The sequence below is a fragment of the Balaenoptera physalus genome (assembly GCF_965194825.1).
Source record: "Balaenoptera physalus genome assembly, chromosome: 5".
Classification (NCBI taxonomy): Eukaryota; Metazoa; Chordata; class Mammalia; order Artiodactyla; family Balaenopteridae; genus Balaenoptera; species Balaenoptera physalus.
The window spans coordinates 44,073,888-44,362,245 of NC_138884.1; the positions used below are offsets into that span (position 1 = coordinate 44,073,888).

The 288,358-nt window shown below is 42.6% G+C and overlaps 1 protein-coding gene and 3 long non-coding RNA genes across 14 annotated transcripts; 3 read left to right on the forward strand and 1 right to left on the reverse strand.

Moving 5' to 3' along the window:
• Positions 1-30,999: 30,999 nt before the first annotated feature.
• On the forward strand, positions 31,000-178,449 carry LOC309661723. Of its 10 annotated transcripts, XR_014264200.1 has the most exons (7): positions 31,000-31,056; positions 35,058-35,203; positions 169,175-169,315; positions 169,721-171,704; positions 173,385-174,042; positions 174,327-176,235; positions 177,286-177,914. It is a non-coding gene; the product is annotated as an uncharacterized lncRNA (long non-coding RNA). The 10 variants fall into 10 exon arrangements; XR_014264201.1 differs by lacking the exons at positions 35,058-35,203; positions 169,175-169,315 and having other exon boundaries at positions 31,011-31,056; XR_014264204.1 differs by lacking the exons at positions 31,000-31,056; positions 35,058-35,203; positions 169,175-169,315 and having other exon boundaries at positions 169,322-171,704; positions 174,327-174,509; positions 176,127-176,235.
• Positions 178,450-190,196: 11,747 nt separating this feature from the next.
• Positions 190,197-207,198, forward strand: LOC309661739. 2 transcript variants are annotated; one of them, XR_014264236.1, is made up of 3 exons: positions 190,197-190,351; positions 199,342-199,462; positions 207,006-207,198. It is a non-coding gene; the product is annotated as an uncharacterized lncRNA (long non-coding RNA). The 2 variants fall into 2 exon arrangements; XR_014264237.1 differs by having other exon boundaries at positions 199,342-199,429.
• Positions 207,199-209,625: 2,427 nt separating this feature from the next.
• On the reverse strand, positions 209,626-228,269 carry LOC309661710 (protein transport protein Sec31A-like). The gene is made up of 7 exons (XM_082463669.1): positions 227,904-228,269; positions 220,035-220,073; positions 218,465-218,523; positions 216,700-216,963; positions 214,208-214,327; positions 211,709-211,780; positions 209,626-210,215 (listed from the first exon to the last, which is right to left on the reverse strand). The coding sequence occupies exons 2-7, from the start codon at positions 220,060-220,062 to the stop codon at positions 210,036-210,038; spliced, it is 723 nt and encodes a 240-aa protein (XP_082319795.1). The 5' UTR covers positions 220,063-220,073; positions 227,904-228,269; the 3' UTR covers positions 209,626-210,035.
• LOC309661731 lies at positions 214,334-216,408 on the forward strand. Its single transcript, XR_014264224.1, has 2 exons — positions 214,334-214,857; positions 216,351-216,408. It is a non-coding gene; the product is annotated as an uncharacterized lncRNA (long non-coding RNA).
• Positions 228,270-288,358: the final 60,089 nt, after the last annotated feature.

The window sequence follows — 288,358 nt, forward strand, 5'->3', positions numbered from 1 at the left end:
TGAATAGAAACCGCATCATATGTAGTTTTGAGGACTTCTTTCCTAGTCTGAGAGAATTTACATTGGTCTCCATACAGTTTTCCTTCTGATGAGAGAAGAGGTTCTTCCAGCCGCCTGCCATGTCTTTGTTCTTAGCCCTCTGGTTCCTTCCCCTCTACCTTCGATGTCTTTATCCCTTTATTTAGCTCCTGTCTTATTTTTTATCTTCCTTACAACCGGCCTTCTGCTCTCCTACCTCCATTGCCGCTTCTCCTCCCTCTTAACCTCTCTGCAATGCTCTCCTCTGGCTTTGGGGGTTTTGGACTTTCCCAGTCCATCTGTTTTCATCCTCCTGATTTCTTACCTTCCTGCTTCTTAATTGTTAATGTTCCCAAAGGCTTAATTACCTGTTCTTTCTGCGCTTTTTTTCCCCTATGCTGACGACTAACTTCCTGTGTATGAGCCTTTACCCTCTTTCTGAAGCTCTAATCCCACTTCTCCAGCTAGGAAGCCTGTGTTTATGCCACCATCCTCTCTGGCTCAGCGTGGTGAGAGCCAGAGTATTTTCCCAACTGACCACCTGCCTAGCAATTCCCTTTTCAATTTCTGTCTACCTCTGGCATGACCATTACCCTAGTTAGCCCAAGCTCAGGAATTGGGCATTCTTAAGCCTCTTCATTTATTCTCCAGTCATCAAATATTTGCTAATTTGCATTGTTCTCCTTTGAAACATCTTATCCTGTTCTCTTTTCATTCCTATTAAAAAAACTTAGGCCAGTGTTTCTCAAAGTTGAATATGCTTTTGAATCTACCAGGGATCCTGTTGAAGTGCAGATTCTGATTCGGTAGGTGTGGGTGGGGCCAGAGAGCCTGTATTTTGACAAGTTCCTGGGTGACGTTGAAGCTGCTGATCTCTGACCACTCTTTGTGTCCCAAGACCTAGTCCAGACCTTTGTCCCATCATCCTTGACCGTTAGTGCCAGCATCTTCACCAGTCTCCCTGACTCTCTATGTGCCATTGCCGGGGTAAATTTAGTATTAATTTTATTGATTGTCCTTCTGTTAAAAAGTCTATAATGGTTTTTATTACATAGCATGTGTAGGGCTTTCAAGCTGTTTTGTTTGGTCTCTTCCCTGCCACCCCTGCTAATGCTGGTAAACTCTATTTTTGACCTCAGTGATACTTACAAACGATGTGTTTGTTTATTTTGGAATAATGCATCAGCTGCACACTTAGGATTTGTGCACTTTTCTATTTGTGTGATACATTTTTTAAGTAACATTAAAATCCCCAGAACATATGATTGTTGGGTTTTCTAAAAAAAAAAAAAAATTTATGCAGAACCTTAATATCTTAAAAAGATAAAAATTATTCGGGTAGAGAAAAGAATGCAGAACTCTAGCCACTCTAACTCCTTCGTTAAAAAATGAGATTTATTTGCAGGATAAGAATGATGCTGCTATTAAAAATAATAATAGCAATAGCAAGTTTGAAAACTTTCACATGGACCTATTCAGGTGCTTAATTGGCATTTAAGGCCTTCTAAGTATCTGTACTAGCCTCCTTCAGGTCAGCCTGTGTTGCTGGGAAACTGCTTTTCTCACTACTCTCTGGACAAAACTCTGGGTCTAGTTTCCATTATTCAGTGGAGTGTTTTTAGATCCCACCCGTTGTTAAACACACACACACACGCACGCACACGCCCAACGTCTCGCCTGCGGGCTTTCTCCCTTTTCTCTGATTCCCAGGGGTACTTACTGTCTAGGCCCTCATTTCCACATTTGGTCACATCCAGTCCTGGGAGACCTGACTGCTTTGTGTCTCTTTTTTATACTTCATGCTCACAGTGCTAGACCCATAACAATAAATTTTGAATAACGCTGATAAGTTGGAAGTACTTGGCCTTTATTCATCTAATCTCAATGTTTTGTAAGGTCCTTAACGAAAAGCACACTGTCTATGAGACTTTGGACATTGGCTGGCAACTGCTCCGAATCTTCCCCAAAGAAATGCTGAAGAGAATCCCTCAGAGCACCTTGAGCGAATTCTACCCTCGAGACGCTGCAAAGCATTAGCTGCTACTTCATCGCTGGCTCGATGCTCTTGTGAAATACTGGTTCTGTTTTCTTTATTCCTTTTGCACTCGCCCATCCCCACCTTTGTGTTGGAGTTTACTGTGTTGCCCTGTAATTAAAAACAAAGAATAGGTAACATATTGTGCCAGTGTTGCAATATTTCAAACTGCTAACAGACTTTAAAATATCCCCTGTTCAGAAAACCTGGACCTGCAATGCTTTGTTTAAAGTAGCTGAGGGTTGGAGGTGAACTTTTCGTACTGATGTGTGTATTTGTACGTAGTGGTGTAGTTAGCTGCCTAGTGTCCTCATTATTTGGGTCTCTCAGACCTTCCCTGTCCACCCCCTCCAGAGTATCACTATCTGAAGTTCTAATGCTTTGATCTCCAAACTAGGGACAAGATAGGGTCTGAAAGACGCTTCCTCTCTGAGCCGAGACGCTTTCCTGAGCACTTGTTTTTAGATTTCCGTGTGCCTCTGGGTCTGCTCTAGGCAGACGGCTTTTCCTGTCCACCTGCTGTTTCCTGTTTAATGAATAGATTAGAAAAGGAGTTTCCTTTTCCTCTGTGGTGCGGATAAGTTTCAACTCCTGTGTCTTACCGTTCTCCCTCCCTCTGAGTAACACAGAATCATGCAGCTTTTGCCCAACTGGCATTGATCTGATAGTAGTGAGATGCCCTGTCTTGATGATCCCTTACTGGGTTTCCATGCAGAGGAATCATAATGAAAATAATTAACAGAATTGTTGGTTGGAAAGAGTTGGGATACAATTTTTTAAGAAAGAAAAAACCTATATCGGTTCTACATTCGGACATGCTAACAGTGGTTTTAAGTTTCTAAAGTGTTGACCGGATGCTAGAGGCAAGGTGGGGAAGAGAAAGCTCTTCTGTGTATGGAGTTTTATATATATATATAATCTATGGATATTTTAAACTCTGTTAGATAGCAGCCTTTGGAAAATCCCCTGTTTGGTCCTGCTTTCTGACCTATCTGCCTTTTCAGGGTAATCTTGAGGCACAAGTGATAGCATTTAAAAGCTTTAGTCTTTTAATTCCTCCTCCTTCCTGCTGCGAGCCCTGAGCTGTCTTCTATGCACTTCTGACATGTCTACTGTTTGGTCTCTCTGTGTTCTTTGTTACTTGGGTGCAATAGCAACTTCTCTGTGCATTCCATCTTTCTTTCAAGTTGTGTAAAGTTCTTCACTTTTTTTCTCTGAGGGTGTAGGGGGTGGGGGGAGTCAGCATGATTTTATATATATATATATATATATATATATACTTTTTTTATGATTATATTTTAATGTAGAAAATGTGACCCGGATATAAAATGAAGATAAATACTAAATTAAATGGAAGTTTCCTAAAGTGACTCTGTATCTTCTAATCAGAAAAGCAATAGCAACAAGCAAATATATAATAATGCACCTCTCTTTGATTGACAGTTTTGAACATCATGACCAGTATTGTGAACCAGCCCCTTGATTCACAATATTATGAACCATGTCCCCTTTACAGGGACATGGCCCATGTTCTGTACCCTCTGCCTTTTAGGCTGCCCTTTCAAGCTCTTTTCAGTAATACCTCTTCCAACATATTGTAGTTTGATCCAAGGTTGAGAGTTGCTAGGGTGTGGGGTTGTTTGTTTGTTTATTTGTTTGTTTTGCATATTGTTAGTGGCTGTAAGTTCTCTGAAACTTGAAGTTTTGATTCAGGGTCCACTTAGCATTTTCGAGAGTTACTAAGGTGTTTTATAGCATTCTTTGTTTCAGACATTCTCAGGACCTCTAGAGCCTGTCTGCCATGAATGAAAGAGGGTAATAAATAGAAAATGAAATACATACTGAAGCAAGCCAAAACTTGCTTCAAATAAAATCTGAAATAGATGGTCCAGTATATAAAGAAAACATACTGGTTAAAGCACAGGATGTGGCATCACGGTGGCCTCCCATTTCTTTCCCCTCTTCAACTCAGAGTGACGTTTAGGAGATGTAGAGGAAGAGGCTCAGTCATAGCAAGAGTAGGTAGACCTGTGTTCTGATTCTGGTGCTGCCACTGAGTGTATGGTCTTGCTTAGTCATTTAACAGATTTGTATTCCTTTCAGGGTTATTATAAGGACTAGAGATTTTGCTTTTCATATTGCTTTTTAACTTACGTAAAAAAAAAAAAAGTTTGTTGTATTGGCATGTGTCTATTTCTGTATTCTCTATCCTATTCATTGAACTATGTATCTATCCTTCCACCAATACCACACTGTCTTACTTATAGCTTTACAGTAGGTCTTAATATCCTCTAACTATATTCTGCTTTCTCAAAATTGTGTTACTTGTTCTGGTTCCTTTGCCTTTACCTTTTGTTCATACATTTTAGAATAAGCTTGTCCATGTTGACAAAAAAATTCTGTTGGAAGTTGACCTTTTATTATGTTGGGTCTTCCAATCCATGAATGCGATATGTCTCTCCATTGATTTAGGTCTTGTTTGGTTGTATCATACAGATCCTCTATTAAAATATTTATAATCAAATATTTCATGTTTTGGAAGCATTGTGTATGGCATTGTGTTTTTTTTTTTTTTTTAATTTTTCTTTTTTTCTTTTTGTCTGTGTTGGGTCTTCGTTTCTGTGCGAGGGCTTTCTCTAGTTGTGGCGAGTGGGGGCCACTCTTCATCACGGTGCGCGGGCCTCTCACTGTCGCGGCCTCTCTTGTTGCAGAGCACAGGCTCCAGACGCACAGGGTCAGTAGTTGTGGCTCATGGGCCTAGTCGCTCCACGGCATGTGGGATCTTCCCAGACCAGGGCTCAAACCCGTGTCCCCTGCATTGGCAGGCAGATTCTCAACCACTGCGCCACCAGGGAAGCCCCGGCATTGTATTTTTAGTTTTGGTTTCCAGTTGTTCATTGTTAATATTTGGAAATATGACTAATGTTTTTGTGTTGATCTTGTATCCTGAGACTTTGTTAAAGTAATTGCCACTTATTAATTGCTTCTTAGAGATTTCTTGGGATTTTCTATGCAGACAGTCATGCTATCCATGAGTATGGACAGTAATATTTCTTCCTTTCTAATCTGTGTGTCTTTCTTTCTTTTTCTTGCCATGCTGCACTGGCTAGTACCTACAGTACTAAGTTGAAAAGGAGAGATGAAAGAGGACAGTCTGGCCTTCTTTTGAATTTAGGAGGAAAACATTCATTCTCTCACCATGAAGTATGATGTTCACTGTCGGTTTTTTGTAGATATTCTTTACTGGGTTGAAGTAGAGTCCTTCTATTCCTGAGAGTTTCTGACATGAATGTCTGTTAAAGTTCATCAAATGCTTTTTCTTCATTAATTGATGTGGCCATGTAGATTTTCTTCTTCAATCTATTAATATGGCAAATTACGCTGATGCTTTTTGAATAGTAAACCAAGCTTGTGTTCCGAGAATAGACTCCAGTTGATCAGAGTGTATTGTTATTTGCTTCCTTCTTCATGTGTTGATTTTATTGTGCAATTTTTTTCCCGTTTCCGTGTGTGAAAGATTAGATTATTGATCTGAGACCTTCCCTCTTTTCTATTCTAAGCATTTAGTGCCATTCGTTTCCCTCTTAATAATGTTTTATCTGGATCCTTCCACATTTTATGTGTTGTATTTTCATTTTCACTCAGTTCTATTTATCTTAAAAATTTTCCTTGAAATTCCTCTTTAACCATGGATTATTTAGAAGTGTGCATCTTAATTTCCAAATGTTTGGAGGCATTCTACTTCTCGTTCTCATTTTTATACAATTTAAAGCTTAGACTGTGGACACAGTGGAATAAAATGCGATTATGTTTGTTTAGTTATTTTATAGAGGTTCTTCAAATATCACTGGAGTGAAGTTTTCAAATATTAGTTTTCCATAGTAGTTCTCAGTCTTTTGCACTTGTAACCATAAGAGACTTCCCTAAAAATATGTAACCCTGGCTGCTGGAGCCATGTTTATCAGGGGCAGTTCACAGTCACAGGAATAGTGGGTAGTTTGTGGGTCCCCACTGCACACTTTGTTTTGGGCCAGCACACAGGGATCCAGTAGGGATCCAGGGTCCAGGAGAGGGACCCAAACTTTGGGCTCTGGTGTTTATATTGCAGAATCAGGGAAGCCCAGGTCCCGTGTGGGCAGGAACTAGGACCAGCACTGGGACACACAGGACCCAGGTCCATCCCTCTCCATGGAACGAGCACTCAGGCTGAGGGAGGCCCAGCCTCTCTCCTGCTGGTCAGGGCTGAGCCAAGCTGCGGTTGCAGCTGTATTGCTCAGTACGCCCATGGCTGAGTCACCAGCTATGACAGCCGTAAGCCCTGGCTATGGGGAGTGTCTATGAAGTCTTGAGGAAGGCTGGCCTTCCTCCTTCAGGGAGGCAGTCTTGAACAACTTAGCCCTGCCCTGTCACTACTTCAACAACCCAAATTTTCATTACTCCCTCTTGCTCCCCAGCCCCACTCAGATAAAAGCATAGTTTCTCATGGGGTGGCCAACCTTTTATTTTTCAAACATTATCAACATCATTTCATCCAAGAAAGGACATTCGAACCCCAATTAACTAAGAAGCACATATTGCAGAATAAGCTCGTTTGCCCTAAAACAAGACCCTTCGCTATTTCCATGGACCATCCTTGATTTCTCCATTATGCTGCTGAGTAGTGCAAAGTTGGTGCTCAAGAACTCCTTGCATGATGGTGTGCTATCAACAGCTGCTGTGAACGCAAGCAGCTGGCACCCTCGGTGGCTATATGGGCAGAGGAGTTGAGGAGACAGTAGGTGATGGCTCTGTGCTGTCAGTGAGGGCTGTCCTCTGCCCGCACCCCTTTTAATCCCTTTGTATCCCTACCACCTGAGGAATGAAGGCAGTGATGAGTTATTGGCAGAATTGCCCTGTCTGATAAGAGGGTCACCTGCAAGCCAGAGGGCCCAAATCCTCCCTGGAACACATCACTCCCTACCCACCACTTAACAATTCCCTTCAAACAAAGGTGCAAATTTGTAATAGCTGTACCGTTAAGATATGCCGTCTGTGATTCGGACAACTGTGACTCCTTGGCCTGTTCTTGGAGGAACATGACATTTTGTAGGGAGAACCCAGGCCAGGTGGCCAAAGTCTCTGTCAAGTCTGTTTCTTCAGCCAATACTTTGATTCAAGTTGAGGGTGGTGATGAGTGGGCCTTCACCATGATAGCCTTTCCCTGGTATCACTGGCCAAGGTTCCCTTTGGTGAACATTACATACAAAAGCTTGCCCAGCACATGCCTCGCTCTCAGCCGAGCCGTGGCCACGCTGCTCCTGGGATTAGGCACCTCCTTTGCACACCCTGTGGATGGTGCTCATTTCCTTGATTCTGTGAATGGGGCATTTGTTAAACTATTATTTCTTGATGTCTGTGCAAGTTTCAATTCTGCAATTTCTATTTCCTTCTTCTTACGGATTGAAAAACACTAGTGAAATTCCTCATCTTACAATCTATGCTCCTTAACATTAACCGTAGTCTTCTTAAAGTCCTTGGTCTTGCTCTCTCAAAGGCTCCCTGGGGCTTGATTCCAGTGGGCTGGTGAGGTGGACACCACTGAGCTTGACAACATGCCATACTCCACCCAAGCCTGGAGATCTCCGGTGTCTGGGGGAAAAGGCAGGGGCCGTGAGACAGGAGACAAGAATGGAGGTAAATTCAGGGGTAAAGCCCAGGGAAGAGTCCATATGTCAGTTACAGGTCAGTTATGGGCCCTGTGTCCGAGAAGACGCCCCTCAGTGTGGGATGACCAGCTGCTCTCAGAGAGAACGAGGCTCCTGGCCCCGGCTTCTCATGTGATACTGGGGCAGATCCTATGCACAGAGGCTGTGGCCTGCAGGGGGCGTGTATGAGCACCTCTGCAGGGTCGAGGGGCCAAAGGGGGCCATGGGCAACCTCTCCCAGGAGAAGTCACCTGCCCTGGGGCTGGGGCATCAGTCCCTCAGACCCACACCATCTACCTTTCTACCTGGGTTCCAAGCCCAGCAAGGCACAATCCTGACTTCCCCAGTGTAGGATTTCCCCAGTGTGTGACAAGCCAGGCTGTGGCCACCTACCCCGAGGGTATAGTTCAGCGGGGCAAAGCCCGTCACTGCCCCCTGGGGAGGCAACTACAACAGAAAGGTGAGCTTTGGAGAGCAAGGGTCAGGAGTCAGGGAGGAGAGGCAGAAACCCAAGAAAGGACCCATCGCCTGAGCCCACATCCTTGTCCACCTCTGTGGGGTCAGTCAGCCTCCAGTGTCTGCTCTGAGATCACAAGACCCCACAGTACTGGCCATCACAACCACCTGCCTCAGAACAAAACAAGAGGGCACAAGAGCAGGAGGCCCGTATGATAAGCGTGGTCCGTTGAGGAGGTGCTCCCGGGGCCAAGTGACAAGACATGGCTTCTCAGGGCACAGCTGCCCCCAGACTCAGCATAAATGTCTGGGCTGTGAGCCCATTGGTTCTGGGAAGGGCACCAGCATAAGGTGAACAGATGCTCCATCCTGTGGGTCAGGCAAGCCAGGAGCCTTTGACAGTCAGCCTGCGCTACACCCTCATACTTCACAGGGCAGGAGCCTCGGGGTGGGGGGGGAATGGGGCCTGCCCTGAGGTCACAGCAGAGGAGGTTTGCTGCTGGAGGGCCACACACAGGACAGCTGTATAGAATGTGATCAAAGGCTCTCTGGTGCTTCATGCCATTCAAAACCAGGGGTCTTAAACAGCCCGAGGGTAAGATACCGCCAAATCCTTGCTGAAATTTCTGAGCCCATCCTCAGATCCCAAATTTTGCCCAGATTGCCAAAAGTTTCCTGGACTTCTGGTCAAGGACCCGATTCATCTGTACTGCTCAGTGCACAGCAAGATTGCCAGGACGGGGCCTAGGGATCTTGCCCACACAACCGTCCCTGACATTTGCTCCTGGAGAACCACCTGCCCAGCTACCGACATCTCCTCCTTCCCTCTCATCAGGCTAAATGCAACTGGGAGAAAGGCAACACAAAAGGAGGCAAATGTGGAAACATAAACCCGACAGTGCTGTCTCCCCCAGCCAAGACTAAGAGTCCATGAGTCTACCCACTGCACTCACCTGAAAGCCCCCACATATCACCAGAAGCACAGAGAACACACAGGCCATCAGATACACCTGACCTCAGTTTCCTCCTGAGAGAGCACTCAGGGGCCTCCCTGGGATTTGGAGGTGTCAACAATTCACTGCATTGTGGCTTATGCCACAGAGCAATTTTGAACAAGGATTCTAGTACCGGTAAACTTTAAGCACTGCTTTAAGTCCAATCACTTTCTGTTTAAAGAGAGAGGACTTGGGACTTCCCTGGTGGCGCAGTGGTTGGGAATCCGCCTGCCAACGCAGGGGACATGGGTTTGATCCCTGGTCTGGGAAGATCCCACATGCCGCCGAGCAACTAAGCCCGTGCTCCACAATTACTGAGCCTGCGCTCTAGAGCCCACGATCTACGACTACTGAGCCCGTGTGCCACGACTACTGACGCCCGCGCGCCTAGAGCCCGCGCTCCGCAACAAGAGAAGCCACCGCAATGAGAAGCCTGCTCACCGCGACTAGAGAAAGCCTGCGCACAGCAACGAAGACCCAACGCAGCTAAAAACAAATAAATAAATTAATGAATTTGAAAAAAGAGAGAGAGGAATGGAATATTTTAAACAGAGACATATGAGCCCTTTAAAGGGCAAAAACATGTTGCTTACAGCTTTTCACATGGAAAAGGAAACAAAAAGTGACTGGGTTTGCCGTTTTCCTTGAATTTGTCTAGTACTAGCACTAGATAATATTGACGATCTTCACGCTTGATCACAAACAACATGATGCTGTAATATTCAAACTGTTGGTGAAACTTTTTTAATCTCATGATTTACTCTGGAACAATTGTGTTGACATAGGTACTGATGGTGCAAAAGCAAAGGTGGCAGAAGTGCTGGCACCTTAACCCAAATCAAGGAGTAGCACCAAACTGTACTAGTTGGGCTTGTATTCACTATCATACACTTGTATTAACAGTGCCAGTTCCAGTTAAGAATGTTCTGTCTTCAACAGTAAAAATGATTGATGTTAGTAAATCTTGACCATTGAAATTGAATATTTTATAGTGGATGATGAAATTCAACATACAAACATCACACATCTGTATATCAAAGGGAGTGGGAAAAAGTTAGATCAGATACTGACAAAGAGGAAGTGGATGACATGGATGATAGATGTGAAAAATTAGCTAAAATGTAGCACAGAAAAGAAACGGTCAGAAATTATGAATGAGAAATGTATGGACCTAGAGTCTGCTGGTGGCTTGATTTTGGACTTTGCAGCCTCCAGAACTGTGAGAAATATACGTCTTTTGTTTAAGCCACCCAGTCTGTGGTAGTTTGTTATAGCCTTTTGAGCTAAGACATATTTTAGTACCAAGAAGTAACAAATACCTAAATATGTGGAAGTGGCCTTGGAATTGGATAGTAGGTAAAGGCTGAAAGAGATTTGAAGTGCATGCTAAAAAAGAGCTGAAATCGCCATAAAGTCCTTTCAGCCTATACCTATTAAAAGTGATTCTGGTGATGGCTCAGAAAGCAAAGAGGCACACTGGAGAGAAAGTCTCCATCTTTGTAGAGAATACAGAAATAATCATGAACAGATAGAAATATGGACGTTAGATGCTATTCTGGTGAGGTCTCCAACAGAAATGAGGAAGACATTATTAGAAATTGGAGGAGAGGCAATTCTTATTATAAAGTGGCAAAGAACTTGACTGAACTGTGTTCTAGCGTTTTTGGGAAGGTAGACCTTGTAAGTGATGAAATTGAATATTCATCTGAGGAGATCTCTGAACAAAGTTTGGAAGAAGTAGCTTGGTTCCTCATCACCGCTCCTAGTAAAACACATCAGGAGAAAGATAAATTGAAGACCAAATTGTTAAGCAAAAAGAAATCAGAACTTAGAGATTTGGAAACTTCTCAGCCTATCCATATTTGAAAGTGAGAAAGCTTGTTCTGAAGAAACTCTAAGAGTGCAGCTGAGCAACCCTTTGAAGAAGAGATCATAGGTGTGATATTAATTTAATTAGTCATCTCAGCAGAGGCCAGGAGTAGAGAAGGGACACTGCCAGTTTGAACTAAAGGGGACAGAGAAAGCCAGGCAGAATGAGGAAGGCTGTCAGAATTCTTGGATTCTACAGAATGGGAGACTAGAGCAATTTGGCTGTGCATGTGTACTCCTCTTGAAGAAAAGGGAAGAAGGACCCCAAAGGTGATTCCGAGGTCATCGGGTCTGTCAATCCCACCACAGGCCCAGGGGTCTCAGTTTCAAAGTGTGAGATTGTCGCCCTCACAGAGAGTCATGGTGTAGGTGGAGGCCCTACAGAGAGCTGCAGTGTGGGTGGCACCCCACCAAGCTGAAGGAGTGGGGCTGCCCCACCGAGCTGTGGGGATGATGTTGCCACCCCAGTGGGCCTGGAGGGCAAAGCATCAAACTAAAGAGGGTTATTCTCGTACCTTAAGATCTAATGGGACTGGCCTTGCTAGGCTTTGGACTAGCTTGGAAACTGTCACCCCTTCCTTCTTTGCTATTTCTTCCTTTTGGAGTAGGGATGTCTATTCTATGCCAGTCCCAACATGGTATTTGGAAACACTTAACTTGTTTGGGTCACAGATTTACAGCTACAGAGGAATTTTGCCTCAGGATGAATAGTACCTCCTGTCTCACCCATATGTGATTTAGATGGTGTTTAGATCAGACTTTGGACTTTAAATTTTACAGTTGATGTTGGAATGAGTTAAGGCTTTTGAGGCTGTTGGGATAGAATGAATGTATTTTGCATACAATAAGGACACGAATTTTGGGTCCCAGGGGCAGAATGCTATGGACGTATATCCCCCCCCCACCAATTCTTATGTTGAAGCCCTACCCTTCAATGTATTTGGGGATAGGGCCTTTGGGAGGTAATTAGGGCATGGGAATGGAGCTTTCATAATGGGTTTAGTGCCCTTAAAAGAAAAGACACAAGAGAGATCCCTCTTTCTCTCTGCCACGTGAGGACGCGGTAAGAAGACAACCATCTGAAAAGTAGGAAGAGAGCTCTCACCAGGAAATAAATATGGCACCTTGATCTTGGACTTCCAACCTTCAGAACTGTTAAGAAATTACCGTCTGTTTTTCAAGCCACCAGGTCTAGGGCATTTTGTTATAGCCGTCCAAGCTGATGAAGACACAGAGAATATATAAGATGGTCTAATATACATATATCCAGGGTTCTAGAAGTAGAGACAGGAGAGAATGAGTAGAAGTAACATATGAAAAAGATAATATTATGTTCTAGATGAGATGAAGAATGTGGATTATCAGTTAATGAAGCAAAATAGATCACATGGAGGATACATTTTTTTAACCTGAAACTAATCACACGTCAAGAAACTGGAGAACACAAAAGACAACAGACAGTCTTCCAAAAAACAATCAGCAAGGAAACTGATCACCCACCATGAAAGGGTGTATTGATGGCATAATTTGAAAAAAACAGTAACAAAAGCCATATTCGATGGAATAAATACTCAAAGTTCTGAAAGGAAAAACTTTTCCTCTGGAACTGATTACCCTGTCACATTATAATTTCTAAAAGTTCACCAACAAGGGAACTGATAAAATATTTTTAATGTATGCATACAATGCAAAATTATAAATAATTAAAAAATTAAAGAACATCTAATATATCCATTTTTCTTAAAGAAAGAATGTTGAAAGAAGAAGCCAAAGGCAATATGATTTACATGACACCATATATAACCAAAAATATTGTTATTATACATAATTTTGATTATCTACAGCTCTGCTAAAAGCATAAACATTTTTATAAGATGGATATATACCAAGTTCTTGATGGTAGCTATCTTTCTCATTGTTGGTGAGAGGTGTAAAATGGGACAACCCTTACGGAAAACAATATGAAGTTTCCTCAAAAAATTACAAATATAACTACCATGTGATCCAGCAGTCCCACTTCTGGGTATGTATCCAAAAGAATTCAAAGCAGGATCTCAAAGAGATCTTTGCACACCCACATTCGTCGTAGCATTATCCAAAATACCCAAGACGTGAAGAAGCCCAAATGTCCATCAACAGATGAAGGGATAATGGGGGTCTAAAAACACAAGGAAATATTTCCTTCCTTGAAATAAAAGGAAACCATGTCTCATGCTACAACATGGATAAACCTCTAAGACATTATGCTAAGTGAAATAAGCCACTCATCAAAGGACATATCATAGCCACTCACATGAAGTATCTACAGTAGTTAAAATCATAGAAACATACAAAGGTGATTGTCAAGATCTCAGGGAGGAGGAGGGAGAATTAGGGAGTCTCTGGTGTCCCAACCCCCGCCTGGGTCCTGGGGAAGGAATCAGAACTCAGAACCGGGAGAAGAGGCCTTGGCCAGCAGGGAAGGGGGGGTGAGGCCCAGGGCGGGTCCACAAAGGATCAGAGCATCTGAGTGCATTAGGAGGAAGGGGCTTCAGAGGTGGGCCAGCACAGGCCGTGACGGGGGCTAAGCAGGCTGCGAGGGGGGGCAGTTCAGGGAGACAGCAGGGGTCTGCTCCCTGCCCCTCATTGTTTGCTCGTCTCACCCTTATGAGCGGGTCATTTCCCCTGCTCTGATGATTCAGTCTCTGCCGGCAACCACAGGACGGTGACTGAGGCCTCTACACTCCTCAGCATGGATCCCAGCTCCCACCCAGATCTGGGGCCACAGACACCTCTCCCCACCCCTGCTGCCCCTGTGAGCAAGCTGTTCTTGTGAAACACGGTCATAGTTTGTCAGGAGGAACTGTTTTCTATGGGAATACAAATCAGTCTTGATACCAATACACACACATGTCCAGCCATGGGTGGAAAGGGAAGGGACAGTAGTTCTGGGGTGTCTTTGCACACCCCTAGGCCCCTAAGGCCAGTCCCCACAGCCACAGCCAGATGGGTCCTCCTCCCTCAGCTGAACGAGATGCTGCTGCACAGAAATCCCACAAGTCCCACAAAGGGGCCCCACTGTCACTACCCTTATACACACCTGTAACAGGTGCCCCATGAACTTCCCCGCGCCCATTCCCCTTCTTGCATCCTCATTGGGATTAAGAGGTAGCTGCCTCAACCACGCTCCACATTGCAATAATCCCAGTGGGACTAGAGAACGCTCCCGCTATGACGAGGCAGACAGTCCTGTCCCCATGGCCAAGACTTTTCCTGTCTGGTCAGGCCACCCACACAGGAAACCCTGGATGAGCGGAGGGTCACCCCAGCGCCATCGCCTGGCCACTTCAGGGAAGCAGAGAGAAGCTCCATAAAGACAAGGGCCGTCTCCAGGCTCCGTCCTAGAAACTGGTTAGTGTCCAGAGGGCTGAGAGGCACAAAAGCAGCTCTCCCTCCCCAGACGGTTCAGGGATGCAGAAGATGCTACAGATGCCCCAGAAGGCCCCTAGCCAAGCAGGCTTTAGAGAAGGGGATGATGAGGGGGTCCCTGGGGAAAGTGAGAGCTGTGCGTTCCCAGGGGCAGCCTGAGGAGTCCTTGTCTATGTGGAGGAAAGGTTTGGTCACCTGTAGATCCATAGCTCCTGTGACCTCCCTCACCCTTCCTTCTTCTCAGGATCGCTCTCTGTGGAGCAGCTCCACACGAACAAGATGACAGTGGCCTGAGAGCATTTCCCACCAAAACTATCTTTATTCACCATTTTCATACATCACTCCAAAGGTCCTGCCCACACCCACCTCCCCCACCTCCCTAACCCCCCACAATCCCACTCCCCCTCCCCGCCCTGGTGGTCCTGCCCTCCCTCCCTTCCCCCCACATCCTCTAGGATCAGCACTGGGGTGAGGAGGAGCCCCTAGGCTCCCGTGGGGGCCGCCCTGGGGGGCTCGCCCTGGAGGGCCGGCCCGGCTGTTCCCTACTAGCTGCAGCGCTTCCTCTTCCTGTTCCTCCTCTTCCCTGTGACAAACGGGTCACGCTTTCTCTTTCTCGGCTGTGAGGGGCGAGCCAGCCCCAGAGCCAAGGCTGGCCTCGCAGAGACCCCGTGGGCAGCCCCGGGGATGGGCAGCTTCTCAGCAGCGGCTGGGCGCCCACACAGAGCCCGCTTCTTCGACTTGGGAGCGGCTGGTGGAGCTGGACTGAGGCCCCTTCTCTGAGGGGAGGGGGCCTGGGGAGCACTCTGGGCCCCCCAACCTCCAGGGGAGGCCAGGCCTGAGGCAGGGGCACGACTCTGGGACAGCCGGCAAGGCGGCAGGCCCTGCGGAGAGGCCAAGAGGGAGGCCAGGCTGGGGCGCTCCTCCTTGTCCTCACCGGCCGCGTCCCTGGGCTTTCGGGCCTCCCGAACAGGAGGCGCCACTCTGAGAACAGACGCATCCCTGGGTCCCAGTCGAGGGCCAGTGCGCCTTTTACCCTGGGGAGGGGAGGGCCGCCCAGCCCGGGATGGAGAGACCTCCTGACGTCCTCGAGAGGGAACAAAGACTTTGGGCCCGAACGGGCCAGTGTCTGTTCGGATGGGCCTATGAAGAGCCTCAACATCAATCTCTGGTGGGCAGGCTTCATCACTGACCCCTCGACGGTGGTCCTGGTCGTGCCTCTGGGCACCTTGGCCGGCGTGGGACTCAGATGGACTTGAGCCCATTCCGGGTGCACTGTGGCTCGGGGCTGCCGGCCCACCCTCGTCCTTTTTCAAGGCCAGGAGTCGTTTCTGCACCAGCTGGTAGGAGGAAGGAGGACAGTGACGGTTCCACGCGCACGTGTGAGAGGAGGAGCACTGGGCAGTGGGACAATGGCCCTGGGGGGGAGGAGGGGACGGGTGACCCCAGGACTAGACTCCAAATCCAGACACGGTGGCATTCCTGCCATCCTCCTGCACCTTATTCCCAGCTGTGTGTCCTTCCCTGCGCTCCCGGCTCCCCATCCTCTCCTTCCTATCACCCTGCGCTGCACCCACCCCAGAGAGGGCCCTTCCCCATGCCAGGCCTCCGAGGCAGGGAAGGGATGGACAGAGCCATGTGGGCCTCCTGCTCTGGGGCCCTACCTCTCCCCTGCTCACTGGGGTCCCTCCGTGCCCTGGTCTTCCTGGGTGTCCCTTGTCTCCCCTGTTCTACCTGCGATCCCTCCCTCCTCTGGCTCCCCTGGGCCACCTGGTTTCCCCTGTCCCCTGGATCACCTGGGGTCCCCCCTCCCCTGGAGTCCCCTGGCTCCCTAAGTGTCCCTCTCCCTCCCCTGGCTCACTTCTTCAGGGGTGAGTCCTTCCTCCTGCTTCGACTCCTCAGCAAGGGCCGAGACATCCAGCTGTGGGTCTGGGGAAAACAATTCTGCCGGGAATCGAGGGTGAATGACTGCCTCCACCTCGGACAGAAAGAAGAGGCTGTGAGCATCCTTGGCCAGGAGTGGCCTGTGACACAAGAAGACCAGGAGGGAAAGTGAAAAGCAGAGACCCACCCCCACTCTCCTCCACAAGGCGGGGATGGTCAGCACACACACACACACACACACACATGCACATACACAGTCACACAGAAAAGAGCACATATACAGATGCACATACACAGACACACAAAGGCATACACACAGACACAAACATATACACACATACATCTGCGTAAACCTCCCCTAACACCAGGCTCAGGAACAAGGAGCTGAGCTTAAGTCCCATCGGCCTGAGCAGAACCCAGATCTTGGGTGCTGAGAGTTCCATGCCCTGGCATCTTGTAGACCCCAGGCTCCAGGCCCAGCCTACCTTGGTGACAGAGTGTTCCCGGGAACGCAGCTCGTCAGTGTAGCTCAAGAGACACGGGTCCAAGTAGGTGTCGTCCTCTTCCTGCTTCAGCTCATTTCCGGCCTTTCCACATTCTGCATGTGACTTGCTTGGGGCTGAGTGGACGGGCCCCACCAGCGCCTCCATCCTGTCCACATCCTCCCTCACAGCCTCAGGGGGAATCTCCTTGGGCGCCTTGGGCTCCGGGTTCCGCTGGGATCTGTGTGGCTTCGGGTGCGAGGGCTGGGCCCTGGGGCCGGACATCCTGGGAGCACAGGCTGAGGCAGAGCAGGAGGAAGGGAAGGAAGGTGAGGGACTCCCGGTCCACCTCCTGACCACCGAGCGCACGTTGGTGAGGGCATTGTTTGGGGGACGTTGATGTGGGTGTGGGAGGGGTCAGGACCATCTGAAGCCTCATGCACAGTTGGAGAGGGGAGGTTAGGGGGTCATCTAAGAGAGTCACAAGTAAGGAAGTGGGGAACCTCCAATTTTCTAGGGGTCTCCCCATCAAGCCCACTTCTTAGGCAGACTTAGTGTGGGGTCCTTTGACAGGGAGGTGTGAGAGGAGTTACAAAACTGACCAAGTCAATACCCCCTAGTGAAGAACGGCCGCTGAGACCCCCCCCCCCACCCCCCGCCTCGGTGGCTGTTTTGGTTGAAAGACCAATGCCCCTGTCTTGAAAGAAAAGGATCCATATGGGGACGGTGGCCAACCCTAGGCCCCTGTTACCTGTGCCTTCAGCTCCAGTGGGAACCTGGGTGCCTGGCTGAAGGCCCACTTTCGGGGCTGGGGGCCCCCGAGGATCCAGCTTCGGTGGGTCCTGCGCGCACTGCATCCACTGCAAATTCTGAATATGCATCTCCTCCTCGGCTGCAAATTCCATGAACCTGGGGGGTGACGGAGGCACAGGCCACCCTGAGAAAAACGCCTGGGTTCTGGAGCCCAACAAAGGCAGCCAAGAATGAGGCACTGGGAGAGGATGTGCCTTGGGGCCGTCAAGGCCCTGTGAGGTGCTGTCCACAGGAGAGATAACAAGATCTGGGACCCTTCCTGCCTCACCAGCACTGCAGGGCATTCAACAGCATAGACCCAGGTCGCTGAATTGAACCAGGTCAACGGGACACATGGCTGACCCAGGGGGCACCCTCCTCATGCCCCCGTCCCCATCCAGGACCACATGAAGGGCTGCCAGACAGAGGCTGGAACAGGCATGTGCTCCCCACAGGGGTCCTTGCCCGAATCCAGGACCCTGTGCTAGGACTGAGAGTCCTGGAACATAGACCTGGAGACAGGGCCCAGGAGAGGCTGGACGATGTGGATGCTGAGCTTAGAGGAGAGGCCTTCCCTTCCTCTGAGAGGCGCTCATTTGTTTGGTTTTGTTTCTTAAACCAAGGGGATTACCATGGAGCAAACACTGGAAGGGCCGGAGACCCTTGGGCTGACGACAGCTGGCTTCCCCAGCCTCTTCAGGGATGCCAGGGTACCCACTCAGGGCACTCTTCCTGAGGAGAGGTGGTCCCAAATCTATGTTAGTGGCCGCCAGCCACCCACCACTAAGGAAGCAGCAGGCTGGCGGGTGGAGCTCTTTCCCCGGCCCAGCCCATATGGCCGGAGTGGGACCCCTACTGGACTCACAGCTTCACCCTGCCCCGTCCTGAGACCTTCATGTCAAGGTAAGGGTAGGTCAAAATCAGGGGAGGGCAGAGCTCCTGGTGGAGGAAGGACAGAAGTCTCAAACTCTCAAGGTGAGGGAGGGGTTTCTGGGGGACAGTAGGGCCCCTGGGCTGCGGGGACCCTGTGCTGGGTGACAGCCCTTCTCCTCTGTCCTCTCTGATGAGCACCCCCACGGCCAGACCCTGCCCTCACCCACTCGCCTCACCCTCCACGCAGCCCCTGGGCCCAGGACGCTGACTCACTTTTGCGCCGTCTCGTAGTAGATCTTCCGGTCAAGGTTGCTCAGGCGCCGCCATTCCTGCACGGCCCTCCACAGTCCCTCCTCCAGCAGCATGGTGGGATTCAGGCGGGCCACGGATCGAAGCACTGGGCTGTAAGCCCTCGGGGTCAGTCTCCGGGCCCAGCCCAGCCCCCACCTGCCTGACCCCACCCGCCCATGTGGACCACACATCACTCAACCCAGAATGACTGAGCAACAGGAGGGTGAGAGGCGGGCGTCTGGGAGGGCAAAGACAAGCCTTCCCGGCCACTGCTGTCACCGCCTCACACTCACTCAAGGATGGCCATCCACTCCCAGGCTAGAGCTGGCACATTGTGCCTTGGGGAGCTCTTTTCCTCCTCAAGGCTGCATTTTCATAATAAAAATCACGATCATCAATGAGGCATGGCAAGTGCCAAGCAATCTGCTCACACTTCATAGATTAGTCCAAGGCGTCTTCTGCACAGTCCTCTGAGTGAAGTGTAATTGTCCCCTTTTTACGAGGGACCGGAAGTTTAGGATGGAAATGCCTGCCAGGCTCACAACTCTAGTGGGAGAGAGCCCACGCCCTTAGGAGAGCTCTACCATCACCCTGTTCCTAGTGGAATTCGCCACAACGAAGTGGAGGCATGCATAAAGCGCTCTCCTGGGCCCCGCGCTCCTCCCCTTCCTCTGAAGTGACCTCCCCTGGCCATGTACGCTCAAGTCCTGTATGAAGGACACGGCACCACAGGAGAGTGCGGCATCCGCTCCTCGGCTCCTCACCTTACACCACGACCCTCTCTGACTGCAAGTCTTCAGTCCATATTACCATGAGAATCATGGAAGAGCAAGCTGGCCAGACTCACAGGGTGGTGGGGCCAGTTGAGATAGGGCACATGTCAGTCCTGATGTCACGGACTGGCAGGCCCACCCATGTGACCGACAGTGTGCCTTCTCATAGCATGAACATCGCCCTCACACCTTCCTTCCAGTATCCCTAGAAACCTAACGTGCGAGTCCATCCCCAGTTCCTCTTTATCTAAAAGCTCCCATAAGCTCAGGACCCCCTGAGCGTTCACTCACATGAGAAAGCAGGAAAAAGCTTCTGCATCAGGACTCAGGTGAAAGTGTCTCCGGGCCAGGGGCTTGATGTGCTGCCAACGTCGGAAGTTACTGTACTCTCTCTGGGGGTTAGAGGAGCCATCCTGCGAGGTGTTGAACTGGTTGGTGGCCAGGCGGCCCTCCCTGGAAGTGCCATGTGGCCATGGCCCAGAGTTCACTGGGCGAATGAGAGGGGCCAGCTGGGCAGCTGGTGGTGGAGCTTGAGGAGGAAAGCCTGGGGTCCAGCCTCCCTTGCCAGCCTGACGTCCTCGAGAGGGAACAAAGACTCTGAGCACGAACGGGCCAGTGTCTGTTCGGATGGGCCTATGAAGAGCCTCAACATCAATCTCTGGTGGGCAGGCTTCATCACTGACCCCTCGATGTCGGTCCTGGTCGTGCCTCTGGGCACCTTGGCCGGCGTGGGACTCAGATGGACTTGAGCCCATTCCGGGTGCACTGTGGCTCGGGGCTGCCGGCCCACCCTCGTCCTCTTTCAAGGCCAGGAGTCGTTTCTGCACCAGCTGGTAGGAGGGAGGAGGACAGTGACGGCTCCACGCGCACGTGTGAGAGGAGGAGCACTGGGCAGTGGGACAATGGCCCTGGGGGGGAGGAGGGGACGGGTGACCCCAGGACTAGACTCCAAATGCAGACACGGTGGCATTCCTGCCATCCTCCTGCACCTTATTCCCAGCTGTGTGTCCTTCCCTGCGCTCCCGGCTCCCCATCCTCTCCTTCCTATCACCCTGCGCTGCACCCACCCCAGAGAGGGCCCTTCCCCATGCCAGGCCTCCGAGGCAGGGAAGGGATGGACAGAGCCATGTGGGCCTCCTGCTCTGGGGCCCTACCTCTCCCCTGCTCACTGGGGTCCCTCTGTGCCCTGGTCTTCCTGGGTGTCCCTTGTCTCCCCTGTTCTACCTGTGATCCCTCCCTCCTCTGGCTCCCCTGGGCCACCTGGTTTCCCCTGTCCCCTGGATCACCAGGGGTCCCCCCTCCCCTGGAGTCCCCTGGCTCCCTAAGTGTCCCTCTCCCTCCCCTGGCTCACTTCTTCAGGGGTGAGTCCTTCCTCCTGCTTCGGCTCCTCAGCAAGGGCCGAGACATCCAGCTGTGGGTCTGGGGAAAACAATTCTGCCGGGAATCGAGGGTGAATGACTGCCTCCACCTCGGACAGAAAGAAGAGGCTGTGAGCATCCTTGGCCAGGAGTGGCCTGTGACACAAGAAGACCAGGAGGGAAAGTGAAAAGCAGAGACCCACCCCCACTCTCCTCCACAAGGCGGGGATGGTCAGCACACACACACACGCACATGCACATACACAGTCACACAGAAAAGAGCACATATACAGATGCACATACACAGACACACAAAGGCATACACACAGACACAAACATATACACACATACATCTGCGTAAACCTCCCCTAACACCAGGCTCAGGAACAAGGAGCTGAGCTTAAGTCCCATCGGCCTGAGCAGAACCCAGATTTTGGGTGCTGAGAGTTCCATGCCCTGGCATCTTGTAGACCCCAGGCTCCAGGCCCAGCCTACCTTGGTGACAGAGTGTTCCCGGGAACGCAGCTCGTCAGTGTAGCTCAAGAGACACGGGTCCAAGTAGGTGTCGTCCTCTTCCTGCTTCAGCTCATTTCCGGCCTTTCCACATTCTGCATGTGACTTGCTTGGGGCTGAGTGGACGGGCCCCACCAGCGCCTCCATCCTGTCCACATCCTCCCTCACAGCCTCAGGGGGAATCTCCTTGGGCGCCTTGGGCTCCGGGTTCCGCTGGGATCTGTGTGGCTTCGGGTGCGAGGGCTGGGCCCTGGGGCCGGACATCCTGGGAGCACAGGCTGAGGCAGAGCAGGAGGAAGGGAAGGAAGGTGAGGGACTCCCGGTCCACCTCCTGACCACCGAGCGCACGTTGGTGAGGGCATTGTTTGGGGGACGTTGATGTGGGTGTGGGAGGGGTCAGGACCATCTGAAGCCTCATGCACAGGTGGAGAGGGGAGGTTAGGGGGTCATCTAAGAGAGTCACAAGTAAGGAAGTGGGGAACCTCCAATTTTCTAGGGGTCTCCCCATCAAGCCCACTTCTTAGGCAGACTTAGTGTGGGGTCCTTTGAAAGGGAGGTGTGAGAGGAGTTACAAAACTGACCAAGTCAATACCCCCTAGTGAAAAACGGCAGCTGAGACCCCCCCCCACCCCGCCTCGGTGGCTGTTTTGGTTGAAAGACCAATGCCCCTGTCTTGAAAGAAAAGGATCCATATGGGGACGGTGGCCAACCCTAGGCCCCTGTTACCTGTGCCTTCAGCTCCAGTGGGAACCTGGGTGCCTGGCTGAAGGCCCACTTTCGGGGCTGGGGGCCCCCGAGGATCCAGCTTCGGTGGGTCCTGCGCGCACTGCATCCACTGCAAATTCTGAATATGCATCTCCTCCTCGGCTGCAAATTCCATGAACCTGGGGGGTGACGGAGGCACAGGCCACCCTGAGAAAAACGCCTGGGTTCTGGAGCCCAACAAAGGCAGCCAAGAATGAGGCACTGGGAGAGGATGTGCCTTGGGGCCGTCAAGGCCCTGTGAGGTGCTGTCCACAGGAGAGAGCTGCTCCTGGAAGTGATAACAAGATCTGGGACCCTTCCTGCCTCACCAGCACTGCAGGGCATTCAACAGCATAGACCCAGGTCGCTGAATTGAACCAGGTCAACGGGACACATGGCTGACCCAGGGGGCACCCTCCTCATGCCCCCGTCCCCATCCAGGACCACATGCAGGGCTGCCAGCCAGAGGCTGGAACAGGCATGTGCTCCCCACAGGGGTCCTTGCCCGAATCCAGGACCCTGGGCTAGGACTGAGAGTCCTGCAACATAGACCTGGAGACAGGGCCCAGGAGAGGCTGGACGATGTGGATGCTGAGCTTAGAGGAGAGGCCTTCCCTTCCTCTGAGAGGCGCTCGTTTGTTTGGTTTTGTTTCTTAAACCAAGGGGATTACCATGGAGCAAACACTGGAAGGGCCGGAGACCCTTGGGCTGACGACAGCTGGCTTCCCCAGCCTCTTCAGGGATGCCAGGGTACCCACTCAGGGCACTCTTCATGAGGAGAGGTGGTCCCAAATCTATGTTAGTGGCCGCCAGCCACCCACCACTAAGGAAGCAGCAGGCTGGCGGGTGGAGCTCTTTCCCCGGCCCAGCCCATATGGCCGGAGTGGGACCCCTACTGGACTCACAGCTTCACCCTGCCCCGTCCTGAGACCTTCATGTCAAGGTAAGGGTAGGTCAAAATCAGGGGAGGGCAGAGCTCCTGGTGGAGGAAGGACAGAAGTCTCAAACTCTCAAGGTGAGGGAGGGGTTTCTGGGGGACAGTAGGGCCCCTGGGCTGCGGGGACCCTGTGCTGGGTGACAGCCCTTCTCCTCTGTCCTCTCTGATGAGCACCCCCACGGCCAGACCCTGCCCTCACCCACTCGCCTCACCCTCCACGCAGCCCCTGGGCCCAGGACGCTGACTCACTTTTGCGCCGTCTCGTAGTAGATCTTCCGGTCAAGGTTGCTCAGGCGCCGCCATTCCTGCACGGCCCTCCACAGTCCCTCCTCCAGCAGCATGGTGGGATTCAGGCGGGCCACGGATCGAAGCACTGGGCTGTAAGCCCTCGGGGTCAGTCTCCGGGCCCAGCCCAGCCCCCACCTGCCTGACCCTACCCGCCCATGTGGACCACACATCACTCAACCCAGAATGACTGAGCAACAGGAGAGTGAGAGGCGGGCGTCTGGGAGAGCAAAGACAAGCCTTCCCGGCCACTGCTGTCACCGCCTCACACTCACTCAAGGATGGCCATCCACTCCCAGGCTAGAGCTGGCACATTGTGCCTTGGGGAGCTCTTTTCCTCCTCAAGGCTGCATTTTCATAATAAAAATCACGATCATCAATGAGGCATGGCAAGTGCCAAGCAATCTGCTCACACTTCATAGATTAGTCCAAGGCGTCTTCTGCACAGTCCTCTGAGTGAAGTGTAATTGTCCCCTTTTTACGAGGGACCGGAAGTTTAGGATGGAAATGCCTGCCAGGCTCACAACTCTAGTGGGAGAGAGCCCACGCCCTTAGGAGAGCTCTACCATCACCCTGTTCCTAGTGGAATTCGCCACAACGAAGTGGAGGCATGCATAAAGCGCTCTCCTGGGCCCCGCGCTCCTCCCCCTCCTCTGAAGTGACCTCCCCTGGCCATGTACGCTCAAGTCCTGTATGAAGGACACGGCACCACAGGAGAGTTCGGCATCCTCTCCTCGGCTCCTCACCTTACACCACGACCCTCTCTGACTGCAAGTCTTCAGTCCATATTACCATGAGAATCATGGAAGAGCAAGCTGGCCAGACTCACAGGGTGGTGGGGCCAGTTGAGATAGGGCACATGTCAGTCCTGATGTCACGGACTGGCAGGCCCACCCATGTGACCGACAGTGTGCCTTCTCATAGCATGGACATCGCCCTCACACCTTCCTTCCAGTATCCCTAGAAACCTAACGTGCGAGTCCATCCCCAGTTCCTCTTTATCTAAAAGCTCCCATAAGCTCAGGACCCCCTGAGCGTTCACTCACATGAGAAAGCAGGAAAAAGCTTCTGCATGAGGACTCAGGCAAAAGTGTCTCCGGGCCAGGGGCTTGACGTGCTGCCAATGTAGGAAGTTACTGTACTCTCTCTGGGGGTTAGAGGAGCCATCCTGCGAGGCGTTGGACTGGTTGGTGGCCAGGCGGCCCTCCCTGGAAGTGCCATGTGGCCATGGCCCAGAGTTCACTGGGCGAATGAGAGGGGCCAGCTGGGCAGCTGGTGGTGGAGCTTGAGGAGGAAAGCCTGGTGTCCCGCCTCCCTTGCCAGCCTGACTAACTCCAACAGCTGAAGCAGTCACCACGGTCCCCATCACAGGGGTTGCTACGAATACGGGTGCAGGACATGAAGCACTCCTGCTGAGGGCCCCTGCAGCGCTCCAGTTGAGGGGGGCCTGAGTAACGACAAAGGTCTGAGTCTGGGGGACCTCCACTGTCCTCCCTTGTGACCTGACTTGAACAGTGAGGTTGCAAGCCCCAGGGGCACTGGGGCCACGGCCACCATTAGCCACCAAAGGCGTCCTGGGGAAAGCTGGCAACAGCAGGCTGCTGCCAGGAGGAAATGCTGGCGTGATGGGACGTGGCAGGTGCTGCTGCCAGGGTGGCCGGTGCTGGGCGCCAGGAATGGGTGGAGGGAAGGGCACTGCCGTGAAAGTAGACAAGGAGGCCCCGGGGCTCATGGTCATATCCGTTCCCAGCACTGCAGATGCTGTGGAGGCAAAGGAAAGGAGTGAATGCAGGAGGAGAATGGGCACGTGGCACTGAGGCTTTCTGTGGCATCAGAGTGTAAATCTCCACAGGGGAGGGACACTTGGACAAGGGAAACTGTGCAGCGTGCAAATGTCTTCCAGTGATTTTCATGCCCTGACCTCCAGTTGAGAATTATTCCACTGCTGACCCCGCGCCCATCCACCAAGGTCCCTGACCCCTGTCTGCCGAGAAGAAATCGCCTCAGCAAGCACTGACTTGGAGAGCCTCCCTAAGGCACCCCCTGGCACCTAAGCCTCACAGGCTGTCTCCCAAGACCTGGAACTGTGTGGACATCCGCTCTGTGAGAAATGCCCCTCAGCCGGCGTACTAGCAGGTAGGGACCTTCTCCAAAGTAAGTTCTAGGCACCCAAAGGCCCTTTGTGGACAGGTATTGTGTAAAATATTAGGGCCCCACCTCCTCCTCAGTCCTCCTTTTCCTGATGCTCAGTAGAAATCCCCTCTTTCTTTCCTAGCCTCACAAAACAAAACAAAATGCTGGAAAATATCTCTCTAATGGAATCCCGATACAAACCCAGAACACTGGCCCAGAATGCACCTGCATCTCAGAACAACCCACAGCAGACACGTAACATGGGCCAGGTCCTGCCACCCCCTCCCCAGTGCCCAGAGTCACGGTCATCACTCAGGAGTTCTGTTCCTAGGAGGCGGGGGTGGGGGGAGTGGTGTGTGAGAAGTAGGCACGTGTCCCTTAGATTCTGTCATTTCACAGCCAGTGATGGCTGCAGAGGATTAAACAAGGGCCAGGGAATTGTCATGTTACATTGGTCATGGGAGTACAGACCGCCTGTGGTCCTTCCCCCTCCAGCTCCCAATAACGGAAAGGCAATCTGAGAAGCAGGCATAAGCCAGTTGCCATGGCGATCAAGTTGTCTGGATCACATCCCTGTTCAGGAGAACAAGGTACACACCACGGTGCACCTAATTAACCAGAACAGGTGTCATAGGACGTTTAATAATAACACAGAAGATCGTCTTCCTGCCCCTGGGCTACACTCCTTCCCCCTTTAAAAGAGGAAGCAGCCTTCACAGACATTCCACCCGAAACAACCCCACTCCACATCTGTCCCCTGTCCATGAAGGAGTGACAGGAAATATGAACAAACTCTTCCTCTCAAGGCAGCCTGAGGGTCCACCATGAGATACTGGACGAGATGAAGTAGGTCTGAAGTACTGCGATTCCACAAAAGGAAGAACAATTCAGAGCAACTCAGGAACCTGAGCCCTCTCTTGGCTGAAGTTACACGGTTGCCCATCCCCTGTGGAATCCAAAGCAACAGTTGCCTGAACTGAGAAGTGAGCTCTGGGCTGGGAGGAGTGGACGAGGTGTGGGCTGCGGCAGTTCGAGTAACCTCCGGCCTAGCTCTCGGAGAGGACACTTCACTGCAGGCGTGGCCACACACAGCCCCACTGAATAGTTTTCTCACCAAGACCATCTCTCCCCACGGCCCCCTGAGACACAGTATGCTCCTGTTCAAATCCCGTAGAAAGATACGGTGAGGCAAGCTTCAGGCGCCTCAGGAACACAAGACAGGTCTAGGCTTTCCTCATGACCCTCCCTGTGTCACCACCAGGACATCACACACATCCTTACACACACGTTTCAAAGTGGCTGGTCTCCCTTCTAGAAAGAATCAACCTGCCTGCTGCCATCCTTTCTCCATAGCCAGGGCGATTCCTCTTGATCCACCTCCAATGACCCCTCCTCCCCAGTGCAGTCTCAGGTTTCTTCAGGCTCCCCAGTCTCCCAGGTGAAATGTCCTTGTGTGTCCAGGGCTCTCTTCTCCCTCTACTTCAGTCCAACTGTGTGCCCACAGTGAAGTGTCACGTGTGAACCCGAAGGATGGGAGGGATGGCAGGGTCTCTGAGAACACACCCCCAGCCTATAGGCTTACCTCCTTCTGAAGCCATCCTGCAGGCTTGGGCACGGACTACTGCTGCCTGGTAGCCTCCATGAGAAAAGTCAAGACCAGGACCCAGAGAGTGACCTGCTTCAGCAGACGCTCAGGATCCAAGTGAAGGAGGGCCAGGTTTGAATCATAAAAGTAGAATGTGGCTGAAACGTTCTGCAGTGGGGGAGGGGCAGAGGGCACGTGGGTCTGGGTAGGGTGGGGGTGGGGAGACATTCCACGAGGGCTCTGGCAGGTAGGCAAGAACCGGAAGTTCCTTCCACCTCACACAGTGGCAACACAATTGGCGTGGGCCTCTTTACGCAGTTTATAGACTGTTTTCTTGATTCACGGCACCGAGGTTGGACTTGACGGTCCCTTCCTTTCACTTCTTTTTCCATCAACCTAGTTTTGTGTCCCTCAACACACTCTGCTTCCTACCTGGCTCTTGACTTACTTCAACAGAGACTAGACTTCCTGAACAAAATTCAGAACTGTTAGTCTGATAAACACTTGGGTATTTATGGCCACATGGAACTGAGTATTTGCAATTAGGATTGTCTCAGCAGATCCAGTGTCTTTGACTGCTGTATGTACATCACTCCTAAGGGAGTGGTCCTTGTGCTCCAACCAACATCCAGCAGGACCAGCCTTACTAATGTTCCTTTGTGCTGGAAAGCCCCCGTCCATGAAAAAACCATCATGCAGCCCCCATGTCCAAGACCAGAATTCACTAAATGTCTTTCTCATAGTATTCCATGGTTGTAAAAGATTTAGTTTTGTACCTTTTAAATGATTTTAGTATAATATTTTAAGCGAGCCACACCTTCTCATGGTTCAAAATTAAATTGTGCAAAATGGAATATGCAGTGGCGAGTCCTCCTCCCACCTCTTTCCCCTGTCAACCCAATCCTCTTTCCCGGAGGAAACCAGTGTTATCTCTTTCACTAAAATCTTCCCAGAGATACGTCATGCAACTAAAAGCGAAGGCAATCTGTTTTCAGTTTTTAAAATGCCTTCATTTTTTTTCTAGTTGAAAATTCATATATGTTCCAATATATCTGAGGATATTTCCAATGATTGTCTTTGTACGGGTATCGTGGCTCCTCTGTTTCTGCACTAGATTCCCAGAACAAGAATTTCTAGTCTCTTAAAATTCAAAGCACCTGAAAGAATAGGGTGGCTCGATCTAGTAAAGAAAAGTAACAAATGCCTAACTGAATTTGACTTTTGAATTTCACATAAACAATGAATTCATTTTTAGTACAACTTTGTCCCATGCAACATTTTGGACATAGTTTTACTGCAAATTCTTTCCCTGTTTATCTGAAATTTACATTTAACTCGAAATCTGTATTTTATCTGGCAACACTACCAAAAATTCAGAACATACTAAGCTATTCTCAGTTACTCATCCTTATGACAAAGAGAACTTGGAGTGACGAGACTCAAGTGTGCACCTTGGCTCCAACAGAAAACACAACTGTAAACATCCACAAAATCTGCAGGCTCTTTGGATGAAATGGATTTGGAAGAGTCATCATATAGCACTGAACATCTTGGCTTAGTAGCGGTAAGGACAGAAGTAAGGAACAAGAAGGCAGAAAATCTTCTTCTCTTTCCTTATGTTAAAGGGACTAAACATCCTAGAGCCCTGGTTTTTCTAGGTGTTAAAAGTCCACTACCTATGAGATGGATGTGCACCTTGACACAGTGCCAAGAGTTTATCCACCAGTGTCCAATCCCCAGACAAGCCCACTTCCATCGAAATCCTAGCCTGCAAGCCCTGCTTACAAGTTTGTTCATTTCCTGTCTGCATTACATACACTTGCTCTTTACAATCTAGGCTCATCATTGCATATGGCCCCATCTGCATGGGAATCATGGTAGCATTCCTTTTACAAAACTTGTTTGATTATGATTTTCATATTGAGAATCCATGTCAGTCAGTTTACCACTATCAAAATGATATGAAAGAGTATTCGTGTTTTGTGTCGTGAGAAGAGAGGACTGTTAGGAAACTTGTCAAGGGAGATGAAGGCTGAAAACCTCAGAGGATGGCAACCAAATCACTTGGGAGACGAGATTCTCTCACTGCTGTAGCTGCAGTAGAACTCCAACTGATTGTGGGGTGTTGGGGAAGGAAACAGAGGTTTAGAAGGACTGTTCCACAGTGTGAAAAAGACTCCTGTTGGTGCTTAAGAAGTTCCTTGCCCCTTGTCAGGAAAAACTGACTCCGAAGAAGATGAGAAGCTAAGGTGAGAATATTTCAAGCAACATCATGGTGAACTTTACATCTAAAGAAACTCCTGTCGGGGGCTGAAAAAAATAAACAGTTTGGGAATATCGCTCAGTACTGGAGCTTTTACAATGAAGGAAAACGCATATGATTTTCACCCAATAACTTCATACTAGAGGGATGGTGAGGCAAAATATTGTACCCAGGCACTCGAGAAAGGCAGGCTTCCTTGTTGCTTCCTCCCTTTGTTCAGTCATTCAACCAATTATTTACAAGAATCTCACTCATAATTCTGATACAGTATTTGAAGGACTCTTCTCAAGGCCACTGATACAAAAATTGCACTATGCAAAAATTAGCCAGTCCCAATTCTGCAATCACTTTTGTAATACTTCAAAATCCCACACCCCAGAGACAGAGATCATCAAATTAGCCCAAATGTAATTTGGGAAGAGCAGTCACAGAAGGGAGTATCTAAAAGTCCTTTGGATCATGATCTCTGACTATTCCTGCACAGAGGCTGCCGGCAGGCATTGACTACTGAGAAAAAACAACTCTGGACATGCATCACAAGCCTCAGAAGACAGTTCATCTTCCACTCAATCAAGAAACATTAAAGAAATGAAGAGATACCATGTTTGTGTCTTGTGGAGTTTTCAAGTCTGTTCACTTGGAGGCGCTTAGTGCTGTTAGATGTGAGGGGTCTTCAGAGGCATCCTGTTGAGTGAGAAATGCTCTAATCTTGCAATTGACCAGAAAGAGGATCTGATGATTGAAGTTTCTTTGGGAAGTATTACAAAGTTAGGGCAGTAAGTTGATCCCGCTACTATTTTTGTTGTTGTTGTTGTTTTTTAATGCCAACTGAAAGTCTGCAAGATATTACAAAAAAGGAGGGAGGGAAAGTAAAATTGTTCCCATACTACCTGCTGTGTTGAAATTGGCCCAGATTGTCCACTCTCTCTCAAAGTTATTAAAAAAAAAAAAAAAACGTACAAAGGAAACACCTGTGAATCAACATTTATTGAAAAACCTCCATGTATTAAATACACTGAGAAAAAATATTCTAGTAGAGTAAATGCGTTTGGAAAAACTCTAGGAACGGAGTCAGGAGACAGTATCTTAAGAGTGTTTCCCAGGTCTGAATTCTTTGCTAGAATTGTTTAATGGAAACTTCAGGCTTGCTAGGAAAAAGGACCTACTGTTTTTTGAAAGGCATAAACAAGAACCAAGGAACTGCAGTCCAAAGGGCATGAAAGCACTTGCCCCAATTGGAGGCTACTGTGCTTAGAGCAGAGCTCTCCAGAACTCTTTGTAGCTAAGTGCATGGGTTTCACGTGTGCAATAGAAAACTCACGAGTGCACATCTCACAAGAGCTGGTTTTAAGAAGAGACCATCACGAGAGTTCCCGGCGAGGAGCGTCGCCAGAGACGCTCCGCAGCGTGCCCGACACTCCACCTCGCTCCTCTCTGGCAGAGAGCTGCAGGACCAGATGCCCGTGTGCCCCGCGCCTGCACGCCTGCGCACGCTCACTAGGGCGGGGCTCTCGGGCACGCGCGGACCGCCGTCCTCCAACTGCTCCTGGCGTCAGTTGGGGCAGTCGGCTCCGGAAGACAGGAGCGCATGCGCGAGCGCGGAGGGTGGGGCCCCAAGGGCCGTCCGGCGGGGGAGGGGCCTGTCATGGCGGCCTCGAGAGTCAATTCCAGGAACCCTGAGGTAAGGGGTACGGGGACTTTTGACCCCTCAGGTGTCACCGCTCTGCGCTGTTGTTCACCCTGTGGGTTATTTGTGCCCTTGTCCGTGTAAGGAGACTCCCCACAATGTGGATTCACGCCCCCATAGAGCTCGATTCCCTTGAGGGGTTTACCCCAGGGTTATTGGCCCCACTGGAGAGCCGGCTGCATGAAGTGTTCAGTGAATGCGAGGCCTACAGTGGGGGGGAAATAGTGTGTGTGAGCTATTAAACAGGTGCCGTTCTAGGCTGCGCGTTCTGAAGAGTACAAAAGCTAGAGGGACGTTCCTGCGAGTTGAAAACCCTCATCTGGTTCCAAAGGTGTAGCTCAGGTGATTGGAAAATGAGTGAAGAGCGAAGGAACACACTCATGGTTTCACTAGTGTCTTCCTTCTTATCATAAAAACATCAATCACCACTTATGTCCAAACTGCATTCTTTTGTCAGTGATGGGAGCAACTTTGCTGAATGTGGTAATAAACATGTATTTGTAGTCTGATGTCACATCATGATTGATTTGCAAGCATAGATGGGGTCTGTACATATTTAATTGGTTGGTGGGAATCTGATATGTAGTCAAATGTGTGGGTTGGTTTTGTCTGTGGATGTTTGTGTCTGAAGGGAGGTCGTGCCTGTGTTTTTGTGAGAGCGTGTAAGAGTGAGTGTTGTACTTGGAGGGTGTTGAGATGTGACGCAGGCATACTCAAGGAGTTGGTGGTTAGGTGTTTGTAATTAGGTGTTTGGGGAATATGTTTACATGTGTTTTTTTCACCCATGAATTTGGGGATTTATGTGTGTCTAATGGTGGATTTGGAAGGATTATCTGCATATGCATAAGGGCAATGTCAGGAAAAGTAGTGGTGTATATTACTTTGGGTGTCCAGTCTGTTTATTTTGTATATTTGGGGAATGTAGGATGATCATTTGTGTATTCAGGGCATGTTGTATGGTTATGGGGTGTTTGGGTGTGTGCATTTTCAGGAGCTGTCTATGTATATTTGGATGTGTAGAGGGCAAGTCTGTGGCTATTTTATGGGACTGGTGGATGTTGTATATGTAGGTATGTTGTGTTTGTATGATTCTGTATTCTGCAAGATGGCAGAGTTAGTTCTGTGTAAGAGGTTGGGAATGTGGGGTTATATATATGCCAGTAGTGTGGTACTGTATGTGTATTTGGAACAAAGGGCATATAGGATGATATTATTGCATATTTGTAGTGTTCTGGGTAATTGTGGTTGCATTTGGGACTTGTGGAGAGTTATGTGTTAAATGAGTTTGTGTGTGTATTCAAGGGGCATGGCCACTTGGAGGAATATTTGCTGAGGCTGTGCATTTGTAATTTTCAGTAGGAGCCTCTGAAGCTTATGTATTTTGGGAAGTGAGTATATGTGTATCTGATAAAGAGGTGGGGTTCTATGTTTCTACAGGGAAGTTGGACAATTGCATTTCTATGTATTAGAAATATGTGATACGGGTATTTGTGAGTACTTGCATATGTGTGAGCTGGCTCCTAATAGCTAGGGATAATTTGATATATGGAAGTTGTTTCATAAATGGTTTGCTGGAGACACTTCCATGTATCTTACTTGTGTATTCTAATCTGTGTGTGTGTCCATCATCAGGTTCATGCATTATCAAAGTTTGTTCATAAGGTATGGAATTGTTAGGAGTATTCAAAGTGTATTTCTTTGGAGAATGCTAGGGTGTTTATACATGTGTTTGGTAGGAGTAAGAGGTGGTCTGTCTATATATTCGGGGTGAGGGTAGAAATATATATATATATATAAACACCCCCACACATATACAGTTTATATGTTGGGGTAGTGGCGGGGAGCTTGTGTTCTGGAGAGGTAGCATAATGTATAGTGTTTGGGAGGGGATCTGTATGTTCAGGGCTTGGGAATATTTGCATGTGTGTGTCCATAGGTGTGTGAGAATTGTGTATGTATAATAGTAAGACTGCAGAGGTTTTGAGTGTGTCTGAGCATTTGGGGTGTACACTCATGAGTAGTTTGTGGGTGTGTGTATTTGTGATTTGTGAGTATAGCAGGAGGCTTAGAGTCCTCTATGTGTCTATTTCAAAATGTAATGCCTGAAGAATTGAGTGGTGTTGCTTGTATGTGTTCTCAGTATTAGTGAGGTGGACTTATATGTACCGTTGACCCTTGAACTACACACGTTTGAACCACACGGGTCCACTTATAGTGGATTTTTTTCCCAGTAAATACTACAGGACTACTACACGATCCATGGATGCAGAACCACTGCATGGAGGGTTGGCGCCCTAACCCCCAAGTTGTTCAAGGGTCAGCTGTATTTGATAAGTATAGGTTATTTGTGGCTGTGTGTGTTTTTGAGTTCCTGGGGCTTCTGGGGTATGTATTCTGGGGGATGTGAGAGTTTAGTTTGTGTGTTTGGAAACCAGTAGACGGTGTAGGTTATGTGTGTGTGCAGGAATCCTGGAGTATATGTATTTTAGGGCTGTGGGACTGCATATGGGTCTTTTTTGGGTTGCACGTGAGACAGTTGTGTACTTGGTGAGCCTGTGTGTTTAGGTACTCAGTGTGTACATCTGGATGGCATATTGGTTGCACGTGTTTGTTTTCAGGCCCATGTTGTGCGTGTATATATAGTTGTGAGAGTGGAATGTGAATATTCAGGGTGAGCAAGGTTTCGTCTGTAAAAATTTAGATAGTAAGAGGTGGTCTGTTTGTGTATTTATTCAGGGTGAGGGTAGAAATGTATGTGTGTGTTCAGGATATATATATATATGTATGTATATGTACAAACACATATGTATATGTGGTATCCTTTTGGTTGTATATCTGTGGTGGGAGTTGAGGGGTCTACTTGGGGTGTAAGTGGATTGTGTGCACAAATTCATAGGAAAAGGTATGGGATGTGCTGGAACTGGTTCATACTATCTTGGGATAGTCAATGGTGCATATCTCTTCCCAGCTCTGTGTTCAGTGATGTCAGGTGGGTAGCTTGAAATTGGTCATGCTGGGAATATTTATACCATGTAGATAGCATAAGTGAAGTCTTTCCCACCTTTCTCAGAGAGTTTTTTAGCGCTTACCAGCAGACCACTGATGTGCGTGTTTGGATGTATGTATGTATGAAGCAAGAATATTTGGGCATCGGTGGATACGTATGGGACACCCATGTGAATTGTGAGTGGGGCACCTGGGGCTATGGGCCCCTGTATATGTGCATTGACCCTGGTAATTGTGAATCATTGCATTGCTCCTATCAGGTTGGTCTGTTCTTTAGGGCCAAAGAATCCCCATAAATGTTGTAGATTCCCAGTAGAAATCATGCAGATGGATACAGGGGTGTCTGTACCTTAGGCAGGTGGACACTCCTTCAACATTTGGGTGGTCCTAGCATCTGTGTCCCTAGAAGGGGGGGCCTGGTGGACAGATGGCCATGCAGAGCAGAACCTTCACAGGTGTGTTGTTGGCGTGACAGGCAGCAGTCAGAAAGTCACGGGGCTTCCTGGATAGGAGGTCAGATGACCAAGGGCTCTCCCAGGAAAATACCCTGAGAATCAGTTGGACAGCCACAGGCGTTACTGGCTCTTCTGGGGCACAGCTGACGTGCAAGGACACCCTCCACATGGGGTCCAGAGCCACGTGTCCCTGAGCCCAACTGCCCCAGGGTGGTGGGAACTGTTGCATATCAGGCTGGTCAACTGTATCACTAGGTCTCAACCAACCTGTCTCCATGGAAATCTAAGTCCTCAGGGGTAGGCAGGACCTCTAGGGATCAGTGAGCTGACTAGGACAGGGGTGGGGAGGCTTTGTCCCTGAGGGAGAGTTGGGGACTGAGACCTGGAGAGCCTGGGGAGTCCCACTCTGAGGAGATATGGCTGATATGGCTCTGATGTTCCCAAACCCTTTAGCCATGTTCTCTGTTCTTTTCTGAAGGCTCATGATGCTTCTAGCAGTGGGAAGCTTATCTCAGTTTCATGTTTCTCTGATAGGATGAACTGACCCTTTTATTCACTATTCCACATCGAGCTGCAGACCCATCAGATGGAACCATGTGATCATTGTGGCCACCAGCTGACCCCACAGCCACCTTGTGCCTTCCTTGGACCCACCCAGGAATTTCTGAGCCTTCTTTATGGTGAGTCTTGTGGCCTTTTCTCCCTCATTGGGAATCCTCCTGCCAATAAAACATGCTGTGAATGTTAACAAAAGGAAACCTCAACTAGAATTGGAGTCTGGAAGGCCCGTAGAGGGAGCTCTCATGCCGTGTCACTCATCATCCATGACCCCAACAGGAAGAGGTCATTCACTGACCCCAAACAGGAAGTGCAACCACTTTACTACCCCAGCTGGAGGAGGGAAGACTTCCTTCCTGGCCAGCAACAAGAAATAGAAAATAGAAATAGCTAATAGAGAATTCCGCAGTTTAGCCAATGAGAAGCCATTGTCACCTGAAGTTTCACTTTCCTCCAGTGAACTTTCATTTTTTCCCTTGATGATGACTTTCTTTCCTTGTCCCACCCTCTTTACTTTGAAATCCTTCTGGGACTTTCCTGGTGGTCCAGGGGCTAAGACTCTGCTCTTCCAATGCACGGGGCATGGGTTCGATCCCTGGTCGGGGAACTAAGATTTCCACATGCCATGTGGCGTGGCCAAAAAACAAAAAGCCTTCCATGTTGTGTAACCCGTTGGAGTATCTCCCTTTCTGTCAGATGAGATGCTGCCTGATTCATGAATCGTTTAATAAAGCCAATTTATTCAAAATTCAAAGTAAATCATCACATTTACTCAGTTAAATTTTGTTTTTTAATACATTGGTGGCATTCAGAGGTGGCCGCTAACAGTTTCATATGTACCCCTCCAGAAATGTTCTGTATCAAAATATGTATGTGCACTTTTCTAAAATCCACTCTTATGATTCCTCCTGCTAACAGGATGATTTTATGATTAAATGCTTATCTTTTTAAAAAGCAAAAGATAAATATATTGGTGGCAGTGATGGGATCTGAAGCAAATTTCTGATAACGTTTGGGACAAGGAGAAACAGGTGTAGTGCCCACAACTCCTTTGAGTTCACTGTCTTTCTTGCCATTCCTGAAGGTTGTTGGTAAGCTCCTCTTGGTTTGAGCTCCATTCTCTTTGATTGAGTTTGTGCTCGCAATCTAATTGGCTTTCCTTTACAGGGCAGGTCAGTTTGGCTGGTAGAGGATTCTCCCTGAGGCCAAACCCCTAGCCTTTCAAATGGAAATTCCCAGGACACAGTAACATCTCTTGGTTATTGCCAGTATATTTTTGAGTGGGAAACCTTAGCCCCTAATTTTGTTCCCTGGATTCCACATTGCGCACGGCTGGCAGTGTAGTCTGCACTTCCCCATCTGTTTGGAATCAGCCCTCAGTTTCCATGCTTGGAACTGTTGGTGGCAGCTATAGTTCTCCAGTTTGTTTGGCATCAGTTTGCAGTCCCCATTCCTTGGGATTTGCTGGTTGGATCTTTTTCCTCAGTCCAGGGATCCCTGGGAATTGGTGGTGGTGCATACCAGGCCTTCTTTTGGCCAGGACATAGTGACATCTCTTTGTTACTGCTGATATATTAAGGCGCAGTTCTTTTGTGTGTTCTTTTGGGTTGACAAAGGCTAGCTAAGGAAATGAGATCCTTTATCACCAAAGAGTTGAGAATGCCAACTTCTGGCACACCTGCTTATTTTATATTTGAGAACTATGGTCCTGGAGGCTGTAGATATTTAGAAAGATGGCAAAATTATACTAATATTGATCTAGAATTACAATGGTCATTGTGGGGAATGTTCCAGTTAGACAAGATTGTTCATTTGAGGAAAACACTGGAGAGCAAGGGTTCCCAAATTGGACAGGGAGAATGAGATGCCTGCTTTAGTTGCTATGTAAAAGTTTAAAGAAGGTTTCAAGATTCCAACATAGCTTCGTTTAGAGACTTAGAACAAAAAGCTAATGAAATATTGAAGAGACAAAAGGTACCTGAAACAAAAGACCATAGGACGGATGTGACTGCAGATTGAACTCCTACTGTCCCCCCCTTTCCTTTTTCACCTGAGTACTCTTGTTTTACTCATTTTCTGTCTGAAATACTTTTCTATTCCCAAGAGAATATTTAACAATTGCCATTTAAAGTAAAACTAGCTGAGGTTGCAGGTGAGCCCCCTCAGGTGTCCTTTACCCCTTGGTCAAAGACTGAACTGAGAGCTATAGTCAAAGAATTCTCTAAACCTAGGGAGGAACCCCCAACATTTTTTGGAAGAATTTAGAGTCACTGTCACGGCCTATGTCCCCAAACTGCTAGATCTTTATCCGCTTGTACACATGTTGGTAGGACTGGGGGAAGCCCCAGAATGGACGCGGGAAGCAAAATGACATAATCCCTAGGATGATATTCAAGATCCTCAACCTAAAAAGGCTTGCAGAATAACAAGTAACCTTTTATAAGCTATTCCTAAAATCTTCCCTGCTCACACTCGGTCTATTATTAATTGGCCTAATAATGATTGGCCTATTATTCACGCATACAAACAAAAGAGGGGTGAATCTGTGGAAGACTTTAGAGCCAGTTTGTAGGCTCTCTTTTTACAGCATTTGGGGTTCCAAGCAATAAAAAGGCCACTCAGCCTACTTTAACTGCCCTCTTTGTAAATGGATTATCTTCTTAGATTAATGGATTGATAAACGGGCAGAAAATAGGCTGGGAGGCTGTAGGCCTGACTGAACTCCTGACTATAGCTGAGCATTTTGAAAGGACCTTGGAGTAAGATCACAAACAGAAATCCACCAAGCTCATAGCCTTACAGTTACAGCAGCTCTAAGGCAAGAGACACAAAATAACACCTAGGCCTCCCCCATTAAAACCTCCTAGGGTCCATGATCAATTCGATGACCCAAAGTTGATGTTTCATTTGTAATCAGTGAGGACACTGGGAAAAAAGGTGTCCTCAAAGGTCCTATGCAAACTCTTCACAAATGCTCTCATATCTGTCTCAAAGGGAGGGCCCCCCACCATGACCCTCTCCCCTAGTTGGCAGAACTCCAGAGGTTCTCTGGTAAACGATTGCGAGCAATTACCTTAAACAGCCCAGAGGAAAATAGAATGAAAATTAATGATAAACTGCCAAATTTTAGTTGATACTGGAGCTATGCTTTCTACTTTAAACCCCACTCTCATATTCTACTTTGAAATCTACATTAAACCCTAACCCTAACTGTAAACGTAATTACCTAACCCTTTAACACCCTAGCCCTAGCCCTAGCCCTAGCCCTAACCAGATCTGTGCTTTCTACTCTAAATCCCACCCTCAAAGAACAACAGGTCCCTCTGAGTCAAGAGGATGCTTCCATGGTGGGAGTACCTAATAAAGTTCAGAGAGAATTTTTATCTCAACCAAGATTCCTTTTTGCTATGCAATATAGCCCCAGTTAACCTATTTGGTAGAGATCTCTTTTGTAACTTAAAAGGGCCAGTACATTTTGCCTCCAGTGGAGATCTCACCTTAAAGTTTCCTGATCAACTTGAACCTGATTATTTATGTTCCTTACAATCTGTCCTGGACATAAAAGAGGAAGTTCAGCACAAGTTTTCTAATTTGATGGAGATGCCTGCAAATTTGGGGGCTACTTCTGACAGTGTTAACATCAGAAGAATAAAAAAAATGCAAACCTATAAAGATTCAGATAGATGTAGCTAAACCTCTCCCTAGGTTTCCTCAACAACTATTAAAGCCTGCGGTCATACAAGGTCTCACACCTATTGTAGAAGACTTAATTTCCCGGGAGGTAGTCATTCCTGTACTCGTCCCTGCAGCATGCCAATCTTGCCTGGTTGGAAACCTGGCAGGATGGCGATTTGTCCAGGACTTGGGAGCTGTTAATAAAAATAGTTATTCCCTGTTTTCCTGTTGTTCCAAACCTAGCCACCCTTCTGTCACAAGTTTCAACTGACTTGGAATGGTGTACTGTTGGAGACCTTTGTTCACCTTTCTTCAGCATCCCGGAGACCCAACAGCCAATATCTATATGCCTTTACTTGGAACAATCAACAATATACCTGCACTTTTATGCCTCAAGGGTTCACTGGGACCCCTTCTTTTTTCTCCCAAGTACCTCACCAAGATTTAAGTACCCTCTAGTTCCCTGAGAAATCCACCTTTTTACCATATGGAGATAACCTCCTGCTGTACTCAGCTACTGTAAAGATTCCATAAGGCATGCATAAAAGATTCCATTTATTTGCTGCAACAGTTAGCTGAGAAAGAACACAAAGGAAAAATTACAGTTATCCCTAGAAACTGTTCATTACCTAGGACATAATCTAAGCACTGAAGGAATTCAGCTATCTGCAGAGAGAATTCGGCTGATACAGGAACTTCCTAGACTCACAACTAAGTGCTAGCATTGTGGATTTCTAGGTTTAGCTGGTTATTGCAAGCTCTGGGTTCCAAATTTTTCTCTGTTACCTCTTCCACTCTATGAACTTATTAAAGATTTAGTCCCTGAATCCTTTGCTTGGGAAGATAAACATAAGCAGGCTTTTACAAGGCTAAAACAAGCACTGCAAGAGCTGCCTGCCTTAGGGTTACCCAAATGATCAGGTTCAGGTTGATCCGGAAACTTTAAGGTGAGATCTCCACTGGAGGCAAAATATATTAGCCCTTTTAAGTTAGCAAAGAGATCTCTACCTAATAGATTAACTTTAGGTTATTCAAAACCTTTTACTTGATTTGTGCATGAATGGCATAATCAGGCCCCGCGGAACTATGTGAGCATGGTAGTAAACATAGGCCTTTTGCCTATTATAGCATGCAACTTGAGTCAGTTGCTTATGCCTATCTCAGTTGTCTTAAGGTTATAGCCACAACTGCAAATTTAGTGGAAGCCTTGGCAGATTTGACTCTAGAAAATGAAGTTTATTTGCAAACTCCACACATTGTCCACAGTCTTCTTAACTCTGAATTGGCAACGTTTCACTGCAAGTGTCACTAGATTCACTTCCTGTGAAATCCTGCTTTCACCACCTAATCTTTATCTTAAACTTTACAACGTTCTCCATCCTGCTGCACTACTACCTCTGTCTCACAAAGGTGAGGACCATGACTGCAAGGTAACAGTGTCCCATGGGAATTCCCTGGTAGGCCATTGCTTAGGACTCCGAGCTTCCACTGCAGGGAGCGCGGGTTCGATCTCTGGTCGAGGAACTAAGATCCCACAAGCCACGTGGCGCAGCCCAAAACAAAAACAAACACAAAACACAAAAACAAAACAAACAAACAAAACAATGTCCCATTTTGTGACACCGTGTCCTGCGTAAAGATGTTACCAAGTCCAAGCTTGCTGTGCTTGCCGCACGACAGGCCAATAAATGGGAGATGAGGTGTTGAGGCAAGGAATATGACTTTATTCGGATGGTGACAGGGAATACCTGGAAGGGAGTTTTCCTCTTCCCTGACTCATATGCTGCCACTTCCCGTTTAGGGTGTCCCAGTCAGCCTCGGTGGGGTCAAGGGATGATTTGCAACAGCAGCAAGAATTGCAGCAACATAGGAGGCACTTACCTCAGCGGCATTTGCCCGCTCGGGGTGCCATGATGCCCCTGGTAGAGCTGCCTCTGTCATGGGTTAGGGCTGTGTGGGGAACTCATGGATGTATGTTTGGGGTATAGGACGGTTTGGGGTAATAGTAAAGCTGTGTAGAGACTGTGTATGTGTGATCTGGGGAGAGATGAGGGGCCTGAGTGCCTTTATGAGTGTACGGTTGGTGTAGCATGGTGCGGCTGGGTGGTGGGGCTGGTTCTGGGTGTTTTGAGGCTCTGTGTGCAGGCATTTGAGAAGAGGTAAGGGTATGCATTTTAATGTTTTGTGTGTTGGATCTGTGTGTATTCAGAGTATAGGGGTTATACATATGCTCATCCTGTAGGCTAAGAGTTTAGGGAGTGTATTTTTGGTGTGGAGGAATTTGCAGAGACTGGGGATGTCAGTGTAAATTGGGGCTGTTAGCTGTGTGTGTATAATCAGGGGATGTGACAGAGGCTGTTTATAGTATCTCAAGAGGGAGATGGGTGTATGTTTGTATTGGGGGTGTGAGTTCATCATGTGTTCTGGGGGGAGTATTTAGGAGAAGGTTGGAAACATTGTGTCTCTCTGATGGTATTTTGTGTTTGTCTCAGCTTCTGAGGCATTGTACATACGTGGATGTTCACAGCTGTGGGGGGACTGTATGTGTTATATTTGGATTTGGGGGGTTGTGTCTTATATTAAGAAGTATGTGAGTTTGGTTTGAATGTATTTGGCTATTGTTGAAGGGTTTGTGTGTTTGCATTGGGGGGTTATATGGGGTTGGGTGGATTTTTGTGGGATGTGAGGATTTCGGTGTTTGATTATCGGGGGCCGTTGGGGGTGTGTTTTTGTATTCAAGACTGTGGCTGTGATTTTATTGGGGTTTGTAGTGCATGTATATTGGAGCAGGAGGGTTCTGGGCACACAGGCATCTGCTTATAGGTAGGGAGTTTGTGTGTTTGAGGATGTTTGGAGCTCTGTGGGGCTGTGTGATGGTGGCACAGGCGACTGTGGGCAGGTGGAGTGTGTGTTGGGCTGGAAGGGAAACTCGAGGGCAGGTTGGTGACTGTGAGGCGCCCATGTGAACTCCCGCGTGGACTGACCTTTGTTCCTTCTGACCTTCTATGGCTTGTACCCATCCTGATCTTCTGTGGCAGCTACTCCCCTGGAATGGTCAGCAATACTCTGCTCATTCTTAGCCAGATGAGTCAGGAAACGTCACTTCCTCCGGCAGCTGGATGTGTCTCTTGCAAGTGAGTGGTCCTGGAGTCCAGGGTGCAGGACTGGTGGACAGATGCAGAGTGAGGCTGATTCCCCCATGAGCCCTCTCCTCAGTGAGGTGGCCAGGAGGTCAGGGCTGTGTCTCCAGAGGGTCAGACATGGCCAGTCCTCTCTAGAATGTGCTGTAGGAGCCAACTCATTGAACGGACCCTGCCAGGAGATAAACAGACCCCGAGGACAATTCCTAAGGGAGAAGTCTATACCTACCCATCTTCCACTTTCTCCTTTGGATGGCCTCTACCACAAGGTAAAAGCTAAGCCCCCTCACACGGCCCTTCTTGGCCTGGTCTTACTGACCGGCCAGTCTCTCCCCACATCCTGGCTCACTCTGGGCCCTCTGGTGATACCAGCATGAGGCCCCCCTGCATGTCAGTTCTCACCTCCTTGCCTTGGCCCTTGCTGCCCTTGCTGTTTGTCCTGCTCTTCCTCCCCGAAGGCCGTGAGTCACCTTCTCCCGGTGGGAAGGATCCACTGAAAATGCAACTTTGGGTAATTACTGCATCACCTGAGTCTCTAGCACGTGCCAGGCACTATGACGCTTGCCAAATCCATAAAAACCCCACAAAGCGGATGTGCTATTAGTTGCACTTTGCAGGTGATGAAGCTGAGGTTCAGAGGTGAGCAACCATGACCAAGTACCCTGTATGTACCAGAATATCAATCAGACTGGTCAACGTATCCAATAAAGCCAAACATTAGTCTGATCAGGACGCCTAGATGCCAGGCTGTAAAGGCGCAAAATATGTCCCAGCAAGAGAAGGAGCAGTGCCAAGTACCCCAGCAAAGAAGCAGAGTTCATATCCTGCTTTCTTAATCAAAATAGCTGCAGATCAACCCACAGTTTCCTACTCTGTTAATAGGAGGAAAATACCAATGTGCGTTGCCCCATAAAACTACCTTAAGACAGTATGTATGATCCCGAGTGCTTTGGTAATGACCCCAAATCATCATCATGAAGTTGGGATACTTCTTAAAACACTGCAAGTCTTACACACTGGCATATAGAATCTGTAAAGTCAGTTCTTTGGGTAATGATGGTAGATAGAAGTGGCCCAGAAGGACAGAAGACAGAAAATAGAGCAGAAACTATTTGTCCAGAGGTGACAATGGGTCATAGCCAAGGTTCAAGCATTACTAGGGAGGTGGTGAAAATAGTAATGGGCATAGAGTGTAATAAGTCAAGGATATCTCATGTAGTTTCCAATGAAAGTTTGTGAAAGACATATAACTAAAAAGATAATAGGCTGGGAGGTGAAATAGTACAAAACATTTGATATATTTTTTACAAGGATAAAAGAAGATAGAAATGAACATTAAAGAAGTCGGTCAAATAGAAACACTGTAAGATGGTAATAACCTCACAATATGATGAGGCAACTTAGATTTATTTTGTTTAAATAAATTGGTAGACTATATTTAGAGTAGTTTTAAGTTTAAAGAGAATTTGAGCAGAGTATAGAGTTCTCATACACCCCCCTCACATCTATTCCCCAAACCAAAGTTTCCCCTATTATTAACGTCTTGCATTAGTGTGGGGCATTTTTTACAATTGATGAGCCAAAGTTCATACATTACTATTAACTAATATCCATAGTTTATATTACAGTTTACTCTGTTGCATATCCTATGGGTTTTGACGAATGTATGACAAGCGTTGACCATTACAGTATCATACAGAATAGTTTCAGTGCCCTACCTTTTCCAGGATGTCATATAGCTGAAATCATACAGTATGTTTCCATTTCAGTTTGGCCTCTTTCATTTAGCAATATGTGTTTAGGGTTCCTCCATGTCTCTTCCATTTAGTACTCTTATAGCTCAAGCTGCCATAACATAATACTATAGCCTTGGTGACTTTAACAACTCACAGTTCTAGAGGCTTGGAAGTCTAAGATCACGGTGCTGGCCAATTCAGTGCCTGGTGAGGGCTCTCTTCCTGGCTTGCAGACAACTGTCTTTTCACTGTGTCCTCACATGGTGGAGAGAGACAGAAAAAACTCTCTGGTTTCCTCTTACAGGGGCACTAATAGAGCCTAATCCTCATGACATCATTTAATCTCATTACCTGCCAAAGGCCTCATCTCCAAATACCATCACTTTGTTAGAGCTTGAATGTATGAATTTTGGGGGGACAGAATTCAGTTGATAGCCTCATTCTTCTAACAGTATAAAATATGACGAATAAAGAAAGCTCATCATTAAATTATCTCTTTTCTAGAGTTTCTGTCCCCATGTAGTTATCAACTCCTGGGTAAGATAGCCTGGGAAAGCAAAATTTTAAAAAACACATGAACAAGTTTTTTTGAATCTCAAAATGATTTGAAGGCAAGAAACAGTGTTTGAGAGAAAATTGGGGAACCTTACTTGCATAAGAAAAGGTGATATTCCTGTTCAGAGTTGAATGCCATTTTGGAGCCAGTCAAGCCAGGCTGAGGAAGCACATTCTAAGCAGAAGCAATAAAAATTGTGTGCAAAGAGCCAGGCTTGTTCTAGAAATTAAACAAGCCCCACTGTGAATGTGGAAGAGTGAATGAAGGGATGAGAAGCAGGATAGGTGAATGGAAACTAGGTTACAGAGGCCTATGAGTACAGATGGGCATATGCATGTAAGAACACTACTCATGGCAGGGAAAGAACCACCTGGATGTATCAGAAGGAACAAGTTCTTAACACTCACAAAGGGAAAAAAAAAAAAGAAAGCCTGGTCTTCCCAGCTAGAATGGAAAACTGTTTAATACATGAGTATTCAGAATAGTTTTCAATCCTGAAATGTGGGGAAAAACTTAACATGGTCTAAACATTACTTGGGTTCCACCTAAGAAGCTTAAAAGCAAGACTCAGAAGGATAAAATTATTTTTAAGTAATTTAACTGCATCCCAGAACAAAGTTCAAGAATATGTACAGAAATACTAAAATATTTAGCACCAGAAAAAGAAAATCTACAGTGACTGTCATCCAATAAAAAAATTACCAGGTATATCAAGAAGCAGGAATATAGAACCACAATGAAGGGGAAAAAACCTAATTAAAACTGACCCAGAAATAGAAAAATTAAAGCATTAGTAGACAACAAAACTAAAGTAGATATTATAATTATATTTCATATTTTCAAGAAGCTACAGGAGGGATTGGACATGTAAAGGAAGGTATTTTTTAAAAAGCAAATCAACGTTTTAGAGATTAAAATTAAAATAGCTGAGATTAAAAGTACATTGGATAGAATTAACAGTAGATTAGACATTGCAGAAAAGAATTAGTTAACTGAACAAAAAGCAATATACATTATTCAAAATAAACACACAAAGAAAAGAAAAAAAACTTTAAAAAGATATGAATATCAAGAGAATGGGAAGTCAAGTCATAGATGGGGAGAAAAAATTTGTAAAAGACAAATCAGATAAAGGATTGGTATGAAAATATACAAAGAACACTTACTGCTTACCACTAAAAAAAGAGGACAACCTGATTAAAAGTGGACAAAAAATCTAAACTGACACCTCAGTAAAGAAGATATAAAATATCAAATAGGCATATGACAAGATGCTCAACACCTTATGTGTTTGGAGAACTGCAAATTAAAACAGCAATGAGAAACCACTATGCAGCTATGAAGAGGACAAAAATTCAGAACACTGACAACACCAAATGCTGGTGAGGATGCAGAGCAGTAGGAACTCTCATGATTGCTGTAGGGAATGCAAAATGGTACAGACTCTTTGGAAGACAGTTTGGCAGTTTAATAAAAGAGTAAATATACATTTACCATAAAATGCAGCAATCAAGCTCTTTGGTATATACCCCAAAGAGCTGAAAATTTACGTCCATACAAAAGCCTGCACATGAATGATTGTGGCAGCTTTATTCATAATTGCCAAAAATTAGAGGCAACCAAGGTGCCCTTCCATAGATGGATGGATTAAAAACAAAGAAACAAACAAACAAAAACCTGTTCCACATTCATACAATGGAATACTATTCAGCAATAAAAGGAAATAAACTACCCATGAAAAGACATGGAGGAACTTAAATGCATATTACTAGGTGAAATAAACCAATCTGAAAGGGCTACGTACTGTATAATTCTTAACTATATGATATTTTAGAAGGCAAAGCTATGGAGACCGTAAAAAGATCAGTGGTTATTGGGGGTTTGGGTGGAGGAAGGGAAGAGTAGGTTGAATAGGTGGAACACAGGGGATTCTTAGGTCAGTAAAAGTATTCTGTGTGATATTACAGTGGTGGATACATGTTATATTAGTCAGAATTCTCCAAAGAAGCAGAACCTATAGAATACATGCATGTGTTTGTAACAGGGAATTAGCTCTTATGATAATGGAAGCTGAGAAATCCCACAGTCTGCCATCTGTAAGCTGGAGGCCCCAGAAAGCTAGTGATATAATTCAATCCTAGTCCAATGGCCTGAGAATCAGGGGAGGTGGTGATATAAATTCCAGTCTGAGGTCAGGAGAAGATGAAACATCTCACCTCACACCATGAGGCAGGAAAAAGGGGCAAATTCTTCCTTCCCCCAGCTCTTGTTCTATTCAAGCCCTCAACAGACTGGATGATGTCCACCCACATTGGGGGGGGGGCAATCAACTTTACTGAGTCCACCAATTTCAATGCTCATTTCACCTGGAAATTCCCTCACAAAATATACCCAGAAATAATTTTTAATCTGGGTCCCCCATAGCCAGTTAAGTTGACACATGAAACTAATCATCACAAGTCGACCCTGTGTCAACATGACACCCATATGCATCTCCTCAAATCTTACTTAATCCCCAAATAAGACAATAACAAGGTCTTAATTCCACTTAATATGATACAACAATTCTGAGTCCAATCAAAATACACTAACCCTATCCCCAGAAGAGGAGGTAAATCCTTGTGATATAACTTAAAGTACTATAATGTAAAATTAAGAGTACTTACATATTATAAGATCAATACAACTCATGTTACATAATAAGGGAATATGAGAGAGAAAAAACAAATACACACTTAACACAAATATATTCATAGCAAAAAAAAATGGTGTACTCATGACAATTACAGTCCTCGTTTCTGTAAGTGGTCAGTTATAGCTGGTCTTTGTAACTACTTTCTTATACCCATTCTGTATTCTTTCTATCTTCAGCAAGCACCTCAGCAGATCGTGGTTCTTCCCTGGTGGGTGACCAAATCCTTGCTTCTTGAATAGTCTGGGTCATTAGTAGCCCTGCCTAGACTGGGTTGTTGTAGTTTTCCACTGAGCTTAATCAAAGAACATGGTAATACTAAGGGATGCCTTAAGCGATCTACTATATCCAGATACACTTTTCCTTACCCGCCGGTGGGGTCCGCATTTCTGGGGGGCCGGGCGCCTCAAGCCGCAGAGGGGATGGCGGCTCCTTTGCCATAACGGAGAGCTGAAGCGGCAGCAGCAGCGAGAGCAGGGAAGAAAATAAGGCGGAGGGAGGGGACGCCGGAGAACCCGGGGGTCGCTCAGGCTCAGCCGCGAGGAGGCCCGGGGGTTCCTGCGGCTGGTGCCCTCTGTGGCCCGAGGAGGGGGCCCATGACGCCGCGAAGGCGCGGGCTCTGCCGTGCCCAACACTCGGCGGAGCGCGTCTCTCGGCTCCCGGCTCTCGCTGCTCAGCCGCCGCGGCCGCCGACCCGGGCGCAGCCCAGGAGACTGACCTCAGCGGATAAGCGGCGGCGGCGGTGGCGCCCCGCGCTCCCTCAAGAGTTCTTTATATGTTCTTTATAGATACAAGTTCTTTATCAAATACGTTACTTACAAGTATTTTCTCCAGTCCATGGCTCCTATTTCGATTTTCTTAACTGTGAATGCTTTTTTCAAAGAGCAGACATTTTTATCATGATGAAGTCCAGTTTATTGATTTTTTCTTTTATATATTGTGATTTTAGTGTCATATCAAAGAAATATTTGCCTAACCCAAGTTCACAAAGATTTTCTCCTATGTTTTCTTGTAAAAGTTGTATAATTTTAGGTTTTACAATTAGGTCTACAATCCATTTTGAGCTAACTTTTGTATAAAGTGTGCGATATGAATGAAAATTTATTTTTTGTTTACACAAGGATCAAATTGCTCCAGGACTATCTGTTGAACAGACGATCTTTTCTCTACTGAGTTGCCTTTGTAGCACAAAATCAAAACTATTATGTCATGAGTTTTGCCCAAACCCAGTCAGATTCCCATCTTGAAAATCCACCTTAAACCATTGGAGTTCAGACCCCTAATCTTGTAAATATGTTCCCACAACTCCTGCTTCTGATAACTGCTAAGATTCTGCCAAGGTGTGGTGTTCTCACTCGCTGATGGAGGTTTAAAAAACTTAGCGGTGCTTCATGGAGAGATAACCAACTGACAAATTCCAACCCAATCTGATAATTTCTTTATTTTAAATTGAAATAATTATTTAAGAATGTGTTTAGATAGGAGATATTATACATAATTAGGGTTCATTTTGTCAGGTGTGATTTCACAAGGAATTTTTTTATCATAACTTAAGATTTACTGTTGTGAAAAATATTTGACAGTAGCTTTTGAAAAGCACAATTAGTCAAATTTGCACTTAAAATTATAATTCTTTTATTTTTCAATTAGAACTGTTTATCCTTTCATATTTAATAAGGGCTTCATAGGAGTGCTTCTCACTTTTATTTGTTTATTCATTCAAAAATTACTTTTGGGAAACATTAGTTTGTAACACTGCAACAAGAAACTACAGGAACTATAGGACTAAAAACAGTAACATTTGGTCACAGCAACTCGTGGCAAACATAATATAAACTACAGCTTAGAGACCACGATGGTATAGATTAAATCTTTGGGATAGAAATGAGTGATCCAAAATGCATTAGGTTATAAAACATATTCTTATTAGCTTCTTGTATTTATTTCTGTTAGTAATTATAAATATAAGCCATTTATTGAAGTCTCATGATATTTCTAGCCGTGACCATTTTCCAGGAAGTGTTTGTATAAAATACACGTGATTTTATTCTCATATTAAAAATGTGGATACTGAGGGCTTCCCTGGTGGCGCAGTGGTTAAGAATCCGCTTGCCAATGCAGGGGACACGGGTTCGAGCCCTGGTCTGGGAAGATCTCACATGCTGCGGAGCAGCTAAGCCTGCAAGCTACAACTACTGAAGCCCGCGCCTAGATCCCGTGCTCTGCAACAAGAGAAGCCACCGCAATGAGAAGCCTGCGCACCGCAAGAAAGAGTAGCTCCCGCTTGCCGCAGCTAGAGAAAGCCCACGAGCCCAAGGCAACCAAAAATAAAATAAATAAACATAAATACATTTTTTTTAAAATGTGGATACTGAGATTTAGAGAGCTCTGGTGAGGAGCAGAGCTCCAACGCGTTCCTTGTCTCCTATCCTGTTGGGCTCTGTACCCTCTCCTTCCCTAGGTCCACAGAGCCTCAAGTCTATTGAAACTGATTTGGTCCTCTCTCCTCAACGTCAACCTGCCTGTTTTCTTTGTTACTTCTTTGCTCTAATACACTACCCAGATCGTGGCTTGGAGGATTTGTATGCAGGGTTATTTACCATACACAATTAGGAAGCCCCTCCCCGTGTGTTCTTCGGTCTCTGGCCACGGCGTTGGCAGTAGTCTGGGCTCACTCTCACTTATCACTGAGCCTCTGATTGGAGTCCTGGCGGCCGAGGCACTGTCACTCATGACAGCACAGCCTTTCTCCTTTGATACTTTCATAATCTGAAAATGAAATGCACATCTTTCACTGGTGGATTAGAAATAGAATTTTCTTCTCTACTTTTCGTTTGCAGACTAGGTTTTAAAGCCTCAAGTGACTGTGTGAACTTTATCTTGTCTCTGCCAGCAGTCTGCATCAGCAGCATGGGGTGACTTTGGTTGCCAGACCTTTCTCATGCTATCCACCCATCAAGAATGGCTTCAACCCAGGGTCCCAGGAGTGTGTTGGTTTCCTGAGGAACAAAATCCTATCTTCCAATAGAATGCTTACTTCCAGCTACTCACTGGCACATACAGAGTCATACAGAGTTTGTAAACCTAGCTTTTCTTCTTACTACTTGGAGATTAATCCTATAATGCTCTCATTCTTCCAGAACAATAGTTCTCCACATGAGAATTAAACAACTGCTTCTTTAAGCCACATTGAGCCACATCTGGCAGGAAATGTTGTACTGAAAATTGGAAGATCTAACTGGTGGCTGGATTTGACATTGCTGAGTCTTTTGTAATATTCTCTGCTTCATTTTGCTGAGAAATGAAAGTTTGCATTAGGTGGTCTGGAGTTGTGAAACACAAATGTGGACATATGGAAAAACTTCTCAAAGCTCTTTTTATTTTTCTTGAAGTGACAATATTGCCTTATGTTTAAATCCACTGAGTAGAATAATATTACTTATTTAAAAGCCTACATATTTTCAGCTTTATAATATCAGGCACGCCTATGGAAAGAAGCCTTTCATCAGAGAGGGGAAATAGTGAGTATTTAGAATGACAATTGTAATTTTAGCAGTTTAACTGGGACTTTTTATTTTTTATTATTTGGTTAAAGGGCCAGATAGTAAATATTTAGGCTCTGTGGGCCTGCAACTCCTGAACGCTGCCACTGCAGAGTGAAAGCAGCCTTGGACTGTACTTAATGAATGGGTGTGGCAGTGTTTCAATGAAACGTTGTTTAGACAGGAACAAAGCAGATTTGGACCTCATGCCAGTTTGTTGACCCTTACCCTAGAAAAAACTCTGAGTTTCACATTCTTTTTTTATATCCCCATGACCCTCCTTTTTAAAATCATCTGCCATCTATACCGTGCAGTGCAATGTTAGGTTGCCAGATTTATATTTGTTGATTGTAAGTATGTCTCCCAAACTATATATTTATATGAAATTCAAATTTATCTGGGCATGGTGTATTTTACCTGGCAACCCTATCCCAGTGACCTTTTTCCCACATATTCCACCTTAATTTGGAGCTTGATGTCCTTCCCTAGATCAAAATCTTCTTTGGAAAATGTCTGACGTTCTTAAAGATCAGCTGAGGGGGAATTTAGGGCCACACTGCCTTTCCTACAATTGCCTTTGTTGCATGTTAGGAACAATAATGAAGGAAAAGGAACAAAGTTTTTGTCTCAGGCTAAATACAAACACATCTGTACTTGTGCAAGAGAGGTTTGGTGGAGCCGTAATTTCCTTTCCATTCCCTGAACATCTGCCCTGGTCACAGGTTACCTATTGTTTCTAGGTAAGTGAATCCTGATGGAGTCAACATGGAGGACGATATTCAGAGAAGAGGGGTCTTAAAGGGATATGATACAGAAGAGAACCTACCTAGTACAGAGTAAATGCTTCAGTGCATACATGTTCATTATCATTCCCTAGTCCTTTAACATCCCAATTATTTCAATTCATTCAATATAAAATATTCAAAGAAAAATTCTGCCCATATACTCTGTAATTGCTTAATAAATAAGCCTCATTAAAGTTAAAATTTAGAAGAATGAGACTATACAAGTCACAAGATCAAGGTATTATTTCAGTCATTCTAAATGATGTTGGTATTTGAGTTCAAATTACATTGCACGCTGGCTCTGAAAGGGGCAGAATTATTTTCCAGAAAATGTTGGCAAAGATCTGCTAGGCTGTGAGAAGTTGGTTCTCATGTACTCTGGGCTGTGAGAGAACACTGTCTTTTCCCATAAACACGAGGGAAGGTGAAAGGGCTCTGGGGACTTCTGATGGGGAAGATAATGAAAGGTGCCTTCATACCTCAGCTGTTCAGCACCATTAACCTTCCCAGTAATTGAAACACACAAAAGGGGGGGGGGGTAAGTGAGAGGCCTCCCTCTCGTCTATTACCTGGCAGGTACAATTACTTAAGCCTTCAAATAAAGGAACGACTTTAGGTTCCTTTTAAACCATTCTTTACAAAAAAATCAACCAAAGCTTTTTGTTTTTTAACTCTAATGTTATAATCATTTCTTTCTTTTGATTTGTGCCTGTGGATTAAAGCATACCCAGCTCAATAAGGTGGGCATTTGTTATTTAATTAATGTAACTAATAAAGTCCACCATGTAGAAAAGGTTACAGCAACAAAAAAAAGAGGTCTTAAAGGTTTACCATAGGAGACCAATTTACGATTCAAAGTGGTTTTAGACTGACAGGCAAAAATAAGATTTCATTTTCCACATGGAAATGAAAAATACAAATGCAACATTTTAATCTAGTTCAAGCTGAGGAATAACATCATATTGTAATTACAATACAAGGAAAATGAACCTAATCCTATAAATGTGTGTATGGACATGAAGGAAACTAGTTTTCATCAGTTATGTCAATGACATAACAATAGAGCAATGGAAGTGTGTGTGTGTGTGTGTGTGTGTGTAGGGAGTTGTTATTAACACTTCTCTATGCGAATTATACATGTACATATAAGAATGTATTTCTGTGATAAGACAAGAACATCTAGAAAAGCATTTTAAAAAGTAGTTATCTTTGCAAAAGCTAAAAGTTCCTATAATTAAAAAGCAAGTCATCCAGCTCATGTCACATACTCACAGTATCATCCAGTGGCATTTATATCAAAACTTGCTATTATAAGTTAGATTGTATTTGCTTTTGAATCTACTTGAATTATGCAGCCATTACTTGAGCTAAATTACAAAAATGTTAAATGTTTCTATTATCTAAATCACGATGAAACAGAAAGATATTTCAAAGTTTCTGATACAATTTTTTTTTCTTTTTTAAAGGGGAAGAGGAGGAAATGAGGAGTCTTTTGTTTTTTTTAATTGATTGATTGATTGATTGCTATGTTGGGTCTTCGTTTCTGTGCACGGGCTTTCTCTAGTTGCGGCAAGCGGGGGCCACTCTTCATCGCGGTGCGCGGGCCTCTCACTATCGTGGCCTCTCTCGTTGCGGAGCACAGGCTCCAGAAGCGCAGGCTCAGTAGTTGTGGCTCATGGGCCTAGTTGCTCGGCAGCATGTGGGATCTTCCCAGACCAGGGCTCGAACCCGTGTCCCCTGCATTAGCAGGCAGATTCTCAACCACTGTGCCACCAGGGAAGCCCTCTGATACAATTTTAAGTGAAAATGGTGAGAAAGTGAAGCTGCCAGATGGCAAATATTTAATTTCTGCTCAGTTTTCTTCCATCACAAATACCCTGTGCTGGGCAGAGACTGAGGTCTAAATGGTCCTCATTCTTCACGCTCCTGGATTCACCCTCTTTGCCACATGGCTTTTCAGCTCCTTTTACTGAAGAGGCAGAATCTGTTCTCCCGACCCTTGATCCCGAGTTAGGTTATGAGATTTACTTCGGTCAATGGAATGCCAGCTGATGTGACACACGAAGATCAGAACAGACTTGTATTTTTCTGCTTCTTCTCTTAGTTCTGTGCCACCGCGGTGAGAGGTGCCTGGGTTTGTTTGCTGCGCAATGATACACAAGTCCAGTCATCTCAGATGGGGCCATTCTCCATCAGCGGACAACAGCCTCCCCAAGGCAGGTGCGCAGGAGACCAGAACACCTGCTGAGCCAAGAGTGTGGTCTTGAGACCCCTGAGCTCAGTAAAGTGGTGTCTGCCACTGAGGTTTCTGGTTGATTCACAGCATTATTATGGCAGTAAATAACGGATATTGCTGCTTATGTTTTTTAACTCCCATTTTTCAGTTACATTTCTATTTGGAATAGTGTGGTAAAGTAGATGTCAGTGGATTCAATGTTTTTCTAGAGTTTCTGTATTCCTTTTTAAAAACAGCTTTGAGATATAATTCACCTACTGTACAATTCACCTACTTAAAGTGTCCAAATCAATTGTTTTTTTGTATATTCACAGAGTTGTGCATTCATCTCCACAATCTATTTTATCAATTTTATTGATAAAAAAAATTTTGGAAATTTTATCAATTTCCAAAAAAAGAAATCTTTCTTTTTCTAGCCTACAAGTCTCCCATCTCCCACAGCCCCAAGCAAACACTCATCTACTTTCTGTCTCTATAGGTTTGTCCTTTTTGACATTTCATATCAATGGGCTCATATAATATATGGTTCCTTATGACTAACTAATTTCACTCAGAGTATTTTCAAGATTCCTCTACATTGGAGTACTTCACTCATCAGTACTTCAGCCTAAAAAAATATCACTGGAATTATGGAATAAACTTAATCCTTAAGGGTGTGTTTTTTTAATTAACCAGCACTATTACGAGTTCTCAGTCTTGTTTTCAATTTAAAAAGACTTTTAATGATAATCATTAAAATGCTTATGGTTGAATTTAGATTCAATTCTGTGCAATAAAATCAAATTGGTTATAACACAATAAAGGCCGTATATGAGAAGCCCATAGCTGATGTCATACTCTGTGCTTTTCCTCTAAGATCAAGAATAAGAGAAAGATGCCCACTCTCGCCACTTTTATTCAACATAGTATTAGAAGTCCTAGTCAGAGTAATTAGGCAAAAAAAAAAAAAAAGGAAATCAGCAGCACCCAGCTGGAAAGGAAGAAGTAAAATTGTCAATATTTGCAGATGACATGATATTATATATAGAAAACCCTAAAGACTCCACCAAAAAAACACTGTTAGAACTAATAAACAACTTTAGTAATGTTGCAGAATACAAAATCAATATACAAAAATTGGTTGCATTTCTATATGCTAGTAATAAAACAATACCACTCACAATTGCATCAAAAGAATAAAATACCTATGAATAAATTTAACCATGGAGGTGAAAGACCTGTACATTGAAAACTATAAGACACTGATGAAAGTAACTGAAGGAGACACAAATAAATGGAAAGATATTCTGTGGCTCAAAGATTAGAAGAGTTAATATTGTTAAACTGTCCATACTACCAGAAGCAATCTACAGATTCAGTTCAATCCCTATCAAAATTCCAATGGCATTTTACACAGAAACAGAGCAAAAAAATCCTAAAATGTGTAAGGAACCACAAAACACCCTGAATAACCAAAGCAATCTTAAGAGAGAACAAAGCTGGAAGCATCATGCTTCCTGATTGTAAGTTATATTACAAAACTATGGTATGGTATTGGTATAAAAAGAGGCACATTGATGAATGGAGCAGAATAGAGAGCTCAGAAATAAACGCACACATATATGGTCACTTAATTTATCACAAAGGAGCCAAGAATATACAATGGGGAAAGGACAGTCTGTTCAACAAATGGTGTTGGCAAAACTGGACAGCCACATGCAAAAGAATAAAACTAGACTACTACCTTACACCATACAAAAATTAACTCAAAATGGAATAAAGACTTGAATTTAAGACCTGAAATCATAAAACTCCTAGAAGAAAACATATACGGTAAGCTCCTGGACATTGGTCATGGCCATGATTTTTTGGATATGACACCAAAAGCAAAGGCAATAAAAGTAAAAATAAACAAGTGAGACTACATCAAACTAAAAAGCTTTTGTACAGTAAAGGAAACCATCAACGAAATGAAAAGGCAACCAATTGAATGGGAGAAATATTTGCAAATCATGTATCTGATAATGGGCTAATATCTAATATATATAAAGATCTCGCACAACTCAATAGCAAACAAACAATCTAATTAAAAATGGGCAAAGGATCTGAATAGACATTTTTCCAAAGAACACATACAGTTGACCAACAGGTATAGGAAAAGATGTTCAACGTCACTAATCATCAGGGAAATGCAAATCGAAACCACAATGAGATATCACTTCACACCTGTTTGTATGATTATCATCAAAAGGTAAGAAATAACAAGTGTTGGCAAGGATATGAAGAGAAGGAGACACTTGTGCACTCTTGGTGGGAATGTAAATTGGTACAGACAGTATGGAAAATAGCATGGAGTTTCCTCAAAAGATCAAAACTGGGACTACCATATGATCCAGCAATTTCACTTCTGTGTATTTGTACAAAGAAAATGAAAACACTAACTCCAAAAGATATATGCACACCCATGTTTATTACAGAATTATTTACAATAGTTAAGACATGGGAACAACTTCAGTGTTCATTGATGGGTGAATGGATAAAAAAATGTGATACACACACTGGAATACTATTGAGCCATTAAGAAAAAGGAAATTGTGCCATTTGTGACAACATGGAGGGACTTCGAGAGCATTATGCTAAGTGAAATAAGTTAGAGAAAGATAACCTCTGGTCTCACTGATATGAGTAATCTTAAAAAGAAAAAAAAGGAGCTCATAAATACAGAGAAGAGATAGTTGGTTGCCAGACTGGGGGGGTGGGGATGGGGGTGGGAAGTAGGTGACATGAGTGAAGGGGGTTCAAAAGGTACAAATTTCCAGTTATAAAATAAATAAGCCACAGGGATGTAATGTATAGCATGGTGAATATAGTTATTAATACTGTATTGCATATTTACCAGTTGCTGCAAGTAAATCTTAAAAGTTCTCATCACAAGAAGAAAGAAAAAAATCTGTGACTGTGTATGGTGATTGATGGTAACCAGATTTACTGTGATGTTCATTTTGCAATACACACAAATGTCAAATCATTGAATTGTACACCTGAAACTAATATAGTGTTCTATGTCAATTATACCTCAATAGAAAAATTCTTAGGTCAAGATCAGATGTTGATTTTAATTTTAAATTAGAAAAGGACATTTAAGGATGCACTCAACTCTGCCTCCCTCTTCCTACCCCAAAGGAGTAAAGAAAAATTGTGACCTTTTATGCCTTTCATAAAATTAGAAATTTTGTTTAAAGGGTATAATATATCTCAATTTAAAAAGTTTAAAAAAAAAAAAGAATTTTTTTTCCTGGACACTCATGTAGTTGATTCTGTGAATTTATCCTTCTTTGTGATATGATAGAAGGAAGTTCTAGAATCTCCCTTTTCTCTATATGTATGCACCTCAGCTGCTGCCATCAGTGGACATGTGTGCAAGATGCTATTGGAGACTCTGGTGCTTGAATTGGGTAGAATGCTGGACAGCTGACTCTGCACTTCATTTTAACGTTAAGCCTCTCTGATTCTACTTGTGCCAGAATGTCAGAAAAAGTGTGTTGTTTATGCACAATCCTGTGAAATGTTTATTAAGCACTTTTGGAAATACCATGCAGTATTGCTTTTATACTTCAAGTTCTTAGTTGTGGTTTGTTCTATCTTAGATACCAGTGTTTGTTAGTCCCCAAAAGTCCTACTGGGTTGAAATGGGCTGAATTGGAAAGAAATAGTATGAGCAGATAAGGTAGGGGGTCTATGGAGAAAGAAAACCAGGCATGGCTTTCTGGACATAAGAGAACACCTATTAATTTAGTACAAGCCATTTTGTGATCTAAGCCTGGCCAGAGTGCTTGCCCTTGAACAGGTCTCAGTAATGAAGGATCTTAAGGGAAAACAAGAATGCTGACTGTTATCAGGCAAGAGAAGTAGCACTAGTAATAATGTATCAGTTGTAAAGACTTGCAGTTCTGTTTCCATGGTAAAGATTAGCCTGAAGCACTCAAGCACCAGGTCAAACGGAACCTAAGGGATGATGGCGTTGACCTTTTCTGATCCTCCGGATTTCAATCAACTAAAGCCTGGGCTCTGCCTACCTCCCAAGTCCTTTCATGAATATACATGTACCCTTAGCTTAAAACTTCCCCAGTTTTGCTGTTTGGGGAGACACCGCTTTGGGAAAGATCCCTGGTGTTCTACTTACTTGCTGCAAGTAACAAATCCTTCCTTCTCTCACTCTTTGTCTTGGTTGTGTCTTTTGGCTCGACACCCACCAAGAGGCAAACTTAGTTTTTCGGATAACAATATGAGGCTGACTATTCTCTAGCTGAGATTTATGTAATTAGATGCATAATCCTTTGGTTGTTAAAACCAGGGCTTCCAAGGGCTAGTTATAGGGAACATAGCTCATCAGAGATAACCTGCAAAGACACCGTGCAGCGTGTTTTTTATCACACATGTGACAATTCTTCTCCCTGCAGTCTGTCTCTCCATAATCGTTCTTCAGGATTTGTTGCCTGGGGGCTTATGGGAAAAATGACTCCTAATAGAAATACTATTATATTTTATTCACAGTATTCTTTCAGAGGATTTAATGATAAATCTGTTCCCATTACAAGAGTAAAGTTAAATGTATTCCCAGATTTAGATAAAACACGCAGAAATAATTTACAGGGAGAAAACTGCTGAATAAAGAAGAAAAATGAATGGAGTCATGTTTTGATCTATGGAGAGCATTGAGAAAGGATTTCATTCGGGTGGGGTGAGTTGATCCTTCCCCTTCTCGGTAGGGAATCCTGAGTGCACAGACTGCTCCCAGGTGAACAGGAAAACAGAAGACTTTGGTCAGGAAATGCCAAGGGTGTAGTTTCACTTAGAATATACTTTCCTAGGCAGCCTGTCTGCACTTACACATATGAGGGTCCACACACTTCTGAACATCGGAAGTTGATTTCTTGTCTTTTATTTGTGACGTGTGCTGATTTCAAGTTCTCTTTTGTGTTTGGTGTGAACTCTGCAGACACATACATATATGCGCGTGTGTGATTTGTGGGGTTTGAATCATCACTTAGAGAAATGTGCAAGATTAGATCTACACTTTTGTTCACCTTTCCTTTGTTTTGATTTTTTAAAATTTAATTTAATTTTATATTGGAGTATAGCTGATTTACAATATTGTGTTAGTTTCAGTTGTACAGCAAAGTGATTCAGTTATACATATACATGTATCCATTCTTTTACAGATTCTTTTCCCATATAGATTATGACAGAATGTTGAGTAGAGTTCCCTGTGCTATACAGTAGGTCCTTGTTGATTATCTGTCATCTTTCTTACATAAAAGAGCAAAGGGCTGTGGAAACAGGTCACAGAATGCAGCGGACTGCCCCTGACCTGCAGGGATTTAGCTTGGAGGCCTTGGCGGTCCCATTAGGCATCCTTTCTCCTCTGAGCCTGGAGCTCTAGCATCAGCCTACCTGATCCAGCGCCCTGTGGATGAGCATGGTGTTAAGTACTTGACATTCATTTTCTCCTGTAACCCTTGGATCAGTTGTCTGCTGGTAAGACTTCTATTATCTTATGAAACAGACAACGAAGCTGAGGATCACAGATGCTGAGCAGCTGCCGGGGGTCTCACGGGTGGGTACCGACTCCCAGGGCAGCTCTGGGGCTGGTACGTGGAATGCTCAGCAGTTTCCATCCCTTTGTGGGGGTTTCAGACCTGTAATTTCATAATGGCTCTATGACTGGCTATCATCACCATTCTACACACAAGAAAAGTGAAGCACAAAGCCACGAAGTCTCCAGCGAAAGAAGGCAGCTGGAAAGGGGTAAAACCAGGAGTCGCATCAGCTGTCTGCTAGCAAGTCCCTGCTTTGGGCCCTGCTTTGCCTGGTCTCTTCAAGCCTCCTCACCTGGGGCTGCCCTTGTCTTGGAAGATCATGTAACAGCCCCAGTGCTGTCCAGTGGTCAATGCTGTGCACTGCACAAGGACATCTGCCTGCAAATCTCAATCCCTCGTGGGCTGTTTCATCTCTGACTTGGAAAATCCATCCTGAATGTCTGCTCAAGTAATTTACCAGCATTGTCCTTTTTGGTTTTAATTGACATCAATTACTGAGGCGCCTTCTAACCCATTTTAAATGGATTTCCCATGAACAACTGAATAGAGTTTTCACAGGTGACAACTTTTCTGTTTCAGAGACCTGAGGGCCAGTGAGAAGGGGTTTCAGAGCTCAGCTGACCTGGTCCAAGTCTGGCTTGCTTTGTGACACATCCATTAAACTCTCTGAGGTTAGTCTGTCTATCCATTAAATGGGCAGAGTAACATTTACTTCAAAGGAATGCTGTGACCATTTATTTAGATTACACACACACACACAGACACACACACACACAGACTGTCTGTTGTATAGGCTTTAAAAAATATTAGACACTTAATGTAAATCATTAATTTATATTTGCTTTAAAAATTAGAAATACCATATTCAGGTTCTGGGACATGTATTAGGCACTAGGAAAATGTCTGACTAATAAATGAAGGTCACTCTACCGCTTGTGGCTTTTTTCAAGGTTCTAAATGCACCCTCCGAGCAAGCTTTGCTCAGTGTTTCCCGGGACTGCTGATTGATGGGGTGAGTGGGAAGAGTTCCTGATTCCCAGGGGCCCTGAGTAGGAGTGGAGAAAGCTGGAAAGTTGGGATCAGAATCTACATATTTGGGTCAAATTCTACTTGTAAATTCTGTGGCCTTGCCAAGCTATTTACATTTTCTATTCCTGTGTTTGTTTTTTACCCAGGTTGCAGAATAGAAATAATAAAAACAGCTTTTCTGCTTTGTTCTCAGGCATATAACGCCCTACTCAAGGTTAAAGTTACTTTCATATTCTGATCACTTTGGATGGTGCAAGAATGCCTGGACACTGTTCCTAAGTCTCAGCGCATTTGTCATGAGTCTGGTCACACTTTTAGGAGAGTATTGATCCTAGTGATGCCATGCTCATCCCTCCTTCATTTACATCTGCTGGCAGCCTCTTTAGGAAGTAGAGGAGGCCATGTGACTTACCTCAAGGTCATGGGTCTTGAAATCCTTCTTCCTCCATGGGCCATCAGGCCTCTATCTGTATACTCCGAAACAATTTATCTATTTATCTGCTTATCTATCTATCCATTTATTTATCTATCCATTTATTTATTTATTTAAGATGCCTTTTATATTCCATCATTTTTCAATATGAACTTTTGGGTAACTGTATTAAAGAATTTGAATGGAAAGGAATACACATACAGTATATAGAAGTTGATTCAGAACTCTTCATTCTTCAATTAAGTGTATTCAGTTTACCTACTTAACATAAGGTCACTTCCCTGATGATATTTGGAGTAAGATTCCTTCTCCCAGGATGCCAGTTTTTAGTTTTATATATCTGCTGACCACAATTCTCAAATCTCCAAGTAGGAATATACATAATAAAATGCTGACATTATAGTAGAAGTCGGGTCGGTGTTTTAATTAATTATTTTTTAATTTTAATTTTTTCCAGCTTTATTGAGATGTATTTTGACACATAACACTGTATATATAACCGTATATATCTCGAAATGATTACCATAATAAGGTTCTTTAGGTTTTTATTTTTAAATATGAATCATTAAATGAGTTGGGAAAACAAAAGCAGTCTTTTTTACAACAGTTCTCAGTACATGTAAATATTTTCTTCAAACCGGATTAGTTACTTGTCCTAAGTTCTTTTCAACCAAGAAAAAAAAAAAAGAAACTCACATTTTTCCTAGCATCGGTGTTAATGCTCAAGCATCATCAGCGTGGTGAAGCTCGGTCTCAGACTGAAGTCCGCTGACCTGCTCAGCTGTTCAGAGTGGGAAACCTGCCGGTGAAGGAGCTAGGACCGCGGATTCGGATTCGGAGCGAGTGCAGGTTGAAGACCTTCACCGACTTGACTCGCACTTCCTCCCGCCACCGCCAGGAGCGCCCGGGACGCGTGGAGCTCGCAGCGCGGCGGGAGCGGGTGGGGGTGGGGTGGGGGTGTGGCTGCAGGTTGGGGCTCCCGCCCGCCGGCTGCGCGGGTTCGCCGAGCCCGGAGGAGGGAGCGCTAGCTACCCCGAGCGGGAGGGAGCTTGCAGACTCCGGCTCAGAGCAGCTGTCTGGACACCTTGGGTTTTGGGGTGGGGAGCCCAGGCGACTGTGAACATGGACTCCGCCGCGGGAGCCTGTCTCAGGATGCTCTTTCGTTTGTCTGCAAAGCCCTGGAGTACATTAGCAGCAGGGAATACTTGTGAGTACAGCAAATCTTTTAAAACTTATACTGACAACTGAGAATTCGTGTTTTTTAAAAAAATAATTGAATTTTACAAATGGAATCACTGGTCTGCTTCTGAAAATGAGGCATTTAAAAAACATCGCAAAGTCCCAACGCTTGGATAGGATGGTTTACAATGGTTTTTCCACTTGTCAAGTCTGTAATACACAAAGCCTGTTTTGACTTGTCTGTGAGCTGAATTTTGTCTGTGTGCTGTTGTTTTGAATATTCATTGAGAAAGCTCAAATTCTAGTAAAAGCTAAAATTAGCATGAGAATATTGAGGCGGAGAGAGACCAGAGAGAGAATAGCAGGAGATGAGGAGAGAAGAGCATGCCAATATGTCATTTATTTCTTTTTACTATGAATACATTTTGCAGGATTTATGTCAGAAAGGAAATCGTTGGCCGACCTGGCCGGGTCCTGCATTAGCGTAGATGTTTGCAGTTGGCGCCCTGCGGAATCGGGTACCAAGAACTCGGGCGCTGCAGCGGCGGGCAGGCTCCGCAGCAGAGCCCAGGCGGCAAACCTGGTTAGTCCCGAGAATTACGAGAAGGATAGACCCCTCAGAATTAGAAGGCTTTTGCTTAAAGGAAAAACATAACCTGCCATTCAGGTTCATTTGCAAGTGCACATGCTTGTATATTGTGATGTGCTGTGTTTCTCATTTTGTTGGTTCAGTGAAGATGTATTAACCTCTCAGTTCTGGACTGGCAATGTGAGTCTGATCTAAAGATGCTAGCCAAATTGATTCAGCCGACCTCAAGGCATTTTAATCTGGAAATCGGAAAAAGTTTTCGAAGTGTTATTCAGATTGAAATTTCCATCATAGCGCTTTTCTTTCCTTGAGGGATTGGAAGAAAGCCCCCTTAGTCCTACATCCACACCCCATCCCCCTCAAGAATTTTTTTTAAATCAGGTTGTAGGGAGTAAGGCAAGCTGTTATGCATTTCAAGAAAGTGCTAGTAGGCATGTTAGAAACCGACCTTGCTGCTGGGTATCCAGTTTTATCTGGGGGTGGGGTGGGCTGGGGAACTCCGCCCTTACCAGGAAGTTTGTGCTAAAGTGAAAAGCATATTGTACAAAGAGTTACCCTTCCAGCATTCATCCATATATGCCCCGAGGCTGTGATAAGTTTGTGTTGTCATCATTTAGTATCAGCTGATTTAATGCCATATTATATGAGTCACTCCTGAAAATGAGCCTTAGTCTCCTTTAAGAAAATACTGCCCCGTGTTTCAGACAGAATTTTAATTTAGCTTTGGGCACAATTTCCATGAATTAATTAAAATGGAGGCATTTACATGAAATCCTTAGGTCCTGCGGTAAAGCATTTATCACTTTGCTAAGAAATTAAAAATGTAGTACTAAATGATTTGCTAGTATAAAAGAATTGTAGAATAATTTAACATAGTACACTGAGGTGCAATTAAAAAGTCACCAGAGGTCACTCTTACTTAAAGGAAACATGGCTTCAAAAATCCTTCCCTTAGAAGAGAAGCAGAGTGCTGTGCTGCCTTTCTTGTCTCCTTAGTTGTGATTACAGGATATTGCAAGATCAGTTATTTTGATATTCTTTATTTTCTGTTTGTATTTTATTCCCTGAAATCCGCAGAGGTATCATGTTCTTCATACTGAGCATCTTTTTTAAGAGTCACATGCTCTGAGGTGCTCCATGTCTGAATATCCAGGCAGATATCCTTTTCTGAATTGAATATATCTCTAAGCTCAGTTCGTCTGGGTCTCTGGCTGACTCTTCAAATGTCAATGCTAGTTTTCACTTTTCAGCCTCTGTTTTATTTAGATGTGTTTAGTACTCTGATTAAAAGTTCAGTAAGTTAAAAGTACCTATGTAAATTTGCATGGCTAAGAACATTTTAGATACTATAGAGTCCTTGATCACCGCAAAGATGGCTACTATAGTTGTTCAAGTGTCAAGTATATATTTAAATGTCTTTGCAGACTTAAAGATTCATAGAGGGTACACAAACTGTGTTTGATAATTGCTTGCTAATCTCATTTGACAGTATCCTTTGTGGCAGTAGAGGTAATTATAGTCTAGATTATAGACTATTATATTCTATATATTATAGTATTATAATATAGATTATTATATTATAATATAATAATCTATATTATAGTATTATAATATTACATATATTACTATCGTATTATAGTCTAGATTACATATTATAGTAATATGTAATAGTCTAGATAGTCTATATAGTCTAGATTACATATATAATTACTATTATATATATAATATATATATTATATATATTACATATATATAGTCTAGTCTAGATAGTCTATATAGTCTAGATTACATATATAATTACTATTATATATATAATATATATATTATATATATTACATATATTATTATTATTATAATATTACATATAATACTATCGTATTATAGTCTAGATTAGCTAATTTGACCAATTGGATTTTTCCTTAACTCTCGAATATTTGGGAGGTGTTTGTTTGTATGTGTAGATGTATATACAAGCAAGGTATTTCAAACCCATATTTGAAATTTGTTACTACATAAATCAAGGTAGAGGGTTCTTTTAGTCCTGTCCCATCATTTGAGAAATTCTAAAGAGGAGTTTGCCAGCAGGATGGGATTTAGGTTACCAACAAGAAATCACGAACACCAGCATTTGCTCAAGTCTTTTGATCACTAACCTTTTATTCCTAAGAAGTGTTTTAAGAACTCAAGTAATCTTTTCAGACAAGACTTTAAAACTAACAAAAATGAAATATTCTTAAGCCCTGATAAAATAATGAGAACTGTATGTAAATGTTCAAAAAGGTAAAGATCTTCTCCCCAAAAGGATACAGTGACATTTTTCCTCTATTTACAACTGGTTCTCAGTAGTAAATTAGTCAGACAGACGCGGGGGCGGGGGGGGGGGTGTCAACCTGGGTGAGGTTCTGGCATAAGACATACTCTCATACAGGACTTGGTTGAAACATTTGACATCTCAGAAATTATCCATGTTTTGACATGAATCTTTATAATTAATGGGAAATTTTAAGTCAGGAGGAGTCTACACAGGGCGAGAGTAATGTTTCTAAATAGCCAACAACATGGGCTTTTTTTTTTTTTTTCTCTTATTCTCTCTCTTTTTGAAGATAAAACAAGTTGAATGGACAGCATCCTCTAGGACCTGATATTTAAAAATTGTGCATCTCTACTTGGTCTGCCTTCTAGAACTCTTTGTATTTAGTCAAGATGAAAGTGTTGTTCTAATGGAGTTATCCTCTTAAATGGAACGCAAGAGGAAAGTTAGAATATAGATTCCAAGTTAGAGCCCTGTTTTCCAGAAGTTGTTGTGCAGACAGTGGTTGGTTTGCTCACTTCCTACCATGAGCCACAAGTGGAAGAGGGCAGTAGCTCTCTGTTTTAGGATTATCCCTGTGAATCTACTATTTGTTTATGAACTTTCAGATCTTTTGGGGGGGGGGAGGAAGAAGAGATATAATCTGAATAAGAAAATGTCAATATTTTGATTGCATATTTAGTGTTGTAAATCTGTCTCCTGGATCGCATGTCACTTTGAGGAGTAATGTTTACTCTTTCCCGATTAAGGAACAACACAATTGGAAGTTAATTTACAGCTGAATTATTTTCCCCATATAAGTAAAGTGCCAGCTATAGCTAGTAGCTGCTGTCCTCCCTAACTCTACTCCCCAGTGAAAAGAAAAAGGACTGAAGTCTCTGAAAAGGACTGAAGCCAGTGTTAGACATTTCAGCCGCTGTTGATGGTGATTATTTGACGTAAATGATGACATTTATAGACCCAGGGGTTCAATTTAGTGAGTGTTACACATTCATCCGCACCTTGTTAAATCTCAGTACTTGTAATTTTCTCTAGAAGTCTTCTTTTGTTTCCTTCCCCTGTCAAAAGTGCCCTTCCTGTTGTGAGAATAAAAGATGTATTTCTGGCCCACTACAGGTGGGGCACACAACTTGAATCACTGTTCTAGGAGTGGTAGTGAGGATTTGTTTTTATCCAACAATGTCTCTTCCCTGTTATGGCCTGCATATGTATGAGAGGTCTCTGCCCTTGGTTGGGGGAGCAGATCAAGCCCATTTTGTTGGCCAGCATGGGAGACAAACATGTGCTCTTCATGTAATACCTAGTGCTTGATCTAGGCAAATATATTAGCACCTCAATTTGAAGATTTGTATCAGATTTGAATCCTTTCTTCACTGGAGCAATGGCTCCTATGTGCTAAAGTGTTACTGTATCATCTTTAATGAAAGTTTATTAATATGATCCTCTAATAGATATTATCACACAATATTATTCTTTTAAAATAAAAATAACATACATCGTATAATAGTGAGACACTTGTTGTATAAATTATCCTAACCCAATAACATGATTAACCTTAAGAATTTGGTATAAAAATACATGAATTGCAGAATGGAGGAACTGAACATAATGCTACAACTGCTAAGACGTATAAAGTCGTGAGAATTGATTTAAGTGAATGTCTAATAGTGTGTTTATCAAATGTCTCTTCTCAAGGGTATTGGTTGTCAGAACTCCTGTCATTTCAATGGGCACAGATTCTTTGTAATTATTTGCTAAGTGTCATCAACATATTCTATTGCTATGTGAGCACAGTCAATCTCAAGTAATGCCATGTGTGCTAAGACAATACAGTCCATAAAGAAGTTTTCACCTTGGGTAATATGGACTAAAATCCTGCTGCTGTTTTAATTGGTGCAGGCTTCTTTTTGTCTCAATAGTGTGCTTAGTGGTTTTCTAGAGTGAGTCGAATCCTCCAAGTTAATCAGGATTATCCCTGTGAATCTACTGTTTCTTTATGAATTTTCAGATCTTTGGGGAGGAAGAAGAGATATAATCTGAATAAGAAAATGTCAGTATTTTGGTTGATATTTAGATTGAATTACTTATGTCTACCTATTTCTGAAAGGCATTAGACCATATGTAATATGTTCCTTGGTTTAGGGAGGGAGCCTATCAGAGGATGTGCCCCTGGAGCAGGTGAATGGGGAATCCATTCGTGATTCAGTGAAACATGTTGGGGAAAATGAGCATAGAATATGGAGAGAGGTATTTAGTAAGCACTGGAGCTTGGACTTGTTGGAAAGAGTCTTCAACAAACTGGTAAACGGACGGTTTTTTTTTAAAAATCATATTTGAATAAACTTCCCAGAAATACTGAGGTCAGAATATTTTTGAAAACTTCGGGAAAACAACAACATTTTTTTCTCCAAAAAAACTTACAAAGTCCATGTGACTATCAACACAGAGTGACAGGCAAGGCTAGAGCTGTGAGGGTCCTGAAGCTTATGCAACTGGGGGAGACTCTTTAAGCAAACAAACAAACAAAATGACCCTAAAGACACATTATCAGTGACCCTCCCACGCCTGAAAGCCTGTTCTGGGGAGAAGACTGGAGCTCAAGAATGTCTGCTCCTTTGAGTTGATTTGGAAAAACAACCCCAAATCATTCAAGAGTACTAAATAAAGGACATATTCACTGACAAAAATCTCAATTAACTGAGCAAATTTGAATTTGAATTTTTCCCTTTAAATCAAAATCAGAATTTGAATATAAAAGTATACTTATAAAAGTATAAAAGAGTTCAAACAATTTGGAATGAATAGATACAGGGTTTACCTGCAATTCTAATTCTAATCCTGAAAAACAAATATGAAATTAACCTCTGGATCTTCTCCCCACTTAACTTTTCAGAGCCTTTAAAGGCTTGGCTTCAACATACAAAGTTCTTCAGAGTAACTTCCAAAGTGTCCCCACTCAATCTGCCTACCTGGGGCCCGTTGCGGTGCTGATTGCTATAGGCTCTGTTGCATCATATTGAATAACTTTTAAAAACGGAATTATTTATGTCTACCTATTTCTGAGAGGCAGGAAACCATATGTAATACGTTCCTTCAAAATATCATACATGTTTTTTCCAGTTTGAGTTCTATGGCATAAGGTTAAAATCTGTGTGCTAATTAAAGTTATACACAACTTGTAAATACTGTAAAAACTAACACAACATTGTAAATCAACTATACTCCAATGTAAAATAAAAAGTTAAAAAAAGAGAGGGTATGATAGAGTGACCTTTTGACATTATGCAGGAACATTGTTTAATAGGCCCACATGATTGTTTAATTACCTAGAAGAATGCACCCATGTCTGACTTGGTCATTTACTATTTGATTGGAGTTTAGAAGCTGAAATTGATGATTTTTTTTTTTTTTCAGGTACATATGGTAACTACAAAGGTTTTATTGCCCTGTAGGACATTGATCAGTTTTTTTGTAACCTAGCAATCTCATTCTAATGTTCTTGTATAAATGCCTGTAAATTCCTAGTTTCTCAAAATGCTCTTTTACTGGATTAGTCATTAATGAGTTTATGATTCTTTGGCATGCATTTGTTCTATATTTGTATGTGTTGTGTTTTTAACTTTTTGAAAACAATGCTTTGACATAGAGATTGCACATGTCTGGTAGGTGTACACATAACCTTGTGTGATAATACATGTGCTTAGTTTGAGTGTTGCTTTACAATAAATTTCCTTTCTGGTTCATTAGAAACTTTACTTTTCAATAATAATATAGGGAGTCTGGCTCACAATAAAAAATAAAAATATTCTCCTTAGTTTCCAGGTAATGGGTATTTTCAGTGTACTGATTTGAAGTAGAATTGAAACAAAGTACTTGAAATTTTGAGTAGTTTAAAGTTAGAAACTATATAATTTTTATTTAAATATATGCCCATTTAATGGAACAGTTTAAAAAAAAACCTCCCTCCAAGGCTGTTAATCACAAATGAAAAAATGATATATTTTATCTAGGCTATGGCTTTTATTAAGTTTTTACTCGGTAGTACATCAGGAAAAGATACTCATGGAGGATGTGCTAGTTATAGCTAACTCATGGAGAGAAACTTGAAAAAAGTTTGTTTTTTAAACTGGCAAATATGATACTTTCGGATGAGTCATTTTAGGGATATGGTAAATGGTGTATCAGATATTTAAATGTATGTGTTCCTAAGTTGTATCACCTGTGGTTCCATCTCTGGCCTTAGTGGCTGTCACCTGTGGAGAAGGCATTTTTATGCCACGTGTTCACTGGACCACTGTGGGAGGAAGGGGCTGGTGAACCTTGTTTGGAATCAGTGGCAGTTTCGATAACCTCAGAAGCCACTTAACGCTGTGGCATAGACCTAGGGTCCCCACATGCTCGTTTCAGTAGCATCTCATTACTTGGGGTGTTCGAGACCCAACAGAGGGTTTCTCTGGAGCTTAGGAGCAAGCAGTGACATTGCTGCTTGGATGATGCAGGAGCGACCTGCTGCCTTGAGACATAAGACCAGGTGCCACCTGCAGTTCTCAAGGTTGTAATTAGTTTTTATTTTAACATTTATAAATCCTCAGGCAGCCAAAGAGCTTGATAAAGTTAAGCTAAATACACTCTTCCTCGGAGTGGTGAATTGGTGGGAGAAGTGGCAGAATGAACCATGTGTGTGTACGTATGTTTGTGTGTCTTAAGGGAGGCTGGTTGGGTAGAGAGACCTGCCGAAGGAATTAAAAACCACTGTCAATAGTTGTAAGAGAGGCACAGATTGGATTAGGTGACAATCCAGTTACGTGGGATTGAGCTATTTCTTACTTGTTACCATGCAGAACGGATAGTCTCCACTTTGGATTTCTGAGCATGTGAGCAATCAGGAAATACAAAGACATCTGCCCTGACCCAGTTGAACCCCAGTTGAAACTATTGCCTTCACGTGTCGGAGGTGTTTTGTGTTCTAGGATATTGCTATGCAGCCACCGTTAGAACCAGCAGCACTTAACCTGCCTCTGAGGCCTTCCCAGGTCCTGGTTCCTGTTAATACAGTTCTAAGGAATGGCTGGTAGGATTTTGATTTAAAGGCGAGTAGATATAATAAAGGGAATCTGATTAGCATGCGAAAATAATTCAGTAATTTGATTCAGGTCAAAGAAAGTAATTTTAATATAAACTTCTATTATGGAAGAAAATATTTTAAGAACTGTTAACTATTTTAATGTCTCAGATTTGGCTGATGTAAGAAAAATAATATGTTTCTATAGACATCTGTTCAAATGTTTGGAGATTATCAAAATTAAGGATTTGTCATATAGCTTTACGTTTGCTGTGTCTTTGATGATTAGAAACTTGAGAATAAGGACATTGCTATACACTAAAAGTATAATAATACAACATAAAAAGAAAAATATAGCTGTGTAATGTCATCAAGCTGGCTAGCTGCTGTGTGTCTGTGATTCTTAGGCTTCTCTGCAACGTTGTGTTAATTCATGGAAGTTTTCTTGTTTTAATTAATTAATTAATTAATTAATTATTGGCTGTGTTGGGTCTTCATTGCGGCACTGAGGCTACGGGCTTTCTCTAGTTGCGACCAGCGTGGGTTACTCTTTGTTGTGGTGCGCGGACTTCTCATTGAGGTGCCTTCTCTTGTTTCGGAGCGTGGGCTCTAGGCGCAAGGGCTTCAGTAGTTGTGGTGCGTGGGCTTAGTTGCTCCGCGGCACGTGGGACCTTCCTGGACTAGGGATCGAACCCGTGTTCCCTGTATTGGCAGGCGGACTCTTAACCACTACTCCACCAGGGAAGTCTCGATTCACGGAAGTTCTGATAAGAAAACCTGTGAGCCTTGACATTTCAGAGCACATCCTTTTCTATGGTGTGAACCATGCCGTCATTGCGAGGGGTTAAAAAAATTGGGGGACTGAAAGAGGATATGTTGACTAGAGTTTAGTTAAGGTACGTATAAGAGAGTTTAAGGGAGCGAACGCCAAATTACTCTTTGCTTTCTTAAAGTGACAAGGAACATTTCTGAAAACTATTTTTTCTGGCATAGAACACAGTAGAATTGACAGATCTCAGAGTCAATTACCTATTAGAGGTAAGTCAAATGATCTATTTTGAACTATGGTACAAGGTTAACAAACATAATATTGATTTTCCAGTTTATAAGAATAAACTTTGGATCATAATTATTTACTATTCTTTTGTCATGATGAACTACTGATCTATTTTAAGAAACCTGAAAACCTGATCTTTGGGAGATTTGCATCGCTATGGACTGATTTCACTTGTTCTTCTTGTAAGTGATAGGATTCATTTGTTGGAAGATAGGCTGCATGCTTGCCTAGGGAAAGTTCCTTTTCCTCATGAATATTGCTGCAAGGTGAAGCAAGAGTGGGGAGATACATCCTGCAGGCTATTGCGCATTTGAGCATGAAAAGGACATATGTTGTATCTTAATCTCCATCCCAGTTCCCTAGGGATGAGACTGGCTTACCCACCCTCCCAAGGCCTCCTTCCCAACCCCCAGCATCAACATGCCCAGAGCCTTCACGAGCATCTTCTTCCATTTTCTTAGATGGAGGTGATGCCGAATGACTTCCTGGGTTGACTTGCGTGGATTTGGCCAGCCAAAGAGGTGTCCTTCCTCCTTCACTACTTCCTGTGGGATCCATCCCCCTGAGGTCTTCCACTGTTATTCCATTTCCCAGGTGTAAGAGGGACTGAAGTGGGAGGATGGCAGTGAGAATGAAAAAGTGACACTGCACACAAAGAACACTTTCAGGACTTAATGGTTGTTTGATTCTATGTGGAGTAATAAGAAATGGGAGTGTGAAGGACTGGGGTATTGGCAAGTGACTTAAACAAAACGGGGAATTGTTGGTTCACATCATTGCATTTCAGGCAAGGTTAGATCCAGATGAGGCTGTGCCATCAGGATCAGCCTCTCTTCATGTTTCCGCTCTGTCTTCCCAGTGTCAGCTTGATGCTCAGGCAGGAATCTGCTTGGTAGCTCCATGTCCAAGGTCGACCTTCCTAATCACAGTGATAGAGAGAATGCTTTCCTCTATTTGGACTTTGGTCCTTATTACCCTGAAGCACTAAGCATGTATTTATTTGTTTATTCCCTCAGCTCAAGCTCCAAGAAAGCAGAGACTTCCTCTTTCTTTTTTGTTGTTATTCCTACTTCCTAATCCCCAGAGCACAGGGATGGTCCTGGAAGACAGTGGGTTCTCAACACATATTTGTTGGATAAGTAAAAAGGTGAATGATTCTCTTTCCCCAAACATCCAGCAAGATCCCCAGATCTGACTTCCACTGTTTTGTCTGTGTTGTGACTGCTCTTATCCAGCTACTGTGACAGGAAAGGTTGGCCCTCATGACCAGTGGTGGAGCCAGGAAGTGATTGCAACTTGATCCTTGACCAGGTGCTTTGACTGCATCACTTTGACAAGAAAGCAAAATGCACAATCCATTTAGGTAATTAGTTTAACATCTATTATGAAAAGCACTAGCTTTCAGGCTCTTACTGGCTTCATAGAACAGATGCTTGGTTACATGTCTCCCTCCTTAATCAGATTTTAAACTTCCTGAAAACAGAATCACGCTTCTTTGTTCCTGCAGTGCTTTGCTGATGGTACTCAGTAAGTACCAAATAAATGGAGAAATTAATATATTTTAAATATGCTACCTTGAAAGTATATAGAATATCTGCAGAATCCCCCTGTGTATTTTATAATCATTTTTTAGGTGGCCTAATAAAAATGAATTTTTATGTGACTATCCCTGAGCTCTCTACTAGCCAACTGATTTGTTCATGGAAGGATCCATTGGCTGATTTTGAGTGTTTTGTTTTCTTCCAGTAGGAAAATGCCTGACATAACTTCTGACCCAAGGCTTTGATAAAAAGCATGGTGCCTGTTCTAAAAGTTGCTGGGAAGCCCTGAGGGAGAGCTTGAAAAGGCCAGGTGTCAGGGGAACTACCAAAGACCAACAAGCAGCAAAGAGGAGGCCTTCTGGCAGGTATTATTAGGCAAGATGACTATTATCTAGGGAGATCTTGATCAAGTCTGATCTCAGCAAGGCTCCATATTCAGGAGGAGCCTGAAACAGAGGTGCCTGGGGGCAGTGTGTAATTGGCATTCTCCACAAGCCTGGTTCATAGTGTCTACCTGATACTTGAAGCAGCATCTAATCCAGGTGGGAAAGGCTCACTGCACATCAGGGCAGAGGGCCTGCAGGTGCACAGGTGGCCGTTGCACTTCAGAGTAGGTGTCCAGTTGTCTCCTTGACACCCATGAGGCTAAATTCATTTGGGTCACAGCTGCCTCTGGGAGTGAGAACCATGGACTCTGTGTCCAGTAACCTGCAACATCAAGTGGAAGCTCCCATTGTGCTTGCAGACTTGACCCCCTGGTCTAGGGTGAGGAATTTCTGAGTCTGTTTATGGCTGGCCATTACTGTCAACAAAACCTGTTACTATCTTTGAGAAGTTTTATGACTAGCTAGCTCAAAGGCATGACAAAATGCACATGCTATCACTTAAAGACTACCTCTATTTTCAAACAAAGATTGTTCGTATTTTCAGAATTACATAGAAGGGCACAGTGGAGGTATATAAATGAAGATGATTCCAGCAGCACTCCTTCAAACAGCATAAAACTATAAAATTCAACAAGATGTACTAACATAATGAGTCACACTTTCAGATAGGCAGTGGAGTGGAGTGGTTATGAAAGGAATGTTTGGATTAGGTTTCTGCTTCCACTGATGAATGCCAGCTGTGTGACCCTGGGTAATTTGCTTATCCTTTCTGTGTCTCAGCTTCCTTGTCTCCAAAAATATAAGTAATAATTATAACCCATCTCATAGACTTGTTATGAAGATTAAATGAATTAATATATATAAATAATGCCTGGAACATAGTAAGTCCTCAGTGAATTTTAGCCATTACTATTGCTCCTGTTGATCTCAAGTGTAAAATCAGAAATGTGACTTTGGTCCATGATTTTGGGTAGAATAATCAGATAAGCAATTTTAGGGAAAGGCATTTATACTGGGTATTTCCATTAGTCAAAGTATTATCACTAATACTGCAAGATTAAGACAATATTACAAAAGAAGACTATTTAAAAATAAGTTTATGTCATAGAATTAGAAACTCTAACAGTACATTGATATGTTTCAGCTTTCTGTAATATTATATCTCTCTAAGCAATAAAGCTTTTCAGATTAAGCTATTTGGATTAAATTGTCACTAGCAACTTTGACTTCTTTCGGTTTTATATATTTTTCCGTTAGCTGAAAAGGACTCCCCAGATTAAGACAATATGCTGCTGAAACATATACTGCTTGTTATCTGGCTGTTTTTTATGAAGTCTTCTAAGACATATAGTATCTGACCATCAATATGGGTTGTTTGACATTTATGATAGTGAAATGAGTGTTAGTGTCCAAGTCAAACATATTTTGTATGCTGTGGAATGTCATCTCACTTAGAATGGGTATGAAAACTTTGGTGTGGATCCTTGGAAAGAGAGCATTACTGTTTGATTGTGAAAGGTTAGGTTTAGCCCCATCTCTTGAATTTTCTCATGTCCCCTTTTCTTCAGTCATCCCATCACTGACTTATTCAAACCCTCTAAATCTCTGGCATTTACTATTGTTGTCTTCATGATTTTCCTGTCTCTACCTCACCTCCTTCTGATCCATTTGCTATCCTGCTGCCAGAATAATCTTTCTAAAGACCACTTACCTGATGATCTTGCTTTTCTGGGTAAAGATTTTCGAATCTTCCCTCACATCACACAAACACACACACACACACACACACACACACACACACACACACACACACACACACATTTATTCCTTGAAAGGTCCCTTCCCTTCACTTCCTGTTCCTAGTCCCTCCTTTAACTGACCCTAAACTACAACCACCACCTAGCTACACTGGCATTCTTCCATCAGGACTTTCAGTTACCCCTCCCTCTACTTCTGGCACTTTCTCTCCATGTCTTGTCTTCCTGTTGAATATAGTCATCTAGGCTCTTACAGATCCATTTCCAGGAAACATATGCTCACAATAAAAATAAAAACATAAAATGCAAGAGGAAGAATCATCAGAAATAATAAACTACAGAATTAGACCAAAATAAATGTATATATTGAAATAGATTTAGGATATAAAATTTGTTTTATATGTATAAAGAAATAAAAGAGTAGAAGAATGGAAAGAATAAGAGACTATCAAAATGATCAAGTAGAATTGAAAAAGAGTAGTATTGAGAAATGAAAAATGTAATCACTGAAATAAAGAATTTAGTGAATGCTGAAACAGCAGATTAGACACAGGTGAAGAGAGACTCAACAAATTAGAAGACACGTTTGAAATAAATAACCAGCATGCACTACAGAGAGATGAAGAGATGGAAAATGTGAAAGCCAGGTTAGGGGACAGGGTAAAGCGATTGATTTTTGTATCTGATCTGAGTTCTAGAAGGAAGAGCATGTGGGAAAAAGAAATACTTAAGAGATAATCTATGGGAATTGCCCAAAATTGAAGAGAGTCACCAATGTTTAGATTCAGGAAACCTCTCAAATCCCTAGTGATACAAAGGAAAATAAATTCCCACCCAAAACAACACTTTATATTGGAACTGTAGAACACCAGAATCAAGAGATGTTAAAAGCAGATAAAAGATAAGTATAATAAATAAACAAACAAAATCAGAGACAAGAACTGTTAAAGTTCTGAGAGGGAATAATTACCAACCAAGAATTGTAGACTCATTGACTTTCTCTTTCTTTCTCTTTCAAGAATGAAGGTAAGATAAAGCCATTCACAGAAATATAAAATCAAAGAGCATTTAAGGCCAATTAACCTTCACTAAAGAAGTGTTAATGGATATACTTAGCAAGAAAGAAAATTATTACAGAAGGCAGTTATGAGTACTTATAATCTAGTAGCTAGAAACAAATGGCAGGTCCTCAGGTATAATCACATATTTGAACAGTAATAAAGCTGTTTGTACAACAACATCTTTATGAAGTTGATGGAATTCAAAGGAAGAAGACAAGATAAATCTAAGAGAACAATTGAAAATATAGTTGGAAAAGGCTTACCAGACTTAAAGCATTCTAAGGTCCCTGCATTATTTTGTTTAATTTTAGGCTTTGTTAAATTGTTAAGCAGAATGCAGTTTAAAATTTTAAGGATGACCACTTAAAGAAGAGTAATAAGACACACATTTCAAACCAGTAGGAAAAATGGAATGGGATGGGGGTAGATTTCAGTCTGTTCAACAGAAAGCAAGAAGAGAGGGGAGGAGAAAATAACTGAGAAAAATAGACAAATAAGCATAAAATAGAATAAAATGAAGTGATAAGGATATAGAGATTTGAATAAATTATTTCTAACTTTGATTTTAAGGATATATATATAACAGTTAGAAAATATTATGCAGGCTTTTCAATTACATGTGGAATATTTACATTTTTACTTAACCATAAAACCAGTTTCAATAAATTTAAAAGAATTAGTAACATAAAAATAAAATTTCTTAAAACTGAAAAGCAATAATGTATCTCACTTATAAAAGCTCATATTGTGCTGCGTTAGATGAATGGAAAACAATAATTAAAAAAAAAATACCTAGAAACATGGTCACATTTTAAACCACCAAAAATAATGATATAAACTTATTTGCTATAATGGAATGAGAGCTAGTTTAACTTCAGCAGAGCTGTAATACAAGAAGCAAAAAGAAATATAGAAACAAGTATAAGTTCTGAAGGAAAATAACTTTTTTACTAGAAACTATTATTTAAACCATCGTAAAACATGAGTGGAGAGGATGAAGAAGGAGACTAAAATCTTGCTAATGTTCTTTGAGACATAAGTAGAATTTAACCATGGACATTGTTTAAAAATTGAGATAAAGTGTTGCGTTATAAATAGAAGGATGATCAGTAGAAAATAAATTAAATGTGATATTTTGTGTGCTTTTCAAAATCATGAAACTGATTTTCCTCCTCAGAAAAAGTCCTGTTTTCTGTTTCATGTTTTAATATGATTGCATGTTTTTTCATTCATTGTTCTTTCATCTGATAGTGAGAATATTCTTGGTTAAACAGTGAAAGTTTGTTTGTACTTTAGAATAGGTGTGTGAAGCTGTTTAAGCATGTGGATTTTTTTACCCAATCTATTTTTTTTATAGACTACTGTTGGCTTGCGGAAGCAGACCTGTGAAAACTGTTAAGGATGATGAGTAGCACCACTGGGTGGATTTGGGTGACACAATATAATTCATGTCCTTAGCATCTTACTATTATTATACATAGAAACTTTCACCAATTATTGTTGCTGAGAAATAACTGAAACATTCTCCTGTAAGTGATTAAAATATTTGTCGATTTCTCAGATTTTTAAATAGAATGAAATTGGATCTTATCATGAATTTTCTATAAAAATCTGGAGTTCCTTTTAGGTTAACAGATTTGTATCTTTTATAAACTAATTTTAAGTTCTATAATCTTATATAATGCTTATATGTAGTCTTATGTATAATATACAGATAGTCAGGTTTACGAAAGAGAAGGCCATTTCCATACCTGGTATAATTCAACAAATTCTGTGAATTTTTAATTTCCACTTGCTGCGGAATAAAATGTTTCACCTTCTATTTTGACATGAGTGCTGTATACCAGCACAGTTTGGAAGTTTTGTACAGAAAGGGAAAAAAACACCCTCTTCAGAAAAATTTTTAAAGAAATGTTTAGTTGTACCTTGTGAAAATAATACCAAATAGCTATTTTATCTTTTTTTTTTTTGCAAATATGGACATTTTTTTAATCATCTTTTTTGGACTATAATTGCTTTACAATGGTGTGTTAGCTTCTGCTTTATAACAAAGTGAATCAGCTATACGTATACATATATCCCCATATCCCCCATATCTCTTCCCTCTTGCGTCTCCCTCCCTCCCACCCTCTCTATCCTACTCCTCTAGGTGGTCACAAAGCACTGAGCTGATCTCCCTGTGCTATGCGGCTGCTTCCCACCAGCTATCGGTTTTACATTTGGTAGTGTATATATGTCCACGCCACTCTCTCACATTGTCCCAGCTTACCCTTCCCCCTCCTCGTATCCTCAAGTCCATTCTCTAGTAGGTCTGCGTCTTTTTTCCCGTCTTGCCCCTAGGTTCTTCATGACCATTCTTTTTTTTTTTTTTTTTTTTAGGTTCCATATAAATGTGTTAACATACGGTATTTGTTTTTCTTTTTCTGACTTACTTCACTCTGTATGACAGACTCTAGGTCCATCCACCTCACTACAAATACCTCAATTTCGTTTCTTTTTTAGGCTGAATAATATTCCATTGTATATATGTGCCACATCTTCTTTATCCATTCATCTGTCGATGGACACTTAGGTTGCTTCCATGTCCTGGCTATTGTAAATAGAGCTGCAATGAACATTGTGGTACATGACTCTTTTTAAATTATGGTTTTCTCAGGGTATATGTCCAGTAGTGGGATTGCTGGGTCATATGGTAGATCTGTTTTTAGTTTTTTAAGGACCCTCCATACTGTTCTCCATAGTGGCTGTATCAATTTACATTGCAAGAGTGTTCCCTTTTCTCCACACCCTCTCCAGCATTTATTGTTTGTAGATTGTTTTATGATGGCCATTCTGACTGGTGTGAGATGATATCTCATTGTAGTTTTGATTTGCATTTCTCTAATGATTAATGATGTTGAGCATTCTTTCATGTGTTTGTTGGCCATCTGTATATCTTCTTTGGAGAAATGTCTGTTTAGGTCTTCTGCCGATTTTTGGATTGGGTTGTTTGTTTTTTTGATATTGAGCTGCATGAGCTGCTTGTAAATTGTGGAGATTAATCCTTTGTCAGTTGCTTCATTTGCAAATACTTTCTCCCATTCTGAGGGTTGTCTTTTCGTCTTGCTTATGGTTTCCTTTGCTGTGCAAAAGCTTTTATGTTTCATTAGGTCCCACTTGTTTATTTTTGTTTTATTTCCATTTCTCTAGGAGGTGGGTCAAAAAGGATCTTGCTGTGATTTATGTCATAGGGTGTTCTGCCTATGTTTTCCTCTAAGAGTTTGATAGTGTCTGGCCTTACATTTAGGTCTTTAATCCATTTTGAGTTTATTTTTGTGTATGGTGTTAGGGAGTGTTCTAATTTCATTCTTTTCCACGTAGCTGTCCAGTTTTCCCGGCACCACTTATTGAAGAGGCTGTCTTTTCTCCATTGTCTATTCTTGCCAGCTTTATCAAAAATAAGGTGACCGTATGTACTTGGGTTTATCTCTAGGCTTTCTATCCTGTTCCATTGATCTATATTTCTGTTTTTGTGCCAGTACCATACTGTCTTGATTACTGTAGCTTTGTAGTATAGTCTGAAGTCAGGGAGTCTGATTCCTCCACCTCCGTTTTTCTTTCTCAAGATTGCTTTGGCTATTTGCGGTCTTTTGTGTTTCCATACAAATTGTGAAATTTTTTGTTCTACATCTGTGAAAAATGCCAGTGGTAGTTTGATAAGGATTGCATTGAATCTGTAGACTGCTTTGGGTAGTATAGTCGTTTTCACAATTTTGATTCTTCCAATCCAAGAACATAGTATATCTCTCCATCTATTTGTCTCATCTTTAATTTCTTTCAACAGTGTCTTATAGTTTTCTGCATATAGGTCTTTTGTCTCCCTAGGTAGGTTTATTGCTAGGTATTTTATTCTTTTTGTTGCAATGGTAAATGAGAGTGTTTCCTTAATTTCTCTTTCAGATTTTTCATCATTAGTGTATAGGAATGCCAGAGCTGTCTGTGCATTAATTTTGTATTGTGCTACTTTACCAAATTCATTGAATAGCTCTAGTAGTTTTCTGGGAGCATCTTTAGGATTCTCTATGTATAGTATCATGTTACCTGCAAACAGGGACAGCTTTACTTATTCCTTTCCGATTCGTATTCGTTTTATTTCTTTTTCTTCTCTGATTGCTGTGGCTATAACTTCCAAAGCTATGTTGAATAATAGTGGTGAGAGTGGGCACCCTTGTCTTGTTCCTGATCTTAGAGGGAATGGTTTCAGTTTTTCATCATTGAGAAAGATGTTGGCTGTGGGTTTGTCATATATGACCTTTATTATGTTGAGGTAGGTTCCCTCTATGCCTACTTTCTGGAGGGTTTTTATCATAAATGGGTGTTGAATTTTGTTGAAAGCTTTTTCTGCATCTATTGAGATGATTATATGGTTTTTATCCTTCAATTTGTTAGTATGGTGTATCACATTCTTTGATTTGCGTATATTGAAGAAGCCTTTCATTCCTGGGATTAACCCCACTTGATCGTGGTTTATGATCCTTTTAATGTGCTGTTGGATTCTGTTTGCTAGTATTTTGTTGAGGATTTTTGCATCTATGTTCATCAGTGATATTGGCCTGTAGTTTTCTTTCTTTGTGACATCTTTGTCTGGTTTTGGTATCAGGATGATGGTGGCCTCGTAGAATGAGTTTGGGAGTGTTCCTCCCTCTGCTATATTTTGGAAGAGTTTGAGAAGGATAGGTGTTAGCTCTTCTCTAAATGTTTGATGGAATTCCCCTGTGAAGCCATCTGGTCCTGGGCTTTTGTTTGTTGGAAGATTTTTAATCACAGTGTCAATTTCAATGCTTGTGTTTGGTTTGTTTATATTTTCTATTTCTTCCTGGTTCAGCCTTGGAAGGTTGTGCTTTAATAAGAGTTTGTCCATTTCTTCCAGGTTGTCCATTTTATTGGCCTAGAGTTGCTTGCAGTAATCTCTCATGATCCTTTGTATTTCTGCATTGTCAGTTGTTACTTCTCCTTTTTCATTTCTAATTCTGTTGGTTTGAGTCTTCTCCCTTTTTTTCTTGATGAGTCTGGCTAATGGTTTATCAATTTTGTTTATCTTCTCAAAGAGCCAGCTTTTAGTTTTATTGATCTTTGCTATTGTTTCCTTCATTTCTTTTTCATTTATTTCTGATCTGATCTTTATGATTTCTTTCCTTCTGCTAACTTTGGGGTTTTTTTTGTTTTTCTTTCTGTAATTGCTTTATGTGTAAGGTTAGGTTTTTTATTTGAGGTGTTTCTTGTTTCTTGAGGTAGCATTGTATTGCTATAAACTTCCCTCTAGGACTGCTTTTGCTGCATCCCATAGGTTTTTGGTGATCGTGTTTTCATTGTCATTTGTTTCTAGGTATTTTTTGATTTCTTCCTTGATTTCTTCAGTGATCTCTTGGTTATTAAGTAGTGTATTGTTTAGCTTCCATGTGTTTGTATTTCTTACAGATTTTTTCCTGTAATTGATATCTAGTCTCATAGCGTTGTGGTCGGAAAAGATACTTGATATGATTTCAATTTTCTCTAAATTTACCGAGGCTTGATTTGTGACCCAAGATATGATCTATCCTGGAGAATGTTCCATGAGCACTTGAGAAGAAAGTGTATTCTGTTGTTTTTGGATGGAATGTCCTATAAATATCAATTAAGTCCATCTTCTTTAGTGTATCATTTAAAGCTTGTGTTTCCTTATTTATTTTCATTTTGGATGGTCTGTCCGTTGGTGAAAGAGGGGTGTTAAAGTCCCCTACTATGATTGTGTTACTGTTGATTTCCCCTTTTATGGCTGTTAGCATTTGCCTTATGTATTGAGGTGCTCCTATGTTGGGTGCATAAATATTTACGATTTTTATATCTTCTTCTTGGATTGATCCCTTGATCATTATGTAGTGTCCTTCTTTGTCTCTTGTAATAGTCTTTGTTTTCACGTCCAAATAGTTATTTTATCTTTATATATGTATCTAATGAGGTACCTGAGAATGCACTGCTTTATTCAATAGTAATCTAATTTTTTATTTACTTGTTAAATATGTGCGTGCACGCATGCGTGTGCATGTGCACACACACACATTCGTAAAATGATTGGGTTTTCTACTCTTGTAACAGCAGTGGCCTGTAATTTTGAATAAACATGAACAATTAAACATAATGATTGTTTTATGGAAACTTTTTGGTCAGAGACCCAAGTTTTCAGTGAACTGTTGCTATTAATAATTAAATAATTTTTAGGTAAACATTACATTAAACAGCAATGCTATATTATAATAGTGTACCTCAGTAGATTAAACCTGAAAATATTTACCAGGAATTAGTTATTTTAAAACTTTAGGTGTCATTTGGATCCAAATTCCAAACTATAAAATTTTCCTTTTTCCCCTATATATTTTGTGTATATTCTTGGAACTCTACAAAGAAGTTACTGTCTTGTTTTTTTCCCCTCTGGCAAAATGAGAAAAGCGGTATTTTATGGAGGGATCATTAACAGGTACTTGTGCTTTGAATGGATTGATTGTACTTGCTGCCTTTAGCTATGAACATCTTTTTGACAACTGTCCCCTGTTGAATATCTTGGAGAAAAGAAGGAAGAGAGGAAAGGAGGAAGACAAGGAAGAAGGAGAGGGTGGGAGGAGGAGAGATGGATGGACAAAAGGAAAGTATTTCCAAATTGCAAGACAGCGTATGAATCGAGTTTTATCCTAGTTAAACAAGCTTTTTGAAACGCCCAGTTGATTATTTAAAGCACCAAATACACATTTCTTTGCAATGATGTGTATTCTCTTTTCTCATTCTACCACAAAGCAGTGAATCTTTAGCTTTGGAATATGTTGGTTATTTTATTTTAAATTTTTTCCAAAGAAAATGCCCAAATTACCAAACATAGTGTAAAAATTTCTTGTGTAACTTAAATCTTGTCCTAAACTTTTAACAATTGTTATAGTATTTATGGATCAAATATTACAGTATAGGTGTTATTTTTTTGTTAAATTTTGTAAGTTTTTAAAGTTACATGGACTTTTAGAAGAAGCACTCCTGTAAATATAAAGGAACATCTAACCCTTTCATGTTCATCACAGGTTTTTAAAAAATTTGTGCAGCAGTTTTTAACTCTTCTACAATCACATAATACAGAAAGAAATACATAATTTTGCCTCCAATTTTTAGTGGAGAAAATTGAAGGATAAAAAAATCTCTAAAGTTTCAAAATAAATTATTCACTCAAAAAATATTTATTAGGTGCTTCCCTGGTGGCGCAGTGGTTGAGAATCTGCCTGCCAATGCAGGGGACACGGGTTCGAGCCCTGGTCTGGGAGGATCCCACATGCCGCGGAGCAACAAAGCCTGTGAGCCACAACTACTGAGCCTGCGCGTCTGGAGCCTGTGCTCCGCAACAAGAGAGGCCACGATAGTGAGAGGCCTGTGCACCGCGATGAAGAGTGGCCCCCGCTTGCCGCAACTAGAGAAAGCCCTCGCATGGAAACGAAGACCCAACACAGCCAAAAATGAATTAAAAAAAAAAAATTTATTAGGTCCTTGCTCCATGAAGCAACTTATATAGCAGCAACATTTGTAGAAGAAAATTATGTGATTTTGGCAATTACAGTAATTTGGTAATTCACGTGAACAATGTATGAACAGAAAAATATAAAATTGCACACTGTTTTATTGAGTAAATTTGACTTGTAACATTGCATATGTTTCAGGTATACAGTATGTTACTTTGATACATTTATATATTGTTAATGTGATTGCTGAAGTAATATCACATTATATAATTATAATACACATGATCACGTTATATAATTATAGTACAGTATTACTGTCTATTTATTATACTGTTCATTAGATCTTCATGGCTCATTTACCAATTCTTACAAGTTTGTACCCTTAAAGACCATCCCTCTTGTCCCTGTCCCTGGTAACCACCGTTTTATTCTGTTTTTCACAGGTTTAACTTTTAGATTTCACATGTAAGTGACATCATACAGTACTTGTCTTTCTCTATCTGACTTACTCTCTTAGCATAATGTTGTAGCAAATGGGAGGATCTCTTCCTTTCTCATGGCTGAATAACATTCCACAGTGTATGTATACCACATATTTTTTTACCCATTCATCCACTGATGGTCTTTTGGGTTGTTTCCGTATGTTGGCTATTGTGAGTAATGCTGTGATAAACATGGGAGTGCGTATATCTTGTCAAAATCCTATTTTCATTTTCTTTGTTTGTATACCCAGAAGTGGAATACCTGGAGTATATGATAGATCTACTTTTAATTTTTTGAGGAGCTTCCATCTTGCTTTCTATAGTTGTTAGATTAATTTACATTCCCACATCCTCACCAGCATCTGTTGGTCCTTGTCTTCTTGATGATAGCCATTCTCACAGGTGTGAGGTAATGTTTCACTGTGATTTTGATTTGCAGTCCCCTTAGGATTAGTGATGTTGAGCATCTTTTCATGTGTCTCTTGGCCATTTTGATGTCCTTTTCGGAGAAATGACTATTTACTTCTTCTTCCCATCTTTTAACCAGATTGTTTGTTTTTTGTTATTGAGTTGACTGAGTTCCTTATGTATTTTGGATATTAATCACTTATTCGATAAATGGTTTGCAAAATTTTTCTCCCATTCTGTAGGGTGTCTTTTCATTTTGTTAATTAATTTATTCTTTTCATGTGCAGAAGCTCTTGAGTTTGATGTAGTCCCATGTTTTGATTATTTTCTTTTATTGTTTGTTATTTCGGCATCATGCCCACCAAATTATTGCCAAGACCAATATCAATAAACTTCTCCCCTAACATTTTCTTTTAGGATTCTTATGGCATCAGGTCTTATGTTTAAGTCTTTGACCCATTTTGAGTTAATTATTGTGAGTGGTGTGAGATAGGGGTCTACTTTCAGTGTTCTGCATATGTTTCTCCAATTTTTCCAGCACCATTTGTTGCAGAGGCTATCCTTTCTCCACCGGCTATTCTTGCCTTCCTTGTTGAATACTAGTTGACCGTATATGCCAGGGTTTAATTCTGGGCTCTCTATTCTGTTCCGTTGGTCAATGTGTCTTTATTTCCCCCAAGTACAATACTGTTTTTCTACTATGGTTTTGTGGTATAGCTTGAAATCCAGAAGTGTGGTATCTCTGGCTTTGCTCTTTTCTCTCAAGATTGCTTTGGCTGTTTGAGGTCTTTTGTGGTTCCACACACAGTTTAGGATTGTTTCTTCTATTTCTGTGAAGAATGCCTTTGGTATTTTGGTGAGGACTATGTTCAATTTGTTGATGGCTTTAGAACTATTGATATTTTAACAATATTAGCTCTTTGGATCCATGAACATTTGTTTGTGTCTTCAATTTCTTTGATTTTGTTTGTGTCTTTCCATTTGTTGGTGTCCTTGATTTCTTTCAGCAGTTTTGCAGTTCTAATTGTACAGATCTTCCACTTCCTTGGTTAAATTTATTCCTAAGTATTTTATTGTTTTTGATGCTATTGTGAAAGGGATGGTTTTCTTTATTTCTTTCTCAGATGCTTTATCATTAGTGTAGAGGAATGAAATTGAGTTCTGTACGTTGACTTTGTATCCTGCCAATTTACTGAAATTGTTGATTAATTTCAATAGTTTTTTGTCTGATTCTTTGGGATTTTCTATATATTCAATCATATCATCAGCAAATAATGACAGTTTTACTTTTTCATTTCTGATTTGGATATATTTTATTTCTTTGTCTTGCATAATTGCTCTAGCTAGGACTTCCAGTACTATACTGAATAAGAATAGTGAGACTGGGCATCCTTGCCTTGTTCCTGGTCTCAGAGGAAACACTTTCCATTTCTCTCCATCAGGTATAATGTTACCCTTGTGTTTGTTATACATGGCCTTTATGTTGAAGTATGTTCCTTCTATACCCAGTCTGTTAAGGGTTTTTATTATGAAAGGATGTTGTTTTATGTCAAATGGTTTTTCTTTCTCTATTGAAAAGATCATGTGATTTTTATTTTTTCTTTTATTGATGTGATGTGTTGGATTTATTGATTTGCATATGTTGACCCATCCTTTCATCCTAGGAATAAATTCCGCTTGGTCATCGTATATACTTCTATTAATGTGTTCTTGAATTTGGTTTGCTAATATTTTGTTGAGAATTTTTGCACCTATGTTCATCAGGGATATTGGTCTATAGTTTGCTTTTCTTGTGGTATCCTTATCTGGCTTTGGTATCAAGGTAATGCTGGCCTCATAGAACAAGTTTGGAAGTGTTTTCTCCCCCTCAATATTTTGAAAGAGTTTGAGGAGGATTGGTATTACTTCTTTAAATGTTTGATAGAATTATCCAGGGGAGTTTTCTGGTCCTGGAGTTTTCTGTGTTGGGAATTTTTAAATTACTGATACAGTGTCTTTACTCATTATTGGTCTGTTCCTACTTTCTATTTCTTCCTGATTCAGTCATGGTAGGTTGTGTGTTTCTAGAAATGTATCCATTTCTTTTAGGTTGTATAATCCATTGGCATATAATTGTTCATAGTAGTCTCTTATGATTCTATGTATTTCTGTAGTATCAGTTGTAATGTCTTCTCTTTTCATTTCTAATTTTATTTATTTGACTCTTCTTTTTTTTCCTGAGTCTAACTAAAGGTTTGTCAATGTTGTTTATCTTTTTGTAGAAACATTTTGTAGTTTCCTTGATCCTTTCTGTTGTTTTTCTGGTTTCTATTTCATTTATTTGCATTCTGATACTTACTATTTCCTTAGTTCTGCTAACTTTGGGCTTAATTTTTTCTTCTTTTTCTAGTTCCTTGAGGTATAAAGTTAGGTTGTTTACTTGAGATTTTTCTAACAGCTTAATGTATTTATTGCTATACACTTTCCACTCAGATCTGCTTTTGCTGCATGCCATGATATTTGATATGTTGTGTTTTCATTTTCATTTGTTTTGAGATATTTTTTATTTCCTTTTTGACTTCTTCTTTGACACAATGGTTGTTTAGACGTGGGTTTACTTTCCACATGTTTGTAGATCATCTCATCTTCCTCTTGTTGTGGACTTCTAGTTTCATACCAATTGTGGTCACAGAAGATAGCTGATATGATTTCAGTCTTCTTAAGTTTGCTAAGATTTGTTTTGTGACCTATCATATGATCCAGCCTGAATGTTCTATGTGCACTTGAGGAGAATGTGTGTTCTGCTACTGTTGGATGGAATATTCTATATGTGTCTATTAAATCCATTTGTTCTAAGGTGTGGTTCAAGTCCAACGTTTCTTTGTTGATTTTCTGTCAAGACAATCTATCCATTGCTGATAGTGGGGTATTGAAATCCGGCAATTACTGCATTGTTGTCTATTTGTTCCTTAATATCTATTATTACATACTTGTATATTTCAGTGATCAGGTTTTGGGAACGTACATATTTATTATTGTTATATCTTCTTGATGTAGTGACCCCTTTACTGACCTTCTTTGTCTCTTCTTACCTTTTTTGGCTTGAAGTGTGTTTTGTCTGATACAAGGATGGCTATACCCACCTTCTTTTCATTTCTATTTGCTTGGAATATCATCTTCCATCCTTTCACTTTGAGCCTATGTGCCTTTAGAGCTGAAATGGTCTTCTGTAGAGAGCATAGAGTTGGACCTTGTTTTTTCAGCCATCCACCCACTATGTGCCTTTTGATCGGTGAGTTCAATCTGCTTACATTTAGGGGTGATTATTGATACGTAAGAATTTACTATTGCCATTTTATCTTTTGCCTTCTGCTTATTTTGTCTCTCTGTTGTTCCTTTTTTCTTCTCTTTCTGTCTGCCCTTATAAGTTGGTGGTTTTCCATGGTGATTTGCTCACTCTCCCCTTTTTTATGTTTATGTTTCTGCTCTAGATTTTTGCTTGTGGTTACCATGAAGTTTACATAAAACATCCTACAGGTAAAATAGCCCCTTTCCTGCTGATGCCAGTTTATCTTCATTCACCTATAAAGGTTTCATCTGCTTACTCTTCCCCTTTTATATTTTTAATGTTAGAAATGATCTCTATGCTGTGATTTCATTACCAAGTTGTAGTATCTATAGCTATTTTTAATGCTCTTTTCCTTTAACCATTATATTATAGTTAAGAATTTAATATACTGTTCTAGAAAAGATTTACAGTATTCTAATTATGAGTATTTATCATCTTAATCAGAGTTTTGTGTACTTTTGTCTTTTTGTTTCAGCTTGAAGAGCTCCTTTCAACATTTCTCATAAGGCAGGTCTAGTGGTGGTAAACTCCCTCAGCTTTAGTTTGTCTGGGAAAGGCTTTAATTCTCCTTTATATCTGAAGGATAACTGCCACATATTCTTAGATGGAAATTTTTTTTTTTTTTTTTTTTAATTTTTGGCTGTGTTGGGTCTTCGTTTCTGTGCGAGGGCTTCCTCTAGTTGTGGCGAGCGGGGGCCACTCTTCATCGCGGTGCGCGGGCCTTTCACTGTCGCGGCCTCTCTTCTTGCGGAGCACAGGCTCCACATGCGCAGGCTCAGTAGTTGTGGCTCACGGGCCCAGTTGCTCCTCGGCATGTGGGATCTTCCCAGACCAGGGCTTGAACCCGTGACCCCTGCATTGGCAGGCGGATTTTCAACCACTGCACCACCAGGGAAGCAAGGAAATTTTTATCTTTCAATATTTTGAATATGTCATTCCACTATCTATCTCCTGACCTTCAAAGTTTCTGCTGAGAAATCTACTGTAGCCTAATGGGGGTACCTCTGTAGGTTGCTGTCTTTTTCCCCCCCCCCCCGGCTGCCTTTAAAATTGCTTCTTTATAATTGAATTTTGACAGCTTCATTAAAATGTGTCTTGGAGGTCTTTCTGTGATGAGATAACAAGATATTCTGTTAGCTTCGTGGATCTGTATATTCATCCCTTCCCCAGATTTGGGAATTTCTCAGCTCTTATTTCTTTAAATAAACTCTGTCCCCTTCCCACTCTCTTCTCCTTCTGGGATGCCCATTATTCTTACATTTACCTTTCCAGTAGAATCAGATATTTCTCATAGGCTTCACTTTTTAAAAATCTTAGCTCTCTCTTTTCTTCCACCTGACTTATTTCTATATTTCTATCCTTGAGCTTGCTAATTCCTCTTCTACCTGATTTGCTCTATTTCCAGTGCATTGTAATGCATTCTTTGTCTCATTTATTGAGTTCTTCAGCTCCAGAAATCTGTCTGATTCTTTTTTAGAATTTTAATCTCTTTGGTAAAGTATTCCTTCTGCTTGTTATTTTCATTCCTAATATCATTGCATTGCCTTTATGAGTTTTCTATTGAATTTCTTCGTAACAGCTATTTAAAACTCTTTATCAGTTAGATGACAATATTCCATACCTTTGGGTTTGGCTACTGGAAAATTGTCTTTCTTTTTTTGCGATACCGTATTACCATGATTCCCTAAATAAAAAATGGAACACCATTTTTATTTAGTTAAGACTTTGTTTACTTTGATCCTAAGAATGCAACAGGTCGGTAGTTAGGAGCCTTCCTTTCCAGAAGGTGGCGCTATGGCACAGGTTTTTGGTTTCTCTTACCAGCGTTAACTAGCGGCTTCTAAGATTGGGAACCCACACAGTTAAAACAAAACAAAACAAAAACAACAACAACAAAAACAACGCGTGGTGGCAGAATGTGGGCGCAGGGGGGAGGTGTGTGTACTTAGCACTTGGGGCTTTGTGGGTGTCCATGGCCTGGTAGAGGTATCCTCAAGTTGGGATGGGGGCGGTGTCCCAGGGGTCCTTGGGTGGTCGGTCCCCTTGCCTCCAGGGGCAGACAGCAGGAGACATTTTACTTCAGTTCTCTTTGTCTGTCTACTTACCTTTCCTTTCCCTCTGCCCATTCACTGCTGTCTCTCCTCAGAGAGAGCAACTGGTCCCGCCAGCTGTAACACACGTGGCTGGGCAGACTTCCAGTCACTGCCTTCATCCTCCAGCTCCTCTGCCAGAAAGGTGGTGCTGGCTCGCTGCCAGAACAGCAGCCGCCTTCTGTGCTGTCACAGCCTCCTGCCACCAGCTCTGCAGCCACTTACCTCAATCCCTGCTACCTACTCCATGGTCCAATCCACCCACTTTGGATGCACAGGTGGATGGATCTCTTGGATGTCGTTGTATGCTGTGGATAGGTGCTTTTGCTTTTTTTTTTTTTTCTGGTTATGGACGTCCTAATAGTTGTAAATCAAAGGAGAGAGAGAAAAAAGGAACGATTCACACTATCATGATACTGACGTCACCCCAAAACCGCATATTTCATTGCTCTGTGACTATTTCAACAATTTGAGTAAGTTGTGTGGAATATTAGACTTTGCCCCTTAAATGGATATTTCAGATTTATATACAAGCAAGGAAGTTTTCCAGTTAATGAGCTATGGATAGTGAAAGTCTTTTTAAACTAAATATTTAAAGTAATATCAATACTAATATGAGTCAACAGGTGAGTTTCCCAAGTGCATCTTTCTGGGCACTAGCGTGATAGGGCTTCAGATTTTTGAAAGTATGTCTTTTACACTGCCCAACTCTCCAATTCTGGTTTAATAACCACAGAACATAATACAGATACCAGGGCTACTCATACGAAAACTGCAATTTAGTGCACACTCCTGGTGGCCACGTTGAGGGTCTCTCCTGGCACAGTTGAGGTTTTCATCCACTGCAGAGATCTCTCAGCTCCTGTCCCGAGTGTTGTACATTTTCTTCTCTGAAGAACAGAATGTGTCTGCCTTAAGTACACAAATAACTCCTCTCACTAAATCAGAATTTCAGGGGCAGGGATGGGGAATTGCCCCTTGGGTATCAGTGTCTGAAAAACTGCTGTGTCTATTTCTCCCCTGAATTTCATTGCACAAAATTATACAATCTTGATAAATCTAGACATGTTACTTCTAACACAGACATGTTCTCATCTTTCCATTTGTGAATTATTTTTGAAAAATATCTGAGTGTGTTGGATTGCTGAATTTTACTGACATGCCCTGTTTAAGCAGGAATGAGAATGCCTTCTGAAATGAATACTTCATTGGCAGTCCCTTCCTATTAGTCAGAACCCCTCTTCTCTATCTATATTTTCCTGGGTCCCACTATCACATACCTACCCCACACCCAGCCTGGAAATTAAGACCGCATGATTTTTCTGTTAGGATGAACTTGGCTGTTTCAATGTTTTAAGCTCAATATATGTCAGGGTTGAAATATAACTTAGATATGGAGATTTAAGAAAGTTGCTCTCGGACTTGTGATCAATTTAATTCAGCAAACATTTATCAAATGCTTACCATGTGCCAGGCACTGTGATAGAAGCTGAAGAAATAAAGATAAATAGTGGTTCTTTAAAAAAAAAAAAAAGTGCTGTTCCTGTATGAGAAGCAGTATGATTCATTAAACTGCCACAAGTTATAATTTTAGAAACACTCCCACCACTGGGAATCTGTTCCTTTTGTCGAGTATAATTTTTCAGCAGTCATGAGTGAATAATAATTGGGATAATTAAAATTGACCTTTAAAACAGGTCTAAATCCTTGTCTGCTTAGGGTGCTGAAGCAGGACAATCCATGAAAAACTACAGCCATTCTTCCTCCAGATATTTGATTCCTCTGAAGGCTGGTAGAGTCACACACCCTTGCACAATTTTAAAACCATGAAGGGATAGAACTAAGTTTTATAAATGGGCTCCAGGATGTATAACTGGGGGGAAAAAACCCTGAAAGTTTCTCTTCTTTCTCAGTAAGTTATTTAAATCATAGCACTTATTTTTAAGTGAATACTCAGGGTAGTTGATAAAGAGAAAGCCCCCCTGCCCTTTTTTAAAAATAAACTTTATTTTTTGAGCAGTTTTAGGTTTATGTAAAATTGAGCAGAAAGTACAGAGATTTCCCATATACCCCCTTCCCTCACACATGCTTAGCCTCTGCCATTACCAGCATCCTTCTCCAGAGTGGTATTGATACTTTTTTTAGTTTACAATTGGTGAACCTGTGCTGACACGTGATAGTCACCCCAAGTCCATAGTTGATGTTTCACTCTCGGTGTTGTACATTCTGTGGGTTTGGACAAATGTATAATGACATGTATCCAGCCTTATATTATTATACAGAATAGTTTCACTGCTCTTAAAATCCCTTGTGTTCCTCTTATTCATTCCTCTCTCCCATCGAAACACTGGCAACCACTGATCATTTTACTGGCTTCACACTTCTGTTTTTTCCAGAATATCATATAGCTAGAATCGTATGGTATGTAGCCTTTAAAGACTGGCTTCTTTCACTTAGTAATATGCATTTGGGTTTCTTCTGTGTCTTTTCATGGCTTGATGGATCATTTCTTTTTATTACTAATGTTCCATTATATGGATGTACCACAGTTTGTTTATCCATTCCCTACTAAAGGTGTCTTGGTTGCTTCCAAGTGTTGACGTTTAATGACTAAAGCTGCTATAAACATTTTTGTGCCTGTTTTTGTGTAGACATAAGTTTTCAACCCCTTTGGGTAAATACCAAGGAACAGATTTTGGATTGCATGTAGGAATACGTTTAGTTTTGTAAGAACCGGCCAAACAGTCTTCCAAAAAGGCTGCACCATTTTGCATTCCCACCACCAATGAGAGTTCCTGTTGCTCTACATCCTTGCCAGCATTTGGTGTCATTAGTGTTCCAGATTTTGACCATTTTCATAGGAGTGTAGTGGTATCTCATTGTTGTTTTAATGTGCATTTCTCTGAAGACATATGATGTGGAGCATCTTTTCATATGCTTCTTTCTCATCTGTATATCTTCTTCGGTGAAGTGTCTGTTAAAGTCAGCTTAGGACCATTTTTTAATTGGAGTTGTTTGTTTTCTTATTGGTAAGTTTGAGTTCTTTGCATATTTTGGATAAAAGTCATTTGTTCGATGTGTATTTTGCAAATATTTTCTCCCATCCTATGGCTTGTGTTTTCATTCTCTTGACTGTCTTTTGCAGGGCAGAAATTTTTAATTTTAATAAAGTCCATCTTATCAGTTCTTTTCTTCATGGATCGTGGCTTTGTATCTACAAAGTCTTTGCAGAACACAAGTTCATCTAGATTTTCTCCTATGTTATCTTCAAGGAGTTTTATAGTTTTGTGCTTTACAGTTAGATCTGTGAACCATTTTGAATTAATTTTTGTGAGGGGTAAAAAGTCTGTGTCTAGATTCATGTTTTTGCTTATGGAAGTCCATTTGTTCCATTACCACTTATTGAAAAGACTATCTTTGCTCTATTGGATTGCCTTCGCTACTTTGTCAAAGGTCAATTGATTATATTTGTGTAGGTCGACTTCAGGGCTCTCTGTTCTGTTTCACTGATCTATTTGTCAGTTCTTTTGCCAATACACTGTCTTAATTACTGTACCTTTATGGTAAGTCTTGAAATCAGGTAGTGTCATTCCTACCACTCTGTTCTTCTTCAATATTGTTTTGGCTATTCTGGGTCTTTTGCTTTACCACATAAACTTTAGAATCAGTTTGTTGATATCCACAAAATAACTTGCTTGAATTTTGATTGAGATTGCCTTGAATCTATAGATCAGATTGGGAAAAACTGAAATCTTGACAATATTGAGTATTGTCCATGAACATGGAGTATCTCTCCATTTATTTAGTTCTTCCTCGAGTAATTCCTCAGAGTTTTGTAGTTTTCCTCATATAGATCTCATGCATATTTTGTTAGATTTATACCTAAGTATTTTATATTTTTTAGGTGCTAATGTAAATAGCATAGTGTTTCAGATTCCTAATTCCACTTGATCATTGCTGGTATATAGAAAAACAATTGACTTTTGTATTTTAACCTTGTATCCTGTGACCTTGCTATAACCACTTATTAGTTCCAGGAGTTTTTGCATAGATGATCTTGTCATCCATAACAAAGACATTTCTTTCCTAATCTGTATCCCTTCTATTTCCTTTTCTTGTCTAATTGCATTAACTAAGACTTCTAGTAGGATGTGGAAAAGGAGTGGTGAGAGGGAAAATCTTTGCCTAGTCTTGATCTTAGTGGGGAAAGTTTCCAGTTTCTCACCATTAAGTGTGGTGTTAGCTGTAAGTTTTCGGTAGATATTCTTTATCAATTTGTGAAAGTTCAACTCTATTCCTAGTTTACCAAGAGTTTTTACCATGGATGGGTGTTGGATTTTGTCAGATGCTTTTCTTCATCTATCGATAGCACCATGTGATTTTTCTTTGTTAGCTTGTGGATGTGATGGATTACATAAACTGAGTTTTGAATGTTGAACCAGCCCTGAATACCTGGGACAAATTCCACTTGTTTCAGTATGTAATTCTTCTTCTATTTTTTAAAAATCTGTTAAAATTTTTATTTTATTTTACTTTATTATTTTGTTTTTGGCCACACCGTGTGGCTTGTGAGATCCTAGTTCCCTCACCAGGGATTGAACCCGGGCCCCCTGCAGTGGAAGCATGGAGTCCTAACCACTGGACTGCCAGGGAATTCCCTGTAATTCTTCTTATACATTGTTGGGTTTGCTGGCTAATATTTTGTTGAGGATTTTGCATCTGTGTTCATGAGAAATATTGGTCTGTAGGTTTCTTTTCTTGTAATATCTGTGATTGGTTTTGGTATTATGGTACTATTAGCCTCATAGAATAAGTTAAAAAGTATTCCTCTGTTTCTATCTTCTAAAAGGGATTATGGAGACATGGCATGATTTCTTCCTTAAATGTTTGGCAGAATTCACCAGGGAAGCCCTCTGGACTTTGTGCTTTCTGTTTTGGAAGGTTAGTATTATATTATTAAAATAATTATTTGAATTATTGTTTCAAATTTTTTAATAGATATTTGTCTTTCTCCGTCTGACTTATTTCACTTAGTATGAGAATCTCCAGGTCCATCCATGTTGCTGCAAATGGCATTATTTCATTCTTTTTAATGGCTGAGTAATATCCCATTGTATATATGTAGCACATCTTCTTTATCCATTCATCTGTCCTCAACAAAATACTAGCAATCCAAATCCAACAGTACATTAAAAGGATCATACACTATGATCAAGTGGGATTTATCCTAGGGATGCAAGGATTTTTCAGTATCTGCAAATCAATGGCTGTGATACACCACCACAGGTTAAAGAATAAAAACCATATGATCATCTCAATAGATGCAGAAAAAGCTTTTGACAAAATTCAACACCTATTTATGATTAAAGACTCTCCAGAAAGGGTCCTAGAGGGAACATATTTCAAAATAATATAGACCATATACAACTAACCTACAGCTAACATCATACTCAACAGTGAAAATCTAAAAGCATGTCCTCTAAGATCAGGAGCAAGACAAGGATGTCCAGTCTCACCACTTTTGTTCAACATAGTTTTGGAAGTCCTAGCTGTGGCAAACAGAGAAGAAAAAGAAAAGGAATCTAAATTGGAAAAGAAAGAAGTAAAACTGTCACTGTTTGCAGATGATATGATATTAGACATAGAAAATCCTAAAGGTGCTACCAGATAACTACTAGAGCTCATCAATGAATTCAGTAAAGTGACATTTTCTTTGCTGAGGAATTTTTAGTCTACTTTAGAACATAATGCATATTGAAAAGATGCCATTTATATACAGTTGTGTATAAACTGGATTTGAAAGTTCTGAAGAAACTAAGAGCATGCATCACCAAGGAGCTGTAGTAATCCAAAGAGATTTGTTTGGGACTGTTTTTTATTTATGGAGGGGGTAGATTTAAGTAGTTTTAGGAGGAGGTCAAGGGTCTGGAAAACACTCAGATAGTGTCACTTAGATTGAGAGGATTAAGGCAACTATGTTTTCCCCAGCTATGGGAAGTTCCAAATTTCTAAGATTTTACCTGGAGAAAAGAATATATATATAATTTTTAAAAACAGAAGCTGAAATATTGTTTAATAATTTCAGTATAAAGCTGTTCTGTTGGCAGGACAAACAATAGGCTATTGATTAAAATGATGTTACAATAGGTACAACTACTGAGACAATGTTTGCTCATTTAATACATAAGAACTTATTCTAGAAGCATGCACACAAGGATGCTCCGAGCACTCTGATCTGAATCACACATAAATCATGAACAATTACGGTGTGTCTGTATTTTCCACAAGACACGTTACAATGGATCATCAGTTTCCCTTTAGAGTTCCTAAGCTTTTCTGAGAACATTTGAGCTTCTGAGTACATTTGAACTTTTGAAGGAATAAGTGCATTTCAAAACTGAGATTATTTCATAGAATAATTTCTTCTTAATATGAGTGTTATTATGAAGAGAAATAAACTTGCTTTAGCCTATTGAACTGTAATATTATCTGTCTATTTTCATTTGTTAATTCTTACAAGATTATTACTTGTACTCACCTCATTTTCCCCCTAAGTGGTAAATAGTTGTACTTTTCAGTTGTTTTGCCATCTCGTTTGTTAAAAACAATTATTTATGAATAATTGTTGTAGCTTTGAAGCATTTCAGGATTCATTTTTTTTTTTTTGGATAGAAATAGTATGTATCAGACTATTGATAAGAATAATATTCAGTGGAAATCAAATATTTTTTAATGATTCCAGAAAAAGAAAATTAAATTGTGTCTTAACAATTTTGGCTCCAGGAATCGTAGTATAAAATATAGACATTTCAGATTGAAAACAATGGTTTAGGAGATTTTTGGGTGGCATCTGAGACTTCACCTTACTTGAATGTAATTTAGTTAAAAACACAGTGAATGTACAGAAAACACTGTCCAAACACAGAGCAGCTCTTTTCCAAGTACCTTATTGGACATGGTCACGTTTTTTGATCACGTGCATTCTCAAATTTGACTGTGTGGAAGTGAATTGGAACAACCAATTAGGGTTTTAAAGAAAATGATCACTTTTAAAATTGTTTCTCAAAGGCAAAGATGACTTCATAAGAGCGAGTACATCTTACTCTTTTTTTTTTTTTTTTTTTAAAGGCTAAGATTCATATGCCTTCTTTTGAGGAAAGAATAAAAAATGAGAATATGGCTTGGAACGTTGAATGCTGCCTTCTGTATCTCTCTATAGGGAAAACGTCCTTATAGAATATTTTGAAGAAGCTTATGTGATGACTTGTCTTACCATACTGAAAATAATAAAAGCAAACACTATTGATCCTCATAGAAACCCTATGAATTGTGTGATTCCCCTTTGTCCAGTTGTGTGATTCAGTTGTGTGACATCCTCATTGTACAGATGAGGTAACTGAGGCTTAGGGAGGGCCAGTGACTTCCCAAGAGTAGGCAGCTTGGTAAATGTCATGCCCACACCCTGTCTGGCTCCAGAATCTACACTTGGTCCTCACTGTTTCCAACCCAGAAAGGAGAGACCCCAATACGGTGAGATGAGAAAGATGTGAGCAGAGGGGACTGAGTGGGGAGCATCTGGGGAGACTCAGGAAGGAAGCCATGCTGGGGGGGGTGGGGGAGGCTGGGAAAGGAGCAGGCTTCCCAAGCTAAACAGTTGATGGAGATAATCTTCATTTACCCTCAACCAGCTCTGTGACTTTGAGCAGGTTACTTAGATCCCTGGGACCCCTTTACCTAAAGGGGGAATGATGCAGGCCTGGTCTGCTCAACAGGCAGGGAAATTGTCCCCTGAGAAATTGTCACGTTAACATTCGAGTTAGCACAGCTGACTGTGGATTGTGGATGATCCCAATCTTCTGGAATTTTCTGAATGGCTAATAATGCCCCAGTAATGTCTCAACAGCTTTGTACTTGCAGTGCACACACTCACAACGGGTGCTTCTTTGCTCTTCCTTTTGCCAAGGACCCTTCGGGCACTTTGCTGAAGCCTGACTCCTTCTCACAGCAATGCTTGTAAATGCATAAAATGTATACATAGGGTTACAAAGTAAATAGTTATATTGAAATGCTGATATCAATGTACTAGAAGTTGTAACATAGTGTCTTCTTAGTTATTAGCGCATTCAAAAACAAGATCTAGTGGTGACTTTAATAAATACTGTTATTTTGAAGTAAAGGGGACCATAAACAATATTTCTAGATGTCTGTGACAACGATTGCTATTAAAATATCTGTAACTTATGTTGGTAACATATGCACGGGCACTGGTGAATATAGTCTGGTTTGTCTACATTTGTGACTGAAGAATATGCTAAATTTTAGCTAGAGGTTAGTGAAAATAAAGATGTAATTTTTTTCTATTCATCTCAACAGACCCCCTATATCATATTTGTACCACACGTTAAGAACCCCTGAGCTGTGTGGTTCACTGCTTCAAGTTCTGTGAAAAACCCTCTTGAGCTTTGATTGAACTTCTAATGAATCTTTAGATCAAGCTAGGGAAAACCAGTACCTTAAAAGTAGTCTTCCTATTTGCAATCATTGTAGTCTGAATTTATGTAGTTTTTCTTTAATGTCTTTCAATACAATTTTTATAATAATCTCCATAAATGTCCTGCAAATTCTGTAAGATTCATTCTTAGCTACTTTATATGTTTTGTTAGTATTTGCTATTCTATTTAATTTCTAACTATGGATAAGTTTAGAAATACTATCAGCTTTTGTATAATGAATTGTTAAGCTAGCCAATGACTTTCAGAATTTCTACCTCCATAATCGTATCATCTGGAAACGATAACGGTTGCTCTTTTTTATCCAATTTTGTGCTTTTAATTTTTAAATTTTCTCTTACGTACTGATAGGACTTTCAGTGCAATGTTCAATAAAAACAGTGGTGTCTGTGAAAGTGTTCTTTCTGATTTTCAAGGAAATACTTTTAATATTTTCCCATTTAGGAGTGACGTGCTGGAACCAATTTTTAGCAGCTAGCAAGAGCCAATCATTAACTTTTCATGAATTTTGCATGAGAATACAATCATTATTAAAAATTAAATTATATAAACATAATTAATTAAATCATATTAAAACAAAAGTAATACATTCTGAAAACTCACCACTTCCTACTTTATTTTATGTCATCTTGCTGTTATCAGTGCTCTTGAGGTGATTTACATACCTTGTGTCTGCGTGGTGAAAATACTATATAATGATTCTTTTTCCAACTTCCTGGTCAGTGACATCACGTTGATAGCTTTGAATTGGCCATGGTACGAGTATTTACACCATGGAAAGTGGCAAATGCTGCCAATCAGGGTTTTTAATTTTCCTTAAGAGCCTGTTGTTCAATGTTTACTAACACACCTCTGATCAAGACTGATGTTTGCCACAGGCTCTAGCATTTTCCTAGCCTGTTAACTAAAAAGAAAGGAAATTAAGGAAGAAGAGAAGGGAGGGTGGCAGGGAAATAGGAAGGAAAGGAAAGTAAAAGGGAAGGAAGAAGAGAGGAAGAGAGGACAGGAAAGCTTTACTCAGTGTATTAACCCGCACGTGGTGTTTCCCCCCAGATAGCTGTGACGCTCCTCTGGCGTCTGCCCTGCCCCGGGCTTCCTTCAGCAGCTCCTCAGAGCGGTCCAGCAGCCACGGCCCTGGCTTTGCAAGCCTTAATCGCAGAGACGGTGAGTCTGCAGCTGTCTTCTTGTCAATCCACGCTGATTCTTTCCCAGAGAGAATTATATTCATTTTTAGTTCATATTCCTTCTTATAGGTCAAAACTTAATTATATTGAGTTTAATGAAACTGAAGAAAGCAGCAGGTTCATCATATCTGCTAGTATTCCTCTGCTAGCTTTCTTCTTGCTTATGATCCGTTTTTTGGTTTGTTTTGATATCTTCCTTCCCTGTTGATTGCCAGCAAATGATCATCAATAAGATTTATGAGAAGGGAATTATTGGAGTCTAGATTTTTTCCGGGGTTATCATCCCTTTTTAGTTTTAGGACCGGCGACAGAAGGGTGACTAGTCAAGTGCGCTGGTCATGAATAACTACAACAACACAAGAAGGAGCCAGTGCTGCAGCCACTGGGGAAAACTGAACAGGCCACCGCGTGATGTTTGCGAGATGTGAGGCTGCCAAAGGATGTCATGGGAAAATGACTCCATTCCCAGGACTTGGCCTGGGAGGAGACCAGGTGAAGGCTGCCACTGAAAATAAAGATTCCCTTCCTATTAGTGGGAAGGGAGTTAATGACTTACTTTTTGGAAAGGTCCATTTTTGCTACTTGAATGTTGTCCAGTGAATTACCTCTTCTATTGCACAAATACTAATTCAGTGGATTAAATAAGTGAATACATACACTTCAAATTCAAATGCTTTGCTACTTTTTTTGATTAACTTTTATTGGAGTAGGGTTGCTTGACAATGTTGTGTTAGCCTCCACTGCACAACAAAATGAATCAGCCATACCCGTACAGATATCCCCTCCCTTTTGGACTTCCCTCCCACTTAGGTCACCACAGTGCCTTAGGTAGAGCTCCCTGTGCTATACAGTATGTTCCCATCAGTTGTCTATTTTATACATAGTATCAATAATGTATATATGTCAATCCCAGTCTCCTAATTCCTCCCACCCCACCCCTTTCCCCCTTGGTATCCATACATTTGTTCTCTACGTCTGTGTCTCTAATTCTGCTTTTGTTTTGCTACTGTTTTAAGGGATAGATTTTTTAAATGAAAGATTAATTCAGAAAGTAAAAGTTAAAATTAACTGTGTCCCATGTAAACGCACTGCTGTAAATTCTGGAGATAATACTAAGGAATGGAGTGTTTTCCTCCCTTTCTTTGACATTTCTAAGATCAGAGTTAAAGTCTAGCTTGAGCTTTACTGTGTCCTTAAGGATCAAATTTGGGAACCTAGTAAGTGATCAAATAGATTGGCAGGGAAGAGTAAGAACACAGGTGAAGAAATTCAATGAGCTCAGGATGGGAAGGCATGTCCATTAATTGTCCAGCTTCATGGTCTTTTCCCAGGAAAAAGCATTTTGTGGCCAGATATTTACTCCTCAAAGCATCATTCATAATCATTTTTAGCACCCCAGTAAAAATATATTCTCATTGAAACCAGATTTCAATAAGATCAGTTATCAAATTACCCATTTTCGGTCTGGTGGTTATTCTAATATCAGCTTAACATCTAAACTTTCCAGTGGTTTCCCTAAAATTGTAAAAACTAAGTAAGCCATATTTAATTAGTTTAAAGAGGCCCGAGGGGCTTGTGTGTTGTGTTTCTAATTTGCATGTGTAGAGTCTCTTTATGATTCAGGCCTCCAGTGCTATCAATATGGTGGCACTGGGAAGTTTATAAACATTAGAAGGGAAAATCCTGAAGCTTAAGATGAACTTATTTCCATTATATTTAATTAAAAAACTAATAACTCAGAATATTATAAGCCATCATTATAAAATGGTAAGTACAAAGCTTATCTTTTATATTTAAACTACTCTCTTTGCAAATTTAAATTAATTATTTTAAGAGTGGCAATCAACTGATGAGGGTTTCTTTTTTTTTTTTTTTTTTTTTTTTAACATCTTTATTGAAGTATAATTGCCTTACAATGGTGTGTTAGCTTCTGCTTTATAACAAAGTGAATCAGTTATACATATACAATATGTTCCCATTTCTCTTCCCTCTTGCATCTCCCTCCCTCCCACCCTCCCCATCCCATCCCTCTAGGTGGTCACAAAGCACCGAGCTGATCTCCCTGTGCTATGCGGCTGCTTCCCACTAGTTATCTATTTTACATTTGGTAGTGTATATATGTCCATGACACTCTCTTACCCTGTCACATCTCACCCCACCCCCTCCCCATATCCTCAAGTCCATTCTCTAGTAGGTCTGTGTCTTTATTCCCGTCTTGCCACTAGGTTCCTCATGGCCTTTATTTATTTTTTTTTCCCCTTAGATTCCGTATATATGTGTCAGCATACTGTATTTGTTTTTCTCTTTCTGACTTACTTCACTCTGTATGACAGTCTCTAGATCCATCCACGTCTCAACAAATGACTCAATTTCGTTCCTTTTTATGGCTGAGTAATATTCCATTGTATATATGTACCACAACTTCTTTATCCATTCGTCTGTTGATGGGCATTTAGGTTGCTTCCATGACCTGGCTATTGTAAATAGTGCTGCAATGAACATTCGGGTGCATGTGTCTTTTTGAATTACGGTTTTCTCTGGGTATATGCCCAGTAGTGGGATTGCTGGGTCATATGGTAATTCTATTTTTAGTTTTTTAAGGAACCTCCATATTGTTCTCCATAGTGGCTGTATCAATTTACATTCCCACCAACAGTGCAAGAGGGTTCCCTTTTCTCCACACCCTCTCCAGCATTTGTTGTTTGTAGATTTTCTGATGATGCCCATTCTAACAGGAGTGAGGTGATACCTCATTGTAGTTTTGATTTGCATTTCTCTAATAATTAGTGATGTTGAGCAGCTTTTCATGTGCTTCGTGGCCGTCTGTATGTCTTCTCTGGAGAAATGTCTATTTAGGTCTTCTGCCCATTTTTGGATTGGGGTGTTTGTTTCTTTGATATTGAGCTGAATGAGCTGTTTATATATTTTGGAGATTAATCCTTTGTCTGTTGATTCATTTGCAAATATTTTCTCGCATTCTGAGGGTTGTCTTTTCGTCTTGTTTATGGTTTCCTTTGCTGTGCAAAAGCTTTGAAGTTTCATTAGGTCCCACTTGTTTATTTTTGTTTTTATTTCCATTACTCTAGGAGGTGGATCAAAAAAGATCTTGCTGTGATTTATGTCAAAGAGTGTTCTTCCTATGTTTTCCTCTAAGAGTTTTATAGTGTCCAGTCTTATATTTAGGTCTCTAATCCATTTTGAGTTTATTTTTGTGTATGGTGTTAGGGAGTATTCTAATTTCATTCTTTTACATGTAGCTGTCCAGTTTTCCCAGCACCACTTATTGAAGAGACTGTCTTTTCTCCATTGTATATCTTTGCCTCCTTTGTCATAGATTAGTTGACCATAGGTGCGTGGGTTAATCTCTGGGCTTTCTATCTTGTTCCATTGATCTATGTTTCTGTTTTTGTGCCAGTACCATATTGTCTTGATTACTGTAGCTTTGTAGTATAGTCTGAAGTCAGGGAGTCTGATTCCTCCAGCTCCATTTTTTTCCCTCAAGACTGCTTTGGCTATTCGGGGTCTTTTGTGTCTCCATACAAATTTTAAGATGATTTGTTCTAGCTCCGTAAAAAATGCCATTGGTAATTTGATAGGGATTGCATTGAATCTGTAGATTGCTTTGGGTAGTATACTCATTTTCACAATGTTGATTCTTCCAATCCAAGAACATGGTATATCTCTCCATCTGTTGGTATCATCTTTAATTTCTTTCATCAGTGTCTTATAGTTTTCTGCATACAGGTCTTTTGTCTCCCTAGGTAGGTTTATTCCTAGGTATTTTATTCTTTTTGTTGCAATGGTAAATGGGAGTGTTTCCATAATTTCTCTTTCAGATTTTTCATTATTAGTGTATAGGAATGCAAGAGATTTCTGTGCATTAATTTTGTATCCTGCAACTTTACCATATTCATTAATTAGCTCTAGCAGTTTTCTGGTGGCAGTTTTAGGATTCTCTATGTATAGTATCATGTCATCCACAAACAGTGACAGTTTTACTTCCTCTTTTCCAATTTGTATTCCTTTTATTTCTTTTTCTTCTCTGATTGCCGTGGCTAGGACTTCCAGAACTATGTTGAATAATAGTGGTGAGAGTGGACATCCTTGTCTCGTTCCTGATCTTAGAGGAAATGCTTTCAGTTTTTCACCATTGAGAATGATGTTTGCTGTGGGTTTGTCATATATGGCCTTTATTATGTTGAGGTAGGTTCCCTCTATGCCCACTTTCTGGAGAGTTTTTATCATAAATGGGTGTTGAATTTTGTCAAAAGCTTTTTCTGCATCTATTGAGATGATCATATGGTTTTTATTCTTCAGTTTGTTAATATGGTGTATCACATTGATTGATTTGCGTATATTGAAGAATCCTTGCATCCCTGGGATAAATCCCACTTGATCGTGGTGTATGATCCTTTTAATGTGTTGTTGGATTCTGTTTGCTAGTATTTTGTTGAGGATTTTTGCATCTATATTCATCAGTGATATTGGTCTGTAATTTTCTTTTTTTGTAGTGTCTTTGTCTGGTTTTGGTATCAGGGTGATGGTGGCCTCATAGAATGAGTTTGGGAGTGTTCCTTCCTCTGCAATTTTTTGGAAGAGTTTGAGAAGGATGGGTGTTAGCTCTTCTCTAAATGTTTGATAGAATTCACCTGTGAAGCCATCTGGTCCTGGACTTTTGTTTGTTGGAAGATTTTTAATCACAGTTTCAATTTCATTACTTGTGATTGGTCTGTTCATATTTTCTGTTTCTTCCTGATTCAGTCTTGGAAGGTTATACCTTTCTAAGAATTTGTCCATTTCTTCCAGGTTGTCCATTTTATTGGCATAAAGTTGCTTATAGTAGTCTCTTAGGATATTTTGTATTTCTGCAGTGTCTGTTGTAACTTCTCCTTTTTCATTTCTGATTTTATTGATTTGAGTCCTCTCCCTCTTTTTCTTGATGAGTCTGGCTAATGGCTTATCAATTTTGTTTATCTTCTCAAAGAACCAACTTTTAGTTTTATTGATCTTTGCTATTGTTTTCTTTGTTTCTATCTCATTTATTTCTGCTCTGATCTTTATGATTTCTTTCCTTCTGCTAACTTTGGGTTTTGTTTGTTCTTCTTTCTCTAGTTTCTTTAGGTGTAAGGTTAAATTGTTTACTTGAGATTTTTCTTGTTTCTTTAGGTAGGCTTGTATAGCTATAAACTTCCCTCTTAGAACCGCTTTTGCTGCATCCGATAGGTTTTGGGTCGTCGTGTTTTCATTGTCATTTGTCTCTAGGTATTTTTTTATTTCCTCTTTGATTTCTTCAGTGATCTCTTGGTTATTTAGTAACGTATTGTTTAGCCTCCATGTGTTTGTCTTTTTTACGTTGTTTTCCCTGTAATTCATTTCTAATCTCATAGCGTTGTGGTCAGAAAAGATGCTTGGTATGATTTCAATTTTCTTAAATTTACTGAGGCTTGATTTGTGACCCAAGATGTGATCTATCCTGGAGAATGTTCCATGCGCACTTGAGAAGAATGTGTAATCTGCTGTTTTTGGATGGAATGTCCTATATATATCAATTAAATCTATCTGGTCTATTGTGTCATCTAAAGCTTCTGTTTCCTTATTTATTTTCATTTTGGATGATCTGTCCATTGGTGTAAGTGAAGTGTTAAAGTCCCCCACTATTATTGTGTTACTGTCGATTTCCTCTTTTATAGCTGTTAGCAGTTGCCTTATGTATTGAGGTGCTCCAATGTTGGGTGCATATATATTTATAATTGTTATATCTTCTTCTTGGATTGATCCCTTGATCATTATGTAGTGTCCTTCCTTGTCTCTTGTAACATTCTTTATTTTAAAGTCTATTTTATCTGATATGAGTATAGCTACTCCAGCTTTCTTTTGATTTCCATTTGCATGGAATATCTTTTTCCATCCCCTAACTTTCAGTCTGTATGTGTCCCTAGGTCTAAAGTGGGTCTCTTGTAGACAGCATATATATGGGTCCTGTTTTTGTATCCATTCAGCCAGTCAATGTCTTTTGGTTGGGGCGTTTAATCCATTCACGTTTAAGGTAATTATCGATATGTATGTTCCTATGACCATTTTCTTAATTGTTTTGGGTTTGTTTTTGTAGGTCCTTTTCTTCTCTTGTGTTTCCCACTTAGAGAAGTTCCTTTAGCATTTGTTGTAGAGCTGGTTTGGTGGTGCTGAATTCTCTTAGCTTTTGCTTGTCTGTAAAGCTTTTGATTTCTCCATCAAATCTAAATGAGATCCTTGCCGGGTAGAGTAATCTTGGTTGTAGGTTCTTCCCTTTCATCACTTTAAGTATATCATGCCACTCCCTTCTGGCTTGCAGAGTTTCTGCTGAGAAATCAGCTGTTAACCTTATGGGAGTTCCCTTGTATGTTATTTGTCGTTTTTCCCTTGCTGCTTTCAATAATTTTTCTTTGTCTTTAATTTTTGCCACTTTGATTACTATGTGTCTCGGCGTGTTTCTCCTTGGGTTTATTCTGTATGGGACTCTCTGCGCTTCCTGGACTTGGGTGGCTATTTCCTTTCCCATGTTAGGGAAATTTTCGACTATAATCTCTTCAAATATTTTCTCTGGTCCTTTCTCTCTCTCTTCTCCTTCTGGGACCCCTATAATGCGAATGTTGTTGCGTTTAATGTTGTCCCAGAGGTCTCTTAGCTTAAGATGAACTTATTTCCATTATATTTAATTAAAAAACTAATAACTCAGAATATTATAAGCCATCATTATAAAATGGTAAGTACAAAGCTTATCTTTTATATTTAAACTACTCTCTTTGCAAATTTAAATTAATTATTTTAAGAGTGGCAATCAACTGATGAGGGTTTCTTTTTAATGGTTGTTGCTACTCTGATTGCATATAGTGTACATTTCACTAAATATCCCTAGATATTACCACCTGATTTCAGACCCATTTCTAAAGCATGCTTTAGACAGCACAATTTATCAATATTCCTTCTGAAGGATTATCTATATGTGTTTTCTGTTAAAAGCCAGCATCCCAGAGTCTTTATTGACATTTCCTTTGCCTTGGTAAATGCTAGAGAACATATTAGTTCACTTTAGTTTAGATTATTATGATGTAAAATGTGGATAGTATGAAATGTGGATGAATATAATGAGGGCGATGATGCTTCATATATAGTAGTTTTAGCTTTTTGGAATATTTTGTGTATGATCTAGTGAGGAAAATCATGTTAGACTCCCTGATTGTATGGTTAAAATTTCCTTGGTCTGTGTTGTGGTATTTGGAAGTTTTAAAGAAGGTGGTCTGTCTTACACCCCTAGTTTCTTATTTTGCCCATAAGTCATTGCGCTTCTAGAATGTTCATTAAGAATTAGAAATGACTCAAATATCACAGCTTCCACCAAGAACTTTATACATAGCAGCTGATCAATTCATCTACCTGATACATAAAGGTAGTAAGAGAATAGTCTATACATAATTTTTGATTGTATGTGTGTGCATATATATAAATTTGACCCACTGTATAACCCCCCAAAGCCAAATAATTCAAACTTTAAGGCATTTGATGATTTTAAAGTACTTCACTGATTCAACACATAACAAATGTTAATTAATTGACTAGAACTTATTGCACATTTCATGTTTTCTCTTTTACATATTTTTTACTTATGCAGTTTATGTATTTATTTTGTTTTCTATTAATTTATGAAAAGTAGTAAAATATTTCTTAGAAAAGACTTTGCAATAAATAGAAGAAAGAAGTCTACGAAGGATATTAAGAGGAATGAGCAGAGAAGTTAGGAGGGATCCAGGCGTTTCTAGGGACAGGTGGGCCAAAGCAGAGAGATGCAGACCTTGCATCTTTGAAAACCATGATTCCTGAGCATGTTACCACCTGTTTGCCAGTGTTTTCTGTGAGCTCCCTAATGGAATTGTTGGTTATTGTAGAGATAGTAATGGGCTAGTATCATCACTCAACATTGGACTAAGTGCTCCTGGAGTTTACTTTTGAAATTTCTAGTCTGGTTCCTCTAGCATTCCCATTTTGAAGTCTGGGATTGGGTTCCAGATAATACATTTAACAAAGTATCCCCTCTGAGGTCATACACCTTACCTTTTTATACAGAGAAACACAAATTACTGGAAATGCCTGAATGTATAATTTTTCAGAACTGATGGATTTTTTTTAAGGGGTAAAACACAGACACGTACATGTATTCATATACCTATTCAAGAAAATTAATGCCATTAGATAAAAATGTAAAGTTCTTGAAGCTTTACATCTTTACAGTCAAATTGGGTTTGACTATTCATATTAGCTGAATTTCTTTCCATCAATATTAAATTGATATTTCCTAGAATTACAAGTGACCTAATATTTCTCATATAAAATCAAGGTTGCTGAAATCTGTGTATTCTAAATAAGAACATGCTATAATATTGACTTCATTTTTTTCTTCTCAAAAATCTCCTAAAGGAACTTTATGCAGTTTATCCAAGTTTATTCAAAACAAAAGTTAAAAAACCAAAACCAAAAGTAAAAAAACTACCTTAGACTAAACCATGCTGGACTTTCATTCTAGATCTTGCATGTGAAAATAACCTTTTGTTTTTACAATTATTGTTACTGTAGGTGACCCTTCATGAAACTGGCTTTAGCATTTCAGATGCTGCTTTCCAACTCCGGATAACATGTTCTTTTTAGCCACGTGACGTGTCCTCTTTAGTCACCGCAGGCATGGTGGTGAGATGAGTGGTCTGGCCAGAGCTGATTGAGATTGATTAGGAGGAAGTGTACACACAGTTTGTTCTCCTTTCTTGTTCCCCCAAAGTGCTTGCATAAACAATCATCCCCAGAAAGAGGGACAACTCCATCCATGGCCCAGATGCTGAAAATCACGCCCACTAATGCGGCAAGCCACTCATCACTGACAGCAGAAATGAGACTGCTTTAAATTTAACTTGATCAAAAATGGCATATCAGATTACCATATTGTGTATTGCAAACAGAAAGTAGATGGAGACAAGCTGAACTGACTGGATGTTTTCTTTTCTCTTTGTAATTCTTCACCTTTCCCGTACCGAGACATTGATCATATTTCCTCACAACAGACTTATGTGTTGGTGGAGCCAGGAAAGATTTTGTCTAATGCTCCCAATACAATTAATGGCTGAGCATATTAGCAACAATTCTCAGCGTTAAGATATTTATTTCTCACTTTAGGAAGTACATTTACTAGTACAAGTTAATACTCCAGGTTTTAGCAGGAAATAAATACACATGATTCGATTAGGAGAAAATGCTTAGGCCTGGGCATCAGACACTAAATATTTTCTTATAACCTGGAACGTCTGATTATTTGGACTCTGCAATATCCCAAATAAGCTATGATGTAAAATTCACTGTTTTTTAACAAAGAAATGTTAGAAAATGGAAAGAGTGAATAATAATTTAAAATATCTAGACGTATATCAACTCCTGATATAAATCAGAATATTACTGAATACATCAAAAATGTTTGATGCAAATCTTATAATAATAAACTTGTCCCTCATATTTTTTCATAAAATCGTAGTTCTCCAGTATTTCTATCTTTTATTCACAGGCTAGGTGCCTGGTAGAACTGGTCAGTATTCCCAAATACTAGTCTGAGCAATTCAGATGGCAATAAAAGGGCTTGCAAACCAGATTTTTATAAAGGCATATGAATGTACTGGGGAATTTTTGCCTCTGGATGTCAGATTTTTCATTCTGTTTATCTGTGCTTCCTAAAAGTTTTTAGACCTATTAGGGCCAAGACACATTCTTTTTCCGATTTTTCTTAACAAATGATCCTGCAGATGCAACTGTGGGTATTGAGTGCAGTGGACAGGCCAAATGTAATAGCATCCATGTAAAATACACCCATGTACTAAAGCACAGAGCACTGTCTTGGTGACCATGCAACTTTATTAAATCACGGCCTGATGGTAGCATGTGAGAGGAGAAGCCCCCAAATCCCAGGGTTCGTGCAGACCCTGCTGTACAGTTGTCACACAGAACTCATCTGCTCAGGTTTTCCCATGGTCCTTTTCAAGGTCTGGAGTCTCCAGGTTACCTCCATAGAACCTAAGATGCTAGATGAGACAAACCAGAACAAACCAAACGTGTTTTTCAGCGTTGTCAACAACCTTCAGGGAGGCAATGTTGTCATTTCTCTCTACCAAGTAGCCCAAATTATAGCACTACCCCCAGAATAAGGCAATCCTCAGTCTCTTTTGAATTCAGTGGACTCTTTGGAATGGGTGAGCATCTTCCAGGGATGCTCAGATTTCTTTGTTCCTCCTTCTTTCCAAGACAGTGTTTGGGTTTACAGAAGGGCTGGTGCCCTCATGCAGCTGGATGGTGGGGCTTCTCACGTTGGGGCTCAGCTCCTTGCTATCTGCTGAAGGGAGTTTGTCTGCTTTTAACGCTGAGGGTTACTTGGCACCTGCTCCTGAAGCCTGTGGCGGATTTACCTCTTGGTAAGACCGTGTTCCCAGGGAACAGGTCATTGTCCCTTCCGGGATCTTTGCGATGTCACTTCTTGCCTCCCTGAAGCCTGACCATGAGTCTCATTTGGTTTCCAGCCTGAGCAGCCTTGGTTACAGGTTTAATTTGCCTTTGCCAAGTTGACCTTCTGTTCAGATCCAGTCAGACTCTCATCTCACTTCTGTGCCCCCTTTTGATGGCCTGTGGGCAGTCTGGTTCACCATACCAAGGGGAAAAAGATTGTCAAATGGTTTTGTTCTGGCAGTTTAGTCCAGAAGTAACCTATCACTTCCACTCAGAGCTTGTTGGCCAGAACTGGTCACATAGCCCCACCCAACCACCAGGGGGCGTGGAAATCGCAATCCTCCAAGTGCCTGGAAGGTAGAAGAAGGGAAATAGTTGGCAACCATTAGTAATGACTACACAGCCCCCTACAAGGTGATCTCCCAAAATTCCAAATGGAAGCCAAGACAAAGCCTTTCCACAGCTTGCTTATTCCTCTCACTTTTCTGATCCCCCTGGGACTTCGCTCCTGAGCAAGGTGTCTGAATCACCCTCCCACCACCTTTTGCCCTTCCTCCATTTCCTCTCTTTCCCACGATCGTCTGGGTTCCCATCTCTTCTTCCTGCCAAAGAGGGAGACAGCACACGTCCTGTTTCCTATTTTCTTAGTTGGTCTTTGCCCTCCCTGGCTTCGCTAGGGCTTCATGGGATAATGATCACCGGCTAACAGGATTTACCGGAGAGGAATGAAAAACACAACAGTTTATCCTTGCAAAATTATGTCTGTGTTTATTATCTGCCCAGTAAGTATCTTATGGTGGCCACAATTTTGCCATAGTATTTTTCCAAAAGTAAGTACTGCCTATGACGTACTTGGCAACTTCCCAAAAGATATGTGGAAGCCCTTCTAAGCACTATCCAAATTCAAAAATAGTTGTCTAGCAAATTCTACTCTGTTCTTTTCCAAAGTAATCACTTTTATATCATGTATAATATACAAAAATGTTCATGAAAATTATTTATTTAACAGTATGTATCCTTGACATACACCATGATGTCTTTGTTTACTCCACTTTTAATAAATATTATTGGCATCCCTATGGAGATATATTTTATCCCATTACATACTGCTTTACTCATCCAATGCAATTACATTGCCTCTTGTAGGGATATTCCCTTTTTCTTGTTTGGAGTCACTGATGAAAGACGTACCAAGTGAGGTGACCTTCAATCCTGCCAAAGGGGTGAGGTTCAATTAGCAACCTTTCATGAGGCATCTGGGATCACTAATGACCAAAGCACACAGGAGTCTTGAACTTCTGGTTTAACTTGTGGCACAGAGACTGGTCCAGGAAGGCCACAGCCAGTGGCAAAGGCTAATGGAATATCTCAGTGGACCCTGTGGTCAGCTACTCCCACCTTTGCTCTGAACATTAATGAGGAGCTTCTGGACTAGGGGCTGACTGGAAGATGGTATTTCAGGGGTTCCCTGTTCTCTCTGTCCTGTGATCCTTGCAGTAGACTCTTCCTTGTTGCCGTGTTTCCTCCAAGGAAATCCAGTGGAGCAGGCTTTTCTCCGACACAAAATAATGCCATACTTTGCTGGGGATGAATGCCTACCCCCCAAAAAATGCACCTTTGTCAGTAGTATTTACATTTTGTGATGCTCAGACCTTATCCTTTTTGCATTCTCATTTTACCACTCTATTTTGTATAGCAGCTCGTCTGTACATATCTCTTTTTATCCAAGGCTTTCACAGTGTGCTTACAAATTGTAATGAATTCAGCTCCATAACATCACTAAAGAAAATGTAAGTTTTACCATCAATGGACTTTTTTTCCAAAGGCTTCTGGTTAACTGAGCAGTCAAGTATGGATGGATAATTTAGTACTCATGGTTTTATTTCTAAGCATCTCACCCTTGCATTTCCTGACATGATCCTACACTGAATTTAATTAAAAAGAAAAAGGAGCTCTTGCCTTAAGAAGAGTAACGGTGTGTCCCTGGGAAGTGGTGGGGGCCTTGGAGCAGAACGCCTGGCCTCCTGCCTTTCTGGGCATCCTGGATTCCCCACTGTTCTCTACATATCAGAGGGAGATGCAGCTATTCTGAGTGGCCTCAAGAATGATCTGGAATCATATCTGTTCTGAATAACTCAGGGGGCCTCTGAAAGATGCACAATGATGCTTTTATAGAATTAGACCAGATCTCAGAGCTGCATCTCTCCTAAACATGAAGATTTCCCGGGAGATGCACAAATAAACTTGGTCATACATTTTATTCAGTCATGAATGAGGTATTTAGTACATGTTCGGATGGTTTATAGGCTTGCTGGGCAATTCGTATTTTATTTCTAAGGTGAGAAATTAGCAAAATCATCTTATAGTCTTGTCAATACAGAACTTCAAACACATAAGAACTGCAAAGCCTGAGATCAACTCAGATCTGAATGCCTCTCTACTGTGTGTTTCTTTAAAACTTGGTCAGGAGTGTCTATGAGAGAAGCAAAACAAAACACACAGTAGCAGTGGATTTTTGTTTATTTTATGCAGAAAGAGCTGCAGCGATGAATGTTAATTGCCAAGGGCATTGAAAGTTGTCCCTCGGGACACTGCACACAGAACTTAAGGGAGTCACGTGCGAACAGTCACACTGTACTTTTTTTCTTTAATATCACTGGCATTTAATTTGAATCACAAATTAACAAGTATACACTTATTTTTTATTTAATTTTAAATTGTCTGTTTACAAAACCATTACTGGGTATGTCTGCATTTAGTAGAGGAATCTGTTTTACAATTAGGCAGCTCTGTGTGATTTTTTCATTATGGATGCACTTTTTGGAAAACTACCTGTTGTCTCCTGCTCAGGCTGCTAGCAGACTGCAGGAAGCACAGCAGAAAGGGAATCAGAGGTTACCTAGACAGGTCCAGACGGAGGATTTCTGCATTTTTTACATCCTGATAGCCAGAAATGGTATATGTAGATAGTTGGAATTGCTCCTTAAGAAATCAGAGCTGGAGCAAATGCTTAAATTTCCCTCAGCAATGTAGGCAGGGTTGTGACAAAAACACCAATATATAAATCCCAGAGATCTCTGAGTGGGATGGTCAGGGAGCATCCCCAGGGCCTGCTGCCCTATGGCCCCTTTTTCCTGGGAACATCTGTTACTCCTGCTTATCTCACCCTCTCCCCACTCACCCAGCCCCGCCTGGAATCTGGAATGAGTTTTCTGTGAATTAAGATGCATTGAAGTGAGGAAAGAAATACACAGAGCTTGATGAGCTCCCATTTGAGACAATGTAATGAAGATCTTGGAGGGAAACTTCCCTTGGTTACAGTTTCAATGTAGCCATTTACTTGCTTGACATTTAGATGCCCTGGAGATAGGTTAGTCTGTTCACTTCAGATTATCCCACTTGACTTTGCTCCCTTTGGTATCTTTCTGCTCTGGACCTTGTTCCAACTTGAAGAAGGCATGAGCTATTCTCCTTTTCACCTCTGGGTAATTTCCACCTCTGGGTAATTTCCCCCTCTGCACAAAGCTGACACTCATTATGACAGTGCATGCCCCCTGGCCACCAGGGGCAGGGGTCATTTTCATCTTGATCAGTGACCAGAATAATTAAGGCCCTAGCTGAGAGTTTCCTGCTCAGCCTTTCCTCTCCCCAAAGACACAAGTCACTGCCTGTGTCTGAGCCAACGAAAGGTGGGGAAACAATCACGCAGGCATAACTAGAGACAGAAACCTTCCAATATATCTGCCAGTGTATCACTATAAAAGACAGTCTGCTATTGATGAGCAAACAATACTGAATAACTGACACATCACAGGGATATGTTCTTAGAAGGGGTAGAGAATGAAAAGGGAGCTAAGCTTTAACAAAATACCCTCACCCCAACCAAAAATGATTGTTTTTTGCTTGTCTGCAAAGCAGAGACTGTAACACCCGTCCCACTTGCCGGGTGCATGGAGGAGTTGTGAGGTAGCACTTAGAGCATCTGGCAGGGTCCTGAACACATCACATGCTTGTGACAAGTTTTGGCTTTCCTCATTTTCTCTCCTTTATCTAGTATAAAGTGGCAGGTAACGGGCCATTCAGTAATGAAAAGACTGCAATGCCCCACACTCTGGATGTCACCCCTCTTTCACCATGACTGTCTCCCGTCTTGCGATCGTGTATGGGAGAGAAAGTATTGTGCTAGATGCTCTAACACAGCTTCTCGTTGAATTCTCATTGCAGCCCTAAAGCATACCTATCACACTTTGCTGGGAGGGATGTTTTGTGTTCAGTGTCCTAAGCTGTGGAACCTTGTTCTGTGCAAGTCAGACCCTCTGGACATGTTTTCCTTTGTATGAATTGTGACACTTCATTCAACTAAGGGGCTGAGGCAGGAGACAGGACGGTGACAATGGAAAAAGACAGTCTGTGGTGTGGTCAGGGGAAGAGCTGGGTGGGAGGGCAAGTGCCTTTCTTGTGGGTTCAGCACTGGTGACTCCAAAACAGTAATTGCAAATCCCTGGGCTCTGTTTCAGGGGGTGTTGGTTCCCAGGGGGAATTTACTGAAGATTTGCAACATTGAATAATGCAGGCTGATCAGTTTCAGAACCACTGCTCTGCAGCTAAGAGCTGGTGGGGCGGCTGTGCTCAAGCGTACCCACTTTAATGTTGTTTCAGTGTATTTTGTTTTGTTTTCCATTACAGAACAGTGATCTCCCTTACCCGTCAGTAAAACTGTTCGGGGCTCCCTAACAGTCCTCAGGTTATGTTTGTGCATTTCCCACTTTTTCCAGTCATTAGAAAAATGGGCATCTACCCCAGTGGACTGCGTGCATGGGCAAATGCACAGTAATTCAACATCATCACCCTACAGGGGTCTGGGGATTACGCCGTGGCTGTGTTACCCAGCTGAAATGAATTGCTTTGCAGCACAGGGAATTCTGCAGTTTCATTACTTTATCAGAGTACCTACTTAATCAGATAGCTTAATTTGCATACCAGTAGCACCTTCTCACCACAGGTAAGGAATATGAAATGTTCAAGGTTGATTACCTGCAGATGGTGAAGAGTGGCTGACAGAGACGTGGCTGCATCTGTGGGAGAGGCTGGTCCCAGGGCAGATGCTGGAAGCATGCTGACGCTTTTTACTCTGTTGCGTTTCTGTACATGTGGTGCCCGTGTTGATGATACTTCCCGCTTCAAGAGAGATGAAAGATGACAGAGAAAGATTGTGAAATGCAAAAAGAAGAAGTATCTTCAGTACATTCTTTACAACCTTGATACTAAGAATACAGGACATTTAGCAGTTTCTCAGAGATTGAAACTGATTCATATAAAACTTCAAATGTAGAACCTTTAAGTTAAAATGATCAGCTAAAAGCCAACACCTAATTTCTGACTTCTTTTGGCAATTATTATAAAATTACAGGCAGTTGCAGAGTAATGTTACTTGGGACTGTTAGTTAACCCTCAGCTAGAACCCAGAAGGACTTATCATTCATCAAACTTTAGATGGGACCTTTGCACAAATCAGTAGAAGTAGCAGGGAGGTGTTGGGTGGTGATCAATCTTGTTATTAAAGACAAAGGAAGACTGAAAACTATCACAGGTTGGAAGACACTAAGGAGACAAGGTGACTAAATGCAATGTGGGATCCTGGAACAGAAAAAGGGAGTTAGTTAGTGGAAAAACTGGAGACATCAAAATAAAGCTTGTCATTTTGTTACCATTGTACCAGTGTTAATAGCTTAGTTTTGATCAAAGTACCATGGTGATGTCAGATATTAACATTAGGACACACTGAGTAAAAAGTAGACAGGATCTCCCTATCCCATCTGTGCAACTCCTTTGTAAATCTGAAATTATTTCAAAATAAAAAGTTTAATAATGCATTACAGAACAGCCAGAGTTGTGGCATGTTTAAGATGTGGATCAAAGGAAAAGACATTGTGCTTGTGGTTGAGAGGAAATTTTGGAATTTTGGAATAAGGATTGCAGGAAATGAGGAAATCTTAGAAAGAATTTGAGTTTTAAAGAATTTGTAAGCTTTAAATTTTGCTAAGGGTTACACACGTAGTGCCGTTAGTGGAGGACATAGTGAAGCAACAGATGTGCCCACTTGCTAGTTTCACCTCCACACCCTGATGTAAGCGCTCCACTTCCATTTTCCTTTGAGCTGTCTTGTAACCATGTCACACACCTCCTGACATGTACTTGGTCGTGACAGCTTTTGTAAACAGGACATGGATGTTAATAATAGCCCCTAATAAAAAAGATAATAAATGTTGTCTAAAGTGTCAGACCTTATTATGAGAGCCTCAAATGAGATGTCAGGACAATGGGGAAAATTTTTTTTAAAGCTAGTTTTTTTGTGTTAGGGACTGTTTACATGACACTGTGTTTTCTAGACATGGATAATTAGCAAAATATCAGTTCCAGAATGCATTTCAAACCTGTTTCCCAATTTTTATATGGCATAATAATTTAAATTCAGAAAATTTAATATGACATCTAAATCCAAATTCAAAACTCATGTTTCTGTTAAACTAGAAGAACAAGATATATCAATCATACATTCACAGGTATCCCTAATTCTTCGGTGTCTCACAGGCACTGGAGAAAACAAAGCACAGTAATTTCCACTCTGCACCTATTGTCTTGAATACCTGAGAAACTCCTCCTCATTCACTTCCTCTGGGTTCTCTCTCACCCTCCTTGCTACCTTTTTAGAACTCTTCCTCCCTGCACAGAAATCACTTTCACCTCCACCCCTCCCATATTGCATTTCAAATTGTTCTTTGAAATGTCTGCTTCTCCTATGAGTCTGTAAGCACCTTGAGTGTAGGGCTATGCCATAGCCATCTTTGTTATCCCAACATTCAACATTGTACTTCCTCATGCTGGGAATCCAGAATTAAGGTTTTCTAGCTTTATTTTCCAACTAAGGAAAGTTTATTTTCCAACAAAGGAAGGTTTGCCCTTTGTTTATGTCCAACAAATGGCAAGTCATGCATTGAAGCCAGTAACGACACTAGTTCCAAGCACTGATGTAATGGCATGGTGTTTAGTTGTCCACCTATTACATTAAGCAATTTCACTTAGCGGGACACCCCAATACCAGAGAGTCAGGGGTTATGAACTAAGAAACAAAACAATTAATATAGGCTTCATCCATTTACATTTAACCTGTGTTTTTATTTTGTGTTTGTGTGTGTGTATGTGAGTGTGTTTGTATAGTTCTGAGGCATTATATAATGCAGAATTTGAAACTATGATTTTCATAAATCTTATTTATGACCCCATTCTTACAGGTTAATATAGATTTCAAAGATTTCTCTGTCTTTACCGGTTTTCTTATTTTTATTCCCACAAAAAGGAGCTGGTGGCTGGTCTCCCCTTGTGTCAAATAAATACCAGTGGCTGCAGATTGACCTTGGAGAAAGAATGGAGGTCACAGCTGTGGCCACCCAGGGAGGATACGGGAGCTCCGACTGGGTGACCAGCTACCTCCTGATGTTCGGCGATGGCGGGAGGAACTGGAAGCAATATCGACGAGAGGAAAGCATCTGGGTATGTGCTTTATTGAAAAGCAGTCTGTCGGAGTATGAATTATGCCAGTTACTGCATGTTTCTGCCCATCTGTCAGATCAAGTATAGAACCAGAGCCTCCTAAGTTACTTGAAAATGTTTCCACTGAATGTAAGCCACATGTGACGTTCCAGAATACACCGTCCATGGCTAATTTATGAAATAAGTAAAACAATTTTATAATGTAGCGAAATATTGAAAATGTCTTCCCATTATTCCTTTAAATAGTGTGAAGTCTAAGGAATAAATAAGTCACATACAACTGATTTTATTTTTGTTTTATAACAAACACAATAGTTTATATTGCCTCAGCATTTTTAAATAAAGCAAATTCATTTTCTCTGTGCCCTCTGATAAACTGAAATTTCTGAAAGACCCTGAACATGTAAAAATAGATGTAATGGAGAGTCTCTCTGTGGAGGACTTGTTGAGGGATATGTTGAGTTCCTGCTCCAACAGGACCTTGGGCACCATGTGGCCCCTTGTAATTTATGGACAATAGATCCCTAGGATTCTTTGGAATCATAACTGTTTTACATCAGTGACATAGTTTCTACTTCTGATTACATATCCATGCTTCTTTTAGAAGAATTAAATTTTGTTTGCTTAACTTTTTGAATATTAAAATTTATGTAATTTATTCTATATTTAGCATTTCATATCTTTAAATCACAGTCTGCTCTGAATGAGAAGCTCTAAGAGTAGAGTGTTGTAAAGGTCTGCAGCAGGTTTGCAATTGGCTGATGGGCTGTGGCCTGAAGAAGATTCATCAGGTGGAGAAGAAATTACTTTTTTCTTCTTATTAAAAATATAATTTAGATGGTTGCCAAGAGCCAGGGGAAGGGAGTAATGGACTGTAAGTGTTTTAATGGAGACAAAGTTTCAGTTTGAGAAGATGAAAAAGTTCTTGAGATGGAAGGTGGTGATGTTTGCACAACAATGTGAATGTTAATGTCCAGAACTGTACACTTAAAAGTGGCTAAAATGCTAAACTTTTTGTTATGTATATCTTACCACAATAAAAAATACACAGTGTATCTTCCATTTAATTTAGGCTAAGAATGTTGTATCACTTAAGAAATTTTTTTTCTTAATTGTCAGGGTAAGAAGAAAATTGTCAGCTAAAAAGCCGTTATGTCTTAGCACATAGCTTATCTATAAAACTAACAGGCAACAAAATGATAATATTCGTTGTGTAACAAACTGCCCTCATTTGAATTTCCTTAGAACTCTGTAGCTTATTATAACTTAATGGATTGTGGTCTACTTAATTTCTTATCCCTGGAGCTTTTATTAGTTAGTCAATAAATGTTGATGCAAATTGAATCAAGAAAAACTAGTTAGTTGTCTAATACTAGATAAAAGAACAAAGTGGGAAGGGCTATGTGAGTGTTTTTAGGGCTGGCTGACCTAAGGTTTCCAAACAAGTAATTGCCATGTGTATGATCCGAAGCAGATATTAATGTTGTGCTTATTCTAAGAACACCAAGTCCAAAGCAGGGTTAAGGTCAATATTGCTTAAGTAAGTTAAAGCTTAATGAAACATCTACTTACATAGAGAACTTTTGTTCAAAATTAAATATTATTTTTCAAAATTAGTTAACTAATAGTTAATGCCTACTTATTCTTCATTGTATTAGTTAAGGTTCATATTTTCGCCCCGCTCCAATCCCATTTGATTGAGCAACTCTAACAAATCTTGTTTTTAGTTAAGCAGGTTGGAGAGGAATCATATGTAAGCATCACCCTCTGCTGATTTCTTTAAAGGTCAGGCACCCTTGGGGAAGTAGGGTCAAGAATATACTGGCATTATTAACCCTAGATCATGCAGGTGAGGACAGAAGTGGACCCCTCAATCCTATCCATCCTATCACACAATAAACATGGGTAAAGTGGCCTGCCTTACACTCCTGCTGAGCTTGCATCCCTCCCTGTGTCCCCAGCACTTCATGGTGCCTGGGGCCAAGCACGTTGGTAAATGTTTGCTGAATTAAAACGAATGAGTGGAATCTACGTTCTGGCAGGATGCCTTCCTTGGCTCCCTGCTCTGTGCTTCTCTGTAGCCCTTGGTCTCAACTTAGTGATCCTTGAAGCTCCAGTGGAGGTGTTTCTCCTCTCTTATAGTTTGAGCTCCTTTAGGAAAAGGGCTCATCCTCACATCTTCTGCGTGCACCACCATGGGTTAAGTGAATTCTTCTCCTAATCTGGGCCCGACTATACACAACTGGCATTGACAGCAGTAAATCACACTAGTTGATGATTCTGACATTATACTCACAGTTTCTTTAAGAAGATTGGGCTGGTTTGGCTGCTTTCCAGACCTCTCACAAAATGTCAGCTGCTCTTAAAAATCAACCATACACCTTACCAGAGGTTCTACCCCTTCTTCACGTGGTTGTTTTAGATAGGAATTGCTGATGTTAACTTGAGAATGAATTTAAGATTTTTAAAAATGTCCTTGAGATATTATACTCTTCATTAGTGAAAGTAATATGTTTATTCATGGTGCCATTTACTTAATTTCCTATCACTGCTTTAACAAATTTTCATGGATTTAGTGACCTAATACAAGACAGAGTTATTATGTCATAGTTCTGTAGGTCTAAAGTACAGTAGACCTGGCTGGGTTCTCTGCTTAAGGCATTTTTCCTGGAGCCTCTGGGGAAGACTTGTCCTTCAAGGTGTCTAGAGAGTCCCAGAACCTTCCCCAGGTTCCATGATTTGCTGGGAGGATTCACAGGACCAGTGTGTAGTCATACAGCTATGATTTAGCACAGTGAAAGGACACAGAGCAAAATGAGCAAAGGAAGGGGGTGCTTGGGGTGAAGCCCAGAGGAAATCAGGCCCAGGTTTCTACAGTCCTCTCCCAGGGAAGTCATATGGGACTAGCTTAATCCCCCAGCAGTGAGTTATAGAAACCCACATGGAATATTACCAACCAGGTGAACTCATGTACTGGGGGCTCATCATGTAGGCACCCTCGGCCTTGCATGTAACAAAATCCCAGACTCCCAGAAGGAAGGCAGGTATTGAGTAGGAACCACACTGTTTGAACAAACATTAGGCACAGTAAGCCACCTTTATCATTAGAGTCTTGGGAATGGGCCAGTCTTGCAAGCAGGCCTTTCAGAGGGCAGCAGTCAGGACTGCCCTCCTGATGCTTCTGCGTACACACTCACTCACTTCCTTGTGTGTGTAGGACTGAGACACTGATCTCCTGTAGGTTGCCAGCTGGGGGCTGGTCTTTGCTCCTAGAGGTTTCCCACATCCCTTATGCTTTCTGTGTGGCCTGTTCTTGCAGCAGGGGGTCAAGTCCCTTTCATCTTTAAATTGCTCTTTGTTCTTCTTCTTCTGCTGCACCTCTCTGATTTCCTCTTCTTCTAGCTGGAGAAAGTCCTCTACTTTAAGGGCTCATGTGGTTAGACTGGATCGACTTGGGTAATCCAGGACAGTCTTCCTAACCATAATCCCATCTGCAGAGTCCCTTTTGCCATGCAAAGTAACATATTCACAGTTCCTTTCTTTAGGGCCTGGACATCTTTGAGGCCTTTCTGCCCACCCCACTGTATTTATACATCTCTGATTTTTTTTTTCTTTCTGCATTTGGTATCCTTTCCTAGCAAACACATTTCTCATTGGATCTGAAGATGTTTTCCAGAGTCATATGAAGTCATGTTGCAGGAGTATCTGAGCACCTGCTCGCAGTTGGTGTGTCACAGGTGTCCCCCCTGAGAGGCTGCTGCCCCGCCATCACTAGTGTAGCTCTCACCCACAGCAGTGTCCCCAGCTTGTGGTCTCGCTGATGTAACCTTGACCCCCAGCAAGAAAGACTGTGTATTGGCTTTCTTCTCAGGAAGCCTCCTTCTACTTTTATAAGAAAGTCCAAATCAAGCACTCCTTCTCTGGCCTTAAAAGTTTTGTGGATGTTCTCCCTGTCATAATTTTTTGAAGTGACTTTTCTTGTTCTTCTGGGTCTGTCTGCTGTCTGTGCTAACTCTGTCCGCTAATACATGTTAACTCTTTCCAAATTCCGAAAACTCTGAGAAAAAGGTCTATCCTAACTCCTTACTGAAAATGGACATGAGATGATAATAAGACAAAAGATCTTTACTTATGTTCCTTTGGGCAAGTTGTCCATATGCTTTGCCACATGTCTGCCATGGAATATTAATTAATATGTGCAATGCAATGTATACCTCTTTAAATTCTCAAAATTATAAAATTGAGACATGGCTGGCCACAAAGTCTTTGACTAAAAGATTTGGGGACTGCAGGTCCAGTTACTGAAGGTTAGTTATCCAAATTGACTTTCTTAAAAAAAGAAATTATGTTCTTCACTGGTGATATGGTCCACTTTAATATTTTTTCTTAATGAGTGACTGCTTCCATGGCTGAGTTGGATTTCTATGTGAAAATAACCAAAAAAATTAAACAAATACTCAGATCTGTGAAATACATTCCAAAAGGGTTTTATTTAAATGGAAATATAGGCATGTGTCTTACATGACAGAAAAGGCATCACCATCTCTCACCAAGGGATGCACTACATCTCACGACATACAAACTCTTTTGATGTGCAGAGTAAATGTCCTCACTTGAAATGTAGTGGAAGAAGTATCACTGTTTGAACAAGTTTAGAAGGGGTGCATTTCCTATACGATGTGAACAATCATGGTTTATATCGGTCATTTAGTAAACCAGGTGGCTTGACCAAGCTTGGTGCTAAACGTCCATAGGACTTAGAAGATGAGTTTGCAACTTCAGCCCAACTAAATCAGGAAGTGGCCAGAGTCTTAGGACGCTGAGGATCATAGAACAGCATTGCAGTGAGCAGTGCAGCAGATCAGTGATCACTGACAGAGCTCACTAATGTTTATTTTCTACTGTTTCCCTGAGAATATGTCAGCCAACACTTACATCAATCTACTGTGACTCTTAGATTCATTACAAGAATTTTGTGGGGCAGCCCTTGCGAACCAGGATTCTTACCTGCAAGCTAATGTGAGCTCTGAGCTCCCTGGGGGCCTCTGGACCAGGCTGGGGAGAGGTGTGGGCGCCAACCACTGTCCTGCTCTGAGTCTGGGTCTGTGAGCATCCCTGGTGGGCAGGAGAGATCTGTGAGTGGGCAGCCTAGAGCGCTGGCAGTATTCTAGAGGGGTGTTGGGGCAGCTCCATCACCACCCTCCTGGGCACCTATTTGGTCTTCTTGGGACCCTATAGCAAGCCTTGTCCCTCCCAGACCACCTGCCTGCCCTGACTCTGTCTCTTCTCCCTCCCCGTTCCAGTTGTTTGGGAACAATGGGCTGACTCAATGAGAGCCAGGCCAATACCCACCTCTCCTTTCGGGAGACCGTGCCTAATGGTGTCCACTGCAATGGTGTCCTCTGTTGAGGCTTATCTGGCCCAGGGACCACTGGGTCCCTATTGGCCATGGGGACCTTTCCTCCTGCAATTCCTGGGTGTTTTTTCTTCTATTTTATCAATACTTTGTCTTCATTCTCATCTCCTTACTATTTCTCCCTCTTCTCCTCTATCCTTCTATTCTTTCCTTATCTATTTTTTTCACCTATCATTAAATACTTTTCTCCTTATTTCTCTCTTCTCTCTCCATTTTCCCCTATATCCCTCTTCTATCTGTATTGTTACAAATTCTAGAAAATCAACTTGAATCAGTCTAGGTAATTTGGGAATCCGACCATACGGAGAAGGGGAGGATTTAGCTGGGTCTCTGGCATGGCTGTAACTAAGAGGCAGCCCTGCCCTGTGCCTTCTGTGGATTAGCTTCTGGCATTCATTTTCCTATATTGGTTCAAAAATCTGAGGAAATGCTCGGACTTACTTGGCTCTGGCTGAGGGGAGTCTCAGATCTCACCACCTGTGAAGAGCTGATCTGATCAGGACGGCTCCCAGGCCACCCTACACTTAGCACCGAAGCCCCTGGATTGGGGGGGCGGGGCCATGTAAAGACTGGATGTCCACCCTAATGGGGGCACTTAGAAGGGAGGGATGCTGGGAGGGCCATATTATCAAATTTCCTGTTCTTTGTCTCTCTCTCTCTCTCTTTCACTCTCTCTCCATGACCTTTTGCTTTCTTTTCTATTTCTCTGCTTTCCTCTTCTTATACATCTTATCTTTCTACTCCTCGCCTTCCTTTTTTCTCTATGAATTAAAGGACCTAGATTGCTATGAGTCCTGCTACTCAACATGTAACCTACGGACCAGCAGCATCACCCGGGATCTTGATACAAATATGGAATCTCAGCCCCCACCCCAACCTATTGAATAGAATCTGCATTTTAACAAGATGAGCAGGGGATTCCAGTACAAGCTAGATTGTGAGAAGCACTGACTGGGATGAACCAAGTCCCATCTGTGGGGGAAATTGTTTTGCCCCTTAACTATCCTCCAGCTGCCTGGATCAGAGGAGACTGTGCCGCCTGCTCTAGGATGCAGCTTATCCCACGCACGTGTTAGCCTGAACAGGTGATGCTCTCTGTAACAGGGCCTCAGGAAGCTTGCTCCAGTGCCCTCTGACTGCAAGACACCCTCTTTCTCCCTGATAGTCACCAACCTAGGGGGGCGGAGCCCAGGTATTTTCTCATTGTTATCAGTGAATAACAATCAAGTGGTTAAAGTTAGTCCTATCTTTGAGAACTATAATATTTCCTGAATCGCTATACTCTGCATTCATTAGGAGTTTATTCTTCATATTAAAAACTCATCAGAACTCTAATTCAGAAGTTATATCCTTTATGAATTTAAGATGGAAATTGTTATTCAAGATGCATTGAATTAAACTTAGAATTTAAGTGCATTTTTCTTCCTATGCAGGCCCTCTGTGTGAAAAAGGCATTCTTCTAGGAAAGGACTGGCAAAATATATTTGAGAAAAATAAGAAAAGAAATTACATGAAATAAACATCAGTTCTAGTATAAATAATTCTATTTAATAGATTTCTTTCGCCTTGAAAAAATAGGTAGCAGTAGGTCCTTAAATGAATATAAAATAGACATAGCAAATCGTTTGAACCTTTGTTCTTCTCTAGATCATTTCCAACCTAGAACACCAAGTAGACTAATTAATAAGGCTAATTAATATTGTATTGAAAGATTCACAACAATCTCACAGTGCTCTAAGAGAGCAACAAAGGTGACCCCAAATTTGCAGGGCAGAAGAAAGACACGGAAATACTGGAAGCATGGGGGTTGGGAAGGGGACTGTTTGTTATACCTGCCCCACTTCATTTATTTAAGAGAAAGAGCTGATGCACATATGGCAAAATATTTACCTTGTTAAAATAAATCTAGATTATCAGTACATGCATATCTGTTTTGGGGGGATGTTTGAAATATTGCATAATCAAATTAATAAAGAATATTGGATTCAGGTTTAAAAGAATTACGTTTACTTGGTATAAATAGAAAGATCATATGACTGTGTAGTTTCAGAATAAAGAGGGATAAGAACAGTGTCAAATCATAATAAGAAACACTGGACTCAGAGATAAGGAGGGTTTGTATGTAAGGAAGCAGACACTCTGCTAAGTGTGAAGCTCTATTGGTAGAAGGAGCGGAAATTCTCTTGACAGAGATTCCTGCTAATTCAGTCATTTAAATATATGTTGGTTTATTTCAGGTCTAGGTTAATACATTTATTGCTAATGAGTTGATGACTCAACAGAGCCAAGCCCCACATCAGGTAGGAGGTTGCAAAGAAGGGTCTGCAGAGTGTGCCTTGGCTGTCTGAGGCTTGTGCCAGCTCCAGGCTTGCCGATTTCAAGTTTGGCTCTGAGACTGGGTGGTTTTGGGCAGAATAGGAGCAGCCTTTCAATGATTCTGTATCGATCTCTTCTATGTACTTGGCCTTGTCAGGGACACGGCCCTCTCCGTCCTAACCATTCACCTCATTACGTCAAGCGCATTGATCCCCGAGGCAGTGACTTTGTACCATGGACAGTCTTGTTGATTGCACTTACCATTGTGGACCACAGTCGAATTTTCTGTACATGTCTCCCCCTCCTGGGCTCTGAGAGCCGTTAGGTCAGGGGTTAATCTCCTCAGAGGGCGAGGCCTATTACAGATTCTCAATAAGGAGTTGTTAGATTGAGTTAAGGCAAAGTTGCTGTTCTCAAAGAGACCTCAACCCAGATGGTTAGTTAAGTTAAAACTTAGCCAACTGTGTGATGCTGCTTGTGTGATGAGAGGCTTTCGGTGCCAAGCCTGAGTGTAACAAGAGGCTTAACACTTCTTCTTCCCCACAAAGTTGTACAAGGACGATGCCCTACTGAACCTGAGAGAGAGGTGGTTCCATTTGCCCTTCATTGCAGGTCTCAGTGACAATAGAGGTAAAAGCTGGATTTGGTCTGTCAAAAACTCTCAGAGCAGCTGAAAAGGTTGAGGCAGAGAAGTGAATGAGACACCTGAGCTGCTACCACAAAGTAGCCGATGGGTCCCTGGAAACCCAGGATCCAGTAACAACTGCCTCTTGCCAGGGCCAGCTGCATTCGGTGGGTGTGGAGCGTCCTTCCTTCCATTTGTCGATTACACTCCTTCCCAACTTGAAAACCTTCACTCAAATCCCTTTTACTCTGTACTAAAATTGTGTAGACACGCCCTTCTTTTTCTACTCCTAGGATTTTTCATTTTTATTTCTCAGGTATTACTTTTCTTTTGCCATATTTATTCACCTCGTGCTTATTTCACATCAATTCTGGCATCAGGGACTACAGCTTGTTTATCCCGATATCCTTTGTACCTACTTTATTGCTTTGCAAAAGTAACGATTTTGCTCATTTGAATTGCCAGGTGTTATCAGGTTGGGAGGGAGGGGTGTGGTGGTGAGTAGAATTTTAAATATGCAGCAGGATAAATAGCAACTCTTGAGACATCTTACAAATGACAGTTTTACTTTTCCTGGAATGAAGTAGTTCCAGAAGTGGTGTTATTAGAGATATATGGAAATTAGGATATATTTTATGAAAAAGGTAAATCTTAAACAGTAATATGAACAGAGTATGGCAGAGTTGTGGGGGAAATAGCTTTATAAGTAGACTTTTTTATTCATTTGGGAGATGGCAAAAATATTGTTTTTGATCAAGAAAAGTAAATGATGGAAAAAGTGAATTTTTACCAAAAAAGGTGCTCCGGCAGCAGACTCATTGAAAGGAAGTGCTGCAGAGCCAAGTTTTGGGAAGGTGGAAGGCAGGACAGCCCAGGGAGCATCTCACCAGGGTTTCATGGAAATTCTTCCTCGTGACTGCAGTTCTGGCAGCTTAGCTTCATAGGATGTTGTACTAATAGTGGGTCTCATAGGGAACGACAGGCAAAGTCTACAAATTCTACAATTTGCACACATAATGTAAATGTACAGAAGGCACAGATATGGTATGTACTTCAGGCTATTCATGGGTGATTTCCTGGGTCTGTTGTTTTGACATAAAAGGCTCAAGTGGTTTGGTACCAAACTAATTGGGATCTTGCGAAAATGGCCCACAGCAGAGGTGGAGTGTTTAGAGCACTGCTGTGTTCACAGCCCTTGATAACTCCTATGGTTTCTGCACTCTGCAGTCCTATGCCACTTAACAGTTAGAACAATTTTCTGCCTTTGATGCAGACCACATTTTATATATTTGTATAGACAAAAGCTGAATGATGAAATTTTAAAATTTTGCAAAACAGAAAGACAGGCTTTGAGTACTTTTTTTAATATTAATATCACAGTCTCAAAACTCTTGAGATGTTGAGAATTTCTGATCAGCAAACCTCAAACTTTCAGAGTGGCTAAGACTAGGGCAGCAGTTGAGAAGCTGGATGCTGTTCAAGCATGTTTAAGGGTCTCAGACAGAGAGAAATATTGGTTTAGACCAGGGGCCAGCCAACTTTCTCTATAAAGGGACAGATAATAAATATTTTTGGTTTTGTAGACCATGCAGTCTCTGTTGTGACTGCTCAACTCTGCTGTTGTGTGAAAGTAGCCAGAAGCAATATGTAAATGAACGAGTGTGGCAGTGTTCCAATACAACTTTATTTAAAAAGCCACACAGCCAGCTGGTTCTGGGTTTAGGTTGCTTACCCCTGGTCTAGTCCACTTTGTATCTATTTAAGGTATGATGTGTGGATTCAGTATGAAGAAATGAAAATTACAACATCAGTGTGACACAATGTAACCTCTCCCACTTGAACTCCACAAAACCTTTGCTAATACTCTTGCTTAGGACAGTCCTTTTCAAACTGTGTCCTAGAAAACCTTTCTTTTCATTTTAAATGTATGCATGTAATTTGATGTCTTTCAGAATAAGATATAGATAGTATACATCTGATCTATGATATTATTACATAGCATTTAGCATAAAACTAAGGTTAAAAAGAGAATCAATTTAAAGAAAACTATTAAACCAATAAGAAGTGTTATACTGAGTACTTAGTGAGTGCCTGACACTGCTTCATGCGCTTTATCCATATTTATTAAACACATCCTCACAACAGCCCTCTTATGCCCAGTTTACAGAAAAGGACACTGAGGCATGAAAAGTTCAAGTTCACTATCCTCAAATCACAGAACTAGTTAGTGATGTAACAAGGATTTGAACCCTAGCTGTCTGGCTGCAGGGCCCACACTCAAACCACCTCACCACAGTACAGAGGATTCATGTTGGAGGTGAATAAAGTGATGATACAGGATGGGGATCCTCCTCCTCAGGGCGTGGGAAGCAAGCACTCTCAGACAGTGCTGGTAGGAGCATAAAATGGCCTAAGATGGGGATATGCCCAAAGCATATACCCAAAGCGGGATCTTGAAGAGATGTTTGTACACCCATGTTCATCACAGCATTATGCACGTCCTTGGAGGACAATTTCTATAAACTTAAGTGTTCAAAAGCACCCGCTAGTTAGAGCGCTGAAGATGACAGCCCAAAAGGAGTAATGCTTTTAAGTCCCGTCAATATATCGTCTACACCAAGTAACAATTCCACTTCTAGGAGTTAGTCCCACAGGAACACTCAGAGGTGCACAGAAAGTGCCTGTAAGAAAACTAAGTGCATTGTTTACAGTCAAGATCCAGTTTTCTGTCAATAGGTGAACACAAAGAAATTACGATACTCCATTTTATGGAATAATATAGTATTATATGGAATTCATTCCTTTGAAAACAATGAGGTTATTTAATTAATTGATCTGTTTATTTATTTGAGGTAACGTTGGTTTAAAACATTATATAAGTTTCATGTGTACAAGATTATCAAATGCATTTATTCATAATGAGATTTAAGAAACATTTTTTTTTTTACAGCTAGGAAAAGGGATGTATTTATTGTGCTTCCATTAGAAATTTCCAAGATGAACATATACGTATATGTGCATGTAAATATATATAGACTATTTCTGGAAGCATACAAGATAAATTATTAATAGCATTTCTCATTCTGGGTAAAGATATGCCATGAGTACGCAATGAATGGTATTTTTAAACTACATGCGTATATTGCTGTTCAATTCAATACCAGGTTTTGAAAGGATTAGAGGAAAAAAAGCAAAGGAAATACAAAATAGTTTTTTAATTGTGGTAAAAAACACATAACATTAAATTTACCATCCTTACCATTTTTAAGTGTACGGTTCAGTGGTGTTAAGTATATTCACATTGTTGTGGAATAGATCTCTAGATCTTTCTCATCTTGTAAAGCAAACTTAAACCCACTAAACACAAATTTCCCTCCCCATTCCCTCAGCCCTTGGCAACCATCTCTCTACTATCTGTTTCAATGATTTTGACTACCTTAGATACTTCATATTAGTGAAATCATACAGTATTTGTCCTTTCGTGATGGTTTATTTCAAGTAGCATAATGTCCTTGAGTATCCATATTATAGCACATGACAGAATTTCCTTCTTTTTAGGGCTGCATAATATTCTATTGTATGTATATCCCAGATTTTGTTTATCAGTTGCTATGGTCTGAATGTTTGTATCCCACCAGAATTCATACGTTGAAATCCTAACCCCTTAAGGTGATAGTATTAGTAGGTAGGCGGTTTTGGGAAGTGACTAAGTCTTCCACTAAGAAAGGGCTTAGTGACTCATAAAGAGGCTCCAGAGAGATCCCTACCTGATTCCAACATGAGAGAATGCAACAAAAGTCTGAGACCAAGGGCTTCCCTGGTGGCGCAGTGGATGAGAGTCTGCCTGCCAATGCAAGAGACACGGGTTCGAGCCCTGGTCTGGGAAGATCCCACATGCCGCGGAGCGACTAGGCCCGTGAGCCACAACTACTGAGCCTGCGCGTCTGGAGCCTGTGCTCCGCAACAAGAGAGGCCGCGATGGTGAGAGGCCCGCGCACCGTGATGAAGAGTGGCCCCAATTGCCGCAACTAGAGAAAGCTCTCGCACAGAAACGAAGACCCAACACAGCCATAAATAAATAAATAAATAAAATTAAATTAAAAAAAAAAAAAGTCTGAGACCCAGAAGAGGGCCCTCACCCAAATTTACTGGCACCCTGACCTCAGACTGTCAGCCTCTAGAACCGTGAGCAATAAATTTCTATTGTTTGTAAACCACCCAGTCTGTGGTATTTTGTTATATCAACTTGAATGGACTAAGAAATCTATTCATCCATCTACGGGCAATTGGGTTGTTTGCACCTGTTGGCTATTGCAAATAATGCTGTGATAAACATGGGTATACAAATATCCCTTCAAGATCCAGATTTCAGTCGTTTTGGACATATACCCGGCAGAGGAATTGCTGGAGCTTATTATGCTAATTCTATTTTTACTTTTTTTGAGGAACCTTCATATTGTTTTTTATAGTGGCTGCACCATTTTGCATTTCCACAAGGGTTCCAATTTCTCTCATCCTCCCGTAAATAGTGTTTTTATTTGATTCCCTTAGCCACTGAAATAGCCTCAAGATATGTGGGGAGATGCAATCCACATGGACCCTGAGTGCTTGTGTGCTCTTTCTAGATAGGCTAAGAGTGAAGGCTCTAGCTGCATTTTATCTAGGCCATTCTCAGGGTGTGCTAGAGAAACAGCAGTCCTGAGAGATGAGAGGCCAGCCTCCCCCAGGCAAGGAGCAGGTCTGCATCTTCTCATTACAAGAGCAGTGAATCCCCCGAGCGTGGTGCTTGATCCTCTAAGGCAGCCCACTGCCTGCAGCATCATCCGTCCTGGACCCTTTGCATTACCTGCAGCACATAGGGAGGTTCTTGGGAAACCGAGGCAGTATTCACTAAGCCGTGTCTCTGCCACGTGAACAGCTTCCAAAGTGGTGCCATTTCTCAGATGTCTTTCTGGATGACCATGAACTATACGACGCTCAGTCTCTCTGTGCTGGTGTTTGGAATGCTTTCAGTTATCGTCTTTTCTCTTTCATGGTGCTTTTGTGCTGATCTTGTTTCCCAAATTATACACTCGACCTAAATTATGTCAAATATAAGATTTGTGTACTAACTGTTAGAAGTCAAACCATTTATATGGCCTTTTTATTAAACATAAAAAATATAAAAATATGCTCATTACTTACTTGAGATTTTCAGCTCAAATTGGGATTTAGACTTAAGTTTCCTTCATGTAAGTAGATTCTAAGTCATTTCCACAGTGAATATATTCCTAATACAGGCTTTTAGATGATATAGATAAGAGTAAGTACTATTTCAACTTAAGAAAAACCTTTTTGGGTGACTTTCTTCTTTTTTAAAAATTAATTTTATCGAAATATAGTTGATTTACAATGTTGTGTTCATTTCTGCCATGCAGCAAAGTGATTCAGTTATGTATATATACACATTCTTTTTCATATTCTTTTCCATTATGTTTTATCACAGGATATTGAATATAGTTCCCTGTGCTATACAGTAGGACCTTGTTGTCTATCCATTCTATATATAACAGTTTGCATCTGCTAATCCCAAACTCCCAATCCATCTCTCCCCCAGCCCTCCTCACTCTTGGCAACTTCAAGTCTGTTCTCTATGTCTGTGAGTCTGTTTCTGTTTCCTAGATATACTCATTTGTGTTGTATTTTAGATTCCACATAGAAGTGATAGCATCTGATATTTCTTTTTCTCTATCTGACTTACTTCACTTCATATGATCATCTCTAGGTCCATCTGTGTTGCTGCAAATGGCATTATTTCATGCTTTTTATGGCTGAGTAGTATTCCATTGCATATGTGTACCACGTCTTCTTTATCCATTCATCTGTCGATAGACATTTAGGTTGTTTCCATGTCTTCACTATTGTAAATAGTGCTGTAATGAACATTGGAGTGCATGTATCTTTTCTAATTATAGTTTTCTCTTGATATATGCCCAGGAGGGGGATTGCAGGATGATATGGCAACTCTATTTTTAGTTTTTTGAGGAACCTCCATACTGTTTTCCAGAGTGGCTGCACCAGTTTACATTCCCAGCAACAGTGTAGGAGGGTTCCCTTTTCGCCATACCCTCTCCAGAATTTGTTATTTGTAGACTTTTTAATGATGGCCATTCTGACTGGTGTGAGGTGGTACCTCATTGTAGTTTTGATTTGCATTTCTCTAACAATTAGCAGTGTTGAACGTCTTTTCATGCATGCATGTTGGCCATTTGTTTGTCTTCTTTGGAGAACTGTCTATTTAGGTTTTCTGCCCATGTTTCAATTGGGTTTTGTTGTTGTCGTTGTTATTGAGTTGTATGAGCTGTTTGTATATTTTGGAAATCAAGCCCTTGTTGGTTGCATCATTTGCAAGTATTTTCTCCCAGTCCGTATGTTGTCTTTTCATTTTGTTTATAGTTTCCTTTACTGTACAAAAGCTTGTATGTTTGATTAGGTCCCATTTGTTTATTTTTGCTTTTATTTCTATTGCCTTGGGACACTGACCTAAGAAAACATTGGTACTATTTACGTCAGAGATTGTTTTGCCTATGTTCTCTTCTAAGAGTTTTATGGTGAGGTGGCTTTCTTCTGGCATATATAAGGGTAAGCTAGGGCTTCCTTGGTGGCGCAGTGGTTGAGAATCGGCCTGCCAATGCAGGGGACACGGGTTCGAGCCCTGGTCTGGGAGGATCCCACATGCTGCGGAGCAACTGGGCCCGTGAGCCACAACTACTGAGCCTGTGCGTCTGGAGCCTGTGCTCCGCGATGGTGAGAGGCCCACGCACCGCGATGAAGAGTGGCTCCAGCTCACCGCAACTGGAGAGAGCCCTCGCACAGAAACGAAGACCCAACACAGCCAAAAATAAATAAATAAATTTATTTTTAAAAAAAAGGATAAAATCAATCAGTTCAATTTAAAAAAAAATAAAATAAAAAAAAAATAAAAGGATAAGCTGGCTCTGAGATTATATTACATTGGTTTGGATGCATGGACAGGAGTGCATCTGTCTGCCATGCACCCTAAATACCTATAGGGTGAGCTCCGGACCTGAAGCACATGACTCATCTTCCAGTCATTTTCCCAATTACCCTGTGGTGTGCTTGAAAACCTCTGCTTATTTTATTGGCATACTCTACCTTTCACTTTGTCCTTGAGGAGGGATCAGTTAAGAGCTAAGGAAGAGCAGTTTTGAAGAAGAGTCGAAGGTCAGGGCATTTTTCTAGAAGGAGCTGTGCATAAGAAAGAAGAAGGGCAGGTGGTGGAAATACCAGAACTTAGCCTCACACTACAGCTCTGGCCAAGGGAGAGAAGTTCAAAATAAATAATGTTTGATGTGCATTAGACAAATGAAGTTTATTTGGATTTGAACTCCTGTCTTCTCTTTTGTGTTTTTTAATGTTCTTAATCATTCAACCTGAATGGCTTATCTTCCTCTCAGAGCTTTGAACATTTGAATGATTCAGTATCCTTCTTTTTTAGAAGAGAGAGAAGAGAAAAATCACTTGAGCAGTGGAAAGAGATCCCTGGGGAGCTCTTGTGTATGCTGCAGCAAATGCTTTATTAGCTAAAGTTCCCACTGATGGAAAATTCAGACATAGGAAGAGCTCCTACATATTGGAAGCAAATTTGAGAGTTACCAAAAAATATCGTCAGAATGGAATGCAAAATTACTGTGACAACACTTTTTCATCCATATATACCCAAGTCATAATAAGTGAAATGGTCAGTGAATTACATCGCCAATAAGTTTTCTATCCTTAGATTAAATAAATAATAAATACATGAGTCACTTATTAAAGGAACCTGACTGTGATATCTAGGGTCTTTTGAAAACCCTCCCCTGTCAAACAGTACAGGGCACCTTTAAACTGAAAGGAATTAAATCTCTCCCTGTATGAGTTTCCTAGGGCTGCTGTAACAAAGTACTGGAAATTGAGGGGCTTAAAACAACAGAAATTTATTCTCTCATAATTCTGGAGGCTGGAAGTCCAAAATCAGTGTCTTGGCAGGGCATGGGCAGGGCAAGGGTCTCGGGAAAATCTCTTCCAGGTCATTCTCTTAGTTTATGATGTTGTCAGTAATTCTTGGAGTCCTTTGGCTTGTAGATCATCACTCCAATCTCTGCCTCCACTGTCATAGGGTGTTCTCCCTCTGTGTCTTTATTTCATCTTCCCTCTGTGCATGTCTCTTCTCTTCTTGTAAGGACCCAGGTCATATTGGATTAGGGTCCACTGTCATGACCTCATCTTAACTTGATGACTTCTGCAAAGACCAGATTTCCAAATAAGTTCACATTCACAGGTTCCGGAGTAAGAACTCCAATATATCTCAACGTGAACATGACAGTGGCCTGGAAGGACAGAGGTGGCTATAGTCAAACGATGCTTATCGTAAAGGAAAAGAGGCACTTTCTCATTTTGTTTGTTGTGCCCACTTTTTGTAAGGGAAGAAGAAGATTAATCTGGAATTGATGAGAAATTGATAAGAAATGTTCTGGACACCATGGCAAATGGAATGTGAGAAAATGAGCAAACAACACCCCTGAGTACTACAAGGAGTGGCATCTAGAAAGGGAGGCTGGAGTTTGTGTCAAGGTGAAGAACCGTGGTTGGTGTCTGACATTTACTGAGTGTTTATTGTGAGCCAGGCATGGTTTTAAGCATTTCAGGTGCATCATATCATTTAATCTTTCTCCATGAGCATCTTCATTTTACAGACGAAGAAACTGAGGCTCAGAGTTACACAATGGTCAATTTCTGTGTTACTCTGGAATATTCTAAGGTATGATTGAAGTAGCCCTTTATTTTCCTGTTTAGTATTATTATTAATTATGTGCAGTGAGATAGATTCCCAGAGCACACAGAAGAAAGAGAGGATGAGAGGGAGGAAGACTTTACAATGCAACCGTGTTCTTGGTGGGGCAGAGGCAAGTCTGGGTCACCTTAGGGCTGGGTTTAGGAGGTGAGGGTGCACCCAAGGGCAGTGGTCAGAAAAGACCTGGAGAACTGCTGACCTCAGGATCCTGAATGGACACCTATGTGCTGTGGTTTTGCTGTTGTCCCAGCCTAGGCTGTGGCTCTGTTCTTAGGGATCTGCCATCTTTGCTCAAGGTTCCACATAGAAACAAAGATGCTGGATTGTTTGGTGCCTTTGTGAATTCTGTCTCCCTACTGGGAGTGAGATGTAGAATAGACACAGATGTTCCTGCCAGGTTTGGAAGCCAGCGATGAGGAGTTCAGCGTTGGACAAAACGCATTCCCTGCTTCATAAAGGGGTGTGGACTTGCTCAGCTCAGGACCTGGGGCGTCTTGGTTCAGGGAAATGAGAGACAGAGCAGTTCCAGGCCAGGCTTTGCTTTTCTGCCCTCTTATCTGGACACAACCTCTCTGAGCATCAGTTTTTCCTGAGTCTTTGTCCTTTACTGGTCCTTTCCTCAGTCATAGGAAGCCCTCAAGATGCATCAAGATGTATATTATTCCCTAAATCAATCTGAACCCAATGCTTGGTCCTCAAGAACTACCTTAGGCCAAGAATCAACCAGGGAAGGGGAGAAAGGATGAAAGGAGGATGCAGGGGAGAGGTGCACAGGTAAGGGTCCTAGCTCAGCTGTCACCTGCAGAACAGAAGCAAGTGGCCTTGATTGTTCACACCTCACTTTACCTGCCTCCAGATTGGAGCCTGAAGAGCTTGACTGGATTCAGTTCTCTCTATTAGAAAGTTGTTAGGTCATTTTCAAATGTCATTTTAATTTATTTTCTCATTTACACTTACTTTGGTTTTGCTTTCTGCTTTTTTCTCCTGATTTTGGCTTTATTACTTTCAAGTAACACTTTTCTTTCAATCACCGTTTTCTTCTTCTTAATGCCAGTTTACGTTGTTTGCTAAGGGCTGATTTTGTTACCTTCACTCCTGTTTTGTCTATTTGACAGCCCCCTGAGATGATCTGTTTACTGCACTGTGTTCCCCAAGAAACAGTGGGGAAGCTGCCTAACAGACAATCTCCTGGGAGACTTTCCGCTACCCGTTTTCAGTGGGAAGCAGTTTCAGTCAGAACTGGCTCGCTCATCATAGCTGGGTAATATAAGCATCCAAATCACAGGGGGTGGGAGCACGTGGCCTCTCGGCGTTTATCTTGATTGAATCACGGGTGTGTAACTTTCCGTCGTTGTTCAGCTCTTGATTTGTATTAATGATTCAGAGTTCATTACCTTAAGATAAAAAAGGTGTTCCTGCTGGCAAGAGCTAGATAAGATTGTGGGCAATTTGAGACTCTCACTGTGTGAAGTTGATGATGACTATATTCCCTGGTAAGAACTGAGAAAATCTGTCCTGTCCTGCCACCGCGTGACACCAAACAAGGTACAGTCGCAATGGGCTTTGTGTCACTGACATGAAATTGAGGGTGGGCGTGGTGGCACCCACCCAGAGTGCCCAAGAAATCTGCAGCAGTGGCTGGGACGAGTAGAGTTTCCCATTACCACAGGGAGTTCATAGGCAGGAAACTTTCTGTTTCTCATTGTATCAGTCTGGGTCTCATTGCTAACATTTCACCTAAATGAAAATGCACTTTTACTTTGTTTAAATTTTTCTTGTGGTAAAATATACATAACATATAATTTACCCTTTTAAGTATTTTAAGTGGCATTAAGTACACTCACATTGTTGTGTCACTATCACCCCACTATTCATCTTCAGAATTTTTTTGAGAGGTAAAACAACTAATATTTACTGTGTATATTTTTTATACAATTTTTAAAGGTTACACTCCATGTTCAGTTATTACAAAATATTGGCTCTATTCTTCGTGTCGTACAAGGCATCCTTGTAGCCTCTCTTACACCCAATAGCTTGTACCTCCCACTCCCCACCCTTTTTTTGCCCCCCTCCCCCCGGTAACCACTAGTTTGTTCTCTATATCTGTGAGTCTGCTTCTTTTTTGTTATATTCACTAGTTTGTTATAGGTTTTAGATTCCACGTGTAAGTAATATCAGACAGTGTTTGTCTTTCTCTGTCTGACTTCTTTCATTCAGCACAATGCCCTCCAAGTGCATCCATCAGAACTGCTTTCATCGTCCCAAACTGAAACTTGCTACCCATTAAAAACTAACTCCCCATTTCCTTTCTTTCTCCAGGCGCTGGCAATCACCATTTTACTGGCTTTATAAATTTGAATAGATACCGCATATAAGTGGAATCATATAATTTTTGTTCTTTTGTAACTAGCTTATTTCACTTAATGTTTTCAAGGGTCATCCATTCTGTGGCATGTGTCAGAATTTCCTTCATTTTAAGGCTGAATAATATTCCACTGCATGTATATCCCAGATTTTTTTAATCCATTCATCTGTTGGTAGATATTTGGATTGTTTCCACCTTTTGGTTATGGTGGATAATGTTGCTGTGAACATGAGTGTACAGATATCTCCTTGAGACCCTTCTTTCAACTTTTTTGGATATATACCCAGAAGTGAAATTGCTGGATCATATGGTAATTCTATTTTTCATTTTTTGAAGAACTGCCATAACGGTCTTGCAAGTGGCTGCACTGTTTTACATTCCTACCAGCAGTGCACGAAGTTTCCTATATATCCTTGCCGACACATCTTATTTTCCATTAAAAAAAAAAAAAAATAGCCAATCTAAAGGGAGTGAAGTAGTATCTTACTATGGTTTTGATTTGTATTTCCCTAACAAACATCTTTTTCTGTGCTTATTGGGCATTTGTGTATCTTCTTTAGATAAATGTTTATTGCAGTACTTTGTGCATTTTAAAATCAGATTGATTTTTTTGTTGTTGAGATGTACAAAGTTCTTTATATATTCTGGATATGAACCCCTTATTATATATATGATTTGCAAATATTTTCTGTTGTTCCATTGGTTGCCTTTTTCACTCTGTTGATAATGTTCTTTGATGTATCCAAGTTTTAAATTCTGTTGTTATGTTTTGATATTTCTTCTTTTTCAGTGTAAGCATTTACAGCTATATGTTATACTGTCATCTATTTTGGCTTATGTTGTCTGTACTTTTGGTTTCATATCCAAGAAATCATTGCCAAATCCAATGTGATGAAATTTTTATACTATGTTTTCTTCTAAGTGTTTTATAGTTTTACGTCTTATGTTTAGGACTTTGATCCATTTTGAGTTAATTTTTGTGTATGGTGTAAGATAAGGGTCCAGTTTTATTCCTTTACATGTGAATATCCAATTTTCCCAGCACCAATTGTTGAAAAGACTGTCCTTTCTGAATACATGGTACCCTTGTTGAAAATGATTTGTAGATCACTTTGTGAAACATTGACATCTTAAAAATATTAAGTTTTCTAATCCATGAACACAGAATGGTTTTCCATTTATTTGTGTCTTTAATTTCTTTTAGCAATGTTTTGTAGTTTTCAGAGTACAAGTTTTTTGCCTCCTTGACTAAGCTTATTCCAAAGTATTTTATTCTTTTTGATAATGTTGTTAATGGAATTGCTTTCTTAATTTTATTTTTGGATTGTTCCTTACTAGTGTATTGAATTGCAACTGATTTTTGTGTATTGATTTTGTATCCCGAAACATTGTTCCCTGATTAGTTCTAACAATTTTGGGGGGGGGGGTGGATCTTTAGGGTTTTCTACATATAAAATCATGTTGTCTGCAGAGATAATTTTACTTCTTACTTTACAATTTGGATGTCTTTCATGCTTAATTTCTGTGGCTAGGACTTCCAGTATTATGTTGAACAGAAGTGACAAAATCTAGCGTCCTTGTCTTGTTCCTGATCTTAGAGGAAAAGCTTTCAACCTTCACCAAAAATTATCATGTTCAGCGTGGGTTTTTCATATATGGCTTTTTATTATGTGGAGGTAGTTTCTTCTATTCTTAGTCTCTTGAGTGCTTTTATCATGTAAGTGTGCTGACTTTTGTCAAGTGCTCTTTCTGTATCAGTTGAGATGATCCTGTGCTTTTCCCCTTCATTTCATTAATACTGTATATGACATTGCTGGTTTTCTATATATTGAACCATCCTTGCATTCCAGAAATAAATCCCACTTGGTCATGGTGCATAATCCTTTTAATATACTGCTAAATTGGATTTACCAGTATTTTGTTGAGGATTTTTGCATCATTGTTTATAAGGCATGTTGGTCTACAGTTGTCTTTTCTTGTAGTGTCTATGTGGCTTTGGTATCAGAGAAATGCTGGCCTCAGAATGAGTTAGAGAGTGTTCCTTCTCCTTTAAGTTTTGTAAGAGTTTGAGAGGATTGGTGTTGGTTCTTCTTAGTTCTTCTAAATATTTGGTAGAATTCATCCATGAAGTCATCTGGTCCAAGGCTTTTCTTTGCCAGGAAACTTTTGGTTACCAATTAAATCTCCTTACTAGGTCTATTCAAATTTTCTGTTTCTTTTTGATTTAGTTTTGGTAAGTTATGTGTTTCTAGGAATTCATCCATTTCACCTGGATTATCCAGTTTTTTAGTGTACAGTTCATAGTAATCTCTTATAATCCTTTTATTTCTGTTAAATATGTAGCCATGTCTTTGTCTTTATTTCTGATTTCAATTATTTGAGTCTTCTTTTTTTTATTTTCCTTAGTCAATCTAGTTAAAGATTTGTCAATTTTGTTGATTTTCAGAGAACCAACTCTTGGTTTCATGGATTTTTTTCTATTGTTTTTCTAGCCTCTCTTTGTTTATCTCTGCTCTAATCTTTATTATTTCCTTCCGTCTTTGAGCTTTCAATTTAATTTGTTCTTCTTTTTCTAGTCCCTTAAGGTGTAAGGTTAGGTGGCTGATTGTGATATGTTTCTTCTTTTTCAATGTAAGCTTTTACATTATATTTTCCTCTAAGTACTGCTTTCCCTGCATCCCATGAGTTTTGGTAAGTTGTGCTTTCATTTTCATTTTCATTTCATTGTTTTCTTGATTTCCTTTAGTTCTTTGTTGGTGTATTTCTTTAACGTTTTGAGCATACATAAGATAGTTGTTCTAAAATCTTTTTGCAGTAAGTCCAAAACCTGTTTCTTGAGGTATGGTGTCTGTATATTTATTTTGTTCTTTTGAATGAGCCTAGTTTTACTGTTTCTTTGTATGCCTGGTGATCTTTTGTTGAAAACTGGGCATTTTAAAAAACAGCCACCTCTCCCAGTCTTCTTATACTTGCTCTACACAGGGGAAGACCTTTGTAATCAGCCTAATGTGATGTCTTAGGGTCTTTTCAGGCCTGTGTTGTCTCTGGACCAGTGCGTGTGTTTTTTTTTCCCCAGTTCTCCTATTTATACATCTGCTTTTAAATGTCTTGCTTTTCTAAGAGTCTCACTCTTGCTTACTCTTGGGGCCTTAGCTGTTCTATTGTACTCCTCAATCAGTAATCTCTTGTCCTTGGTGTCTGTGAGTCTATAGTTACCTTTGCAACCGTTTTTACAAATCATACCCGCTGCTTCCCATGGCTCCCTTATTCTGAGATCTAAGCCATTTTTGTTTGTCTGAACTCTGAGTTAGGTGTCAAAAGACCAATCCTTAGGCAGCCCACAGACAGGTTAGAACATTGCAGATCAGTCTGCTCTCTCTCAGGTTTGCAAAAGGGGGCTGGGGATCTGGCTGCCACTTTCCTCAAGCTGCACTAAAAAGTGACTAAAAAATACCACAGGTTTCCTACACTTTTAAATGTGACATTTTTTTGATGGTGCGTTCGCTTGGTTGTTGTAGATCTTTGACTCATTTCTATAGTTTGTATAATGCCTTATTAGTCTGTTTCTGCTTATGTACTTAAATCAAAATAAGAACATATTCTCGTCACTGCTGGAAGAAAAGAGTCTTTACTCTGCCAACCTGTCACGTGTGATGGATAAAAGGGCCCTTAGGACTGCACGTGGACACTGTCACTTTTTACAGAGAACCAATTGACCTTGTATAACTGGAGATGCTTCCCCTCAAACACAGCTCTGCTCCCTCTGCTGAGGGTGGTGTCAGTCTCTCCAGATGCTGCTGGAAATGGAACACTGCATGCCTGGACACCCCACAAAAATAAAGGGTACTGACGTGCTCCCAGGCCAATACTTGTTCAGGAAGTGAGAGAAGTACTGTAGATATAAAAACATGCCAGTTTCTAAGGCAGCCTTCACTCCACATAGGAAGTACCTGGCCAGGATTTGATTTGATAAAAAATTAGTATCACAGTTAGAAACCAGACCTGACCCTGAGCTCCTTTAATGACTTCATCTAATGTCTCCCTGTTGACCCACCCAGGCCTTATCTTATCCTGTGTCTGGCTATCATTGGCTCTGCCGGTCCCCTAAGCCCTTCCCTGCCCCAGGATCTCCTGTCTCTAGGTGCATTTCAGGTGACCTACACTTACCAATTTCTATCAGATGTTTCCTGAGGGCCATCTGGATGTGATCCTAACAACCCGGGCTGAGTGATGCCACTTTGTGGAGTCACTAAATGACACATTTCTGTGGGTCACGTCCTCCCAGCCCAGCGGCCCTAACAAGCACCAGCACGGAAGCTGCTGGCAAACGCTGGGAGGAGCCCTCAGTACTGCAGGGAGCTGCCGGGGGCAGCCTCTCAGGGCCCCACACCCAGGGCTCATCCCAGGAGACACTCCTGAGGAGGGGAAGGCAGGGCTGTGCCCTTGAGGAAGGAGGGACCGCTCACCTCTCTGACCTCGGGCTGGAGAAGGACGAGGGCTCGGGACCGTGGAAGACGGCAGGGAGCTCGCCCTCCTCCCTGAGAGCTCGGTGAGCTGCATCCAGGCGAGGAGGTGAGACCCTGCTCACTGCCCCTCCCTCCGGAATGCAGTCACTGCTACTGAGAACTCTACCCCAGCCCTGATTTCATTGTGGCTGGTTAGAAAAAAGGGAAAACAAACAAAACTAAAACCAAAACCTGACTCTGTACCAGAAGATAAATGAACTTCCATGTGTATGTAGCACCTTTTAAGGATTTGTCTAATTCCAAATGAAATGATCTCTATTTTAACTCATTACTGATTACTAATTTTCTTCATTTCAGATACAGTCTATAACAATAGATTCCCGTCTGTGTTCTGAAGCAAATCCCCCAGCCTCGCCTCCCACCCCTGTGGGGCCTGGGGAGGGGGGAGGCATCTTCCCCCAGAGAAGGTGGGCATATTCCCCCCTCTCCCCCGTGCCTCCCTGGGCACCCCCTTGCCTGGGGACTGCGGTCTCCCTTCCTTACTCTCACACTCAGGGCCCCTCACAGAGTGGCCCTGACCTGACTCCCCAGACTCTTCTCACCATCCTGTTTCCTAAACTTCAGCCAAGTTCCACCCAGCATCCTGCTTGTCGGGAGAGTGTACCGCCTTCTTCCAAGTCCAGGCCTCTGCATGGAGGTTTGCTCTACCAGAAATGCCCCTCCTCTTGTGGCAACAGTTTAAATTCCTCGTTATTAAATTACAAATCTGCAGCCTCCTCCTCCTTGAGCATTGCCTGATTTCCTAGCAAACGTATCTGCTGCAATTCCCTGCAGAATCACGTCAGGTCAGGGGCCACTTGGTGCTAGTTTCGGTTCCTGCATCCCAGCCTGTGCATCCCTGAGCACACAGCTCCGTCTCATTTGTCTCTGCCTTGGGTGTTTCCTCATCAGTTAGTCTCCGTAAACGTTGTGAGTGAAGTATTTTCTACATTTCCAGGTATAAGCAGCTGCCATCTCATAAGGTAACTTTCTTAAAAGAAGTGATTCACGGTGTATAGAGCATATTGTAGTTTAACCAGTGGTGGGGGGCAGGGTTGATACAAGTTTCTTCTCATTATTCCTAATACCAGCTCACCAGAGTGATGCTTAAAGGCAAGGACAGCTATGCTAATTTTTGCAGAATAATTTTTAATTCACAAAAACCATTCATTCTAAGACTGAAAAGTTGTATGTGAGATAAACGTATCGTTAATACATCCACAAGCAAATTTTTACAGCCCTGGGACATTACGATGCCCTTAAATCCTCTTGGAACAGGTTGAAAGTTAAACTGCATTGAGGATTTCTGAATTGCTGATACTATGATATACCATAGTTCTATAGTTCATCTAAATTAATAAAATGAGATTTAAAAATCATATTCAAAATTGAGCAAAAGCCAAACTAACTCTTTTCATATTAATTAAATGATAATAGTGAGAAGTATGATTGTCCCTTTCGTAAAACATACCAAAATTATATGTTAGATTACATTCACTTAGCACAAAATGTCTTTCAAAAATAAACTGTAAGCACTAAACAATCTGAGGGATACACCTGCACAATTTTAGTTGCATATCTGCGTGTACATGACTGACATCCCTGACAGCTTGTAATTCATGTTTTAAAAAATGATTCAGTATTTTAAAAGAATATAGCAGAAGGATAGCTTCTTATGCCTAAATCACCTGTTGTGCAAAGTCCTCACTCTAGTGCATTTTACACAATAGGGTTTTATTAGTCATAAACCATGGCTGACAGTCCTAAGCGCCAGTGTAAATGGGGAGGATGAAAATAAAGATGGGGCCTGAGAAACTGAGCTATTGTGAGCCAAGGTCCGGGAAACAGACTCTCTAATAGCTTATTGGGTGTCTAGGAGCCAACAGAACCTTCTAGATAGTCTGTATAGGAAATCATCTAGCTTTCCCAAACTGCATACATTTGGAATTAAAATTCCATTTGCTGCCAGTATCATTGTAAATGGGGGAGTAAGTCCCCCTTGTAGGGTCTTTAAGGGCCACTGCAATATTTCTGCAGAAGAAATTACAGGGTTTATTATACTCACAGGTCCTAGAGGAGAAGACAGGGCGCACCTCACCATTCAGCAGCCACCTAGCAGGTGGGGAGTCGAGAGAGAGTGAGGACCTTGGGCAAGTCTGGGTGGAGCAGAAACAAGGCTTGAGGAGATTTCATTGTTTCTTGGAATGTCTAGGTCACAGTCGGGGAGGGCAAAAAGGGAATCTTGCGGCAGGAACCAGCCTGGGCACACCCACGCACCTGGTCCCCTGGGTGTTGAGGCAGCAGGAAAATAGGAAATTTAAAAAAAAATTTACAATCCAATCATCTTCACTCTTTATTCTCACTTTCAACCTTATTTTCCAAAATATACAATCCTTAGTTCTCCGAAAGTTAGGGAGAGGAAACTGGCTTCCTATTAGTTAACGGTGATGCAACATTGAAACACTGGACATCCTGCTGAGGTTTCCATGGTGTCCGCTGGGCTCTGCAGCACCCAGCTCCTGGAACTTTTCAGACTCCTCAGTGAATTCATTATTGTTTAACAAGAAAAGAACACCCCGTCTTTCTGTTTTTGTTCCTTCTGTCACTGTTTTTATTCTACCTTGCCTCATTCTACAAACCATCGGCCATGGAACTCCTGTATAGTTTTTCATTGTACATAAAACACCAATACATTTTCCATCGTGGAGGTAGTCAGGGCAATCACTGTTACCTTTCTTTTGCGCAGAAAAATGGAGGTTCATGGAGATTAAGAGATGTATACAAAGTTGGAATCACAACAGGTCAGGAACTCTAATTTAGTTCTTTGGACTTAAAAAAATATTGTTTTCTCCACAAATTCATCACTGCCTCACTAAGTTTGTATGTGCAGCAAACATGGACAGAAGGCTCTTAGGTCTGGGCATTCATCACTACCTCCAGGGAGGGAGCCGAGGGGCAGCGGTCCTGAGAGCTCTCACTGCCCTCAATCTCCACCTTTGCTCCCCTGAGCTCAGGTAGGACCCTGTGGGCAACTCATATGGCCCCCCAGGGCTCTCCTAATGGGTCCAACATTGAAGCCAGGACACAGACCCCATGGGGCCTGTAAACTGCCTGCCCATTTGCACAAGGATGACAGGCAGACTCAGTGATAGGACAGGCAGAGCCCACAGAGAAACAGTAAGGAAGTCACCTGCTCCTCTGTGCTTCATTGAACCTTTGAGAGACAGGCACGGAACCGAAAATGCCATCCTTGTATCAGGACACCTACCACACTTATGTCACTTTCAAACACAAAGTCAAAGAGACTTTATGTCACTCAAAAACACCAAGTAAAAGCTTCTTCAAGACAGGAGGTGAACAGAAGAATTCTATCTTTGACTATTCCTACAATATTTGTAGTGAGTATTTAACACGAAAAAGTAGTCAAAGTATTTTTCTTAAAATCACCTCCTATGCAGCTATATAAATCTTTAAGTAAAATAGTCCAGGATAGAAATATAATAGAGACTGCACACATTCATGAATTTATCTGCCTCCTAACAAGCCCAACTTGTGAAGTGTAGAGCATTTTATATGTTAGAGGCATAATTATAAATCGCTAAAATACCCGCTTGATCACACTGCAGTACATTTTCATTGCTTTACTTGAATGCTCACCTAAGATTTTTCTCTGAAATGTACTCAGAGCAGAGACAGTTATACAATGAAAGTGAGAAATTGTAAGAGCATAACACTGTCTTAGAAATAGTCCATGTAGAAACCACTTACCCCAGCACAGTCTTTCCACATGTTTTATGTTCTGTCCACAGAGCCAGCCCATGGCAGCTCATAGTAAGGCGGTCAAAGAGAGTGTTCTGTCCTTTCCCTCTTACCTACTCAGACATCAACATTTTCTCCTGCTCTTTCTGTGTCAGCTGCTCTCAGGTGAAAATAAAGGAGGTGAAAATGTGAGCTTTCCTAGGAAAGCTCTGCCTCTGTCTCCCATCCTCTTCAGAGCCTTACACGGCGCCTGCTGGCAATTGTGGTTCAAGTAATATTGTTGGATGAATAAACGGATGAGAGACCCTGACTTGAAAGATTCACTTTGTTGTACAACAGAAACTAACACAGTATTGTGAAGCAATTATACTCCAATAAAGATCTATTTTTAAAAATAATTAATTAATTAATTTTTTAAAAAAAAGAATGCCACAAAGGGTAGTTCCATTTCAGAAAGACACTTCTTAAGATTGAAAAGTCTTTGAGATTCACAGTAAATCAATATTTCAATGCCATGGTGCCCCCTTAGACACTATGGGGAAGACTAGAAGGGATATTTTGAAAGACACTGCTATTTCTAGTATATTTCAAATCGTACCTCATGGTTTGCCCAGTGATTATAAATTTGATGCTGTTCATCATATAGTCCTTCTGTATAGTGAGGCGAGCGGGGGCTACTCTTCGTTGCAGTGCGCGGGCTTCTCATTGCGGTGGCTTTCTCATGTTGCAGAGCTTGCGGGCTCTAGAGCACAGGCTCAGTAGTTGTGGCGCACGGGCTTAGTTGCTCTGCAGCACATGGGATCTTCGTGGATCAGGGCTCAAACCCGTGTCCCCTGCATTGGCAGGCGGACTCCTAACCACTGCGCCACCAGGGGAGTCCCTGTAGTTTGTCTTCTATAGACGTTTATTCATCTGTAGTAGCCTGTAGTAGTCAGGTGTTAAGTAAGTTTAAAGCATTAATTCTGCTATCTTGCTTTTTTAGCATTTTTGTGAATGAGATAAATCTTTGCTTTTACTTATTTGTAAAGAGTATATTATATTACATTCTATATTTGCATTTCTGAAATTTTTATAGCTAAGACATGATAAAAACATGGGAAGATCTGCTAAACTAAAATGGGGAATTTTCTTCTAAAACTTCGATCTAATGTCTGTGAAATAATCCAGAAGAGAAGTAATAACAAGCAGTTTTCTTTATAAACCAGGGAACATCAGTGAACTCTTCCTTGCATTTCAACCAGTCAGACTGATTGAATTCATATTTAGGTGAGAGTGATTACGCTGTCGAGACAATTAAGTGAGGTGATCTAAGCCAAGTGCTTGGCTCAGGGCGTCATTTATGGGAAGCTCTCCACAAACACACAACATCATTATCATTATTATTTCATGAATAATTTGATAATATATTTGCTCCTGGCTTGGATTCTTCTCTCTTGGATACTTTTGCTAGCACAAAATTTTTTTTCAATTATTGTAAATTTCACTAAATTTTGGAAACTGCTGATGTTTTGTTGCCTAATGGTAAAATACCATCGGATTCTGATTTGAAATGGTACATAGAAAAACTCCTCTCTCATGCAGTTAAGAAGTGATTAGTTAGCAGTGTGCAAAACATTCAGGTAGAAATAGTGCCTCCAGGAGTCTCTATTTCAGAATTCCCCAGATAAGGGTAAACTCCCTGCTCCCTCATGTAAACCGACATGTTCATGTTATTGTAGCATGGTCTGTCATCCCGTTGGTTTGGAAGGAAACTAGGATGGTAGAAAGAAACATGCAGAAAGATGCAGTCCCACTTAAGTAGAACCTGTTTTTAAAAAGTGACCCTGTGATACTAGCCCATTAAAAGCTCCCTTAGGAACCTCTGACATCCCCAGGGTCAAACGTGCATCATTCAGTGGCTGTTTCATTATCTCAGTCCAGTGGGTGTCATCCTAGGCACAAGCTCCACCATCACCTTTATTTTTGTTCTTCACTCTGCCCAGATCAGAAGCTGCAAGTTGTTAGGGAACCAAAAGTGCAGCCCCACTAGAAATGGGTAAAAAAAAACCCCCAAATGTTTGTTTAGATGATATTATTTATCAGAGCTGGAGAGACACGAAGCCAATCATGAGAGAAGAGTCTCTGCTGTATATTAATGTGAACTTTTCTGGAACAACATGCTCTCTTTAGCTTTTCCACATGTCTATAATCACTAAGGGCTTGTCTAGCTACATGAAAAAAACAAAACCAAAAGCCCCACAACTGCCTAGAAGCTTATCAATATCAGAAGGGTACATCATTTTAAGTCCATTCAGTATAACACCATGCAGCTGTTAAAAAAGAATGAGCAACACTGAGATGTTCTGACATGGAAAGATCTATAAGACTTGAGTGGTTTAAATGGAAACAGGAGGTTGGAGAATAATTTGCAAAATATGATTCCATTTCTCTTAAAATGCATGAAGACAGCTCATGAGTGTTTGCACAGATTAAAAATAGGTATGACTATGATGGTAAAGGACTAGAAACACATCCACTGATGGTGACCCCTGGGAAGAGGGTGGGCAGGTGGGTAAGAGATGATTTACATGTTTTATTCTGTACACTTAGTCTTGGAATATTTTATAAGAATGCGTTGATGTCTATAAAGTAAATAATAATAAGAGCAGATACTTAGCACTTACTATGTGCCTGGCACTGTTCCTCAAAGCATGCTTCTGAAGTGAGTACTGTAATCATTTTACAGATGGAAAAACCGGGACACAAATGGGCTGAGAAAATTGTCCAAGACCCCCCATTTAGTGATTTAGTGATTGACAGTGAGGTAAACAAATTTATTCTATAGCATAAAGAGGGTTGGATCACATGAGCTCTAAGATCGCTCTTATTTTTTTTAAACGTTTGTTGTTGTTCTATTTTATTTTTGGCTGTGTTGGGTCTTTGTTGCCACGCATGGGGTTTCTTTAGTTGCACCCAGCGGGGACTACTCCTCGTTGCAATGCACGGGCTTCTCATTGCAGTGGCTTCTCTTGTTGCGGAGCATGGGCTCTAGGCATGTGGGCTTCAGTAGTTGTGGCCCACAGGCTCAGTAGCTGTGGCCCACGGGCTTAGTTGCTCTGCGGCATGTGGGATCTTCCCGGACCAGGGCTCGAACCCGTGTCCCCTGCCTTGACAGGCGGATTCTTAACCACTGCACCACCAGGGAAGCCCTCTAAGATCTCTTGAGTGATCATGTCTCAAAGGGCTAAGAGGCTGGGCCATGGATTCAGATGTCCCTTGTAATAATCCAGCTCTGAAACTGGCTAGTTGTTCACCGGGGGCAGGTAACTGAGTCCTTCTGAGCCAGTTTCCTTATCTGTACAAGGTAGAGTAGGCACTGCCTCACAGCATTACAAGTGAGGACATATAGGGAGGAATGCCTAGAGACCCAGTTGGACCCTCAGAGTTGGTATGGAGATTATTTTAAGCTCAAAACATTTGGGAATCAACAGATGCAGAAAGAGCTTTCCTTATTTGACGAAAAGCAGACATTTCTGAGAAATGAGGCTTCTATGATTCCCTCTTCAAGACAGGTCTACTCCCAGGAGAGAAATCAAGAGTAAACCTACCACAAATCCCCTCTCTGGGGAGATTCGCATAGAAGAAGGAAAGACCCCTTGAACGTGCAGACACAAAATAATCACAAAATTACTTATCGTTTATTTATTCTTCTAAAAGAATAGAAGTCCTTTCTTCCACTTTCCTTTTCTCTGCTAAGTTAGATATATAAACCTCTAACTTTAAACATTTAGTGAGATAGTTACTTCTCTTGTTAGCTCCCATATATATGAATAAACTTCTTCTCCTGTTAAACTATCTTTTGTCATTTTAATTTGCAGGCCTCTAATTACTAAACCTAATAGGGCAGAAGAAAAGTCTGCTTCCTGACACTAGCAATTGGTTGGTGAATGATACCATCATTGCCTGTGACTCTGAAATCGCAAGATCATAGATTAATCTGCATATCTAAAGAGTCCAACCTGTACTCTGAGGTTAAAAATAAGATCATCAAAGCATACTGAAGTATGGATATAAACATTTTGAAATGATAAAGACCTGGCTGTACACATAACATGTTTCTTCAATTCTGTTAAATTTTATGTAGGTGGAAATTTTACTGCAGAAACAAACTCAAAGACTGAAATTACATGAATAGAATATGGTGTAGCAAAATTTAGAGCTGAGCCAATGTGACATATAGTTAACGAGATGCATGCTTTTTATTATGTCACATTTTAATTAAAAATGAATGGTAATCAGTTCACAATAGTGACTTCAGTTGATCCTGCTTCTAAATGGTTAAAGCAAAAATAAGCTCCTGATCTGCTCTTCAGAAGATTAACTATGGCCATGGTAGATCTTTTTCTCTTTCCCTTTTGGAAGAGAAAAGGGGAGGGTGTCCCCAGGTGACAGGGACTGGAGTCTTGTGGGCCCAGCACACTTCCCTGTTGGGAAGAGGAAGGAGGAAGTATTTGCTTACGTTTCCCCCAGTGCCTGGAACCTAAGCTGCAGCTTCCCTAGAACATTGTTAATGATGAGAAGGATCTCATGGCAGAGGGATGGTGGCCACCGTGCCTAAACCAGGAACCTGATGCCTTCCCTGTCTTAGATTGTGGAGTTTCCTACCAGAAAATCTGAAAAGAAAGGATTTATGGGAAGCAGTAAATGCAGAAGTAAAAGACAATTTTTTTTAAGCAGATATTCATTTTTAATTAATTAATTAATTAATTAATTAATTATTTTTGGCTGTGTTGGGTCTTCGTTTCTGTGCGAGGGCTTTCTCCAGTTGCGGCGAGCCGGGGCCACTCTTCATCGCGGTGCGCGGGCCTCTCACCATCGCGGCCTCTCTTGTTGCGGAGCACAGGCTCCAGACGTGCAGGCTCAGTAGTTGTGGCTCACGGGCCTAGTTGCTCCGCGGCATGTGGGATCTTCCCAGACCAGGGCTGGAACCCGTGTCCTCTGCATCGGCAGGCAGACTCTCCACCACTGCGCCACCAGGGAAGCCCAGACAATTTTAATAAACCATAAAAATGGTTAAGTTGGTGCTGGGTTGGAAAGAGTGGCTTCTGTGTTCCTTAAGCTTTTCTGTACTATTTGAATTTTCTAGCCAAGTGTGCCTATGTCTATTATTTATTTTTTATGTCACCAGGGATTTTCTGACTAGTGAGACCACAGACTACATTTTTTTTCATTGTTATTTTCTATCAAAAAACAATGCAATACATACCATTTTTAAAAAGGAAACAAAGAAGAATTTCTAATCATGCATCAATAAAAAACAAAAGAGCACAAACATACATATATATTTTAACATATTGAGCAGATCAATATGTTAAAATATATAAATGTTTGCATAGTGATCTGAAATAAATAGATTATTTAGTCATAGACCTTTTCATATGCATTCTATAGTAAGTCTTCTGAGAGATGAACTTTAATCTTTCCATCCAGAACTTTGGAGAATCTGAGATTTTGCCCTATTTGCAACAAGTTAAGCTGCCGTTTTCCATGGATGCAGGTAGAAGACAGAAGACTTATGGGTCAGAAACAAAGGACTCTATTACTTACTTGGTTACTCATAAACCACTGCAGCCAGCATGGGCATCCGAATATTTGCCTTGGTTCTTCTTGACCCTGAGTCACACAGGGGCTGTGTGGCTAGGCCCAGATGGATGCCTGCACACACAGTGGGTTATAATACAAGAGTTCAGGGAATCAGAATCTTTTGGGAGGTAAGCATGCTTGCCCTTACCTCTGGAAGAAGACATTATCTTACAAGGCTGTTTTCTATATAAACATCCTTGGAAAGATAGCTGAGCATAAAGGGCTGTCGGTGCTTCTGTTTGTAAGATGTGCAGAAATGTGAGAAGCCCATGGAGAATTGTCTTACCTCTGCTCTAACACATAGCCTTTTACTTTTCTTATGAAATGGCAATTATATGTTGCAAAGGACTTATTTGACATTTACTTAAACTTAGTTTTCAAATATATATTTCTTTGTCCTATTCTAAGATTAACTTCTCTTGTGTAAGAGTTAATTTTGAAATTACAGTGTGAACCGTATGACCTTAATCATTTTGGTTTAACAGTATTGCTAACTCAAATTTAAAAAGCATCTCTATTTTGTCACTAAAACTACCAAAAGAGCTTTAAATACACAATTAGTTTAAAAACAGCTGTTTGATCTTGACATATTTTTTTTAAAGAGCTTTTTCATATGGACCATTTTTAAAGTCTTTATTGAACTTGTTACAATATTGCTTCTGTTTTATGTTTTGCTTTTCTGGCCCTGAGGCATGTGGGATCTTAGCTCCCTGACCAGGGATCAAACCTGCACCCCCTTCATTGGAAAGCAAAGTCTTAATCACTGGACCACCGGGGAAGTCCCAATCTTGACATATTTTTAAACATATTTGGCTAAATCCTATTTAAGTTAACACTTCCTCTGAAATCGAAATTGTGACAAATACTGTAAGAGAGCTATTTTTTGCATAAATGAGAGCAAAATCTTGTGGTAGTAAGTATGTTTCCCTTACAAACACAGTGTAGGATAAATCTAAATATTCTGATTTGAGAAGAAAATTTTGAATGGAGGAATTTTTCATTCCACTGTTGCAGGATTGTCTACTTTTCCCTAATATTAAAATGGACAGTTAGCCTCTTGAAAGAGGTTAAAAATCCATACGGAATGTCTCAGAAGGGTTTAGTTGTTCAGTGGCTTTCACTCTTCCTCACAAATTATTTAAAAATGGAATTTTTGTTCAAGATGTCTACCATTAGCGTGAAATTTATTTTCCAGTTTTATTGAGACGTAATTGACACATGATACTGTGTAAGTTTAAAGTGTACAACAGAATGATCTGATGTATGTATATATTGTGAAATGATTACCACAATAAGTTTAGTTAACAAACATCACTTCACATTGTTACACATTCTTTTTCTTGTGATGACAAGTGTGAAGTTTGATGCTTACCTGGTTCTCTTCTTTTGGACTTTGGCAAATCTAAGAATTAATCCTACCACACATAGCCTATACTAGTCTACCCAAATCTAACAGTTAGTACAGACATTAACACATTTATTTGTTTGTATGTTTTATTGAGCGCAAGATAATCATCTCATTCTCAGAAGCAATGAAATCACCGAAAGAGCCAAATCTTGAGAAAGCCTCGTAGAGTTGCCCTGTTACTAGATAAAGCGCTTGGAATATATAAGTATGTTGTGTCACGCGTCTTCCTGTGACCTGTGATTGTTACTTGAAAGTGTGGAAATGCAGAACAGATCTCCTGTTATTATGAAAGGCCCATCTGTGACAGGTGGAAAGGAGGACGCTATGTTAAGAGCTTGTTCTGTGCAGTTCTCATGGAGGTGACTTGTGTCCTATAGGGAATGTCTCCAGGCTGCATTCCACTCTGGGTTCTTTGCCTCTGGCAGTTCTCCGTGATCACTCCTGTATTGGGGTCCCCCACGCCACTCCCAGGCTCCATGATTCACTGGAAGGACTCATAGGAATCAGCCTAGGGTTATATTCACAGCTGTGATTTATTACAGCAGCAGGACACAAAGTACAGTCAACAAAGGAAAAGGCAAGTGGACCAAAGTCTGGAGGAAACCAGAGGCAAGCTCCCTCGAGTCCTCTGCCAGTGGAACCACACAGGACACGCTTAAGTCCTCCAGCCATGAGGACAACATGTGTGAAATGTTGCCAACCAGGGGAGCTTAGCCTCAGCCTAGGAGCCCAGGCTTTTATGGGGGATGGTCATGTAGGCACCCTCTCCCTGGTACATATCAAAATCCCAGATTCCAGAAGGAAAGCAAGTGTTCAGCACCAACCACATTGTTTGCATAAACATCTTAGGCAGCAGTGAGCCACTCTTATCAATTCTGGGAGTGGTGAAAGCCCTCCCAAAATTCAGGTGCCTAGACACCAGCAAGCCTTTCTCAGGATGGTGACTCAGGCCTGCGATGTTATCACTCTTATCTCTTTTGGTTCTGATTTTTTTTCCTCCTTTCCTTCAGTCTTTCTTACCTTCAGTCTTATATTCTATTATTTTAATAAGATGATCTGATTTAACACCCTTAGTTTCTTACATGAAAATACCAGCATGGTCCTGCGCTAAGGTGGACAGAACACACCAAGTCCTTCTGAAGCTCTGGAGGCTCTGCTCCTGAGGAGGGCACGACCAAGGCCCTTCATTCATTACCTAAGAAATGGTCATTCCCTAGTAAGGCGCTTAATCTGTCACATTTCAAAAATAAGTGATGCCACATTTCAAAAATAAGGACTCAGGGTGATTTCCCTGAGTCCTTAAGAGCGATGGCTCATAGAGGACACCTCTGGACTGGCCCTCTCTATGGGAGAGAACAAGGAGCCTGAGCTAGAAAGAATGGAAAGGCCTAGAAATGACCAACTGGCCCTGAAAATTGAGTCAGTGGACAAGTGTCTGTTAGGCACGGACGGTGTGGAATGTGGTTAAGGATGGTCTGAGTTAGCTAGGAGGTACCATCGTGGTCCTTCTCAGACACAAACTCTTCCGGGAATTCAACTGGCAGACACAATTAAACTTGAAAACTTCCTGAATTTCAACAATGCCACCGAGTGCCTTCTGCTTGCCAGAACTAGACTGGTCAGTGATGGTCTGAGGAGAAACTTAAAGTACTTTGGAAATAAGGCAGACTTAGAGAGTGGTAGCGAACATGGCACCCACCTAGCATACAAACCTTGTGAGACCCTGAGGGTCATGAGTATAACGGATTGTGGCTGAGCCGGAAGGGACTCACCGATCCAAGTCACTCAGCAAGGCCACCACAGGCCAGTCCAGAAGCTAAGAGTATTATTTTCCTCGGGCTGCAGTAACAAAATGCCACATTCAGACGGTTAAACAACAGAAATTTATTTTCTCACAGTTCTGGTAGCTGGAAGTCCCAGATCGAGGTGTTGGCAGGGTTGGTTTCTTCTGAGGCCTCTCTCCCTGGCTGACAGATGACTGTCTTCTTGCTGTGTCCTCACATGGTCTTTCCTCCGTGTGCACACTTCCCTGGTGCTTCTCTGTGTCCAGATTTCCTCTTCTAGTAAGGACACCAGTCAGATTGGATTAGGACCCACCCTAATGGCCTCCTTTTACCTTAATCACCTCTTTAAAGACCCTTTCTCCAAATACAGTCACAGTCTGAGGTACTGGGGGTTAGGGCTTCAACATAACAGTAGGTTAAAGGAATTCCCTACCATTTGAAGTAGTTTAATGTTGAACTAAACACATATTGGTATCACTTTAAGTCAATGGAACTTCTTAATGAGAAATCTTCCTAAATTTTGTACAAATGACCCAATTTGCATATTACTATTTTCAACATATACAGGAGGCCACTGGGTTAGTGCTATTCTCCCAGTAGTCCTAAAACAGTCTAGACTCACAGTTAAATACTTTAATTCCTTTAATTTCATTACTTTATTTAATTCCTTGAAGCTGCTAATAGAATATGCCCACTACCCAGCACTCCTTTGAGGCATTCCTTAATAACACTAAGCATACTTCATTTTCTTCTTTTGTGTTACTCTTGAAGTTTAGAAGCCAATTCATTTGTCAGAACTAAATTTGTGCCATGTATCAAATAACATACTTTTATTTGCAGTGTTCTAGTATTGTATTCAACAGCCATATATTGATTTTGAGACAGGCTGGGACCTGGGACCCTTTGCTGGGACCTGGGGCCCTTTGCTGCAGTGTTGCAGTGCTTGCACCTCGACACACCTCTCCTCGAGCAACAAAATAACAAAGAAACTGTATGGGACTAAAAATAACGACGTGCATGCCCCGTTGGGGCAAATTCTGGACAAAAGATACAAAGAGACCAAAAAACCCAACTGCCACTTTTGAAGATCCCAGAGCAAAAGCAGGGTACTGCACGTGCCGCCTGCACACAACACCACCTAAGCGGTGGGCAAACCACCTAAGCCACCCTTCTGGCCCGACCCCTGGACACACCCCTGCCCTCACGCCATATAACAGGGGTCCCCAACCCCCAGGCCACAGCCTGGTAGGAATCAGGCTGCACAGCAGGAGGTGAGTGGCAGGGGAGCGAGTAAAGTTTCATCTCCTGCTCCCCATCGCTCACATTACTGCCTGAAACATCCCCCCACCCCACCCCCTGCCGGTCCGTGGAAAAATGGTCTTCCATGAAACCGGTCCCTGGTGCCAAAAAGGTTTGGGGACCACTGCCATATAAGCAGCAAGCTCGCCCCCGCTTAGGGAGCACGCAAGCAAAGGAACCTGTTGTTTGTTCTCGCTCCCCCCTGCTGCAGCAGGGGCCCCAATAAAGCCTTGCCTGAATTTCTTGTCTGGCCTTTGATCAATTTTTATTGTTTAAGGACGCCAAGAACCTTGGTCGGTAACAATTTCAAAATACGGTCTTGATGTCACTGGAAGTAATTTTTTTCTGACTTTTTCTCTGTTTTCAACATCTTTGCCAGCAAAAGATATGTTCCCAGATGTCTTCTAAAATGTTTTCTTCCTGATCATTTAGAAAGATTGGGAACGAAAGAGTATTGAGAAACTTGAGCTGTACTTTTGCTGCACAGGAAGGGTGAGCTGTGTTCCATCCTAGATTAATAATATTTCAAGCAGGAGGGAAAAAAAAAAAGTAAAAGCCTATAACTTTAGCAATGTGTTTGAAAAATACTTGATTTCAATAATATTTCTATCATGCTTACGTTGCAGCTGTCTAAACAATACAGATAACAAAAGCATGTCAATTAAAAGCAGCATTTAGGACCCAGTTTCACAGATCTGCATTGGCCCTGGGGTTCGGATTATTTCAGGGCCAGGCGCTGTGAGTTCCTGTGTGGTGTAGTTGTGCTCAGCCATGGGGCAGGTGGGTTCCCTCTTGCTGTAGGAGAATGTGGTGGGACACACAGAGATGGTTATCTCTTTCTGCTTTTGACTCTCCTGACTTGTTTCCACCAAGAGGCCATAAACCCAAACTGGAAATACTGATTAAGTGCATACTTTTTCCAACACATTGACCACAACTTGAGATTTTCATGGCGGAATATCTTACCTAAATGTCTGGAAAGCAAATATTTTAAGTGCACTTTAGGTAGATGTTTGCTTACTTTAATCAAGCAGAAGGAGAGATTATTCTTTTACCTTCTGGAACGTGTTGAGGTAAACTTATCTACAGAAGGGAAAACTTTAGAGTTCACCTGGTACAAAGCACCCGCATCCGGATAAACTAAGGTTGTTACCGAGTCCAAGCTCGCTGTGCTTGCCCCACGACAGGCCAATAAATCAGAGATGACGCATTGAGGGAAAGAATACGACTTTATTCGGAAAGCCAGCAGACCGAGAAGACGGCAGACTAAAGTCTCAAAATAACCATCTTATCGGGGTTTGGATGCCAGTTTCTTCTATAGCACAGAGATGGGGAGGAGATGAGGAGGTAAAGTAAAAGGGCCATAAGTTTTGCGAATATCCCCTGGAATGGCCAGCCTCAGGGAGGGGATGTGTTAATTTCTTTTTAATTGCAGCCATCCACAGGTGGATAGAGTCCGTATGTTTCTCTGAACAAAGGCACTTTGGATTAACATTCAGACAGAGGAACAGGGTTCCCAGAGGCAGGCCATTATGTATCCTTTTAGTGAACAAAAGCAGCGGAAGGCAAAGGTTAAAGTAAAAGAAACAGATCCACCGTGTAGTCAGATTTGGTTCTTCCCTGTAACAAGGTCTCAAAGAGAGAGTGACTCCCTCCAGGTCACATATAATAATAATATATATAACAATAAAAATTATTCTGGTAGAGAAAAGAATGCAGAACTCTAGCCACTCTAACTCCTTCGTTAAAAAATGAGATTTATTTGCAGGATAAGAATGATGCTGCTGTTAAAAACAATAATAGAAATAGCAAGTTTGAAAACTTTCACGTGGACCTATTCAGGTGCTTAATTGGCATTTAAGGCCTTCTAAGTATCTGTACTAGCCTCCTTCAGGTCAGCCTGTGTTGCTGGGAAACTGCTTTTCTCACTACTCTCTGGACAAAACTCTGGGTCTAGTTTCCATTATTCCGTGGAGTGTTTTTAGATCCCACCCGTTGTTAAACACACACACTTTTGTTATTAATACAAGAACAGATTTTTCAGAGTTTTTTCTTTGTCTTTTATTGTTAAAATTTTTTTAATTGAGGTATAACTGATGTAACATTACATTGGTCGCAGGTGTACAATGTCATGATTTGATGTTTGTAGATGTTGCAGAGTGATCACCGCAATAAGTCCACTTAACATCCACCACCTCACATAGTTGCAACACTTTTTTTCTTGTGATGAGAATTTTGAAGAGCCACTCTTCTAGCTACCTTTAAATATGCAATACAGTATTATTAACGTACATAGTCACCATGCTGTGAAAGTTCCATCCCCATGACTTACTCATTTTATAACTGGAAGTTTGTACCTTTTAACCTCCCTCACCCATTTGGCTCACTCATCCCCTGCCTCAGGCAGCCACCAGTCTGTTCTCTATCTGTGAGCTTGACATTTTTTTGTTTGTTTTTTAAGGTCCCATATATGTGAGATTATATGGTATTTATCTTTTTCTGTCTGGCTTATTTCACTTAGCATAGTGCCCTAAAGGTCCATCCATGATGTTGCAAACAGCAAGGTTTCATTCTTTTTTATGACTGAATAATCAAAAACAGATTTTGTATTGGTTCTGTAGTAGATGCCAGCTTCTGATATCAGCCTTTAGGTGAAATTCTTGTTAATCTTTTTATGTGTGATTTTATGAGTCAGAGTTCAGAAGACCATTTGGATTTGCTATTGTAGGCAGATGTTGAAAATTCAGGTTTTTAATAGAATCTTGTACTGTTTTGTAGATTTTACTTTTCGGATTTGATTCTCAAAAAGAAATCTTAACCTGTAAAATGTTTCTTACTTCCTTTTCTTACCAGGAAGAGATATTAGGAATCATCTAGGAAACAAATGTAGCAGTTTTATGCAATTTAAGCAATAAAAATGAGTTTCAAAATCCTCCTTTACTACCAGTAAAGCTTGAATTTTGTACTTAAATATAATATTTTCCCCCTTCCCCTTTTACCCAAGATTTACCCGCCTATTAATGTGCTGCCCTCGTTGTCTCGGTGAATGAAGTGGGCTATTGGAGAAGGTATGACCAGAAAGGATCATGCCGATGTATCTAACCAGCTGGTACGTATGTTTTCTCCAGGACTGTGTTTAAAGAAATGAATACTTTCTCAGTTCATTCTGCTGTCTTATACCTCTTGTCTTTCTTCCATATCACTTTTCTTCTCCCCCCATCAAAGTAGAATTTTAATATAGAATATATAATATAGAAGACTGGAATACAGAAACATTCATTAGAGCCAAACAGTCTTTTTCATAAGGATAACTGCTCATGACAAAGATTAAAGATCACATGCTTGAAACCCACCTCTAATGCTGTATGAGGTAGTTTTTAAATAAAAAAGGCATAAGACGATTAAGTTTTTAGTAGTAACCTTTATTATAGAGTATTTCTGAAAGACTATTCTAACTAATTTTTTGTTTAACATATTAGGCAATCACCAGAACGCTAAGGAATACAGCTGTGTATATTCTATGAAATCCTTGGTTTCTATAGTCCTGAGATTGTATACCAAGCATAATTAAAGAAAAATACATTTGACCTTAAAGTAGAAATGATAAATAAACCTACTGATAACACAGATATTTTTTTTTGAATAGAATTTAGAGATGGATTTCTCCTATTGTGTAAGTTGTGATTTTTAAATGCGCTACAAAATGGAAGCTCATTGATATATTGAGGGAGTGTATTTTTTGTAGAGTGTTAGTAATGTCTATGTATTGCATGCCTGAAGACTCCTTTCTTAGTGAGACTACTGTATAATAAAGTCTTTCCAGTACTTGCATATGTGAATTATGTTTGGAAATAATGTGAAATACTGTGAAGATAGCTACAGCAATACACTTATATAGCCCAGAGTACCGTTACCATTTATAAAGGTTCATGTAAACGTTCTTTTCTCTTTAGTATGCGTGCTATACTATTGGTAAGGATGTGCAGGCCATGAAAGCCGTAGTTGGAGAAGAAGCCCTTACCTCAGATGATCTGCTTTACTTGGAATTTCTGCAGAAGTTTGAGAGGAACTTCATTGCTCAGGGTAAGATTACTATTTTCCTATGAATAGAAACAGCATCATATGTAGTTTTGAAGACTTCTTCCCTAGTCTGAGAGAATTTACATTGGTCTCCATACAGTTTTCCTTCTGATGAGAGAAGAGGTTCTTCCAGCCGCCTGCCATGTCTTTGTTCTTAGCCCTCTGGTTCCTTCGCCTCTACCTTAGATGTCTTTATCCCTTTATTTAGCTCCTGTCTTATTTTTTATCTTCCTTACAACCGGCCTTCTGCTCTCCTACCTCCATTGCCGCTTCTCCTCCCTCTTAACCTCTCTGCAATGCTCTCCTCTGGCTTTGGGGGTTTTGGACGTTCCCAGTCCATCTGTTTTCATCCTCCTGATTTCTTATCTTCCTGCTTCTTGTTAATGTTCCCAAAGGCTTAATTACCTGTTCTTTCTGTGCTTTTTTTCCCCTATGCTGATGACTAACTTCCTGTGTATGAGCCTTTACCCTCTTTCTGAAGCTCTAATCCCACATCTCCAGCTAGGAAGCCTGTGTTTATGCCACCATCCTCTCTGGCTCAGCGTGGTGAGAGCCAGAGTATTTTCCCAACTGACCACCTGCCTAGCAATTCCCTTTTCAATTTCTGTCTTCCTCTGGCATGACCATTACCCTAGTTAGCCCAAGCTCAGGAATTGGGCATTCTTAAACCTCTTCATTTATTCTCCAGTCATCAAATATTTGCTAATTTGCATTGTTCTCCTTTGAAACATCTTATCCTGTTCTCTTTTCATTCCTATTAAAAAAACTTAGGCCAGTGTTTCTCAAAGTTGAATATGCTTTTGAATCTACCAGGGATCCTGTTGAAGTGCAGATTCTGATTCGGTAGGTGTGGGTGGGGCCAGAGAGCCTGTATTTTGACAAGTTCCTGGGTGACGTTGAAGCTGCTGATCTCTGACCACTCTTTGTGTCCCAAGACCTAGTCCAGACCTTTGTCCCATCATCCTTGACCGTTAGTGCCAGCATCTTCACCAGTCTCCCTGACTCTCTATGTGCCATTGCCGGGGTAAATTTAGTATTAATTTTATTGATTGTCCTTCTGTTAAAAAGTCTATAATGGTTTTTATTACATAGCATGTGTAGGGCTTTCAAGCTGTTTTGTTTGGTCTCTTCCCTGCCACCCCTGCTAATGCTGGTAAACTCTATTTTTGACCTCAGTGATACTTACAAACGATGTGTTTATTTTGGAATAATGTATCAGCTGCACACTTAGGATTTGTGCACTTTTCTATTTGTGTGATACATTTTTTAAGTAACATTAAAATCCCCAGAACATATGATTGTTGGGTTTTCTAAAAAAAAAAAAAAATTTATGCAGAACCTTAATATCTTAAAAAGATAAAAATTATTCTGGTAGAGAAAAGAATGCAGAACTCTAGCCACTCTAACTCCTTCGTTAAAAAATGAGATTTACTTTCAGGATAAGAATGATTCTGCTATTAAAAATAATAATAGAAATAGCAAGTTTGAAAACTTTCACATGGACCTATTCAGGTGCTTAATTGGCATTTAAGGCCTTCTAAGTATCTGTACTAGCCTCCTTCAGGTCAGCCTGTGTTGCTGGGAAACTGCTTTTCTCACTACTCTCTGGACAAAACTCTGGGTCTAGTTTCCATTATTCAGTGGGGTGTTTTTAGATCCCACCCATTGTTAAACACACACACACACACACACACACACACACGCATGCACGCACGCACGCGCCCAAGGTCTCACCTGCGGACTTTCTCCCTTTTCTCTGATTCCCAGGGGTACTTACTGTCTAGACCCTCATTTCCACATTTGGTCACATCCAGTCCTGGGAGACCTGACTGCTTTGTGTCTCTTTTTTATACTTCATGCTCACAGTGCTAGACCCATAACAATAAATTTTGAATAATGCTGATATGTTGGAAGTACTTGGCCTTTATTCATCTAGTCTCAATGTTTTGTAAGGTCCTTAACGAAAAGCACACTGTCTGTGAGACTTTGGACATTGGCTGGCAACTGCTCCGAATCTTCCCCAAAGAAATGCTGAAGAGAATCCCTCAGAGCACCTTGAGCGAATTCTACCCTCGAGACGCTGCAAAGCATTAGCTGCTACTTCATCGCTGGCTCGATGCTCTTGTGAAATACTGGTTCTGTTTTCTTTATTCCTTTTGCACTCGCCCATCCCCACCTTTGTGTTGGAGTTTACTGTGTTGCCCTGTAATTAAAAACAAAGAATAGGTAACATATTGTGCCAGTGTTGCAATGTTTCAAACTGCTAACAGACTTTAAAATATCCCCTGTTCAGAAAACCTGGACCTGCAATGCTTTGTTTAAAGTAGCTGAGGGTTGGAGGTGAACTTTTCGTACTGATGTGTGTATTTGTACGTAGTGGTGTAGTTAGCTGCCTAGTGTCCTCATTATTTGGGTCTCTCAGACCTTCCCTGTCCACCCCCTCCAGAGTATCACTATCTGAAGTTACAATGCTTTGATCTCCAAACTAGGGACAAGATAGGGTCTGAAAGACTCTTCCTCTCCGAGCCGAGACGCTTTCCTGAGCACTTGTTTTAAGATTTCGGTGTGCCTCTGGGTCTGCTCTAAGCAGACGGCTTTTCCTGTCCACCTGCTGTTTCCTGTTTAATGAATAGATTAGAAAAGGAGTTTCCTTTTCCTCTTTGGTACGGATGACTTTCAACTCCTGTGTCTTACCATTCTCCCTCCCTCTGAGTAACACAGAATCATGCAGCTTTTGCCCAACTGGCATTGATCTGATAGTAGTGAGATGCCCTGTCTTGATGATCCCTTACTGGGTTTCCATGCAGAGGAATCATAATGAAAATAATTAATAGAATTGTTGGTTGGAAAGAGTTGGGATACAATTTTTTAAGAGAGAAAAAACCTATATCGGTTCTACATTCGGACATGCTAACAGTGGTTTTAAGTTTCTAAAGTGTTGACCGGATGCTAGAGGCAAGGTGGGGAAGAGAAAGCTCTTCTGTGTATGGAGTTTTATATATATATATAATCTATGGATATTTTAAACTCTGTTAGATAGCAGCCTTTGGAAAATCCCCTGTTTGGTCCTGCTTTCTGACCTATCTGCCTTTTCAGGGTAATCTTGAGGCACAAGTGATAGCATTTAAAAGCTTTAGTCTTTTAATTCCTCCTCCTTCCTGCTGCGAGCCCTGAGCTGTCTTCTATGCACTTCTGACATGTCTACTGTTTGGTCTCTCTGTGTTCTTTGTTACTTGGGTGCAATAGCAACTTCTCTGTGCATTCCATCTTTCTTTCAAGTTGTGTAAAGTTCTTCACTTTTTTTCTCTGAGGGTGTAGGGGGTGGGGGGAGTCAGGATGATTTTATATATATATATATATACTTTTTTTATGATTATATTTTAATGTAGAAAATGTGCCCCAGATATAAAATGAAGATAAATATTAAATTAAATGGAAGTTACCTAAAGTGACTCTGTATCTTCTAATCAGAAAAGCAATAGCAACAAGCAAATATATAATAATGCACCTCTCTTTGACTGACAGTTTTGAACATCATAACCAGTATTGTGAACCAGCCGCTTGATTCACAATATTATGAACCATGTCCCCTTTACAGGGACATGGCCCATGTTCTGTACCCTCTGCCTTTTAGGCTGCCCTTTCAAGCTCTTTTCAGTAATACCTCTTCCAACATATTGTAGTTTGATCCAAGGTTGAGAGTTGCTAGGGTGTGGGGTTGTTTGTTTGTTTGTTTGTTTTGCAGATCGTTAGTGGCTGTAAGTTCTCTGAAACTTGAAGTTTTTTTTTTTTTTCTGTAAAAAATTGACGTTTATTGATAAGAAAAAGCCATTTTTCCCTTGAAATGAAGACTCAACTTTCAACCTACTGGCAAGAGATTCCCTGCCCTGCTTTAATCAGAAAATACAAGGCATTAATGATTAATCCCGCCCTGTTGTGTACCAAATTTTGGCATACCAAAATAATGAGATGCTTGTGACCATAAAACTCTATTTTACTATAAAGTGATCTTCTAAAAGAACAAGGGCATAAAATTCACAATAAAAACCAAACAATTACTACAGTTAATATTTGCAAGAGTCATAAAGAAAACAACCCAACTTCTCACTCTAAAAGAAACACATTTCTTGGAAAACAAAAATTCACAGTAAAAATTAAAAGGCTCATAATAACATTCACAACTCTAAACTAAGGAGAAACCAAGTAAAAAAGAGCTTTGCTAGGTTTCTAGGTAACTCATATCTGTAAACTTCTTTCTTAGAAGATGCTTCAAAACACAGTGAATAAGCATTTTAACTAAGATAATTAATATTCACTCTGCAAAGTCATGGCCAAATCAGGTCAGTTAAGTTCAACCTTAGAAGAAACAAAGTCACTTAAAACTGCTCCAAGTTGAAAAGTGATGTGTCATGATACAATTCTGACAGAAATAAACTATTTTTAAAACCAAAGATAATTGTTTTTAATTCTTCAGAGAATAATGACCCAGAACTGTTAATACATGGGAAAAAGAACTTCTGAGACTGTGCAACTAGAGTGCTCACATGTAACTTCATCAGAGATCTCCAAAAACAAATATTCTGCAAGTGCAGTGCTCAACTCTTCACCATGGACCCACAGCATAGGCCAACAAAGCCTCCTAAATTAAATGCGAGCCAAGCTTGGAAATCTCTTCTTTCGAAAACTCAAGCTTGGCCTTTAATTAAAGATCTAAGCAATGGTTCCTCTAACCAACTTGGCAGACCCAGCAAACAGACTACACAAACAAAGCCTTCTGCTTACTCAAATCCTTTCACAATACAGTACTCTTGGAACAAAAAGCTATACACAGGAACTGGGTCATTCAGCTCAATTCAAAGGTAAGGGCTGTCATTTTCCAACCTACTATTTCTCCTCTAGACAAGTCATATCTCTCTGAAGTTTTCTCTTTAAAAGGTTTGGTCATTTCTGATCATGTTTATCCTGACATGTTGGCATTTTTTTTTTAAATAAATTTTATTTATTTATTTTTGGCTGCGTTGGGTCTTCGTTGCTGCGTGTGGGCTTTCTCTAGCTGCGGTGAGCGGGGGGCTACTCTTTGTTGTGGTGCGTGGGCTTCTCATTGTGGTGGCTTCTCTTGCTGCAGAGCACAGGCTCTAGGCATGCGGGCTTCAGTAGTTGTGGCACGTGGGCTCTAGAGCGCAGGCTCAGTAGTTGTGGTGCACGGGCTTTGTTGCTCCCCGGCATGTGGGATCTTCCTGGATCAGGGCTCGGACCCGTGTCCCCTGCACTGGCAGGCGGATTCTTAACCACTGCGCCACCAGGGAAGCCCAACATGTTGGCATATTAACAGAAAGTCCTCAGGCCCACTTAACACAAGGTTTCTAACAGAAAACTTCAAGAAGAGATTTAGCTCCTATAAAGCCTCTCAACATTCCCAAATGGCTCCCATTTGGATTCTGTTTAAGTAAGGACTTACTATTGCTGTTTTGTTAATTGTCTTATGTCTGTTTTGCACTCTTTCTCTGTAGCTTTATTTCATTGTTGTTTGATTATTTTTTTGTAGTGATTTACTTTGATCCTTTTCTCTTTATCTTTTGTTTATTTATAGTAGGCCTTTTCTTTGTGGTTAGCTGAAGGCTACATAGAAATCTTGTAGTTCTAAACATCTATTCTTTTACTCCCACCCAAACTTTGTGTCCTTATAGTCAGTTTCCTTCTTTTTATATTGTTAACAAATTTTAACTTTTATCTCAGGATTAAAGTACTTTATACAGCACCATTACAGTGTTATTATGCTATATTTGTGTGTGTGTGTATGAGTTTACCATTGAAATTTATGCTTTTGTTTGCTTTTGCATTTCTGTTCACATGTTTTCATTTCAAAGTGATCTCCCTTAAGCATTTCTTATAAGGCAGGTCTAGTAGTGATGAACTCACTTTGATTTTGTTGACTTTATCTCTCCTTTATTTTTAAAGCATAATTTTGCTAGGTATGGTCATTTTTGCTCACAGGTTTTTTTTTTTTTTCAGTACTTTGAATATATCATCCAACTCTCTCCTGGCCTGTAAGGTTTCTGCTGAGAAATTCACAAATTGTTTTCTGGGAGTTCCCTCATATGTGCCAAGTCACTTTTCTCTTGTTCCTTTCAATATTCTCTCTTTGTACTTCACATTTAACAAGTTGATTATAACGTGATTGCGTGTAGTCTTCTTTGTGTTGATCCTATACTGAGCCCTTTGAACTTCTACTGCTACACTATTTATTTTCTAGATATCTTATATCCTTTTTGTTCTTCAGTTCCTTCATTATTGCATTCTTTTGTGGTTGATGTTTTTCCCAGTTTACCATTTTGATTCTCTTCTTATTTCTTTTCTGTATACTTGTGAGGTAGTTTTCTTAGTGCTTATCCTAGGGGTTAAAGTAAACATCTTAATTTATGAAAAAACAAATTTGAAGTAATAACATTTTTATTTAATAATAACAAAAATTCTGCTTATTTACATCCCACATCCTCGTTTACACTGCACTTGTCACAAATGACATCCTTATGTATTGTGTGCCCATTAATAGCCTTATAATAACTATTTTATATATTTGTCTTTTAAATCACATTTTGAAAAGAGGTGTTACAAACCCTAACTGCAAATGTGTTGGCCTTTTAAACTTAGTGTAGTTACCTTTACCATTGTTCTTTAATTCTTCATATGGTTTCAAGTTACGTTTCATTTCAGCCTGAAGGATTCCTTTAACAGTTCTTATTGAGCAGATCTACTAGTAATGAACTTCGTCAGTGTTTCTTTATATGAATGTCTTAATTTTCCTCTATTTAAAAAAATTCTGGTAAAATATACATAACATAAAATTTATCATCTTAACAATTTAAGAGTGCAGACCAGAGGCATGAAATATATTTACACTGCTGTGCTATCATTACCATCATCCATCCACAGAACTTTTCATCTTGCAAAACTATAATAGTCTGTACTCATGAAACCACAACTCTCCATTTCCCTTGCCCCCTCACCCCTGGAAACCACCATTGTACTTTCTGTCTCTGTGAATTTGATTACTCTATGTACTTCATATAAGTGGGATCATACAGTATTTGTCCTCTTGTGACTGGCTTATTTTACTTAGCGTAATGCCTGAAGGTTGGTCCATGTTGTAGCATGTGTCAGAATTCCCTTCCTTTTTAAGACTGAATATTGATTTATTGTTTGTATAGGTCACATTTTGTATATCCCTTCATCCCTCAATGGACCCTTGAGTTTTTTCACCTTTTGCCTATAGTGAATAATTCTGCTATGAACATGGGTGAACACATAACTCTTTGAGTTCATAATTTCAATTCTTTTTGAGTATTTAATAGGAACTCGAATTATGGGATCATATGGTAATTCTATTTTTAATGTTTTGAGGAACCACCATACTGTTTTCCTTTCTGTGTGCACCATTTTCCATACCCACCAACAGTGTACAAGTGTATACATACTGGATATTAACCTTATCAGCTATAGGATTTGCAAATATTTTCTCCCATTCAGCAGGTTCGTTTTATTTTTTGATGAAAGAAGTATTTTTAAATTTTGAATACCTAGTTTATCTATTTCTTTTATTACCTCCACTTTTGGTGTCATATTCAAGAACTCTTGGCCAAATTTCATGTCATGGTTTTCTTCCCAGAACTTTCTTCTAAGAGTTTTATAGTTTTAGGTCTCACATTTAGGTCATTCATTCACTGAGTTAATTTCTGTATGTGGTGTAAGGTAAGGGTCTACCGTCATTCTTTTGAATGTGGATATTGTTTTTCCAGTACCATTTGTTGAAATCGCTATCCTTTCCCCATTGGGTGGTCTTGGCACGCCTGTTGAAAATCATTTGGTGATGTATATACGGGTTTACTTCTGGGTTGCTGTTTTGTTCCACTGGCCTATTCTCCGTCCTGTATGTGTGTTTATGCCAGTACTATTTTGATTACTGTGGTTGTGTAGTAGGTTTCGAAATCAAGAAATTTGAAACTTCAAATTTTGTTCTTTTTCCACATTATTTTGACTATTCAGGCCTTTTAAATTCCATATGAACTTTAGGGTGAATTTTACTACTTCTGAAAAAAACTCACTGTGATGTTTAAAGAGATTGCTTTTAATCCGTACATCCCCTTAAGTCGTGTTGACATATTAACAACATTAAGTCCTCCAATCTGTGAACACAAGATGCCTTTACATTTGTTGGTGTCTTCATTAATTTCCTTCAGCAACGTTTTCTAGTTTTCAATGTACATGTCTTTTGTCCCGCTGGTTAAGTTATTCCTCGTCTTTTACTATATTTCATGATATTTTAAATGGTATTTTTTTTTAACTTTCCTTTTCAAACTTTTCATTCTTAGTGTATAGCGAAACAACTGATTTTTGAGTGTTGATTTTGTATCTGGCAAATTTTCTAAATTCATTTATTAATTCTAACAGATTTTTTTTGGTGCTTGTGTGTTGTCTCTGAACAAATACAATTTTATTTCTTCCTTTCCGATTTAGATGCGTTTTATTTTTTATCTTGCCTTATGTATTTGGCGAGGAATTCCAGTACTTTGCTGAATAGAAGTGGTGACAACAGGCATCCTTCCTTTGTTCCTGATCTTAGGGAGAAAGATTTCACCACTGAATATAATAGCTGTTGGTTTTCTATCTGTGACCTTTGTTATGTTGAAGTCATCAACTTGTATTCCTGGTTTGTTGAGTTTTTTTTTTTTTTTTTTAATCATAATATGGCATTGAATTTTGTCAAATGTTTTTTCTGCATCAATTAAGATGATCACATGGAGTTTAGTCCCTTCAATCTGTTTATGTGCTATACTACATTGATTGATTTTCATATGTTGAACCAACCTTGCCTTGCAAGAATAAATCCCATTTGGTCATGATGTATAATCCTTATAATGGGCTGTTCTGTCTCTTATTATTTTAAAGGGTTTTTGCATCAGTATTCATAAGGGATATTGGTCTGTACTGTACTTTTCTTGTAGTGTCTTTAGGTTTGTAATTGATGTAATGTTAACCTCATAGAATGAGTGAAGATACATTCTCTCCTCTTAAATTGTTTGGAAGAACTTGAGAAGGATTGGTGTTAATTCTTCTTTAAGTTGTTGGTAGAATTCACCATGAAGATACCTGGTGCTGGGCGTTCAGTTGTTGGGAGATTTTTGATAACTGATTCCATATCTTAACTTCTAGATCTGTTCAGATTTTGTATTTCTTGGTACGATGTGTGTTTCTAGGAATGTGTTCATTTCATCTAAGTTATCAAATTTGTTGGTCTACAACTGTCAATAGTACTCTATTGTAAGCCTTTTTATCTCTACAAAATTGGTAGTAATGTCCCTTTCTTCATTTCTGATTTTACATATTTTGTTCTTATCTCTTTTTTTTTAATAGTCAATCTAACTAGTTTTGTCAATTTTGTTGATCGTTTTCCTCTTTCTACAGCTATTTTGAGGCATAACTGACAAAACTGTAATATATCTAAAACATAAAATGTGATTATTTGATATACGTATATATTGTGAAAGGATTCTCACAATCAAGTTAATTCACATACCCATCACCTGTCATATATTTACTTTTTGTGTGTGAGGACACAAATTCTACTCTCTCAGAAATTTTCAGTTACAGAATACAGCATCATCAGTTAGTCCCCATGTTACACATTAGCTCCTCAGACCTTATTCCTTCATTTTATCCCTCATGTTATAACTGAAAATTTGTATCCATTTACCAGCGTGTTCCCATTTCCCCCCATGCCCAACTGCAGGCAACAATTTCTGCTCTGTGTTTCTATGATTCCAACTTTTTTCTTAGATTCCACACATAAGTGATACCGTGCAGCATTTGTCTTTTCTCCATCAGGCTTATTTCACTTAGCATAATGTTCTCCAGGCTCATTCATGTTCTTGCAAGTGTAAGGATTTACTTTAAGGCTGAATAATATCCCATTGTGTATGTTATATATGTATATTTGTGTGTGTGTGTGTGTGTGTGTGTGTGTATGTATCAGATTTTGTTTATCCATTCATCTGTGAGAGACAGGCAGGTTCTTTCCATACCATTACTGTGAATAACATTTCAAAGTTTGTTTTTGTTTTTGTTTTTGTTTTTTTCCCGTACCACGTGGCTTGTGGGATCTTAGTTCCCCAACCTCGGATTGAACCCAGGCCCTCCCCTCAGCAGTGAGAGCACGAAGTCTTAACCACTGGACAGCCGGGGAACTCCTAAAAAAATATTGTTTCTTTTTGCTATATGACCAGAAGTGGAGTTGCTGGATCACATGGTATTCTAATTTTATTTTCTTGAGGAATCTCCATACTGTTTTCAGTACTGGTTGTACCAATTTACATTCCCCAAAACAGTGCACACAGATTCCCTTTTCTCCACATCCTCACTGGCATTTATCTCTTGTCTTTTTCATAATACACATACTAACAGGTGTGAGGTGATACCTCATTGTGGTTTTGATTTGCATTTCCCTGATGACTGGTGATGTGAATCACCTTTTCATATACCTGTTCCCCAAATGTTTGTCATCTTTGGAAAAATGTCTTTTTAGGTCCTTTGCCAACTTTTAAATTGTGTTATATGGTGTTTTTGCTACTGAGTTGTATGAGCTCCTTGTATACTTTGGATATTAACTTCTTTTTAGACACGTGATTTGCAAATATTTTCTCACACTCCATAGGGATGGGGAGGATCTAAGTTGCTTGTCTGAGGTCACACCGCCGGAAGGGAAGGCTCTAAGAGTCCCAAGTTTCTCTTCCTCGCCCCTCTTGCTTCCTGCCCCTGGAATGTGGGCTCCCCCCAGATGGAGCAAAGTACCTGTCAAGCAGCATCAAATATCCAGTGCAATCAAGACAAGTTCTATGATATGAAAGCAAGTCCTCAGGGCCAAGGCCCATGGTCCTGCTAACTCCCTGGGAAAGAGGCCTCAAACATCACTCGTGATATCAGAGAGAGCCAAGGACACACACAGGGAACGTTGCCCTGGGCAGTGGCCACTTCATGCTTCATGGTGTGTGACCAGTGTGAGAACGCAAGGCCGTAGGAGGGCCCCATGCTTGGCTAAATACTCTGCCACCACCATCTTGAAATTCTTGATAATTATTGAACAAGGGCCCTGTATTTTCATTTTACACCCAGCCCTGTAAATTATGTAGCTGGTCCTGCTTCTGGGAAAGTTGCTTGGTCACCTTCTCCCTGCCTTCCCTGTCCCCAGTCTCAGGACTTTGTGCAGGGCCAGGGCTGCACACAGTCACTGTAAGAGATGCTTTTCCGACCACCGTTTGGAACCAAAACAAAACCAACAAAAGCCCCAGATCCATGCAATTAGCCAATATCTCCTCACCAAGACAAAGCCCCTCTGCCTGGAAAGATGCTGCTACTGGCTTGAGACTCCTTTTCCCCCTGAACATCCTACCCTCCAAGGTCTTGCTGCCATTTTCATGTGACACAAGTCAAATGACCAGGGGCTTTTTTCCCCTCTGCATTTTCCTGCATAGATTTGCACCTGTTTCTGTGGCTAATGTTACTGTTGGGTTTCTGTTTTCCCATCTCTGTCCTCTCATCCCTGCTCACACACTGCACACACAATCATAAATTATATTCCAGACAGGCCAGGAATCTCTCCTCACACACATCCCTAATAAAATGTTTATCTGATGGTTTCAAGACCCTAAGCTGCCTCCAGCCAATTTTTGCTAACATACGTCACCCCTGGGACTAGCCAGAGGTGGGCAGTCAAACGTTAGCATCAACACATCCTTTAGAAGGTCCCTAAGAGGGCTACATGCTCCAGGGCTATTCCTGGAAAGTTGGTCACAACCTGTGGGATGGCCAGACATTCCCCCCAGTCCCAGGAAGGGGAGGATGAGGTCAGAGAACTTGCAATGTCGTGACCCTTTGATATGCCTCTCACAAGGACAAGCTCTCCTCGAAGGAAGGTTATACATAACTGAGTGTTTCTGTCCAGGTGGTACTTATAATAACCAAAGGAATTAATGCAGATTAGTTTTCTTTGGTGTCTGGGTGTGGTAGGCATGATGTCCCAAAGATGTCCACGTCCTAGTCCCTGGTACCTGTGAATATGTTACATTACATGGCAAAGGGGAAGTAAGGTTACAGATGGAATTAAGGTTGCTAATCAGCTGACTTCAAAGATGAGATTATCCCGAATTGTCCAAGTGGGACCAATGTAACCACAAGGGTCCTTAAAAGTGGAAGAGAATCAGAAGAGGAGGTCAGAGTGATGCTATGTGAGAAGGACTTGACCTCTAGGTCGAAGATAGCGCCTGGCTTTGAAGACAGAACAAGGGGCCATGAGCCAAGAAATGCAGGCAGCCTCCAGAAGCTGGAAAAGGCAAGGGAAAAGATTCTCCCCTAGAGCCTCCAGAAAGGAATGTCGCCCTGTTGACACCTTGATTTTAACCCAGTGAGAACTGTGTCGGACTTCTAACCTATGGAACTGTAAGTTTATAAATTTGTTTTGCTGTAAGTCACTAACTTTGTGATAATTTGTTACAGCAGCAAGAGGAAAATCATGCACTACCTCCTTAGATTCTTATCACCGGGGTGTGTTTAACAAGCAGAGCTAAGCGGAGGCAGGGAAAGGCCCTTGGAGGAACCACCACTGCTTCCCTCGTGATGAGAAGACCTGGCAAAATTATGAAGTAAGCAAAGTGATGAAAAACACCCTTTGTTTTTTGTCCTTGGGTTGTGCCACAATCCAAGGGGATCCCTCATTTGGGGGACTCCAGGTAGACCTACCCCATAAAAGCCTATTGAATCCAGAAGCTCCCAAGTTTTCCTTTCAGCCTACCAAGGGTTAATTATCCTAGCTATTAACTAAAGCATGAAAGTGACCATATTGACTATAGATACACGACAGGATAATGGAAGAGAGTATATAAATGAACACTCATTTACTGTTTATCCTTTTGGGAAATGCTGACATGCTTAATGAGCCTCACTCCAACCCAGCAGCACTTAACCTTTTTAAAGTCACAGGCTCTGCTGAGAATCCAATGGAAGAAAAACGTCAACACACCCAAAACCTATTTCGGGGGCTCATGAAACCCCTGAGGCATCCAGCCTCAGCCCAGAACCCCTGCTCCAATTGCTAGGACAGCTAAGGAAGGTAATTTGAAGGCTGTTTAAGGCCTGTGTCCCTAAAATCACTTCTCCCTGTTGGCTACTTCCTGCCTGTACACAAAGCTGATCGTGGGGCCAACCTAAAAAACACCAGAATTATTAACAAGTACCTCTTTCCCACTGGTTGAAGAGACCTTAGGGGTAACAGACCAGAACCCAGTGATGGGAACAAAATGTTCAAAGAATGGAGACAAGAAGCAGTGAGAGATAACCTGGGCGGGGTGTGGTGGCGGACAGATTTTGACATGGCAACAGCATATCTTGTGGGCAGAGAGGCACAAAATCCCCATTCCCTGTTAAATAGGATCTGACTACCACCAGAGTGAGGTGGATGAGCCCGGGCCAAGGGGGAGACTGACACCCACATCCCCGTCACGGCCACCTGGGTACATCCCTGGGCAATGCTATCCGATCCATCCCCACTCCAGAGACACCCATGAGCCCGGTGCCCAAACCACTGCTGTGTAAGTCGGTGCCTCTCAAGGCAGTGTCACCTGAGGGTGTCCAGCAGGGCTCAGGCATCAGAAGGACATTCTCGCAAGGCCTGACTGCCCCTTACCAGCTCTGGATCTTGGGCAAATGAGTCCGCCCTGCATTCTGCCTCCTCAGATGCAAAATGCAGACGATACCAGGACAAGTCCACAGTCCCTCATCGAAACCCAAGGGTCAGATGTGCTTCAAGGTTCAGAATTGTTCAGATTTGATAAAGGTAATAGAGTGCCTATGCATTATAGTAATACCCATGGTGGGTCTGTCACACAACACATCAATACGAACATTCAGACTAAAAAGGATAAACAGTTTAGGTCAGATTTTGCCACCAAATGCATTCATTGGGTTAAGCTTCCCCTCTACTTAGTTATGAAATAATTTTGTTTGCAAAGTTTTGCTGTTGTTCAGAACAGCCGTGAAGACATTAAGGCCCTGTAGGATTATTGTTGTGTGGATTAAAACAGTTACAACACCCACCTCCTCTAGCCATCCCTGCACTTCAGGCCCACTTCAGTCCTCGTATTCATCACACTGAGTTACAATTCTCCTAGGTCTGTCTCCTCTTCTAGATCGTGAGCATTTTGTGGTCAGGAATGACAGCTTGCTCACCTGTGTATTCCCAGGCCCATGCTGGGCACATGTCCATAAATGTGTGCAAAACACAAGTTAATTAGTCATCTAAATCTCTCCACCTGCCTGCCTCCAAGCAGGTGGAAAAGCGCACCCCAGAAGTGCTCCCTCCCTTGCTCCTGAACCCGGGTACACATCAGAACATCAATCTGCCTACTCAGCATCATCACGACGGTGCGGGAACCTCCTTGGCACTTTCAAATACTTTTTTCATAAACCCAATTCATGTCCACTAGGAATGGCCCTGACCAGGGAGAGACTTGGGAGATGAGAACTTTTGCTAATCAGCAAAGCTATATCTGAGTCCAGACTCTTGCCTCCAGCCTTTAGACTGAAGAAGGACCTGGCAGCCCCAGGGGGCCAAGGAGGCCCACCTGTCTGTTTGCTTCTCCGGGAGCTGCTCCCACACGTCGTGCAGTCTGGGCACAGCACCAATGCGAGCTCTGCTTTCAGGACTTTGCATCTCTCTTTCTCTGTGAAGACTCCACGCCTGCCTGGGTTTGGAAGGCTCTCGGCTGCCTCTTCACACTTATCTCTGAATGAGAGAAACCCAGCCCGGCTCCCCTGAGCAAGGCTGAATGAGCCCCGAGATCTAAACTGGCACGAGCTACAGCTTGAGAACCACTCGTGCTAAAATGGAGAGGGACTTGGAGAGCGCAGCGCCTTTTCAAGAGAACGGAGAGGAAAATTCAACAGCGGGAGGAACTGAAACAGCCACTTGGATTACTGTCCTAGGTGAGGGTGGTCCCCTGTGTCACGTGGTCACCTTTGTCACGTGGCCACATTGACAGGATGCAGGTTAGAATTAAGCCCACTGCCGCCCATCGGATGCACAGTGAACATCTAGAGCGTCTCCCCAATGGTTGTCATCTCTTGGTGGGTCAGAATCATTTACAAGGGTCCTTGTATCTCAGGTAGCAGAGGAGCCTAGGTCCAGGACGCCCCTAAAGTGTGCCTTGTCCCAGGCAGCGCTGCACTGCCTCCCCGCCTGCCTGGTCTAAGAAGTATTTGCTCCTCAGCAAATGAAGACGACTGGAAAGCCCCGACCCTCAGAGATGAAAGGGGCCCGAGAGAAGGGCTCCACCGACCTCCATTCTTTGAATGGACACGTTTCCTGAACGCGGTCACGTCTATACAGCGGATTTCCTGCACCAACTCGCTGTCTGGTCCTGGGAGCGATAATAATGATGCCACCGCTACTCGTACTGGGGCTGCCTTCCCGGAGGGGAAGATCGGGCAGGGGAGGCGCTGAGGCTACGCAGTTGGCTGCCGCACCTGAGTCCCCTCCGCAGTCCTAAGAAAGGTTTCAGGGCCCTCTTCCAAGCAGGTGGAGGTTTCTGCCTAGGGCTGTTTGTTTGAGGCTTTCTCCTGAGTTTTTTTCACCTCTTCTGAACAGCCTTCCACCCCAGGGATGATCCAAGCACCTACCCCCACCCCGCCCCGGGGAAACAAGCTCACTCCACACCACAAAGCATTCCGGGTCCGGGTCCGGTCCGATCACAGGTTCTCCTTCCGCTTTAACTCTCCTCTCTCCAGTGAAACTCCCACCCCCTCGGGCTCAGCCCTGTGTAAGAAGCTGTGTGCTGAGAGAGGAGCCCCTGCAGCTATTCCCATTCCCCAAATGCTGCCTCTTATCAACCCTAAGGAATCTCGGGCTAGTGGAATTGGAGGCAATGTAACAGCCTTGCACCTGTTCTGAGACGGGGCACGTGTGTGGGGATGTGACATTAAACTGCTAGGGACACAGCATCACTCCCAGGTCACCTGCCTCCGGGTCAGAGCACCTCCAACCCACAGAGTATAAGAGCTACCCGTGGCACCTGTTAAAATGCAGAGTCCGGGTCGCTCCCAGAGGTTCTCATCCTGTAGGGCCTGGGTGGAGCTCCCGTCTGGGTAGAGCCCCCTGATCTGCACGTTGCACGAGCAACTCAGATGACCCCCAATACACAGTCCGCAGACCAGCCTGAGAACTACTGCCTCGCTCATTACCTATGTCTGCTTCTCAGTTTCTACCCCTTCCCGCTTCTGAAAACTGACCCTCACAAATGTTTTCCCGCAAAGAGCTGGGGGCAGTTGGTAGGGGAAAGGTGGCCCCCGAGGTTTTCCATGAGGACGATGTAGCCAGAATTACCCCAACTAATACTGGATACTTAAGTATATACAGATGCAATTGTCTTGAATTTGCTTCAATCTAATCCGAAAGGGGGTGGGGGGAAGCTATAAAGGACATTGCTAGGGTACCTGATGACATTCGGCTATCCACTGTGGATTAGATAATATCAAGGTTGGGACTTCCCTGGTGGTCCAGTGGTTAAGACTCTGTGCTTCCAAAGCAGCGGGGGCCAGTTCCATTCCTGGTGGGTGAATTACGATCCCATATGCTGCTGGGCATCGCAAAAAAAAAAAAGATAATATCAAGGTTAAACTCCTGGTTTTGAACATTGTACTGTGGTTGTATTCTTATTGTTAGGAAATACATACCGAAGTATTTAGAGATAAAAGGACACAATATCTCTGACTTATTCTCAAATGGCTCAGAAAAAATAGTAGTCACACATATGTATACATATACACATAGAGAATATGATAAAGCCAATGGGATAAGATGGAAATTGTTCAGTCTGCGTAGAGTAAATGGGAGTTCCCTGTACTGTTCTTACGACTGTTCTATGTATCTGAAATTATATATCAAAGTAAAAAGTTACCAAAAAAAAAAAAAATCCCCAGGTGAGGGGTGGGTGTGGGGATAGAGACTCCATTCTCTTTACTTTTATGTATGTTTGAAATTTTCTATCATTAAAACGATTCCCTGTACCAAGCCTCAGGTATGGTTTGAGTGGCACCGACCCTGGGCTGCTGGGAGCCTAGACACCGTCCACAACATCACGGGCAATGACCTGTGAGCTAGGAGTACCGCCTGGATTAGCGGTAAGGTCCTCCACGTTCTGTCCTCCCAACTCCCAACACTTAGCGATACACCTTCACAATCTGACTTTTCCAATGTTATTTTTTTCTGATGATTAATATCAAATCTTTCGGGCGGAATCTTACATAAAGGCAATTATAAACTAGAAAATAAACATCACCTTTTAGACACACATTGCCTCTATCACAAAAGAAGTTTTTATTAGGACAGGTGATTTACTTTCAACCCCAGAACTTAGATTGGGCCCTAATACCTTTCCTTACATGATTTAGGATATAAATTTAAGCCAGAATGACTGACTGATTTTTTCAAAGTTCTCATTCAGTTAAAATAGAAAAGGATAGAAGCTGAAGATTATATGAATCATATGATAACAAGAAAATGCATATGCAGAGATGATATTAAAAATATTTGAGTACACCATAGGGAACTATATTCCATATCTTATAATAACCTATAATGGAAAAGAATCAAAAAAGGAATATATATATATATATATATATATATATATCTCCAAATTACTTTGCTGTATATGTGAAAGTAACACAATATTGTAAATCAACTATACTTCAATTAAAAAAAAACTGACAACCCACAAGGGCACCAACCAATCAAAACCAATCAGAACAGATTTATTTTTAGATTTAAGCCCTGCAGCTGAGCCAGGTATTGGCCCTTTAGCTCTTGGATTGTTGGGAATTCCAGGAGCACCAGGGAAGGCACAGTTATCCAATGATTTTAACCACTGGGCGAACACTGACTGACTACCAGCTCTGTGCAGGAAGGAATATTAGCTCTAATAACTATGGTTTATTCCAACCCTCCTGGGAGCTCTGCCAAGTTTAGGTTCATACCCAGTCTATGCTCAGAGGGTAGCTCCAGATGGAGTCAAGACCCTGGAGTAATTCAAGCAGAGCTCAAAAATGTTAATGACTCACCCACTTGTCAGGAGCTAGGGAGCCAAACACAATGGATTTGGAGGTGGGAGATGGGAGGGGGAGATATGTGGGCATTATTCACACTTGCTAATAAATACCTTCTTTTGCTTATAGAGACTCTAGGGCAAAACAAATGCTTTCAGGGACACTCCAGTGACTCACAGGCTGAGAATAGAGACGATCTTCATTGTAACCATCTGCAAAAGCTTCTTATGAATGTATTTATTAGAGGAGGGAACCGACAAACTACTCCAGGAAAGTTACATTTTAGAAATTCATTTCTAATTTCATGCATAGAACTTTTAAAGAAGTAAGAGTATTTTCCACTTCTACTCATGCCAAGAGAACATTAAGTTGGATACACTACTTGGGGAAAATCACAGCTGTTCCTCTGAGTTATAAAAGGTAGGAGGGTAGAGACCAGGTCTCTGTTTTTTTACACAGTGCCTGGCTCAAGACCATAGCAAATTAATTGCCTGCTTGATAAATGTTTTTTGACGATGAGGTGGAGGATGCTTTGGGAGATGGCCTTGCTCATTCAGGTCACAGGCTGCATTTACAGCCATTGTCTCTTTAGGGAACCGAGCTAAAACCCATACAGCCAAATTGCCAGGGCATGATGGTATGCATACAACAGACAGTGATACAGGAAGAAAACAAATTTAAACCTGAGTTCTAAACTCTATTCTTGTAACTCTTCATTTCCAAGTCCACTGGTATTTGATTTTTTTTTTTTTTTCCATTTTAAGGGCAGGGCTTCCCTGGTAGCGCAATGGTTGGGAAGCCGCCTGCCAATGCAGGAGACACGGGTTCGAGCCCTGGTCCGGGAGGATCCCACATGCCGCAGAGCAACCAAGCCCGTGCGCCACAACTACTGAGGCTCGCGCGCCTAGAGCCCGTGCTCCGCAACAAGAGAAGCCACCGAAGTGAGAAGCCCACGCACCGCAATGAAGAGTAGCCCTGGCTCGCCGCAACTAGAGAAAGCCCGCGTGCAGCAGCGAAATCCCAACGCAGCCAAAAATGAATAAATAAATTATTTTTTTTTAAAAAAAGAGTACCTGCTGGGTGAGATTAAGAGGACTTTTTTTTTAAGTGGACTTTTAAATGCCCTTTTAAGTAAAATTTGAGGCAAGAGAACAGAAATCTGACCGTGACGTCATCACTGACGTTCTGCGTCACCTGAACGATGAAGACAATGACCAGCCAAGAAAACCATTCATCAGTCTGAGGAAAGTGTGTCACCATGGAAAACCTTGGTAAAGAACACATTCTAAGTCACTCACTGTCCATCTTTTTCTTTTTAAATCCATTCTCCCACAAGGCATTTAACACTTCCCTGTGCCCAGAGCAACCTTCCCCAGCCCCGTCTCACCGCATAAAAACCCAGAGGAGTGATAGAGAATTCTGCAAGCTCCCCACTGAGGTCAGGGTGACTCCCAGATGGACACGGGTGCAGAGGGGCATGCAGATTCCTGGGGCACTGAGAAAGGCTTCTCTCTCCCCAGTCCTTTCCCCAAAATCACATGGAAAGTTCTCTTACAGGGGCAAAAACATCTTTAAAGTTAAGAAACAACATGAAAACTTTCCTTAGAAAGAAAGGCCACACAAAGATTAAACTCATTCATTCGTCTCCTCCTGCATCCATTCCCCCAGCACAGTGTATGTTGAGCAGAGGCCATTGCCAGGCTCTGGGGAGGCAGATGTGCCATGGGAGAGCTCAGAGCCTCATGGAAAAGGCAGACATTTACAACTCGCTGAAATGACAGCAGGACTGGAGACAAGCGGAGCGGGTAGGGAGTAGAGGGGAAGAGCGTGCTAAAATATGAAATCAGAGCCTTTCCAGGGAATGGAGGTGACACCAAAGAGGGAAGGTCATGAGAGGGAGTAAAGGCAGGCCCTGGAGCAGAGGTGTTGGCTGTCCCAGCAGCCATGCCCTCTTCTCCCTTCCCCCAGAGCCTGGGTTTTGTTTGGCTCTTAACCCCCGCCTCATGTGGCATGTGGCTCAGTGGCTAACACTGATTATCCTGAATCCCTTGCCAGTGATGGTTTAACAAGGGACTTGGGACACAATCCTGCAAGTGAGACTTGAGGAGACATCAGCTGTGAGATGACCAGGAGAGAGTTTCTCTCTGATGAGACTTCAGGAAGGGGCAGCCTCTCTCTTCTTCTGTAGGACACTGTTGTAACTCCTGGAACTCTGGCAGCCATCTTGTAACCACAAGGAAAACTAAATTCCACAAGGCCACCATGGCAGAAATGAAACCTGCACTTTGATGTTATTACTGAGTCATCCCACAAGTGCCCTACCTTAGGATTACCTACCAGTGAAATTAGAAATTTTCCTCATCTTTTAAGCCATCCTAAGTTGAGTTTTGTGCTACTTGCAGCCAAAAGCATCCTTTGTGGAAGGTGGCCCTTTCCTGAGGCCCCCTCGCCTTTACCAGTTCATCTGGTAAATGAACTGTTAACTGTTTTACCAGTTAAACAGACATGCTGAATTCCCAAGGGCCATGCACAGAGACTTCCTGTTATTTTTCTCCAGCTCTACTCATGAAAATAAAATTAATTTTCTAGCCCATGAATTAAACATCACTGCTGCCGGCTGAAAGATTTTAGCAACAGCCTTTTGTTGGCAAGAGAAGCAGGATCCCGACATGTTCTAAAATAAGCTACAAGGAGGCAGGAGGGGAGGAGGCCATTAAACGGAAAAAGAAAGAGTTGCCAAATCCCACCCATGTGCAGCTTCTCTGACCCGTCGGCCTATGGCCTGACTTGAGGGAGTGATTCTCTAAGTTCACTGCAGATGGGTCACCTGGAGACCTTATCAGTGCAGGTAGTGATTCAATAGGTCCAGGGTGGGGTCTGAGAGTCTTTCTTTTTAACAAGCTCCCAGGTGATGTTGCTGGACCACAGCCTGCAGGGACCCACAGAGCCCTCCGTAATAAGCTGCAGAAATGGGAAGGAGGACATTGAGGAGGGTAGTGAGAACCAGCTGTTTAAGCTCAGGTTCAAGGGAGGAAGTGAGGTGAGAAGAACTCCCCTACACACCTGTACCTTGGAGAAACAGAGGAAAGAGGAACACAGGAGGAGGAGAGAGCCCTGGGTCTGGTATGCCTGTGCTATTATACCCTTGGGGCATTTTAGTAATTTAGTCCTGGGACAATACCCCTGAATCTGTGAGATCAAAGGCCCAGCTGAGACATTATTTCTAGCTCTCCCTCAGCTCTGGCCAGCCTGAGGGAGGTGCCCGGCCCCACTGCACACCTGCTCCAAGGCGTCTGCCTCAGGGTCCTTCCCGAAAATCTTCAGACTCACTCATCCCGCTGCCATGTGTCTGGTCTAGAAGTTATACACCAAGAGCCACTGGTGTGTGTGATGGGTGAGAGGAGGTGAGAGGCAGGTAGAGGCTGCAGGGCAGCCCCTCCGAAAGCCTGATCTCCTCCCAGTCTTCCTGGTCCTCTTGAATCTTCCTGCCCTGGATCTGGACCCTGATCACCTTCAGCCTCGCTGAACCACCAGGTCCTTGACTGGCTCTCCCCTCTCCCCTGGGGAGCTCTGTAGCCTGTGGCTACAGTGCCATCTCACCCAAACCCCTTGGCCAGCCAGCCTCGGGCCTCCTGGAGGCTCAGTCCAGCCACCTCCTCCCCCGGGAAGCCCCCCCAACTCCCCCAGGCTGGCACCTGCAGCTCATGCTGCCTTGGCGGTTCTCACCTGTGCACCCGTCTGTCTCTCCAACTGGCCTTAAGTGCCGTGAAGTCAGGGATGGTGTCGGTGCCTGGCAAGTAATGGGTGAGTAATAAGCATAACTGAATATGGATAAAGGAATTAAATAATGGTTCTCAGCCCCGCTCTGCATCAGAAACACCTTAATGCCTTTTTCAAAAAAGCCAGGACCTCACTCCTAGAGATTCCAGTGCAGTAGGTCCGGGTGGGGGGGCGCCCAGGCTTCTGAATATTTTAAAAGATCCCCAAGTGATTCTGATATGTTTTGACAATAGTTGAAAAGGAAAAGAATGAATGAATTAGTGGACAAGTGAATATGTGACTGCACGTGCAACTGTGAGGCTCTCTCGTGGCCGTTCACACTCAGAGTGAACAAACGGCAGACGCTGATGAAGGAGGATAGCGGGTCCCTGCTGGGATGGCCACCAACCCATTGCCAGGGAAAACAAAGTCAGAAAGCAACTGCTTTACCCCTGACCAGGGCTTTCTGACAACCGGGGGGGAGCCGGAACAAGTCCCAGCCACCAAAGGGGGAGCTAAAGGAAGGGAAGGCGCGAAGGGAAGCACCGAGGGCCAAGTGCCTCACTCTCGTTCCTTTCACTCCAGCTGCGACATGCTGCTGGTTGTACCGCTCTTCTCACTGTGCAGCTGGGGACGCTGAGGCTACGGGGGGTGAGCGATCTGCCCAAGGCTATAGCTGGGGGGCTGGGCCTTGAACCCAGATCCTCTGACTCTAACGTCCATACTCTTAACCCCAGGGTGGCACTTCCACAGAAGCAGGACATGTCACAGCAGAGGGATGGCGAGACTGCACACCAGAGACTACAGAATGTCAAAATAAATGCTCAACAAGAATAATGCCAACCAAAGACGATGTTGCCTTTTATAAAAATTCAGGGAAACCACCATGACTGTGTCACCCTTTTGTAAATCTCTCAGTGACTTTTCCAAGCAATTATTATGATGTTATACAATACACAAATCAGGACAAGATGAGAACTAAATGTTACACGAGGTCAGGATAATCTATTTAGATTTAAAGGCTATGCTTTATATTTGAGCCACAAGAACTCCAAGTCCCAGACAAACAGACACGGAAGCCCTGCAGGTTCCCTGATGCCTGGCCCACGGTGGGGTTGGTAGTAACAGAGAGCACTGCATGTCTATCCTCTGGCACCAGTTTGACATTTGCCCTGATTCTTTTTTTTTTTTTTTTAATAAAGCTTTTATTTATTTATTTATTTATGTATTTATTTATTTATGGCTGTGTTGGGTCTTTGTTTCTGTGCGAGGGCTTTCTCTAGTTGTGGCAAGCGGGGGCCACTCTTCATCGCGGTGCGCGGGCCTCTCACTATCGCGGCCTCTCTTATTGCGGAGCACAGGCTCCAGACGCGCAGGCTCAGTAATTGTGGCTCACGGGCCCAGCCGCTCCGCGGCATGTGGGATCCTCCCAGACCAGGGCTCGAACCCGTGTCCCCCGCATTGGCAGGCAGATTCTCAACCACTGCGCCACCAGGGAAGCCCTGCCCTGATTCTTAAAACAACTTTCAGATCAGTATTACCATCCCTATTTCAGAGACCAGGAAACCAAGGCTCTCACACTGGAAAGGGGCCTGCCAGAATTTGAACTAAGTGGCAATGCTGGGATTCCCGCTCTGGTTGCCACTCTGCAGAGCGACTTCACATTTCAGGATGACAGTGCAGTTGGCAGTGACCTTGACCAGTGTTAGAAAAAAACCGAGTTAATAATGTTAACCTCAACCTATACTTATACTTGTTGGGACTATTAAGCCAGCAAAAGCACACCATTCTCTCGGGTTTCGCTGCACTCCACCCAGCCTTGGGTAGGGCTCTTAGTGCTTGCCTGGTTATTAAAAATGCAAGAGTTGCAACCATGGGCTGGGAATTACAAGATTTAAAAGGAAGATTCATTTATGTTTTTCAGTTTTTTAGTAGTTTGAGCGTTAAAGATTTTAAAAAAAAAAAAGAATGGGGCTTCCCTGGTGGCGCAGTGGTTGAGAATCTGCCTGCCAATGCAGGGGACACGGGTTCGAGCCCTGGTCCGGGAAGATCCCACATGCCGCGGAGGAGCGGCTGGGCCCTTGGGCCACAATTACTGAGCCTGCGCATCTGGAGCCTGTGCTCTGCAACAAGAGAGGCCTTGCTAGTGAGAGGCCCGCGCACCGTGATGAAGGGTGGCCCCCGATTGCCACAACTAGAGAAAGCCCTCGCACAGAAACGAAGACCCAACACAGCCATAAATAAATAAATAAATAATTCCCATTTTAAAAAAAAATAAAAAAAAGATGATTCAAGGAGACAGAAACGGGGAAAAAAGTCAAAACTGAGACCCTAAGACATTTAGGAGAAATGATTTGGCCCTGTTTTTACAGCAATTTAACTGGCTCTGCTCAAAAAGCCCCAAAGAAAACACTAAAGACCAGGTGAGTTATCAGCTGAACAAAAAGATTCTTCTTTACAAAATAATGGCCTTCTGGAGGAAAATAGGAGGAAGAGAGGATGAAAGAGAAGGGAATGGGGGAGGGAGGAGGGACAGGGGGATCTGTGTTCATTTCTCTTTGGAGACTTTGAGAAAGAACCCTTGTTTCCCAAGCCAAAGCAATCTTTTCTATGCAAGAGAGGCAACGAAGCCATGTTGTGTGCCAGCTTTGTAGAATTGATTGTGCTGCAAGAGGGCCTTTTTTCCTTCTAGTAAAGAAAAAAAGCCAGTATCAGGACCAATAATAATAAGAGCAGCTAACAATTACTGGACATCAGCCAAGGTCCAGGCACTGTGCTAAGTAGTTTACACCTATTATCGAATTTAATTCTCACAGCCTCATGAGCAAGAAGTATTGATATACCCATTTTACAGGTGAGAAAGCTGAGGTCTGGAGATGTTCATTTGCCCAAGGCCATGCAGCTGGTACGTAAGTAGGAGAGCAGGGATTCACATTCTCAGTTGTTTCTCTTCTGAGCTGTGCTCACCCTAGAAAACCCGGAGGTAAAACAGAAGTCCATGGCCACGCATTCTGGGAGGGCGTCAACAATGTTAGGGATTTGGTGGAAAAAGAAGCCCAACAAAGACATCAGGACCATCGAAGGTGTGGATTCAGGTTACCCAAGGCCTGACAGAAGACAGCTCATCTTTGGGCAACTCTCCGAATTGGACAGAATCTGACTGATGGACCAGTACCTTCCAAACCCCAGCCTCTCCTGACCCTCCCTCCTGCTAGACTGCCTCGTCAATTCCTGCCACCGCTCAGATTCCTCGCCATAGGCTGTGTGCCAGCAACCTGAAGGGCACCAGAGAATCCTGTCTCTTCCTTAGCAATGGTCACATTTGCCCTGGGGCAAGATGGAAGGGAGCAGGGCATGTTAGTGTTTTGCATGCCTGATACTGTCACTGAAATTGTCATGATGTCACCAAGGCATATTTAGGGGACTCGGATGACATTTCAAGGGAAACCAGAAAAGTCCCTCATGTTTTTGGAAACCAGTGGCCAGAATGCCTGGAGACAGGGCAAAGCTGCTGGGAAGGGGCACCAGGACTCTGACCTCGACACCACAGCTGCAGCTCCTCACTCCCCTATTCCACTCGTCTTGGGAGTCAGGGCATGAACGAACTGCCCCTTTGGCCAAAAACCCTCAAAGCAGGCACTTTTGTGAGCTCAAGCCTTCAGGTGAAGATTTTTCCTCCAGCTGGAGGGCGTGTTCTGTGCTCAAAAGTCATAAACTCATCCCTCAGGACCTGTGGGCACCAAGAGCATTCCGTTCTGACAGCCTGCCCACTCAGAAAACTGCAAGGGTAAGAAGAGAAAACAACTTGCTCTGGGCCCAAGGAGAGTCATAAAAAGGTGGGGAGTGAGGCAGTGGAGGAGGTCTGGACTGAACAACTTGATGGGATCTTTCACGGATGACATTTTACTGCCACGCAAATTACTCTTCGCACAACTGAACACCTAAAACATCCTCTGCTGGGTGCTCTGCATGGATGCCTCCTGTTTCCAGGGCAACCATACCTGGGGTGGAGGGTGGCAAGCAATAATAGATGGGCTAGTTAAGCCTACTGCCTTGACAACTCAGGTCCCTGAAGTGGACGAACAGCCCACTGGTGCATGAACTCAGTCCGAACACTACACAGAGCCAGTGGGAGAGATGATGAAAAGGGCATCCAGTGGGGAGAAATTTGAAGCTCAAGGCACCAGGGCTTTCAATGAAAATAACCCTGATCAACAGTCTCCCTATAGATTCTAGCCATCAGCACACTGATCTTAGCTGTCTCTCTCCCTCACTTCTTCTCTCACAAGCTATCCATCAGATAACATTCACTTACTTGGAATGTTTCTAAGTCACAAGTTTGAATCTTGAAACTACAATATCCACCACTGTCGGCTCTTTTTCTGTTTGTTTGTTTTTTGGAGGGGGGCAGCAATGAAACCCAGGTAGGAAGTGAATCAAGATTCAGGGAATGGAACTGATGAAAAGTAGCTAAGGCAATAGACTATGCAGGAAGGCACAAGGATGGGCTTGGCAACATCACCCACAAAGGGGAACCCAGAGTCCTGCAGTGTGTTGACTTCTCCGGGGAAGCTAAAGGATTTTGAGGCCGAGGACGGTGTCTTCTGGCCGAGGTCTTTCAGAAGAAAGATTCTGTCTCCACCACAGTGAGTGGCCTGGAAAGGGCAGAGGTGACTGGCAAACCTGGAGAGGAGGCCTTGTCCTTGTGGCTCCTGGTGGGATGCCAGAACCAGCAGGTGGGTGGCTGTAAGGGATGGAGCCTGTGGGTCTGTGGAGCTCCAGGCATGTAAGACAATATTTTAAGTGTTCACTTCTCCCTGAGCTCTCTGACACTGGGCTATTAAAGCTAAGCCCCAATCCCCTGGAGGCAGGTGAGCTCTGAAGTCCAAAGGCACAGTCCTGCCCCTGCAGGGAGAAGGAGTGGGGTGGAGAGGGAGCAGCTCCCTGGAGGATCCAGGGTAATAAGGGTTTTGGTTGGCAGGTGGGGGGAGTGTGTCCATGAAGCAATGACTGAGCATCTCATGATCTAGTCATCTGGAAGTAAAGGAAGAAGGAAGACAGGGAGAATGAAACCAACACATAACAGTAAAGAAGATGGTGGAAAGGACACTGAATTGAGGCGGTGTACTGAGCAGGGGAGGGCTGAGCAGGGAGGTTACCCGAAGCTTAGGGGGCTCTGGGAGGCTTCACAGATGCCCACAGACGCCCCGCCCCTCTCATCATTCCTCAGCTCTGCTCAGCCACACTCCCCTAAGAGGCCCCCATCTTCTGGAAGAGTTTGCTTCCGAGAGCAGGGACTGCAGAGTTTCAGGGGAAGGCTTGGAAACGAGCGGCCCCATTATGAACCCAGGCATTTGGAGCTGGCACTATGCTAAATAAGACGCCTTGCAGAAAGAGGTTTTCTTATTTTCTTCCTTCCTCTTCCCCTCTGGGAATAAAAGTAGGTTGTGTTTCTCCTGCCCCCGTTCCTTGGCGATCTCGGAAAGGAGAGCTGAAAGGGCTTCTTGGATCATCTCGTCCAGCTCTCAGCCCAGGATATCAAGGCCAGCGCCTTTTGTCCCGGCTAACGTGGCCACTGCAGGGACTGAGGCCAAAACCAGTTGCTGGGGCAGGGGGTGTTGGAAGTGGTTCTGAGGTCAGCCACTGGAGTCACGTAGGGCAGGCACTCGGCCCCCGGGCCCCGGGAGGTGGGGGGCATTGGGGGGGGGGGGCTCCTGGGCTCCCTCCCATGCCGGCAGGGTTGCGGGTGCTAGGAAAGAGGGTGGCGAGAGGGAGAGCTACAGGTGCGGTGACAGACAGGCACTGGTCAGAAGGGATAGGTCCCGGAGGGGATCTGCTCTGCCACGGTCTAAGCTTTGTGCCGGGGGGCAGAGCGTTCTCGCCGCGGGGTTGGTGTGCTCGCCGAGAAACTTCTGGGACCTTAGAAGTGCAGCTGGGCACAAGAGATCACGGAGCGGGCAGGGATGGGGGCCTTGAAGGGGCAGGAAGGGAACTGGTGTCTTCCATCTCCTGCGTGAACATCAAGACTGATCCGGTGCCGGGTCTCTCCACCCCCACTGCAACTCCCTTTCTTGTCCTGAACTCGGCCCCAAGGTCCGTGGCCCACAGAGGAGACTGAGAAGCCGAAGGGCGGCAGAAAGGAGCGCCGCTGGGACCCGCCTGGGCGACACAGTCATCCCATCGGTCTCCCCACCCTGGAACCCGGGTTCAGCCGGTGCGCCTCTGCGCACAGCGGTGGCGCCGAAGGGCCCCGAGTCCGTCCAGGAGCCGCCAAAGGCACCTACTCAAGCAGACAGCGGAGGAGGCAGAAGTTGAAAATACCAGCACAGAAATACCTGCCTGTACCAAAGGCCGGACGACTGCAGGCCGGGGGGCCGGGGCGCGTGGTGGGGAGGCGAGCGGAGAGCGGAGGGGGGCTCCACACCGCCCGAAGCCAGCGGCGACCCGCGCCCCCGCGCGCCCCGCCGCCGCCTCGCCTCGGTGCCCCGGGCGCAGGGGCCGCCGGCCGGACTTACCCCACAGCAGAGTGAGCGGCTGGGCTTTGGGGATGAGCGCCAGGGAGTACACGGCCCCCAGGTGGAGCAGGCTCATCAGGAAGACGTTCCTCCAGACGATGTCCTGCCGCCGCCCGCGCGCGCCGGGCTTCTCCCGGCCGCCGCCGCCGCCCTCCGAGCCCTCGACCCCGAAGCCCACACGGATTTCCTCCTTGGCGGTGCAGAAGGGGACCTTCCCCTCGTCGGCGGCCGGGCCTGGCATGGCTGGGGAGAGGCGGGCGCTCGTGGCAGCGGCAGCAAGCAGGCGAGCAGCCGGCGCGGAGCTCTCTGGTGGGGGCAACGGCTTCTGCCTTTTAGGAGGGGATTTCCGCACCTCCCGTCCCCGCCTTCCCCGGGCTTCTCTGCTTCCTTCTCTCTTCTTCTGGCGTTCAGCGCGGCTTAAGGATGCAAATCTTGGCGCCCGGCATCTACTGCTAGCGAGTCGCCCCTACCGCTGCCGGGGCTGAACTCTGCGGCGAGGAACTGGAGGTGAGCGCCAGGGGCTGGAGGGGACGCAGGGGGGTGGGGGGAGGGGGCGTGGAAAAAGCCGAGAAAGCGGCGGGGGTGGGAGCGCTCCGAGGGAGGGAGCTGGGAAGAAAGACCCGCATAGCTACAGCCAATCAGGATCGCCTGCGGGGCTCTTAAAGAGAAAGGCGCCCCCTGGGCCTCCGCTGCCCGGGCTCCCCGGGGCCGGACGGGGCAGCCTGCTCGGCAGGCAGCGTGCAGCCTCCGCCCGCGGGTGGGTGAGCGGTGGCTCCCGGGTCAGGGAGCCTGCAAAGGGGCTCACAGCACTTCTGCAGCTGTTGTTGTGTGTTTCTCCGGTTTCCAGAAATACCCTTCCCTTTTGAAAAGACTTCTTTTTGCTTTGAAGCTACGGGCTGGAGGATTTACAATACTTGCCCCAGGTCGCAACACAAGCTAAGGCCAGATCTGAGTTGAGAATCACAAGTCCCTGTGTCTCCAGGTTCCTATGGCTCCTTGGGCCTGGCCGGGGCGGGGGGGGGGGGGGGGGAGGGGGTGGTGTTGCAGGCAGCCGCTCAACTCTTTTTTTTTTTTTTATAAAACACCTTTATTGGAGTATAATTGTTTTACAATGTGGTGTGTCAGTTGCTGCTGTATAACAAAGTGAATCAGCTGTACGTATACATATATCCCCATATCCCCTCCCTCTTGCGTCTCCCTCCCACCCTCCCTATCCCACCCCTCTAGGTGGTCACAAAGCCCTGAGCCGCTCAACTCCTTATTGGACAGCTTGCAGCCAGACATACAGTAGGTGCTCAAATAATGCCTATTAGATGATGAATAAATGGTTTGGGGGCTGGTTAGTATACAGTAGTGCGCCGCCACTGCGCGGCCCATCGGCCACGCAGCTGTTTGTGGCAAATTCTCCGCTAACCAGTGCGTTTCTGGACTGTCTCCTAAGCCTCGAAGTCAGCACCGTTGAGATGGAGCTTTAGAAAAACATCACCCAGAACGTTCCAAGGAAACTTAACCTCAGAAGAATCGTGTCTGCTCATTCCTCCTCTCCCAACGCAGATAATTTAGAGCTATCCAGAGGGAGCCCTGATCGCACAGAAGTGTAGAGGAGGGTGAGCTGGCCGTGTCCCAAGCAGCTGTGGCTGCACCTGCGGCTGATAGCAGAAGGACAGGGGCCAGGAATGGAAGCTAGGGGCTCTGGATTCTACTTCTAATTCACTGTGACCCAACTCAGTCCTCTGGGGACAGATTTCCTTACCAGGATCTAAGCTTTATTCTTCTTTCCAGCTTGCAAAGTCTATAAATGTGAGTTTGAAAGGATACCATTATGTTGACAAAGAAAGCTGATTTTTGGATCAACTTGTTAGGAATCCTTTCCAGCGTCACAGGAGAGGGAAAAACATTACCAAGGATTGACTACATGAAAGGACCATACATGAGCATCTCATTGCTAGTAGACCAGAATCAGTCCAATCAGCCAGAAAAAACAATACCTAATTTAAAACTGAAGCAACGTATGTGGCTTGTGGAATGGTGGCCACTGAGCCAGTGTTACGGTGTTGCTTCAGTTGGAGCTGAAATTATAGAATGAAGGGACACTTGCCCGGCGCCCAGATAAACGCCGGCCCTGTCATTAGACCAGTGAGACAACAGAACATGAGACTTGAGGGCATAAACTTCATCAGCCTGCTCAACCTTGGCTTTATAACGAACCACTTTTTCTTCTCATGCCCCCTCTGCTCCCCACAGCCACCAGACCCACATCTTCCCTGTGGTTCTCTATTCAGACTGTCCTTTCTCTAGGGGTGGAGTAGTTGCTCTGTCAAAAGCCTCTCTCTGGGTTATTGTAATGACTCACCACACCCTCACTCTAACCATTCAGTCATTTGTTGGGCAGGCTGTGTGCACCAGTCCTGCTATGTGCCAGCACTGGTGCACACTGGGGATACGAGGACGAATAAGGTGTGGTCCATGCCCTAAAGGAGCTCCTCATCTAGGAGGGAAGACAGATCAAACAAGTGTTACCTCTTGGCTATGAACTGGGAAGGGCAGGAAGGTCCAGTCCGTTATCAGAAAAAAATAAATAAATAAATTCTTGTTAGGCATCAAGTGTACATACAAAGAGTTCAGGGGAGGCAGCAAAACAGTTCTTTATGTGGCCCCAGAGTACCTTATCTGTTACATAAGCTACTTCATCTTGGCTCTATCTTAAATGAATATCTTCCTCTCTTCCTCCCAACAGGTCAGACTGGGTGTGGCCAAGCATTTCAGTTGGTTGGACTCATGATAGAGAAGGAGATGTTTTCATCTGTTGGAGGTGGGAGGACGTGCTCTTCAGGCCTTTCAGATGCTGCTTACAGAAGGATGGCTGAAGGACATTAGCCCCTCCAGATCTAGCCTCAGAGTGACACCTCTACACATACAAGGTATAGTCTTGAATATCCCCTGTGGCATATTATGCCGTCAGGGCTACTGTCTCTTTTCTCCACCTTACTAAAGACCCTAGTATATTTTCTTAGCTTCTGGTCAAGACCCTAGAAGTGGATGGGTATTCATCTCACTCATGGGACAGTAACCCTTATCCTGTCAACCAAAGAATTACCAAAAATGTGAGAAGACCTATTAGAGGTATGTGCAGGAATTAAGTGGGGCCATGAAGAAAGGAGTAGTTAATTCACACTAGAGGGGAGGAGGCGGGTGATATCTGGATAAGGGTTTTTTTTTTTTCTTTCTTTTTTTTTTTTTTTTCATGTAATGTCTGAAACATTTATATTAACATATTTCCATACATATTTCCATACAAATACAAATATAAGATTTTTAGAAATTTCATGTAATGTCTGAAACATTTATATTAACATATTTCCATACAAATAACCCAATGAAAGTTTAGTATTAGTTGTTTTGTTTGCTTTTTTATACTGCAGGTTCTTATTAGGCATCAATTTTATACACATCAGTGTATACAGGTCAATCCCAATCGCCCAATTCAGCACACCACCATCCCCACATCACCGCAGTTTTCCCCCCTTGGTGTCCATATGTCCATTCTCTACATCTGTGTCTCAACTTCTGCCCTGCAAACTGGCTCATCTGTACCATTTTTCTAGGTTCCACATACATGCATTAATATATGATATTTGTTTTTCTCTTTCTGACTTACCTCACTCTGTATGACAGTCTCTAGATCCATCCACGTCTCAACAAATGACTCAATTTCGTTCCTTTTTATGGCTGAGTAATATTCCATTGTATATATGTACCACATCTTCTTTATCCATTCGTCTGTTGATGGGCATTTAGGTTGCTTCCATGACCTGGCTATTGTAAATAGTGCTGCAATGAACATTCGGGTGCATGTGTCTTTTTGAATTACGGTTTTCTCTGGGTATATGCCCAGTAGTGGGATTGCTGGGTCATATGGTAATTCTATTTTTAGTTTTTTAAGGAACCTCCATATTGTTCTCCATAGTGCCTGTATCAATTTACATTCCCACCAACAGTGCAAGAGGGTTCCCTTTTCTCCACACCCTCTCCAGCATTTGTTGTTTGTAGATTTTCTGATGATGCCCATTCTAACAGGAGTGAGGTGATACCTCATTGTAGTTTTGATTTGCATTTCTCTAATAATTAGTGATGTTGAGCATCTTTTCATGTGCTTCGTGGCCGTCTGTATGTCTTCTTTGGAGAAATGTCTATTTAGGTCTTCTGCCCATTTTTGGATTGGGGTGTTTGTTTCTTTGATATTGAGCTGAATGAGCTGTTTATATATTTTGGAGATTAATCCTTTGTCCGTTGATTCATTTGCAAATATTTTCTCCCATTCTGAGGGTTGTCTTTTCGTCTTGTTTATGGTTTCCTTTGCTGTGCAAAAGCTTTGAAGTTTCATTAGGTCCCACTTGTTTATTTTTGTTTTTATTTCCATTACTCTAGGAGGTGGATCAAAAAAGATCTTGCTGTGATTTATGTCAAAGAGTGTTCTTCCTATGTTTTCCTCTGAGAGTTTTATAGTGTCCAGTCTTATATTTAGGTCTCTAATCCATTTTGAGTTTATTTTTGTGTATGGTGTTAGGGAGTATTCTAATTTCATTCTTTTACATGTAGCTGTCCAGTTTTCCCAGCACCACTTATTGAAGAGACTGTCTTTTCTCCATTGTATATCTTTGCCTCCTTTGTCATAGATTAGTTGACCATAGGTGCGTGGGTTAATCTCTGGGCTTTCTATCTTGTTCCATTGATCTATGTTTCTGTTTTTGTGCCAGTACCATATTGTCTTGATTACTGTAGCTTTGTAGTATAGTCTGAAGTCAGGGAGTCTGATTCCTCCAGCTCCATTTTTTTCCCTCAAGACTGCTTTGGCTATTCGGGGTCTTTTGTGTCTCCATACAAATTTTAAGATGATTTGTTCTAGCTCCGTAAAAACTGCCATTGGTAATTTGATAGGGATTGCATTGAATCTGTAGATTGCTTTGGGTAGTATACTCATTTTCACAATGTTGATTCTTCCAATCCAAGAACATGGTATATCTCTCCATCTGTTGGTATCATCTTTAATTTCTTTCATCAGTGTCTTATAGTTTTCTGCATACAGGTCTTTTGTCTCCCTAGGTAGGTTTATTCCTAGGTATTTTATTCTTTTTGTTGCAATGGTAAATGGGAGTGCTTCCATAATTTCTCTTTCAGATTTTTCATCATTAGTGTATAGGAATGCAAGAGATTTCTGTGCATTAATTTTGTATCCTGCAACTTTACCATATTCATTAATTAGCTCTAGCAGTTTTCTGGTGGCAGTTTTAGGATTCTCTATGTATAGTATCATGTCATCCGCAAACAGTGACAGTTTTACTTCCTCTTTTCCAATTTGTATTCCTTTTATTTCTTTTTCTTCTCTGATTGCCGTGGCTAGGACTTCCAGAACTATGTTGAATAATAGTGGTGAGAGTGGACATCCTTGTCTCGTTCCTGATCTTAGAGGAAATGCTCTCAGTTTTTCACCATTGAGAATGATGTTTGCTGTGGGTTTGTCATATATGGCCTTTATTCTGTTGAGGTAGGTTCCCTCTATGCCCACTTTCTGGAGAGTTTTTATCAGAAATGGGTGTTGAATTTTGTCAAAAGCTTTTTCTGCATCTATTGAGATGATCATATGGTTTTTATTCTTCAATTTGTTAATATGGTGTATCACATTGATTGATTTTGCGTATATTGAAGAATCCTTGCATCCCTGGGATAAATCCCACTTGATCGTGGTGTATGATCCTTTTAACGTGTTGTTGGATTCTGTTTGCTAGTATTTTGTTGAGGATTTTTGCATCTATATTCATCAGTGATATTGGTCTGTAATTTTCTTTTTTTGTAGTATCTTTGTCTGGTTTTGGTATCAGGGTGATGGTGGCCTCATAGAATGAGTTTGGGAGTGTTCCTTCCTCTGCAATTTTTTGGAAGAGTTTGAGAAGGATGGGTGTTAGCTCTTCTCTAAATGTTTGATAGAATTCACCTGTGAAGCCATCTGGTCTTGGACTTTTGTTTGTTGGAAGATTTTTAATCACAGTTTCAATTTCATTACTTGTGATTGGTCTGTTCATATTTTCTGTTTCTTCCTGATTCAGTCTTGGAAGGTTATACCTTTCTAAGAATTTGTCCATTTCTTCCAGGTTGTCCATTTTATTGGCATAAAGTTGCTTATAGTAGTCTCTTAGGATGTTTTGTATTTCTGCGGTGTCTGTTGTAACTTCTCCTTTTTCATTTCTGATTTTATTGATTTGAGTCCTCTCCCTCTTTTTCTTGATGAGTCTGGCTAATGGCTTATCAATTTTGTTTATCTTCTCAAAGAACCAACTTTTAGTTTTATTGATCTTTGCTATTGTTTTCTTTGTTTCTCTTTCATTTATTTCTGCTCTGATCTTTATGATTTCTTTCCTTCTGCTAACTTTGGGTTTTGTTTGTTCTTCTTTCTCTAGTTTCTTTAGGTGTAAGGTTAGATTGTTTACTTGAGATTTTTCTTGTTTCTTTAGGTAGGCTTGTATAGCTATAAACTTCCCTCTTAGAACCGCTTTTGCTGCATTCCATAGGTTTTGGGTCGTTGTGTTTTCATTGTCATTTGTCTCTAGGTATTTTTTTATTTCCTCTTTGATTTCTTCAGTGATCTCTTGGTTATTTAGTAACGTATTGTTTAGCCTCCATGTGTTTGTCTTTTTTACGTTTTTTTCCCAGTAATTCATTTCTAATCTCATAGCGTTGTGGTCAGAAAAGATGCTTGGTATGATTTCAATTTTCTTAAATTTACTGAGGCTTGATTTGTGACCCAAGATGTGATCTATCCTGGAGAATGTTCCGTGCGCACTTGAGAAGAATGTGTAATCTGCTGTTTTTGGATGGAATGTCCTATAAATATCAATTAAATCTATCTGATCTATTGTGTCATTTAAAGCTTCTGTTTCCTTATTCATTTTCATTTTGGATGATCTGTCCATTGGTGTAAGTGAAGCGTTAAAGTCCCCCACTATTATTGTGTTACTGTCGATTTCCTCTTTTATAGCTGTTAGCAGTTGCCTTATGTATTGAGGTGCTCCTATGTTGGGTGCATATATATTTATAATTGTTATATCTTCTTCTTGGATTGATCCCTGGATCATTATGTAGTGTCCTTCCTTGTCTCTTGTAACATTCTTTATTTTAAAGTCTATTTTATCTGATATGAGTATAGCTACTCCAGCTTTCTTTTGATTTCCATTTGCATGGAATATCTTTTTCCATCCCCTCACTTTCAGTCTGTATGTGTCCCTAGGTCTAAAGTGGGTCTCTTGTAGACAGCATATATATGGGTCTTGTTTTTGTATCCATTCAGCCAGTCTATGTCTTTTGGTTGGGGCGTTTAATCCATTCACGTTTAAGGTAATTATCGATATGTATGTTCCTATGACCATTTTCTTAATTGTTTTGGGTTTGTTTTTGTAGGTCCTTTTCTTCTCTTGTGTTTCCCACTTAGAGAAGTTCCTTTAGCATTTGTTGTAGAGCTGGTTTGGTGGTGCTGAATTCTCTTAGCTTTTGCTTGTCTGTAAAGCTTTTGATTTCTCCATCAAATCTAAATGTGATCCTTGCCGGGTAGAGTAATCTTGGTTGTAGGTTCTTCCCTTTCATCACATTAAGTATATCATGCCACTCCCTTCTGGCTTGCAGAGTTTCTGCTGAGAAATCAGCTGTTAACCTTATGGGAGTTCCCTTGTATGTTATTTGTCGTTTTTCCCTTGCTGCTTTCAATAATTTTTCTTTGTCTTTAATTTTTGCCACTTTGATTACTATGTGTCTCGGCGTGTTTCTCCTTGGGTTTATCCCTGTATGGGACTCTCTGCGCTTCCTGGACTTGGGTGGCTATTTCCTTTCTCATGTTAGGGAAGTTTTCGACTATAATCTCTTCAAATATTTTCTCTGGTCCTTTCTCTCTCTCTTCTCCTTCTGGGACCCCTATAATGCGAATGTTGTTGCGTTTAATGTTGTCCCAGAGGTCTCTTAGGCTGTCTTCATTTCTTTTCATTCTTTTTTCTTTAGTCTGTTCCGCAGCAGTGAATTCCACCATTCTGTCTTCCAGGTCACTTATCCGTTCTTCTGCCTCAGTTATTCTGCTATTGATTCCTTCTAGTGTAGTTTTCATTTCAGTTATTGTATTGGTCATCTCTGTTTGTTTGTTCTTTAATTCTTCCAGGTCTTTGTTAATCATTTCTTGCATCTTCTCGATCTTTGCCTCCATTCTTATTCCGAGGTCCTGGATCATCTTCACTATCATTATTCTGAATTCTTTTTCTGGAAGGTTGCCTATCTCCACTTCATTTAGTTGTTTTTCTGGGGTTTTTTCTTGTTCCTTCATCTGGTACATAGCCCTCTGCCTTTTCATCTTCTCTATCTTTCTGTAACTGTGGTTTTTGGTCCACAGGCTGCAGGATTGTAGTTTTTCTTGCTTCTGTTGTCTGCCCTCTGGTGGTTGAGGCTATCCAAGAGGCTTGATGGGAGGCTCTGGTGGTGGGTAGAGCTGACTGTTGCTGTGGCGGTCAGAGCTCAGTAAAACCTTAATCCACTTGACTGTTGATGGGTGGGGCTGGGTTCCCTCCCTGTTGCTGTGGCATCAGAGCTCAGTAAAACCTTAATCCACTTGACTGTTGATGGGTGGGACTGGGTTCCCTCCCTGTTGGTTGTTTTGCCTGAGGCAACCCAACACTGGAGCCTACCCGTGCTCTTTGGTGGGGTTAATGGCAGGCTCTGGGAGGGCTCACGCCAAGGAGAACTTCCCAGAACCTCGGCTGCCAGTGTCCTTATCCCCACGGTGAAACAGAGCCACCACTCGCCTCTGCAGGAGACCCCCCAACACCAGCAGGTAGGTCTGGTTCAGTCTCCCCCAGGGTCACTGCTCCTTCCCCTGGGTCCCGATGCACACATTACTTTGTGTGTGCCCTCCAAGAGTGGGATCTCTGTTTCCCCCAGTCCTGTCAAAGTCCTGCAATCAATTCCCACTAGGCTTCAAAGTCTGATTCTCTAGGAATTCCTCCTCCCGTAGCCGGACCCCCAGGTTGGGAAGCCTGAGGTGGGGCTCAGAAGCTTCACTCCAGTGGGTGGACTTCTGTGGTATGTGTTCGCCAGTCTGTGAGTCACCCACCCAGCAGTTATGGGATTTGATTTTACTCTGATTGCGCCCCTCCTACCGTCTCACTGTGGCTTCTCCTCTGTCCTTGGACGTGGGGTATCCTCCTTGGTGAAGTCCAGGGTCTTCCTGTCAATGATTGTCCAGCAGCCAGTTTTGATTCTGGTGCTCTCGCAAGAGGGAGTGAGAGCACGTCCTTCTACTCCGCCATCTTGAATTTCTCTCTTTCTTTTTTTTGGAACTTGATTTTTAAAAATTTTAAATTGTGGTAAAATACGCATAACAATGACCATCTTAATCATTTTTAAGTGTTCACTTCAATAGTGTTAAATATATTCACATGGATATGTAACCAATCTCCAGAACTTTTTCACCCTGCAAAGCTGAAAATCTATACGCATCAAACAACTCTCCATTTCTCTGTCTCCCTACTCCCTGGCATCCGCCATGTGGTACTTACTGTTTCTATGCGTTTGACTACTCTGGATGTCTCATAATATAGTATTTGCCCTTTTGTGACTGGTTTACATCACTTAGCATAATGTCTTCAAGTTTCATCTATATTGTAGCATGCGTCATAATTTCCTTCCTTTTTTTTAAAAAATTAATTAATTAATTAATTAATTAATTATTTTTGGCTGTGTTGGGTCTTCGTTTCTGTGCGAGGGCTTTCTCTAGTTGAGGCAAGCGGGGGCCACTCTTCATCACGGTGCGCGGGCCTCTCACTATCGCGGCCTCTCTTGTTGTGGAGCACAGGCTCCAGACGCGCAGGCTCAGTAGTTGTGGCTCACGGGCCCAGTTGCTCCGCGGCGTGTGGGATCTTCCCAGACCAGGGCTCGAACCCGTGTTCCCTGCATTGGCAGGCGGATTCTTAACCACTGCGCCACCAGGGAAGCCCTCCTTCCTTTTTAAGGCCAAATAATATACCTCTCTCTCTCTCTCTCCCTCTCTCTCTCTCTCCATCTCTCTCTCTCTCTCTCTCTCTCTCTCTCTATATATATATATATATATATATATATATATACACACACACACACACACAAACACACACACACTACATTTTGCTTGTCCACTCCATCAATGGACACTCGGGTTACTTCCACCTTTTGGCTATTGTGAATAATGCTGCTGTGAACATGGATGTACTGTTATATCTGCTTTCAATTGTTTTGGATATATACCTAGAAGTAGGATTGCTGGATTTTATGGTAATTCTATATTTAATTTTATTGTGGAACTTCTATACTGTTTCCCATAGCAGCTGCACCATTTTACATTCCCACCAACGGTGCACAAGAGTTCCAAATTCTCCACATCTTCACTAACACTTGTTATATTCTGTTTTTTTATTTTTTTCGATTACAGCCATCCTAATGGGTGTGAGGTGATATCTCGTTGTGGTTTTGATTTGTAGTTCCCTAATGATTAGCAATGTTGAGCAGCTTTTCATGTCATCTTTGGAGAAATGTCTATTCTAGTCTTTGCCCATTTTTAAATTAGATGTTGTTTAGTTTTCTGTTGTTGAGTTGCAGGAGTTCTTTATATATTCTGGATCTTAACCCCTTGTTAGATAAATGGTTTGCACATATTTTCTCTGATTCCATACTTTGCCTTTTTACTGTTGTGTTTTTGATGCTGAGAAGTTTTAAATATTGATGTAGTCCAATTTACCTATTTTTACTTTTGTTCCCTGTACTTTTGCTGTCGTATTCAAGAACTCATTGCCAAATCCAATGAAGCTCTCTCCCTGTGTTTTCTTCTAAGAGTTTTATAGTTTTTATCTTTTATGTTTAGGTCTTTGATCCATTTTGAGTTAACTTTTGTATATGGTGTATGGTAAGGGTCCATGTCATTCTTTTGCATGTGGATACCAGTTTTTTAAACACTATTTGCTGAAAAGACTCTCCTTTCCCCACTGAATGGTTTTGGCATCCTTGCTGAAGATCATTTGACCATATACTTGAGGGTTTATTTCTGGACTTTCTATTTTATTCCATTGGTCTATATGTCTGTCTTTTTGCCAGTACCACATTGTTTTGATTACTGTTGCCTTGTATTAAGTTTTGAAATCTAGAATATGAGACCTCCAACTTTATTCTTCTTTGTCAAGATTATTTTAGTTATGTAGGGTCCAGTGAGATTCCATGTGAATTTTAGGATGTGTTTTTTTCTGATTCTGCAAAAAATGTCACTGAGATTTTTATAGGGATTGCATTAAATCTGGAGATCACTTTGGTTAGTACTGACATGTTAACAGTATTAATTCTCCAGTCCATGAACATGGAATGTTTTTCCATTTATTTGTGTCTTCTTTAATTTCTCTTAGCATCATTTTGTAGTTTTCAGTGTACAAGTCTTTTGCCTCTTCAGTTAAGTTTACAGGGTAAGGATTTTGAAGAAGTACTGTCTAATAGAAATATAATGCATGCCATGAATTCAAGCCACTTGTGTAAATTTAAATTTTCTAATAGCCACATAGAAAGAAACAATAAATTTTAATAACATTTTACTTAACCCAATATATCCAAAATATTATCTTTTCAATAGGTAATCAATGTAAAATTACTGGGACATTTATACTTTTTTTCACACACTGTCTTCAAAATCCAGTGTTTATACTTACAGTACAGCACATCTTAATTCAGATTAGCCTCCTGTGGCTACTGGCTACATATTAGAGAGCACAGTTTTGAAGGATGAGTAGTTTACTAGACAAAGAAATGGAGGAGGGCAACCCAGGCAGAGAAAATAGTGTGAGCAAAAGCTTTTGCATTTGTCACTCAGAGAGATGTCTGGAATATCCGAAGTGAAAGTAGAGAAATGGTGGGAGATGAAGATGAAATGTCATGCAGTGGGCAGCCCATGAAGGTAGGTGGGTGTCTTTCATGCCCAGCAGAAGTAGCATGTGAGGGGAGTCACTGACTGGCTTTATGCAGCGTAATAATATGATCAAGTTTGCATTTCAGAAGGACCACTCTAGAAGAGGTGTGGAGAATGATTGGACTGCAGGTAGACAGAGGTAAGACTGAAGGCAAGAAGAGCAGTCAGGGCACCATTTTAAGAGTCTGTTCGATTGATGAGGAGGGTCTGAAGTAAGACAAAGGTACAGATTCTGGAAAAGATGTGTTAGAGAGGAGACGATAAAGCCAGAGGAACTCAAATAGAAGAACCAACAGGATTTGATGCTTGACTGAAAATGAAGGAGGAGAAATAAAAAGTACAGGATTCTTTCTGGGTCCCTGGGTTGGATATTCAGGTGAAAAACAGTGTCACTTACTGAGATACTAAATCGTACTGTGTTTATTACCATTTTTGTGAAACGGGGACGATAGTACCTCCCGTACGGTATTTCTATGGTGACTGAAGTTTAGAACAGCGTCTGGCATGTAGCACGGAGTCCATAAATATTAGTCATCTTCATCACCATCACATGGGTCATCATTTCTGAGAAGGGACTGAAGACATATTCAGTATAGTCAACACTTGGTAAATATACATATAGGCCTGGAGCCCAGCAAAGGTCTAGGCTGGAGAGAGTAACTTAGTGGTAGTTCAATTTAGTAAAATCCATGGCAGTGGAAGCAGTTGCCCAGGGAAGGTAAGAAAAGGACTCAGGATAGACTTCTAGTGAACTGCTATTTGTGAGAATAGCAAAGAAAGAGAAGCCAGTGGTGAGGACAAAGCAGGACTGATGAGAGATGGGGAAGAAGGTGCAGAGTGTGGGAGAGCAACCTCGAATATTACAGGAAGGCTGGGGAGGATGGGAATGAAGAGACCACTTCATACAGAGGTCATCGCTGACCTTTGCCAAGGCCTTTTCATTGAGTGATGGGAACAGACCTTACACAGAGGTGTGTTTAAGAATAAGGAGGAGGAGCGGGACTCCCCTGGTGGTCCAGTGGTGGTTAACCCTGCACTTCCAATGCAGGGGGGGCAGGTTCGAACCATGGTTGGGGAAATAAGATCCCACATGCTGCACGGCTCGGCCAAAAAAAAAAAAAAAAAAGGAATAAGGAGGAGGAGACAAGCATGGCATACCTGTGTAAATTAATTTTCAAGAAGTTTGGCAATGAAGAGCCGAAGGACAGAGAGGTGAAGCTGAGTGTGTTTCTGAGGAATCTGAATATATCTATTGGGTTAGGGAATGATAATGAAAGGTCAAAGTTCAAAAATATAAGAACGAGGATGCTTGATGGAACTATTTTCCTAGGGTTGGGGGTTAGACAGAATGGGATCAGGTGATCAGATGGTTGGCTGAGCTTTGAAGAGAGGGACAGCTTTTTCTTGACACTGGAAGGAAATGAGGATGAGGGCAGATTTAGCTTGCAGAGTGAGCCAGTAAAGTGAGGCAGGGTGCTGTGATTCAGGGCTGGTTTGCTCTGAAGGGAGGTCAGATCACCTGCTGGGTAAGCAGAGTGGGAATTTGGTAGAAAGCTGGGGAAAAGTGATGAAAGATTCCAGAAGCTGTTGAGCAGAATGAGAGAGGAAGCTGACCAAGACCCCTAAAAGGTTGTAGAGCCAAATTAAGGGCCCAAGTAAGAACGGAAGCCACAAGCTCGTAAGGCGCCAGTCTGCACAGTCGTGGTGACACAGCCTCACTCGGCAGTCGGATGGGATCTCCAGATGGAAGTGGGGATGGGGGCTTGATGGGAGGACAAGAGAGCCGGGTGACTGAGGTGCTGGTGAGACAGAAGTTTGTGAGGAGTCCAGGCTGGGGAAAGGGGGAGGAAATGTGATCAGAAGGAAGTGAAGGACTCGCAGGTAGTGGAGGAAGCAAAGGCATCGAGGTTTGGAGGAAGCTGAAGGGTAGATTTCTATCTGTCAGGGAATGAGAGTAAAGGAAGCAATGGCCACTGTGCACCGAGTGGGATTCGGAACTTAAGACCTATGGTGGTCGAAGAGTTTCCAATGATAAACTCCAAGGTGAGGCCACAGGGTTATATAGGAGGTGGCGGTCGCTGGAGCTGGGGAGGCTGAGGTATCTGGACAGCACCTCCACGAAAGGCTGAAATCCCACAGGGAGGCATATGGGTTTAGCTGGAGAAGATTGTGAGCCGGGTGCCCAAGGGCTGTGGGGAGGTTTCCTAAACAAGGACAGGTAACAGTTCTCAAATGTCAATGAACAGTTACAAGTTTACAAACACAAACTACAAAAGGGCAGCTCTGAGATGTACTGGGAGAAAACCGTCATAGCCAGAATGCCTAGGTTCTGGCCAACAGTATGTGCCTCGGAGTAGAGGTTGCTTCAGGTAGGGAGAGAAAGAGGACAGGAGATGAAAGTGTTGGATGGCAACACTACCTATAAAAACTGTGTGTGAGACTTGCTTGTGAGGTGTGTGGGCTGGCGTGGTCAGGAGGGCTTCATGGAGACGGTGGCAGCAAACAAGGCCCTGAAAGATAGAATGACCTGGTAGCAACTCCCAGTTGGAACACTGTGCCAGAGAAGTCTCAGAGATGGGAGTGAGCCTGGCAAAGTATCTAGCTAAAGGGTTAATACAAGATTTTTAAAAATTGTATAAGAAATGTTTGTGGAGGGACTTCCCTGGTGGTCCAGTGGTTAAGACTGCGCACTCCCAATGCAGGGGGCCCTGGTTCAATCCCTGGTCAGGGAACTAGGTCCTGCATGCCGCAACTAAGACCCGGCACAGCCAAATAAATAAATAAATAAATAAATTTAAAAAAAAAAAAGGAGTTTGTGGAGAAAATGCAAGCTCTGGGGAGGAAGGAAAGAGGAAGAAAAGATCCATTCTTGAAGTAAGAGATTTACAGTGATTCTCATGCCTATGGTTTTCTTAAGGAAATTTAGATTTTGGCTACAGGAACTACAGTGTTGTGAAAATGATCCAGGTTTGGCATCTGAAAACCTGGCTTTGAGTTTGGCTTCACCCCTCTGAATTAGCAAGTCTGAGTACTCTGTGATTTGGGGACCATGACAGTCTCTTAGATCTTCAATTTCATCCTACATAATGTAAGAATTAAGACAGCTCCATTCTGGGAATACTCTCTGTGCAATTTACCTAATAATCTAACTTTGGTTTTTTCATGTGCTAAATGGCTATACCACTTACCTCACAGGAACAGAGCTCAGGACGATGTCTGATACCTAGTTAAGTGCTGAATAATGTTGGTATTTTATCGGTTTTTAATCATACCAGAGAGATAGGCTCCACACAGTTACGAAACCTGCCTGGCCAGGACGCCAGGATGCTTCTGGGGGCCCCAGACTGGGAAGAGACGCATCCCTGGGTGGGCTGGAGGGATTCAGACCTTGAAGGAAGGGATTCTGGCTGCACCAGGATTCGTTTGCTCTGAAGGGAACTATGAAATAAAATAAAATCTCCTGCTCTACTTTATCAAGGTAATCATTTAAGGCAACTCCTTTGGCTCAGGAAGGAATGAACTCTGCAGCTCTTGCGGATTAAAGGACGGGGGGTTGCCTCTTGGATGAGATGCATGGACAGCAATTTCAAATGTAAACCTCTTTCTGCTCCCAGAGTAAGAAAACCACTCATAGGCTTTAGATTAGAGTGATCTCAGGAGAGCATAAAGTTGGGAAGTTAGCCTCCAAGACTATGGGAGGATCGGTTTTGAGACACAGCAACACCACGGCATACTAGAAATTTAGTCTTCTCAGCTTCCTTCAATCACAGGAGTGTTGTCATCTCTGCTTCTGTACTAAATGGATTGGAATATTTTCCCCATTAAGATTTTATAGCAGTGGATGAGGGGAAGCTGTTCCTCTGAAAGGAATGCGTCTATTGCTTTGGCTGCGAAGAGAGGAAGGGGTTTTCTTTTAACAAAACCCCAGCCTTACTGCTTAAGACTCTTCCCCCATTTCCTGACCACTCTTCATAGAGTGCTCCAGTTTGGCCGCAGGAAACTGGCCACTGGAAATAGCCAGATGTGAAGACCCTACTTCCTAATTCATAGATAGGAGAGGGTCTACTTAGTGAAAAACCCAACCCAAACCTGCCTCTGATATCACCTGTCAGTGACATGCTGCCCCCTGCATCTTTCCAAGTTATCTTCAGTTTGAATCAATTAAGAGTCCTTCCTTAAGCATCTATCGATTTCGCCTCCTCTAGAAGCCAGCACCGAGCTCAGCTCCACGGACAGAGGAGTGCATGGCTGTGCTCCTGGAACTCACAGCCCGGGAGGGAGGCAGAGAGGGATCAAATAATCCCTACAGGGCGTGCATGCACAGACGCTAACCAGTGCTACGGAGGAGTCACTCCTTTTTACGACCCAGCCGTGACACGTGAACATTTGTCAGTACCTATGCCACATCCCCCTTTGACCAACAGCTGCCTACAAATGAGGTCTACAAACCAAAACAAGGTCCACACTCCTCCCCACTCTCTCTCCCTGCTCCCAAATCCCAGCTCTCTGAATGAACAATCCCTATTGTTGGGGCAGAAGAAAGACAGAGCTGATGAGGTTTTCTCCCACATCTCTTCCCGCTCTCCCGTCCCCGTCCTCCGACAACACCCACCTTTCTTTTAGGATAGTTATTTTGGTTTCCAAGGGCAGATGAACAGAGAAGCTCTTATTTACTTCTCAGCATTAGCTGCTGTCATTGTTTCTGTTTCAATGACCTCTTTCTCTTCTTGCTGTGTCCGTTACCACGGACTGCTCTTAAAGCAAAGGCCCTGTGGTTCTCTAGCTGGGAGAGGGCATTTGTCAATAGAGTTCAGGAATGTCAAAAGGGTGACCCAGATTTGCAGCACCAGAGGGAAAACTCATTCATTGTTGAGTGTCCTGTGTAATCAAATATAGCGTATTCTTTTTTTAAAATTAATTAATTTATTTTTGGTTGCGTTGGGTCTTCGTTGATGTGCATGGGCTTTCTCTAGTTGTGGCGAGCAGGGGCTTCTCTTAATAGTGGTGCACGGGCTTCTCATTGCACTGGCTTCTCTTGTTGCAGAGCACGGGCTCTAGGTGCATGGGCTCAGTAGTTGTGGCGTGTGGGCTTAGTTGCTCCACGGCATGTGAGATCTTCCCGGACCAGGGCTCGAACCCATGTCCCCTGCATTGGCAGGCGGATTCTTAACCACTGCACCACCAGGGAAGGCCTAGCGTATTCTTGATGTGGGGAACGGGTGTGTAGAAAGGTTAATTTCATGGAAATATTTATCATTGCTGAGGGGGACTCACTACTTAAGGACCTCAAGGCCAAGCAAATATATCTGTCCCAAGTCCTCAAATTAGAAACTTATTTCTTAAATGCCCGCCTATTCATTTCCAACCAAGGAAAGCACTGCATTGATTGTTCTTCAGAAAAATCAATCAACTCTTCGAGAGGAAAAAAGGTATCCAAATATAAATAAGCTTGAGTTGTTTCTGTTATCTTTCTTCAAAGCTTTGGTACTATCCCAAAATTGTCTTTGGTTCCTTCTGAAGACTTGTAGGTAACATACAAAGACACTGTGGGACAGGTAGATGGGTCATAGACTTCCAGAGCTGTAAGTGAAATTAGAGATCATCTAGTCCTACCCCCTCATTTTACAGGTGAGAAATGGAGGCAAAAGGAAATGGGGTGGTTTGACCAACAGTAAGTGGCAGAGAAGACACTAGAACCCAGCTCTTTGACTCTCAGATCGGTGCTCTGCTTCACTGTCCCTCGTGAAGATGTAATTATAGCAACTGGGATAGAGCGGGCTCTCTAGTAGCTTTTTCTTTTACACGTAGATATTCTTTATTTTTTTTTAATTTTTATTTTACATTGGAGTATAGTTGACTTAATTAAACTTAAGAACTTTTGCACAGCAAAGGAAACCATAAACAAGACGAAAAGACAACCCTCAGAATGGGAGAAAATATTTGCAAATGAAACAACAGACAGGATTAATTTCCAAAATATACAAACAGATCATGGAGCTCAATATCAAAAAAACCCAAACAATCCAGTTAAAAAATGGGTGGAAGACCTAAATAGACATTTCTCCAAGGAAGACCTACAGATGGACAAGAGGCACATGAAAAGATGCTCAACATCACTAATTATTAGAAAAATGCAAATCAAAGCTACAATGAGGTATCACCTCACACTGGTCAGAATGGCCATTATCAAAATCTAGATAATAACTATCTAGATTGATAGATTGATAACTATCAAAAAATCTAGAAACAAAAAATGTTGGAGGGGGTGTGGAGAAAAGGGAACCCTCTTGCACTGTTGGTGGGAACGTAAATTGATACAGCCACTATGGAGAACAGTATGGAGGGTCCTTAAAAAACTAAAAATAGAACTGCCATACGACCCAACAATCCCACTACTGAGCATATACCCTGAGAAAGCCATAATTCAAAAAGAGACGTGTACCCCAATGTTCACTGCAGCACTATTTACAATAGCCAGGACATGGAAACAACCTAAGTGTCCATCGACAGATGAATGGATAAAGAAGATGTGGCACATATATACAATGGAATATTACTCAGCCATAAAAAGAAACAAAATTGAGTTATTTGTAGTGAGGTGGGTGGACCTAGAGTCTGTCATACAGAGTGAAGTCAGAAAGAGAAAAACAAATACTGTATGGTAACACATATATATGGAATCTAAAAAAAAAATAAGGTACTGATGAACCTAGTTGCAGGGCAGGAGTACAAAGGCAGACATAAAGAATGGACTTGACATGGGGTGGGAGGGTGAAGCTGGGGTGAAGTGAGAGTAGCATCGACATATATACACTACCAAATGTAAAACAGTTGGCTGGTGGGAAGCAGCAGCATAGCACAGGGAGATTGGCTCAGTGCTTTGCGATGACCTAGAGGGGTGGGATAGGGAGGATGGGACGGAGGCTCAAGAGGGAGCGGATATGGGGACATGTGTATGCATATGGCTGATTCACTTTGTTGTGCAACAGAAACTAACACAGTATTGTGAAGCAATTATACTCCAATAAAGATCTATTAAAAAAAAAAAAAAAGAATCCACCTGCCAACGCAGGAGACATGGGTTTGAGCCGTGGTCCACGAAGATCCCACATGCCACAGAGCAACTAAGCCCATGCACCACAACCACTGAGCCACAACTACTGAGCCCGCGTGCCACAACTACTGAAGCCCGCGCGCCTAGAGCCGGTGCTCTGCAACGAGAAGCCACCACAATGAGAAGCCCACGCACCACAACGAAGAGCAGCCCCTGCTCGGCGCAACTAGAGAAAGCCCGCGCGCAGCAACGAAGACCCAACGCAGCCAAAAATAAATACATCTTTTTTAAAAAAAAGAAATGGACTAAAAAAAATCAACAGGGTGTGCAGCTCCACTAAAAAAAGGATCTCAGACATTACTGAGTAATGATGTTTATACAAAGTTATTCTAGGTGACTAACATTGTTTGCTAAGTAAATACTTTAGCAGGTCTCTGGAAACATTAAACCAGAGTGTAAAAAACATGCACCACGGTTAAACCAAAGTCTATTTCCTTTTGTTTGATTTTATTAGGTTTTTCAAGGTCTGTCCCAACACCCTAAAACCCACACATTCCGTATCTCCCAGAGGGGAGAGAAAGCAAACAGCTGGAAATTTAGGAGTGGTGCAGTCTGACCCCAATCAGCTCGTAGGGGCACTACTCAACCTGAGCCTGAGTGAATGGTATGGTCACCAAAGCCCTGAGCAGAGCAGATGCTACAGAAATGTATGTAAAACCAGTGTGCCAGGAAAAGTGGAACTATAAAACTAATTTGATCACTTTTTCTTTGTAATTTAGTTTGGTTAAAAGATTTGGAGCATTTATCTGTTAGGGGAAACAGTTAAGAGCTTCTGCGCATAGGCAGTCCTTCTTCACTGAATAATTGGAGATGCTACCTGCCTGTGACTTCTTCAGCATCTGATGAACACCCTGATAGATTTGTCAGGGGTGACATTTGGGAATGCTGCCACCGCAGCAGTTGAACGACAAAGAGGGGTGCATACGTATATATGTATGTGTGCATTTGTAGATGTCCATTCCAAATGAAGTCTCCACCATGGCTGAGCAGTCAACAGATGGCCTTGCAGTCGTTCTTAGGTGAACACAAATCTGGTTCAGGAGACAAGCGGTTATCAGAAAAGTGTTAACCGATCACCATCCCTCCCTTTATCTTTCAGGCAGGTGTTAAATAGAGTACATCTGCTTGCCAGGAATCCTACTGCATCTTTCCATCCTCCAGCATACATGGGAATTCTCTGAATCCAAAGGAATATATAGGCTTGTTGGACTCTCAACAGTCAGATGCAGAGCAGTTGTTTCCAACTTTCTCCTGCTGCCACACTATTAGAATGAACCACCATCTCCATCAGCCGTGCATCCCACACACATAAAGCTTCTCAGACGGGGCCTAAGGTACATCCATCCCATCCAGCCCAAAAGGTCATACGCAGAGTGGAGGAGAGGAGCAGGTGAAGTATGAGAAAGCACGTCCCAGGGATCTGCTATGTCTCCCAGCCAACGCCCAGCCCCACCTACCAGTTTCCCTCGCACCCCTTTCCTTGTTCGCTTTTCTTCAGGAAAACAAACTGCTCTCTTCCCATAATCTCCTGTTATCTTCATACTGCAAGACTAAACTCTATTTTGGGTTCAAGTCTTCTTACCTCCATCCACTTGTAACAGCTGCTCAGATGTCAGTGGCAAATCGTTTGTTTATACTCATACTTGTAAAATCTTTGGGGTTGGTCAGGGCTCCACTGCCACCTATTCCTGTTTCTCATCTTTTGGAATTTTTTTTGTAAAACGCTGCCAGTTATGCCATTGTCATGTCAAGGTAATCATGCAGCCATAACACAAATCCTAACTATAAGGGCAATACCTCAAAAAAATTACTAGAGGCCAGCCTGCTGTTCAGATGGGGTCTTGGGCTGACACCACAGTCGAGGGTCAGGTCCAGAAGGTCAAGTCGCCGCTTCAGTGAGTCATAGGACTGACTCAGACCACCAAACTCCCAGGGAGCTGATATATCACCCCACTCGTGAGGCTCCAATGCTCATTCATGTTATTAAGGTTCTCCTTTTTCAGTTATAAAACTATTTTTATTTTTTAATGTCTTTTTTTTTTTTTTTGGCTGCATTGGGTCTTCGTTGCTGTGCGTGGGCTTTCTCTAGTTGAGTCCAGTGGGGGTTACTCTTTGTTGCAGTGCGCGGGCTTCTCATTGTGGTGGCTTCTCTTGTTGTGGAGCACCGGCTCTAGGCGCGCGGGCTTCAGTAGTTGTGGCACGTGGGTTCAGTAGTTGTAGCTCGCGGGCTCTAGAGCGCAGGCTCAGTAATTGTGGCACACAGGCTTAGTTGCTCCGCAGCATGTGGGATCTCCGCGGACCACGGCTCAAACCTGTGTCCCCTGCATTGGCAGGTGGATTCTTAACCCCTTCGCCACCAGGGAAGTCCCTATTTTTACTTTTAAAAGAGGGGTTTTATTTGGTGAGCAGGGAATCCCAGCAAAGGAAATTAAGAGGGTCTTGCAAACTATGTCACTTAGGCTGCAAAATGCCTGATGAGCTGCACTTAGTCCTTGAAACAGCACCTGTCTTCACAGTAGTCACACATTTTATCTTCTGCTTTTCCAACTCACTTAGGTAAAATTGCTTAAACAACGAAAATTATTAGTATCTAATTCTCCTCAAGATTCTATGGGGACCATTATCTTTTGTTTACCACACTGTTCTTAAGACAGATTACAATAAAATCATTTGACGAAAATACTGTCTGAAAATATGTCAATTCAGGAGGCTGACAGAAGTTAAAGCTTTCTTTCTGAACTTAAATACCTCAGAGAAATAGGTAACTTTTTAAAAATGGATGAATAAGTTTCTAAATATAAAATGGAGACAATTCAATCTTAAAACTCAAACAGAATATTGAAAACATTAATAGAAAAAAGTTCAATGCATCCTACAGAATGAAAATGCTCAATCTTTTCCTATAGATACTTAAAACTAGTGATCCCACTTTTCATTAATATTTGCTAAAATCTATGTAGCAGCCTCTAGATTTAGTTATTTGTTCAGGACCAAAGTGAAGCCAAAGCCACAAAAAATAGAGATTAAACTAAACTGTGAGTAGCCGTTTAAAAAAAAGACTACATACACATAAATAGGATTACACACTTTAATCTGATTGACACGGAGGAAGTAGGGAGGACATGAAAGAAATTTAGTTGCAGCTCTGCTTTACACATAACCAAAGGCTCCTTCTCCAAAAAGTAAACCTGAGGTTTCAAAAACCATATTTTATCAGAATACTTCAGGAAAGCATACTATGTGTAATCCAGGAAATACATTATTTGCAGAATAGGAAAATCATCACAGGCAATAAAAGATTACAACAAAAGAAAGCACCAGGGTTTTGAGCAGGTCTAAGGTGAGTATATCTGCAGAAACAATGTAAATGTTCTTGAGTGGCTGCTATGGAAACATGCTAAGGAGGACTGGTCCACATCTTATCGTTTTTTAAAACATGTTTCTTTGGAAAAACGGCAATAGTGGCTGAGAGTGAAGCCATCCTTTAGACGCCCAGCTTATTGGCCTGGGTGAGAACCACTTTGAGAACTGGCATGAAAGCAGAGGTCTCACTGAAGTTGCTGGTGCTGACTATGTGCGTATGGATGGTCAAGCCTTCTGAGTAGTTTCGAGTCTCAATGCTCCTTGCGATGTTGTGTAAACCATTGATGATTGTTGGTGAAAGCTGAAGTAAAGGTGGAATTGAGAGAGAGAATTAAATTAAGGAAGAATTTTCCATGAGACCCTCTATAAACATTAAACCCTGATATTTAAGAGGAGCTTGAAATAAACATTATTTCAAAAATGTATAAACTGGTGAGCATTTCTAGAAAGATTCTCAGACCAACCAACACTTAAGTTATAAAAGCGAACCATGACAAAATGATTATGTAAGGAATTACTTACGAATTATACATGTATGGTAAGCCAGGTATTTTCTTACAGAAAAGCCAGATTTCCTTCCCCAAGTTGAAATGTTAATGTCTCTCTCCACTTAAGAGCTTTCTTATTATTTTATTTTAGATAACTTAAATATTTTAAATAACTAAATTATTTTAGATAACTGTCTCACACTTTTTAAAAGTTTTCCTATGTACATGAAGGAGTTTCACGATTCTTAATCATGACATCTCGAAGTAGAGGCCCAATTTACTCTAAAACCTTGTGGACAATAAAAACCTTGCACTTCTGGTCCACTGCCATTAGGAGGGCAACAGTCCTCATCATGTACTCAATTTGCCAGCTCTTAACTGCTTTTCATAATCCTGTCATCTCTGAAAATCATAAGACCTCTAGTTTTTTTCCCCCCCATGTCATTACTTGGCATACATGTCCATACTTTCCAGAGAAGACTTTATTTTGGATCCATGTCCATGGGCCACGCCACTTCCACTGTTATATCAACTTTCTCTGGTTTGGTTCTCAGGAGACAAATGGTTATTTTTAGCTGATGGCATTGATATGGGGAATGGGGAAGAGAAATGCTAAAATGCAAAAATGTGAAAAAGTCCCAATTCTTTTTTTCTCTACTAGTGCTTTCATTAATAAAACACAACAATTCTAGAAAGGAATGGAGAGGTTGGGAGGGACAAGAGAACAGAGCACACAGGGCATTTACTCCTTACTGCCGATCATCTTCATAGTTATACACATTGATCTGCTCAATTTGTGGCTACCTTTGGCTTTGCCTTTGTGTAATAGCTATTCTAAAAGAAAAGGATCAGAGTCTTAGACTACGAAAGAGATTACAGATTTGGTCTCTGGAAAACAGAGTATCTGCCCACTCTCTGATTTCTTAATTCAAGGGACATATAAAAATGAATAGAAGGCCAGTTACTGTAGCAGCAGTACAGGCCAGTTTGTAAATCTGCTCTTTGTCATAAAAAAGGTTAAAAATTCTCTCTCCCTCTTAATCTCTCTCTCTCTCTCTCTCACACAAACACACACACACACACACACATACACACACACACACACACACACACACTGCCCTATCCCCTTTTCCCCGGTGACTGAAATGTAAGATTTAGACAGAGAAAAGCCCATTCTATGAACTGTCACGATCATTTTGCCCCCAAGCATACTATATATTACATGCAAGTGCTGATGAGACACTTATTTTACTAGCAACCAGGAATAAATGATTATCATAAATCCTTCTTTTCCCCACAAACTTACTGTCTGTTCCCTAAGTTTATCATACAGAAACTCCAAACGTTTGCTGGCATCATCTAGCTTCCTCTTGGTTTGCTGCAGGAGAGAAAAAACAGGTATGTTATGTATGAGCAATAACTTTTATCCCAAGAACTTGCCTTACGTCATTTCACTAAACCTTACAGTCATGATGTTAGACAGCTTCATTTTATAAAGAAATGGAGATAGCTAAGACCGAGGAACTTGAACAGATTATTAGAACAGAGATCAGTATCTATTAAGGCAGGGAGGGCAAGAAAGTGAGAGCCTTCCTCCTAGGGTGCAAAGTGGAGCACTGGCTGATTTCACGGGGACTGCGGCTCACGTGAGGTGAGTGAGTGCCCATCTACACTGTGTGCACAGGCAACACGAAGGGCCACCTGGAGGCAGCAAGAGGTCGGTGTACTACAGAAAGGAAGGTCTAACAGTTACTGTAAATTAAATAAAATGAACATTATGGGCGCTAGAAGGCAAACATACAGGTGAACTGTGGAATCTCAAAGTACTACTTATACGCTCAGTCACATTTGGTACATTTAATCCTGTCTTATTCTGGGCCTTTAAAACACCAAAAAAAGGAGAAAATTATCTTTTGGTGGCTTAAGATTATTAAGAGGGAAGTGTTAAAATGAGTTCTTAAATTAAGGACTCCTCCTACCCTCATCCTAGTACTGTGAGTATAGTGAGAGAAAACTATCCTAAAAGTAAAGGTTTAAAATTATACTGTGATTAACTTAATATCTACATTATGCAACAGCCTTAAAAGTGACACTGCTTTTCAATATTTACTGAGTGACTACTACGCGCCATGCTGGGACAGTGTTGTGTCTCATGGATCTCATATTCTATTGGGTGGGGAAAGGATACTAAATAAACAATATATTGTATGTCAGATGGTGATGAGTGCCATGAAGAAAAGTTAACAGGGTAAGGGGGTCAGCAGTGTTGGCAGTATGACGTGGTAAGAAAGTCCTGACGGCTAATGGGACATCTGAGCAGACACCAGGAACAAGTGAGCAAGAGCTATGCAGCTCTGTGGGGAAGAGTTCCAGGCAGAAGGAGCCACAGGTACAAAGTCTCTGATGCTGACACGTGCTTGGTATGTCTGAGGAGGGAATGTCAGTGTGTCAGAAGAGGAGTGCGGAAGAGGTGACGCCATCGAGGATAACCTTACAAACTAAGCTGTGCTGCACAATTACGTTGTGCTGTTTGGACATAACTGAAGTGGAAATAAGAATAAAGCCATACTATAAAAATGATGTCAAGTATTGATTAAGATGGACTTTTGTGGAGGGTTCAAAGTTAATCCCACGTAGCTACCAGCAGGAGTCCTGGGCGGTATTTGAACTTCCTCCCCAACTAGTGACAGGAACAGTTTGTCTTTCTCTTCTGCCCAGGGGTCCTGGGTCACCAGAAGGAAGGTGATAGGGTGACCTGGAGGAGGGGAAGCTCAACACAAATTTCCTAAGCTAGGCCATGTACGAGGTGTCCTCCCAACCTCTATTTACATTAACTCATGCCTGAAGGAAGACTGGAGCTTTCCCACATTTTTATTAGGATTCCTCCAATTTGTATGATGAGGACCTGTCTGCCTAGGAGACACTGTACACTTACCTGTTTAACAGCTTCACCTGTTCTCTGTTCCTAGCTTCGTCTTTCCATCGCTCCCAGAATGCCAGGCGCTAAGGTTTATGTTACCTTTCCCCTGCCTCTGCTTTCCTGACACTTTCAGTGCAGAGAATTGCTTTCCAAAAGACTGGCAGAAGGCTGCACATATTAATACTCAATGTTTGATGAAACAACAAATTCCAGAAGCTGTTTTTCAAGCAGACAACTGGCCAGTGACTAAATAAACATATTCAATGTTTGTTGGCAGAAAGTGAAATTTCATCTAAAACAAAACTGGCTTTGTGGAATTTTTGTTGTTGCCAATACAGTCATCCTCTAATAAACTGAGTAAAATCAGTTACTTTGACTATGAATATGACTCCAATATCTAAAGCACTGAACTATTTTTAAGGTCTTAGCAAAGTTAAAGATTGTCTATCTACTTTTAAAAGCTTTGATGTAAGCTCAGAAAGAAACCCCAAATCTGAGTTTCACCGTTCTGTTGTATTTTTGTGCTAGGCATAAGGTTTGCCGATGAGACTCAGTGCCGCATAGTGGTGGAAAGCATGAATTCTGGAGCCAGACTAGGTTCGAATGCTGGCTCTGCCTTAATTATTATGTAACTGCTTTTTGCCTTAATTTCCTCCTCTGTAAATAAATATGACAAACCTACCTACCATGAGGTTGTTTTAAGGATTAAAGTTATATGTAAAAAGCAGTTGAATGTGTTTTTATATGTACAGCAAACTATATATAAGTGCTAGCTTTACTACTTTTGCATAAACTTTCAAAATACATCTTGTAAGACTTTAAGCAATCATTATAGAAGCGCTCCATAAGGGATTCTTTTAATTAAGCAAAATAAAAAATACATACAGGATCTGTGGCTGAAGAGAGGCAGCGCTGAATAAGATCCTCAAATGTGGTCTTTAGAATGAGGTGTTCATCTGGAATCGGTTTCTTGGTAATTTTTTCTGTTGGCAAAGACTGCACATGCTGGAATAAATAATACCATAAAATGACTAGAAATGACCAGAAGTTACCTATACACAAAGCCCTGAATCTGTGATAAAGAGAAACCAAGGACCTTGTAGGTAGGCTCTTCAAAATCAAATGAAAAATTAACATGTGAAATCACTTGGGATAAGCAAACATAAAAATCAGATATTCAGTAGAAGATACAGGTACTCTTTCTACAGCTTCTATTTTCAAAAATAGGATGGATATAAAGTATCTGATTAATTATGGAACATACATTGATCACTATTTCATATAACTGATGGGAAGGAGACCTGTGCCAGTAGGAAATGAAAAGAACAAGGCATTTACAAAGTTGGCTGGTTGGAGTGGCTGCTTGCTTTGCTTGTTGGCTCATTTTTGTTTATCCTGACGTTCTTCTATTCTTTGGTTTACTCTTGGAGGGTGTTAGCTGGGCTATTATCAAACTGCAAGATTACACCAACGGTGAGGATAGAAGAGACCATGATCTTACTGAATGTACAGATGGGAAAACAAAGAAGGAATGTGTAAGTGTTTAAAGTTTTGACTGATTAGTTCATTCATAGAAAACATTAGGCAATTCTGTATTAGGCATTGGCTAGGTATTGGTGAGCCAATACGGAAATGATCTCATCCCACAGGGAGTTTACAGGCTGATGGAAGAGAAAGTTTTAAAATGTCATAAATGTATGTAAAATAGCAACTGTGATTAAGTTAACATCACTGGAACCAACAGACAATATAATTGGGATTTAACTGAGGGGAAGGCTCTTGAAGGAAGTTATATCAGAAGGGTAAGTAGGAGTTAACCAGTTAAATGGGGGAGGAAATGCATTCCAGACAGAAGAACGTGTACACAGTCAGGATCATGATACAAGGGACTGAAAGGGGGTCACTGTAGCTGGAGCAGAGAGAGCGAGCAAGGAGGAGTGTGAGCTGAGCGATTCCAGACAATGTGAAATACTTTGGTCTTTATCCTGGGAACAATGGGAAGCTGTAACGTTTTAAGCAATGAGGAGATAAGACCAGATAAGAGATGAGTCAAAGTAGATGCTGGCAGACCAACTAGAGGCTCCTGCACTGCTTAAGACTGGAGACGAAGGTAGCATGGACTAGACTGGAAATGTAGAGAAGGGATTTGAGAGAGATTTTAAAGTAATATCAACAAGACTCGGGGATAGCTCTGAAAAACAGGTTAAAGGAAAAAGAATATAAAGATGATGCCCAGGTTTTTGGCTGGATTAAATAGGAAGGGTTATGGTGCCATTCGCTGAAACAGGACACACCAAAAGACGACTAGGTTTGGGAGGAAGACGATGAGTTAGATTCTGGATATGTTAAGTGTGAGGTGCCTCAGAGACATCCAGGTGGAGAGGAAGCTGGACACTAGGGCCTGGCTGAACACACGCCTCCGTGCAGCTCTCCCTTTCAGCGGTAACTGGGGTTCTGGCCCAGATGAGCGCAGCTTGAGCACCCAGCTCTAAACAAAAGTGGACGGCTTCACAAACACCACAGACGTGTAATTATACAAAATTAACAGTGCGTCTTTGTAATTTTATATATTCTCGTGGAAAGAAGAAGGTCCTCCCATCTCCATCAAAACACTTGTTTTCATAATGCAACTGTTAATGTTTAGAAGTTCCTTAGGCAGAAATCTCTTAACAGCAAAACATAGTCTTGTGGTAGAGATATAATCTTTACAAATTTGACTTCAGAGAGTCAAAGACAGTAACAGACAGAAGAGCTAGTTTTATACTTGGGCAGGAATTGATTTCATCTTATGTTGAGCTGTGACTTTACTTTTCATGAATAGATCAAAATGTTTCTCTTTGTATGTCTAAGTCAGTTATATGGAAATATGATAGATTTTTCATCATCTAGAGCCCTGCCAACTAGCTGTTTGTATGTGAAAAGCAAGCACAAATCTATATCTCCATCTAAAGATATGGCTATATTATTAGCTCTTACACATACACAAGAAAATATATAACTCATTACATTTTTATTTTCTATTTTAAAGGAAAAAACCTTTGGAAACAGCTTCTGCTTAGCAACCTTGGATGCAAATATGGATTCAACTGCTCTTAAATTGTGGCTACTGATTAGATCAGATGAAACACTGTAATTGCCAAGTTACTGTTAACGTATACTAGTAAATACATAAGCTCCTTCTAGAAAGTTTGTATATGGCCTCGTCATTGAAAAATAATATACATACATGAACAATCTTAAAAAAAAAGGTATTATTTTTAAGTTGTCTAAATTGAAATCAAATTGAGGTAATAATAAAGGTATAACCATAAAAGTTAAAACGTTAAGAAAACATACCGAAATAGAGCCATCTCCCACTTCCACAGATTTACTGTTACCTGCATGGTATTTCCAATAGGAGCCCCAGGGGCACCTTCAATATTGGGCTTTGAAAAAGACGGAGGCATGCCTGGTTGACTGAGGGGTTGCTGTATGCCGTGGAAGGGCTGGCCACCTGGAAGGTGTGGCTGCGGGAAGGAAGCTTGGCTTGATATTGGTGCTGGAGCTGAAGGCTGTTGCTGCAGCATCTGTGACTGGGGGTCACCCAAGGGGTTCATGATTGGTGATGTGATGGGAACAGGAGGCGTAAAGTTCTCAGGCATCTTTTAAAAGAAATAAAAGGCACCAAGAGTAAGGAGAAAACGGTATGATGACAACATCTCCTCAGCTTTAAATAAGGGAGTTAGCCATTTGTAGCAACGTGGATGGACCTAGAGATTATCACACTAAGTGAAGTAAGTCAGAAAGAGAAAGACAAATACCATATGGTATCCCTTATATGTGGAATCTAAAATATGACACAGATGAACCTATCTATGAAACAGAAATAGAATCAGGGACATAGAGAACAGACTGGTGGTTGCCAAGGGGGTTGGGGGAGAGTTGGAATGGGAGGGTGGGGTTAGCAGATGTAAGCCTTTATGTATAGAATGGATAAACAACAAGGTCCTACTGTACAGCACAGAGAATTATATTCTATATCCTATGATAAACCATAATGGAAAAGAACATATTTAAAAAAGAATGTATACACACATACATGTATAACTGAATCACTTTGCTGTTCAGCAGTAATTAACACAACACTGTAAATCAACTACACTTCAATAAAAAAATTTAAAAAAATAAGTAAGGGAGTTAGACTATTCCATGGTTAAAAACATTTTTTTAATAACAGTAGAATACTTTTTAAAATGAAATTTTATGCAGAATTCTAGAGAAAAACATAAAAGTAAAGGTAATCTAGCTAAGAGGGCTGGGAGCTCAAACCTGGACCTTTGTTTCCCCTTTACCTTCCACACTTATCCCATAACGGGCCAAAACCATGGTGTTTTTGAAAGAGGATGTCAAAGTCTGGAGAATTATATCTAGCCATACTGGGATCAGATATGCCAAATATGTGTTTGTGTGTGTTACGTGATCAGATGTAATACCTTTTTCCCAGATCATTAAGTGATACCTACTTAGTGATCAATCACACTCAAAGCAGTAGATTAAATTTCTGATTATCATTGACCTAATTTTGGGGGGGCTTTCATCATTTAGTATCTCCCAATTTTACATTCTGGCCTCTCATTACTATACTTGGGGGACAGAAATCACTAGGAGTAAAAAAAAATAAAAAGGCTTGGGGTAAAAGAAGGAAAGAAGAATCTTAAGTTATGCTCTAACAGCTCTCAACAGTTATTAACATCTAAATGATGCTCAGCTACAAGGCTATTTCTTTTCATATTGTATGTGATAGACAAAAATAGTCCAAAATATAATTACAAATTCATGATTACTGTTAGAACCCAAAACCAAAGTAACTCCTAAAAAAAAACCATTTGAGAAGCATGAAATTTTGTTTCCTACTCTTTGAAAAAGATCTGCTGGGAATTTACATCTTGCTTTTTAAAAAGGGTTTAATTCATACCACCATACTATTTTGTACTTTCCTTCCTTCCCTTCATGGATTAGAAGATGTAAGTTGAAATACACATATTAAGTATATTAGTCAGTCAGCTTTGCCTTTAAAGGAACAGTGAAGTGTGGTGTGCTTCAGGTGGCTACATGATTGACAGGACACCTGTAGGCAACTGAATAGACATCTTTTTCTAGTACCTTCTTCTTCTTGGGTACTCTGTTCAAAGCTGGAGGATCATTCCAACCATTCTGAGAACCTATAACAGATAATAGAGGGCATTTTCCTTTAGAATCCTGAAAAGAAGAAAACTAAATTGTATCCATCATATAATATCTTCAAATTTTACTTTCACCCTGAGATAACTGTCACAGAAGTTTTACCAGCTGAGCTGCTGGGATCACTATGTAGCCCTGGACTCTCAAACTCATTACCTCTAATAATCACAGGGCCTTGGCTTAGAAAGCAGCATATCTTGACATTATTTCCTTTTAAAGTGAAAGAGTTGTACTAAATTTAAGGATAGTGAAGTTTTTATGTCTATATTGGTATATAACCTTCAAACAATTCTCTCCTAAGAAAGAAAAAATAAATCCCCTGAGTCTGCTAAAAAAAAAAGGCTTCTGATATATTCAACACACAAAAAAAGAATAAAAGTGGCAATCTTCTATTTCCCCAGAGAGCAATTCAGCATACCCAAATCATCCACATGGTAGAAACACTGTTAAAAAAACAGAGCCCAACTACGCAACACCAGTATGTTTTTATCACCTTTGCGTTAAGAACAACCTATAAAGTAGAAAAAGGCATTCAAATATCTGTGGTAAGATTTTTTTTTTAATACACCCCTCCCCCCCCAAAAAAAATTTCCACGCTGGCAGCAAATATAAAATTAAACTACTGTCACCTTTAGGAAATTTCCTCCCCCCTCAAATCTCCCAAAACCTGTCATCTCAAAGTGAGAAATGAATATGAGTAGCAGAACTCATTAAGGTACTTAATGCCTGTATTTTTTAAAAACAATTTTTTAAAACATCTTTATTGAATGCCTGTATCTTTAAAGAAAAATGGAATAAAACATGCCAGAGATAAGATAATTACTAAATCAAAATATAATCATTTTACATCTTATTAAGTTTTGTGTATGTGTATATGTAAAAGCAAAAAATTCTTCTTCTTTCAATAAACATTCTTTCAGTATTTTACTTTTGCTTGTTTTATTGATATCTACGATATTAAATCACAACAAAATTGCTTAGCAAACCAAAGAACATAATGTCATAGAAATTTTGTAAAAACAAGATCTTCTCCTAACCAGCATGCACTCATTTGCCTTGATTTTAAAAGTAGAATTAATTTTCTACAAGGTGACTAGGAGACAGAACGCCAAATGAGCCTCAAAACATTCAAGAGCTAATCACAAAATATTAAACCACATGCTGCTATTTGCTTAACAAATTCTTAAAGTTCTCATTATACACAGACTAATCATTCAAACCTCTCCCATCACCTTCTAATCTTTCTTATATCTAAGACAATCTTGGTATAGCCTTGTCTTTCAGTCTATATAAAATAGACAACTTTTATGATTCAAGATCATTTGTGTCACTATGTTAATTCAGTCAGTTCTAAGATTTGATTCCATTAAGAACTGATCAGATTTAGGGTATTATCGGCTTTAAAGTTCACATGCATAATTGTGAATATCCATTCATTAATTATAGTCAGTGATTCAAAGATTTCCAAAGATATATTTTGTAACTAATTCACCTTCCAACATAGATGCCTGGTCTTGCATAGACTGATTTTCTGTAGACAAAATGTAAAAGTCACTTAAACAGTATTATCATCAAAGATATTCTAAACTCTACTCATTTTTTTTTTGAATTTTTGAATTTTATTTATTTTTTTATACAGCAGGTTCTTATTAACTATCCATTTTATACATATTAGTGTATACATGTCAATCCCAATCTCCCAGTTCATCACACCACCACCTCCCCCCCACCACTTTCCCCCCTTGGTGTCCATACGTTTGTTCTCTACATCTGTGTCTCTATTTCTGCCCTGCAAACTGTAAACTCTACTCATTTTATAATTGTTTCTCCTCCCTCCATCAACCCCAAGAAAGAACAAACTAATTTTATAAGGGAATAAAACTTACTTTTTAATCAAGTCACGTGAAATGGCTTCTATCTAATTAAGAAAGTAATCAGTTTGTGGGCAAAGCTAATTCATTCATGAGAGCACTTCCTAACATATTATAACTGTGTCCATTTTAGTATTTTTTAAAGCTGTGAATCCAAATCAGTTGAAGATCTTGCAAAAATGCAGATTCTAATTCACTAGGTATAGCGTAGGGCCTGAGATTCTATTGCTTCAGCCAGCTCCCAGGTAATGCCAATGCTGCTGGTCTAAATCCTCTTTAAGTAGTAGGGTTTTAAAGAGAAATGGGAGGATTTCTGCATTGTCGTGCAGACTTTAACACTACATTGTTAAAGATAATAAGCATGTTAGACGATCTTAACAAGGAGGTGCTACTTTACTGCTGGATTTGGGAGGCCCCAAGGATCTGCATTCTGGAGGAACTGTAATTTCTGGGGTCACAACATGAATATGAGCATAAATGGGAACAGGCCCAGTAAATATGTAACCATCTCATATGGTCTTCTCTATAAGAATATACAGATTTGCAGACTGTTTAGCACAAATCTTCCAGAAATCACTACTTCTCTTAAAAGAACTGAAGTTTCTGGCAGTGGACAAGAGGAAAGAAGGCTGAGAACTAATACAGCAATTCCAAAATTGTCGGATGTTCAGGATTGGTCCAGGCCCAGTCTCCAATCAAAAGCATGCAGTGTAGATACATCATATGTACATACAACTTACGGGAGTTCAACTTACGGGATACATCATATGCACATACAACTTACGGGAATCCCGTAAGTATGTGGGAGTTATGATAGTTGAACTTGGGGAGAGAGGAATCGAGAGTATATAGCATTAACTAGTGAGTTCAATTCAGTTTGAGCTCTACTCAAGAAGCACATGCCCCAGAGAAACTGTGAGGTGGGAGAACTAATGCCACAGTTTGGAATTTCTCTGTATGGCGCTAAGGAGAGATGTTTCTCATGCAATATGGCTTCTGACCACAGGCAACTTCTTCGTGAGGGCTTAACTGAAGAAAGCGGTGATCACGGATAACTGACTCTTAAGTGATTTCTTATTTTTGTCTTAAATGATGACTTTACAATTTAACTTCCCATGCAAGATATGACCTCACAGCACTACAGTTAATAAATCCCTGGGAGTCACTGTGTGTGTGTTATGACAGAGGACAGACCTGACTTGAAACTAGTGATGTACTCTCTAGCACCAGACTTCAGCTTCTGGGCTGAGGGGGTCAATATACAGTCCATCCCCAGGTTCTACATCTGCAGATTCAACCAACTGAAGATCAAAAACATTCAGGAAGGAAAAAACTCCAAAGAGTTCCCAAAAGCAAAACTTGAATTTGCTGCAAGCATTTACACTGTATTGGGTATTACTAGCAATCTAGACATAAAAGTATATGTGCATAGGTTATATGCAAATACGACACCACATTATATAAAGGACTTGAGCATCCTTGGATTTTGGTATTGGGGCGGGGTAGGGGGGAGTCGACGGTGTGAAAAACCTAAAAGTACTGGAGGTACCCTGGCCTTGATCGTTTTTTTCAGGGAGCAGTCTCAACAACATGCCTCCTCTCTAGCCCTGTGAAACGTGGGAGCAGAAGGTGAGACCAGTTTTTCCTCTAACCTCTCGTGGCAGTGATCTTAGCCTTGGATATTAAAGCCTGAGTGGGTATCCTGATTTCACCAACTATCAGCAGCACAAAAAAGTATGTGGAACAATTTCATATGACCCTTTGGTAGAATGACACCAAAGTTATAATGAAATCAAATTAAATCGAAAGTTACGAGTAAAACTGAATGAAATAAGAAACAAAAAGATTTTCAACAGGAACATATAGCCAGTTGGCTATCCCTCATAACTTGAGGGTGGGCTGCCTGTTGAATTGAAAATAACGACTGTACAATAATCAAAGTTCCCACCAAAACATATGCCTAACTGGCCCCTCCTAACCTCAAACCATGCAATATATTTAGCAATATGTTTTATTTCAGCCCAGAAAATCCTTGTTCAAATCTCTGATCAATTTAACAGTTTTATCTTAGCTATGATTCTAACCCCTCAATACTTTTGCTTTTATATCTTTAAATTGTTTAAATATGACTTTTTCAAAACACAATTAGGGCTTCCCTGGTGGCACAGTGGTTGAGAATCTGCCTGCCAATGCAGGGGACACGGGTTCGAGCCCTGGTCTGGGAAGGTCCCACATGCCGCGGAGCAACTAGGCCTGTGAGCCACAATTGCTGAGCCTGCATGTCTGGAGCCTGTGCTCCGCAACAAGAGAGGCCGTGATGGTGAGAGGCCCTCGCACCCCGATGAAGAGTGGCCCCCACTTGCCGCAACTAGAGAAAGCCCTCGCACAGAAACGAAGACCCAACACAGCCATAAAACAAAACGAAACAAAACAATTAAATTAACCTCTACTTTATGGAGACACACTTTAATAGCAACACTAGGTAAAGCAAACTGAATGAAGAACGTGAATATCTACAGGAGACAGTATTATGGGGGTTCATTATGGATGTGCAAAATGATACTCTTGGTCAATATGTTTAAAAAAAGATAGCACAGTCTAATCTTGGACACAATTCTCTCATAAAACTAGTAAGGGAAGATAATCTTTTTTACCTTTTCAAAAAACCTTAAAAATGGGCATAAATCTCTTTCTTACTCTCTTTTTAAACATGACAATGACTTTAAAGAACATTGGAAAATGGTTCATGGTGTAATATTAAGGAAAGTAGTAAGATGTAAATTATGAGTGTATGTGGGAGTTATGATCTCAATTCTTTAAAAATGCATGCATACAATAAGATACTACTATCTTCACACCCATTAGAATGGCAAGAATTAAAAACAAAAACAAAAAAACAGGAAACAAGTGTTGGTGTGGATGTGGAGAAATTGGACCCTTATGCATTGCTGGTGAAAATGTAAAATAGGGCCACCACCTCAAAAAATTAAACACTGAATTACTATTTGATCCAGTAATTCCATTTCTGGGTATATACCCAAAAGAACTGAAACCAGGGACTTGAACAGATATTTGTATACTCACATTCATAGCAGCATTATTCACGGCAGCCAAAATGCCCATGTGTAAGTTAATGGATAAACAAAATGTGGTATATACATAGAGTGGAATATCACTCAGCTTTAAAAACGAAATTCTGATTACATGCTATAATATGGATGAATCTTAAAGACAGTGAAACAGCCAGTTACAAGAAGAAAAAAACTGCATGACTACTTATATGAGGTACCTAGAATACATACATAGAGACAAAGTAGAACGGTGGTTACCAGGGACTGGGGAAAACGGGGGGTTTTTAATGGCTACATAATTTCAGTATGGGATGACAAAAAAGTTCTGTAGTTAGTGGTGATGACTGTACAATAATGTAAATGCACTTGATGTCACTTAAAAATGATTAAAATGGTAAATTTTATGTTATGTATATTCTACATTAAAAGAACTTTAATATATGCATACATACATATATGTGTGCATATATGTGTACGAAGGGAATAAATACACCTAAATTATTAGTGGTTATATATGGGTGGCAGAATTACAGATAATTTTAATTTTATTCTCTATACTATTTGAGGTCTTTCAAAATCCTACAGTAAAAAATTAATAAAAATCAAGGGAAAATTAACTTAAAAACTGAATATGGCATGTCACTGGATTCTGGAGACCCTTATCCACCTTAGTGTAGGGATTAGTCCTCCACATGGTCTTTAGGGAAGGAAGAGAGAAGCGCTTGGTCTCACATACAGAAGTGGAGTTGCTACCATCCTTACTTGAATCTCACTTCTCAATGGGAACCTTCTCAAGGTGTTCTTGCATAATGGTAGGATGTAGGCACTGGCTAAGATACTCTCAGCGGATTCACAGAAAAATATTAGTGCCAATGGTACGGAGACTTTTGGCTAAAAGATCATTTGAGACGGAGAGGACAGAGCATCCTTGTTAATCATACACCTCCCCCTTCCCCGTTAGCCTCGCACGTCACATTATTTAAAAGGCACCACAAAGTTAAAAATTTAAATTTAGAGAGAATGAATCCTTAAGGTCATTTTCCAATGACACGAGATAAAACAGATGTATCCAAAGAAAAATAAAGAAGGCTATCATGCTCCTTTCCTTTGTTTAAAGGGTTAAAAACCAAGTACTTATAATTTGACTACGGAATGTTTATGAAAATTTAAAAAAAATTTTTTTTCAGCACACTGTTTCACGAAAATATTCAATATTATGCCCCTTCAAGACTCTTCTATGTGAAGGAGCACAAGACTATATATATATACATATATATATATACCCAAATTAAATTTTCCATTTTTTAATACTGTTTACTCAAAAACAGCTTCATGAGAGCTTCACATTTTATCAGAAAATTTTGCTAAGTAAACTTCTTGGGCCTTCACATTTGAAAGTGCTCTCCCTTAGTAACAAGTATACATTAAACCAGGGACAAAAAAAAAGGTGGGGGGGGGGCGGTACAAGCAGTATCTTACTTATCCTGCACAGTAAAGCTAGGAAAACTTCCTGCTTTTTGTGCTGCCACCACTGAAACATGTCGCACTATACTAACTTAGGCTGTTAGCACTTTATACCTTGAACTCGGAGACAACCTGTTTTCCTTGCCTCTGATTCTGCCATGCTGCCCACAATCTGTTCTGCAGAACCACCTCCAGGTTAACCTCCCTAAAGTACCACTTTGACCATGCCTCTCAGGAGTTCAAACTCCTCCACTAGAAATTTTCTTCTTACTGTATGAAGTATAAATTTCTTGCCCTGACATTTAATGTCTTCCAAAAGTTGGCCCAAATACAAATTTTATGTTCCAACTTACAACAAAGCTATGTGCTGTTCACTAGAAATAGAAATGTACTGTACTTTTCTGCCTTCCTACCTGTGCCTAGAATAATTCTGATTATAGACTGAGCAGGTTCTCATTAAGAATTTACTGAATGAATGTTTTGATGATTGCAACATGAGTTTCTCTGAGCAGTGCGCACATAATTTTGTGGTTCACTAATAGTTACAGGGCTTGAAAATCCTAGTGTCTATCAAGAAGAATCCACCGGACAAGTGGAATTTCCAAGTCCCGTAGAAAACCATGATATAATAATCTAAGACATATTAGAACAAAGATAAAACTTTTAGTCACAGTTATCTGTATAACCTAAGCAAACTTTTTAGGAAATCAAAAAATAAAATAAGGTAAAGCTCTAACTGTTAATTAAAATACAGGGACTACTAACATGCAAGAGGTAACAAAGCAGCTAGCTTAGTGCATGCTGAGTATTGCAAAATGTATGGCTTCATCTTCCTATTAGTTACTGTGCTTCTCAGCCAGGTTAGAACATTGTTACTTTGTACATAAGCAAAGACTTTATTATAAGGCCAAATGCCCTTTAGCTTAAGGAGGAAAAAAATACCCATGCAAATATTTAACTTAGATGATGAAGTAACAAATGCTTAAAATAGTGATGCTAAATGTTTCTGTAATTCCAACACTGATAGCTATTTCTACTGCTTTCATCAGGACTAGACTATCTGGTAAAGAAGAATGAACATGGGCTCTGAAGACTGAGAGACCTGGGTATCTCAGTTGTATCTCAACTTGGAGTCTATCACCATGCAATCATGAAAACATTATACACAACCCTAGGAAACTCAAGCTTCCTCATGGCAATTTTTAAAAAAAATAATTATTCCTATTTCTCATGGTTATGAGAAATAAGAAAATATACGGCAGTGCTGGTACATGTCCAATGTATGTTCAATAAATGATCATTCACTTTCCTACTTCCCTGCACCACTTTCCTATGTGGGGATTTACTTGAATCCATCTTTCACTCAAGCTATTACCCAACTATTCAGAATATATACTGTTTTCGCTCATCCAGGTTTTAAAAGGTAATTTTTTGAACTCTACAATTGAATGAACACTCCTCTCTAAATATCAACCTATTGAAATATCTGTATTGAAAATTATACAAATTGTATTTGTGCAGTAAAGGCTGATACATATTGTGTGTATGATTTTTGGTACTTTGGACTTTAATATTATATATCAAAGAAGAGAGAAGGAGATATGTGTATAATTCTGGATCCATAAGACTGCCAAGAAAAAAAATACTTCCTCAATAAATCCTATTATATGACCAGTGTTTTCAGTTATTAAAGCTACTGCTTAGCAGTTAAAAAGAGAAAAACATATACTGGACTTCCAGGAACAACTTCAGTAGTAGAAAGCAAGACTCACTTCTGTTTTGCCCCTCTAGTTTAAAACCATCAATTGTAATCTGAAAAGGAAACTATTTTCAAATACCCTTAGTAACAAGTATACATTAAACCAGGGACAAAAGGAAAAGGCCCAGAGCTCTAATTCTGGGCGAGGTGTCATCACGGCTAACTTTGCAGTCACCGTCCCCAAATGCTTTCAATCTCTTCCTAAGCTTATGCGTACATACTATTACTATTATGAGGAAACTGAGGCTTAAAGTTAAGTACTTATTCAAGGTCACATAACTAGAAAGGAGTGAAGCTGTGATACAAACACAGGAAGTCTGATTCCAAAGTCTGAATTCTTTGCTATGTTAGTGGTTCTTGCCCCGATTCATTGATCTCTTTTTGTAATACGTACTTCTGAGGCCCCTTTTACAATCCTAACATGAAAATCAGATAATATTACCTACTCATAAAAAATTAATATAATGCTTTAATTGTAACATGAAAGATAAAAAGAATCTATAAAATGTGTATTTACTATAAAAATAATTTTAAATTATGCTTTTAATTAGAAAATTTCAGGCAGAACTACACTGTCAACAACAAAAATGCCTAGAAATTTCCAAAATGTTTGTGAGGGTAGAATTGTCCTAATGGAGAGAATCCCTGCACTACTGTATACTTTCTGCTGTCTTAGAGATTCTGTCAGAGTTGCATTCTTTCACTTTTTTCCTTTCAATACACGTCAAGATCCTTGCTCACCTTTACAAACAAACATAATTACAAAATTTGTACAGCCTCATTAAACCCTGTATTATTTAATCTCTATGAATGAATTTAAGGCACAAATAATTTTAAAAACTGAAAATCTAGGAAGAACACAGAGCATCGTTTTACTCTGGCAAAGAAATTAGTGTCAATTAAATCTAGTTCCAACCACCACTTATCTGGCCAACTAATTTCTTACCGCTTATTTTAAATTCAATGGCAGATTATATACTCTTACCCTTTTAAAGCTCTAAAGCTTTTCTCATTTAGCAACTAAAGTTCACTATGGGAAAATCACACTTTTAGAAATAGTTTTAGAATTTGTTATACAATTAAATCAATACCTCACCTTGCCCAGTTTATAGTTAGAAGTAATTCCCCTCCATGCACCCACGTGATCACGAAAAAATAAAAGAGGGAGCCAAACCAAGTCCCTTTCAAGCGCAGACCTGTTCTTTGGGATGCAGGCAGCTCGCCGGCAGCAGGCAGTGTACCTGTTGCTCCAGGAGGCAGCGCATACGCTGAAGATGACGGTGGAGCTCCTGGTCCGCCGTGCTGGAAGGACGCTCCAGAGCGAGGGGGAGGAGGGAACGAGGCAGTGGGGCTGGACGTAGGTGGAGAGGCCTGATGCTGTGCTGTGTACAGCTGAGACTGCCCAGAATAGGACGAAGCGGAAGATATGTACGGGGTGTTAGGGTAAGCGTTTGAAGCAGGGGGCGCAACAGGCTGCTGAGGTCGATACGCTGCTGACCCCCCTGTTCCGAAGGAATACTGCTGGACTGGCTGAGAAGCTACACCAGGGAGAAGGAGCAGAGATTTTAATTAGTTACACATTTATTCAGACAGCAACAGAAAACCAAAGTTATCTCATTCTATGGAAATTATTTTCTAGTTCAAGTCAATTTAAAACTGCAAAAGAAGAGGAGAGTGATAAGAAAATAAATTAATTGTGCTAAAAACTGCTTCTTGCATCCTAAAAGCACTAAAATGCAATAAGCAGATAGATAGATGGGGGGAGGGGAACTTAAGGGAGGTGGGTAGAGAATATATAACTATATATTTAGGTGAGCAGAATTCTGCTCAAAGAGGAATAATGAAGGATATACCTGTGTATCAGAGGGAGAGGCTGCAGGTGGATGGCTGGGAAGGGCGGTAGGAGTTTTGTTACTCCAGGTAGTGACAGTGGGGGCAATTCTAACCTGAATTGAACAAAGAAATACCAATCACAGAACATAAAACATGAAAATGTTAGAAGAAGAAACAAAAAACCCAACAGGCATTAATAGCCAGATGCAAAGCAAAAAATAAGAGCAGCAAGATAGCATACGTTAGCCAGGCAACTGCTTTCAGGTAATCCCTTTCAAGGGATTCCAAAAGAAAAAAGCACCTTTCACAACAGAACAGGGGAAGGAAGGCAGTAGAAAACTCAATATGAAAACTAAATCAAAGCAGAAAGAACAATGCCGTTCAAGTGTCAAGAGTAAGTGGGAAAAGGTAAGTTCTGTAACTAGGGAAGGAAAGAAGACATTCCAGGGGAAAAAAAAAAAAAAGGTAATTGAGTGAAAAAGTGATTTTTGAAGCACTAATTGTATTCATGCTACTATTAGATCTGTAAACATATTGCTATAAGCTCCCTTTTCCGGATTTCATTAGAGCCACAAAAATTATGTTAGTTCCGTATGAGGCTTAGAATCATACAATCAGAGCATATTAAAGATCATCCAATCTGATCCCCACCCTTTACCACTGAGAAAACCAAGGCCCAGAGAACTGAAGGGGCTGGCTGAAGTCCATACAACCTGTTGTTGATGGAGCTACGACTGATTCTAGGTCTCCTGATTCCCAGGCCAGTGTCTGCCACGCTACGCCATGTTGCTTACCCTGGAGTCCAGAGGTTTTCAAAAACATTTTTTTAAGCCATCAGAATATCTTTTGTCAAGTAAATCTTTGTAGAAGAAACTCTATCATATAAACAATTAATAGCAAAGATGTGCTGGTCATAGTAGGAGGAGAACTCCTACTCAGTTGGCTTCTCTTTCAGAAATCCCTTTACTCCTGCCTATAAACATGCCTTTAAAACCACAATCCACTGTCCTCATTCAACATATCATAAGCTTTAACCAAGAAAATCACTGCATAATTTATGACTGAATTTGTTTTCCTTTTCTTAAAGTATGAGACTGCTAAGTCACGGTATAATAAAAGTCCTTCATGGTTTTTACATTTTCCCAGAAAGATAGATTAAACCCAAGGACATAAGGAGTAAATATTCTCTTCTCCCAATGCAGAGAACACCTTACTTCAGTGCCCTGACACAGTGAGGTCAAACTCAAGGTGCTTAGCTTAGGAGTTCCAATCCTGTTAACCATTAACTAGCCATGCTGACAAATTCAAGCTCTATGTCTTAAAACTCTGGTTAGTCGCTAGACTTCTCCACCTCTCAGTTTCCCAGCCATCACCTGATTTGCCCTATCTATGCCATAGACTTTCTAAGTCTAGCAACAAGAGTGGAGAATTTAGTTTTGTTTATCAATATACCCTCAACAGGGAGAATAAAGACAGGCCCTTAAATTCATATTTGTCAAATGAACGAAAAAACAAAACAGAGAGTAGTGCAGTCATAATTATATTCAAATGTAATCTATCCTGATTAAATAGCAATCAAAAGCATGACAGACAAAAGAGCATGAATTTTTTTTTCATGGTTTTATGCTTAGTTTTGCTACAAAATGTAAAAATGACCCCATCAATTCTATCAGCAATTTGTTCTATTTTAAAATGGGCAGAGGGACTTCCCTGGTGGCGCAGTGGTTGGGAATCTGCCTGCCAGTGCAGGGGACACGGGTTCAAGCCCTGGTCCGGAAGGATCCCGCGTGCCGCGGAGCGGCTGTGCCTGTGCGCCACGGCTGCTGAGCCCCCGTGCCTGGAGCCCCTGCTCCGCGCTGGGAGAGGCCACCACAGTGAGAAGCCCAGGCACCGCAGCGAGGAATGGCCCCGGCTCGCCGCAACTGGAGAGAGCCTGCACGCAGCGGCAAAGACCCAACGCAGCCAAAAATCAATCAATCAATAAATAAATAAAAAAGAGAGACTGCCATCGAGGTGGTTTCATCTCAAAAATAAAATGAGCAGAGTACCTACTAACTTTGTTATCAATCAAGACCATTTATTACTTACGAAAATATACTTTTTATTTAAGAACATGAAGGTTATCTGCTGGTCTGGAAATATAAGTTTCTACATGAAATAGTAAAAGACAATAAGAGGTCACATTTTATGCCACTAACCATTTGGTAATTTTAATTTAATAAATAAATTAGTTTATTAATAAAAATTATTTAATCATCTTTACATTCCCCATGACCTACAACTTCATATACCTTTGGTCACTCACTTTTCTCTAATATAAAGTTGTCCAAAAAAATGTTTGTATTCTGGATACTCTTTATTGTGCTGATACAGAAGACATAGTAAAACCACACTAATGATTCAGAAAATAATACTTAAAAAGAGACTATTTTCTAAAAACACTTTAAAAAATTGACCAAATTACCCACAAAATTGTTCCCACTACTTTACTTAGTTTGTTAGATGAATCAAATTAAATTTCAAGAACAGATGTACATGTGTAATTTAAGCTTGAGTGACGGAGAAATAAGAAGAAATCTCCCCAGAGAGCTTAAGTTAATTTTACCTAGTTTGTAAATTATTTGACTAGATTAAAGGGATAATTTTTAGAAACATCATAAATGCTACTTTCAAGAAAAGAAAAACTATAACCATTAAAATAATACATTGTCTAGTTTTATCACTGGTCTCTTACTCAAGACACTAAAACCACCAATTTGAAATACATAAATGTTCCTACTTTAATCTGGACCATATCACTCACATGGGGATAATATTGTTGAGCTGGAACTCTTGGCATCTGTGTGTGGTCAGCAACTGGTCCAGGCCTGCCCTTGGGCAGCTGCTGCCTCTCATAAGGAACTTTAGGTGACTCCTGTTGCCCTGGTGCTGGATCTCCTTGTGCTCTACAAAGTCTGTCACGAAGCTGAACAATATTTGGCTATAAGAAGCAATGGAAGAAAGCAAAGCCAATTGTTAAGAGTTCACCCAACTATATATGACAGCATGTTGATCTTCTTAAAGTAAGCTTGATCATTCATATGATTTTTGTTCATATGCTGTGTATTATGCAATAAACCCCGGCACATTAGGGTCTGACATCATGGTTTCTAATACTCAAGAACTGACACCAAAGGTCCATTATATACAGTGTAACTTGTAAGTTCACTGAGGCAGGGATTTGAATTATGCCTGCCACATGGTAGTATGCAAGATCAATGTCACTTATCATCACTGCTCTTTTGTTGTTTCTCTTGCAGTTGAGTAATGCTCACAAATCACAAAAGCAGCTAAAAAAATACCACTTTGTTTCTCTGCAGGGAAAAAAGGCTCCAAAAGAGAATCAGCTGCTAAAGATGGTGATGGAAGAAAATGGTGATCTATGAAAGACATGAAAATTAATAAAAAAAGAGATACTTGAAATAAACTAAAAGAGTAAGATGTCAAACTCAGGGTAGCTCACACAGATCTATAATTATATAGATCAATAGTAAGTATGAGTTTACCATATACATGTTCCAGTTATTAACAAACAACAAAAAAGCAATGTGTTAAAATGTTTCAGCAAGAATTCATTTAATATCTATAAAAATGATACATTTCTATAAATTCATTAAAGGTTTAAACACATCATTTACATTTTGTAGGTATACTTAGGTAAACCTGCCTTTTATGGAGGGGAACTTTATACTATAATGATATTACAAAGTCTCAGGAAATATTCCCCAGAAAATACTAAGGGTATACTGAGATATATAGGAGGAAGTAACATCAAAATTACAAGTTTTGCATAAAGAATGTTCTTTAAAAGTCCAAAGAAAAGCATGAAGAATAACATATAGAAAATGTATGTGATTATAAACAGTATTAAAAATAAAGAGTTTAATTCTCAGGCTAGAAGGTCTAAAGGTCTTAGAGTAAGTCAGTCTTAAGATAAAGGGTCTTATACCTCAATATAATAAGAAGACCTTATTAAGTACAAAATCCTATAAAACTATTATACCAAAGTCATTATAAAGATAAAGACTTTGTTTCTATTCTACTTCATATTCTCATGAACAATTTAGAAAGATGTGAGCTGGATCCTACATGTAAGTGTACACAAAACCAACTAGAGAGTCATACCTCCACAGTCCTGGAACACAGATATAAGTATTTTTACTCAATCAAATTTACTGACAATTCCCTAGAACAGACAAAATACTGAAAACAATTAACTAAAAAATTTCGTCAAAAAGAGAATAGAGTTTAGAACAAAAAGTATAGAAATAAGAAAAGGCTCCAAATTAAGCTCTAGCAGATACACAATGCAGATAGAAATATCCTGCTTGTGGAAAATCTTCCTCACTCCCCACCCCAGCTTCCACCCATGCTGCATTATCGGGTTTAGATTTCCCTCCTCTGTGCTCCCACTACCTCTATCATTGTCCTTATCACTTTGGAATCCCATGTATACTTCTGTTGTCATTTTGAGTTTGGAAACTCCCTCAGGGAAAGGATCTTGGCAATCCTATTCATCACTACATATTCAGTCACTTATTGAATTGAAACAAATATCATGAAAAAGCCCAAGTTTTATTGCACACCAAATAAGGACACTAAATTAGGAATGTGATATAGTTCTCTCTGCCTTGAATACTTTAAAAATATACTCACCCACAGACAGCATCGGACTGAAACGGCATATAAAATGAACGACTTTGTTAACTCCTGGGGTGTCATTTGTGAGAATTTTAAAATCACGACCCCAATTTGTTTGATTAAGTATTAACATTTATATCTTTTTTTTTAAATAACTAATACCTTCTTTTTTTTAATGAATGAATGAATTTATTTATTTATTTATTTATTTATTTATTTATGGCTGTGTTGGGTCTTCGTTTCTGTGCGAAGGCTTTCTCTAGTTGGGGCAAGTGGGGGCCACTCTTCATCGCGGTGCGCAGGCCTCTCACTATCGTGGCCTCTCTTGTTGCGGAGCACAGGCTCAGCAATTGTGGCTCACGGGCCTAGTTGCTCCGCGGCATGTGGGATCTTCCCAGACCAGGGCTCGAACCCGTGTCCCCTGCATTGGCAGGCAGATTCTCAACCACTGCACCACCAGGGAAGCCCAACATTTATATCTTTGAAGATACCTACAAAGAGTCTTGTGCACAGAATCAGCATTTGGCTTAGGAAACAAAAAGCTGGCCCTTTTCCTACTTATTCTCCTCAAATACTAAGCCCTTCAGTACAAAGGGACAAGCATTCTATCTCTCTGACACAGCCTGGGTACACCTGAAATTACACTTGAAGACGTGTCAATAACATTCACCTATTAGGTGATAGAAATTCAACTGCTCCAAATCATTCCACCTACTAGTACATTTATGTTTCATACTGAGTGCTATCTACTGAACTCACCTATTAAAAATAATAATAGCAATAGCAAGTTTGAAAACTTTCACATGGACCTATTCAGGTGCTTAATTGGCATTTAAGGCCTTCCAAGTATCTGTACTAGCCTCCTTCAGGTCAGCCTGTGTTGCTGGGAAACTGCTTTTCTCACTACTCTCTGGACAAAACTCTGGGTCTAGTTTCCATTATTCAGTGGGGTGTTTTTAGATCCCACCCATTGTTAAACACACACACACACACACACACACACACACGCATGCACGCACGCACGCGCCCAAGGTCTCACCTGCGGACTTTCTCCCTTTTCTCTGATTCCCAGGGGTACTTACTGTCTAGACCCTCATTTCCACATTTGGTCACATCCAGTCCTGGGAGACCTGACTGCTTTGTGTCTCTTTTTTATACTTCATGCTCACAGTGCTAGACCCATAACAATAAATTTTGAAGAACGCTGATAAGTTGGAAGTACTTGGCCTTTATTCATCTAGTCTCAATTTTTTTGTAAGGTCCTTACGAAAACCGCACTGTCTGTGAGACTTTGGACATTGGCTGGCAACTGCTCCGAATCTTCCCCAAAGAAATGCTGAAGAGAATCCCTCAGAGCACCTTGAGCGAACTCTACCCTCGAGAGTCTGCAAAGCATTAGCTGCTACTTCATCGCTGGCTCGATGCTCTTGTGAAATACTGGTTCTGTTTTCTTTATTCCTTTTGCACTCGCCCATCCCCACCTTTGTGTTGGAGTTTACTGTGTTGCCCTGTAATTAAAAACAAAGAATAGGTAACATATTGTGCCAGTGTTGCAATGTTTTAAACTGCTAACAGACTTTAAAATATCCCCTGTTCAGAAAACCTGGACCTGCAATGCTTTGTTTAAAGTAGCTGAGGGTTGGAGGTGAACTTTTCGTACTGATGTGTGTATTTGTACGTAGGGGTGTAGTTAGCTGCCTAGTGTCCTCATTATTTGGGTCTCTCAGACCTTCCCTGTCCACCCCCTCCAGAGTATCACTATCTGAAGTTCTAATGCTTTGATCTCCAAACTAGGGACAAGATAGGGTCTGAAAGACGCTTCCTCTCCGAGCCGAGACGCTTTCCTGAGCACTTGTTTTTAGATTTCGGTGTGCCTCTGGGTCTGCTCTAGGCAGACGGCTTTTCCTGTCCACCTGCTGTTTCCTGTTTAATGAATAGATTAGAAAAGGAGTTTCCTTTTCCTCTGTGGTGCGGATAAGTTTCAACTCCTGTGTCTTACCGTTCTCCCTCCCTCTGAGTAACACAGAATCATGCAGCTTTTGCCCAACTGGCATTGATCTGATAGTAGTGAGATGCCCTGTCTTGATGATCCCTTACTGGGTTTCCATGCAGAGGAATCATAATGAAAATAATTAATAGAATTCTTGGTTGGAAAGAGTTGGGATACAATTTTTTAAGAAAGAAAAAACCTATATCGGTTCTACATTCGGACATGCTAACAGTGGTTTTAAGTTTCTAAAGTGTTGACCGGATGCTAGAGGCAAGGTGGGGAAGAGAAAGCTCTTCTGTGTATGGAATTTTTTTTATATATATAATCTATGGATATTTTAAACTCTGTTAGATAGCAGCCTTTGGAAAATCCCCTGTTTGGTCCTGCTTTCTGACCTATCATCTGCCTTTTCAGGGTAATCTTGTGGCACAAGTGATAGCATTTAAAAGCTTTAGTCTTTTAATTCCTCCTCCTTCCTGCTGCGAGCCCTGAGCTGTCTTCTATGCACTTCTGACTTGTCTACTGTTTGGTCTCTCTGTGTTCTTTGTTACTTGGGTGCAATAGCAACTTCTCTGTGCATTCCATCTTTCTTTCAAGTTGTGTAAAGTTCTTCACTTTTTTTCTCTGAGGGTGTAGGGGGTGGGGGCAGTCAGCATGATTATATTTTAATGTAGAAAATGCGACCTGGATATAAAATGAAGACAAATATTAAATTAAATGGAAGTTACCTAAAGTGACTCTGTATCTTCTAATCAGAAAAGCAATAGCAACAAGCAAATATATAATAATGCACCTCTCTTTGATTGACAGTTTTGAACATGATAACCAGTATTGTGAACCAGCCGCTTGATTCACAATATTATGAACCATGTCCCCTTTACAGGGACATGGCCCATGTTCTGTACCCTCTGCCTTTTAGGCTGCCCTTTCAAGCTCTTTTCAGTAATACCTCTTCCAACATATTGTAGTTTGATCCAAGGTTGAGAGTTGCTAGGGTGTGGGGTTGTTTGTTTGTTTATTTGTTTGTTTTGCAGATCGTTAGTGGCTGTAAGTTCTCTGAAACTTGACGTTTTGATTCAGGGTCCACTTAGCATTTTCGAGAGTTACTAAGGTGTTTTATAGCATTCTTTGTTTCAGACATTCTCAGGACCTCTAGAGCCTGTCTGCCATGAATGAAAGAGGGTAATAAATAGAAAATGAAATACATACTGAAGCAAGCCAAAACTTGCTTCAAATAAAATCTGAAAAAATGGTCCAGTATATAAAGAAAACATACTGGTTAAAGCACAGGGATGTGGCATCACGGTGGCCTCCCATTTCTTTCCCCTCTTCAACTCAGAGTGACATTTAGGAGATGTAGAGGAAGAGGCTCAGTCATAGCAAGAGTAGGTAGACCTGTGTTCTGATTCTGGTGCTGCCACTAACTGTATGGTCTTGCTTAGTCATTTAACAGATTTGTGTTCCTTTTAGGGTTATTATAAGGACTAGAGATTTTGCTTTTCATATTGCTTTTTAACTTACGTAAAAAAAAAAAAAAAAGTTTGTTGTATTGGCATGTGTCTATTTCTGTATTCTCTATCCTATTCATTGAACTATGTATCTATCCTTCCACCAATACCACACTGTCTTACTTATAGCTTTACAGTAGGTCTTAATATCCTCTAACTATATTCTGCTTTCTCAAAATTGTTTTACTTATTCTGGTTCCTTTGCCTTTACCTTTTGTTCATACATTTTAGAATAAGCTTGTCCATGTTGACAAAAAAATTCTGTTGGAAGTTGACCTTTTATTATGTTGAGTCTTCCAATCCATGAATGCGATATGTCTCTCCATTGATTTAGGTCTTGTTTGGTTGTATCATACAGATCCTCTATTAAAATATTTATAATCAAATATCTCATGTTTTGGAAGCATTGTGTATGGCATCGTGTTTTTAGTTTTGGTTTCCAGTTGTTCATTGTTAATATTTGGGAATATGACTAATGTTTTTGTGTTGAGCTTGTTAGACTTTGTTAAAGAAATTGCCAATTATTAATTGCTTCTTAGAGATTTCTTGGGATTTTCTATGCAGACAGTCATGCTATCCATGAGTATGGACAGTAATATTTCTTCTTTTCTAATCTGTGTGTCTTTCTTTCTTTTTCTTGCCATGCTGCACTGGCTAGTACCTACAGTACTAAGTTGAAAAGGAGAGATGAAAGAGGACATTCTGGCCTTCTTTTGAATTTAGGAGGAAAACATTCATTCTCTCACCATGAAGTATGATGTTCACTGTCGGTTTTTTGTAGGTATTCTTTACTGGGTTGAAGTAGAGCCCTTCTATTCCTAGATTTCTGAGAGTTTCTGACATGAATGTGTGTTGAAGTTCATCAAATGCTTTTTCTTCATTAATTGATGGGGCCATGTAGATTTTCTTCTTCAATCTATTAATATGGCAAATTACGCTGATGATTTTTGAATAGTAAACCAAGCTTGTGTTCCGAGAATAGACTCCATTTGATCAGAGTGTATTGTTATTTGCTTCCTTCTTCATGCGTTGATTTTATTGTGCAATTTTTTTCCCATTTCCATGGGTGAAAGCTTAGATTATTGATCTGAGACCTTCCCTCTTTTCTATTCTAAGCATTTAGTGCCATTCGTTTCCCTCTTAATAATGTTTTATCTGGATCCTTCCACATTTTATGTGTTGTATTTTCATTTTCACTCAGTTTTACTTAACTTAAAAATCTTCCTTGAAATTCCTCTTTAACCATGGATTATTTAGAAGTGTGCATCTTAATTTCCAAATGTTTGGAGGCATTCTACTTCTCGTTCTCATTTTTATACAATTTAAAGCTTAGACTTTGGACACAGTGGAATAAAATGCAATTATGTTTGTTTAGTTACTTTATAGAGGTTCTTCAAATATCACTGGAGTGAAGTTTTCAAATATTAGTTTTCCATAGTAGTTCCCAGTCTTTTGCACTTGTAACCATAAGAGAGTTCCCTAAAAATATGTAACCCTGGCTGCTGGAGCCATGTTTATCAGGGGAAGTTCACAGTCACAGGAATAGTGAGTGGGGAGTTTGTGGGTCCCCACTGCACACTCTTCTCTGGGCCAGCGCACAGGGATCCAGTAGGGATCCAGGGTCCAGGAGAGGGACTCAAACTTTGGGCTCTGGTGTTTATATTGCAGAATCAGGGAAGCCCAGGTCCCGTGTGGGCAGGAACTAGGACCAGCACTGGGACACACAGGACCCAGGTCCATCCCTCTCCATGGAACGAGCACTCAGGCTGAGGGAGGCCCAGCCTCTCTCCTGCTGGTCAGGGCTGAGCCAAGCTGCGGTTGCAGCTGTATTGCTCAGTAGGCCCATGGCTGAGTCACCAGCTATGACAGCCGTAAGCCCTGGCTATGGGGAGTGTCCATGAAATCTTGAGGAAGGCTGGCCTTCTTCCTGCAGGGAGGCAGTCTTGAACAAGTCAGCCCTGCCCTGTCACTACTTCAACAACCCAAATTTTCATTACTCCCTCTTGCTCCCCAACCCCACTCAGATAAAAGCATAGTTTCTCATGGGGTGGCCAACCTTTTATTTTTCAAACATTATCAACATCATTTCATCCAAGAAAGGACATTCGAACCCCAATTAACTAAGAAGCACATATTGCAGAATAAGCTCGTTTGCCCTAAAACAAGACCCTTAGCTATTTCCATGGACCATCCTTGATTTCTCCATTTTGCTGCTGAGTAGTGCAAAGTTGGTGCTCAAGAACTCCTTGGATGATGGTGTGCTATCAACAGCTGCTGTGAAAGCAAGAAGATGGCACCCTCAGTGGCTATATGGGCAGAGGAGTTGAGGAGACAGTAGGTGATGGCTCTGTGCTGTCAGTGAGGGCTGTTTCCTGCCCGCACCCCTTTTAATCCCTTTGTATCCCTACCACCTGAGGAATGAAGGCAGTGATGAGTTATTGGCAGAATTGCCCTGTCTGATAAGAGGGTCACCTGCAAGCCAGAGGGCCCAAATCCTCCCTGGAACACATCACTCCCTACCCACCACTTAACAATTCCCTTCAAACAAAGGTGCAAATTTGTAATAGCTGTACCGTTAAGATATGCAGTCTGTGATTTGGACAATTGTGACTCCTTGCCCTGTTCTTGGAGAAACATGACGTTTTGTAGGGAGAACCCAGGCCAGGTGGCCAAAGTCTCTGTCAAGTCTGTTTCTTCACCAATACTTGGATTCAAGTTGAGGGTGGTGATGAGTGGGCCTTCACCATGATAGCCTTTCCCTGGTATCACTGGCCAAGGTTCCCTTTGGTGAATATTACATACAAAAGCTTGCCCAGCACATGCCTCGCTCTCAGACGAGCCGTGGCCACGCTGCTCCTGGGATTAGGCACCTCCTTTGCACACCCTGTGGATGGTGCTCATCTCCTTGATTCTGTGAATGTGTCATTTGTTAAACTATTACTTCTTGAGGCCTGTAAACTATTATTTCTTGATGTCTGTGCAAGTTTCAATTCTGCAATTTCTATTTCATTCTTCTTACGGATTGAAGAACACTAGTGAAATTCCTCATCTTACAATCTATGCTCCTTAACATTAACCGTAGTCTTCTTAAAGTCCTTGGTCTTGCTCTCTCAAAGGCTCCCGGGGGCTTGATTCCAGTGGGCTGGTGAGGTGGACACCACTGAGCTTGACAACATGCCATACTCCACCCAAGCCTGGAGATCTCCGGTGTCTGGGGGAAAAGGCAGGGGCCGTGAGACAGGAGACAAGAATGGAGGTAAATTCAGGGGTAAAGCCCAAGGAAGAGTCCATATGTCAGTTACACGTCAGCTCTGTGCCCTGTGTCCGAGAAGTCGCCCCTCAGTGTGGGATGACCAGCATGGAGGTAAATTCAGGGGTAAAGCCCAGGGAAGAGTCCATATGTCAGTTGCAGGTCAGCTATGTGCCCTGTGTCCGAGAAGACGCCCCTCAGCGTGGGATGACCAGCTGCTCTCAGAGAGAGCGAGGCTCCTGGCCCCGGCTTCTCATGTGATACTGGGGCAGATCCTATGCACAGAGGCTGTGGCCTGCAGGGGGCGTGTATGAGCACCTCTGCAGGGTCGAGGGGCCAAAGGGGGCCATGGGCAACCTCTCCCAGGAGAAGTCACCTGCCCTGGGGCTGGGGCATCAGTCCCTCAGACCCACACCATCTACCTTTCTACCTGGGTTCCAAGCCCAGCAAGGCACAATCCTGACTTCCCCAGTGTAGGATTTCCCCAGTGTGTGACAAGCCAGGCTGTGGCCACCTACCCCGAGGGTATAGTTCAGCGGGGCAAAGCCCGTCACTGCCCCCTGGGGAGGCAACTACAACAGAAAGGTGAGCTTTTGAGAGCAAGGGTCAGGAGTCAGGGAGGAGAGGCAGAAACCCAAGAAAGGACCCATCGCCTGAGCCCACATCCTTGTCCACCTCTGTGGGGTCAGTCAGCCTCCAGTGTCCGCTCTGAGATCACAAGACCCCACAGTACTGGCCATCACAACCACCTGCCTCAGAACAAAACAAGAGGGCACAAGAGCAGGAGGCCCGTATGATAAGCGTGGTCCGTTGAGGAGGTGCTCCCGGGGCCAAGTGACAAGACATGGCTTCTCAGGGCACAGCTGCCCCCAGGCTCAGCATAAATGTCTGGGCTGTGAGCCCATTGGTTCTGGGAAGGGCACCAGCACAAGGTGAACAGATGCTCCATCCTTTGAGGCAGGCAAGCCAGGAGCCCAGCACTGACAGTCAGCCTGCGCTACACCCTCATGCTTCCCAGGGCAGGAGCCTCGGGGCGGGGGGGGGCAGGGCCTGCCCTGAGGTCACAGCAGAGGAGGTTTGCTGCTGGAGGGCCACACACAGGACAGCTGTATAGAATGTGATCAAAGGCTCTCTGGTGCTTCATGCCATTCAAAACCAGGGGCTCTTAAACAGCCCGAGGGTAAGATACCGCCAAATCCTTGCTGAAATTTCTGAGCCCATCCTCAGATCCCAAATTTTGCCCAGATTGCCAAAAGTTTCCTGGACTTCTGGTCAAGGAGCCGATTCATCTGGACTGCTCAGTGCACAGCAAGATTGCCAGGACGGGGCCTAGGGATCTTGCCCACACAACCGTCCCTGACACTTGCTCCTGGAGAACCACCTGCCCAGCTACCGACATCTCCTCCTTCCCTCTAATCAGGCTAAATGCAACTGGGAGAAAGGCAACACAAAAGGAGGCAAATGTGGAAACATAAACCCGACAGTGCTGTCTCCCCCAGCCAAGAATAAGAGTCCATGAGTCTACCCGCTGCACTCACCTGAAAGCCCCCACATATCACCAGAAGCACAGAGAACACACAGGCCATCAGATACACCTGACCTCAGTTTCCTCCTGAGAGAGCACTCAGGGGCCTCCCTGGGATTTGGAGGTGTCTACAATTCACTGCATTGTGGCTTATGCCACAGAGCAATTTTGAACAAGGATTCTAGTACCGGTAAACTTTAAGCACTGCTTTAAGTCCAATCACTTTCTGTTTAAAGAGAGAGGACTTGGGACTTCCCTGGTGGCGCAGTGGTTGGGAATCCGCCTGCCAATGCAGGGGACATGGGTTTGGTCCCTGGTCTGGGAAGATCCCACATGCCGCCGAGCAACTAAGCCCGTGCTCCACAATTACTGAGCCTGCGCTCTAGAGCCCACGAACTAAGACTACTGAGCCCGTGTGCCACGACTACTGACGCCCGCGCGCCTAGAGCCCGCGCTCCGCAACAAGAGAAGCCACCGCAATGAGAAGCCTGCTCACCGCGACTAGAGAAAGCCTGCGCACAGCAACGAAGACCCAACGCAGCTAAAAACAAATAAATAAATTAATGAATTTGAAAAAAGAGAGAGAGGAATGGAATATTTTAAACAGAGACATATGAGCCCTTTAAAGGGCAAAGAAATGTTGCTTACAGCTTTTCACATGGAAAAGGAAACAAAAAGTGACTGGGTTTGCTGTGTTCCTTGAATTTGTCTAGTACTAGCACTAGATAATATTGACGATCTTCACGCTTGATCACAAACAACATGATGCTGTAATATTCAAACTGTTGGTGAAACGTTTTTAATCTCATGATTTGCTCTGGAACAATTGTGTTGACATAGGTACTGATGGTGCAAAAGCAAAGGTGGCAGAAGTGCTGGCACCTTAACCCAAATCAAGGAGTAGCACCAAACTGTACTAGTTGGGCTTGTATTCACTACCCTACACTTGTATTAACAGTGCCAGTTCCAGTTAAGAATGTTCTGTCTTCAACAGTAAAAATGATTGATGTTAGTAAATCTTGACCATTGAAATTGAATATTTTATAGTGGATGATGAAATTCAACCTACAAACATCACACATCTGTAGAGCAAAGGGAATGGGAAAAAGTTAGATCAGATACTGATAAAGAGGAAGTGGATGACATGGATGATAGACGTGAAAAATTAGCTAAAATGTAGCACAGAAAAGAAACGGTCAGAAATTATGAATGAGAAATTTAGGGACCTGGAGTCTGCTGGTGGCTTGATTTTGGGCTTTGCAGCCTCCAGAACTGTGAGAACTAAACGTCTGTTGTTTAAGCCACCCAGGCTGTGGTAGTTTGTTATAGTCCCTTGAGCTAACACATATTTTGGTACCAAGAAGTCGCAAATACCTAAATATGTGGACGTGGCCTCGGAATTGGATAGCAGGTAAAGGCTGAAAGAGATTGGAAGTGCATGCTAAAAAAAAGCAGAGATCACCATAAAGGCCTTTCAGCCCTTACCTATTCAAAGTGATTCTGCTGATGGCTCAGAAAGAAAAGACGCACACTGGAGAGAAAACCTCCATCTTTGTAGAGAATACAGAAATAATCATGAACAGATAGAAATATGGACGTTAAAGGCTATTCTGGTGAGGTCTCCAACAGAAATGAGGAACACGTTATCAGAAATTGGAGGAGACGCAGTTCTTATTATAAAGTGGCAAAGAACTCGACTGAACTGTGTTCTAGTGTTTTTTGGAAGGTAGACCTTGTGAGTGATGAAACTGAATATTCATCTGAGGAGATCTCTGAACAAAGTTTGGAAGAAGTAGCTTGGTTCCTCCTCACCGCTCACAGTGAAACACATCAGGAGAGAGAGAAATTGAAGACCAAATTGTTAAGCAAAAAGAAATCAGAACTTAGAGATTTGGAAACTTCTCAGCCTATCCATATTTGAAAGTGAGAACGCTTGTTCTGAAGAAAACTCGAAGGGTGTAGCAGGTGTGCTATTAATTTAATTAGTCATCTCAGCAGAGGCCAGGAATAGAGGATTAAACCAGCAGGGACCCTGCCAGTTTGAATGAAAGGGGACAGAGAAAGCCAGGCAGAATGAGGGAAGGCTTTCAGAATTCTTGGATTCTACAGAATGGGAGCCTAGAGCAATTTGGCTGTGCATGTGTACTCCTCTTGAAGAAAAGGGAAGAAGGACCCCAAAGATGATTCCGAGGTCATCGGGTCTGTCAATCCCACCACAGGCCCAGGGGTCTCAGTTTCAAAGTGTGAGATTGTCGCCCTCACAGAGAGTCATGGTGTAGGTGGAGGCCCTACAGAGAGCTGCAGTGTGGGTGGCACCCCACCAAGCTGAAGGAGTGGGGCTGCCCCACCGAGCTGTGGGGATGATGTTGCCACCCCAGTGGGCCTGGAGGGCAAAGCATCAAACTAAAGAGGGTTATTCTCGTACCTTAAGATCTAATGGGACTGGCCTTGCTAGGCTTTGGACTAGCTTGGAAACTGTCACCCCTTCCTTCTTTGCTATTTCTTCCTTTTGGAGTAGGGATGTCTATTCTATGCCAGTCCCAACATGGTATTTGGAAACACTTAACTTGTTTGGGTCACAGATTTACAGCTACAGAGGAATTTTGCCTCAGGATGAATAGTACCTCCTGTCTCACCCATATGTGATTTAGAGGGTGTTTAGATCAGACTTTGGACTTTAAATTTTACAGTTGATGTTGGAATGAGTTAAGGCTTTTGAGGCTGTTGGGATAGAATGAATGTATTTTGCATACAATAAGGACACGAATTTTGGGTCCCAGGGGCAGAATGCTATGGACGTATATCCCCCCCACCAATTCTTATGTTGAAGCCCTACCCTTCAATGTATTTGGGGATAGGGCCTTTGGGAGGTAATTAGGGCATGGGAATGGAGCTTTCATAATGGGTTTAGTGCCCTTAAAAGAAAAGACACAAGAGAGATCCCTCTTTCTCTCTGCCACGTGAGGATGCGGTAAGAAGACAACCATCTGAAAAGTAGGAAGAGAGCTCTCACCAGGAACTGAATATGGCACCTTGATCTTGGACTTCCAACCTTCAGAAATGTTAAGAAATTACCGTCTGTTTTTCAAGCCACCAGGTCTAGGGCATTTTGTTATAGCCGTCCAAGCTGATGAAGACACAGAGAATATATAAGATGGTCTAATATACATATATCCAGGGTTCTAGAAGTAGAGACAGGAGAGAATGAGTAGAAGTAACATATGAAAAAGATAATATTATGTTCTAGATGAGATGAAGAATGTGGATTATCAGTTAATGAAGCAAAATAGATCACATGGAGGATACATTTTTTTAACCTGAAACTAATCACACGTCAAGAAACTGGAGAACACAAAAGACAACAGACAGTCTTCCAAAAAACAATCAGCCAGGAAACTGATCACCCACCATGAAAGGGTGTATTGATGGCATAATTTGAAAAAAACAGTAACAAAAGCCATATTCGATGGAATAAATACTCAAAGTTCTGAAAGGAAAAACTTTTCCTCTGGAACTGATTACCCTGTCACATTATAATTTCTAAAAGTTCACCAACAAGGGAACTGATAAAATATTTTTAATGTATGCATACAATGCAAAATTATAAATAATTAAAAAATTAAAGAACATCTAATATATCCATTTTTCTTAAAGTAAGAATGTTGAAAGAAGAAGCCAAAGGCAATATGATTTACATGACACCATATATAACCAAAAATATTGTTATTATACATAATTTTGATTATCTACAGCTCTGCTAAAAGCATAAACATTTTTATAAGATGGATATATACCAAGTTCTTGATGGTAGCTATCTTTCTCATTGTTGGTGAGAGGTGTAAAATGGGACAACCCTTACGGAAAACAATATGAAGTTTCCTCAAAAAATTACAAATATAACTACCATGTGATCCAGCAGTCCCACTTCTGGGTATGTATCCAAAAGAATTCAAAGCAGGATCTCAAAGAGATCTTTGCACACCCACATTCGTCGTAGCATTATCCAAAATACCCAAGACGTGAAGAAGCCCAAATGTCCATCAACAGATGAAGGGATAATGGGGGTCTAAAAACACAAGGAAATATTTCCTTCCTTGAAATAAAAGGAAACCATGTCTCATGCTACAACATGGATAAACCTCTAAGACATTATGCTAAGTGAAATAAGCCACTCATCAAAGGACATATCATAGCCACTCACATGAAGTATCTACAGTAGTTAAAATCATAGAAACATACAAAGGTGATTGTCAAGATCTCAGGGAGGAGGAGGGAGAATTAGGGAGTCTCTGGTGTCCCAACCCCCGCCTGGGTCCTGGGGAAGGAATCAGAACTCAGAACCGGGAGAAGAGGCCTTGGCCAGCAGGGAAGGGGGGGTGAGGCCCAGGGCGGGTCCACAAAGGATCAGAGCATCTGAGTGCATTAGGAGGAAGGGGCTTCAGAGGTGGGCCAGCACAGGCCGTGACGGGGGCTAAGCAGGCTGCGAGGGGGGGCAGTTCAGGGAGACAGCAGGGGTCTGCTCCCTGCCCCTCATTGTTTGCTCGTCTCACCCTTATGAGCGGGTCATTTCCCCTGCTCTGATGATTCAGTCTCTGCCGGCAACCACAGGACGGTGACTGAGGCCTCTACACTCCTCAGCATGGATCCCAGCTCCCACCCAGATCTGGGGCCACAGACACCTCTCCCCACCCCTGCTGCCCCTGTGAGCAAGCTGTTCTTGTGAAACACGGTCATAGTTTGTCAGGAGGAACTGTTTTCTATGGGAATACAAATCAGTCTTGATACCAATACACACACATGTCCAGCCATGGGTGGAAAGGGAAGGGACAGTAGTTCTGGGGTGTCTTTGCACACCCCTAGGCCCCTAAGGCCAGTCCCCACAGCCACAGCCAGATGGGTCCTCCTCCCTCAGCTGAACGAGATGCTGCTGCACAGAAATCCCACAAGTCCCACAAAGGGGCCCCACTGTCACTACCCTTATACACACCTGTAACAGGTGCCCCATGAACTTCCCCGCGCCCATTCCCCTTGTTGCATCCTCATTGGGATTAAGAGGTAGCTGCCTCAACCACGCTCCACATTGCAATAATCCCAGTGGGACTAGAGAACGCTCCCGCTATGACGAGGCAGACAGTCCTGTCCCCATGGCCAAGACTTTTCCTGTCTGGTCAGGCCACCCACACAGGAAACCCTGGATGAGCGGAGGGTCACCCCAGCGCCATCGCCTGGCCACTTCAGGGAAGCAGAGAGAAGCTCCATAAAGACAAGGGCCGTCTCCAGGCTCCGTCCTAGAAACTGGTTAGTGTCCAGAGGGCTGAGAGGCACAAAAGCAGCTCTCCCTCCCCAGACGGTTCAGGGATGCAGAAGATGCTACAGATGCCCCAGAAGGCCCCTAGCCAAGCAGGCTTTAGAGAAGGGGATGATGAGGGGGTCCCTGGGGAAAGTGAGAGCTGTGCGTTCCCAGGGGCAGCCTGAGGAGTCCTTGTCTATGTGGAGGAAAGGTTTGGTCACCTGTAGATCCATAGCTCCTGTGACCTCCCTCACCCTTCCTTCTTCTCAGGATCGCTCTCTGTGGAGCAGCTCCACACGAACAAGATGACAGTGGCCTGAGAGCATTTCCCACCAAAACTATCTTTATTCACCATTTTCATACATCACTCCAAAGGTCCTGCCCACACCCACCTCCCCCACCTCCCTAACCCCCCACAATCCCACTCCCCCTCCCCGCCCTGGTGGTCCTGCCCTCCCTCCCTTCCCCCCACATCCTCTAGGATCAGCACTGGGGTGAGGAGGAGCCCCTAGGCTCCCGTGGGGGCCGCCCTGGGGGGCTCGCCCTGGAGGGCCGGCCCGGCTGTTCCCTACTAGCTGCAGCGCTTCCTCTTCCTGTTCCTCCTCTTCCCTGTGACAAACGGGTCACGCTTTCTCTTTCTCGGCTGTGAGGGGCGAGCCAGCCCCAGAGCCAAGGCTGGCCTCGCAGAGACCCCGTGGGCAGCCCCGGGGATGGGCAGCTTCTCAGCAGCGGCTGGGCGCCCACACAGAGCCCGCTTCTTCGACTTGGGAGCGGCTGGTGGAGCTGGACTGAGGCCCCTTCTCTGAGGGGAGGGGGCCTGGGGAGCACTCTGGGCCCCCCAACCTCCAGGGGAGGCCAGGCCTGAGGCAGGGGCACGACTCTGGGACAGCCGGCAAGGCGGCAGGCCCTGCGGAGAGGCCAAGAGGGAGGCCAGGCTGGGGCGCTCCTCCTTGTCCTCACCGGCCGCGTCCCTGGGCTTTCGGGCCTCCCGAACAGGAGGCGCCACTCTGAGAACAGACGCATCCCTGGGTCCCAGTCGAGGGCCAGTGCGCCTTTTACCCTGGGGAGGGGAGGGCCGCCCAGCCCGGGATGGAGAGACCTCCTGACGTCCTCGAGAGGGAACAAAGACTTTGGGCCCGAACGGGCCAGTGTCTGTTCGGATGGGCCTATGAAGAGCCTCAACATCAATCTCTGGTGGGCAGGCTTCATCACTGACCCCTCGACGGTGGTCCTGGTCGTGCCTCTGGGCACCTTGGCCGGCGTGGGACTCAGATGGACTTGAGCCCATTCCGGGTGCACTGTGGCTCGGGGCTGCCGGCCCACCCTCGTCCTTTTTCAAGGCCAGGAGTCGTTTCTGCACCAGCTGGTAGGAGGAAGGAGGACAGTGACGGTTCCACGCGCACGTGTGAGAGGAGGAGCACTGGGCAGTGGGACAATGGCCCTGGGGGGGAGGAGGGGACGGGTGACCCCAGGACTAGACTCCAAATCCAGACACGGTGGCATTCCTGCCATCCTCCTGCACCTTATTCCCAGCTGTGTGTCCTTCCCTGCGCTCCCGGCTCCCCATCCTCTCCTTCCTATCACCCTGCGCTGCACCCACCCCAGAGAGGGCCCTTCCCCATGCCAGGCCTCCGAGGCAGGGAAGGGATGGACAGAGCCATGTGGGCCTCCTGCTCTGGGGCCCTACCTCTCCCCTGCTCACTGGGGTCCCTCCGTGCCCTGGTCTTCCTGGGTGTCCCTTGTCTCCCCTGTTCTACCTGCGATCCCTCCCTCCTCTGGCTCCCCTGGGCCACCTGGTTTCCCCTGTCCCCTGGATCACCTGGGGTCCCCCCTCCCCTGGAGTCCCCTGGCTCCCTAAGTGTCCCTCTCCCTCCCCTGGCTCACTTCTTCAGGGGTGAGTCCTTCCTCCTGCTTCGACTCCTCAGCAAGGGCCGAGACATCCAGCTGTGGGTCTGGGGAAAACAATTCTGCCGGGAATCGAGGGTGAATGACTGCCTCCACCTCGGACAGAAAGAAGAGGCTGTGAGCATCCTTGGCCAGGAGTGGCCTGTGACACAAGAAGACCAGGAGGGAAAGTGAAAAGCAGAGACCCACCCCCACTCTCCTCCACAAGGCGGGGATGGTCAGCACACACACACACACACACACACATGCACATACACAGTCACACAGAAAAGAGCACATATACAGATGCACATACACAGACACACAAAGGCATACACACAGACACAAACATATACACACATACATCTGCGTAAACCTCCCCTAACACCAGGCTCAGGAACAAGGAGCTGAGCTTAAGTCCCATCGGCCTGAGCAGAACCCAGATCTTGGGTGCTGAGAGTTCCATGCCCTGGCATCTTGTAGACCCCAGGCTCCAGGCCCAGCCTACCTTGGTGACAGAGTGTTCCCGGGAACGCAGCTCGTCAGTGTAGCTCAAGAGACACGGGTCCAAGTAGGTGTCGTCCTCTTCCTGCTTCAGCTCATTTCCGGCCTTTCCACATTCTGCATCTGAGTTGCCTGGGGCTGAGTGGACGGACCCCACCAGCGCCTCCATCCTGTCCACATCCTCCCTCACAGCCTCAGGGGGAATCTCCTTGGGCGCCTTGGGCTCCGGGTTCCGCTGGGATCTGTGTGGCTTCGGGTGCGAGGTCTGGGCCCTGGGGCCGGACATCCTGGGAGCACAGGCTGAGGCAGAGCAGGAGGAAGGGAAGGAAGGTGAGGGACTCCCGGTCCACCTCCTGACCACCGAGCGCACGTTGGTGAGGGCATTGTTTGGGGGACGTTGATGTGGGTGTGGGAGGGGTCAGGACCATCTGAAGCCTCATGCACAGTTGGAGAGGGGAGGTTAGGGGGTCATCTAAGAGAGTCACAAGTAAGGAAGTGGGGAACCTCCAATTTTCTAGGGGTCTCCCCATCAAGCCCACTTCTTAGGCAGACTTAGTGTGGGGTCCTTTGAAAGGGAGGTGTGAGAGGAGTTACAAAACTGACCAAGTCAATAGCCCGTAGTGACAAAGGGCAGCTGAGACCCCCACCCCCACCCCCCGCCTCGGTGGCTGTTTTGGTTGAAAGACCAATGCCCCTGTCTTGAAAGAAAAGGATCCACATGGGGACGGTGGCCAACCCTAGGCCCCTGTTACCTGTGCCTTCAGCTCCAGTGGGAACCTGGGTGCCTGGCTGAAGGCCCACTTTCGGGGCTGGGGGCCCCCGAGGATCCAGCTTCGGTGGGTCCTGCGCGCACTGCATCCACTGCAAATTCTGAATATGCATCTCCTCCTCGGCTGCAAATTCCATGAACCTGGGGGGTGACGGAGGCACAGGCCACCCTGAGAAAAACGCCTGGGTTCTGGAGCCCAACAAAGGCAGCCAAGAATGAGGCACTGGGAGAGGATGTGCCTTGGGGCCGTCAAGGCCCTGTGAGGTGCTGTCCACAGGAGAGAGCTGCTCCTGGAAGTGATAACAAGATCTGGGACCCTTCCTGCCTCACCAGCACTGCAGGGCATTCAACAGCATAGACCCAGGTCGCTGAATTGAACCAGGTCAACGGGACACATGGCTGACCCAGGGGGCACCCTCCTCATGCCCCCGTCCCCATCCAGGACCACATGCAGGGCTGCCAGCCAGAGGCTGGAACAGGCATGTGCTCCCCACAGGGGTCCTTGCCCGAATCCAGGACCCTGGGCTAGGACTGAGAGTCCTGCAACATAGACCTGGAGACAGGGCCCAGGAGAGGCTGGACGATGTGGATGCTGAGCTTAGAGGAGAGGCCTTCCCTTCCTCTGAGAGGCGCTCGTTTGTTTGGTTTTGTTTCTTAAACCAAGGGGATTACCATGGAGCAAACACTGGAAGGGCCGGAGACCCTTGGGCTGACGACAGCTGGCTTCCCCAGCCTCTTCAGGGATGTCAGGGTACCCACTCAGGGCACTCTTCATGAGGAGAGGTGGTCCCAAATCTATGTTAGTGGCCGCCAGCCACCCACAACTAAGGAAGCAGCAGGCTGGCGGGTGGAGCTCTTTCCCCGGCCCAGCCCATATGGCCGGAGTGGGACCCCTACTGGACTCACAGCTTCACCCTGCCCCGTCCTGAGACCTTCATGTCAAGGTAAGGGTAGGTCAAAATCAGGGGAGGGCAGAGCTCCTGGTGGAGGAAGGACAGAAGTCTCAATCTCTCAAGGTGAGGGAGGGGTTTCTGGGGGACAGTAGGGCCCCTGGGCTGCGGGGACCCTGTGCTGGGTGACAGCCCTTCTCCTCTGTCCTCTCTGATGAGCATCCCCACGGCCAGACCCTGCCCTCACCCACTCGCCTCACCCTCCACGCAGCCCCTGGGCCCAGGACGCTGACTCACTTTTGCGCCGTCTCGTAGTAGGTCTTCCGGTCAAGGTTGCTCAGGCGCCGCCATTCCTGCACGGCCCTCCACAGTCCCTCCTCCAGCAGCATGGTGGGATTCAGGCGGGCCACGGATCGAAGCACTGGGCTGTAAGCCCTCGGGGTCAGTCTCCGGGCCCAGCCCAGCCCCCACCTGCCTGACCCCACCCGCCCATGTGGACCACACATCACTCAACCCAGAATGACTGAGCAACAGGAGGGTGAGAGGCGGGCGTCTGGGAGGGCAAAGACAAGCCTTCCCGGCCACTGCTGTCACCGCCTCACACTCACTCAAGGATGGCCATCCACTCCCAGGCTAGAGCTGGCACATTGTGCCTTGGGGAGCTCTTTTCCTCCTCAAGGCTGCATTTTCATAATAAAAATCACTATCATCAATGAGGCATGGCAAGTGCCAAGCAATCTGCTCACACTTCATAGATTAGTCCAAGGCGTCTTCTGCACAGTCCTCTGAGTGAAGTGTAATTGTCCCCTTTTTACGAGGGACCGGAAGTTTAGGATGGAAATGCCTGCCAGGCTCACAACTCTAGTGGGAGAGAGCCCACGCCCTTAGGAGAGCTCTACCATCACCCTGTTCCTAGTGGAATTCTCCACAACGAAGTGGAGGCATGCATAAAGCGCTCTCCTGGGCCCCGCGCTCCTCCCCCTCCTCTGAAGTGACCTCCCCTGGCCATGTACGCTCAAGTCCTGTATGAAGGACACGGCACCACAGGAGAGTGCGGCATCCGCTCCTCGGCTCCTCACCTTACACCACGACCCTCTCTGACTGCAAGTCTTCAGTCCATATTACCATGAGAATCATGGAAGAGCAAGCTGGCCAGACTCACAGGGTGGTGGGGCCAGTTGAGATAGGGCACATGTCAGTCCTGATGTCACGGACTGGCAGGCCCACCCATGTGACCGACAGTGTGCCTTCTCATAGCATGAACATCGCCCTCACACCTTCCTTCCAGTATCCCTAGAAACCTAACGTGCGAGTCCATCCCCAGTTCCTCTTTATCTAAAAGCTCTCATAAGCTCAGGACCCCCTGAGCGTTCACTCACATGAGAAAGCAGGAAAAAGCTTCTGCATCAGGACTCAGGTGAAAGTGTCTCCGGGCAAGGGGCTTGATGTGCTGCCAACGTCGGAAGTTACTGTACTCTCTCTGGGGGTTAGAGGAGCCATCCTGCGAGGTGTTGGACTGGTTGGTGGCCAGGCGGCCCTCCCTGGAAGTGCCATGTGGCCATGGCCCAGAGTTCACTGGGCGAATGAGAGGGGCCAGCTGGGCAGCTGGTGGTGGAGCTTGAGGAGGAAAGCCTGGGGTCCAGCCTCCCTTGCCAGCCTGACGTCCTCGAGAGGGAACAAAGACTCTGAGCACGACCGGGCCAGTGTCTGTTCGGATGGGCCTATGAAGAGCCTCAACATCAATCTCTGGTGGGCAGGCTTCATCACTGACCCCTCGATGGCGGTCTTGGTCGTGCCTCTGGGCACCTTGGCCGGCGTGGGACTCAGATGGACTTGAGCCCATTCCGGGTGCACTGTGGCTCGGGGCTGCCGGCCCACCCTCGTCCTCTTTCAAGGCCAGGAGTCGTTTCTGCACCAGCTGGTAGGAGGGAGGAGGACAGTGACGGCTCCACGCGGACGTGTGAGAGGAGGAGCACTGGGCAGTGGGACAATGGCCCTGGGGGGGAGGAGGGGACGGGTGACCCCAGGACTAGACTCCAAATGCAGACACAGTGGCATTCCTGCCATCCTCCTGCACCTTATTCCCAGCTGTGTGTCCTTCCCTGCGCTCCCGGCTCCCCATCCTCTCCTTCCTATCACCCTGCGCTGCACCCACCCCAGAGAGGGCCCTTCCCCATGCCAGGCCTCCGAGGCAGGGAAGGGATGGACAGAGCCATGTGGGCCTCCTGCTCTGGGGCCCTACCTCTCCCCTGCTCACTGGGGTCCCTCCGTGCCCTGGTCTTCCTGGGTGTCCCTTGTCTCCCCTGTTCTACCTGCGATCCCTCCCTCCTCTGGCTCCCCTGGGCCACCTGGTTTCCCCTGTCCCCTGGATCACCAGGGGTCCCCCCTCCCCTGGAGTCCCCTGGCTCCCTAAGTGTCCCTCTCCCTCCCCTGGCTCACTTCTTCAGGGGTGAGTCCTTCCTCCTGCTTCGGCTCCTCAGCAAGGGCCGAGACATCCAGCTGTGGGTCTGGGGAAAACAATTCTGCCGGGAATCGAGGGTGAATGACTGCCTCCACCTCGGACAGAAAGAAGAGGCTGTGAGCATCCTTGGCCAGGAGTGGCCTGTGACACAAGAAGACCAGGAGGGAAAGTGAAAAGCAGAGACCCACCCCCACTCTCCTCCACAAGGCGGGGATGGTCAGCACACACACACACACACACACATGCACATACACAGTCACACAGAAAAGAGCACATATACAGATGCACATACACAGACACACAAAGGCATACACACAGACACAAACATATACACACATACATCTGCGTAAACCTCCCCTAACACCAGGCTCAGGAACAAGGAGCTGAGCTTAAGTCCCATCGGCCTGAGCAGAACCCAGATCTTGGGTGCTGAGAGTTCCATGCCCTGGCATCTTGTAGACCCCAGGCTCCAGGCCCAGCCTACCTTGGTGACAGAGTGTTCCCGGGAACGCAGCTCGTCAGTGTAGCTCAAGAGACAGGGGTCCAAGTAGGTGTCGTCCTCTTCCTGCTTCAGCTCATTTCCGGCCTTTCCACATTCTGCATCTGAGTTGCCTGGGGCTGAGTGGACGGACCCCACCAGCGCCTCCATCCTGTCCACATCCTCCCTCACAGCCTCAGGGGGAATCTCCTTGGGCGCCTTGGGCTCCGGGTTCCGCTGGGATCTGTGTGGCTTCGGGTGCGAGGTCTGGGCCCTGGGGCCGGACATCCTGGGAGCACAGGCTGAGGCAGAGCAGGAGGAAGGGAAGGAAGGTGAGGGACTCCCGGTCCACCTCCTGACCACCGAGCGCACGTTGGTGAGGGCATTGTTTGGGGGACGTTGATGTGGGTGTGGGAGGGGTCAGGACCATCTGAAGCCTCATGCACAGTTGGAGAGGGGAGGTTAGGGGGTCATCTAAGAGAGTCACAAGTAAGGAAGTGGGGAACCTCCAATTTTCTAGGGGTCTCCCCATCAAGCCCACTTCTTAGGCAGACTTAGTGTGGGGTCCTTTGAAAGGGAGGTGTGAGAGGAGTTACAAAACTGACCAAGTCAATAGCCCGTAGTGACAAAGGGCAGCTGAGACCCCCACCCCCACCCCCCGCCTCGGTGGCTCTTTTGGTTGAAAGACCAATGCCCCTGTCTTGAAAGAAAAGGATCCACATGGGGACGGTGGCCAACCCTAGGCCCCTGTTACCTGTGCCTTCAGCTCCAGTGGGAACCTGGGTGCCTGGCTGAAGGCCCACTTTCGGGGCTGGGGGCCCCCGAGGATCCAGCTTCGGTGGGTCCTGCGCGCACTGCATCCACTGCAAATTCTGAATATGCATCTCCTCCTCGGCTGCAAATTCCATGAACCTGGGGGGTGACGGAGGCACAGGCCACCCTGAGAAAAACGCCTGGGTTCTGGAGCCCAACAAAGGCAGCCAAGAATGAGGCACTGGGAGAGGATGTGCCTTGGGGCCGTCAAGGCCCTGTGAGGTGCTGTCCACAGGAGAGAGCTGCTCCTGGAAGTGATAACAAGATCTGGGACCCTTCCTGCCTCACCAGCACTGCAGGGCATTCAACAGCATAGACCCAGGTCGCTGAATTGAACCAGGTCAACGGGACACATGGCTGACCCAGGGGGCACCCTCCTCATGCCCCCGTCCCCATCCAGGACCACATGCAGGGCTGCCAGCCAGAGGCTGGAACAGGCATGTGCTCCCCACAGGGGTCCTTGCCCGAATCCAGGACCCTGGGCTAGGACTGAGAGTCCTGCAACATAGACCTGGAGACAGGGCCCAGGAGAGGCTGGACGATGTGGATGCTGAGCTTAGAGGAGAGGCCTTCCCTTCCTCTGAGAGGCGCTCGTTTGTTTGGTTTTGTTTCTTAAACCAAGGGGATTACCATGGAGCAAACACTGGAAGGGCCGGAGACCCTTGGGCTGATGACAGCTGGCTTCCCCAGCCTCTTCAGGGATGCCAGGGTACCCACACAGGGCACTCTTCATGAGGAGAGGTGGTCCCAAATCTATGTTAGTGGCCGCCAGCCACCCACCACTAAGGAAGCAGCAGGCTGGCGGGTGGAGCTCTTTCCCCGGCCCAGCCCATATGGCCGGAGTGGGACCCCTACTGGACTCACAGCTTCACCCTGCCCCGTCCTGAGACCTTCATGTCAAGGTAAGGGTAGGTCAAAATCAGGGGAGGGCAGAGCTCCTGGTGGAGGAAGGACAGAAGTCTCAAACTGTCAAGGTGAGGGAGGGGTTTCTGGGGGACAGTAGGGCCCCTGGGCTGCGGGGACCCTGTGCTGGGTGACAGCCCTTCTCCTCTGTCCTCTCTGATGCGCACCCCCACGGCCAGACCCTGCCCTCACCCACTCGCCTCACCCTCCACGCAGCCCCTGGGCCCAGGACGCTGACTCACTTTTGCGCCGTCTCGTAGTAGGTCTTCCGGTCAAGGTTGCTCAGGCGCCGCCATTCCTGCACGGCCCTCCACAGTCCCTCCTCCAGCAGCATGGTGGGATTCAGGCGGGCCACGGATCGAAGCACTGGGCTGTAAGCCCTCGGGGTCAGTCTCCGGGCCCAGCCCAGCCCCCACCTGCCTGACCCCACCCGCCCATGTGGACCACACATCACTCAACCCAGAATGACTGAGCAACAGGAGGGTGAGAGGCGGGCGTCTGGGAGGGCAAAGACAAGCCTTCCCGGCCACTGCTGTCACCGCCTCACACTCACTCAAGGATGGCCATCCACTCCCAGGCTAGAGCTGGCACATTGTGCCTTGGGGAGCTCTTTTCCTCCTCAAGGCTGCATTTTCATAATAAAAATCACTATCATCAATGAGGCATGGCAAGTGCCAAGCAATCTGCTCACACTTCATAGATTAGTCCAAGGCGTCTTCTGCACAGTCCTCTGAGTGAAGTGTAATTGTCCCCTTTTTACGAGGGACCGGAAGTTTAGGATGGAAATGCCTGCCAGGCTCACAACTCTAGTGGGAGAGAGCCCACGCCCTTAGGAGAGCTCTACCATCACCCTGTTCCTAGTGGAATTCTCCACAACGAAGTGGAGGCACGCATAAAGCGCTCTCCTGGGCCCCGCGCTCCTCCCCCTCCTCTGAAGTGACCTCCCCTGGCCATGTACGCTCAAGTCCTGTATGAAGGACACGGCACCACAGGAGAGTGCGGCATCCGCTCCTCGGCTCCTCACCTTACACCACGACCCTCTCTGACTGCAAGTCTTCAGTCCATATTACCATGAGAATCATGGAAGAGCAAGCTGGCCAGACTCACAGGGTGGTGGGGCCAGTTGAGATAGGGCACATGTCAGTCCTGATGTCACGGACTGGCAGGCCCACCCATGTGACCGACAGTGTGCCTTCTCATAGCATGGACATCGCCCTCACACCTTCCTTCCAGTATCCCTAGAAACCTAACGTGCGAGTCCATCCCCAGTTCCTCTTTATCTAAAAGCTCCCATAAGCTCAGGACCCCCTGAGCGTTCACTCACATGAGAAAGCAGGAAAAAGCTTCTGCATCAGGACTCAGGCAAAAGTGTCTCCGGGCCAGGGGCTTGACGTGCTGCCAACGTAGGAAGTTACTGTACTCTCTCTGGGGGTTGGAGGAGCCATCCTGCGAGGCGTTGGACTGGTTGGTGGCCAGGCGGCCCTCCCTGGAAGTGCCATGTGGCCATGGCCCAGAGTTCACTGGGCGAATGAGAGGGGCCAGCTGGGCAGCTGGTGGTGGAGCTTGAGGAGGAAAGCCTGGGGTCCGGCCTCCCTTGCCAGCCTGACTAACTCCAACAGCTGAAGCAGTCACCACGCTCCCCATCACAGGGGTTGCTACGAATACGGGTGCAGGACATGAAGCACTCCTGCTGAGGGCCCCTGCCGTGCTCCAGTTGAGGGGGGCCTGAGTAACGACAAAGGTCTGAGTCTGGGGGACCTCCACTGTCCTCCCATGTGACCTGACTTGAACAGTGAGGTTGCAAGCCCCAGGGGCACTGGGGCCACGGCCACCATTAGCCACCAAAGGCGTCCTGGGGAAAGCTGGCAACAGCAGGCTGCTGCCAGGAGGGAATGCTGGCGTGATGGGACGTGGCAGGTGCTGCTGCCAGGGTGGCCGGTGCTGGGCGCCAGGAATGGGTGGAGGGAAGGGCACTGCCGTGAAAGTAGACAAGGAGGCCCCGGGGGTCATGGTCATATCCGTTCCCAGCACTGCAGATGCTGTGGAGGCAAAGGAAAGGAGTGAATGCAGGAGGAGAATGGGCACGTGGCACTGAGGCTTTCTGTGGCATCAGAGTGTAAATCTCCACAGGGGAGGGACACTTGGACAAGGGAAACTGTGCAGCGTGCAAATGTCTTCCAGTGATTTTCATGCCCTGACCTCCAGTTGAGAATTATTCCACTGCTGACCCCGCGCCCATCCACCAAGATCCCTGACCCCTGTCTGCCGAGAAGAAATCGCCTCAGCAAGCACTGACTTGGAGAGCCTCCCTAAGGCACCCCCTGGCACCTAAGCCTCACAGGCTGTCTCCCAAGACCTGGAACTGTGTGGACATCCGCTCTGTGAGAAATGCCCCTCAGCCGGCGTACTAGCAGGTAGGGACCTTCTCCAAAGTAAGTTCTAGGCACCCAAAGGCCCTTTGTGGACAGGTATTGTGTAAAATATTAGGGCCCCACCTCCTCCTCAGTCCTCCTTTTCCTGATGCTCAGTAGAAATCCCCTCTTTCTTTCCTAGCCTCACAAAACAAAACAAAATGCTGGAAAATATCTCTCTAATGGAATCCCGATACAAACCCAGAACACTGGCCCAGAATGCACCTGCATCTCAGAACAACCCACAGCAGACACGTAACATGGGCCAGGTCCTGCCACCCCCTCCCCAGTGCCCAGAGTCACTGTCATCACTCAGGAGTTCTGTTCCTAGGAGGCGGGGGTGGGGGGAGTGGTGTGTGAGAAGTAGGCACGTGTCCCTTAGATTCTGTCATTTCACAGCCAGTGATGGCTGCAGAGGATTAAACAAGGGCCAGGGAATTGTCATGTTACATTGGTCATGGGAGTACAGACCGCCTGTGGTCCTTCCCCCTCCAGCTCCCAATAACGGAAAGACAATCTGAGAAGCAGGCATAAGCCAGTTGCCATGGCGATCAAGTGTCTGGATCACATCCCTGTTCAGGAGAACAAGGTACACACCACGGTGCACCTAATTAACCGGAACAGGTGTCATAGGACGTTTAATAATAACACAGAAGATCGTCTTCCTGCCCCTGGGCTACACTCCTTCCCCCTTTAAAAGAGGAAGCAGCCTTCACAGACATTCCACCCGAAACAACCCCACTCCACATCTGTCCCCTGTCCATGAAGGAGTGACAGGAAATATGAACAAACTCTTCCTCTCAAGGCAGCCTGAGGGTCCACCATGAGATACTGGACGAGATGAAGTAGGTCTGAAGTACTGCGATTCCACAAAAGGAAGAACAATTCAGAGCAACTCAGGAACCTGAGCCCTCTCTTGGCTGAAGTTACACGGTTGCCCATCCCCTGTGGAATCCAAAGCAACAGTTGCCTGAACTGAGAAGTGAGCTCTGGGCTGGGAGGAGTGGACGAGGTGTGGGCTGCGGCAGTTCGAGTAACCTCCGGCCTAGCTCTCGGAGAGGACACTTCACTGCAGGCGTGGCCACACACAGCCCCACTGAATAGTTTTCTCACCAAGACCATCTCTCCCCACGGCCCCCTGAGACACAGTATGCTCCTGTTCAAATCCCGTAGAAAGATACGGTGAGGCAAGCTTCAGGCGCCTCAGGAACACAAGACAGGTCTAGGCTTTCCTCATGACCCTCCCTGTGTCACCACCAGGACATCACACACATCCTTACACACACGTTTCAAAGTGGCTGGTCTCCCTTCTAGAAAGAATCAACCTGCCTGCTGCCATCCTTTCTCCATAGCCAGGGCGATTCCTCTTGATCCACCTCCAATGACCCCTCCTCCCCAGTGCAGTCTCAGGTTTCTTCAGGCTCCCCAGTCTCCCAGGTGAAATGTCCTTGTGTGTCCAGGGCTCTCTTCTCCCTCTACTTCAGTCCAACTGTGTGCCCACCGTGAAGTGTCACGTGTGAACCCGAAGGATGGGAGGGATGGCAGGGTCTCTGAGAACACACCCCCAGCCTATAGGCTTACCTCCTTCTGAAGCCATCCTGCAGGCTTGGGCACGGACTACTGCTGCCTGGTAGCCTCCATGAGAAAAGTCAAGACCAGGACCCAGAGAGTGACCTGCTTCAGCAGACGCTCAGGATCCAAGTGAAGGAGGGCCAGGTTTGAATCATAAAAGTAGAATGTGGCTGAAACGTTCTGCAGTGGGGGAGGGGCAGAGGGCACGTGGGTCTGGGTAGGGTGGGGGTGGGGAGACATTCCACGAGGGCTCTGGCAGGTAGGCAAGAACCGGAAGTTCCTTCCACCTCACACAGTGGCAACACAATTGGCGTGGGCCTCTTTACGCAGTTTATAGACTGTTTTCTTGATTCACGGCACCGAGGTTGGACTTGACGGTCCCTTCCTTTCACTTCTTTTTCCATCAACCTAGTTTTGTGTCCCTCAACACACTCTGCTTCCTACCTGGCTCTTGACTTACTTCAACAGAGACTAGACTTCCTGAACAAAATTCAGAACTGTTAGTCTGATAAACACTTGGGTATTTATGGCCACATGGAACTGAGTATTTGCAATTAGGATTGTCTCAGCAGATCCAGTGTCTTTGACTGCTGTATGTACATCACTCCTAAGGGAGTGGTCCTTGTGCTCCAACCAACATCCAGCAGGACCAGCCTTACTAATGTTCCTTTGTGCTGGAAAGCCCCCGTCCATGAAAAAACCATCATGCAGCCCCCATGTCCAAGACCAGAATTCACTAAATGTCTTTCTCATAGTATTCCATGGTTGTAAAAGATTTAGTTTTGTACCTTTTAAATGATTTTAGTATAATATTTTAAGCGAGCCACACCTTCTCATGGTTCAAAATTAAATTGTGCAAAATGGAATATGCAGTGGCGAGTCCTCCTCCCACCTCTTTCCCCTGTCAACCCAATCCTCTTTCCCGGAGGAAACCAGTGTTATCTCTTTCACTAAAATCTTCCCAGAGATACGTCATGCAACTAAAAGCGAAGGCAATCTGTTTTCAGTTTTTAAAATGCCTTCATTTTTTTTCTAGTTGAAAATTCATATATGTTCCAATATATCTGAGGATATTTCCAATGATTGTCTTTGTACGGGTATCGTGGCTCCTCTGTTTCTGCACTAGATTCCCAGAACAAGAATTTCTAGTCTCTTAAAATTCAAAGCACCTGAAAGAATAGGGTGGCTCGATCTAGTAAAGAAAAGTAACAAATGCCTAACTGAATTTGACTTTTGAATTTCACATAAACAATGAATTCATTTTTAGTACAACTTTGTCCCATGCAACATTTTGGACATAGTTTTACTGCAAATTATTTCCCTGTTCATCTGAAATTTACATTTAACTCGAAATCTGTATTTTATCTGGCAACACTACCAAAAATTCAGAACATACTAAGCTATTCTCAGTTACTCATCCTTATGACAAAGAGAACTTGGAGTGACGAGACTCAAGTGTGCACCTTGGCTCCAACAGAAAACACAACTGTAAACATCCACAAAATCTGCAGGCTCTTTGGATGAAATGGATTTGGAAGAGTCATCATATAGCACTGAACATCTTGGCTTAGTAGCGGTAAGGACAGAAGTAAGGAACAAGAAGGCAGAAAATCTTCTTCTCTTTCCTTATGTTAAAGGGACTAAACACCCTAGAGCCCTGGTTTTTCTAAGTGTTAAAAGTCCACTACCCATGAGATGAATGTGCACCTTGACACAGTGCCAAGAGTTTATCCACCAGTGTCCAATCCCCAGACAAGCCCACTTCCATCGAAATCCTAGCCTGCAAGCCCTGCTTACAAGTTTGTTCATTTCCTGTCTGCATTACATACACTTGCTCTTTACAATCTAGGCTCATCATTGCATATGGCCCCATCTGCATGGGAATCATGGTAGCATTCCTTTTACAAAACTTGTTTGATTATGATTTTCATATTGAGAATCCATGTCAGTCAGTTTACCACTATCAAAATGATATGAAAGAGTATTCGTGTTTTGTGTCGTGAGAAGAGAGGACTGTTAGGAAACTTGTCAAGGGAGATGAAGGCTGAAAACCTCAGAGGATGGCAACCAAATCACTTGGGAGACGAGATTCTCTCACTGCTGTAGCTGCAGTAGAACTCCAACTGATTGTGGGGTGTTGGGGAAGGAAACAGAGGTTTAGAAGGACTGTTCCACAGTGTGAAAAAGACTCCTGTTGGTGCTTAAGAAGTTCCTTGCCCCTTGTCAGGAAAAACTGACTCCGAAGAAGATGAGAAGATAAGGTGAGAATATTTCAAGCAACATCATGGTGAACTTTACATCTAAAGAAACTCCTGTCGGGGGCTGAAAAAAATAAACAGTTTGGGAATATCGCTCAGTACTGGAGCTTTTACAATGAAGGAAAACGCATATGATTTTCACCCAATAACTTCATACTAGAGGGATGGTGAGGCAAAATATTGTACCCAGGCACTCGAGAAAGGCAGGCTTCCTTGTTGCTTCCTCCCTTTGTTCAGTCATTCAACCAATTATTTACAAGAATCTCACTCATAATTCTGATACAGGATTTGAAGGACTCTTCTCAAGGCCACTGATACAAAAATTGCACTGTGCAAAAATTAGCCAGTCCCAATTCTGCAATCACTTTTGTAATACTTCAAAATCCCACACCCCAGAGACAGAGATCATCCAATTAGCCCAAATGTAATTTGGGAAGAGCAGTCACAGAAGGGAGTATCTAAAAGTCCTTTGGATCATGATCTCTGACTATTCCTGCACAGAGGCTGCGGGCAGGCATTGACTACTGAGAAAAAACAACTCTGGACATGCATCACAAGCCTCAGAAGACAGTTCATCTTCCACTCAATCACGAAACATTAAAGAAATGAAGAGATACCATGTTTGTGTCTTGTGGAGTTTTGAAGTCTGTGCACTTGGAGGCGCTTAGTGCTGTTAGATGTGAGGGGTCTTCAGAGGCATCCTGTTGAGTGAGAAATGCTCTAATCTTGCAATTGACCAGAAAGAGGATCTGATGATTGAAGTTTCTTTGGGAAGTATTACAAAGTTAGGGCAGTAAGTTGATCCCGCTACTATTTTTGTTGTTGTTGTTGTTTTTTAATGCCAACTGAAAGTCTGCAAGATATTACAAAAAAGGAGGGAGGGAAAGTAAAATTGTTCCCATACTACCTGCTGTGTTGAAATTGGCCCAGATTGTCCACTCTCTCTCAAAGTTATTAAAAAAAAAAAAAAAAAGTACAAAGGAAACACCTGTGAATCAACATTTATTGAAAAACCTCCATGTATTAAATACACTGAGAAAAAATATTCTAGTAGAGTAAATGCGTTTGGAAAAACTCTAGGAACGGAGTCAGGAGACAGTATCTTAAGAGTGTTTCCCAGGTCTGAATTCTTTGCTAGAATTGTTTAACGGAAACTTCAGGCTTGCTAGGAAAAAGGACCTACTGTTTTTTGAAAGGCATAAACAAGAACCAAGGAACTGCAGTCCAAAGGGCATGAAAGCACTTGCCCCAATTGGAGGCTACTGTGCTTAGAGCAGAGCTCTCCAGAACTCTTTGTAGCTAAGTGCATGGGTTTCACGTGTGCAATAGAAAACTCACGAGTGCACATCTCACAAGAGCTGGTTTTAAGAAGAGACCATCACGAGAGTTCCCGGCGAGGAGCGTCGCCAGAGACGCTCCGCAGCGTGCCCGACACTCCACCTCGCTCCTCTCTGGCAGAGAGCTGCCAGAGCAGGTCCCCGCGCGCCCCGCGCCTGCACGCCTGCGCACGCTCACTAGGGCGGGGCTCTCGGGCACGCGGACCGCCGTCCTCCAACTGCTCCTGGCGTCTGTTGGGGCAGTCGGCTCCGGAAGACAGGAGCGCATGCGCGAGCGTGGAGGGTGGGGCCCCAAGGGCCGTCCGGCGGGGGAGGGGCCTGTCATGGCGGCCTCGAGAGTCAATTCCAGGAACCCTGAGGTAAGGGGTACGGGGACTTTTGACCCCTCAGGTGTCACCGCTCTGCGCTGTTGTTCACCCTGTGGGTTATTTGTGCCCTTGTCCGTGTAAGGAGACTCCCCACAATGTGGATTCACGCCCCCATAGAGCTCGATTCCCTTGAGGGGTTTACCCCAGGGTTATTGGCCCCACTGGAGAGCCGGCTGCATGAAGTGTTCAGTGAATGCGAGGCCTACAGTGGGGGGGAAATAGTGTGTGTGAGCTATTAAACAGGTGCCGTTCTAGGCTGCGCGTTCTGAAGAGTACAAAAGCTAGAGGGACGTTCCTGCGAGTTGAAAACCCTCATCTGGTTCCAAAGGTGTAGCTCAGGTGATTGGAAAATGAGTGAAGAGCGAAGGAACACACTCATGGTTTCACTAGTGTCTTCCTTCTTATCATAAAAACATCAATCACCACTTATGTCCAAACTGCATTCTTTTGTCAGTGATGGGAGCAACTTTGCTGAATGTGGTAATAAACATGTATTTGTAGTCTGATGTCACATCATGATTGATTTGCAAGCATAGATGGGGTCTGTACATATTTAATTGGTTGGTGGGAATCTGATATGTAGTCAAATGTGTGGGTTGGTTTTGTCTGTGGATGTTTGTGTCTGAAGGGAGGTCGTGCCTGTGTTTTTGTGAGAGCGTGTAAGAGTGAGTGTTGTACTTGGAGGGTGTTGAGATGTGACGCAGGCATACTCAAGGAGTTGGTGGTTAGGTGTTTGTAATTAGGTGTTTGGGGAATATGTTTACATGTGTTTTTTTCACCCATGAATTTGGGGATTTATGTGTGTCTAATGGTGGATTTGGAAGGATTATCTGCATATGCATAAGGGCAATGTCAGGAAAAGTAGTGGTGTATATTACTTTGGGTGTCCAGTCTGTTTATTTTGTATATTTGGGGAATGTAGGATGACCATTTGTGTATTCAGGGCATGTTGTATGGTTATGGGGTGTTTGGGTGTGTGCATTTTCAGGAGCTGTCTATGTATATTTGGATGTGTAGAGGGCAAGTCTGTGGCTATTTTATGGGACTGGTGGATGTTGTATATGTAGGTATGTTGTGTTTGTATGATTCTGTATTCTGCAAGATGGCAGAGTTAGTTCTGTGTAAGAGGTTGGGAATGTGGGGTTATATATATGCCAGTAGTGTGGTACTGTATGTGTATTTGGAACAAAGGGCATATAGGATGATATTATTGCATATTTGTAGTGTTCTGGGTAATTGTGGTTGCATTTGGGACTTGTGGAGAGTTATGTGTTAAATGAGTTTGTGTGTGTATTCAAGGGGCATGGCCACTTGGAGGAATATTTGCTGAGGCTGTGCATTTGTAATTTTCAGTAGGAGCCTCTGAAGCTTATGTATTTTGGGAAGTGAGTATATGTGTATCTGATAAAGAGGTGGGGTTCTATGTTTCTACAGGGAAGTTGGACAATTGCATTTCTATGTATTAGAAATATGTGATACGGGTATTTGTGAGTACTTGCATATGTGTGAGCTGGCTCCTAATAGCTAGGGATAATTTGATATATGGAAGTTGTTTCATAAATGGTTTGCTGGAGACACTTCCATGTATCTTACTTGTGTATTCTAATCTGTGTGTGTGTCCATCATCAGGTTCATGCATTATCAAAGTTTGTTCATAAGGTATGGAATTGTTAGGAGTATTCAAAGTGTATTTCTTTGGAGAATGCTAGGGTGTTTATACATGTGTTTGGTAGGAGTAAGAGGTGGTCTGTCTATATATTCGGGGTGAGGGTAGAAATATATATATATATAAACACCCCCACACATATACAGTTTATATGTTGGGGTAGTGGCGGGGAGCTTGTGTTCTGGAGAGGTAGCATAATGTATAGTGTTTGGGAGGGGATCTGTATGTTCAGGGCTTGGGAATATTTGCATGTGTGTGTCCATACGTGTGTGAGAATTGTGTATGTATATTAGTAAGACTGCAGAGGTTGTTGGTGTTTTTCTGTTTTGAGTGTGTCTGAGCATTTGGGGTGTATACTCATGAGTAGTTTGTGGGTGTGTGTATTTGTGATTTGTGAGTATATCAGGAGGCTTAGAGTCCTCTATGGGTCTATTTCAACATGTAATGCCTGAAGAATTGAGTGGTGTTGCTTGTATGTGTGTTCTCAGTATTAGTGAGGTGGACTTATATGTACCGTTGACCCTTGAACTACACACGTTTGAACCACACGGGTCCACTTATAGTGGATTTTTTTCCCAGTAAATACTACAGGACTACTACACGATCCATGGATGCAGAACCACTGCATGGAGGGTTGGCGCCCTAACCCCCAAGTTGTTCAAGGGTCAGCTGTATTTGATAAGTATAGGTTATTTGTGGCTGTGTGTGTTTTTGAGTTCCTGGGGCTTCTGGGGTATGTATTCTGGGGGATGTGAGAGTTTAGTTTGTGTGTTTGGAAACCAGTAGACGGTGTAGGTTATGTGTGTGTGCAGGAATCCTGAAGTATATGTATTTTAGGGCTGTGGGACTGCATATGGGTCTTTTTTGGGTTGCACGTGAGACAGTTGTGTACTTGGTGAGCCTGTGTGTTTAGGTACTCAGTGTGTACATCTGGATGGCATATTGGTTGCACGTGTTTGTTTTCAGGCCCATGTTGTGCGTGTATATATAGTTGTGAGAGTGGAATGTGAATATTCAGGGTGAGTAAGGTTTCGTTTGTAAAAATTTAGATAGTAAGAGGTGGTCTGTTTGTGTATCTATTCAGGGTGAGGGTAGAAATGTACGTGTGTGTTCAGGATATATATATATATGTATGTATATGTACAAACACATATGTATATGTGGTATCCTTTTGGTTGTATATCTGTGGTGGGAGTTGAGGGGTCTACTTGGGGTGTAAGTGGATTGTGTGCACAAATTCATAGGAAAAGGTATGGGATGTGCTGGAACTGGTTCATACTATCTTGGGATAGTCAATGGTGCATACCTCTTCCCAGCTCTGTGTTCAGTGATGTCAGGTGGGTAGCTTGAAATTGGTCATGCTGGGAATATTTATACCATGTAGATAGCATAAGTGAAGTCTTTCCCACCTTTCTCAGAGAGTTTTTTAGCGCTTCCCAGCAGACCACTGATGTGCGTGTTTGGATGTATGTATGTATGAAGCAAGAATATTTGGGCATCGGTGGATACGTATGGGACACCCATGTGAATTGTGAGTGGGGCACCTGGGGCTATGGGCCCCTGTATATGTGCATTGACCCTGGTAATTGTGAATCATTGCATTGCTCCTATCAGGTTGGTCTGTTCTTTAGGGCCAAAGAATCCCCATAAATGTTGTAGATTCCCAGTAGAAATCATGCAGATGGATACAGGGGTGTCTGTACCTTAGGCAGGTGGACACTCCTTCAGCATTTGTGTGGTCCTAGCATCTGGGTCCCTAGAAGGGGGGGCCTGGTGGACAGATGGCCATGCAGAGCAGAACCTTCACAGGTGTGTTGTTGGCGTGACAGGCAGCAGTCAGAAAGTCACGGGGCTTCCTGGATAGGAGGTCAGATGACCAAGGGCTCTCCCAGGAAAATACCCTGAGAATCAGTTGGACAGCCACAGGCGTTACTGGCTCTTCTGGGGCACAGCTGACGTGCAAGGACACCCTCCACATGGGGTCCAGAGCCACGTGTCCCTGAGCCCAACTGCCCCAGGGTGGTGGGAACTGTTGCATATCAGGCTGGTCAACTGTATCACTAGGTCTCAACCAACCTGTCTCCATGGAAATCTAAGTCCTCAGGGGTAGGCAGGACCTCTAGGGATCAGTGAGCTGACTAGGACAGGGGTGGGGAGGCTTTGTCCCTGAGGGAGAGTTGGGGACTGAGACCTGGAGAGCCTGGGGAGTCCCACTCTGAGGAGATATGGCTGATATGGCTCTGATGTTCCCAAACCCTTTAGCCATGTTCTCTGTTCTTTTCTGAAGGCTCATGATGCTTCTAGCAGTGGGAAGCTTATCTCAGTTTCATGTTTCTCTGATAGGATGAACTGACCCTTTTATTCACTATTCCACATCGAGCTGCAGACCCATCAGATGGAACCATGTGATCATTGTGGCCACCAGCTGACCCCACAGCCACCTTGTGCCTTCCTTGGACCCACCCAGGAATTTCTGAGCCTTCTTTATGGTGAGTCTTGTGGCCTTTTCTCCCTCATTGGGAATCCTCCTGCCAATAAAACATGCTGTGAATGTTAACAAAAGGAAACCTCAACTAGAATTGGAGTCTGGAAGGCCCGTAGAGGGAGCTCTCATGCCGTGTCACTCATCATCCATGACCCCAACAGGAAGAGGTCATTCACTGACCCCAAACAGGAAGTGCAACCACTTTACTACCCCAGCTGGAGGAGGGAAGACTTCCTTCCTGGCCAGCAACAAGAAATAGAAAATAGAAATAGCTAATAGAGAATTCCGCAGTTTAGCCAATGAGAAGCCATTGTCACCTGAAGTTTCACTTTCCTCCAGTGAACTTTCATTTTTTCCCTTGATGATGACTTTCTTTCCTTGTCCCACCCTCTTTACTTTGAAAGCCTTCTGGGACTTCCCTGGTGGTCCAGGGGCTAAGACTCTGCTCTTCCAATGCACGGGGCATGGGTTCGATCCCTGGTCGGGGAACTAAGATTTCCACATGCCATGTGGCGTGGCCAAAAGACAAAAAGCCTTCCATGTTGTGTAACCCGTTGGAGTATCTCCCTTTCTGTCAGATGAGATGCTGCCTAATTCATGAATCGTTTAATAAAGCCAATTTATTCAAAATTCAAAGTAAATCATCACATTTACTCAGTTAAATTTTGTTTTTTAATACATTGGTGGCATTCAGAGGTGGCCGCTAACAGTTTCATATGTACCCCTCCAGAAATGTTCTGTATCAAAATATGTATGTGCACTTTTCTAAAATCCACTCTTATGATTCCTCCTGCTAACAGGATGATTTTATGATTAAATGCTTATCTTTTTAAAAAGCAAAAGATAAATATATTGGTGGCAGTGATGGGATCTGAAGCAAATTTCTGATAACGTTTGGGACAAGGAGAAACAGGTGTAGTGCCCACAACTCCTTTGAGTTCACTGTCTTTCTTGCCATTCCTGAAGGTTGTTGGTAAGCTCCTCTTGGTTTGAGCTCCATTCTCTTTGATTGAGTTTGTGCTCGCAATCTAATTGGCTTTCCTTTACAGGGCAGGTCAGTTTGGCTGGTAGAGGATTCTCCCTGAGGCCAAACCCCTAGCCTTTCAAATGGAAATTCCCAGGACACAGTAACATCTCTTGGTTATTGCCAGTATATTTTTGAGTGGGAAACCTTAGCCCCTAATTTTGTTCCCTGGATTCCACATTGCGCACGGCTGGCAGTGTAGTCTGCACTTCCCCATCTGTTTGGAATCAGCCCTCAGTTTCCATGCTTGGAACTGTTGGTGGCAGCTATAGTTCTCCAGTTTGTTTGGCATCAGTTTGCAGTCCCCATTCCTTGGGATTTGCTGGTTGGATCTTTTTCCTCAGTCCAGGGATCCCTGGGAATTGGTGGTGGTGCATACCAGGCCTTCTTTTGGCCAGGACATAGTGACATCTCTTTGTTACTGCTGATATATTAAGGCGCAGTTCTTTTGTGTGTTCTTTTGGGTTGACAAAGGCTAGCTAAGGAAATGAGATCCTTTATCACCAAAGAGTTGAGAATGCCAGCTTCTGGCACACCTGCTTATTTTATATTTGAGAACTATGGTCCTGGAGGCTGTAGATATTTAGAAAGATGGCAAAATTATACTAATATTGATCTAGAATTACAATGGTCATTGTGGGGAATGTTCCAGTTAGACAAGATTGTTCATTTGAGGAAAACACTGGAGAGCAAGGGTTCCCAAATTGGACAGGGAGAATGAGATGCCTGCTTTAGTTGCTATGTAAAAGTTTAAAGAAGGTTTCAAGATTCCAACATAGCTTCGTTTAGAGACTTAGAACAAAAAGCTAATGAAATATTGAAGAGACAAAAGGTACCTGAAACAAAAGACCATAGGACGGATGTGACTGCAGATTGAACTCCTACTGTCCCCCCCTTTCCTTTTTCACCTGAGTACTCTTGTTTTACTCATTTTCTGTCTGAAATACTTTTCTATTCCCAAGAGAATATTTAACAATTGCCATTTAAAGTAAAACTAGCTGAGGTTGCAGGTGAGCCCCCTCAGGTGTCCTTTACCCCTTGGTCAAAGACTGAACTGAGAGCTATAGTCAAAGAATTCTCTAAACCTAGGGAGGAACCCCCAACATTTTTTGGAAGAATTTAGAGTCACTGTCACGGCCTATGTCCCCAAACTGCTAGATCTTTATCCGCTTGTACACATGTTGGTAGGACTGGGGGAAGCCCCAGAATGGACGCGGGAAGCAAAATGACATAATCCCTAGGATGATATTCAAGATCCTCAACCTAAAAAGGCTTGCAGAATAACAAGTAACCTTTTATAAGCTATTCCTAAAATCTTCCCTGCTCACACTTGGTCTATTATTAATTGGCCTAATAATGATTGGCCTATTATTCACGCATACAAACAAAAGAGGGGTGAATCTGTGGAAGACTTTAGAGCCAGTTTGTAGGCTCTCTTTTTACAGCATTTGGGGTTGCAAGCAATAAAAAGGCCACTCAGCCTACTTTAACTGCCCTCTTTGTAAATGGATTATCTTCTGAGATTAGTGGACTGATTAAAGGGCAGAAAATAGGCTGGGAAGCTGTAGGCCTGACTGAACTCCTGACTGTAGCTGAGCATTTTGAAAGGACCTTGGAGCAAGATCACAAACAGAAATCCACCAAGCTCATAGCCTTACAGTTACAACAGCTCTAAGGCAAGAGACACAAAATAACACCTAGGCCTCCCCCCATTACAACCTCCTAGGGGTCCATGATCAATTCGATGACCCAAAGTTGATGTTTCATTTGTAATCAGTGAGGACACTAGAAAAAAAGGTGTCCTCAAAGGTCCTATGCAAACTCTTCACAAATGCTCTCATATCTGTCTCAAAGGGAGGGCCCCCCACCATGACCCTCTCCCCTAGTTGGCAGAACTCCAGAGGTTCTCTGGTAAACGATTGCGAGCAATTACCTTAAACAGCCCAGAGGAAAATAGAATGAAAATTAATGATAAACTGCCAAATTTTAGTTGATACTGGAGCTATGCTTTCTACTTTAAACCCCACTCTCATATTCTACTTTGAAATCTACATTAAACCCTAACCCTAACTGTAAACGTAATTACCTAACCCTTTAACACCCTAGCCCTAGCCCTAGCCCTAGCCCTAACCAGATCTGTGCTTTCTACTCTAAATCCCACCCTCAAAGAACAACAGGTCCCTCTGAGTCAAGAGGATGCTTCCATGGTGGGAGTACCTAATAAAGTTCAGAGAGAATTTTTAATCTCAACCAAGATTCCTTTTTGCTATGCAATATAGCCCCAGTTAACCTATTTGGTAGAGATCTCTTTTGTAACTTAAAAGGGCCAGTACATTTTGCCTCCAGTGGAGATCTCACCTTAAAGTTTCCTGATCAACTTGAACCTGATTATTTATGTTCCTTACAATCTGTCCTGGACATAAAAGAGGAAGTTCAGCACAAGTTCTCTAATTTGATGGAGATGCCTGCAAATTTGGGGGCTACTTCTGACAGTGTTAACATCAGAAGAATAAAAAAAATGCAAACCTATAAAGATTCAGATAGATGTAGCTAAACCTCTCCCTAGGTTTCCTCAACAACTATTAAAGCCTGCGGTCATACAAGGTCTCACACCTATTGTAGAAGACTTAATTTCCCGGGAGGTAGTCATTCCTGTACTCGTCCCTGCAGCATGCCAATCTTGCCTGGTTGGAAACCTGGCAGGATGGCGATTTGTCCAGGACTTGGGAGCTGTTAATAAAAATAGTTATTCCCTGTTTTCCTGTTGTTCCAAACCTAGCCACCCTTCTGTCACAAGTTTCAACTGACTTGGAATGGTGTACTGTTGGAGACCTTTGTTCACCTTTCTTCAGCATCCCGGAGACCCAACAGCCAATATCTATATGCCTTTACTTGGAACAATCAACAATATACCTGCACTTTTATGCCTCAAGGGTTCACTGGGACCCCTTCTTTTTTCTCCCAAGTACCTCACCAAGATTTAAGTACCCTCTAGTTCCCTGAGAAATCCACCTTTTTACCATATGGAGATAACCTCCTGCTGTACTCAGCTACTGTAAAGATTCCATAAGGCATGCATAAAAGATTCCATTTATTTGCTGCAACAGTTAGCTGAGAAAGAACACAAAGGAAAAATTACAGTTATCCCTAGAAACTGTTCATTACCTAGGACATAATCTAAGCACTGAAGGAATTCAGCTATCTGCAGAGAGAATTCGGCTGATACAGGAACTTCCTAGACTCACAACTAAGTGCTAGCATTGTGGATTTCTAGGTTTAGCTGGTTATTGCAAGCTCTGGGTTCCAAATTTTTCTCTGTTACCTCTTCCACTCTATGAACTTATTAAAGATTTAGTCCCTGAATCCTTTGCTTGGGAAGATAAACATAAGCAGGCTTTTACAAGGCTAAAACAAGCACTGCAAGAGCTGCCTGCCTTAGGGTTACCCAAATGATCAGGTTCAGGTTGATCCGGAAACTTTAAGGTGAGATCTCCACTGGAGGCAAAATATATTAGCCCTTTTAAGTTAGCAAAGAGATCTCTACCTAATAGATTAACTTTAGGTTATTCAAAACCTTTTACTTGATTTGTGCATGAATGGCATAATCAGGCCCCGCGGAACTATGTGAGCATGGTAGTAAACATAGGCCTTTTGCCTATTATAGCATGCAACTTGAGTCAGTTGCTTATGCCTATCTCAGTTGTCTTAAGGTTATAGCCACAACTGCAAATTTAGTGGAAGCCTTGGCAGATTTGACTCTAGAAAATGAAGTTTATTTGCCAACTCCACACATTGTCCACAGTCTTCTTAACTCTGAATTGGCAACGTTTCACTGCAAGTGTCACAAGATTCACTTCCTGTGAAATCCTGCTTTCACCACCTAATCTTTATCTTAAACTTTACAACTTTCTCCATCCTGCTGCACTACTACCTCTGTCTCACAAAGGTGAGGACCATGACTGCAAGGTAACAGTGTCCCATGGGAATTCCCTGGTAGGCCATTGCTTGGGACTCCGAGCTTCCACTGCAGGGAGCGCGGGTTCGATCTCTGGTCGAGGAACTAAGATCCCACAAGCCACGTGGCGCAGCCCAAAACAAAAACAAACACAAAACACAAAAACAAAACAAACAAACAAAACAATGTCCCATTTTGTGACACCGTGTCCTGCGTAAAGATGTTACCAAGTCCAAGCTTGCTGTGCTTGCCGCACGACAGGCCAATAAACGGGAGATGAGGTGTTGAGGCAAGGAATATGACTTTATTCGGATGGTGACAGGGAATACCTGGAAGGGAGTTTTCCTCTTCCCTGACTCATATGCTGCCACTTCCCGTTTAGGGTGTCCCAGTCAGCCTCGGTGGGGTCAAGGGATGATTTGCAACAGCAGCAAGAATTGCAGCAACATAGGAGGCACTTACCTCAGCGGCATTTGCCCGCTCGGGGTGCCATGATGCCCCTGGTAGAGCTGCCTCTGTCATGGGTTAGGGCTGTGTGGGGAACTCATGGATGTATGTTTGGGGTATAGGACGGTTTGGGGTAATAGTAAAGCTGTGTAGAGACTGTGTATGTGTGATCTGGGGAGAGATGAGGGGCCTGAGTGCCTTTATGAGTGTACGGTTGGTGCAGCATGGTGCGGCTGGGTGGTGGGGCTGGTTCTGGGTGTTTTGAGGCTCTGTGTGCAGGCATTTGAGAAGAGGTAAGGGTATGCATTTTAATGTTTTGTGTGTTGGATCTGTGTGTATTCAGAGTATAGGGGTTATACATATGCTCATCCTGTAGGGTAAGAGTTTAGGGAGTGTATTTTTGGTGTGGAGGAATTTGCAGAGACTGGGGATGTCAGTGTAAATTGGGGTTGTTAGCTGTGTGTGTATAATCAGGGGATGTGACAGAGGCTGTTTATGGTATCTCAAGAGGGAGATGGGTGTATGTTTGTATTGGGGGTGTGAGTTCATCATGTGTTCTGGGGGGAGTATTTAGGAGAAGGTTGGAAACATTGTGTCTCTCTGATGGTATTTTGTGTTTGTCTCAGCTTCTGAGGCATTGTACATACGTGGATGTTCACAGCTGTGGGGGGACTGTATGTGTTATATTTGGATTTGGGGGGTTGTGTCTTATATTAAGAAGTATGTGAGTTTGGTTTGAATGTATTTGGCTATTGTTGAAGGGTTTGTGTGTTTGCATTGGGGGGTTATATGGGGTTGGGTGGATTTTTGTGGGATGTGAGGATTTCGGTGTTTGATTATCGGGGGCCGTTGGGGGTGTGTTTTTGTATTCAAGACTGTGGCTGTGATTTTATTGGGGTTTGTAGTGCATGTATATTGGAGCAGGAGGGTTCTGGGCACACAGGCATCTGCTTATAGGTAGGGAGTTTGTGTGTTTGAGGATGTTTGGAGCTCTGTGGGGCTGTGTGATGGTGGCACAGGCGACTGTGGGCAGGTGGAGTGTGTGTTGGGCTGGAAGGGAAACTCGAGGGCAGGTTGGTGACTGTGAGGCGCCCATGTGAACTCCCACGTGGACTGACCTTTGTTCCTTCTGACCTTCTATGGCTTGTACCCATCCTGATCTTCTGTGGCAGCTACTCCCCTGGAATGGTCAGCAATACTCTGCTCATTCTTAGCCAGATGAGTCAGGAAACGTCACTTCCTCCGGCAGCTGGATGTGTCTCTTGCAAGTGAGTGGTCCTGGAGTCCAGGGTGCAGGACTGGTGGACAGATGCAGAGTGAGGCTGATTCCCCCGTGAGCCCTCTCCTCAGTGAGGTGGCCAGGAGGTCAGGGTTGTGTCTCCAGAGGGTCAGACATGGCCAGTCCTCTCTAGAATGTGCTGGAGGGGCCAACTCATTGAACGGACCCTGCCAGGAGATAAACAGACCCCGAGGACAATTCCTAAGGGAGAAGTCTATACCTACCCATCTTCCACTTTCTCCTTTGGATGGCCTCTACCACAAGGTAAAAGCTAAGCCCCCTCACACGGCCCTTCTTGGCCTGGTCTTACTGACCGGCCAGTCTCTCCCCACATCCTGGCTCACTCTGGGCCCTCTGGTGATACCAGCATGAGGCCCCCCTGCATGTCAGTTCTCACCTCCTTGCCTTGGCCCTTGCTGCCCTTGCTGTTTGTCCTGCTCTTCCTCCCCCAAGGCCGTGAGTCACCTTCTCCCGGTGGGAAGGATCCACTGAAAATGCAACTTTGGGTAATTACTGCATCACCTGAGTCTCTAGCACGTGCCAGGCACTATGACGCTTGCCAAATCCATTAAAAACCCCACAAAGCGGATGTGCTATTAGTTGCACTTTGCAGGTGATGAAGCTGAGGTTCAGAGGTGAGCAACCATGACCAAGTACCCTGTATGTACCAGAATATCAATCAGACTGGTCAACGTATCCAATAAAGCCAAACATTAGTCTGATCAGGACGCCTAGATGCCAGGCTGTAAAGGCGCAAAATATGTCCCAGCCAGAGAAGGAGCAGTGCCAAGTACCCCAGCAAAGAAGCAGAGTTCATATCCTGCTTTCTTAATCAAAATAGCTGCAGATCAACCCACAGTTTCCTACTCTGTTAATAGGAGGAAAATACCAATGGGCGTTGCCCCATAAAACTACCTTAAGACAGTATGTATGATCCCGAGTGCTTTGGTAATGACCCCAAATCATCATCATGAAGTTGGGATACTTCTTAAAACACTGCAAGTCTTACACACTGGCATATAGAATCTGTAAAGTCAGTTCTTTGGGTAATGATGGTAGATAGAAGTGGCCCAGAAGGACAGAAGACAGAAAATAGAGCAGAAACTATTTGTCCAGAGGTGACAATGGGTCATAGCCAAGGTTCAAGCATTACTAGGGAGGTGGTGAAAATAGTAATGGGCATAGAGTGTAATAAGTCAAGGATATCTCATGTAGTTTCCAATGAAAGTTTGTGAAAGACATATAACTAAAAAGATAATAGGCTGGGAGGTGAAATAGTACAAAACATTTGATATATTTTTTACAAGGATAAAAGAAGATAGAAATGAACATTAAAGAAGTCGGTCAAATAGAAACACTGTAAGATGGTAATAACCTCACAATATGATGAGGCAACTTAGATTTATTTTGTTTAAATAAATTGGTAGACTATATTTAGAGTAGTTTTAAGTTTAAAGAGAATTTGAGCAGAGTATAGAGTTCTCATACACCCCCTCACATCTATTCCCCAAACCAAAGTTTCCCCTATTATTAACGTCTTGCATTAGTGTGGGGCATTTTTTACAATTGATGAGCCAAAGTTCATACATTACTATTAACTAATATCCATAGTTTATATTACAGTTTACTCTGTTGCATATCCTATGGGTTTTGACGAATGTATGACAAGCGTTGACCATTACAGTATCATACAGAATAGTTTCAGTGCCCTACCTTTTCCAGGATGTCATATAGCTGAAATCATACAGTATGTATCCATTTCAGTTTGGCCTCTTTCATTTAGCAATATGTGTTTAGGGTTCCTCCATGTCTCTTCCATTTAGTACTCTTATAGCTCAAGCTGCCATAACATAATACTATAGGCTTGGTGACTTTAACAACTCACAGTTCTAGAGGCTTGGAAGTCTAAGATCACGGTGCTGGCCAATTCAGTGCCTGGTGAGGGCTCTCTTCCTGGCTTGCAGACAACTGTCTTTTCACTGTGTCCTCACATGGTGGAGAGAGACAGAAAAAACTCTCTGGTTTCCTCTTACAGGGGCACTAATAGAGCCTAATCCTCATGACATCATTTAATCTCATTACCTGCCAAAGGCCTCATCTCCAAATACCATCACTTTGTTAGAGCTTGAATGTATGAATTTTGGGGGGACAGAATTCAGTTGATAGCCTCATTCTTCTAACAGTATAAAATATGACGAATAAAGAAAGCTCATCATTAAATTATCTCTTTTCTAGAGTTTCTGTCCCCATGTAGTTATCAACTCCTGGGTAAGATAGCCTGGGAAAGCAAAATTTTAAAAAACACATGAACAAGTTTTTTTGAATCTCAAAATGATTTGAAGGCAAGAAACAGTGTTTGAGAGAAAATTGGGGAACCTTACTTGCATAAGAAAAGGTGATATTCCTGTTCAGAGTTGAATGCCATTTTGGAGCCAGTCAAGCCAGGCTGAGGAAGCACATTCTAAGCAGAAGCAATAAAAATTGTGTGCAAAGAGCCAGGCTTGTTCTAGAAATTAAACAAGCCCCACTGTGAATGTGGAAGAGTGAATGAAGGGATGAGAAGCAGGATAGGTGAATGGAAACTAGGTTACAGAGGCCTATGAGTACAGATGGGCATATGCATGTAAGAACACTACTCATGGCAGGGAAAGAACCACCTGGATGTATCAGAAGGAACAAGTTCTTAACACTCACAAAGGGGAAAAAAAAAAAAGAAAGCCTGGTCTTCCCAGCTAGAATGGAAAACTGTTTAATACATGAGTATTCAGAATAGTTTTCAATCCTGAAATGTGGGGAAAAACTTAACATGGTCTAAACATTACTTGGGTTCCACCTAAAAAGCTTAAAAGCAAGACTCAGAAGGATAAAATTATTTTTAAGTAATTTAACTGCATCCCAGAACAAAGTTCAAGAATATGTACAGAAATACTAAAATATTTAGCACCAGAAAAAGAAAATCTACAGTGACTGTCATCCAATAAAAAAATTACCAGGTATATCAAGAAGCACGAATATAGAACCACAATGAAGGGGAAAAAACCTAATTAAAACTGACCCAGAAATAGAAAAATTAAAGCATTAGTAGACAACAAAACTAAAGTAGATATTATAATTATATTTCATATTTTCAAGAAGCTACAGGAGGGATTGGACATGTAAAGGAAGGTATTTTTTAAAAAGCAAATCAACGTTTTAGAGATTAAAATTAAAATAGCTGAGATTAAAAGTACATTGGATAGAATTAACAGTAGATTAGACATTGCAGAAAAGAATTAGTTAACTGAACAAAAAGCAATATACATTATTCAAAATAAACACACAAAGAAAAGAAAAAAAACTTTAAAAAGATATGAATATCAAGAGAATGGGAAGTCAAGTCATAGATGGGGAGAAAAAATTTGTAAAAGACAAATCAGATAAAGGATTGGTATGAAAATATACAAAGAACACTTACTGCTTACCACTAAAAAAAGAGGACAACCTGATTAAAAGTGGACAAAAAATCTAAACTGACACCTCAGTAAAGAAGATATAAAATATCAAATAGGCATATGACAAGATGCTCAACACCTTATGTGTTTGGAGAACTGCAAATTAAAACAGCAATGAGAAACCACTATGCAGCTATGAAGAGGACAAAAATTCAGAACACTGACAACACCAAATGCTGGTGAGGATGCAGAGCAGTAGGAACTCTCATGATTGCTGTAGGGAATGCAAAATGGTACAGACTCTTTGGAAGACAGTTTGGCAGTTTAATAAAAGAGTAAATATACATTTACCATAAAATGCAGCAATCAAGCTCTTTGGTATATACCCCAAAGAGCTGAAAATTTACGTCCATACAAAAGCCTGCACATGAATGATTGTGGCAGCTTTATTCATAATTGCCAAAAATTAGAGGCAACCAAGGTGCCCTTCCATAGATGGATGGATTAAAAACAAACAAACAAACAAACAAAAACCTGTTCCACATTCATACAATGGAATATTATTCAGCAACAAAAGGAAATAAACTACCCATGAAAAGACATGGAGGAACTTAAATGCATATTATTAGGTGAAATAAACCAATCTGAAAGGGCTACGTACGGTATAATTCTTAACTATATGATAGTTTAGAAGGCAAAGCTATGGAGACCGTAAAAAGATCAGTGGTTGTTGGGGGTTTGGGTGGAGGAAGGGAAGAGTAGGTTGAATAGGTGGAACACAGGGGATTCTTAGGTCAGTAAAAGTATTCTGTGTGATATTACAGTGGTGGATACATGTTGTATTAGTCAGAATTCTCCAAAGAAGCAGAACCTATAGAATACATGCATGTGTTTGTAACAGGGAATTAGCTCTTATGATAATGGAAGCTGAGAAATCCCACAGTCTGCCATCTGTAAGCTGGAGGCCCCAGAAAGCTAGTGATATAATTCAATCCTAGTCCAATGGCCTGAGAACCAGGGGAGGTGGTGATATAAATTCCAGTCTGAGGTCAGGAGAAGATGAAATAGCTCACCTCACACCATGAGGCAGGAAAAAGGGGCAAATTCTTCCTTCCCCCAGCTCTTGTTCTATTCAAGCCCTCAACAGACTGGATGATGTCCACCCACATTGGGGGGGGGGGGCAATCAACTTTACTGAGTCCACCAATTTCAATGCTCATTTCACCTGGAAATTCCCTCACAAAATATACCCAGAAATAATTTTTAATCTGGGTCCCCCATAGCCAGTTAGGTTGACACATGAAACTAATCATCACAAGTCGACCCTGTGTCAACATGACACCCATATGCATCTCCTCAAATCTTACTTAATCCCCAAATAAGACAATAACAAGGTCTTAATTCCACTTAATATGATACAACAATTCTGAGTCCAATCAAAATACACTAACCCTATCCCCAGAAGAGGAGGTAAATCCTTGTGATATAACTTAAAGTACTATAATGTAAAATTAAGAGTACTTACATATTATGATATAAGATCAATACAACTCATGTTACATAATAAGGGAATATGAGAGAGAAAAAACAAATACACACTTAACACAAATATATTCATAGCAAAAAAAAAATGGTGTACTCATGACAATTACAGTCCTCGTTTCTGTAAGTGGTCAGTTATAGCTGGTCTTTGTAACTACTTTCTTATACCCATTCTGTATTCTTTCTATCTTCAGCAAGCACCTCAGCAGATCGTGGTTCTTCCCTGGTGGGTGACCAAATCCTTGCTTCTTGAATAGTCTGGGTCATTAGTAGCCCTGCCTAGACTGGGTTGTTGTAGTTTTCCACTGAGCTTAATCAAAGAACATGGTAATACTAAGGGATGCCTTAAGCGATCTACTATATCCAGATACACTTTTCCTTACCCGCCGGTGGGGTCCGCATTTCTGGGGGGCCGGGCGCCTCAAGCCGGAGAGGGGATGGCGGCTCCGTTGCCATAACGGAGAGCTGAAGCGGCAGCAGCAGCGAGAGCAGGGAAGAAAATAAGGCGGAGGGAGGGGACGCCGGAGAACCCGGGGGTCGCTCAGGCTCAGCCGCGAGGAGGCCCGGGGGTTCCTGCGGCTGGTGCCCTCTGTGGCCCGAGGAGGGGGCCCATGACGCCGCGAAGGCGCGGGCTCTGCCGTGCCCAACACTCGGCGGAGCGCGTCTCTCGGCTCCCGGCTCTCGCTGCTCAGCCGCCGCGGCCGCCGACCCGGGCGCAGCCCAGGAGACTGACCTCAGCGGATAAGCGGCGGCGGCGGTGGCGCCCCGCGCTCCCTCAAGAGTTCTTTATATGTTCTTTATAGATACAAGTTCTTTATCAAATATGTTACTTACAAGTATTTTCTCCAGTCCATGGCTCCTATTTCGATTTTCTTAACTGTGAATGCTTTTTTCAAAGAGCAGACATTTTTATCATGATGAAGTCCAGTTTATTGATTTTTTCTTTTATATATTGTGATTTTAGTGTCATATCAAAGAAATATTTGCCTAACCCAAGTTCACAAAGATTTTCTCCTATGTTTTCTTGTAAAAGTTGTATAATTTTAGGTTTTACAATTAGGTCTACAATCCATTTTGAGCTAACTTTTGTATAAAGTGTGCGATATGAATGAAAATTTATTTTTTGTTTACACAAGGATCAAATTGCTCCAGGACTATCTGTTGAACAGACGATCTTTTCTCTACTGAGTTGCCTTTGTAGCACAAAATCAAAACTATTATGTCATGAGTTTTGCCCAAACCCAGTCAGATTCCCATCTTGAAAATCCACCTTAAACCATTGGAGTTCAGACCCCTAATCTTGTAAATATGTTCCCACAACTCCTGCTTCTGATAACTGCTAAGATTCTGCCAAGGTGTGGTGTTCTCACTCGCTGATGGAGGTTTAAAAAACTTAGCGGTGCTTCATGGAGAGATAACCAACTGACAAATTCCAACCCAATCTGATAATTTCTTTATTTTAAATTGAAATAATTATTTAAGAATGTGTTTAGATAGGAGATAGTATACATAATTAGGGTTCATTTTGTCAGGTGTGATTTCACAAGGAATTTTTTTATCATAACTTAAGATTTACTGTTGTGAAAAATATTTGACAGTAGCTTTTGAAAAGCACAATTAGTCAAATTTGCACTTAAAATTATAATTCTTTTATTTTTCAATTAGAACTGTTTATCCTTTCATATTTAATAAGGGCTTCATAGTGCTTCTCACTTTTATTTGTTTATTCATACAAAAATTACTTTTGGGAAACATTAGTTTGTAACACTGCAACAAGAAACTACAGGAACTATAGGACTAAAAACAGTAACATTTGGTCACAGCAACTCGTGGCAAACATAATATAAACTACAGCTTAGAGACCACGATGGTATAGATTAAATCTTTGGGATAGAAATGAGTGATCCAAAATGCATTAGGTTATAAAACATATTCTTATTAGCTTCTTGTATTTATTTTTGTTAGTAATTATAAATATAAGCCATTTATTGAAGTCTCATGATATATCTAGCCGTGACCATTTTCCAGGAAGTGTTTTTATAAAATACACGTGATTTTATTCTCATATTAAAAATGTGGATACTGAGGGCTTCCCTGGTGGCGCAGTGGTTAAGAATCCGCTTGCCAATGCAGGGGACACGGGTTCGAGCCCTGGTCTGGGAAGATCTCACATGCTGCGGAGCAGCTAAGCCTGCAAGCTACAACTACTGAAGCCCGCGCCTAGATCCCGTGCTCTGCAACAAGAGAAGCCACCGCAATGAGAAGCCTGCGCACCGCAAGAAAGAGTAGCTCCCGCTTGCCGCAGCTAGAGAAAGCCCACGAGCCCAAGGCAACCAAAAATAAAATAAATAAACATAAATAAATTTTTTTTAAAATGTGGATACTGAGATTTAGAGAGCTCTGGTGAGGAGCAGAGCTCCAACGCCTTCCTTGTCTCCAATCCTGTTGGGCTCTGTACCCTCTCCTTCCCTAGGTCCACAGAGCCTCAAGTCTATTGAAACTGATTTGGTCCTCTCTCCTCAACGTCAACCTGCCTGTTTTCTTTGTTACTTCTTTGCTCTAATACACTACCCAGGTCGTGGCTTGGAGGATTTGTATGCAGGGTTATTTACCATACACATTTAGGAAACCCCTCCCCGTGTGTTCTTCGGTCTCTGGCCATGGCGTTGGCAGTAGTCTGGGCTCACTCTCACTTATCACTGAGCCTCTGATTGGAGTCCTGGCGGCCGAGGCACTGTCACTCATGACAGCACAGCCTTTCTCCTTCGATACTTTCATAATCTGAAAATGAAATGCACATCTTTCACTGGTAGATTAGAAATAGAATTTTCTTCTCTACTTTTCGTTTGCAGACTAGGTTTTAAAGCCTCAAGTGACTGTGTGAACTTTATCTTGTCTCTGCCAGCTGTCTGCATCAGCAGCATGGGGTGACTTTGGTTGCCAGACCTTTCTCATGCTCTCCACCCATCAAATGGCTTCAACCCAGGGTCCCAGGAGTGTGTTGGTTTCCTGAGGAACAAAATCCTATCTTCCAATAGAACGCTTACTTCCAGCTACTCACTGGCACATACAGAGTCATACAGAGTTTGTAAACCTAGCTTTTCTTCTTACTACTTGGAGATTAATCCTATAATGCCCTCATTCTTCCAGAACAATAGTTCTCCACATGAGAAATAAACAATTGCTTCTTTAAGCCACATTGAGCCACATCTGGCAGGAAATGTTGTACTGAAAATTGGAAGATCTAACTGGTGGCTGGATTTGACATCGCTGAGTCTTTTGTAATATTCTCTGCTTCATTTTGCTGAGAAATGAAAGTTTGCATTAGGTGGTCTGGAGTTGTGAAACACAAATGTGGACATATGGAAAAAATTCTCAAAGCTCTTTTTATTTTTCTTGAAGTGACAATATTGCCTTATGTTTAAATCCACTGAGTAGAATAATATTACTTATTTAAAAGCCTACATATTTTCAGCTTTATAATATCAGGCACGCCTATGGAAAGAAGCCTTTCATCAGAGAGGGGAAATAGTGAGTATTTAGAATGACAATTGTAATTTTAGCAGTTTAACTGGGACTTTTTATTTTTTATTATTTGGTTAAAGGGCCAGATAGTAAATATTTAGGCTCTGTGGGCCTGCAACTACTGAACGCTGCCACTGCAGAGTGAAAGCAGCCTTGGACTGTACTTAATGAATGGGTGTGGCAGTGTTTCAATGAAACATTGTTTAGACAGGAACAAAGCAGATTTGGACCTCATGCCAGTTTGTTGACCCTTACCCTAGAAAAAACTCTGAGTTTCACATTCTTTTTTTATATCCCCATGACCCTCCTTTTTAAAATCATCTGCCATCTATACTGTGCAGTGCAATGTTAGGTTGCCAGATTTATATTTGTTGATTGTAAGTATGTCTCCCAAACTATATATTTATATGAAATTCAAATTTATCTGGGCATGGTGTATTTTACCTGGCAACCCTATCCCAGTGACCTTTTTCCCACATATTCCACCTTAATTTGGAGCTTGATGTCCTTCCCTAGATCAAAATCTTCTTTGGAAAATGTCGGACGTTCTTAAAGATCAGCTGAGGGAGAATTTAGGGCCACACTGCCTTTCCTACAATTGCCTTTGTCGCATGTTAGGAACAATAATGAAGGAAAAGGAACAAAGTTTTTGTCTCAGGCTAAATACAAACACATCTGTACTTGTGCAAGAGAGGTTTGGTGGAGCCGTAATTTCCTTTCCATTCCCTGAACATCTGCCCTGGTCACAGGTTACCTATTGTTTCTAGGTAAGTGAATCCTGATGGAGTCAACATGGAGGACGATATTCAGAGAGGAGGCGTCTTAAAGGGATATGATACAGAAGAGAACCTACCTAGTACAGAGTAAATGCTTCAGTGCATACATGTTCATTATCATTCCCTAGTCCTTTAACATCCCAATTATTTCAATTCATTCAATATAAAATATTCAAAGAAAAATTCTGCCCATATACTCTGTACTTGCTTAATAAATAAGCCTCATTAAAGTTAAAATTTAGAAGAATGAGACTATACAAGTCACAAGATCAAGGTATTATTTCAGTCATTCTAAATGATGTTGGTATTTGAGTTCAAATTACATTGCACGCTGGTTCTGAAAGGGGCGGAATTATTTTCCAGAAAATGTTGGCAAAGATCTGCTAGGCTGTGAGAAGTTGGTTCTCATGTACTCTGGGCTGTGAGAGAACACTGCGTCTTTTCCCATAAACACGAGGGAAGGTGAACGGGCTCTGGGGACTTCTGATGGGGAAGATAATGAAAGGTGCCTTCATACCTCAGCTGTTCAGCACCATTAACCTTCCCAGTAATTGAAACACACAGAAGGGGGTGGTAAGTGAGAGGCCTCCCTCTCGTCTATTACCTGGCAGGTACAATTACTTAAGCCTTCAAATAAAGGAACGACTTTAGGTTCCTTTTCAACCATTCTTTACAAAAAAATCAACCAAAGCTTTTTGTTTTTTAACTCTAATGTTATAATCATTTCTTTCTTTTGATTTGTGCCTGTGGATTAAAGCATACCCAGCTCAATAAGGTGGGCATTTGTTATTTAATTAATGTAACTAATAAAGTCCACCATGTAGAAAAGGTTACAGCAACAAAAAAAAGAGGTCTTAAAGGTTTACCATAGGAGACCAATTTACGATTCAAAGTGGTTTTAGACTGACAGGCAAAAATAAGATTTCATTTTCCACATGGAAATGAAAAATACAAATGCAACATTTTAATCTAGTTCAAGCTGAGGAATAACATCATATTGTAATTACAATACAAGGAAAATGAACCTAATCCTATAAATGTGTGTATGGACATGAAGGAAACTAGTTTTCATCAGTTATGTCAATGACATAACAATAGAGCAATGGAAGTGTGTGTGTGTGTGTGTGTGTGTGTGTGTAGGGAGTTGTTATTAACACTTCTCTATGCGAATTATACATGTACATATAAGAATGTATTTCTGTGATAAGACAAGAACATCTAGAAAAACATTTTAAAAAGTAGTTATCTTTGCAAAAGCTAAAAGTTCCTATAATTAAAAAGCAAGTCATCCAGCTCATGTCACATACTCACAGTATCATCCAGTGGCATTTATATCAAAACTTGCTATTATAAGTTAGATTGTATTTGCTTTTGAATCTACTTGAATTATGCAGCCATTATTTGAGCTAAATTACAAAAATGTTAAATGTTTCTATTATCTAAATCACGATGAAACAGAAAGATATTTCAAAGTTTCTGATACAATTTTTTTTTCTTTTTTAAAGGGGAAGAGGAGGAAATGAGGAGTCTTTTGTTTTTTTTAATTGATTGATTGATTGATTGCTATGTTGGGTCTTCGTTTCTGTGCACGGGCTTTCTCTAGTTGCGGCAAGCGGGGGCCACTCTTCATCGCGGTGCGCGGGCCTCTCACTATCGTGGCCTCTCTCGTTGCGGAGCACAGGCTCCAGAAGCGCAGGCTCAGTAGTTGTGGCTCACGGGCCTAGTTGCTCGGCAGCATGTGGGATCTTCCCAGACCAGGGCTCGAACCCGTGTCCCCTGCATTAGCAGGCAGATTCTCAACCACTGCGCCACCAGGGAAGCCCTCTGATACAATTTTAAGTGAAAATGGTGAGAAAGTGAAGCTGCCAGATGGCAAATATTTAATTTCTGCTCAGTTTTCTTCCATCATAAATACCCTGTGCTGGGCAGAGACTGAGGTCTAAATGGTCCTCATTCTTCACGCTCCTGGATTCACCCTCTTTGCCACATGGCTTTTCAGCTCCTTTTACTGAAGAGGCAGAATCTGTTCTCCCGACCCTTGATCCCGAGTTAGGTTATGAGATTTACTTCGGTCAATGGAATGCCAGCTGATGTGACACACGAAGATCAGAACAGACTTGTATTTTTCTGCTTCTTCTCTTAGTTCTGTGCCACCGCGGTGAGAGGTGCCTGGGTTTGTTTGCTGAGCAATGATACACAAGTCCAGTCATCTCAGATGGGGCCATTCTCCATCAGCGGACAACAGCCTCCCCAAGGCAGGTGCGCAGGAGACCAGAACACCTGCTGAGCCAAGAGTGTGGTCTTGAGACCCCTGAGCTCAGTAAAGTGGTGTCTGCCACTGAGGTTTCTGGTTGATTCACAGCATTATTATGGCAGTAAATAACGGATATTGCTGCTTATGTTTTTTAACTCCCATTTTTCAGTTACATTTCTATTTGGAATAGTGTGGTAAAGTAGATGTCAATGGATTCAATGTTTTTCTAGAGTTTCTGTATTCCTTTTTAAAAACAGCTTTGAGATATAATTCACCTACTGTACAATTCACCTACTTAAAGTGTCCAATTCAATTGTTTTTTTGTATATTCACAGAGTTGTGCATTCATCTCCACAATCTATTTTATCAATTTTATTGATAAAAAAAATTTTGGAAATTTTATCAATTTCCAAAAAAAGAAATCTTTCTTTTTCTAGCCTACAAGTCTCCCATCTCCCACAGCCCCAAGCAAACACTCATCTACTTTCTGTCTCTATAGGTTTGTCCTTTTTGACATTTCATATCAATGGGCTCATATAATATATGGTTCCTTATGACTAACTAATTTCACTCAGAGTATTTTCAAGATTCCTCTACATTGGAGTACTTCATTCATCAGTACTTCAGCCTAAAAATATATCACTGGAATTATGGAATAAACTTAATCCTTAAGGGTGTATTTGTTTAATTAACCAGCACTATTACGAGTTCTCAGTCTTGTTTTCAATTTAAAAAGACTTTTAATGATAATCATTAAAATGCTTATGGTTGAATTTAGATTCAATTCTGTGCAATAAAATCAAATTGGTTATAACACAATAAAGGCCGTATATGAGAAGCCCATAGCTGATGTCATACTCTGTGCTTTTCCTCTAAGATCAAGAATAAGAGAAAGATGCCCACTCTCGCCACTTTTATTCAACATAGTATTAGAAGTCCTAGTCAGAGTAATTAGGCAAAAAAAAAAAAAAAAAGGAAATCAGCAGCACCCAGCTGGAAAGGAAGAAGTAAAATTGTCAATATTTGCAGATGACATGATATTATATATAGAAAACTCTAAAGACTCCACCAAAAAAACACTGTTAGAACTAATAAACAACTTTAGTAATGTTGCAGAATACAAAATCAATATACAAAAATTGGTTGCATTTCTATATGCTAGTAATAAAACAATACCACTCACAATTGCATCAAAAGAATAAAATACCTATGAATAAATTTAACCATGGAGGTGAAAGACCTGTACATTGAAAACTATAAGACACTGATGAAAGTAACTGAAGGAGACACAAATAAATGGAAAGATATTCTGTGGCTCAAAGATTAGAAGAGTTAATATTGTTAAACTGTCCATACTACCAGAAGCAATCTACAGATTCAATTCAATCCCTATCAAAATTCCAATGGCATTTTACACAGAAACAGAGCAAAAGAATCCTAAAATGTGTAAGGAACCACAAAACACCCTGAATAACCAAAGCAATCTTAAGAGAGAACAAAGCTGGAAGCATCATGCTTCCTGATTGTAAGTTATATTACAAAACTATGGTATGGTATTGGTATAAAAAGAGGCACATTGATGAATGGAGCAGAATAGAGAGCTCAGAAATAAACGCACACATATATGGTCACTTAATTTATCACAAAGGAGCCAAGAATATACAATGGGGAAAGGACAGTCTGTTCAACAAATGGTGTTGGCAAAACTGGACAGCCACATGCAAAAGAATAAAACTAGACTACTACCTTACACCATACAAAAATTAACTCAAAATGGAATAAAGACTTGAATTTAAGACCTGAAATCATAAAACTCCTAGAAGAAAACATATACGGTAAGCTCCTGGACATTGGTCATGGCCATGATTTTTTGGATATGACACCAAAAGCAAAGGCAATAAAAGTAAAAATAAACAAGTGAGACTACATCAAACTAAAAAGCTTTTGTACAGTAAAGGAAACCATCAACAAAATGAAAAGGCAACCAATTGAATGGGAGAAATATTTGCAAATCATGTATCTGATAATGGGCTAATATCTAATATATATAAAGATCTCGCACAACTCAATAGCAAACAAACAATCTAATTAAAAATGGGCAAAGGATCTGAATAGACATTTTTCCAAAGAACACATACAGTTGACCAACAGGTATAGGAAAAGATGTTCAACGTCACTAATCATCAGGGAAATGCAAATCGAAACCACAATGAGATATCACTTCACACCTGTTTGTATGATTATCATCAAAAGGTAAGAAATAACAAGTGTTGGCAAGGATATGAAGAGAAGGAGACACTTGTGCACTCTTGGTGGGAATGTAAATTGGTACAGACAGTATGGAAAATAGCATGGAGTTTCCTCAAAAGATCAAAACTGGGACTACCATATGATCCAGCAATTTCACTTCTGTGTATTTGTACAAAGAAAATGAAAACACTAACTCCAAAAGATATATGCACACCCATGTTTATTACAGAATTATTTACAATAGTTAAGACATGGGAACAACTTCAGTGTTCATTGATGGGTGAATGGATAAA

Coding starts and splice junctions, on each gene's coding strand:
- LOC309661710 (XM_082463669.1), bottom strand. CDS start 220,062: ATGCAAGACCAGGCATCTATGTTGGAAG. Junction 218,524..220,034: donor CCAGGCATCTATGTTGGAAG/GTGAATTAGTTA, acceptor TATCTGTTATAG/GTTCTCAGAATGGTTGGAAT. Junction 214,328..216,699: donor CTATTGGAAATACCATGCAG/GTAACAGTAAAT, acceptor TATTTATTCCAG/CATGTGCAGTCTTTGCCAAC.